Source organism: Paramormyrops kingsleyae, chromosome 3 (assembly GCF_048594095.1).
Source record: "Paramormyrops kingsleyae isolate MSU_618 chromosome 3, PKINGS_0.4, whole genome shotgun sequence".
In the NCBI taxonomy this organism is placed as follows: domain Eukaryota; kingdom Metazoa; phylum Chordata; class Actinopteri; order Osteoglossiformes; family Mormyridae; genus Paramormyrops; species Paramormyrops kingsleyae.
Genome location: NC_132799.1, coordinates 28,728,566 through 29,002,670, shown reverse-complemented (window position 1 = coordinate 29,002,670; position 274,105 = coordinate 28,728,566). Strand labels below are relative to the sequence as shown.

General features: G+C 45.2%; 9 protein-coding genes and 1 long non-coding RNA gene across 27 annotated transcripts; 8 read left to right on the top strand and 2 right to left on the bottom strand.

The window, feature by feature from the left end:
• The first annotated feature begins 10,982 nt into the window (after positions 1 to 10,982).
• LOC111843129 (sodium-coupled neutral amino acid transporter 4-like) lies at positions 10,983 to 37,020 on the top strand. The gene is made up of 17 exons (XM_023810421.2): positions 10,983 to 11,110; positions 19,829 to 19,891; positions 22,577 to 22,703; positions 23,534 to 23,624; positions 23,724 to 23,839; positions 25,536 to 25,609; positions 25,701 to 25,793; positions 26,215 to 26,296; positions 26,787 to 26,869; positions 26,966 to 27,024; positions 27,845 to 28,057; positions 28,164 to 28,243; positions 28,371 to 28,471; positions 28,587 to 28,711; positions 32,237 to 32,381; positions 32,494 to 32,591; positions 32,939 to 37,020. Exons 3-17 carry the CDS (start codon positions 22,591 to 22,593, stop codon positions 33,038 to 33,040), a joined length of 1,575 nt encoding a protein of 524 aa, XP_023666189.1. The 5' UTR covers positions 10,983 to 11,110; positions 19,829 to 19,891; positions 22,577 to 22,590; the 3' UTR covers positions 33,041 to 37,020.
• A 12,420-nt stretch (positions 37,021 to 49,440) lies between these two features.
• On the top strand, positions 49,441 to 57,042 carry LOC111843152 (sodium-coupled neutral amino acid symporter 2-like). The gene is made up of 16 exons (XM_023810466.2): positions 49,441 to 49,745; positions 50,883 to 51,005; positions 51,148 to 51,226; positions 51,348 to 51,463; positions 52,482 to 52,555; positions 52,643 to 52,735; positions 52,937 to 53,018; positions 53,129 to 53,211; positions 53,377 to 53,435; positions 53,559 to 53,711; positions 53,824 to 53,903; positions 54,057 to 54,157; positions 54,500 to 54,624; positions 54,741 to 54,885; positions 54,977 to 55,074; positions 55,209 to 57,042. Exons 2-16 carry the CDS (start codon positions 50,884 to 50,886, stop codon positions 55,308 to 55,310), a joined length of 1,512 nt encoding a protein of 503 aa, XP_023666234.1. The 5' UTR covers positions 49,441 to 49,745; position 50,883; the 3' UTR covers positions 55,311 to 57,042.
• An 8,961-nt stretch (positions 57,043 to 66,003) lies between these two features.
• On the top strand, positions 66,004 to 79,737 carry scaf11 (SR-related CTD-associated factor 11). 4 transcript variants are annotated; one of them, XM_023810334.2, is made up of 15 exons: positions 66,004 to 66,289; positions 68,670 to 68,733; positions 72,628 to 72,788; positions 72,986 to 73,060; positions 73,192 to 73,280; positions 73,468 to 73,538; positions 73,839 to 73,891; positions 74,040 to 74,134; positions 74,248 to 74,370; positions 74,817 to 74,917; positions 75,167 to 77,512; positions 77,957 to 78,285; positions 78,626 to 78,802; positions 78,912 to 79,031; positions 79,145 to 79,737. In XM_023810334.2, the coding sequence occupies exons 2-15, from the start codon at positions 68,700 to 68,702 to the stop codon at positions 79,259 to 79,261; spliced, it is 3,891 nt and encodes a 1,296-aa protein (XP_023666102.2). In that variant the 5' UTR covers positions 66,004 to 66,289; positions 68,670 to 68,699; the 3' UTR covers positions 79,262 to 79,737. The 4 variants fall into 4 exon arrangements, with proteins under 4 accessions (XP_023666102.2, XP_023666104.2, XP_023666101.2 ...); XM_023810336.2 differs by having other exon boundaries at positions 66,004 to 66,600; positions 73,471 to 73,538; XM_023810333.2 differs by having other exon boundaries at positions 66,004 to 66,600.
• Positions 79,738 to 80,015: 278 nt separating this feature from the next.
• arid2 (AT-rich interactive domain 2) lies at positions 80,016 to 101,714 on the bottom strand. 2 transcript variants are annotated; one of them, XM_023810331.2, is made up of 21 exons: positions 101,141 to 101,714; positions 100,903 to 100,996; positions 99,860 to 99,957; positions 93,189 to 93,322; positions 92,767 to 92,985; positions 92,397 to 92,464; positions 91,899 to 91,968; positions 91,563 to 91,813; positions 91,375 to 91,471; positions 91,081 to 91,290; positions 90,600 to 90,767; positions 90,193 to 90,274; positions 89,877 to 90,011; positions 88,917 to 89,110; positions 86,299 to 88,745; positions 85,127 to 85,287; positions 84,877 to 85,015; positions 84,685 to 84,767; positions 83,238 to 83,352; positions 82,940 to 83,031; positions 80,016 to 81,824 (listed from the first exon to the last, which is right to left on the bottom strand). In XM_023810331.2, exons 1-21 carry the CDS (start codon positions 101,230 to 101,232, stop codon positions 81,713 to 81,715), a joined length of 5,061 nt encoding a protein of 1,686 aa, XP_023666099.1. In that variant the 5' UTR covers positions 101,233 to 101,714; the 3' UTR covers positions 80,016 to 81,712. The 2 variants fall into 2 exon arrangements, with proteins under 2 accessions (XP_023666099.1, XP_023666100.1); XM_023810332.2 differs by having other exon boundaries at positions 90,193 to 90,271; positions 101,141 to 101,713.
• Positions 101,715 to 121,606: 19,892 nt separating this feature from the next.
• Positions 121,607 to 133,784, bottom strand: LOC111843088 (NUAK family SNF1-like kinase 1). Its single transcript, XM_023810317.2, has 7 exons — positions 132,683 to 133,784; positions 127,967 to 128,087; positions 126,276 to 126,427; positions 125,350 to 125,415; positions 125,111 to 125,230; positions 124,886 to 125,018; positions 121,607 to 124,782 (listed from the first exon to the last, which is right to left on the bottom strand). The coding sequence occupies exons 1-7, from the start codon at positions 132,956 to 132,958 to the stop codon at positions 123,854 to 123,856; spliced, it is 1,797 nt and encodes a 598-aa protein (XP_023666085.2). The 5' UTR covers positions 132,959 to 133,784; the 3' UTR covers positions 121,607 to 123,853.
• A 2,524-nt stretch (positions 133,785 to 136,308) lies between these two features.
• On the top strand, positions 136,309 to 149,486 carry mov10l1 (Mov10 like RNA helicase 1). Of its 11 annotated transcripts, none has more exons than XM_023810361.2 (27): positions 136,309 to 136,442; positions 138,305 to 138,413; positions 138,705 to 138,892; positions 139,095 to 139,254; positions 139,377 to 139,489; positions 140,519 to 140,706; positions 140,793 to 140,927; positions 141,090 to 141,437; positions 141,530 to 141,721; positions 142,975 to 143,089; positions 143,308 to 143,485; positions 143,597 to 143,667; positions 144,067 to 144,158; positions 144,879 to 144,937; positions 145,011 to 145,102; positions 145,174 to 145,255; positions 145,343 to 145,524; positions 145,616 to 145,762; positions 146,037 to 146,158; positions 146,280 to 146,379; positions 146,565 to 146,711; positions 147,430 to 147,603; positions 147,697 to 147,846; positions 148,298 to 148,405; positions 148,802 to 148,942; positions 149,034 to 149,125; positions 149,214 to 149,486. In XM_023810361.2, exons 1-27 carry the CDS (start codon positions 136,365 to 136,367, stop codon positions 149,266 to 149,268), a joined length of 3,618 nt encoding a protein of 1,205 aa, XP_023666129.2. In that variant the 5' UTR covers positions 136,309 to 136,364; the 3' UTR covers positions 149,269 to 149,486. The 11 variants fall into 11 exon arrangements, with proteins under 11 accessions (XP_023666129.2, XP_023666134.2, XP_072566167.1 ...); XM_023810366.2 differs by having other exon boundaries at positions 136,324 to 136,343; XM_072710066.1 differs by lacking the exon at positions 136,309 to 136,442 and adding an exon at positions 136,557 to 136,575.
• Positions 149,487 to 151,822: 2,336 nt separating this feature from the next.
• LOC111843130 (protein kinase C-binding protein NELL2a-like) lies at positions 151,823 to 194,906 on the top strand. Its single transcript, XM_023810423.2, has 21 exons — positions 151,823 to 151,918; positions 152,954 to 153,396; positions 153,691 to 153,819; positions 162,407 to 162,557; positions 164,546 to 164,719; positions 164,811 to 164,907; positions 165,640 to 165,712; positions 165,818 to 165,900; positions 166,306 to 166,434; positions 166,984 to 167,086; positions 169,045 to 169,136; positions 169,217 to 169,319; positions 169,721 to 169,849; positions 176,230 to 176,355; positions 182,282 to 182,404; positions 183,212 to 183,307; positions 189,628 to 189,768; positions 190,655 to 190,848; positions 192,267 to 192,443; positions 193,908 to 194,132; positions 194,426 to 194,906. The coding sequence occupies exons 2-21, from the start codon at positions 153,345 to 153,347 to the stop codon at positions 194,465 to 194,467; spliced, it is 2,439 nt and encodes an 812-aa protein (XP_023666191.1). The 5' UTR covers positions 151,823 to 151,918; positions 152,954 to 153,344; the 3' UTR covers positions 194,468 to 194,906.
• Positions 194,907 to 213,333: 18,427 nt separating this feature from the next.
• On the top strand, positions 213,334 to 214,261 carry LOC140588245 (uncharacterized). The gene is made up of 3 exons (XR_011989594.1): positions 213,334 to 213,573; positions 213,700 to 213,789; positions 214,010 to 214,261. It is a non-coding gene; the product is annotated as an uncharacterized lncRNA (long non-coding RNA).
• A 490-nt stretch (positions 214,262 to 214,751) lies between these two features.
• LOC111843127 (twinfilin-1-like) lies at positions 214,752 to 223,069 on the top strand. The gene is made up of 9 exons (XM_072710065.1): positions 214,752 to 214,902; positions 215,770 to 215,847; positions 216,114 to 216,292; positions 217,412 to 217,507; positions 217,628 to 217,732; positions 220,576 to 220,695; positions 221,580 to 221,730; positions 222,035 to 222,156; positions 222,319 to 223,069. The coding sequence occupies exons 1-9, from the start codon at positions 214,878 to 214,880 to the stop codon at positions 222,484 to 222,486; spliced, it is 1,044 nt and encodes a 347-aa protein (XP_072566166.1). The 5' UTR covers positions 214,752 to 214,877; the 3' UTR covers positions 222,487 to 223,069.
• Positions 223,070 to 239,199: 16,130 nt separating this feature from the next.
• On the top strand, positions 239,200 to 273,048 carry LOC111843168 (A disintegrin and metalloproteinase with thrombospondin motifs 20). Of its 4 annotated transcripts, none has more exons than XM_023810518.2 (28): positions 239,200 to 239,364; positions 239,551 to 239,909; positions 242,883 to 243,021; positions 248,455 to 248,708; positions 249,113 to 249,196; positions 249,422 to 249,546; positions 249,740 to 249,780; positions 249,909 to 250,014; positions 252,552 to 252,698; positions 255,430 to 255,571; positions 256,728 to 256,832; positions 259,824 to 259,969; positions 260,133 to 260,314; positions 263,701 to 263,837; positions 263,927 to 264,044; positions 265,754 to 265,849; positions 266,367 to 266,533; positions 266,632 to 266,761; positions 267,135 to 267,261; positions 267,387 to 267,594; positions 267,724 to 267,888; positions 268,005 to 268,169; positions 268,501 to 268,620; positions 268,799 to 268,906; positions 270,260 to 270,424; positions 270,626 to 270,877; positions 270,971 to 271,132; positions 271,301 to 273,048. In XM_023810518.2, the coding sequence occupies exons 1-28, from the start codon at positions 239,274 to 239,276 to the stop codon at positions 271,484 to 271,486; spliced, it is 4,227 nt and encodes a 1,408-aa protein (XP_023666286.2). In that variant the 5' UTR covers positions 239,200 to 239,273; the 3' UTR covers positions 271,487 to 273,048. The 4 variants fall into 4 exon arrangements, with proteins under 4 accessions (XP_023666286.2, XP_072566163.1, XP_072566164.1 ...); XM_072710062.1 differs by having other exon boundaries at positions 242,883 to 243,024; XM_072710063.1 differs by lacking the exons at positions 239,200 to 239,364; positions 239,551 to 239,909 and adding exons at positions 240,306 to 240,621; positions 241,042 to 241,177 and having other exon boundaries at positions 242,883 to 243,024.
• Positions 273,049 to 274,105: the final 1,057 nt, after the last annotated feature.

The following is a 274,105-nucleotide window of genomic DNA, read 5'->3' as shown; positions in this document are numbered from 1 at the left end:
AGAGATAAAATGGATTGTGGGCTAATTAAATGGGCCTCTGGATTTGACTGGAACCATCGTCTCTCTCTTTGTAGTCTGAAGCTGAGAGGCACTGAATCTCCAAATCATTAAATGTTTTCTACAGACACAAGCTGCTGCCGAACTATGGGGCCTGAGACCAGGCCATTTTGCCCACCAACTAGGACACTACAATTCTGAATGAAGATGCGAGTAGAGCTGGGTTGGATTCAGCATCTTTCTCATTGACTCGATCACACTGGGTGCAGAGTGGCTTTCTAGGTTAGGCCTCTGTGCCGGTGATCAGAAGGTCGCTGGTGTGAACTCTGTCCTTGGCGGAATAGTCACATGTTTGTTGAGCCCTTAATTCCACAAAAAGTTCCAGGCGTGCTGGTTAAATGTCCCTGAGCTTGGACCCCAAACTTCACTCTCAACTGTATGCATACGTCTCAGAAAAGGAGAGCATCATGGGATACAGTACGTGGGAAGAAGAGTCTCCATGTACTTGTGCAAATGGCAGGTAAATCTGTGGTTTCACACTCAGGCCTGTCTGACTGTCACGGTGTGTCGTGTCGTTCCTCTGCACTCCCCGGCTTCCTCCCTCATTCCTAAATCGCCCGTAGCGGGTGAGCATGTGCACCTGCCATCCAGGGAGGCCCCTGTGCATTCTGGGAAAGGCCGCAGCCTCGCCACGACCTTGTACTGGATAAGCAGTTATGGAAGATGGATGGATGATTATGTTACAATTTAATAAACGTCTATAAGTTCTGAGAATGAGGCAGTATGCTATATGTCACCCAATACAAAAAAAAAGATATTTCTATAAAACAGCAATGCCTGTCCTTGTGATATCAGCCTACCCCTGACAAGCCTGTTCAATGTATCACATGGCATCACTTTGACACTTGACTTTGTTCTGGAAGGGAACATTCTGAAATAGACCCCCAAGTTTGCAGCTGGAAAATAGTTTATTTGAAAAACCTTTATTTATTTACACGCAGCCCAGATGTTGAGGGTAAGGAAAATAAACCGAGACCAGACAAACATTCCAGTTGTATTTACTTTCCAGCGAGCTCTTTCACTTTGTACTCCCAGAAAGTGATCAAAGACTTCAGCTGTAACAACAGATTTGTCTGCCGGAAAGGAGCAGGAGCACCACCAGCAGGGGGCGCTATCGCTGACCTTCCCTAACCTCAGTCTCAGGTTCCTCATCCACACCGACAAGGGGTGTGACTTCCTATCCACCTCTCATGTCCTTCTCAGTTTCCAGATCCTTGAACTGGGGTGTACAGGGGCGTACCTAGAAATCCTGGGTACCCCCCCATCCAATTTCACGTAAGACCCCTACAATGCACTGGGCCCCATGAATCTGCCGGGGTATCCATGTTCCTCCAACACCCCTGCTCACAGACACATGGATGGATCCAGATAAGAATCCCATTGCAGCTCTCCTCTCTCCTGTGTAATCCATTACACCGTGCAATATTGCTGTCTGTGATCCTGCACTCGCAGCTGAGGTTTTTCTCAACTGCAATAATTTATCTCATGTGCAATAATTCATGTGCAATATTCCCCCTATACTTTTTGTACTCTATGTACTGTAATTGCAAGTTATTTATTCTATTCTATACTCTTTCTTCCCTTAAACTTCCCTTAGAATAGATTTATTGATGTTTCTAAAGAAAGATCCAAACGTCATCTCATTGTACTCATACAGTGACAATAAAGATGTCTTATCATATAGACTCGACCAATCTCTAATCTTAATTAGCAGTCACATGGAATATGGTCCCTGTTAAAGAAGCGATGCAGGCCCCGTTTGTGATGAACAGGCATGAGACTTCATGGGCCAGACTGGCTGAACTGTGAGGACTGGCGGTTCGGGTCTTGGAGAATGTACATTTCTGCTGTTTTGTTTTACTTGCAGCTTTTGATTGTTGCCTGCGCTGCGATTTCCTAAAGGGCCGTCAGCACACATTTACCAGATAAATGACACGACGCTGGGCTCCGGCCTCGAGCTTCACTCTCAACTGCGCACACGTGTCTTTGTCTCGAAGGAGAGCATGATGGGATATGTGGAAAGAAGCATCCCAATGTACTCCTACTCATATTTACTCAAATGGCAAATAAAGCATCATTAGCAACAACTTACCTACACAGAGTGTCCTGACTCTTGTCGCCTTTCCTCTGCCATCCCACCCTTCCGCTTAGTGAAGCTCATGTTTCTTCTGGGATATCAGCATCCACTGTGACCCCTCCTTAATCCACCCCCTTCCCTCTCTCCCCCTTACTGAAGAAAACTAACAATATCTGTTCAGCGTTTTAAATAGCCGCAAGCTCATTAATTGATAGTAGCTCGTAACCAAATAGCGTGACTTAATTGCAACAGGAATTGAATGACAGGAGATTACATTAGGATATATGCAAGTGAGGTAGCTTTTTCTTTTCAGCTTTACTGCATCGCGCATCGAGACGCCACGCCTGCGGGCTCATATCGCCGGCAAAACTGGGGCATCCTCTGGCATACGAAGTCGGGCATCGAAGAGCAAATTTCCAAAACTCACTCAGCCCATGAGATACATATTCCAGGAATTTTCTGAAGACTTAGTGAGTTTTATGAATTAAAGGGAAGTTCTTCATTGGATTAAATGAGGAATGAGTGTTTTGGTTCCTAATACTGTAACATATGATGAGAAAGCCTCATTCCAGTCATTCCATACAATCATGCTGCATCACAGATCATTCTTGGTTCTGTACAAAAACTGGCCTGCTCCCTCTGAACAACATGGGGAGAACATGCAATGAAGTAACAGTAATTCTATAATTAAATGAATGAGTATAATCCTTCTATGTGCTAGAGCAGGGTTCTTCAAATCTGGACCTCGATTCCAAATCCAGGCCTTGTTTTCAGTTCTCCCAGGTAGTTAGTTTAATAATTACTGACTCTGATTGGTCAGAGGCTTCACACCTGGCTCACAGGTAAAGGAAGGCTAGAAAACCAACAGTGCTCGGACCTCGAGGACCGTGATTTGAATAATAGGGTGCTAGAGAATATTATACCCGATCAGACAGATAAATGCTGTTTAATAGGAACAGGCCTTCTTGGTAAGTTAGATGATAGTGGCTTTGTAATGTTATAAGCAATTTTTGTTTATGGTTGTTTGCACTGTTAAGGTACACTTACTGGAACGTTGTGCCATTTCACACGTTCTACTGATTCATACAGAAAAATGGCATAAAGGAACAGGTGTAAATCTGAATGGCTTCTTCACTTCAAAAACGGGGAGCCAGTGACAAGAAGCGTATTGTCATGCTGCTGGCGCACTGGCTCTTCGCAGGATTTATCGTTCTGACCTTTCCGCGGCTCGTGGGCTGAAACAGACGTCATAAGAGCCGCGGTTCGCCTGAATGGTGCAAGGTGTTTCAGAGGAAGTCTTCCGTCAATGAGGATAAAACAGCCGCGGAGAAAGGCCCGGTGGCCCCCACGACGTCAACCTGGCAGACAGAGTGCCAGAATTACTTATCTGTAGCTGCATGCAGGAATCCCTGTGAAGCGAAAGCATGAGGTCGGAGACAAAACAAAAGGCAACTGCAATCACACCACACGGACACGCCGGAAAAATGCACAGAAAGGGATGTCAAAAAATAAGCACGCCGTTTGAAGCCGCTCTTGCTTGTTTAAAAACGTATTTTTAGCTGTTCATCAAATTCCGTCTTTGTTCCCTGTTTTCCACCGTCTTTCTCCTATCTTTAGCTTCAAAAACAACAAAAATAAAGAAAAAAAACAAAAATTTCAGTTTGTTATGTGACTCACTTTGCCAAGGAAGATGAAAACGTTATTTTTTTCCATTTTAAAATTAGCCACGGGCCCTTCTACCAGTTCAAATGGTTATTCTGCATCTAATGACACAGTGGTCATTAATCTTCGATTAACTTTTGATTTAGATGTTTTAATTCAAAATACAAATATGGTAAAAGTTGTTACTTCATATATCCAGGGCAGTGAGTTCATATCCAACAGCATGTGTGTAATGTATGTCATACATCTTGGGGACCAAATGTCCCCACAATGGGATAAGAATCTGTTATTTTGACCATTTTTCAGTCCCCACAAGGGGAAATTCAATTTCATAAAAATCTGTGAATACAATCAAAAAACTAAAAATGCCAAAAGTCTTCCATTTTGTTTGGTCACTTATGGTTAAGGTTATGGCTGGGTAGGGGTTAAGGCAGGGGTGTCCAAACTTTTTGCAAGGAGGGCCAAATTTGATAAAGTGAAGATGTCCGGGGGCCACTAGTTCCTTCTGACATTTTTTTAACCACAAAAGTTACATGAAAATACACACTGTTATAAAACAATTTTCATTGTCACGATTACCTTTATTTTTTAAATGGCAATGTAACCAAACATAACATCAACAGTTATAACCAAATCTTATTAGAGTTTAATAAAATAAGTGACATAAGTCTAAGTTTATTATTGTGCTTTAGGCTTTTCATTGTTAATAGTGACAGATGTTACCGTTCAAAAAACACTCAATTTCAGATTGAACAAGGAACAGATAACTTGCTGATACTAATGAGAAGGGTGATACTGAGATCTAGATTTCAGTAAAGAGACCTGGTCTGGCTTGAGGGCAGTGGTTGAGATGCGTAAAATGTCACGTAAGTGGGAGTCAGTCATCCTTGACCTCAATCGGTTCTTGTGCAGATTCATGACTGAGAATGTTTGCTCACACAAATATGTGGAGCCGAATAAGCTCAGCATTTTCTTAGCGAGTGACCGCATTTTTCAGTCCCGCTCCCGCAAGATTCTGTCCCGCTCCCGCCCGCTCCCGCAAAAAATATATATTATTTTCTGATGATGATGATGATGTGTGCATGAATTGCACTGAACGTACTGTAGGTCCAGCAAGTATCCTTTGACACCCTGAGGTTCATGGATTAGTCTCTGCATCCATGCACCATCACCATGCACCATCACCACGGATAACTTAAAGGTTTCTGGAGAAGCATTCCTCCACCCTTTTCCATTCCCACCTGTCCTATACTGGGTACTGGGGGAGTCTAGAGCCTATCGCAGGTGCAATTACCCAGGACAGGGTGCCAAACCATCACAGCGCACATACAACCATGGACAATTTGGCAGGTCCAGTTCACACTAGCATGTTTTTGGATTGTGGGGGGAAACCAGAAAAAAAAACCCACAATGATATGGGAAGAACACGCTAACTCCACACATGTACAGCTGGGTCACAGACTCAAGAAGATGCAAGAAGTAGCTTTAAACGTGATACACAGGTAAAATGAGGTGAAACATGCGTCTCCTTTAAAGCAGATGTAGCCTGGCTGGGAAGGTACAGCTGGAATCACGACTACATCTCTGCTGACCTCGCCCCATTCCAGCCAGCCGAGAGGCCTGCCAGTCAAAATCCGGGCGGACGTCCAACGCACCGCTCTGACCCTATACGCTTCGCTAAGCTTTAAAAAACTGCCAACGCAAACAATCTCGAAACCCCGGGCTCAACACGGAAACCAGGTATTTCCTTCTGCAAATATCACCCCTTCATATTGGTGATAAATGCTCTTTATCAGCCTGACCCCAAAATGTATCGCAGCATTATAAATTTTGCCTGGGAATCCGACACCATCCAAGGATTTGAGGGAAAATCTGATCTTTTAGACGCTCAGGCTGCCAAGAGCAGAACAGGATCTATGGAGTGTTTAATAGCAGGAGGCCTGTTCGCACCCTTGTTGATTTAGTTGCCCTTGGCTTTGGAATTTCTCCATATTATGCTGGCCTTCTCCCTGGCCTTGCGTTGTCTATATCACGCTTGCCTCTGGTTCTCTACTTTCCAAGGCCTCGGCATTCTCACTTACACGCTCCCCCCCCCCCCCGGTAGGAACCCTCCACTAGTGTTCAGTACTAAGGGTGAGCTTCAGTCTCAAGGGAATGATACCACATTTCTTACAGTTGGATATACAGTTTGATATTTTAATGGGTAGATTGAAGCTGAGGCACTCTGAGCAGGGATTGTACTGGAAGGGTAATCTGCAGCCTTAAGGCCCAAATGGTTCAACTTAAACTGGCTGCCTCTCACCTTCTTCATATTAACAAGCCCATAATAGTCATCAAGGGATGAGTATAAGACTGGCTGGATCAAGCCAAGCTATTTGGCCCATCAATAAATTCACCTGGAGTTTTTTCCATGAATATGCACCAACATACAGTATACTTTTCAAATGACATTTACAGTGAACTCTACAGTCGCTCAAAATGTCAAATGTTAACTTGTAGTTGATAAATGAAATTGTAATGGCAATGATATCAGCCTCAATCACCGGTTTCAGAGGTCCTACATATCACGCTACGAAATCCATCTATTTTCCAAACCACGTATCTAATACAGGGCAGCAAAGAATCTACAGCCAAGCCGAGGAGCACAGGTCAGAAGTCAGGAGACACTTTGGCTGGGATGGTGGTTCATCACAGAGCACATACTCACACACTGAAGGCACCAGGTAACCTAACCACATGTGTTGCGTTTCGTGCGTGCCGGCAAGCGGGCAAACAGGCAAGCGAAGCCGGAAGTGCAGGCAAACGGGTTTTACTGGACAGAACCAAGGCAACAACAAACATTAATGAACATTAATGACGGATCTGGGGAAGACTGACTCAGACACGGACTAAATACAGAAGACAAGCCGAAATAACAAGGAACAGCTGGGCACGATCGGGGAAGCACACGTGGATAATGAGGGGGAGTGGCACACATCGGGATCGAACGGAGCGGATCGTGACAACATGTTTTGGAGAAAAGCCACGAGGCTGGATCGGGGACAGGAATCAGACCCACAGTCTTTCTAACCTCTAAACCGCCGTCCTGCCCAGACCGTAAACCATCGATATATAAACATTCTCTGCGGCCAGGTTTCAGACTATGCTGTGACCTGACGTGAGGTTTTCTGTATGGACCTGACCTCACTGCGCCGTTGTGCCAACACATTTCCAGTAAGACCGTGGCTATTTTCGTTAAGTGGGTCATCATTTCCCAGTTGTTGCATTCCACACCTTCCCAAAATATTCACCCAGAGAGGCATTTGGTTACATGGGACCCAGTCGCACAAAAAAATTGTCCATGTACACTGTCTGCCATTGAGAATCCTCATGGATTATTCATCAGGCTCCCTTCTGTTTCATAAAACACATTCTTACTGGAATAGAAGAGTCCAAAGAGAAATGGTTCGTTCTTAAAGTTTATCAAAACCTTCATTTTAAACTATGGACTTCAACGCATTTCACAGACCTGAGTGATCACTGGCATCTAGCAGACAAGCATTATCTGCTTGTGTGAAGGTTTTTTTTTAGGTACGCTGAAATAACTCACCATATCCACTTCCAAAATGCTGCTCTAGTCTTTCAAAATTAAATGTATTGTAGAAAGAATGTAGGTCTAATTTTACTGTCTCCATGCCAAACGCAGAGTGATTGCAATTTATAGGATGCATTTAAAGTCTAGGCTCTTAGACTTCAATTTGGATCGACCACAAAGGCTTCAAAGAAAGTTTATAACGTGAAATGTAACATACTTAACAGAAGGGGCCTGACTGTAGCAAATGCTACTAATGGTAGAACAGTATCAGTTGCTCACAGAAAGATGAAGCTAAGAAATTTATTAACTGCCATGTTTCTGTTGGAGATCAGCGTCACATGACCAGGGGACTGTGTAACTGAGTCTTTTTTTTGGGATTCCCTTTGCATGAACATTTGAGATTCTGGTTGCTGATAGAGAAAACATCAAGGCCTCTGTGGTGCAAATAAATGTAATAGTGATATTTGGGTTGGGGTTAAACACACAGATTACTTGACCCGTGCTTTTGCCTCATGCTGAGAACAGATTCTGCTTGGAGATGCAGCAGTGGCCGAAACGAAACTGAACAAAACGGGACAGACAAATATACGCAAAGCAAACCATAGGTGTGTGTGTGTGTGTGTGTGTGTGGGGGGGGGGGGTGGGTGTAACAAATTAATACTAATTATGGAAGTCACCTGACTGTCCTTCCTAACAAGGACTTTTGCTCCCTTGTTTCTTACAAAGTGTCGTGTGAGAAAAACAGCACTGACTGATTTTGTAGGTGCATAAATGAATATCGTCATTTGTGAATTGTTGCCTTTTGACCAACAGGGGGCTGCCCTGCTGTGCATCTGACCCTGTCGTTTCATAAGGTCCAGTGCAGACGGCTGTCCACCTGTTCACGGTCTCCTCCGGGGGGGGGGGGGGGTCAGGACTGGAGAATCATACCCATGACACACATCAGAATTTCTGGCAGGAGGGTGAACGATCCTTCTCAATCCCACACAGCCCCTGTATGAAACCAATGTCTTTCCAAGAACCTCAATAAAACACTGCAGACTTTCCTGTTTGAGCAGGTGATAAAGCTCACCCATTTCCCAAAAACATTCATCCACTGCACTGATATAAACCTAGAGCACATCCTAGGAAGCACAGGGCAGGAAACACCCAGTCAGCACATTGCAGGTGATTTAGAAGCAAAAACCCTCTAAATCAGGCTTCCCAACCTAGTTCTTGGGAGCCTCAGACAGTCCACATTTTTGCTCCCAGAGAAGAGGTGTTAGTGTGGCCAACAGGGAGAGCCCGTCCTGTGGTCTGTGTGGATCCTAATGCCCCAGAGCCGCGACGGAGGAAACTGTGCTATGAATATGGGAGGAGATGGCAAGTGATGTAAAACCAAGGCCCTGATTCTCGGAGGTCATGAAATCCCTGGGCATCTTTGGAAGGAGTAGGTGTGGTAGCCCGACGTCTGGGCTAACATTGCCCACTGTAGCCCTTTTTGATCTGGCCTCCTAATCATCCCCTATACCTGACTGGTGAATTCACCCCTGCCCCTTCACCACCTTAGCTTCTGTGTGATGACCGTACTGGTGCAGAATGGCTGCCGTTCCGTCATCCAGGTGGGCGCTACATGCAGGTAGCGGTTCAAGTGGCTCCTCATTGGTTCTGTAAGGTGCTTTGAGTGTCTTGAAAAGTGCTATATAAATGTAACACTCATTGATTCAACACACCGGTGCCAGCTATTCAGCAGTTTTGATTGCATGGTTTAGGTGTGCTGGCAGCTGGGAGGAAGCAAAAACACGGACTGGCCCAGGGGGGCCAGCGGAGCGGGTTCAGAAATACTGACCTAAACCCTGTGATTCTCAAACACACAGCTCTCAATTAGTTAACCAAAATGACACCAAAACACTGTTAAATCAGCTATTTTAGTAGCAGCTAGCATACAGGATGCATGTATAAAATGCACCAGTATGCATACAGCTTCGGTACAGTCGTATACAATTCAGTAACAGCGTGTGAACCATATGTTCATCGGGGGAGGGGACTCACAGCTGGTGTTCCCCACCGAGTTTGCAAGGAAAATCTTTCACAAAAGAAATTTGCTTCAGTTTAGGGTATCTATACACAAAAATGACAGATCACCTCATATTACTGTATATTTGGCCAACATGACCACCTCATTTTACTGTATATAGGTTATTTATTTGGCCAGCATGAGCAGACATGGCTGCAGTCTGACTACAGCCAGCATACGGTTTCACTGTGAGGCACCTGCGGGGGGCTTAACTCGAACTGAGCACTGCAGCGTCCCACCAGTGACTGCAGAATTAACACTTATCCCATACAGGAAGATATTAAAGCTTCAGACAGGTGACTTGTGACACAAAGAAACGGTTTGACATAAAACAGTATCCCTAGAACGGGAAGTTACAGCTCAAAGAAATTCCAAAGAGACAATCTTTCCAGTAAAGAGTTTATCTTTGATCCTAATCTAAATTGGCTGCCAATTAGTTTTGTGGCATCCTCCATTCCTTGCATTCCTTAGCCATCGCTAAGGCTAACGCAGGCGCCAAACTTGACCTTGTCCATTTCCATTGGTTAAATTTTTTAATTCGACAGCAGGTGTTTTAACTTAATGAACGTGGACTTTCTTAAATAATGTATATTCAATTATATGTTTTTATTGCTAAACATGAACATTTACAATGCATGCCATAGATTGTACTGTGGTTAATCACTTTATTATGCAAGCAAAATTCTGATTTAATTTTTAACCATATATTTTAGCAAATAAACTGTGATTTTCCCAAGGACGCAAAACGCGTCCTACCGTTGGGTCACAACGGTGGGCGAGCCTACCGTTGTAGAGGGAATGGACATATTTACGCCCTATATGTCAGCTTCAAATTAATGCGTATTTGACGATTAGAAATTATGACAGGCTCCTCGATTATGATTTATTTTCAATTTCTAGTTAATAAATCATTTAATTCAGTAATGTGGAATTTAACATAAACTGAATACCATAACATCCCATTGTCGAATTACATCTATTGTACTATTAATGATTTTGCACTGGTATTCGTATTGAATTATTCCATATTCTTACAACAGACATGTTTAAAATGAACAAGTACATTTACTCTGGGAATCATTTTCCGTGCTTGTTACGGCAACGAATCTTCCCAATGCATCGCCTCATTATATGTTTCACACTTAAAATGAATGAGTTGAGCCTTTTGTCGTAGTGAAAACTTACGTCTATTAACCTTGGCAAACCTGTTGAACACGATACATTGGGTGAATATATATTTGCATAACAGGTTTATAAAAATAAAACATATCAATGATATTTGTTTTAAATGCACAAGTATGCTCTTTCCCATTGTAGATTTGTATGGGGGGAGAGATTATGGAAAACGGTGAAAGTAATTTCGATACCTGCCTTTTCATATTTGAAATATATATTTAGTAATCAATGCATACTTTAAAGTATTATGCATTTAAACATTCATACGATGTTTTTCCAATTTTAAGGTAGGCTACTCCCTGTAAAATCCAGGTCCTAATCTCAGTTGGTTGCGTCGAGTCGCTGGGTCTTAATGTATGAAACATGATGCTTCTAAAAGACCACCGTCACATGGTGGAAATTTCCACTGTTTAAGCTCCGCTGTTAAACCAAAGGGGCTCGTGTCCTGCGCGCTCACTTCCCCGCGTCTCCGTGCCGCTCATCTCTGAAACCTGATCAATTAAATAAGGTGGGTCACAATAAAGGTTTCCGATATCCTGCACTTTATTTTTGCGCTTGTTTGCTTTTTAGAACCGTGGGCAAATACTACCATAATCTTTGTGAATGTGCAAAAACCATACTTAGTAATACTACTCATCGATTGTTCGATACAATAAAAATGTATGTACAGTGATCATTGTTGCATAGGCGAAATGGGTATACAAAAAAGGATCGGTCATAAAGGGCGGTTATGCCTGATCACAGTAATATCGATATTCTAACACAGTCGAATATTATATTGCCGTATTGTCATATTTGATTTATGCTATCCAGTATGTAAACCGTGCCTGCGTTAAGGCGTGTTTTAGCTGTAGCAGCATATAGTGCTTGATGCATTTCACTCTTAGTATTTTTGTAATTAAATAAATTTGTATGTCAGATGTTAGCGTTGTTAGTTTGAAGATGGGCGGACAGCAGGCATGTGAAAACACAACAATGCACAGATGGGGGTGTATCAGTAGCGGCGCGTGGTCGCGGCGATTCCGCACACGAGGCGGTCCCGCAACATAGGAAAATCATTGTGAATCTTGGTGTCTGTTTTAAAAACTAATAGAGAGACTGATGCACAAAAATCCCAACCGCCGGTATGTTATAGATTTTTAAATGAAGCCCTTAATGAAATGGTTTGAACATTCACTGCCGTTGCGTGGGGGAGGGGAGGGGTCTCAGTGGTGTTTATTTATTTTTTATATTGGACAATTTGTCAAATCACAAATAAATAAACATAAGCTGGAGGTAGTGGGACGTCCATGTACGATCTTTTGGTGACACCACTTGCCTGTTGGTATCTAGATAAATGACTTGAGCAGTACCGCTGCGGGATCGGGGGTGGGTGGGCGCGCGGACGGGGGGGGCTGCATGCTGGAAGATTCTTCTTAAGTCGCGCTTCGTGATTGATGTAGCATTCGTAAGATGATGTACAATTTCTGAATTGCATGCTTTTATGAAATCGTTTTTTTGGGTAGTGTTAGTAATCAATAAAGCATGCAAGCGCACGTTAGCACGCAGTCGTTCAGTGTCAGTCGCTACCCGAAATTGTGTTATACTAAGGTTGCCAATATAAACAGCTTGACAAAAGCAGTTAGGCTTATTAAGGTTTTAGGAGATGAATATACTCGTACAATACTTTGTGTAATTGTAAAATGACGTTTCCATGCTAGAGCTGAATAAAAGTAACGAAAATGTGTGTGTCAGGTAGCCTAATTACGTCCGCCCTCATACAATCACGTAGATTTTACTATTCATTGCCTCGACTGTCATGTAGAAACTCGTTGGTTTCTGCGGAAGTTCCTCTTTTTCCATACCTCTTTGTGAAGCTCTAAACAAAAGATTTAAACTTTTTTTAATTGCAACATTTATGTAGACTATTGTTGCATGTTATAAACTTAATGCTTTCACATTGTGTTGCACTGAAGACTTTTTTTAAGCATTCAGTTTTATAAATATTCAGGATCTTCAGAAATCTTCAGCTCTAATTTTAGTCAAAATATAGCTTTTTATTGCTGTGCGATTAAAAAATAAAAAATAAACATAAATTCTGAAAGTTAACTTAATTGGCCAGGGTAAGATTATAGAGTAAGAACATAAACAAAAATTGAGTGTACAATTGCTGTTGCCATGAGTTACATCAGATAGTTCACCATGGTTTTCCTATTATAACTAAAAGAAAACTAAAGAAATTGTTATATAACTACATTATGTTGGTGATTTCAAGTGTAACTGTAAAGAGTGGAAAGCATTACTATGCAGTAGAAGGGCTTCACTTTAGCCTAGAGAATGCCAAAATACAGCAAGACGTGGTACTGACGGTTACTGCCTAGCTTAACCCAGCAGAACCCAGAAAGCGTTAGGAAGTGGGCTCAACCAGGTAGTTGGCAGCGCATGATCGTTCTGTCCGCTGTGGGATTCATTTTGTCTTGTTTTGTTTTGCTTTTAGCTGTGTTCCATCGCTGGTGTATGATAATATTTTGGGTTTTTTCCCAAGTGTGCAGAATTAGCAAATTCAAAGCACGTATATGTTTACATTTATTTTCTCCATTTTTTTTACCCAGCGCTAGTGGAAATTCGGGATGCATTAAGATAAGCACTTGCTTTATCTGAAGTATGTGTCGTCAACCAGGACATACCTAGAAATTCTGGGGCCCCTGACAAAATGTCACCTTGGGCCCTCCTGCCCAATTTTATGTATACGTTTTGTATACAAGATCACCTGTCAAGTGCTGGGCCTCCTGACTTGGCTGGGTGTCCGTGCTCCTCCGATGGCCCTGGTTGTCAGCCTCCAACTATATGGGCTGTGGGATCCTACAGCTGATTTAACCCACCTGATCCATTGTGTTTACCAGTCAGAATCTGCAGAAAACATCCTCAGCCAATGAAATACTACCTTAAAAGCTACAGTTAGCTAGATTTAAGGTCTCCATAGGGGAGTCAGTGAACCAATATGATCTCATAAAAACCACCCACAGAACTGGCCAATTGCATACAACCTTACAGCCATTTTTTAGAGTTGGCCATTAGATTGTGGCCTTACAAAGGCCGTCTCCAGATTCAGTCACTTGATTCTTGATTCTCCTCTTAATTAAGTTAAATTTGACGTGAAATGCACCAACACATACATTGTAGCAGTCACATCTTATAATGTAGTAATGAAATATTTCCTAGTTGGAAATTTCACCTATTTATAATATTAATTACCATTTATCCATCTTTAAGTCATGTACTCAGCACAGGGTGGCAGGAAGCTCTAGGCACAAGGCTGGGAACATCCTGGGGCGGATAGCTGTCCATCGCAGGGCAAACTCACACTTCAGGCTATTTAGCAATGCCAGTTAGCATAACTGCCTTTTATTCTGGCCTGCTGGAGGAAACTGGAGTACCCATAGGATTTTGGAGGAGCTTGCAAACTCCACACATGTAAGATTTGATCCACAGAGAACATGGTCTGGGAAACATCATATGAAAATTCTGGCTTCAGAGTTATTCCTTCAGCATCTCATTAGCATATTTCACTGTATATGTTGCAGTTGCATATTGTGCTGATTCTTACTTGTTCCATGGTAACCGTGGGCTTTGTTCGCATGCCAGAGCTGTTTTGCGAGGGTGTGTCCTGAGACACGGTGTGCCGGCTGACTGTGGCTGTGACAGGGGTGGTTTCTTGTTTGAGTAACTTGCAGGTTTCTAGCTAATGAGGTGTGCTGAGAGCAGGGTTGGAAGGCCCTGCCGAAATTTCCAGGCCAACTCATTCCCAAAAACTGCACAATGTGGCCCGAAAGCAGCCAAGAATGTGTTGGTTGTATCTGAGCATGCGAAGGGGATATAGTTTTCGTATCTAGAGCTGCACGATGCGTGATGTTAACATCAACGTCGCATGTTAGAAATGCAATTGTAACATCGCAAGGACTGCAATAGCTAGATTAAGACAATAAGTTACTTTTTTGCAGACTCTGTTGTTTTATAAATATCATGATATTTATAACAAAAATTTAAATATCATGATGTGATTTTTTTCCCAGTATCATGCTGCCCTACTAGTATCTGAACTGAGCTGAAAGGGTTTCAGTGGATTTGCGGCACTGCTTGTCAGAATGTCTGTGTTCAGTCCCGTCGTAAACACAGTATCCACACATCCATCTATGTCTGTGTGGAAACCGACCACATGTCACTTTGATGCTGGTCTCTTTTTTTTTCTAAACTAGCCAAATATAGTCAGAAAACCACAAACCTGGCACCCGGAGAAAGGGACTCTCCTCTGCAGTCTGGTTGTGAGTCTGTTACAGAAACAGGTGCAATAGGCTGTAAGTCAGCTGAACTGTGCTGTGCCTTTAAAAAAATGTGGAATTGAAACATTTACATAAATGCAATATTTATTTCATTTTGCTGACAAAAAATGCCTGCATTCATGATTAATGTGAACTATTAGAAATTATTCCTTAGTTTCTTTAATGCACTTCAGCTTGTTATGCTGGGCTTTTTCAGAAGTGTTTTTCAAATGCCTCCCCCAGCATAAGAACATTCCATCGCCCCCTAGTGGTGCATATGCACAGGATGCCCCTGTACTGATGTTGGCCACTTCTGTGCACCCTTCCCCTCTCCCAGCCAGGAGAAACCGCCGCGTGCTTGTTTGGAGTCTGTCCGGTGCGTCCAGCTGTTTCCAAACGAGCCGCTCTAAATACCGCTCTTTTTTTTAACCAAAAGGATCAATCAACAATCGGAAGGTCTGCTTCTCGCGCAGGGGACCACAGCTGAGAGAAACACAGACGTGATGTTGCTGTTCTTAAGAGTGGTTTGCACCAGTACACAGCAGTGACCTCTCAACATATCAAGTGCCTGAGAACAAAAGCTCACGACAGCAAATTCATAAAAATCAGACTGTAGTTGAATCTTTAGCTTCCTCCTTTAGATTCATTGTGCTCTGGTAGAATAATCCTGAGGTATTATGAAGGTCTGAATCACTTGTTTGGTGTATGAAGGTGCTCATTCGCCACTCTGCGTCATTAGGGCCCTTTGTCTCCATGTGTGAGTTCATTTATAATTAGACAGTTATAATTAGGCATTAAGTGGCTCTATTGCATATTATTAGAGTTCCTCAGAAATATCATACTTAAATCGACATAAATTATTTTGTATAAATGTGTTCCTGTATGTCCTTGGAACAGTTTGTGATGTTCTTGTGAAGAACAGGTTCTTCTAGTTCTTGTAGACCCAATAGCATGACACAGAACCAAAACAGTTGCATGGAAAAAGCATTTTACGCAGCCCATTCTCCTAAGGCATGGGGTCCAACTAGATGCACACGGCTTTTGCATAAAATGCAAAGATTCCATCACACCTCATAGCAGGCATACTTCACATGCTGATTTTTTTGTGATGCATAATGCATTTATAAGGCAGCGTACAGAAGGGGTCTTCAGACGGCTATGCGACAAAATCAGCAGCTGAAACTAAATTGACAAAACAAACCTGGGTTATTTTTTGCCAACTAGATAAGCGCCGTCCAAAGCCCACTGCGCTCTACAAAGCTGACTTATGTAGCTTCATGCTGAGGATCTTTTCTCCATCTCTACCGACTTCCTTTTTTCTTCTCACTGCTTGGTTAGAGTGACTAGTTATCAGTCTTCAGAAGCATCTCTTACAGATTGAGATGGGAACGTGAATCTAGCTCTGTGTCTTCAGAAAAAGGCTATTAACTTCGCCCATGTCCCTCAATGCTGTGACTTTATTATACAAAAGTGGTCATTTATAGTAGTGCTTTGAGAATCTTCTGGTTCTGATCTACATTCTTCGTGGTGCTAGTGAGTTGGCCTTTGGAAAAAAGCACATTCCACAATCCTGGCTTGTCTTGAGAGGGGAGCCGTATTCAGTAGGCCGTGAAGAGTCTGGCTCAACATTTGTGCTGAACCCGAGTGCTACATCACATCTCCATAGTCGTCATCGGAAGGTTCTCCTTAGAAGAAGGTCTGGTTGGTGTGAGACGGCGGTGAAGCACTTAATCAGCCCGGAGTGGAGGCTTCATCGTATAACCACGGCAGGGAGCTCGAAGTCTCCTCACCACGTCGGCACTATCGGTGAGGTCAGCTGAGCACTGAGCTGACGAGCATGAACGTCCTAAATGCTCTGGTGGGTTGGGTCTTCAGTGAACTACCGATAACACAACAAGACCCAGAATCGCTTCTCAATGTTATAATTAAGAAAGAGAAAAGCAAACCAAGCTGGGGCCTTTAACTCTAGTGCCCCCTTCCACATGTATGTAACTTAGGATAGTGATACATTAAGGATCCACATGAGGAAGTTGATTTCTTTGCCAATTCCATCTTGCTCTCCATGAGACACACAGAGGTGAGAGCAAGTTTGGGGAATCACAACACCAGGTCAGCAAGCATGCAGCAACTCTGATGTCGGTGGGGGGGGGGGGGTAAGGGCCTCGCTGAGCGGCCCAAAGGCGGCATCAGTCTGTCCGCATTGGGATTTGAACCAGCAACCTTCCAGTCACAGTCACAAGTCCTAACCCACTAAACCAACTGATCCTGTAGGACGACGTGAAAACAGCGTCTCTCGGCTTTGCGATTTCTGCGATAAAATGAGCCGCTGTTTCTCAAGGTTGGCGCAGGCAGGCTGACCCAGCTGTGGTGGAGCTGATAACGTGTACTGGGAGGGTCCTGGAGACAGAACCTCGCTTTGTTAGTTGCGAGGCGACTTCAGGGCTGGACTTGGTGCCCGTCTTCATTACAGTAATGCTTCCTACATCTAACATCCTGTTTATCTGAAGTTCTGTCCCAGTGTATATGGTTTGGACTCTTTTTCCGTATTACTGCAGACCGTAATTGAAAACACGGATACAGCTTGGCATATTACTAATTACTTGTATATTGGAATCTTCAGGCGGCATCTGGAGTGCATCTCGTCTCGTTTGCGTGGTTTTGATGGGCAAACTGGTCCCCTCTGTGGCAGTTTGACCTCCTCCTTCACTCGGGGCAATCTACTGTTCGCACCCTGAGACGCTGGGTCCACCCGGCCCCACCTCTTTGGAGCTGCGATACAGGACACGCTGCTTTCTGGTGATACCCGTCCCTCCCCTGCTCTCGGCCACGGGGCTTCCGTGCTCAATGGCCCAAGACATTAATAAGAACAGAGGAGGTTCAGATTCACACCTCTGATTTAGCCCCTTGTAACGGAAAGGAATTGTCTCCATGGAGAGTTATCATGTCTATTTTATTTCATAATTCAGAAATCCTGATGAATCTAACAGTAGACGGGAGGAGTGGTCGGCAACAACTCGACCAAGAGTGACTTGTAGCCTGTTGGTAGCCAGTGAGTAGCTCTCATAAGACTTAATAGAAATTGTGGAAGTAACTCTCACTGTAAATCAGACCCTTGATCTGGAGATTACTCACTTTTTTTTTTTTAAACGATACTGGCAATGACGGCTGAAGAAAAAGATATACATCACTCTTCTTTGTAATAAAGGTCAAATCAGCTTCGAAGCAGAACGGGATCGCATATGATCTTGCACTATCACACGTTCTACCACTTGATCGCCCGGACCGAGCTTGCACATTCTGGACGCACGAGACCTCCACATGTCCACAACAGGAATGGATGGGGACCTTTTAAGCTGTGACTTACATGAAAGCTTCCCGTTAAATGAAGCGCATTAGTAAACACCGGATCGCTAAACCCAACGCTTCTCATTTTACCCACAAGAAACGATTCTTGGAGTTGGGACACTGTAAGATTGTTTACTGTATCATTAGGGATCCAGGCATTTGAGAAACAGAGACGACTGGGACCATGTGGCTCATGGTCCAGATTTGACAAATGCGTGAAAAGGGTGAAAATGAAGGAGATGGTCTTGTCCAAACATGGAGGATCCACGCAGGGAGCCCCCCCCCCCACACGGGAAGGAGCCTCCGGACGGAGCCACATGTTGGGGGAATTTGCCACATCTGTGAAGGGGGCCGCGTACACAAACCCAGCAGCGACCGAATGGGTTATGGGGGCTGGCGGCCAGGGAGGTCGGTGTAGGCAATCCGTGTTTTGATGTGAATTAGCAGCATAGCTGTTTGCGGTTATGGGGGAAGGATTGCATCCAACAGACTGTCACTCAAATCTCAGGAGGGGAATTAGCATTGCGCCCTGGAGCTATGGATTTATTTTTCATCACTTCGATTAAACATTTGGCTGTGTAATTGCGTTTTGTAGCTCAGTGTAGGGCCAGCAGGTGGCGCAGTGGTTAACGCCATGGGTTTGCAGACTGTTGGTTGCTGGTTGGGAGGGGCCACACACTGGAGCAATAAAAAATGAAACTGTTTAAATTGGCAACAAGTTACTTTAGATAAAACGGTTAGCTAAGCAGCTAAATGTATATAAGTCATAAGCTCTATCTGGTGCTTTTTAACAAAACTGCATTGAGCAAACGGACGTGAGTAAAGAATGCAGTGCATTGTGGGCAATGTGGATAGAGGAGTTCATACTCAGGGAGCACCTACACAAGCAATCCTGTCATGTCACTGGGGGTTAATGGGTGGAAAACGACATATGCTTTGTTCGGGGGGTAATTAAAATCTGAAATATTCAAGGGTTTTGGGAATGGTTGCAGGTTTGCAGGATTGTTCTTGTTGGCCAGTTAATGTTTTATTTATTGTCGGGCAGATTGAGGGTCACTGTTTAACACTGTATTTGAACTTATCTGAAGTTGTAGCAAATCAGTGACTTGTTCCGAAAGTCCTAAAGAAAGCTTTGTGAATATTTCCCAAGACGCCCAATCCTAGGGGCATGCTGTTTGGCTGCACCGGAGGGTGAGGGGTGTCACGGAGATATATTTGAGGCGGGGCAGCGACAACATCTGCTGTTACATCATCGCATTTAAACCGTAGGAAGATACACCCTCTGGCGGAGGCCAGAAGTAGAACGTCAGTCATCCAGAGTCTCCAAGGGTCTCCTAGGCTGAACTTGTGCAGATGGGACCTTTTGGGGTCCTTGGCTGTAACCCGGCAAGAGCTCTGGGGCTCAGGACAGAAGCAACAGTGGCTGGCATGAGTCATCAAAGCTCGTCTTCCGATTGGCTGTCCCTCACTCACTTTCCCACTGGCTTTAAATCTTTGTTTGCATGTGTCTTTCTGCTTCTGTGATTGGCTGCCCAAAGGCCCCTCCTGCATTTTATGAGCGTGTCTGTCTTTTTCTGTCCCAGCTTGCTAGTGCAGCTGTGAGTCTTCCACTCCAGGGCTTTCGACCGGCAGCTTCAACCCGACAGGTACCTGTTCATTTTCTACCTTGAGCAAAATAACTTTGCTTGACTTTATTGCTGTGTTATTACTCATCATTTTCATATTAAGATTAAGAGAAAAAAATTGGGCATTTTAGATGTCTTACGGTGTTGTTTGCGTGTGATCATTCACATGATTGGCTAATTGGAGGTTTTGCACTATGAAAAGCAATAATCTCTAATGAAGCCAATGACAGATTTGAGGTGGAGATCTGGAGCAGAGATTTGAAATAAAGCACAATCACCTAATGCTGTAGAACAGTGTTTCTCCACCTACTTCGTGGGGACCCACTGACACCCATGTTTTTGCGTGGAGTCTCTGCAGATCCTCGAGATTTGAATTGGGAAACATTGCTGCAGAACCATTGTCCAGATGCTTACGAACCAGTACACCAAGCTGGGTGACAGAGTTATTGCTGCTGTGCAATGGCTAAACTCTGGACAGTATGGTTAGCCTGCCAGGTCTTATGTGCTTGGCTTTTTTCACGTGGCTGGCCATTTTTGGGTGCCTGTCTGTGTCTGTGAGCCAGGCTGTACCCATGACCTCTCTGTCTGTGAGCCAGGCTGTACCCATGACCTCTCTGTCTGTGAGCCCGCTTGTGAATAGGACAGTGGACTCTGTTAGCAGCCTGATCCCAGAAATAGCTACTTTGTTCCCCTCTCTGCTTGCTCAGTATCACCGCTCAACGTCCCTTTGCGCAACAGAGTCTCATGATGAGCAGATTATCATCCTGAAAGTGCATCAGGTCAGAATGTTCCTAAAGACCACGAACAGATCTCCACCTCAAATCTGTCATCGGTTTCATTAGAGATTATTGCGGTCAACGTCGATCGTGCATTTCGTAATATCCTCCTGAGACCCAAGGGAAAAGTGTCCTTCAATTTTAGGTTATTTGTCTTTGGAGGAAATAAGACATCTTACAATTTAGATTTTATTTTTATTTTTAATTTCACAGCATGTCGTCTTTAGTGCACAACAGGAATAAATATGTTTCCTTGCATCAGTGAAAAGATAGATGCAAAAATAAAATGTCCACTACAATGGACATAAATGAATGGGTGGGGTCTCAGGAGGATATCACAGCAATATTCAATGACTCAACCCTTCGCTGTGAGCTTAGGTGCACTTCCCCAAAACTTGATTCCTGATCATGTGCAAAGGTGGGCTATTGTGGGTCGCATGACCTGGTTTTAAACCTATGCTCAGGCCAGTGTGTTGGCTGAGAGGGCTGATCGGAAGTTTGCGGGTTCCGATCCCATAATCAGAGGAGCGATGTTTTCGCCGGGTCCGTGAACAAGGCCCACAAACACCTGTAACTCCAGGCATTATCTGTCCCTGCTTATCCATCGCATGTAACTTTGGATAAAAGTCTCTGCTATATAAATATATGTAAATGTACCAGGCAGTATGAGTCTCCATTCTATCTCCCATGTCAGGGTGGAGCTAAGGGTCTGGTTCAGCAGGTTAATCCACACAGGAGGGAGAAGTTTGCTGCGGGCATTTGGAGAGGGATCGAGAAAGTCCATTGTAAATGTTCATTTAACTGGAACCTGGAGGACTGATGTGTGAAACGACCTCCCCCCAGTAAAGATGGAGGAAACGGCTCTCTGTTCATGATCACGCGTGCGATATGCATGGTGTCAATGAGTGCATTTTTTCCCCAGCATGACAGGGGCAAAATAAATAGCCAAGCAGGGGGCCTCGGACTGGTAACTGCCCCACGGCAGCTGAGGTGTGCAAACAGGCATCCCTGACTGAAACTTTTTTTATTTTGCCTTGTACATAACTATCAGCCTTTTTTATTGCGACATCTCCACTGAGTCAGTTATACAATATCGTTCTGAACCCCGCTAGTGAACCACGAAAAGGCTGCATTCGCTGAACTGCTGCGATATGTGTTAAATGAAGAAAAACAGCCTGGGTCTGTTTTTGGCCTACAGCCCGACGCGTACATGTGACGTGCATGAAATGATATATGAACAACGGGAGCAGCTTAACTGCAACTTAAAAAGTCAAGGCAGAGCATGCATTTCTTGATAGCGATGTTTTTTTAAGCGGAAGCCGGCATGTGCAGGCAGACCGGATTGGGTTGGGTTCCTTTGTAGTACATGACTACAGGAGATGGATTTATTTACAAAAATATGTGAAAGTCACAGTTAGTCAGCAAAGAATGCAGGCTGGATTGGTACCATCGATGTATCAATGGTCCTTGAACCTTCGACAAGACATCAAAATTATACTATTCCAGCATTTATTTATCAAGTTTACTCTTAACAAAAAGGGAAATGTGGGTTGTAATTTCACAGCTTGCCCACTAATCTATCTGATTATTTTAAAAATCAGTTAAGATTAAGAACTTTGCTAAAGGGGATGACAGCCGAACTTCTAAGGACCGCTGAGCTGCCTGCTGATCCTCCTGAAGTTCTGTCCTTAGTCATCAAGGGCGGTGGTTGCTTTGTGTTGTCCGTAGAGCTTGGTATCTGCTCAACGGAAATCAAGGCATCCAACACCCCGTCCGCCCTGAGGGACTCCAGCATAAGCGGGCTTTTTGGTCCAACGCCCTGCTGCCCGTGAGAGAAGCCACCTTAGCCAGGCTTTGCGGTCCAACAGCTTGTCCTCCGTGGGAGACGCCAGCTTAACCAGCCTTCGGGTCCAACCCCTGTACTCTGCAGGAGGAACACAGGCAATGGAGCGTATGGAGCTGAAGAAGGTCCGTACCGACATGGATGATGACAGTGCGGACAGCCTGACTGATCCATACACCGAACCCAGCAGCTCTGAAAAGACAGCGATTAGCAGGTGAGTCCTCACTTGTTCCTGCTGTTGTGTTGCGTTAACAACCTGAAGTGTCCCAGCTTGCATGCATGAGAAGAATGGTCAGTTTGCTGGCCATGAGACCTGGGTTGTTTCTCAGTACCAAGAACGCAAAGATCGTACTTGTGGTCTAGGCAAAACGGGTCTTGCTAACTTCTCAAGAATATACTTGGAGCGCAGTGAATCATGGGATTTATCTCATTTTGTGAGGATGCAACCAATGCATCCATGATATTTGGGGCATGAACACCATCCAGAGATTTTTACCCTCCTCTGTACTTCTGTTCCTGAGTATTGGGACTTGTCATCGGCGATGGATGATGACGTAAAACGGGTATACGAGAACACAAGTACGGTCGAGTACGCACATTGAGAAGCAACCTTGAGTTTGGAGACTGCCAAACACGCAACAGTACCATTTCCATAGCGGGACAGAAGCAGCAGTGTGAGGGCAGCAAGTTCACTTTGAGTTCCTGAACTCAAGCATGTCACCCCCAGCACCCGTGGCTGAGCTGAGCGCTCACACACTTCGGCGATGCCATAAATTACATACCGCTTGGCATTGCTAGTGAAAACTTCTACAATAAAATCCAGAGCGAAAGCACATTCATACATGTGACACGTGCTGTCAGTAATATTGAAATGCTTGTTGCTTTGGGTTTGGTCCCATTTCCCTTTGATGTTTTTGCCCGAAAGCACCTGAAGGGCCTCTTCAAAGCTCTCAGCACACATGATCCCTCAGATCTGAGAGGACACATCCAAATCTTCCCATTTCGCAGTCGGGCCTAAGGATTTTTCCACTCTCTGCTTTCCAGTCCATTCGGTGACGAGGAATATCCGGAGAACCAGAAGTTTCTCAGCAATGGGATCACGAAAACACGGAAATACGAGGAATTCCATGAAGATGTGAGTCCCGCCTCCCGAATCCCACGTCATCATACATGCATCACCTGTCCAAAAACATGGTGGGACACAGACCTAACTATCCTATGTCTGTATGTTCAGGAGCCCGGGCATATCTCCTTCGGGATGTCTGTCTTCAACTTGAGCAATGCCATCATGGGCAGTGGCATCCTGGGCTTGTCCTACGCCATGGCCAACACGGGCATCGTGCTCTTTCTGTGAGTGCTCTTCTCTTCACGTCCGCTCTTGGCAGACATCTGCAGGGATGCACCACTCAATATACTCGTTTTGCCACAGATTTGTGTAGTGAGGCCTATTTCAGTGGTAATCGTTAGCATCGATGGGCTACAATGCTAACAGCATGCAGAATTCCAGGGATAAAAACACACGGCCAGCCCAACTGACATCAGACATTTTTTGCTTCTAGAAAGCTCCTATGGAACAAGTCACTAGCAGTGGCTGGATTTAAAAAGGGCCTCCAGAATGGGAGGGGAGAATGGGTGGGGGCCACGGCTGTCGGGTGTAATTTAGGATGGCCTGAGGGACACACTGTCTCATTCACAATCAATGGCATTTGGCTTCTAACTGAGGAGAAGGTGATCAGCACGGGCTGGGGTAGGGCTGGGGGGGGGGGGTCAGCTTTGCCGTGACTGAACTGAGCAACTGGAGGTTCTGCTTAGTCACCAAGAACACCAGACCCTTACTCTGTACTGCTAATTGTCAGGGGTATGGGGGGGGGGGTACTGTTTTTTTTTAGAATGAGATCCTAGTCTGTGAAATTTTTCTTTAATTTCCACTATTGGACATTGTTTTCTTGGAGAGTGAGAATACCAGAGATTTTTCACTGATGCACGATGACTCTGCAGTATTGCAGAGCACCAAGTGAATCCGTGAATGGCCTCCGGAATTTACATTGTGGAGGGGGCGGGGCCTCCAGAGACCCCACCCCCTCGATCCGAATATTTGAACCCAGATTTATGACTGTGAGGCTGCAGGTTTAAAATCTCTAAGTTAAGTATTTAATAGCCTCAGATTAAAAAATGTACAGCTGTTCTGACAGGCTAAATGCATAGCTCTAAGCAAATATTTTAGTAATTTGTAAGAATACTAGTACTGACTTTACATTAATGAACTGGTAAAGACAGATAAAGTGTGCTTATTGGTTAAGAAATCCGATAGGACACCTCCAAGGCACTTTGTTGTTCACCAAACTGATAACTGCACACTGGAAATGATAAAAAAATAGCTATTATTTTTTATTGAAAATCATTATAGCAGTGCTGTATGCTAACACAGAGTGGAGCCATTACAACGGTTCCTGTCATTCAGAATTAACACATTTGCTGCTTATTTTCTATCCACTGATCTATTTTGCCTGGAATGTGTCCCATGGACAAAGTGGGGGCGTATATGGGGGCGTGGCCACAGGGACACCATCCCCAGCTGAAAGTTGATGAACCCCCCAAGAGAGCCCCCTCCCCTGTCACTCATCGATTCAAAACATACTATTGACTAATGATTTGGTTGTCACGTCTTATGCCCCCGCCCCCCACCACCACCAAAAAAACACAATTCACAATTCAAGGAACACCAGTCCATCGTACGGCAAACAGTCACATACACACACTAGGATAAATGCAGAGAGACGCAGGTCGACGTAAACCACATTTTCACACTCGGGTGGAAGCCAGGCTACCCAGCGGAAACCCACATGAGCCGGGGGTGGGTGGGTGGGGGTTGGGGGGTAGTGTGTGCAGATACCACCCACACAGAGCATTGAGCAGAACCCAAGTGTAGGTGACATGAGGCTGCAGTCATAGCCACTGAACCACCTCACATCCGGGACACTCAAGTGCTTACCGTGCCTTTTCCTTCAGGCGAGTGAATGCAGCACATTCCTCCTCTCCCTTTCAGGGTCTTGCTCCTGGCCGTGGCCGTGCTCTCCCTGTACTCAGTTCACCTGCTGCTAGTGACCGCCAAGGAAGGAGGTCGGTCTCCCGCACAGTGGCGCTATCTCCTCTGAATGCCTTCTCCTGTTTGTTGGCCTCCCGTGGAATTTGAGCCCTCCGCCTTCCGCAGGTTCCCTCATCTATGAGAAGCTGGGGGAGAGGGCTTTCGGTTGGCCGGGGAAGATAGCAACGTTTGGCTCCATAACACTGCAGAACATCGGAGGTGAGGCTCAACAGCTGATGTCTGAACCGGAGTCCCTGGTTACTCCATATTGATGCTGTAATATTTATACCACCCATTGGTGATTATTTACTGATTACTGGTTATTTTTGCCAACATTTATGTCAATCTGGCTTTATCGTTTTATTTTCATTCATTCTCTCATTCATTCATCTATTCATTCAATCATCTAACCCCCCAGTACCAAGCTCCGACTGGATAAGGCATTAGCCTTCAGAGGTGGGGATTGTGGGTTGGAGTCCCCTCTGGGTTATAAACAACGTGATTGTTTCATCGTACAATGATGATAAAGAAATTCTAAAATTCTGTAATCACAAATGCCTTTGTGCAGTGACCTGTTAATGGAAGAGTCGTTATTTTGTCTTTGTCTGTATTCAGTAGCGTTCTGTCTGTTTTCCTGCAGCCATGTCCAGCTACCTGTTCATCGTGAAGTATGAACTGCCGGAAGTCATCCGGACCTTCATGGGTATGGAGGAGACCACTGGGTAAGACATCAGATGCATTACTCACAGTCCATTCATTCTTGCACGACTGATCCAATCCAAAAGCAGAGCTGTGTGACACACATTCCGCAATAGGGTCAGTGCCACACAAGTCCACGTATCAGCTGATACTCTACCATATGGAATCTCACATGCTTCAGCATTATCTATTATACTGTTCAAATAAAGATGATGTCATAATGAAATAAATTAATCAGGGAATTTAGGTTACAATTTACTTAAGGCCGTGTTTTTCGTAATTTATAAACACATTCATAATACATTATAATGCATTCATGAAGCATTATGAATATGACTATAAATATTTATAAAAAGACATAACACATTATAGCCATGTTTATTATGCTTTATGAATGCATTATTATTTGTTCTGAATGTGTTTATAAATGACTAAAACATGCTCTCAAGTAAAGTCTTACCAGAATTTGTTTCTGATCAAGACCCTATCTGCTGTCCCACCTCTGTTGCTCAGTGAATGGTATCTGAACGGCAACTACTTGGTGGTGATTGTGTCTCTGGTCGTCATCCTGCCCCTTGCACTCCTCAAAAACCTTGGTAAGCCGCCCGCGTTTCACTGCCAGCAGCCCACCCACTGCCTGTGTCGGCCATGTTGGCCTTAGTCTCATACCCTCTGCTGTTTCCTGTGCACAGGGTACCTTGGATACACCAGCGGCCTTTCCCTGTCCTGTATGGTCTTCTTCTTGGGAGTGGTAAGTGTTGATTTGGTTTGGAGTGTGTCTCGATTTGAGTGCCGTTCTATTTGCTCTCAGTCCGGTGCTGTAGCGCAGTATAGGGATGGCACATGTGTCTGTTTGGCTTCCCATCTGCACCAGTGGGTATTTGGTCTGCCGTCTCACTCTGATTACATCACAGAAGTGCGACGCTTGCTTTCTACTCACTATGGTGATGGGCTCAAATCGTTGCTGATTCACATCCACCAGACAGAAATACTTAATATATTAGATCACATTAGGTCTATGAACCGGGTAAAAAACATTGGTAGGACATTGAGTTTTAAGTTTAATCAGATTATTATAAGGAAATCTTGGACTAGCTTCTATCAGTGCAACATGCAATTATTGCTGAAATGTTGGATAGTGTGCCTAGTTTAGCTGCACTGTGTGTGTGTGTGATTCTGTGAATTCACCTAGGGGCTTTAATTATGTTGGAACGCAATCACTTGCTGAGGGTGTAGACCCATTTCCGGCAACTTTGCACCCCATGTCTTGACAAGCCACAGTTCAAGTTGACCTGGGGCAGGAATGCTGTTCCTTGATGTGTCCTGTCTTCAGCAATATCGACTTTCTAATTACCTCTAAATACAGCAGACGCTGGGTTTCACCATTATTCTGCTAGGAGCAAGCCGAGTTTTGTTATAGAGGAATGGGATCACGGTCAGGATTTTAATGTGATACTGCCATGTTCCTGACTGGACCAAGGAGGGTGCTTTGAGGTACCCCTGCATACAGTTCTCATAATTTTTGTGTTTGACAGGTTATGGGGAGGGCTGACCATCTTTCCTTTCCACAGATCATCTATAAGAAGACTGTGCTCCCCTGTCCCCTGCCCTTCCTCCATTACGACGCTGTCAATCACAGCCTCAATGGGTCAGAGTCATACCCCTCACTTGCTAGCGAGTCCTTGCATGACCTGCCCCACCCCACAGGGGCGCAGTTCCAGGACGATGGCCACCACCTGGACGAGGACATGTGCCGGCCCAAGTATTTTGTGTTCAACTCGCAGGTACGCATGTGTACATGCATGTCCGGGGGTGCGTGAGGCTGCCCCGACCCCCCCCCCCCCCGTCTCGCGTCTTTTCTGACACCGGCTTTGTCTGCTCCCGACACAGACCGCCTACACGGTTCCCATCCTGGCCTTCGCCTTCGTGTGCCACCCGGAGGTCCTGCCAATCTACAGCGAGCTGAAAGAGTGAGCTATCGCACTTTACTTCCGTTCGTTCCCAGGAGGGGGCACAGTCACTATGTGGGCATTGCCCCGCAATAGCGTCACTACACAAGTGGCCCGCATCTCATCATGCATTCCTGTGAATTTGCAGTCGCACCCGACGGAAGATGCAGAGCGTGTCCAACCTTTCTATCTTCGCCATGCTCATAATGTACATGCTGTCTGCGCTCTTTGGCTACCTCACCTTCTACGGTACGCGCCACGTGCCGGGGGCCATCCAGATGCCCGGCGTCGCATTACCATGCACGTGTGCCGGCATCGCATGCCAGCTCTGACACCCTTCTCCCGTCCCGTCCTCTTCCCACAGATAACGTGGAGGCTGAGCTTCTGCACACGTTCACCAAAGTGTACCACTTTGACACCCTTCTGCTCCTGGTGCGGCTAGCCGTGCTGACGGCTGTTACCCTCACCGTGCCCATCGTGCTCTTCCCTGTGAGTGTCCCGCCGTGAAATTATCTCAACGTTAAGTTTTGAAGAAAGCACTGTCACTTAGCTACCTACAACACAGTCGGGTGGACAGCCAATAAACCATGAAGTCCTTTTTCTCAGTTTCACTGTCACCACAGTTACTGTGTTTTGCCTTTGTAGGGCAGTATGGAGTGTACAGTGCCTTCCTGCATTATATATGTGCACAGTGCCTCACTGTGCTGGACACGCCAACAGTGTCATAACTATGCAGTATGCCTACACATATAAACAGTCTAAATGGCATGACCTTCTGTATGTGCTCTGTTAGAGAGGTGGGGGCCCCCAGGGATCAGATTATACAAACCTTCCTGTCCTTTTCTCTCGAGTGATGAAGGTAAACGACCAAAAATCAGGGCTTCCAACGTCACAATAATATAAGCAAAGCGATATTTCTCACATTGAGTCGTTATTTCGGTGTAAGCTTCTCTAAATGCTATAATAAAAAATACGATTGGCCAAGCTCAGCCAGCAGGTTCCACCCTGCTTCCCCCACCGTGAGGGCGACCAGCCAGTGCAACCCTCGCTCCCACGGTGAGACGTATTCAGACACACCTGACGCCATATGGGGGCGGGGGCTAAATATAGAGCCACAGACGCAGGGCGGCCAGGAACAGCTGACGGCCACAAGCGTTCGCGTCATGCTCTACGTCTTTCCACGCTATATTTCTACGCAGACATCAGTTTGATGTTTTAGTTTTTAATGTTTTAAATGTTTCAGTAGTTATAATATTTATCAGTGTTGATCTGTCTTCATCACTATCCAATTTTTTTATTTGCACTATTACGCACTATTACTTCATGTCCTAAAACTCTTTTATTTTGTTAAATAGCAGTTGAATGGGTTTTATATTTTAGTATGTCTTGTTAGTTTTAAATCTCTTTTTTGTACTATACCTGGATTAGCAATAGTTATTTTAAAATGTGTTATAGAATGTCAACTTGACTTGACTTGACTTTTCCCCTTGGGGATTTGCGAGAGGACAGGCCTCAGTAGGGAAAATGTAATTCTGATTTCAAAGCTTCTGCATTTCATGATTCAATAATTGTTTTGTAACATGCATGAATGTAGTGGTACACCAGCCGTGACATGAAATTGCTGCTACTCCAGACTGTGCAATAATCAACGTAGAAGGATAATAAAATAAAATTAGCACAAGAAAACAAAGTAAAATAAGTGAACAAAATAGTACTAAAAGTAAAGAAATATATTAAAGATACAAAATGATAAGAAAATGCGAAAAAATTAATGTTCCGGTTGCAGTTTTATCTTTTTTTACTTGGTGGAATTAAATAATAATAAATTAATGATTAATAATCCTAAAGGGCTGCTTTTTTAGCTCTGTCCAGAAGGTTCCGGATGCGCCTGTCTGAGTGCAACGTATGGAACAGTTCAGGTCATCAGTGTAGAATGTCTATGATAATGCTTAATGCCCTGGACCTACATCGTTGGATGTAGATGTCCTGCAGGGTGGGTAGTTCTGTCCCGGTGATTCTCTTGGTGCACCGTGTCGCCCTCTGCAAGACTCTGCGCTCCTCGGAACCGCAGTTGCCATAACGGGCAGTGATGCTCCCAGAAAGCACAGACCCCACAGCATTTTCCAAAGTGCACCAGCGGCGTGTAACAGACACAATCATGGTCTTGATGTGGATGTAAGCAGAGTGTCTTGCTGTCACTTCCTTGGTGAGTCATGGATGATCATGACAAAGGTAGCCCAATAGGTGGTGCTGATGAGCTAACGGGAAGCCATCTTCATCTTCAGGGTATAACAAGCCAGTGAGAGAAACAATGAAATGTGTCCTCTTCATTTAACCCATAGGTGACATCATGACATAGCAGGGGGCAACTAATTCAGCGCCCGGGGAGCAGTGCCTGGGGGCTGCGCCTTGCTCAGGGTACCTCAGTGGTGCCTTGCTGGTTGGGGATTCAAATTAGCAATCTTTCAAATACAAGCACACTTCCCTAACCATCAGGCCACCACAGTCCATGAAAGTGCACATGTCCAAGAGTCATTAGCGACTGAATGGGAGTACAGAAACGCACATGGAAGCGGTGCCTTGAAAGAGCAGGGGTCAGGGACAGGGAGACGCCTGCCTCGGTGGGATGGGACAGGGTGTCCTGGACCTCAGTGAGCCGTCTGGGTGCGGGGGGTGTTGGTTCCGTCGAAATACAGCCTTGTGTATCTGAAGCGGAGTAGTAGTGTTGCTTAACTAGGTCAAGGGTTAGTGGCCATAATGACAGAAATATGAGATTAGGCTGAGTCTGATTATTGTTACTTTTAAAAAATGTTTCTTCAAAATTCCCTGGAAAAAAATGTGTATAAAAGTAATTTTGGATTTTTAATCTAATCAAAAAGCAACAGAGCAACAGCAGTTCCTTTTTTTATTTGAGCATAAATGATCTGCAGACTTATCTTTCAGAACAAATACACTTTTTCTGAACACTAAACAAATCCTGAGGATCAAAACATGACACAGGAAAACTTTCTGGGCCCAGAAACCGTTTACGTTACTACCCTCTCATTACTGTCTGATGCAATCATGCAGCAGGGTTGCTCTACTTGTGTCTGGGTGGGCGGAACTCTCAGACCACACCCACAAACAGTTCCCTGGCCAATCATCTCGCTTTTGTTCATCCCCAGTCCCTTTGGCCTTGTGACCTTTCACCCCCTCGTGTAGAAGTGGTGAAAGGGTCACATTCTTAGTTTTTTACAAGCATCTTTGTCTTTTATGCTGTAGATACAATTATTTTTCTCTTTAGCTTGAGAGTATACTGAGGTACAAACAAAATGGAATATAAGTTTCGTATTTGTTTAGCAAAGAATTTTATTCAAAATAAAATATAACAGACGGCATCCCTGGGGAAATTGGAGGCAAATCCAGGACCGGCTAAGGCACACACCTGCCAGGTTCTGCACAGTTTTACATATTGCAGGATTTATTTTCATTTTGCTGAGTACTGGTACAGAACCAATTAAATGCAGTTAGCATCTTAACAGGTGTAACAAAACAAACAACAAAATGTATACAAATGCCATAGTACAATAAAATATAAATGAATTATAAATAAACACATAAATGTAGGGCTGTATCAAAAAATTAGACTGGAAATTGCTCTGTAAATTGTCAAAAATTTGCAGAACCTGGATAACAGCCACTGGCTTTGTTTCATTTTAAAACGCAACTTAAAGCCAAAAATGTCTATACCTTTAATTTCTCAGTTTTTGTTATGGGTATATCCTTGTCCTTAGCATAGCAAGTTGTTTGCAAGACATTTCAACCAACAAATGTGATATTTTTTTGGGGGGGGGGCAATAATACAAATCACAAGAAGTCCTACATTGACGTATAGGGCATACAGTTTTCTACCAAATCAGCAGATTTCTCCACCCATACATGATCTGACATCACTTCATTGTGACCCAAAAAACGTTCCTCATCTATTTTTGTGATACTGATTGAGGGATCCTCTCATTATGCTTTGTGTCTTAGATTCGATCCTCGGTCATAATGCTGCTGTTCAACGGGAGAGAGTTCAGCTGGGTTAGGCATGTACTGATAGCAGTCGCCATCTTGGCCTTCAACAACCTCCTCGTCATTTTCGTACCAACCATCCGGGACATTTTTGGCTTCATTGGTGAGTCGGTGGGTCCTCCTTCACGCTGAAGGAGAGCAGAGATGAGAAAATGTACTGGAGAGGTCCTCTGTAGAGAGGGTGTGTCGTTCCTCAAAATCTTCTCCCTTCTCAGGTTCTTCGGCGGCAACCATGTTGATATTCATTCTGCCTGCTGCCTTCTACCTTCGACTTGTCAAATCCATCCCTTTAAATTCACCTCAGAAGATCTCAGTAAGTCTCCGCTATCTTAATTTGTAAACTTAAGGCCAGGAATATATGGGGGGAGAAATGTCACAGCTGGAATTTCTGTTTATTTATTCATATTGTTTTTCTGCAATGTGAATTCAAGAGCATACAGCTTTTAAATTTGATCAGTTATACAACTGGAAATTCTGCCCTTAAGCACTTTGCATGAGTGTGTCTTCTTCTTGGATTTGGACCTGCTAGCTTTAGCATATAGCAATACATGGATTGTCACTGACTACTCCTGCTTCTTAGTTAGCACCTTTCCTGATGAAATGAGTTGTAAAGACATGCAGGGGGTTGCCATTGTCATGCCACTCTTGTCTTTTCTGCAGGCAACCATATTTCTTGTCATGGGCATTGTCTTCATGGTCGGAAGTCTGTCGCTAATAGTCCTGGACTGGGTTCACAACCCATCGGGCTCCAACGGGCATTGAAACCTGCAGGCTCTGATGCGGCCGGGAGGGCCAGGGACTTGGTACAAGCCCCCCTCTCGATGGGTCCGATCCGACAGGGCCCCCGCTGGACTGCCGCAAGCTGGAGCCTCACGCTCACTGGCTGGTTCCATGGCTGAACATTTGTGTACTACAGGGTCGTTTCACTACACAGCCCAACAGCATTAGAGAGATGGGGCCACCACTATGCCCCCCACCCCACCCCCCCGAGAGGAACACTTTTTCGGGATAAGTGCCAAAAGCAAATCCGTCTCGCAAGAACAACCCTTGAACGTGAAAGACTGAGAAGTGTATCCGGAGACTGACCTTCTGCAGATGGTCTCGCACGAGCCTCCGGTGCACAGACGTGCCTTGCTGATGTCACGCGCGTGCCCCCAGACACCACCAGATCAAAACGAGTGACCTCTGCCTCGCCAAAACTTACTCGGAAAGGACACCAAGCTGTAAAAGCCACTCAGAGTGTGATGGTCAAACCCTCACTTCACGCGGCTGGTGACATGGATGGGCAGTCAAGGATTCGCTCATGCACTTGAAGGAAGGAAGGCAACGGATGAGCAGCACTTTCATCTTGCATTTTTTTCCTTTGCGTTTTCCACAGAACAACGGGCAAGCAACATCGGAACCGATCCTGGCATCCTTTACTCTAATCTAATCTGTATCAGCAGGTTTCCACTTTACAATGTTTCCTTTTGCAAGAACGCAAGAATCCCTTCCTCAAACTGGTATCTGAGGCCTAATTGTTATTATTTCCAAGAATTCTGAGAAGTAAACTTTAGTTTTAGCCAATGATGTTTTAGTGAGGACAAAAAAAAAACATCGTTCAGTATTTTAATGAATTTTTGTATTTCGTTTAGATTGACACACACTTATTATGATCAGTACATATATAGCTATTTTTATAGCTAATTCTGGATTTATAGTGGGCTTAGTTGATCTATTTCTATTGAATGTGGAAACCAGAAAGATAAAGTAGCAAGGCAATAGTAGTGCTAAATCATTTTGTTAGCTAATTAGGTACATTGCAGTCATTTTATGCAGCTGATTATCAACCACATAGCACACATCTACTTATTTACAATATTTTTTGATTATTTTCTTTGAAACATCCCACAATTCAGAATGTAAACTTTTGTTACAAGCTGCTAAAGGGAAGCATAGAGTCTGTTAGCATCATAGCTTTTAGTTTCAGTACATGCGTTTGTGGTTGAGCTTCTGTGCAGCAGGATTTGATTCACTGTAATACCATTTATAGCGTCACTGAGTGTCACACTATGTACATGGAGCACTGAGATATTCTGAGCATGTGGGCTACCTCATGGCGAATTCGGTCCCTGAAACTCCTCGTAAGAGCTTCGACTCCCGACATTTTGCCAGAGTTATTTTCTGGCTTATTTACGGTATGTCACTTGAGAAATTTCCAAGAAGCCAGTGGTTATTGCTGGCTGCTACGGATGTCTACAGACTACAGACTGTGGATGTTGTATTTGGAAAGGTTTCCGCAAAGGTGTCCTTGTTTCCGTGCCGCCCTGAACAGCCATTATATGTATGTGTGTGTGTGGGGGGGGGGGGGGGGGTGTATATATATACTACATTATGTGTGTGTGTGTGTGTGTGTTAATGCTAATGTTACATCTTCCATACATCAGTTTACATACCCTTAAGGGAAGAATCAGTTGTATCAATTTTCATGATATTAGAATATTCATTTCTTATCGCCCCTCTACTAATAAATAATTGAAATTGAATTGCTGTTTAAGGATAAATCACCTAATTGAAAATGGTCATTTTCAACAGATAAACATTTTAATATTGAAACGTGCCTTGTCAAATACCCACAGAAAAAAGCATATAGCTCATGCAAAGTATATATTTCCTGGGCTCTATTAGTGGCTGTTGCTTTGTTAGTCATTATAGTGCATGACAATATATGTCTTGTCAAGAAAGCGTGAAATAATACTTAAAGAACTTTAAATTCATTCGAGCTACCCGGAGTGGAAGGTGTTTACCAGTCTCTTGCGGATCATCATATGCATGCAACAGGATATTTTCAAATGAAATGATTCGGTATTGTGTTCATGTACTGGCTCGCACATGTGGTCAATTTTCAAAGTTGTAAATGTACTGTAAATATCAGACAGTGTCTGGCACATATTCAATTTTTGTGTGGGAACAAGTGTGCCTCACGATTTTTCCAGTTTTTTTTAAATTTAGATTTCAATATTACTGTAGTTGTTTTCTAAATTATTTATAACGCAATTTTTTCAGAACACTGCGTACTGAGATCAGTTATAAGCTGTTAGATATTGGGGAAAGAGAGTAATAGTTGTTAGCATAAGGAAGAATAGTTTATTTTGGTTTTTTTCCCCAGAGGTCAGGTATTTAAAGGTACGTGCCAGTCTTGACGTAAAAATTTGAATGCGACATCTGCTGATTCTTGGCCTTGGTCATAGGTATGTGTTTGCCTTGTACAGTTAGTTCTTAGTGCAGTGGAGACCAGACAGGCAAGGTTAATCCCAAGGGCCTGGAGCAGCACCAGCCGGCTGTGAGGCGTCAGAGTGTTACGGTCTGTCGCGGTGGATCTCCACTCTCTCCCACTGCAGCATTTCAAGGACTTTGGCCATTCCCTTCCGTGCCATTCGGGGGAGCACTCAGATATTCTAGGCCCGGTTCTACTGCATGTCGACCGACACAGAGGGAGGATGTCGACACATCTGCGTCACGTCTAGAGGATCTCAAACTCGGTTGTATATTTTCCAGAACAAAGATTTTTTTTTGTATCATTGAAGTGTTTTCAGTAAGGTGAACTATGAACAATAAATGTGGAAAAAAAAATTGCGTCCTGCTTCGTGTACATGTGCATAGAACAGGCGGTGGGCTGGGGGGGTCACATTTTTGTTCAGTGTGCCAGTTAACTGACAGATGGGGGGTGCGAGCAGAAATAGAGGATTCTCCCCGATAAATCATCTTAGCATGTTGCTAACTTGGTCCATTTTGGCTGACAATTCCTCGTTCACCATCAAGGGCACGACAGCTGAGACCTCCTGATTCCTTTTCTCCAAGAGCACCGCTGGGTCCTAGTGCCACCGAGGTTTGTCTACTTGCATCCCGATGATCCCTACATTGCGCAGTGACTCTTGGTGTTGTTGGCCTGGATCAAAAGGCCTGCTTCCCTGGACTGTTATTTAGCTAGTTGCCAAAACGCCCAGTATGTCCCTTAACATACCAGAAAATATAATCATCTCAATACCTTTTATTTCTTGATAGTTAAACGCATGCAATACTACTTATTTTATTTTAGTTTTTGTTCTGCAGTTTGGACGATTTCATACTGATTATTATTACGGGACTTATTTAGCTACAAGAGGGATGGCACTAAATTGGTTTGTCAGTCCAATGTTTTATATACTAAATCAAGGCATGTTTTTATTTCTTATTTATAATCAAGATCTTGTATGATAAGAGTATGACGTTTCAGCAACGGATATGTTATTCTACCAAGCCTTTGCTGTACGGTACTGGTTAGCGCTCGTGCTAACCAGCTGAAAGCGGCGGAGAGAGGAAGTCCAAGTCGCCAAGCCTCGCAGATGCTGTTACCAGTATTCACTGTATATGCACATCTTCCGGCAGTTTCCGGATAATGTCTGAGGTGACTGGGTAGCTCGTTTCTGCACGCACTGGGAGTGAAACAGTATTAGGCAGGAGCTTCTAAATATATAGTCACTGCTTCCATAAACTGGATTTTAATATGTAAGATCACAAGAGTATGATTGTATTTGTCCGAACTGAAATATTTCATGGATTGAAGCAACTGCAATTATCAGGGCATTTGTCTAAAAGGTTTTTGTTATTTTAGCAGTAAAGGAACATAAAGTACAATTTTCACTGTGGGTTGATGGATATATTCTGTACCAAGGACCAGATAAACCTCGGGGTCAGATGTGAAAATAAACAATGTAATGAAATGCACTCGTTCAAGGTTTCGTTTTGATTGAATCGATGACGCAGGCGGCAGCAGTGGATCCAGCCTTTACCTAACTACGGCTTTCAAATTCCAGCCAGGTCTTAGTCAAGACTTAAAGTTGGGAGGAGGAATAAAATTCCGATTGCTGAAAATCCCTTTTCCATTCATGTTGTTAAATTATCTAAGTGATGAAAGTTGTATAAAGCGACACTTGTATGTTGCGTGAAAACAAAGTCGTTACATGAACAGTGTGGTCTCTCTATTTACACTCTAAAAATATCTCTATAGGCATGTTATCAATGTATAAGGCTCTGAAGTACGAAGTACCTGAATTTGTTCAGGTTTTGTGGACTTTCTATATTTGCCATTGTGTTGAGTGTGAAAATGATATGCTGGCCTACACACACATAGATGTGAGGTGGTGCTTTCAAATTCAGACACTCCCCAGGTCTGTGTCATGTTTCACCTTACTATATTTTCGCCTTTCGGTAGGTTTATCGTTTATAAGAAAGCCGGGTTACAGTAAATAGGCTTAATGTCTTGCCCAACAGTGAATTCAATATGCCGTTCCTAGGATTCAAACCAGCAACCTTCTGACAGGTACACTGTCCTAACTCTGCAACCTCAATATAGTCTGCCTACTGTGATGTCATGTGCAAACCCGCAACTGACTACTCAGTCTAGACAGGAAGACCCGCCCAAAGGCATTTGATTGACAGCTTGGCCATTCGAGCAAAAGCAAAAGCAATAGGTATAAAGCAATAAAGAAAAGCATATATTTTTTATTTCATTTCTTTATGTCATTTCTTATTCTTTTATGGCAATCCTATGACTCCATGAAGGACATCCCCCAGACCTGGATAAGCAGTTAGAAAAAAACTGTGGATTGATTGATTGATTAATTAAGGCCGAACCTTTTCTTCTACAACTTTCTACACAAGTGGTCGCATTGTCTCTGTTGGCAGTTCTGTGTCAGCTTGCAGCTGCTTTCTTTTCTGGGTTTTTATTGCCCTGATTGTGGGATCCGTGGTGGTAATGCAACCCAGGTCCTCAATGAACTACTGAGGATAATTCACTGCAATAAAGTGCCTTCTAGCAGCGGCTTGCATGTGAGGTTCATTTACAGAGGAAGCATTATAAAGCAGTTCAAACAACAGAGTGTAAATCATTAAAACAAGCAAACATTTATTATGACTCTTATTGCCAGTACTACTGATAACATTCCATCTTCTATGGCCACTTATCTAGTACAGGGTGGTGTTCAGCTTGGAGCTCATCCAAGGAAATAAAATATAGAGATATAAAATATACAGGCGACATCCAGAACATCATGACAGTGCTTCGCAGGGCACAGACTCACCCAAACATACTCACTAAATGAGTCACACGCTGATGAATGGTCACATGACCCTTAAATATTTCAGATTATATCGAATTCAGTGCTATCTTATTGGCTAATGCCCCTCATGGCTGTCTCTCCCTGTGATTGGACAGTGTCTGAATAAGCGGGACTGGAAGCCAATGGATGACGTTTCTGTAGTAATGTAACACAGGGCCGGTGTTCAATAAAGACACCATGCATTATTAATCACCACTGTCCTTTGTACCTGCTTCAACACATGAGTGGTCATGTGACATCCTCCAGGTACTCAAATGTCTTCCCAAACACCAAAACCATTTGGTGAGATGAGCTGGTATCACCTGTAGGGTGTGTGTCCTGTGAGGGACCAGCACCTCCTCCACGGTGTCAGTTGCTATGTGACCCTGTGCTGAATGAGTGGTTCAAAGATGGATGGATACATAATTAATAATTAAGTAATTTAACTTAATCTTAAATTATTACTACTCTGTTTGCAATCTGATTCCTTGTTGTCTAGCTCCGCCCACACCAGAGAATGAAAAAATCGACAAGATTTCAAACAATTAGATATAGTGACATAAAAAATAATTTTGCCATTTTGAGGAAAGATATGGTTTGTTTGGTGCACACATATAAACTAGAAATTCTGGGTCCCTTGACATAATGTCTACTTGGCAGCCTGTCCAATTTTATATACAAAATTTCCATATTCCAGGGTCCCTGTAAAGTGCGGGACCCCCTGAATCTACCAGGGTATTCATGTCCTTCCGACCCCCCTGCAGCGCTGCGGGGGTTAACGTCACATCACTTTCCAGGAGGAACCTCGAGGTATCCAGAACGGGCAGAAATAGGTACAGCACTGATTAAACACAAAAGCTGAGAAGCCATGATTTTAGAAGTTACCCATCAGCTGTAGGTTATTCCTGTGGTCACGGTCCCACAAATGGTGTATCGGTCAGTCTAGGTCTTATTCATTCGTATTGTAATGAATAATAATATATCTCAAATTTGGCCAATCAATTTGCCAGCACATTGCCCCTCTCCCCCCGATCAGTGAATTTTACTAACAGCAGTCCCATCCCCCCACCCTGATCAGTAAGTTTTACTGGTGGAGATTTCAGCTCCAGAGAGTACAAATCCAGACCATGATTTTGTATCAACCAACCAGTTGAGTATAAAGAGTCAACAGTTTGGTTGAAACAAAACGTGTGGATTTGTACTCTATGGACCTAAAATCTCCACCTCTGCTTATTATTATCCTGTGATGGTGCGAAGTGTCACTAGTCTGTTTAATACAACACCCATTCTGCAGCTAATATGTGCTGCAGGAGATCGCGTGACTGTGGGCTTAATTATACACCCGTGTCAGTGATGGGCGTGACTTAATTAGGCAATTACTCTAATTAATAGGGATGTCACCATACCTTTGGCCACATAGTGGATCTTCAAAGATAGACTTAGTCCCCAAGATGGTTTACTAGGGAGGTGCTGTCAGCTCCAATAAGGTCCACATGCCTTACAGAAAGCTTTACCTTAACCTTACAAAAGTGACCAGAAAAATTCCAGCTTAACTAGGTTCCCTACAGTAGCAAACATATACATTGAATTGTTTCATTTTTAACGTTGTCAATATATTAAGAGAAATTTGGTAAATTAATCTGGAATGGGCCGTAAGTCAACCTCCACCTGTCTATTCGGTATGTTATACGTTAAGTTGCACGAGCCCACACGATCCAGTGGAATCCCCTTTGTACTCATTGCCCGTACTTCCTGATGAGCACAAAGGATTTTGTAAGAAGAGTCGAGGGTGGTGCAGCTGGAACGGAGGTCAGAGGTACAAAGAATGTTAATAAAATCAAACAATTATTGGTTTAAGAAATATCAATTCCCATAGATTCAGAGGGGCGGCTATAAACAATAATCGTGTGAAAGTACTTTTCCCCAATGATTAACTAATAAATATCAGTGAACCAAGTTATTTAATATGTATGCTGCATATACTATATATGTTATACTATATTTGTTCTAATAATTTCATATATGTTACTGGAAGGTCTCCCAGATATATATACTGTATATATGTCAGTCAGAAGTGCTCTCGCTGTGTTATGACTTGATATCGTATTTCATAGATAAACGGCAAGCATTGATTGACATTCTTGCTGAAAGCCTGTCCCATATTTTATTAATATATATAGGTCTGTGAGATTTTCATTGTTCGTTTATTTATTATTTATAATATTTACAGGAGGCCTCCGGTTCCAGGCTGAAATTTGTCTGTGTCTGACTCTTTACCTTGACAGCCGGTGTGGATTAAGATGAGGTGAAACTGTAATTGACCTTGATGTACTGCGATTCAGCCATGGCAGATGTTTTTAAACCCAAATGAAACCATCGCACTCATTTGTGGTTTATCTGGCTAACAGTCTTTTTTTAATCCAAAGCAACACACATTATTCTGAGAAAGCAGGGTCCGACAATCCCTGTAGCAACTGGGGATAAAGAGTGTAGCTCAGGGACACAATCACACTGCCAACACTGGGATTTGAACCAGCAACCCCCCACACATCAACCCCACTGATCAGGCATTCATAAGGCACCGGTGCGGCCTTGCTTGAGGGTTCAGGTCCGAGACCTATGGTGCAATGAGAAATGTTCTACTATACCTCAAAGTTTCTAACTCACTTGGGAGAGCATAGACAGGCCAAGATCCAGCCAGAAACCCTACATCATAAATACATTGGACATTTAACTGGAATGACGCTCCTCTACTTATGAACTTTCAACGTGTGAACTTTCAAACATACGAATGAAGAAGACTGTAAGTCCAAATTGTGTTTGTTGGGCTTCCGCAACATCAACAAAATTTTAAAATTCCACTTAGTACGACTTCTGGCCGCCGCACAGCAGCGTGGCTTGCGTACTCCCAGCATCCTATTTCTCTGTACTTGCATATACCCTTAAAATAATGTTGAATAACGACTTACGAACATTTCAAGTTACGAACGGCCGTTCGGAAAGTAACTCGTTCGTAAATGGAGGAGCATCTGTAATCTCCTAAATTCTCAGTTGTTTTAACAATAATGGAAAAAGTCATTAAAAAATGCCTTTTACATATAAGCCTTTCAGTACATCTGATTTCCCATTTACAGCATTCTTAAGCAAAAGCATTGAATATTAAATAATTGTCAAAATGATGCGTTGCACAGCTACTGTAAGGTCTTATGACGTAAGTCTTTTCTAAAGGCTTTCATCCCCGCAACATGGGCCTGAAACTCTTCACTATGAAAATACGCCTACAGTCTTCAAAGCCATAAGCCCTTGGGATGAGCGGGTTTCGTAACTTTAAATAACTGTAAATCCCAGAACCTCACCTACCCCAAAAATAACAGGTCGATTGCTCACAAAATGGCACACCTAACTGCACCCGTTTCTAAGAATGAATTGCTGTTAGAGTTGTAGATGCTCTTCCACACTGCGATGTGGAAGTTAGAGTACGTAGACTCTGTCCCAGTACATACCAAGCCTGCGCTAAATTCTACAGTCTTACACGAAGGCTGCTTCTGCTGTTATATAATACCCTCCTCGCCTGTGGAGTTTGTTCCATTTTCTCACCCCTCTGGAGGTTGACAGATACATATTTTGAAATCTTTTATTAGGTTTCGTGACAGACATCATTTCATGCTGAGTATCACTGCGTCCTTTCCCACTGACTTTATCTGGTGGGGAAAAAATGGAGAATAATTGTCAAATATCCCTTTGGAGGATGCAGGTGAAAATAAAATAATACCATTATCACTGCAATCTCATGCAAAATAGCTGGAGATTAACATTCAAGTTTATTTTGACCAGCTTGTGTATATATTGAAGTACTACTGCTTTAGATCTCTGTGACCAGGGTTCGAGTCTCCGCTCTGGCTCCATGTGTGTGGAGTTTGCATGTTCTCCCTGGGTCATTGTGGGGTTTCCTCCGGGTACACCGATTACCCCCCACAGTCCAAAAACATGCTGAGGTTGATTGGAGTTAACAAATTGCCCATAGGTGAGTGCGTGTGTGAATGGTGTGTGTGTGTGTGTGAGTGAGTGAGTGAATGGGGTGTGAATGGTGTGAGTGAGTGTGTGTGTGAGTGGTGTGTGAGTGAATGGTGTGTGAGTGTGCCTCATGATGGGTTGGCACCCCATCCTGGGTTCTTCCCTGCTTTGCAACCATAACTTCTGGGATTTTTCTTGGATCCCCATGACGCTGAATGGGACAAGTGGGTACAGAAAATGGATGTATTTATCTGGATAACCACCTCTAGCACAAAGGATTTGGCAGAAATGACAGAGAATGCAAAAAACGGGTGACGGTGCAATGGTTCACACCAGGACAGTGTTATATCAGCACGTATGTGTCAGCTGGGAATGCGGGAAAGAAGAGGGGAATGGGAAAGAACATGAGCACTCTTGAGAACATCATCGTTGTGAAAGAAAATTTACACTAGCGTGAGTTTCAGTTTTCCACTGGGTCCATGGGAAAAGGCCATGCCCATCAGACCGTTAAGATTCCTGATCATATAAGTTCTGCTGTGAGCAGGAATTCCGAAGAAAACAAGCAGACAAATTTGGCACAGCTAGACGGTGCCCCCCTCTGGCTGTGAGGGGCATGGTGATAGGCTCCCTGGGAGGAAGATCCTGCGGGGTGAGATCATAGGGAAGAGTTTTCCCATGGTCAGATGACAATGCATGCTAAAGACAATATCTACAATTATCCCAAGAAAGGTTATTCAGGACTTATCTAGTTCTCTGAAAACGTTTCACCCTTCAATCCAGAGGGCTTTCTCAAATCTGACTGACTGGTTAGAGTAGCAGGTTTATAAATCCTGTGGAGCCCTCAAGTCGTTAATACTTGATGGTCACTTGATGGTTGTAGTTTCCCCTGATTTTCATGTATGTGACTGTGACCACCTGGGCCAGGGTGTGAACGACTGTGAAACCGTCTGAGTTGGGTTGAAAGAACAGCATTGTAAGTGGGTGATAAATTATGCCTAGGACACCTCCTCTGTTTAACGAGGGTCGTTCAATCTTGCAGTACACTGCTTCTCTCACACCTCATTTGAACCAGTCAGCCTCCCAGTCGAGAATCTTAACGTCCTGGTCTTCAAAGGAGTGGCCTTTGTCTTTCAGATCCGCAGGATTTATAAACCTGCAACTCTAACCAGTCAATCAGAATTGAGAAAGCCCTCTGGATTGAAGGGTGAAACATTTTCAAAGAACTAAATAGGTCCAGTTGCCCTGAATAACCTTTCTTGGGATAACCATGACCTGGATGACTGAGAATCTTCACAAATATCTGCAATTCTTATAAATAATGTACTTTGCTTTCCAAAAGGACTGAGCTGGTCATCGATCTCAACGCTTCGATATCCCACGGTTGTGTGATGTCGGACGTCCTTGTTGACCCGGAACCTGAACCTGTTTACTCGATGGTGATGGGCTAGCTGTGGACCTCAAATGAAGACGCATGGAGTGAGGGTTTGTCTATAATCGCCAAAGCTGTGCATCACCCAAATCCAGTGCAGTGAGCACATCCTCAGCACATTCAGCTGAAAGCTGCAGTTGAAATAGAGTTGACATTGACATTGGTGGACTAAAGTAACTCCCAATCCTGAACCACAAAGTTGCCATCATTCCATTGCCTCATATTTTCTATAGGAAGTGAACATCTCTTGTTGCTCAAGACGTGTCGATCGAATGTGACCTCTGAGCAGAAGAACATTTAAACCTTTAACTGCTCCTGCCCTCAAATGGTCTAAATGACTAACATAAGTGGCAGCCAGCCGTCTGTCTCTCAAGGCTGATACACGTTATGATGTACCACCACATCATCTATACACACTTACACCATAATGACACTCATAAGAACTACATGAACTTCTTGAAGTTCTTGCAGTCTTCTTGAAGGTCTTTAACCAGTCTAGCAGTTCTTTAAAATTTCACAATGAAAATAAACAATAACAATGGAGCTAGCAATAAATTTGGGGGTTTCATTATATTTTTTGTTCATATTCATGCTGGTAAGAACCTACAAAGAAAAGAGCATTTTATTAAGAGTGAATCTTGTGTTTTGTACAGCATTGACATACCCAAAACCCAGGATGCATACCTCTCGAATAATCACAGGTACTCTAGTCATTTGAATATAGAACTATTCTTTAGGTTCTTAAAATGATTGTAAAATCGGTAAGTGAAGAGACACCCAGTTGATGAGACTCCAAAATGAGTGAGCTGAGCATAGAAACTCTACTGTTTGGCCTCCAAGAGCAAGCATAGCCCTGTGATGCCTTAAGGGCAGGGGTAATGGGTGTGTACCTCTGCCCACACCTTAGATAGGAATTCCACTAACATTTCATTGTTTTCTGTGCTATTTTATATGCTTATCATAAAGTAATTTATCATAATAGTAATATACACCCCCATATGTTGCTTTTGTAACTGGTAACTATTTCACTTTTATATTTAATTAAACAAACATCTGGGAATTTAGCATTTTCTGGGTTGGCAGTTTAGAATAGAATGGAATAGAATAGAATGTCTTTATTCTTATTAACCCCCTGAATTATTTTGCCATTTAAGATTTATGGGAAAGGTAGGATTAAAAAGAAGATACAGTATGGAGATCTCATTTTTAATGTACTGAAAATATTTCAGCATAGGAATGTTGTTTTAAAATACTGAACAAGATTTTTGGTTTTGCATTAAACAGGTTTTCACATGCTAGGGATTGGCCTTCTGTGTTGTCAGGTAGGTTTTTTTTGGAAAACAATGGAAAAAATGTGGTAATTTTCTGTAGATGGTCTGCAGAATACAATTAACTTTGGGTGTGTTTGTTTGTTGGGGGGGATAATGTTTTGTATTCAGCATGTATGAGAGCTCAGCAACCAACTGGCTCCAGAGAATTCTCCACTTGCAACATTAAGCCATACTGATAGGAAAAGCAGCACATTATACAGTCAGGACATTTACGTCATTCACAACATTCGCACACGTCGCAAAACATTGCCAAAGTGTTCGTCTGACTTCCTGCATGTGCTCAGAGGTTTATCTACACACAGAGGTTTATTATATAAAGAAATCAAACAATCAAACATTTTTTTTTTAGGAAATACTTCGAGTGGCTTGTTTGTGGTGGCCCCCCCGGGGTCAGCAGGGAAATTACTTTTTGCTCTCGGTATGCAGGACACGTCGTTCGCATGATGAGTGCTTTCCCCTCTGTCCAATGTGCCAATCGCACACAGGAAATGACAATGGCGCCATTATTTCTAAGAATTTCCTGGTTACGGGGGACGCGGCACGGTCTATGATATCGGAGCTTCAGCTGCAGGGAACAATGCGCAGCTGCAGCCGACTGCCACAGCTCAGGACGGCCAGCACAAAGACCACGTTCTGGTGTCATATTCACACTGAATCTCTTTTATGTTGCTTTTTTTGTATTTCGAACAATGTGTCCCCAGTTATTTCTGAGGGTACACTTCAGCCATGAGGGTAGTTCAATTACGCTTAGACCAGCAAGCCTGTTTGCATGAAATTTATTGTTGATTTGCACCTTTTTACCTTGGAGACTTTCACCCCCTGACATCACCTGGTACATTAATGGATGAATGACAGGTATCTGGTGCATTGAATAACTGTCATTCATTTGTTATTGTTATGCTGTTAATAGCATATTGTGCAGATTACTATTCAGATCTTACAGACACTCATTGATAAACATTGATATTGAAAGACACTCCAAGCAAGAAACGTATTTAAAGAAATGCCGCAATAAACATGTGATCACGCTACGCAGTCGACCCTTCCACATTGCAGGAGTTAGGGATGTAGGTCCCCTGAGATCTGGAAAAACCACGTAAATTTTTTTGGTCCTTTTGGTTCAGCAGGATGCAAGTGAAGCAAAACAATGCAAGAAAATATGAGAAACGCGAGATACAAAGATATCACAAAAATTGAGATATCACATAAGAGGCTGCCGTAAACACGCTTCACGTCCTCCAAACCAGCACCGTACATATATTTAATGCATTTATTTGTTACTAAATGTTTTGTGTCATCTGCAGCTTTCAGAAAACTCCCATAAGCTCCCCCAAAATTCTCATTTAGTTTCTCCTACTGGACCATCTGTGTGATATATGGAAACCGCAGTGGGGAAAGTTGTGATGCTGAAGGATCGACTGTATACATTTTAACTGGAATTTCAGTATGAGGAATTAACAGGTAGTTATGTGAATGCCTGTGATCTTCAAATATGTGTTTTACCTCCTTTGAACAAAATATATTTTCTTTCAGAATTAATACCTGAAAGCATTTCCTACATTCATCTTAACTCTTTCAGCTAGACCACACAATGTCTCCAACATTTTCCATGGTCACTGGTCCAGGCCAGGGATGAGAGGGTTTGGAGAGAGGCCCCCGCAACAGGATACACTTTGCACAAGATGCCAGTACATCAAGGGACACGTACATTCACACACAACCACCCAGCATAACTAAAATTAGTAAGTGTGATCAATGTATTGAAAAATCCAAATGCAAATCTACTTCTGACAAAAGTCTACAAAACACATAAACGATACTGTTATATGAGCCTCAGAAGATTATTAGAACACTTAAAATAGCATTGTTACAAGAATCCTACACACTTTTCTGTCTGAACTCAACAATCAAACTAAACTGAAAGTCATTCAGTGGCTACATTTTTTCCAGACGGAAGTTTTCCTGTGTCACTTGTTTATACATCGATAGCAAATGCATGAGTCATGTCAAATATGCATATTTGCTTTTGTTACAGCTACTTACCTCTCATGCTACCAAGCCAGCCAGCCACTCATTTGTCTCACGTGTACTTATTCAGCACATTTTTGTCTATCTGTGGCATGGTTAGTCGATTGTTTCCCACTGGAGTTCTGTGTTTGAGGGCAGAATGAGCAAAGATGTCGACAGAAGCCTATGATTATATTTCAGGTTTCGGCTGATGATATTTCTGATGGACTCAGATGCAGTAAACAAGATAACAATTAGTGCACCTGCTTGGTGGGCAAAAACACGTAATGGTGCATTGTGGGATACATTTGACTTCTCAGGGGTGAGGACACCTCACCTCATGCAACAGGCAGCAGGAAACCAAGATTCAAGAACGCAGTAAAAGGCATCTTGTCTCATACAAATCCAAATCCATGGAAACCTTCAGCAATGTTCAGATGCTCCATCACTGCCAGATATCTGCTGTTGGGAGCTATTTGAATCAGTACTGATTTGCCTTTTAGTGTTTGCATGTTTTCTGGAATTCAATGTCTGTTTGTCTGTCCGTGTGCATCTGTATGGGTTCTTTCTATACAGTGGAAACTATATAGTGATCACATCTGTCTGGGTGAAATTGAAATTGAAACTATAAGCAGATGACCATTATAACCAATTTTTTTCTCCTTCTTTATGTCTAATTGACATTTGTATATTACATGAACATAAGGTAATAAAAGGGATAGGGTTGCTATTTACTTTATTTTATTGACGATTTCAAAATATAGTACAGCTGTTTCAAACGCTTTTCAAATTATGGTGCTGTACAAATTAAATTACTGAACTGTGTATAATTCACATACGCTGTAATACAATACAGTACTGTACATAAATAGGCCAATTCAATTTTATTTTATTTATACAGCGCATTTTCACAATGTTACATTGTTTCAAAGTGCTTATTGTTGTTTGGCTGATTTTTGGCAGTTAAAGAAAATTACTTTCTTTTTCCTGTCATATTCTCTGTGCTCGCCGCATTAGCCTCAGTTAACTAGACTGAAGCGGGCGGGTTACCACAAGGCAAAGTAGGGCAATCAAAGTGAAGTGTAAGAAAAGAAGAAAAAAAGAATGACAGTGTTTAACCCCAACCCAGCCCTAACCTTAACCATCAGTAACCAAACAAAATACAAGACTTTTGGCATTTTTAGTTTTTTGATTGCAGTCACAGATTTATATAAAATTGAGTTTTTCCCTTGGGGGGACTGAAAAATGGTCCCCATTATGTCAAAATAACAGGATTTTTATCACATTGTGGGGTCATTTGGGCCCCCTAACGTAGTACAGTGGAAGCCATTTATAGTGATCACGGTTATAGATCAACCACTTATACAGATCAAAAAGCTTGGAAAGAAGCATTCCAAATTCCAAATATTGTTTAATTTGCTAAAGTAATCAAGTACATACTCCACTTACAGTGTTCATTAAGGTTGTCATTGCTCACCATGATCCCCCATGATGCATTTGATTGATGGATGGATACCTGGAAATGACTGACGAAATATTAATATTATATTACGCTGAAATATACAAGTTCACGTTTTACTTCTATAAACCATGCCTAGAGAACATTTCATTTTAAAAGATTGCCTAGAAATCAATTATGCGGTGATGTTAGACTTGTGCAGTTGAGTGGCATTCGGTTTAATCAACAGAAAATATAGATGATTCACACAAATGTCTTATCCAATGTTGGTGAAAGGTTCTGTACCTCAATAAACTAGCCAGTAGGTGTCCTGACATAAAACCAGGCAGCCGTCGTGATGCATTACCCGGCTATGTGGATACGGCGCATGGCGAGGCTACCCCCCGCGTCCGATCTCCTTGAGAGCAGGATGGTGGGAATAGGAAAAACACTTAGAAACGAATCCGTGACGATGCGGCATTGCAGCGACAGCGACAATCGCATGAATATGACAGCGCGGCCACGCAAATGTCTATTCCCCCACACCAGTTGCCTTTTTTTAAACGCCTGATGCCTTTTGTGACACATTTCCCACAAGCATCGTTTCACACGTGGTTTCATCAAAGCTCACTTCCAAATGCACCGTCCGGTGACAACATGTAAATGTCCCCGAGGTACGTTTCAACTGCTGACCGCTGCAGACAGGGAAGGAAGGGGCGTCCATTGTTCTGTATTTGTACACAGACATCCCTTAGCTGTGCCTTGCATGGCCCCGCCCTATTGGTTCGAGAAGCTGATGCAACGCAGCTAGGCTGATATAACCATCGAACCGGATACTCATCGACACAGCGACTTCGGAGTGCGTTTGCGAGAGGTCTGGGTCCATTCATCCGAGGGAACACCGTTTCCCCCTAATATTTATATTATAACTTAAACGTATATCTCTAGTTAAATAGGTATTTTTGTATTTAATTGTATATAATAACTTAAGTGATTGTATTTAAACTGTTTAAATACACCATTTTACACTTCGTGAATTTAATTAAATTTTTTGGTTCACGAAAAGGGTATTTTTAAGGGCATTTTTTCATTCGGAGGATTTTTAAATCTGTCTACTGTCGTCAGTAAGGTAAGATAACTGGTTTTTGGCACTTTATTGACAGAGACATGGCTTCTGCCGGTTCCTCTCCGGTTCCTCGCCTATTAGGGCATTATTTCCGCTTTTTATCACCTTTATGTGTCGCGCTTAAAAATGACTTATTTGCAGTTTAACACTAGAGTTTGGGAATTAGTATTGAAATATTTTATGTTGCCATACATAATTTAACTACTAAATGGTCCAGAATCTTTAATTATCTTTGGATACAGCTGGGGGAAAAAATCACATAATTTCTTGGTTTTTTAAAACCATCTTTTGCATTATCTGGTGCCCTTCAAAGTAGGTATGAGCGGAATTGTAGGTCAGACAGGAACTGAAATAAATAAATAAGGTCTGCGATGCTGCAGTCTTGTGACTGTCCAGCTGAATGATTTACATTCTGACGGAGGAGGAGGGCGGGATGCCTCCTATTCGATAGAGACCGGCCTTTGTGCTTTTTCTTGTAAACACAGTATCTATCTATCTATCTATCTATCTATCTATCTATCTATCTATCTATCTATCTATCTATCTATCTATCTTTTTAAAGGAAGGAGTGCGGTGCCGAATAGTTAAGGCGCTTCGCCGAGGGATGCTGCGCATTAATGGAAAAGCACGTGTCCGCGCGTCCATCCCGCTCAGCTTTGCTTGCTATGAATAAAAACAAGCGATCAATATGCCCTGGATCTCTTCTTTATATCACCACGTTGTACGTTTTTTAATGCCAGATTTATTTGGTATATACCAGTGGAAACGTTTTTAGGAATCGTGTTTATATTTCCTCCTTACACGACTGACTGACGTAACTAGCCTTTTATTTATAATGTCAACACTCGTGGCTTCTTTAGGCTGTGACGATAACGGCACTGGTTGGAAATGGGCAGCATACAGGGATCCGGCTAAACATGGATTGTGTCAGGAGCCTGACTCTGGCTGGTATTTTTCCACTCCTTGGATGAGTCAGCCCCCCCCTTTTCCTAGTCTGAGCGCGGGTCACGTGGTCTCCGGGCACACCGCTTTGACTGTTCGGTTACCCCCGGGGTTTGACGTATTGTAAGCGCATGCATGTGAGAGGCGGAGGTGGATCGACGTGAAATGTGAACCTGAACTCCTGCGCTTCGCCCGTAGAATGAACCAAACGGCACCTAAGACGGAAACGACCCATCTGAACCCATCGGCAGTGCGCAGTAACCCCGACACGTCCAGCAGCCCTCAGCACAATTTTGCCCTGGAAAAACAGTTAATGCGCAGGTGAGGCTGCATAGAGCTGAGTTTTAGATCCTCAAAGTCGGCCAGAATTCTGTTCGTTTATGATCATGAAGTATGTCCTCCTACAGGAGGGCTTCCTTTACAGAGCATATCTGATTTCATTTCTGCCCTCTCTGTGTTTTAGTCCTGATGAAGGTGATGCAGAGAATCAGAACTTCCTCCATGATCATCAGCTGGGGAAAAAGAAATATGAAACGGAATATGTAGGTTTCACTCATCATTTATTTACTCTCCAAATGTGACTAATCATTATTATTGTTGTTTTTATTATTATTATTATTATTATTATTATTATTATTATTTATAAATTCTTCTTTTTTTCAGCATCCTGGTACGACCTCCTTCGGGATGTCCGTCTTCAACTTGGGTAACGCCATCATGGGCAGTGGCATCCTGGCCCTGTCCTACGCCATGGCCAACACGGGCATCGCCCTGTTCGTGTGAGTGTCCTTAGCTGTCTGGTGCCTCACCTTGGGTCTGATTTGTCAGCACAGGAATCGGCACGCCGGAAATCCCCGGCGGGAGCCGCCTGTCTGTATTCAGACTTACTTTCAGCACGTTTAGGTGAATTTGGGGGACTGTTCTACCCATCGGCGATGTTTAGAAACAGAAAAACGTAATCGCCGGCGTGCTCGGCCTCATATCGGCCCTGCTTTGGCTCCGGGCCCCGACCCAGAGCCCAGATCCTCCACGCCCCAGCTAGCAGCTGACAGTGTTTACACCCTGATATCCCGATGAAGCTCTCACTACTGTGATAGTTCTGCTCAGGGGAACTTTAGTGGGCAATTATCCACTAAATTGCAAAAAAAAAAACCTTTACAGTATGTATTTACATTAGGTATCTTTAGATATTTTTAGATATTAGATGCTTTATTGAGGAAATTCGTTGGCAGTAATTATTGCATTATTTCTCATATGTTATATATGATGGCATGATGGCGTAGTGTGTATATTTATATATATATATATATATATATATGTGTGTGTGTATGTATGCGTGTGTAGGTATATATTTATATGCTAAAGTGTGTGTCCATCTATTATGTGTGTGTATATGTATATTATAGTGTATATGTTTATACTATAGTCCATGTATTAGTGTATGTATATATATACACATAGTATATATAGTGTTATTATAATATTTATGATATTGATTACTGCTAATGGTATTTAGTTAGTACTTGAATAACTTACAGCCAAACTGTGCATTGATGGCTGCGATAAACATTTCCTGCAGCTGTGCACCCATAATGTGACCAGCCAAGAAATAACCTGCATTATTAATGCTGGGTGTTATTCACGTGCACGTGTTAAAGCGCCGATGCGTGACCTTTACGGGGGTCGTGCTCTGTTGCCTGCTCTTATTTTCCCCTGTACAGCAGCTGTGGGGCCCAGTGCTCGGGGGGCATCTTTCCAGGGAATAACTCTGCTCCTCTTTTGTTTTTAATCTTTCAGGATACTCCTCGTCTCAGTTTTAATATTCTCCCTTTACTCTGTGCACCTGCTGCTGAAAACGGCCAATGAAGGAGGTGAGGATGGTTTGGTTAATTAAAGACTTGTTTAATTATTGCCTCTGCCTGTTGTTACTAAGTGTAAACTTGCTGTGGTCTCTCCAGGTGCCTTAGTTTACGAACAGTTGGGCTACAAAGCTTTCGGCCTGCCTGGAAAACTGGCTGCTTCGATATCGATCACCGTGCAAAACATTGGAGGTAAGGAGCCCCTAGTCACTCCCCAGAAACAAGAGGCAGGAAGTCCTCTTTTTTAAAAAAAAAATAGTGGTTAAAAAGGAAGTTGCACATACTATACTTCTGAGAACTATGCGCAGATACAAGCTTTGCTGTTTTTCCACGAAAATTGAGGGTAATTATGTAAACACTGGACGAGAGTAACGTTTGTGTGACGCTCCACAGCCATGTCCAGCTACCTCTACATTGTGAAGTATGAACTGCCAGAAGTCATCCAGGCTTTCTTGGGGATGCACGAAAACTCGGGGTATGTTCCAGATTATTTAATTTGCTTATTGTTTTTTGACTCTCAAAACCCTTGGAGGGCTGTGAGTCACTTGCGGTTCCAGGCTAAGTGTGTCTACATCTGTTTTGTAGAGAATGGTACCTCAACGGTGACTACCTGATGCTAATCGTCTCCTTTGTGCTCATCTTGCCCCTGTCACTTCTAAGAAATCTCGGTAAGCAAAAACAGAGGCAGCTAAGAAGTTTGCGAAGGAGTGTGTACTTGGCCGAGGACGTAGAGTGTGAATAATTACAGGGTGTGTCTGGGGGGGAAAAAAACAGGATGTATGATGACATTTCCATCTGTGTACTTAATATGATATTTACCACTGGAATTCCAGGTTACCTTGGATATACCAGTGGTTTCTCCTTACTCTGCATGGTCTTCTTCCTGATTGTGGTGAGTTTGGTTGTTAATGACCCATCTGCTTTCACTGTCAAGGCTTTTTTCGCAATTGACAAAGAAAAATACCCTACAGTGATACATAACTAGGCTAATTTCCAATGGGGCATTCTTTCACAGGTTATCTACAAGAAGTTCCAGATTACTTGCAGCATGCTGAACAAGGACTCAGAGAACGTCACCCTGGGCATCGCTGATTCTCACTCGGAGCAGAACCTCACAGCCTACGAAGATGATGCTTGCACGCCAAAATACTTTGTCCACAACTCTCAGGTGCGTTATGGAGAAGGTTTCAGTCATGCGCCAGGGGAATGGACATGCGGGGTCACCATTGCTGCCGGACCGATCTAAAAGTTTTATGGATTGTCTGTATTTTTATTTTTAGACGGCATATGCTATTCCTATCCTGACCTTTGCCTTCGTGTGCCACCCTGCGGTGCTGCCCATGTACGAGGAATTGAAAGAGTAAGTATGTCCTCTTCATAGCGCAAGGCTCAAGAAGAGTCATCAGAAACTGCTAGGCTATGCGTTAGCGGTAAAGAATTTAAAAATTTAAAGAATGTTGATCGGTGGTCAGTTCCAGTGTCTTCATGTACGACACGTTACTCCTCTCCCTAGTCGCTCCCGTAAGAAGATGCAGAACGTGGCCAACGTCTCCTTCCTGTCCATGTTCATCATGTACCTCTTGGCTGCCCTGTTTGGCTATCTCTCCTTCTACGGTGAGTCTATTACTCCTACCATTGAATATCTGCACTATTTATATAGGTGCCTGGGCAATTTGATGTAAGCAGTTAAACTGGACTGTCCAGTATATCTTCTGTAAGTCACTTGGATGCATGTTTACCATTGAGCAGAAGATTCCATCTAGATTTTTGTTATTTGTTGTTGTTTTGATAAGACAGCTACACAGGTAGTAGCCAGTAGGTGAAGTTGGGTTGATGTTGGGTTTAGTGCGGAGGGCCCCCATGGGCTTGTGTTGGATAAATGATTGGTGGATGGATGGATGGATGGATGTTCTGAAGGCTGGACTTAGCCTGACCCGAGGCTGATTCTTTCTACAGGCAATGTAGAACCAGAGCTGCTTCACACCTACCGCAGAATCTTCAAATTCGACGTGGTCCTCCTCATCGTGCGCCTGGCCGTCCTGACCGCAGTCACCTTGACCGTTCCTGTTGTGCTCTTCCCAGTGCGTACCTCTGCTGCCTCCGTTGGCCTAGTTAGCGGTTACCATTCTCGGGCTGGATAATTGGCCCGTAGCCATCGAAGCGGCTGTCCTTACCTGTTTTCTGTCCCACCCAACAGATCCGCACCTCTGTCAACCAACTGCTCTGCGCCTCCAAGGATTTCAGCTGGATCCGGCATGGCATCATCACCTTCATCCTCCTGGGCGGCACCAATGTGCTCGTCATCTTCGTGCCCAGCATCCGGGACATCTTCGGCGTCATTGGTGAGCAACCTTCTGCTGCTCCTCCGTGGTGCTGCCCGACGGGGCCGCCCTTCTTGTCTCTGACTCTCCCCATGTCTTCCCTCATCTCTAGGAGCGTCTGCTGCTGGCATGCTGATCTTCATCCTTCCATCTGCATTCTACATCAAGCTGGTGAAGAAGGAGCCAATGAACTCTATCCAGAAGATCGGGGTAAGTGATCGTGTGTGTTTTTTTTTTTTTTTTTTTTAATGAAATTGAGGCATTTCTATGTGGCAGTGTTCTGATGGCAAGAACTGGGCGCAGCTGGACTGAATTGTCACTTCTTCCCCTCCCTCTACCCTCAGGCTGTCCTCTTCTTGATCCTGGGGTTTGTTGTCATGATCAGCTGCATGTCCCTGATTATGCTGGACTGGTTTCACAACACCAACAAAGAAGTCGGTCACTAAGTGGCCACATCTCCCCTCCCCCGCCCTTAGCAGCCTCGGATAGGGGGTGGGGTGCTAGCAGCTACCCCACAGCTGCCCCCCGCAGTCTCCAAAACCACCGGGCTGGCGGTCACATTCCGGAGACCACAGGTGGGACTGGAAGGATTGCAGTTGGAAACTTACTGAAGCACAACCCTGGGCAGCGTCCTGTACCATTCTGAAAGAATGTGTTTGACAATGTACAGTATTCATTTAGACCACATGGATGGTATTCTGGTAACTTTTGTTCTTTTTTTCATTGTTGTTGTTGTGGTACAGTGCAAGCTTTTTATTGTGCCTCTTGACTGAATATGGAAGTTGCTATTTAAAAAACAAAACAAAACAGAAGGTCAGTTGTATCTCAACAGAAAAATCCCCCTCCCTCCCCCTGAAACTGGAAGTATCCAGAAGTCATGGCATGGGACCCGTACATAGCGTATATTTAACTGGGCTTCAAAACTGCTGGGGATGCTGTTTCTGTATAGACACTAAGTCGAAACTGTAAACATTTGCCAAAAAATACTGTAGAACTCATTTGGATTTAAAGCACTTAATGTCCAGACTGCTCCAAATTCCTTTTTTCTTTTGTTCATGGGTAGATGTTAATGCCAGTGTTTTTCCCATATGTGCCGCAAGAACATCTAGCTGTCAGGTCAGCGTTACATGAAGTGATATTTAGTGTATTATTACCACATTATATAGTATTGTTACCCTGTGCTTGAGACACACACCATTATACTCACGGTGGAGATGTGTCAACACGCTGACAGCTTAGCGTGAAAGGCATCACATCGCCTCATGTAGATGTACTACATCTGCAGATGTAGGGTACGGTCTGGTAGGAAACACTGCATGGGGGAGCGAGAGGGATGGGGTCCATCCTGACCCGTGACTTGTATTACTTGAAACTAGCCGTGTACTGAACCAGTACTGTACTTAAAGACTGCATTCTGGGAGTCCGTTAAGACTGGGTTACCTTGCTCTGTGAAGAGTAAGGGGTCAGTTATTCACCCAGATAGCATTTTACTTGAGACGCAGTGCTCGGAAGCATATATCCCAGGTTGAAATCCTGGAGTGTGTGACTTAAAAGGCAGCCCTGTCTCATAGTACTACTGTGTTTTTGAATGTTATTATTTTTTTTTGTATACGCACAGCATACATCAGTGCTTCCAAAACGTCGGTCACCCGTCATCAAACTTAGTCACCACTTATTTTAGCAACACCATAAAGGTGTATTTACAATGTATTTACTATATATAATATGTATATAATGTGTATATATATTAGTGAAATGTATATATGCTGGATTTTGTTTTGCTTATGTGAATTTACTAAAGGAGGTAAACGGTTGGAATTTCCTAAGCCCCCCCGCCCCCATAGGCACAAACAGTGGTACAGTACAACTTAGCATAATGGCTTTGTAGTAGAAGTAGCCGGCCGTCACACCAGCGCCTGCCATTATTAGACACTGCTGAGAAGAAGCCTCCCTCGCCACTGTAAAGCTAGGAGTTGTTTGTGTGTTGGATCTGCATACGTGTTCACTGTTAGACGTGGGCCCTGCGATGTCTGCTGGGATTTAGACTGTTCTATGTGAGCTATGTAGTTTCTTTCCCCTGGCACAGAGAAATAAACTCGGTGCTAAACTGCTGATCCTGTTTCAATGAAACATACTCTATCTTGTTTAATTATTAATAAAGCAATTGAATTCTCCCTACCGCGTGTCACGTGTGTTGTTTTCTTTAACCTGTCGCGGCCATGAAACCCATTCGTCATTTCAGAATAGCTACAATGGAGACGATGTTTCCGTGGAAACGGGGAGATTGTTGTAAATAATGGGTGCTGTGCTGCTGCTCCCCCCCTCAGCGAAATCTTTGACTACTTATCTGTCAGATTCAGTTCATTTCGAATGCAAAGGGTGCTCTTTTGGAAAATTCACAACGATTTACATGTTTATCCATATAGGTGATACTCTTGTCCCCTTTGGACTCGCCACAACACTGAATCCTGCGTAGTTGGGTAAGATACAATCTAGATTAGATGTCTGCAGAAAAAGTGCGTTCGCATTTAAATACAGGCTACGGCTCCGAATGATGTTTCATTTATCGATGAAATATTAGGAACATCTCCTGGAGCAGCCGTATCCCTACATACTCATACCCCTGATTACTCACCTGGAGCGATTATGCCTGTTTAAATCCCATATAGTTTACAACCCAAAATCATAATAATCAAAATGCATTTTTAACTTGATTCTCCAACCATTGACTTGTCCTCATGGTATCTTTGATTTGAAAAGCCCAATCTGTCCGGCTTTTTGTTCCTGTAATGTAGTGTATAGCTCTGATGCTAATTTGCATTGTTACTGGTCATTCACGGAATCTCAGCCTAGCCGCGCTAGTTAGCTCCCGGATAGCTGTATTCTAGTGATGTACTATCTGCTGTCCCTCCGTAGAAAAGCGACTGCTAAATAAATACATAGCCTACTCAGTCTAATCACACAAACAGAAGTGCTAGCGATCCGTCCAGATGTAACGGAGATAAGAAAAGTTCCATTGTTTTCTTATAAGGTTTTCTTTATTTAATTACTGCGATTAGCTGGATCCAACTTAAGAAACGGCATGATTCATAAACAATTCATGATGTCAAACCGGAACGGTATTGCAAAATGCAAATATAACTTAACAATGTAAGTTATTCATTAATGAGCCATGAGGCGCTCCTCGTTTATTTACAAGAGTACGGGAGCATGACTTTAGTATTTAGGACTTATTGTAAAAAAAAAACAATATCTGGTATTAAAAACAACTGCAACGACCTGTTATGTCATGACAGCTTTCGGAATCGAGGATATCCAAATAATGTAACCTATCTTGCCTTATATGAACTGAGTCCCTCACTCTCTTATCGCTCCACAGCGACATCTAATGTTGCTGTGTCACCCGCAGACTTGCGGGTGAAATCATGGTAAATTGCGCCCCCTTGTGTTAATCGGTGAACTTAGCATCGCTGCGGGGCAGAAACGAAGTGGACGGCTGGTGGCGCGCGCTTCACAGTCCCTGCACACCTCCTCTAGGGAACAACAGCGCGGCAGTCTGGAAGGTCTACTGAAGGATCCCAGTGAACCGAAAGTTTATGCTGGAATTTTTGCTTGATCAGCGGTGCCTCTTCAGATTAGCAAAGTGTAACCCCCCTTTTTCCTACACTTTAAGGTACTTATCCGTCACCAGAGGCCGTTCGAGGAAATTTTAACTGGAGTGGCCCAAGAATGGAGAAGGTATGTCTAGAGGTGGTCACAATTAATGTGTTATAATGTGAGCGGACAGCATGCAGAATTTTTATATGCATTAATATTCTACTAATAACTGGCTAAAACATACATTAATAGGCTAAATGCACACACATACTTGTTGGTCGTCGGTATCATTATTGCGGTAATACTCAAGTGGAATATCATTAACAATGACAAATAAATATAGGACCTCTTTCTGGGTTAATTTAAAAAAATTAAGGCTAGGTAGTCAAATGCTCTAAGCCAACCACCAAACAAAACTTAATTCTGCATAAATTCTGCATAAATAATACAGGAATGTATAACAACACAGTCATGTGCAGCTTCTTTGGATGACTCTGTTGTGAAAGGCGCTATATAAAAATATATTGAATTGAAAAACTGGATTGTGCAAACCCAGGACATGCACATGGATATTCGCCCGTAAAAGAATATGGAAACGCTGAACTTTGCTGAACCAATATCTTGTTAGAGCAGAGATCGCCTCTTTTCTTAGATACTAACAAGATTTAACACATACAGCAAAAGAGCTAGAAACTCCACAATGATCAGTGTGCACCTCTGTCTGCTGACATCAAAAGTCCATGATTAAAAACTGCCTGGCTTGCTTGTTGAAAGATATTACAGCCAGAAACATGCTCCGGAGCAGGTTAGCCGTGTAACGTGAGTTCCTGAGGTGACGTGTTCACGCGTAAAAGAAAACCTGCATTGCGATATTGAAAAGCCAGAGTTACGACTATTAATGCACAAAGTTATCTGGGCAAGCAAGGAATGTTGGCCAAACACCCGCTGCATAGCAAGGTGAAAACCAATAACATGGCAGAAATTTTGGGATGGCATCTTGGGTGGCCAGTCAGATTGTAGGAGTGGCATTGAGTGTTTCTCAATATGCATACTTGACTGTCCTGGTACTCTGTACCCATGTTATGTCATCTTCCATTGCCAGAGACCAGTTCCAATACACTAGAACAGAGATACATAGTGTGATGGTTACCGAACGGACACTGTTTAATGGAAGGGGATTTGGCCAAGGAAAATCAGAGTCAGCATGAGAATAAACTAAATTTAATTTCAAGAAACCATTACAAAATACTCCATCCACTAGCCTGCAACGGACAAATCACAACAGTTGCAGAGCCTCTGGGTTCCCACGCAACATAACAAAAGAGAAAAAAAAACCTTCCACCCATAAGACTAGACAAGCAAACATATAGCAGGTGGCCAGTACCATTTACAAACCATAGTGAACACATAAATCAATTAACCCTATAGACAATAATAAAAGATTAAGATAAAAGCACACTCTCTTACATATGCAGATAGGCAAATTTCCTAAATAAGTACAAAACCAATCCATTCCTTACAGCACATGAAAAGACACAATACAGAGGTAGTTTGGTCAAGGCCACCCCTGTCATCCCCCTGGCCATAATGAACATAGACTAGGCCAATTAGGCCCAGAACCAAATAATAAGGCTTTGCTTCCTAAGGGAACCCTTTTGCTGCCAGACCGAAACCAAAACACCCACCGCACCAAATGGTAATCCCTCTTGAACGCTTTCCCTGTGCGGTCACTCTGTGACCGTCACACATAGGACGGTAAAAATCTCCTGATGTCATTCTTGCCTTGCCCCAAATATCAAGGATACATTGGTTGCATTTTCACCAAATAAGACTAATCCCATGTTTCATTGTGCCCCAAGTTCCTTCTTGGAAGGAAAGTAAGCAAGACCAGTTTTGCAAATGCTACAAGTATGATCTTTACATTCTTGGTATTGAGAAACACCCATTGTCTACCCCGGCCACCCCCTTAAAAACAACGCATGAACGTCAGACTCAAATATATAAAAGTACTTAAGTGTCACACTCAAATATATAAAAACAAACCCTGTACTAACTGTATAGAGTGTCCCTGTGATAGGCTACTTAAAGTAAACATTTCACCACAGTAACTCATACAGCTAAACGCTCACACATTTTCCACTGGTAAAATGAGATGGTTACATCATACATTGAGTGTGTGGCAAAAAAAATTGTGAAAGCTATTATACTGTTACTATACTATACTATACTATACTATACTACCGATCTCACATTGTAAAGCTTTGTCATGACAAAAGACTTTTTAGTAGGTAACCCCAGTGCATGAAAGATAAACCATTCAGTTGATTTTCTTTCCCTCTCAGATCTCTTAACTACACATGTGGTCCTATCCAAAGTTCCCACATTTGAGTCACCTGTGGACCCACACTCTGGACAGTCTTGGTTCACTACAGTTTCATTAAGAAACAACCCAACTTCATCATCTACAATCACGGGTACATCAACGTTTGATTCAGACTCCATTACTGGTGGTTCCTCAGTAACTATAGCAGCCTCATCACTCTCTATGGGCGATATCTCAAGTACTTTGTCGATTGGTCTTGACCATCACATGTTCACGTCTTCAGGATAATTTCCATGTTCAGAGTCCGAAGCACAATATTTTGTTGGAGGTGTATCAGACATGAGGTTAGTTCTGGGCGTCAAGAGTTCTATTCCTCTCCTTTGCCCTCCTGCGCCCGATGGCTCTGGGAGAACAAGTACGCTTAAGATTACAATGTGAACTTCACCTAACTTCTTGTCCTAATGGCAGAATGTGATTGCGATGCATCACCTTACCTGGTCCAGTACAGCGGAGTTTCGAGCTATTGAGAAAAAATCAAGGGCTAAGTCAAGTTTACCTGAGGCTTGACTTGTTTCTCTTTCGAAGGAAGATTGGCATCAGGGCTAAAATACTCAGGGCTCGGCTTAAAATACTCAGGGCTATAGCCCCGAGTGACCGGACCTAAGGACGCCCATGGTCCAGTACCATCCATAGGTCTTAGCCGATACACCAGAAGGTTAAACTTTTGGCTCTCCCCCACATAAGGACTTGCGATCAGCAAGCTTCTGCCTCACTTTAGGTCTAGGTTTTCAAACTATCTCCAGGAATCAGGCAATGGTAGCGCACTTATCAGTCTTATTGTTCTTTGTTTCCTTGTCTGAGCCAATTGATAAGTTGCCATGTACTGAGCCAGCTGATACATTCTTGACACATACTTGGTGTAGGAGGCTGTTAATGTAAATCCTTCAGATGACTATCAGTAGATAGACAATAGACGTCTGTCACAACAAAATGGAACGAAGGACCCGAAGACAGGCGTTCAGGAAATCAAAAAGGGGTTTTATTGGGCAAAAGAGGAATTAGGAAACAAACTAGACTCTGAGCGGTCAAAACAGGGGTGGACTGGAACTAAAGAAGGGCACAGGGAAGAGTATGGGTCGACGTCAGTGACTGGACTGGGGAACACAGGACTGAGGGGCACTTTTATACAAGGCTGATGAGGGAGCAAATGAGAGACAAGCTGCAGTGAGTAATACAAGGGCAGGAAGACAAACAAGTAATGGATGTGACTCATTAGTGTGAGACCAGGGAGGAGACAGGACGGTCATGTGGACATAGCAGGCAGGACGTGACAACATCAGCACCATGGTGATCTTCAACTAGGATAGTGATACCTCGGAACATTTCACAAGGCTGGTCGAGTTGCGATTTGGTTGAGGCCCAAGTCGAATTTCCCCAGAAGAACTAATGTAAATGAATTTAATTCGTGCCAGACCCCCAAATAACTGCCTTTTTAAACCTACCTACCTGCCTAACTAATGATAAAAACCATTAAATCAATATAAAACTAATACACACAAATAAATGAAAATTTATGAGCACGTTACCTGTAGTGAGGTGAGCTGATGGCGTACTGGAAGTGGCAGGTGGAGAGGAGTAGGGATGGAGGGGTAATTGTTGGGAAAGGGAGACGTGTCTCAATCCGTGTAACTTTTAGCAGGTCTGTTTTGTTTTGTCATGTTCAGAGTTTCCGGTTGAGTTGCAGCTAGATTTTTCATGACCGCCCTGTTCGAGGTACAAATTGTCTCAACCTATACAAGTTTTAGCAGGAACTTTCAGGAAAATCTTTTCAGGAAGATTTCAGTTAAGGTACAATTCGAAATAAAATACGTATAGTGAATGTAATCATTTTTCTAATATATGTTTCCTCAGGATATACCATAACTGTGGCTAAAATGATTACATTTTTGCCCAATTACCTAACAAACACAATGTATAAATTTCTTTTTAATTACTGACAGAGAATCCAAACAAAAGTCAAACTGACATCTGTGACCAGCTGAAAAAAGAGCTTTCTGCCATGTTGGTTAAGGATTAACTAGAAAGCATAGCAGCACTTGTGCCCTGCAACAGCATTATAATTAGCACAGTCACCATCAAGCTGCATTTCAGTGGCTCAAAGATGGGATAAGCCTGTAATCATATGAAAACCATATCTGGGTCATGGTATTGGTGTGTGTTTTTGGGGGGGGGGTGGCTGTAACAGGAGCACATTTGCTGATAAACTGGCAGTCTTTAATTTAGATGTTTTGACAACACTGTCATATTTCTTTCCTAACTGGGCTTTGTCTTGGCTGACATGACATCTGCAGGAAGAAACACACTCGGCAGAGATAAGCTGATGGATATACACAAGCGATACGTAAACGGAAGTTCTGGCTAGGTGTAACCCCTGACACGGACCCTAAAGCCCACCCGGAAAGTGTGTTTCCAAATGAGAAATTATCAAAATGAAATGTTCTTATTAGTTACAATAGCTGCATTACTACATGGTAAAATTTTCATTATTTTACCATGATGAGTGGACAAAATTCAGGTAGGTAATAGTGAATGTAGTCTGAAAGGGTGATTTCAGTGCTCTTTACTCTACCAAAAAACAAAAATTAACATGTGAATGATCTGCTTGTGCAAGACAGTTGGAAAGTAACCAGATGTTAAATTTATGTGCCAGTAATTCTCTGCTTTGTTTATTTCCCTACTGGATAACTGTTTTTTTCTGAGATATAAATCTTTTGGGATAAAATTGTTCGATAAAAGTAAATTAATCTGTTGATGTTTGTGTATCAGAGACATTAACGATTCAGTCATACTACTAGCTTCAGCATTTGAAGTTTGTTTTGATTTTCTGGCTGTAAACACATTGCATCATATCAACAATCGAATGGCATTTTTGACAGGGAACTGGGCGTGAGGTCAAATCTGTCACCGCGTCCCCCCACTGATGGTAGAGGCCCAGTCTGTGACCTCCTGTCTCAATCCCACAAATCATTTGTATACAAGCCAGCATAGCATGTTATTGAAGGCACAGGGAGAGGACGATGTGTCAATAGAGGACAATCCAAATGCTCTGAGGCATCAGCCATAAACAAATCTGTTCCCTCTGGAAAATCTATCTGACGTGATTTTATTCAGAAACTCCCAGAGGACCGTTAACTAGAGTAACTATGACTTTGTTCAGTTTTATTGCCATTGCCGATAATAAGCTATTCTCCTGACAATAAGCTATTATCTTACTAGCAACGTATGCATTTAGGTTTTTTTAGATTTCTTTTTTGTGTTGTGCTTACAACTCATGCAAATCATGCCCTTTTATACAACTGTACATATATTAATATTTTTAAACTATATTTTTGATTGTATTTCTCTGTCTATGCATTAAGTCTCTGCCTCAGCATGTTGTGTTTAAACTGTCAGATTGATAATGTTTGAATGTCTTTCATATTCACATTTATTTTCTGCTTAACACTGTCTTCTTGCACTATGGATCATTTAGCTGAAGATAAAGATACTTTGACTTTTATTTGACTTTGATTTATTTAGTAAAATGTTTACATTTGTTTGGCTGATTATTTGAGCAAACCTTTACTTATTTATACAGTGTTTACTATGCCTGCTGTTTGTGCTGTCAGTTTTCTGTACTATAAAAACAATACTAAGGATCCACGATGTATATGAACTGTCTTAAATTTTAAAAAATTGACTTAACATGTTTAAGATATATGTACTGAAATATATAGACTCACAGGCACATATCTTGAATAATCATCACGTTGGCGTCCCCTACTGGTGAAGCTAGTGCAACTCACTTCCTGTTAATACAGTTGGCTTGCTTACTTCTTCGAGGACAAGTATCTCACAGGTTTTTACTTGCAATGGAATTACAGGCAGAAGATTCACAAATGGCCAGAAGATTCACAAATGGCCATTCTTGTAGTCCCAAATTGCACCACTGTCTGCTTCAAGATCACTGATCAGATACTTTTCTGTGTCAAATGAGCAGGATGTTTCTATGACAATATTTATATGAGCACTATAAACTGTAAAACAGATGACAAATCATTGTTATATATTATTAGATGTAGGTTTGGTGTGCTTGGAGGAACACTGATTTACTGCCTGTCAAAACATTGCTTGTTAAAGTTCAACAATAGGCACAATACATAACTTAATTTTATGACCAGGGTGACTAACTGCAGGATTCGTTTCAGGAGGCCACCCCGGGCTGAGAGAAAAGCAATGCCTGAATAGTAGGTATGATCTGCGACCGGTTGGCGCACCATCCTCGGTTCTTCCTTGCCTTGCGCCCGTAACCTCCAGGACAGGCTCTGGACCCCCGCAACCCTGAACAGGATAAGCGGTTACGGAAAATAGATGGATGGATGGGTAGTAGGCGTGATATTAAATGGGTAGCATCATTTAGTATAATTTAGTGCTTGATTATATAGTACAATAGGTCTCATCAAAATGATGACTTGCAACTGGGAAGACTAAAGTCCAAGACAGAAGTCAGGAGATTCAAGAGAAATGCTCTCTGCATTGTCATCAGTCACGACACCTAACAATAATAATGATGATATTTATTTATTTTTAATAATAGTTTTTGTATCATGAAATGATGGGTAACTATTACATTGATAAACTATTCCTGCATTCTGTAACTTTTAAGAGCGATTAAGTCTTTAGTGTGATACATGCACCTGTCGCTCTCTCTTACTATCGCATTTATAACACCAGAGGGCAGAAAAACGTCTTTTTCCTTTTTACACAACAATAATTTGAACTGACTAAAAATCATCGCATTCTGTAACTTGACACATTGGCATATGACCTAAACAATCAAGAACACAACAAATATATTTATTTTGGTATATCAATGATGAAGAGTACTTGAGACTTGTGTAGTTTTGAATTAAATGTTTTCTAAGAACAAGTCAAATGTTTATATTCCGGCAAAATTAAGGCATTATTCTATTATTTTAATTTTTTTGTAAAATGGCTGTTTTAGTTTACGATAATTTTCACGGTTTAAAAAAATAGTTTTTTTTTTATTAGGAAGTGGATTTATAGCCGAAATTCCTGTGTTCTCACCCCAGTGCTGTAGATGGCAGCACGTGACTTTTCTGAGTGTCCGTATGAGATTCAAAAACAAAAAGAGAGAAGCGCGACATCTAGCGGAGCCTCTTTGAAGTAGCGTTCAGGCTCTGGTCTCTGGCGGGCGGTCGAAGCTAATTGCCCGATTTGGCTTTTCCGATGCGATTGGCTGAGCTGTACTGTTACGGCATAGATCACCGTGTGACATATACATATTTTGTTATTTTCATTTTTTTTCCATGCACGCGAACGCCTATTATACATATATGAAAATTGCGGATTAACCGAGACTGAGTGGCAGTTAACTTGAATTTTACACTTTATTTTGCTTTGGCCCGGGTTTTTCGTATTTAAGACTTTTATTTTGCTGGCGAGGTGAGTCTGTGTACTGCTCTTCTTCATCACTCGTGACGCAACTCTGGGATTAATTTTAGGAACTTGTTTGGGAAGCCGTATTTTCTCCTGCTCCTCTTTTCCCCGGGCTCTCACCGTCCGCATCGACGCCGTTTCGGGCTTGCGCTCCTCCGCCGGCTCGGTTCGGCTCCGGATCCCCGAATCCCCGAATCCGGCGGAACCGGCTCCCGGAAATACACGGACGGCGCGGATTAAAGAGACTCCATGTTAGTTCCTAGACAGAGCCGGGACTTTTTAATGTTGTCTTAGTAGCAGCTTAGCTTCTCAACAAGGTAAGTTGTACGTTTTATTTCGTTCGCACTTTTAAAGCTGTTGGACACGCGGCGCCGGCGGCCGCCTAAGCGGGTTAAAAGCCGTCGGCTTTTGCGGAGTATTAAACGGGCGAAGGCGGCGGGTGATCCGGGATGTTGACATTTACACATTGCTGCCCAATCTTTGTTATTACTCACCGGCCGGCCGATCGCCTGCGTGCACTTTGTCGGCGAAATAATCGCACTTGTGCTTAATTTCAAGTACGCCATGCACTTTTCCCCCCGAGTGTTACGGGCGAGTCGGGCCTTCTGAGTTGAAAGGTCACGTTAGTTTACATGTGGCACATGGCGAGCTATATAACTACAGCCTTCTCGCCGCTTCGGCTACCTCGCTGCTTCCATTACTTCTGTGCTTTATAATTATCGGTGCAAAAGTGAGTTATTTGGGTGTTTTGCTTCATCTTGGGTGTTAAGGAATGAGACTGAAAGTTGACTGGACGGGCGGCCGCGCTGCCGCTGAGATACACGGTGCGGGCGGCCGCTACACGGCTTTCCCGGGGCCTGCCCGGCTCGGTGCTCCTGCGCCGCCCCCGAAGGACCGTTCGCCCAGCCCCAGGGGGCTCCGCTGGCGCCCCTCGCCGCCTGAAGCTCGTCCTGCCCGCGACTTGGCCAGGCGGGCTGGGGGCTGGAGCCGGGCGCCTCGCCGCCTTTTGTTTACCCTACTTTGTCCGGCCTTTTGCTCTTTAAAAGTTACGAGTCGCTGTTTGGGCGGCGTGGCGGCGCTCAGAGGGCCTGCCGTCCCGGTCGCACGGAAGGACCCGAGCCTCAGGTTCTGGAGCTGGTTAACCACTCATATAATTAAGATAAAAGGATGACCGGTCTGTGTTAACTCGGCAATTCGCTAGTTGGAGCCGATTTTGTGCTCCTGTGTCCGCGGCTGTATGAATGCTGTTACTCCGGCTCGGGCCCCTTCACGCTGGCGCAGAATATCTGTCAACACCCGGCTTAATAAAGTTCAAAAAGTGACCATAAGCGCCAAGAAACATGGGATTCAAATAAAAAAGCAATAACCTAAAAAAAAGCACGTGATATAATTTTGGACCAGTGTTTCTGTCGCTGTGTCTGTGTCTTGTGGGTTTCCCTGAGGGGAGCGGAAATGAATGATTTTGTTTTTAATTAGCCTTAACCTGGTAGCATGACGTCATAAGGGAGCTAAACGCCAAATGTGGCCTGGTAAGTAGGCCAGGGTCAGCAGTACCAGTATAAGCCGATGCCACCACCGGCGCCCCGCCCCCCCTTCGAGGCAAAGTGAAATTGGCTGGCAAGTTGGCGCCCTAGGCGGCGGCCTATGGCGTCTATAGCCCTGAGTGTCAGTGTGTGGGATATTCTCATGGGATGCTTTGGGCAAGGTGGCTGGGTGCTGCGAACTGAAGTCGGGATTCGGTGAATGTGACGGCTGCAGTGTTTAAACCTTGATATCAATCAAATTTCTTTCCCGAAAGTTAATCTAATTAGTCTTCGCACTTTCTTTTGAGAGGAGAATTGACTCTTCAAAGCACCTCCTACCAGTTGGGATAGGTTGTGAGTTATTGTAGATGAAAAATAAAGTAGACAATTAGGTCTGCATGTTCTTTTTTGTATGTGGCTAAATCGTAAATGTTTTTGGATTTTAACATTAAACTCGACTGACCTTTGAAGTTTTCAGTTTTATTGGGGGTGTTTCCCATGTTGCAAAGCATTCCTGTCGATGCAGTGCCCCATAAAGGCCTCAGATAATAGTTAATTGCACTGACACCAGAGTGGTTAGCTGCAGTGTTAATGTACGTTAGTGTGCAGCCATGGGTGCCGTGCTGTAATGTGTCAGCTGCAATGTCTTTGTCCTTTAGTGGTGTTTTCTGAAGTGTTAGTAAGAAGTCCTGAAAACAAACCGTTAGCATGACACTACCACAGCATTTATCATGAGTTTATGCAACAATTACATACTGTGTGCTTAACCTGTTGCTTTTGGTTTATGAGTTGATGCAATTTTTGGCTGTGTTGCTTGAGGGGGGCACAAGTTATGAAGATAATCTGTTTGTCTTCCCTTACAGGTATCTAGTCACTTGAGGGGAGGGGGGATCATGGTGCCAAAGATGACTGAGGGGACAGGAAATGGTGAGTATGTTGTGTAGGATGTCATACATTGTGAAGGGAGTTTCGTGCATAGATGGTTGTTGGCACCGAACATTATCGCTGTTATTGCACAGGTTGAGTCTGACAGGAACGGGATTCGCAAATTGGGATTTGCTTTCATGCCCCCTGGCTTCTGTTTTATGTAATAAGAGGTTTCATTCTTTTTTTCACTGGTAGGCAAATCAGTCATCATCCTGAAATCAAAGTTTGGGTTTTTTTTTATTAGTAAATGATCTGTAATAAAACATTTGTAAACTATAAAATGATTGCTGATACATAATTTGAAATGACTGTATTCTAATTCCCATTTTCTGTATCCTTTATTGTTGGAAATCCTTGGAGATTGTATAACACTTGTAGATTTTTTTGTACACAATCTTGAGTGTTTGTTCTCTTTGGACATACACTGAGCTTCATCACAGTCTTGGCACCCATGTTGAAATGCTTTTTTTACTTAAAGCTTTACAAATTCATTTTGTTGTCCTTGATTGGCTGAAATGAAAGCTTTCCTGCATAGCCATGTCCCTACAGAAAGCATGTATATAAACCAGCGCGCTTCCATTTCCATGGGAACGAAGTCACCTTGCTGCTTCAGTAAACATCGGTTTTAACAAGTGAGCAACAGTGCTTGCCAGTACAAATGTGGCCTGTTGAAAGAAACTCAATATTTTTCTTTCCTTTTTGTTGAACCTAAAATATTTTCCAATTTTTAAATAACGTTACACTTGCTACTCGTAAAAATGTGCTTAAAACACAAGCCCCAGTTGCCTGGCCGTATTTTTTTTTCTTCATATAATTAAAATGACATGAAAGGGCATTTTTTCGTTTCCTATTGTAGATTGGTAGCTTTGCCTTTAACTTTCAAATTTAAAAGCCACTTGTGCTTAATTACTGTTAATTATTCTGACTCATGAATGTTGTAGGTTTGATAGACAGTTTATCACTCAAAATTAAACTTTAATTATGTTGTGCCTGCTAGTCATACCTGTCTGCTTAGTGTTGAGTTTGCACTCTGGTTTCCTAATCCAAATACATACATTTCAGGTCAATTTTTGACTGCCTTTTGTATGAGTAAATGAAGCAGTCCGCAGTCCCAGTGCTCTGTAGCAGTGTTTCCTAATTCAGTCCGCAGACAGTCCACGATTTTGCTCCTCAGAGCTGGGAGGGAGCAAAAATGTGGACCGTCTGTTGGTCGCCAAGGACCGGATTGGGAAACGCTGCTCTATGATACCCCACAGCGTGCCTGTCACTCATTGTGGTATGTACCCTGTGCTTCAGGCCACCACAAACCCAAAAGCGTAAGCGGTTATTGAAAACAGATGAATTGATAATGGCCTGTATTAAATTTCCCTTGCGTCATTGTGTCATCCTGCATGCTATGCTGTATCTGAGGATTGTCAAGCCACCGAGGTCTTATTGTACTTTGCTGTATGCATAGGCCTCTGCTGACTGCTTAATTAACTGAAGGAGGATTTAAAAATTTTTTTTTGCAGATCCAGGCATAAGCATGCGAACGATAAATCTGTGCTCTGGTGTTACTCATGGGCATTTTTTCTTTTTTAGTTTTCATTGATACTTGACAGACATTAAAAACCCATATTTTTGTAGTTTGGAGTGGAAAGTTATTAGGTTTTGTGTTCAGATGAACAAGTCATCGTTTTGTTTCAGACAGGTTCTCAATTCAGGGTTTGTTTGTATAAAGTGATCATTACTTATTAATCTTCTGCGTGCGTGCGTGCGTGCGTGCGTGCGTGCGTGTGTGTGTATGCACACTCTACTTCAGTTCAGCTTGAGGTTAGCTTGAAGACGAAACCAGCGTCAGTGGCTGAGGAGGATTTAATGGCTGTATTCGCTGAACTCTAAACAGTGAAATAATAAAGCTATCAGCTTTACCCAATCCCAGATAAAGAGGGAAGGAGCTCAGCGATTGTCACATTGCTTCCAACACACACACACACACACACACACACACAGTTTTGCTGGCAGTGGTAATGCCGATGAGTGTCTCATGGTCTGTCCTCTATACAAAACGGGCATCTGACATAAGCGTGGCGCTCAGCTCTCGTCTAAGATGAGGCTGACCCTCCCATCCAGTGGTGTCACCCTCGCTGTCACTCAGGGTATTGGTGACAGGTAGCATTCGGCACTTTCCGTGCGGCTTGCTTGCTTCCTGGGAGGCAGCCGACTGAAGACCTTTGAAGCTAACGTTGGGTCCAGGATTGGAAATTTAATTAAGCAGAATAAAGTCCTGGCGTTTATTCAAAAAATCATTAAAGAGAACTGCCGTATGTAGTGCTCATGGCATGGAGTTGGCTTGCAAGCGTGGCGCGCACCAGTGCTTAATGGTGCGATCATTGCAGTCAGCCGTGGGCATGTGCCACCAACAGGCCTATATCAATCTAATGGCTGACCGGCCAAATTGAGTGCAGTTGGAAGTAGGGCTGTTTTCGACTAAGGATTTTCATAGTCGAATCTGATTCGTTCGATTTTGCCGTAGTCGACTGATAGTCGAACCTTTTTTTTTTTTTTAGATAGCAGCTAGATTTTTTCCATTTCAAACAAAAGGGTTAAAAAAAACTAAAAGAAAAACATGGTGTGTAACAAATACCTTTTATTCATTTAAAGCCAAATTCACAATCAGAATCTAGTGATCCCGGAAAATAAAATAAAATAACTGTCGTATTGCACAGCCTTGTATGCAAGGACAACATAAGCCCCTAGTGATTGTGACGTTGTCTACGTATAAGCCCGTATAAAGGATAGACGTTTAATGAGGAAACTAACTGCGCAAAGTCATGCACTTTTTATCTAGACGTCTGAAAAATTGTTTGAATCTCCGGTCTCAAATGAAAAAAAGTTGCACAGAAGGACCATTGTCAGCATCAGCTCAAGTAAATGGTAACCACGCTTTCGAACAAACACTTTTCTCCGCCATGCATTGTTCTTAGCAGCTCTGTGTCTCCGAGGACGGCGCTGTCTGTGATCAGGGCAGAGTAACGCAACTCTCACACACGCTGCAGTATTTGAGAGCTGCCTGCTCCGCCCCACACACTCACAGAGTGAAACTCTCCGACACAAGAAAAAAACATAACTGATAACATCGGGCTGATATGGTAATAATTAAAATGTTAACAATTAAAATGATTTTTAACGATTAAAAACGTCTGTGAGCCCACCAATAAGCGCACAAAACGAACTCTATTAGAATCAATGATCCTTAATGTTACCTGTAAGCTACAGTTGGTTGAAGGCTCATTATCATTACCCCAGTTCCCAATAGCGTAATTCGCGTTTTCTTTTAAAGCAACATTTCATAGCAAACTACTTAAATAAACAGGTCATTGAAAGATCAGAATTTAAGCCTTACCGTTTTATCCCAGGACTCTTCCAAAACTTCTGGCTGTGGTCCTGCACAAGGCAGCATGGGTCACGTGTTCCACAGCAACAATAACACTGGGCTGCCCGCAGACGTGCCTGTCTGAAAATCGGCGTAGTGCACTCGGATATCGGCCGATGCCGATACATTAAAAAATGCTAAATATCGGCCCGATATATCGGCCGGCCGATATATCGGTCGACCTCTAGCTGCTTCTCATTGGTTACATAACACTTTCCTACTATTCGACTATGAGGTTCATAGTCGAATCAGACGTCTACGAATCGAATCGTCGAATCCTCGACTATTAGAAGTCAGCCCTAGTTGGAAGTATTGTATTGCTGATGCAGGGGGCAAATTGGGACAATTAAGTAATTTGTGCTTGTTTGCCACAAGAACATCAGCAAACTAACACATTAAGTGCGGGGGGGAAAAAACTGAATTTAACGTAGGAGTGGGTACCACCGGAATGCGGCATGGTAAGTCTGTGCTGTTTGTAGGTGGGAAAGGCCAAGACGATGCTGCAGAAGCTGGCTGCCTGATGGGTGATGAGGTGGACAAGTGCCCCATCTGCCTGAACCCGCTGGTGCCGTGCGATCTGGCTGTGCTGCCCGCCTGCTGCCACGTCTTCTGCCTCCGCTGCATCCTGCAATGGGCAGAGGCAAGTTGCGTCGTTCCCCCAACGCCCGTGCAACCATTCCCTAGCTAGTGTTAGGAGGTGAGAACAAGGGCCCTGGTGATGTTGCACAAGTGTTGGTGCTGCTCAGGAGGTTTGGAGTTGGCTGGTCGCACCGTCGCCGAAGGCCTTAAGTCCCCTTAGCGACGGCTGTCCTGCCACATCATGGCTTTGTGTTACAGATGGTTCCTTCCTGTCCTGTGGACCGCAGGCCGTTCAGCACCGTCTACAAATGGGATGCTCTGGGTTACGTGACGGTACGTGGAGAAGCGCAATGTTCCATGAACTCGGTTGGAGTTTTTTGTGTAAATAAACTGATTCCAAGCCGGCACTGAATGAGTGACGTATGTGGTTTTGTTTCTCCCAAAACTGTACTTTTGTACTTCAGATTCCCGTAAAAACAAAACGCAGTCAGACTGAAATACAGGCCTGTCACTTCAACAAGGGAGCCGAGAATGGAAAGGAGAGTGTTTTGAGGTATGCGTGCGACTCGTTCAAACGTCGTCTCCGCGAACATGCTTTTACCATGACTGGGTATAACCAAGGTCACGACAACAACAAAAATGCGGGAATTTGCTTCTGAGCTTTCCGCGCTGGTTTTACGGCATATCCTGAGTGAAGTGATTTTTATGCCATGGAGGTCATGAAAATTTCTGATTTCCAGCAGGAGGGAAGACGAGAAAAAATCAGACCGGATGTCTCATGCCCAAGTGACTGAACATACTGAAAAAAAATGTAATATATCTCTTCCGCATTTACCTTGCATGGATACACACAGTTGACCTGGCTGGTCAGTAATAAGAAGCACAAACAGAGCTCTGATATTATTTTCACGGATAAGGGATGTTCTGAGATGATCATTAGCTCCAGGAAGATTAACTAGATGGCAGTACAACACTGCCCATGTGTTCTGTTTCCCTTTAAGAAAACATGGATCTGCGTTGCTATGTGTGAATATAATTTTCATGAGGTGTTAAAATTGAGAAAAATAAGCTCCTCCTCAGTGTGGTATTAAACTCTGATCTCATACTCAAGGCCTTTCTGGAAATGACTTCAAGCAAGACTCTTCTGCTATGAAAAACAAGAAGGTTAGTGATTATTATTTTTTCTTTCTCGCCAGTATTTTAAGAATAGACTGGTGATTGGTGTTGGGAGGTGGCTGTCTGATTGGTCAGAGAATGAGGTCATCCTCCTGAGTTTGGCTGGTGCTGATTTGGGATGTGTGCACTCTAACAGTTAATGGCAGAGCCCTGCTGTCCTTGGTCCCTGGACCCTTGTCCTGCCTTTCCTGGCCTGGATGCCGGGAACCGTGTGACCCTGCCGCCACTTCTGTGAGTGTAAATTTATTATGTATTTTTATTCTGATCTTGGAATAAATTATGATGGATGTCATGTATAGCATTCTATGGAATGACAATGTCGTATTGGGACCTGTCTTTTGCAGCGCAGAGTTGATCACAGCGTACGAGCAGGAGTCCATGGTTCTCCATAAACGCTGCCACCTGGAGGTCTGGGAGCGCATTCGGCAGCCTGTTGCAGCCTCCATTACTGCCGAGGGCTTCCCCTGGTAGGCTTGCTACCTTTTCCCTTTGATTCTATGCTTTGTTCGATGGGAGCTTATTCATGGTGTTCAAGGGCTCCGCTATAGATTCTACGGATCAATTTCGTTTTTTTGACTTGGACGTTTGGTCCCTTTATTTCTGCACAGCCTGCATCTCCAACTTGTCCACTGACTGTATGCGTCCCTGGTTTGTGTGAATTCTGGAAAAGTGAGCCCCGTAATACTGTATTCCAAGCCCTAAGAGTCAAATTTCGTAGATTTTCTCAGATGTCCACTGAAGCCACTGCATTCATGAGCCACTGCATTTTGTTTTCTGTCTGCATGTTCCTCACAGCGTTTCTCCTGATATTACTGCTGTAACAGTGTTTCCTTCTGCTTTTCACATGCCATAGTATCATATTTCTAATTTTGCTAGGCAGAGTGTGTAGTCATTCTCTTTCCTTGTATTACAGGCGGCCCCCCAGTACGCGCGAGATGAGTAATGCAGTGTCTCCTTTGGGATTTCTGTTGCCAGACTCCTCTTCTGAGCCGCAGCAAGTAGGCAGATGGTTTGGTGAGTTCCCGGGAATCCAGTCACTCACTGTTAGCCTCACGTTGAGGAGTAATGACACCGTGAGGTGTGGTGAACTGCATTCGTGTGGATTTATTTAAAGCTCTGGGTTGTCATAAACCTTTAGTGTCGTTATAGGTGAATACTGAATTGCATATCAGCTTTTTCTCTATATGTCTATCTGGTTTGGGTATTTTAGTCCTTAGGGTGTGTGTGCATGTATGTGTGTGTGATATGTTCTGTACTATTTAGCCTTTCAGGGAAAAGTCTGCGCTATCACTTGTGCAAAAGGGGAGGAGAAAGCAACAAAGACCACCGGCTCCAAAGGCTTGAAGAGTAAACCGGCGCCACTGCCCACACGAACGACTCGAAACAGCAGAACACGGGAGCTGTCCCCTGCCCAAGACCCGTGTTCCTTGCAGTCCGGGAACTCCGACTCAAACTCCTCCTTTTCAAACCCGTCTCCCAAGGCTGGCAGTGGTTCCCGAACAAACAGGAAACAAACTGGAAAGAGGAAACCAAAGCAGGGGCCTGAAGAGAAAGAGCGTTTCAAGGGTAATACAAGGCCAAGGAGAAAAAACATACAAGACTCCCAAAGCAGCCCGGAGGATGTCGGTGATGAAGTGCAGCAAGACTTGGAGGATGAAGATGGCAGAGAAGAGGACAGTGATGATGCAGAATTAAGTCCGCGGATTTCAGATGGTGAGCAGGTTTTGACCGCAGAGAGTGGTGGGTCTACACAGGCCTGTACCACATACGATGGCCCCGATACCTCGTATCGCTGCTCGGAGGATGAAGATGAGGTAGAAAATGCAGAAAACATCACCAGGGAAGACCACAGTCCTGATGGGGGGGAGACGGAGGATCAGGCACAGGAAAGCCAGGGAGAAAAGGATCTGGAGCGTCTGTCTGATGATGAGGCACAGAGCAAACCATTTAGGATGGATGACACATCTGATTTGGATGAAGATAGCAAGTGTCTTTCTAACCAGGATCTGGCAAATAGCAGTCCTTCCTCTTCTGACCAAGATGAGGTTATTCTGGAGAGCATCCCTACAAATTCCATGTCCTCAAATGCTGACCACGCTGGTGATACTGAGATGCACATTGCTGAGGATATAAATGAGGACATTGCAAGAGCAGAGTCTGTAGAGACTGGGGAGGAAAGCTGTGATGTACAGCCGGATGACCTCTCAGGAGACCAACCAAATGAAGACATTAACAAATGTACAGTTGTCGAAAAGGCTGATGGGGACTGCATAGCTATAAAAGGAAGCGATGATTGTTTAAGTCTTACACATAGAGTAGAAGATGAGGAAGGCAATGAGCGATCTGAGGACAACATGGAAATGGTTCCTATGGACTGTGACTCCCCAAGTAATGATCATGGCGAATTAGAAGCCGAATCGGAGGAGAGAAGCGACAGTGTTCCCATGCACACAGACTCCATGGCCAGTAGCCAAGCTTCTGAGGAAGACAAGAAACCTCATGTTGAAGAGGACCCCGAGCAGAATGAGCAGCCTGTGAGCCGGCAGCGCAAGTCGCGTTTCCATTCCCCATCTACTACCTGGTCTCCAAAGAAGGAGTCAAAAAGGGAGCCCGAGCATTCAGAGGCAAAGTCAAGGGTCAGCGGTAGCAGCCTGAGGGATTCCAAAGGGGAGCAGAGAAGATCGCGATCCAGGGATCGCGATCGTGATTGGGATCGCAATGGCAGCTGGTCCTCCAGGTACAGGTCTGGGGATAGCAGCAGAGAGCCAGAGAATGGCAGAGAGAGCCAGAAAAGTGATGATTACAGAAGAAACCGCAATCGAGAGAGGACAAGTAGAAGGCGCTCAAGAACACGATCTCGTTCCAGGTCTCGATCCAGGTCTCGTTCCAGGTCTCGGTCCAGGAACAGGGGGTATGGCCGAGGTTCGTCATCAGAACGTGTGGAGCCAGGTGGTCGTTCCCCAAGGAGGAGGGACCGGTGGGCTGGTGATGACAGGAGGAATGCTCGGGAGAGCTACAACTCAAGGAGACATGACCAAGAGAGGCCAGGCAACTCCTCAGGTACAGGCTCTGAACTTCATGATAATGGGGCCCTTGCAGAAACATCATTTGACCAGGCCAGAGGAGAAAACCCGGAATGGGTGAAAGAAAAAATGGCAAACAGCTCAGAGGATTGCAGTAGAAGCAGAGGCTTGAACTCTTCTCAGTGGGAGGACAGTTGCAGTAATGGTGCGGGAGACAACTGGTCCCGCAACGCTCATCAAGGAGGCATTGCTCCGGAGTGGAGACGTGGTGCCGGGTGGAGCCAAAGAGGGTCTCTGCAAAAAGGCGACGTAGCACAGAACCGGTGGCAGCCAAGAAACTCTTCTTTCTCAGGAACCTCAAACAATTCAGGGAATGACTCTTACTCACGATTCAACGAGAATCGCCTTAACAGGAGGACTGTGGAACAGGAGCATCCAGAGCCCCCTGTTGACCGTTCTGGCTGGTCCTCTGCCTCAAACTGGGCCGTGTGCCGGACTCTGCCTGCAGACGTGCAGAATTATTACTCCAGGCGGGGGCGAGGCTCGGGTGGCTGGAGCAGACAGGATGAAGAGAAGCCAGCGCAAGGTAAACCCATACGCTCTTTTCCTGTGCATGTCTTATCTAACGGGCTCAGCAGTTGCATGCAACTGAATTTCCTGAAGTGGTTTTCAGTTTGGCACTTCATCCTCCTCAGCTGAGTATTTCTAAGTGAAGTGCTTAAGATCGTGAGGCTTGCATAAAGGTTTTTAATTCTCTAATCTCTGTTGCATTAATAATACAATAGATTGTTTTGTTTTTTTTCCTGCGTCGATTGACATAAACAAGATTGTGCATACTCTTCCATTTTAAAATCAAGTGATATTTATCCATGTATTTTCTTAAATTTAAGATTACCTTAACCAATCTGGGGGTCCCTGAGGAATGGGTTGGAAAACACTGGCCTGAACCTTTTATTAAAGTTACTCTAAAATGTAAATATCAAGTTGCCTGTGCCTCTTAGATTTTGCTCCGTGTCATTTTTGTGCCCAGAAGCCACTCAAGGTGACCCGAACACTCAGGGAGGGGGAGGCCCCCAGGTGCCCCTGAGTGTGGTGCACCACCTCCCGATGACCGTGCCGGCCCAGACCCCAGCCCCAGCCCCCCCCCCGACCGCGGCTCCCCTGCTGCCCTTTCCTGTGGGCACACACCCCCAGCCCCTCAAGCTCCCCCCAGCCCCATTTACTGTGCCCCACCAGGTCCCCATGTTCCTCCACCAGAGCGTCCCTCTGCTGCAGGTGCCGGTGGGGGTCTCACAGGGTGTCCCCCCGCCCCCTCCACCACCCCCTCCCATACAGCAAGCAGACAGCCAGACAGTACAGGTATGAGACTTGCAAATAGGATGTACGAGTGCTCATTTGTCCGTCACTTTGGTCTACGTTTCATATGAATGGACAGAAAACATCAGTATCTCAGTGCTGTATTGGGGGGGGGGGGGGGGGCATGTTTAGCTGTTTTCATGGTGAGATTTGCTTGGTTGAAATTTGTTGTCAATGTTCTGAATCAGAGTTATCTGTAATGCAGTGTGATATTGTAAATTAGCCCCTATTTCGAGCTCAGTCTAGGACGGGTGTGTCAGGGCAACCTGGGTATTTTAGCCCCCCCAGTGCTGAAACCAGCTGGCGATGGGCTTACTGACGTCCTCTGTCTTTACTCTCCCAGAAAGCGGCAGGCAGCAGCAGGTCTGGGGCTTCTCTGCTCCCCCACAGCACCCTGAAAGCTGTGGGTGGCATGGCCCAGGGGGCACCGGGCGCCGCCCTGCCATCCTCCACCACACAGCCACGCTCTGGTGACAGGCATCGTGCTGAGATGCATGCAGACAGCTCCAAAAAGGAAAAGGCAGGGCCGACGCCTGCGATTTGCATGCACGTGTGATCTGCCATATTGCACACCTGGTATGAATGTCGTCTCTTGGGTTCCCCCCCCCCTCCTCCCCTCCCCCCCTCAGAAGCTGCAGATTCAGGAAAAGGCCGTCCATGAGGTGAAAATGGCCATCAAACCCTACTACCAAAACAAGGATATTACCAAGGAGGAGTATAAGGAAATAGTGCGAAAAGCAGTGGAGAAGGTGAGTGTGATAGTAGGTGAAATATTGCTTTTGTGTTTTGCAGCGCATTCTAGAATCTTTGAGTAAGACAAACGGGTCAAAAATGATATTTGGCGGTTTTGCTTTCATCTCAGGTTTGCCATAGCAAAAGTGGAGAGGTGAATTCCGCTAAGGTGGCAAACCTAGTGAAGGCTTACGTCGACAAATACAAGCATGGACGCAAGAAGTCTGACGAACTTAGCAAGTTCTGAACGAGTCCCCTCTGACCGTTCTGAGAAGTGCAATTCCCACCAGCTGTATCTTGATATCCATGTCTTTTGATATCTCCTACCTTAATGAATAAAGATTTTCTATAGAGTTCATATTTTGTTTAAAAATTATCAAATTGTAAATTATAGTATTAAACACTTTATTTTAAATAGATATGGTGAATTGGGAACTGCTGTATTTCCCTGCCCCCCCACCCCCATAGTAGCTTGATTATTGATTAGTGAGTCATGCCTGTGTGTCTTGGTTTATTAGGATTTGTACAAAATAGCAATGATTGCGCTGGTAGCTGATTCATACAGGAGCTGTTTAATCCTCCATTAACTTTAGACTTAAGTTACTGGCTTTTTTTATGAACTGTAATCCTCAAAAGCTCACTCAATGTTATACCCTTACGATGTCTCCCAGATGTGCTGTGTGAATGCTTGTGATCCATAGAGCAATTAAATAATTCATCTGCCGTCTTATGTACATTTGTCACTAACTCACCTTTACATTGCTTAGCTGATCCTTTTAATTGAAGCAACATGTCTACGCAGCTGGATAGTTTTACTACTATTACTAGAATTTCCAGGGACTTTCAGGGCGCAAGCCCATGTCCTTATGGATACATTATCTCCTATCTACCCTGGCAGCTTGCTGTTGGAGAAACCACTTACATGATGAATAGGGTCACCCAGGCCTCGTGTGATCGTCAAAGGGACCGGTTCCTTCATTTACAAAGATTTTAAGAACCTCTGTTTTAAAGATGGGCTTTATTGGTGTTACTCAAAATGTACAAACTTTGTGGAAAAAGTAAAATTTTCAATACAAAAAATATCTTCACAACAGCCTGACCAAGTCTGGGCTGTTGTGCTAACCTATAGCGAATAAATGTAGACACTTCCAACTGTTGATAGAGAAAAGACCTCAATCTCACACATCCAGTTAACTGTTAAGAGTTCAACATAAAAAAAGGACAAAAAAGGTTCAGTCTTTTATTTAAAAACTATAAACAGTCACCAAAGTAAATAAAGGCAATCTAACAGACTGTTAGGTCTATTCATATCGCACACCCTACTGACACAGCAGAAATGGTGGAGGGTCAAAGATCCCCATTCATATGCTAATAGAACAGGCAGTTATGTCACACACAACACACTGTAAAGGAGACAGTCTGGGGACACAGGCCGGAATGTGGCATGGTAGTAAGAATGAAAAAACAAACAAAAAAAATAGTATACTAAAACTCCACACTATATTAAGATAGAAAAGGTCGTGAAGAAAATATCATACCTGCACAAAAAAGCAAATATAACACAGGAGTAAACCTGTATAAAACTCCATGTATTTAAACCAATTTACAAATACAAAAAGAATTTTGTTCAAGCATTGCGCTTGTACAATGACAAACTTTTACAATGGATACATGTTAGGGGGGAAAAATATCTTGAATAGTTTTTCTTCTACAAAAATGACAAGATATATTATTCCATACTCTTTCAGCCAGCAAAATGAGTCCTACAAGGTATATTATACAAAAAAAAAGAAGTTCCACAAAAACCATATCCCCCCCCCACCCCCCCCAAAAAAAACTTTACAGCATCAGTACCTTTGCAGAAATATGTACAGTTTTTCTAAGAACATTCATCCACTGCTGAGTGTACATCACATCTGATACAAGTGACAGGGAGCATTATAAAATCTACCAAAGTAATGCTTCTTATGACACCACAGAGCACCTAACCCGTGGCTGCAGAGGCGTGGAAATGAACTCATTTCTCATTTATATATCTATATATATATTTATATATATAAATATTCACAGACATTTACAGGATTTTCATTTAACCATATTGGTATTCATTTCAATAATAAATAAGTGAAAATATATCAGCTCAAGTAAGAAAACCAAGCTACCGAGTTATGAAGAACAGCCATCTGTCCAGTTGTTTGCTGCAGCACCGACTTCGCTGAACTCTCCCCCAGCCCCCCCTCAGGAACTCGTATGCAAACCGGTTCAGCCAAACTGTCCCAGGGTTACAAAAAATGTGCTCATATTGGTCTGGGAATAAAAATCTTGTCTGATTGTAAAGTATGGAGCAATGTGGCTGGTAAGGAAACTCTTCCCTTCAGGGCTGCGTCCGAATGCCCCCCCCTCCCCCCCCCCGAACAGCTGGTGGAAGATCCTGTGGCAGTGTGTGGAGAGGACGCCTGTGTTGGCTGATCGAACCTCAGACGGTAGGAGCTGTGGAGTTTCCCGGCCCGTGGCATCCTCTCCCCACCCTCCTTCAAAGGCCGTCTTCAGTAACGAGGCCTCGAGCCTCCTTTTCCTTTTATTTATTTATATTTATTTAGGTTTTTTTTTTTTTTTTTTTGGATCCAGCTTCTCTCCCCTGGTCAGCGGGAGAGAAGCAGAACTGACTCACTTGACGAGTCCCAGTCCTGGCACCTGCTCACGCCTGGAGGGAGCGCGTAAGTTCATAAAGGCATTTGGCAAGTGTGGTGGACACCTCCATGTTACTGAGCGCCAACACGGACAGCTGGCTCTCATGCCGCTTCACCAACCTGCCAAGAGACGGGAGTCCGTTAAACAAAACAACGAAAAAAAAACAAAACAAACGAAAACAAACACCATGATGCTCAGCTACATGTAGAAGATTAATGTGAATAAAGAAACCAACACATCAGCCACGCGTTTTCCTACTGATGCACGTGTGGCAGCGTTATGCTACACACACAGCATTGAAGAGCCCCTGTTACCTTCCCACACACAAGACTAAACTCCACCGAAATTTATGGAATTACTGCATGCATTTTTAAACCACAAGAATTAGATCAACCAAAACAACTAGTTACGTGTATTCACATTTTTCAGTCTCTACTTGTAATTACTGGCCACTAATTTTTCTCCACAAATACAGAGAATTTAACATTTAGAATTTCAAATTCTTCCTGTAAAATATATTTTTATTTATTTATTTAGAGGGGTACATGTATCCGCATGAAGACCAAAAGGGTAAAGTGTTTAAATCACAGTTCTGTTGAAGTACCGTAGTCATCATAAATATACTAAAGTTGTTAAAATTGTACTCAAATGACGAAATTTTAAAGCCAAAAAACACCATTCAAGGTTTAATGAACACAAATGAACCTATAAATCACTTGGTCTGTTACAAAGACTTCATGTTAAAATCTAACATGAATCCAGTATCCAGTAAAATCTAAGCGGGGCTTTAGATAAGACGTAGCTCTCCATCCGTGCACTGGCTTTTCAGTACAATACAATTTACGAATGCTCACAATGTGGCAGCAGAATAGTAGCATGCCTAATATATAAACAAGAGGCGTATTGTAACACCCCGACGTTTGTAGTCGAAATTTGCCGTATCCTTATGTTTAATACACGTGTCGAACCTTTCACCTGTAATAAGTACCACCACAGTATTTTTACCTAGTTTATCCACAATATCTCTTCCTTTAAAAGATGTTGCGGCTGACTTGTCCCTTTCTTCACTGCCACTTCAGTGCTTATCGCTTTATGACATACCAAAACGATAGCACGTGTTGCTCCCCTAACTAAGTTTTACAAACAAAAGGATACACTGCTAGTAATACCTACTAATCTGCATATTAAATTGTGGGCTTAAGTAAACGTCATGAAAGCTGCGAAATGGACTTACCTCTGCCCACGGCCTGAATGCTTAGCGATGTTCTTTAATATTAAGGCAGCAGTCAGTCTGATGTGTTTGGTTATTGGTCCCTCCTTCTCGTCCTACATGGACAGAAACAAGTAGTTAAGCAGCTGCCTAAAAATGACAGCACCATTAATCAATATGTGACGTTAATTAAAAACACGGAGCCATGTGACGGGAATCAGGGCAGCGCGCAGAAGCAGAGCGGGGATCCCACGCAAGGGCACAGAGCTGCTCGCACTAGCCATGGCCCTGAGCGCCAGCGCCTCCTTCAGGCCATACTTACAGTGAAGTCCCTGAAGGCCAGGTTGCGAGAGCCACGCCTGAGGGCCATGAGGGCAGCACTGGGATGACTGGACACAGGCTTCTGCCGGGGGGTGGGGGCATTGTCAGCCAGCGGCCTGTAGGGGGAGCATGACAGACTGACCTAGATGCCCCCAAGCAACACAAGGGACCAGATGGTCTCCTTCTAGATTAGAATGCCTTTACAAACAGCATGAATACTGGACAGTGTACTGTGGCAACTTAATAATAATAATAATAATAATAATAAAGATCTACCTCAATCTATGGGGGTGGGGCTACGTCGCATGAAAATCTTTGCACCTATTAAAAGATGGCATCCTGCGGCTATTCACCCAAACAGACAGCAGGGGTCACTAACAAGCAAGCAGAGTGACAAAGCCCACCAATGTGTATAGAGGGAGCTCTTGTTCACCTGACATGGCTCACTACAGCCCACCTCTCACTTTGCGAAGGGAAGTGGGCGACACGTCTGTCCACTCGCTCCGGCGCTGTTTGTAAACAGACTACGCTACGCGAGTAAAACCATGGGAGGGTGTGATGTCACCGTCACGGCTGCGCTTCCCACAGCCTATCTGACACTTTCATTCTGAGCGAGTCGGCTCAAGGCAATATACACACACACATTCTCCACTGTCCGCATCACTTCAGCCTCTTCCCTGGGATTTTGCCCCCTCGTTCAAACCCCAAGCATCTTCCCATTCTTCCTACATAATTATCCAGCACTTATTAATTACTTTAAATAACCTTCGTCATTACAGGTAAAGTTCAGCCATGTTAAAATATGTAGTTGGATCCCAATGACCTCGAAAAACAGGACCATTGTCATTCATAATCAAATGACTCATTACACTGCAATGCTGAGCGGCACATTGTGTTTCTCGTTCTGTACCGTCACACTTTTCCAATATTGCTTTTGGATGCATCTACACTCATGCATATTCATTTCAAGTAAACAGTTATGTTGACTTTAACTGCCATGCCAGCAACTAAGGCTGTATGAAACAGTTCATTGTAAACTGTATACATTTATGTTACCTCAGACACAGCGACCTAAACTTTGCCAATTCAAGCAATAAGAAGGGTGACTCCATAACGATAGAAGATGTGGTTAAAACAGCCTCGCTGTGAACCTGAGATGAGCAGGAACATCGCTGCAGATCGCTGCCATGGGGGCATTTTTTCTGCCCTTATTGTCCTCCAAACTTCCCTAAAATATGCCACTGCAGTGACAAGCTGCATTTTTTGTATACAAAAGGTACCCATTACCAAGTTTTCATATTAACCATATTCTGAACCGTCTGAAACGTCACACACTCAAGCTACACACACGAGGGCGCAGCCGGGCGAGCTAAAAATCGAGCCGCGCTGTCTCAGCTGACGTGACCCGCGCGTGAATCTCTGACGCCGGGCCGGACGGCCGCACATACTTGGAAGCGTTCGGACCGCCGCTGAGCATCTGCTCCTCCAGCTTCAGTCCGGCCAGCAGGGCATCCCGTGAGCAGTGCTTGTCCTGGTGGACGAGGGAGGGGCAGAGAAAGAGGTGAGGGGAGGTCACACCTGCAAACCTGGCTGGGCTACGGCCCGGCAGAAAGGCATTGTGGAAAGGAGGCGGCACTTGCCTGCAGGTGGGTGATGAAAGACAGCCTCTGGCGGGGAAAGGGTTCACAGCCTTCCCAGAGACACTGGCCAGGGTAGAGCTCCTTGGCGCCGTGCAGTGTGGCAGCGTGGTAGAACACCTGGGACGGCGTCTCGAACCACCTAAAACGGATCGGAACCCCGAGTCAGGAAGCCCAGATGTACGCAGCACACGGGAGAGCAGCCCTGCCGCAGTCCGAAGCTACGACTCCCGGCGGCGGAAGCCAGGCTTACCGTTTACAGGACTGCCACAAGCACTTGAAGTTCTGGCCCGGTTTCCGGGCCTGTTCAGCTGGTTCTGCTGGGGCCTGTGGTCCAGCCAGAGGTGGACTGGAGATCCCTGTGCTGGTCTGGGTGGGATGGGGATGCGGAGGCGTTGGAGCCATTGGTGACGGCTACCCGGGGAAACCACACACACATTATTACATCACCGCTATTGGGGAGGGCACCCCACCCGCATCACTGCCATTTTATGGTGGTTAAGGAACTGACCACATAACCAGAAGGTTAAATGTAAGAATCACAGAAGGCCAGAGAATGCAGGTTACTGGTTTCACCAGGAATTCAGGCTAAGTAACTATGACCACAAACCCCTGAAGAGCCATCGGAGAGCCAACTCAGACAGACCCCATTTCAAAGAGGAGCTTTATAAAAGGCATGTCATGAATATCACCTTTACAAACCTCTGTAATTTAATACATCTCATGTATGAAAAGTCAATGACTTAATACGCTGGACGTGGAGCGAACAAACCGCCGCCAAATTCACCAGCCAAGCCAAATGAGGCTTTCGTGTGAATCGTCTGGATTGGGAATTCATTTGGTATTCAAATCGGCCCCAACCAGGCGGAGCCCGGCCAGAGAGTTCCGCCTGCACACCTGTCCGTCTGGGTCGAAAACCTGACCCCCTGGGGCCCCAACGAGACTCCCCCTGACCAATTACATTTGATGTTAAAAGTACTTCACAACAACCAGGTTGTTAAAAAAATAATAATAATAATAAGTTAAAAAAGTGGTAAGTAGCAACAGGCATGTTAGATAGCAGGAGATTCATGGATTGTGTGACACTGCGGGGTAAGCCTCTGCGCCAGTCAGTCTACAGTAGGTTGCTGGTTCAAGCCCCGGCAGCAAAGGAACATATCCTTTGGGCCCTTAAGTAAGACTTTAGCCTCCTGAAATGCTCTACGGAGCTCTGGATAAATGCCTGAGCCTGGACTCGGACTCCAGGCTTTACCAAACATCCCTCACGATGTGATAAAAACCTGTTATGTGTGTCTCAAAGGAGAGCATGATGGGATATGTGAAAATAAGCATTACTATGTACCTGTACTGGGGCAGGCCGCAAATGAATCATCATGAACACCATGAACAGAAAAGGTTCTGGAAGTTTCTCCCGGGGAGTCTCACCTGTGGCAGGCTGCTCTGCACCGCCGAGGACGCGCTCTGCTTCTGCTGCGCCGCGTTCTCTATTGCTACTTTTGCCACTGCACTGGGGTCTGCCCCCGCCGGCACGGCCACCATGGTGGCGCTGCAGCCAGCGTTGTTGGGGTCGCTAATAGTCACTATGCGCACGCCCACTTTATTGGGGATGCCCGAAAGGGTCCCCCGGTCCATGTCATCCGCCGGCCGTTTGGCGCCCCGGCTGTCGCTGGAGCCGTTGGTGGGCAGGGCCGGGGCTGTTAGGGAGTTTACAGTGGTCACCGGGGCAGAAACCTGCTGCTGCTGCTTCACTGGGGGTGAGTCCGAGCTGGGGCTCAGTACTACGGGTCCATTAGCAAGCTCGGTGCTATTGCTGGTGCCCTCCAAGCAGACAGGGGGCGCCATCCCCGCCAGCGTGTTGGCACCAGGCAGGGAGCTGTTGACCGGCAGAGGGCCGTTTGGCGTCCGCTCCGACGGATCCACTTTGGCAGTGTCGTGCTGGGGGGGGTCCGGGTTCTTCTGCGGCTTCTGTCGGGCGATTTCTCCGTTTCCCAAGCGCTTGGAAGCTTTGTGATTTGGAATGTTTTTGCTGAAGTGAGAACTGTCTCCTCGGTCGGGGTCGCAGACACCATTGACGAGGCCTCTCGTCTCCGGAGCGTCTGCCGGCCCCTTCGCCTGCACGCCGTTGGCGGGGCCCTCAGCGGCCTCGGCCTGAGGTCCATTGACTACCTGTGTGCCCTCGCCAGCCTCCGACGGGCTTTTCCCTGAGTTGAAAGGAGGTAGACTCAAGTCGACGCACCTTCTCCCGTTGACCAGCTTGGTGGCAGCGGCACCGTCATTAGCTGCCGGCCCCTCGGCCTCCGCGGCATTACCGTTGCTCGCCTTGGGAGAGCCCTCCATGAGCGAGGAGTTCTCCATCACCTCGATCTTCCGCTCATGCACGTGGAGCCCCGTGGCGTCCTTGGCCTCCTCCTCCTTTTGGCAGATGATCTTGTCGCCTCGGAAGGGCGGCGCCGGGACCGCGTTCATCGATCCCGCCGGTGACTGGTTGAGGGCCTGGACGTGCAGGCCCAGCGCAGGCTGCGAGCCACCGAGGGAGATGGTGGCTGGGGCCATGACCTGCGAGCCGCCGCTGCTGCCGACTGCGCCCGTCGAGAACCCCGTGTTTGGCACCACCGTAAAAGTCACCTGGTTACCAGGAGTACCTTGGATTATGGTTGTGGAGCTACTTGTGGAAATAAGCTGTCCGGGGAGCAGTTGCAGGTTGGAAATGGGCACAGTCTGCACAGGGCCCTGGGGCTGCAGGGGGCCTGGAACCAGCTGCACATTCTGCTGGCCGACCAGCAGGTGCTGTTGCTGCGCCGGGCCCTGTACGCCGAAACCGGGGTTTTGGCTGTTCGTGACCTGGTACACCACCTGCGGACTGGACGCCCTCGTGTTGTTGGGAGGGGGGATCTGGGGTGCGGGGAGGATGAGTTTGCCCCCCGGGGTAGAGGGGCCACGCTTTGGGAGGAGTAACTGTTTGATGAGGCTGGATTCGGCAGGGGCCGCCTGGGGGGGAGGCGGCGGAGGAGGCGGCGGGTGGGGGTTGTGGTGGAGCTGGAGCTGCTGCTGCCGTTTCACAGAGAGCATCTGGCTGACCGTGGGTAGGGGGCCCTGGGAAGCACCTTGGGGGACTTGACCAGGTGCCGAGGTGCAGGGGGACACGGGGGCGGCAGGGGGGACACCCGGTTGCCCGGTTATCTGTACAGTTTGGGTCCCTGGGACAGAGGAAGGGTTGGCCAGCACTATCTGGTGGATGGCTGGCGCGAAAGCTTGGCCCTGCGGGGGCCCCGCCCCCATGATGACCACGCCCTGCTGCTGTGGCTGCGGGATGGGCTGCGGGGGCGGGGCTGCGGGTAGGGACGGCACCTGCGGTGGCACGGGCTTGGGGGCGATGTTCTGGAAGGTGACACGTGACCCCTGAGGGTTGGAGACACCCGCGATGGTGAAGACCTGGCCGCCAGCCACCTGGAAGCTCGGAAGGGAGGAGCAGGGCGCAGAGGCAGCCAGTACCAGGGCCTCCTGGGGCGGGCCGGGCTGTGTGGAGCCTCCGGGGGGGCAGACGCCCTGTACCCGGCCCGCCAAGATGTGTGCCTGGGAGATGCCCGGCTGGAACACAGCGACGGGTGTCCCCGACGGGAGGACAGGTGGCAGGGCCGCGGAGCTGTGGTTGGGGACAACCGGCACGACAGAAGCAGGAACCGGGCTCTGAATGGCCGCCGCCTTCACAGTGTCTCCAGGTTTGCCGGGCACGCCGGTCACCGTGGGGTTCTGGTGCAGCAGGGGCTGGGCAGGCGGGTTTTGAGGCAGCCTGTGGGCGATTGCCGCCCCCTGTACCGCGAAGCTGGGGTTCCCGACGGGCGCCTGATGGAACTGCGTCCCAGGGGGCACACCTGAGTGGGAAGACAGGAAGTTGGCATGCTCAGAAACGCACGTCACACACGTATAATATGCAGCAGCTCTCCACAATGCATGGGGAAGCTAATCGCCAACTCATGAATAAGATAAAATTTAAATTAGCTGTGCATAAGCACCGATCAAAGCACCCGGCTGGCCTGGCGTACCTGGCAAGGGCACGGGCGGGGGCTCTGCCGCCAGGCTGGGGCCGGGTACTGCGCCGGCCACAGCCTGCTGTTGATAGTAGAGCTGGACAGGCAGGGGGATGGCCCTCCGCCGGACCCCCACCACGTGGATGTGGGCCTGGCCCACCGCCTTGGGCTCCTCCACCCTCCGCACCGTGTGGTTTGGGAAGATGTTCCTACCGCACGGAGAGAGCAAAAACCGCAGGACGTCAACAGGCTGTAAGACGAGCTTACGGGGCATTTCTCTGCGTTACCATCACTGTTACACAGAAAATACTCGCCTAGATCAGCTTACTGCTTAACCATTATTTTTTAACCATTTATACTGCTTAACAAATCACTGGCAGCGTGCCCTAACTTGGGGGGGATCATCAGGGGCCCCCAGACTGTGGGAAATCCAGTGAGTAATTTAGAACTGCGGCTCTAATCCATTCATTCATCCATCCATCCTCCAACCGCTTATCCTGGTTGGGGGGGGGGAGGGGGCGGCCTGGAGCCTGTCCCAGGCAACACAGGACACAAGGCTGGGGTAGAACCTGGACAGAGCGCGGGAGTGCGCCACACACACACACAATCATACACTATGGGCAGATTAGACACCAATTAGCCTAACAGCATGTCTTTGTACTGTGGGAGGAAACTGAAGTACTGAGAGGAAACACGAATAACGCTGGAAATACATGCAAACACCCCCCCAGCCCCCCACATAGACACACACACAAACATGCAGAGCGGAGCCAGGATTCCAGCTCCCAAACCTGGCCACCGTGTAGCCCCTGCTTCCTGCTTCCTATCCAGAGCTGGCGGGGATGCTGACACGACACGGGCTGATCCCTAATTTAAGTTTCAGGAGACATCCCCCATCCCCCCCCCGCCCCCCCCCAACACCATCGTTCTCAGAGACCGCGGCGCCCGGAAAGCCCTGCGCTCCCAGCGGCCCACCTCAAGCATTTGTAGAAGCCAGTGGAAGTCAGGATGCCAGCCCGTGCCAACTTGCTGCACGTGGAGAGGTACTCCGAGTACATCTCAGAGCGCGAGACGGAGCCATCGGCGTGCGTCTCGAAGTGTGCGTGTAACCTGCAGGGAGCAGGGCCAGTCAGGCGACAGAGGCAAGCCGTCTGACTCTAACCTGACGCTGGCAAAGCCAACATCGAATGAGCCGCACCAACCTTAATGCATCTAATAATATCTATCAGGGCCGAAAACGAAAAAGCAATGAAAGGGCTTCTCTTTAATCTCACAGAGGGCGACTTCTTACCACTGAGTTGCGAACTTCTCGCCGTCGATCTCCACAATGCCGGGCACCGCAGGAGCCGACTGTGCCGGGACCCGCGACACTGCTGGCAAAAAGCGACCGGGGAGATCAGCCGCAGCCGCGCTTGACATGCACAGCTGCTGCTGCGACGATGAAATGCACCTCACGCCTCAGACTATTTTTCTGCCTTACATGCGTTGTCAGGAAACCGGTTTAAAATAACCACTGTGCTCCACTAAGAAAATGTATACTCCCGGGTTTTAGTGATGCGTTGACAATTTTATTTTTCATAGGAACATCATATATAATTTCTTTTCATAACAAGATGGCCAAATGTAAACAGTGGAATTTTTTTTTTAATCAGGCACCTCTTTTGGGCGCCTGCAGCTAGCGGACGAGGCAGGACCCACCTGGCACGGGTGTGCTCTGCATTTGTGGGGGCAGGTGCTCCAGCAGCTGGGGTCGCACCTCGGACACTGATTGTCCGCTGGAGCTCTGGTGCTCCACGAGTTTAACGGCTGTCACAGCATCTGGCCCAAAGGTGTGGATATCTACGGATACGAGACGCACTAGGAGATCTGCCAAGAGGGAGAGAGAAAGACGCTCAGGTTCACAGGTTTCCCAGCACAGTGAGGTCAGGCAAGCAACATGGAAGAGAGTAACTGTGCAGGGATCACATTCGGACAAGATGAGGAGGCCCCATTGGCTACTGCCCAATTACCACGGCCTATAAATTTGACTTTTCAGGCAGATCTGCGAGAGCCTTAATGCCAGCAGCATTCAGGTCACAGTCCATTTCCTAGTGCCCTAGTCCACCAACTGATAGCTTTGGAACAGCATTCTGGGACATGGAGTTTTAAAGGCCTCTGCCAAGACCGCGCGCGAATGTACCTATGCTCCGGTCCACCGAGGCGATCTTTGTGCAGGTGAGCTCGCCCAGCTCCGCCAGCTGGTACAGCACCTCCAGTGAGGAGATGACCAGCATCACGTCTGGGAGAGTGAGGTGGAGGATGACCTCTCGGTAGGACTCCTGGTCCACATACTCACAAATGAGGACGGCGTTATCCTCCCCTTTACTGAGGTTTGCCAAAATCTCCATGGCTGGGGGAGAAAATAGCATAAGGGATGGGTTCCGGACATTCAGATCTTTGCATCACAAAAAATCCAGGCAGGGGAAACACTCACCTCTCATTTTCAAAAACCTGTCCCTCGACATTAAGCATTTGGTGATGGTGTGGAACATAAGATGGGTAGTTCGGAAATCGACGGGATCCAGCTGAAGCTATAAGAGAAGCCGACCTAACGATTAGGCAAATCTGCATCTCGCCCTCCCCAATCCTGAAACAGCACCCCCGGGAGGGCTGGGACCTCACCTCTGCCGCCACGTTGCCCAGCGTGTCCAACCCCAGTTGCCGTAGCGACACGAAGTGACAGTGGGCACACAGGAGGAGGAATCTCAGACAAGTGCGATTAGCTGCCAGAAGTCTGACGTTGGCCTCCTCGAAGGACAGGTTGCGTAGGATGACTGCGATCTGGAGAACCCTCTGGCCCTCGACGTCGTTGATGCCGACATCCCGCGGTGGGTGGAACAGGGCATCCCACGCCCCTTCGTTTCCTGTACCATCTTCGGGTCAAGAGAAAGGAGGGTGTGTGACTGCAGATCACCCGGTGAAGCCGGCGTCGGAATACAAGCGGCTTTAGAATCATACCTTGCGATTTGGTGCTCCTGTCAGAAATGAGGTCCCGAACTTCAGCATCATCAACGATGTCCTTCCAAAACTACAGTAAGAATTCAGTTACCGAGTCAATCAGGAAGCAACTCGGATCACATCCCACGTCAGCTTTTGCTGTACGGATTAACGTTATTAACATATCATTCCGTCGTGCCGAGCTCGCTTCACTCATGCCAGCTTGAAATGTCATTCGTCAAATCACAACAGTCTAAAAAAACCATCGATAATAATGGGTGCATTCATCCAAAAAGTAAACACCGGAAAGTACATTGAGGTTCACATTCTCCATGTGACTAGTGATGAAATATCACAAGGTTACAAATATGAAGGGAAAGCTTCAAAGGCAACAGAAAATGAATGTGGGAGGCGATACACAAGCACAATCTCAATCAGCATAGCCATAAGCAAAGCATACACTACATCCATGGGCCTGATATCAGACACGTCTTCATGCTATACATCTAGACGGCTCACCTTCACAAAGTCTCGGGATGTCTTCTCCTTCCAATCCATCCCAAATACAACTGAAAAACTTCCTAAGGCTGCAAGGGTAGACAGATGCAGATTGAACACAAATATGGTCGTTTTAGGGACAGGGAGTCAGAGGTCAGTAGATCTGATCATCTTTGCCAGCGGAAACACTAATCAAATTTCACTAAGAAATAAAATGACAAACGACTTACACCCCAGCACTGGGCTAATACTGACAGGCACCAGACAATGGAACACAGATATCTACAAACACTGTGTGGTTTGGCGCCGGGAGAAGCAACCAATTTGTAAATGTCACGGCGGGAAAAATGAGACTCGGATCGTCGGTGGGCGGTAGGACGGCCCGACGTACTGTCATCGAAGACGCCGGCGTGAGCCAGCAGCAGCGTGATGAGTTTGGGGTCCTTCTCCAGCTGCATGACGTGCTTGCTTTCGTTGGACAAAAGAGTGCAAACGTTGATAGCGAAGTCGACCTCGTTGGGGAGGCCGGAGAGGAGAGAGAGCACCAACTTGTTGTAATCAGACGGCGGCATGAACTCCATAGACAAGCCGTAACTTTGACGAAGGTAATCTGCGGACCGAAACCAAGCCGGCTGAAGTTAAATACTGGGTTAAGCAGAGGGCAAACACTCTAATAAAAGTAAGCAGCTAGAGGAATATGCTCCACATTCACGCAACAACACGGCAGTGGGGGATTCAAGGTTACAGACATTGCTGTGCTTGGCAGCAGCCCAGGGCCCCAACAGAAGCAGCCTGGGGAAGGGAGCATGTTACCTGATACAATGTGCTGCTGGTAGTTGTAGGAGCAGGAAAAGGCCCCCACTGGAAGAGACGGCTTGGGGTTGCCAGGTTGTGCCTCCTCCTCATCCTCCCCGAAGTGATGGACCTTCTCATACTTCTCCAAATAGCTACGGAGAGAGAACCATTCGAGCTGCTCTAAAAACATACCAAAGAAACTCAATTCTTATCTAACAGATACAGACACAAAAACGTCTAACCAATATTACACTTATCACAGCTTAGATAAAATACAATTTGGTCTATGCATTTTAATTGTTGCCCAGTCCAATCCTCTATGTAGCAGAATCCTTCAGTAATCTTATAAAATTACCGGAGACTGTGTATTAGTTAATGTACTGCCCGTTTAGTAACTGTCTCCTACAACTATGCATTAATCTATAATTAGCTTGATAAGTAAATGACAAGTGTGACCATACAATCAGGCTTGCCTGTCAGATAGCTCTACTGCCATTAACACATCAATAAACAAGATGAGTGGAGCTTGTGACCTTGTTCCTTAACCTGAACCGTTTTATTAAATAGCCAGCTGTGCAAATAAGCAACATCAAAACCACAGAATAGCCCAACTTAAGCTAGCAAGCTATATGCCTCAGTTAGGATTCATAGTCTCTGTTTATAAAGTTGCAATGGGAGACTGTCAACATGGCAGTGATGCATTTAAAATGCATTAAAGGCCACTCAAACCTGCACACATCCAGGGCTAGAAAAAGAGAGTCTTTACTGAGCTTGTAAAGAAGGTAGGCGCAAGACAGCAGAAGGTTTTTAATCCTGACATCTCCCCTCTAGGGGCGCACCAAGGTAAAGATCACAAATTCTGTCATGTACAAGTTCAGCTCACCAACAGCTCCATAAACTAATCAAAACTCAGCAATGCAATGATAGAAGTATACAATAGCATCTGTAAGGAAATTTCAAATGTCATACTTCTGAGAGATACGTTGCAAAAAACAGTTACATTACATTCGAGATCTATGTTGAGTGAAACCTTTCAGTGGGATCTCCAAGGAAACAGACTTCCACATGAAGCAGCATTTCCTTGCTAATTCTGCTAAATTCAGCAAATAATCCACGGAGGTCCTGTGAAACTAGACAAACACACAACCACAGAATTTATAAAATCCATATTCCCTTAACAGCCTGCTACTAGAATATACAAAAGGAACAGAAGCTGGCCAAGTGTAGAGGGAGTGATGTATTAAATGACCAGCAATAGAAACTATGGCAAGACTTCAGCACAGTGCTGAGAGCTGTAATTATGGGGGAGAAGCTATCACTGATATTCTTATTTAACAGTGTATACGGTGCTTTGCCATTAAGGCAAATAAAGTTTTATCAACATCACAAGCACTCTGCGTGCAGTTCACTCTCAGGTCAGTGGAGGACAATCAAAGCTCCCTCAATGTGCACAAAGCAGGCTTGGAACGCAGCCTAAAAGTGAAGAGGCAGGTTTGGCTGCATCAGCCACAAACCGGCCCCTTTCTGAAAAGCACCCGGGCTTCGTGTTCACTATATTCACTTCCATCGTGACCTTTCCACCTCCAAAAGGACCTGCTTGCTAGGGAGAACGACACGATTCTTCAGAAGGACTTACTAGATACTACTTGCAACAAATATTAAGAAGCTCAAAACCAATGTAGGATGCCAGTCTTTCAACAGAACTGAGTCAGCTGGTTATCTGCACTGACTGTTTTACTACAGACATCACCACCCAGTCTGCTGTTCAGTAACCCACGTGGTTGTGTAAGGAGGAGGAGTAGCAAAAAGGATGCAGCTGATCAAAACATTACACTGAATGTTTTACACAGACCGTGCTTCCTAACACCACATACAATGGATAAACTGAAAAGATTAAGGTTTCCACAGTTCAATTATCATGAAGACCGGAGCTCAAATTCCATGATTAGTTCTCCAAATTGCAGTTGCAAAGGCAAGACTAAGAGAAGTTAACTGAAGTAAACCCGGCATTTTCCCAGCAAAGGTGTCTTCCTTCGGGCCCCGTGACCGTGATTCTGCTAGAAACGGAAAGAGCTTTTCCCTGCTCTTTGAGCGAAATGATTTTCCAGGACATTTCCAAGAGTCTTTGAAAACGTTTTTAGACTTCATATTAGGGCAAACGTTAAGAAATCATGCCGAATGTCTTTCCTGACAGTTTAACAGCACATCTACAAACCAGGGACACGCTGAATGTAAACCTTCTGAGAGGCTTGAGATCGAGAGGAAAAAAAAATAAAATAAAAAAATGAAGAGTAAGACAGACATGTGATGCAGGTGGACAGCATATCTCTAAAAATAAATTAGATTCAACTATGCTACAGTATTGCCAAATCTTGCATGTGTTTCACAAAGACAGCTGTAAATTTAGAATGAATGTTGCATGGGCAAATGTGTTAGCAGTAACTGTTAAAACCTTAACTCTTATATAAATCTAGATGAATACTGGGAAAACTTCACATTGGTACAAAATAAATTCGGAAGGAATGAATTATATTCTGTATTTAAGCCAATTTGTCTATTTTATTTTCCATTACTTGAATCAGTTCATAATAGGATTAGCAACATTTACTATAACACAGCTTGATAGTTTCAATAGATCATGAACTTCCAAACAGAATACCACAAGCTAAAATCTTATGCTGATACATTCACATTGAGTCAAGAAACTGAATAAAACACACAATTCTCAATTTTATAATCTCTCCAACTCCTCCAATTAAGGCCCGTTTTAAAGATATATGCAACATACTGAGTTAGCAAAAACTACAACTAAAGGAAAAAATAGCTGTTTGCAGCAAGTTTGGAAAACATTGAAGGTTTCAGAAACACCTTCTAGCAGAAGTTAAAGGAGAGTTTCCCAGAAAATGCTACCACACCAAGCTCAGAGCTAGCAAGTGCAAATGAGCAGCATATCCAACTAACAAATTTCCATAATACAGTACATATGAAACATATCACAATATAGAACACAATACACAACTCACCATATGGTATAACTCCTAAACTCCCTCCAGACATAAATTAAACATCCAAGACTACAAACATCTGTGGTATCAAAGCACTGATCCACACTCCTTAAAAGCAGGTTTCATTGTAATGGACCACTGAGAGCCAGGCTGATAGACACTCTCCCAAACCCGATGAGCGTTTCAGGCGAATCACACCCCAAACACTGCATGTACTGCTTATGGCTTTTCATTGAATCTCAAAACATACTCAGAGTGTGGGGCTTACTGGCTCCTCCATGCATTTTCCCTCCAAAACTGAGCATAGCATCCCGACACTCGTTTCAATCCAAACGTGCAACGAGAGATGAGGGCAGTTCAAAGTGCACGACGGGGCCGCGATGGAGACCCATCCCCCGCAAACACTGCCATCACATAATTCCTTACTATTTAAAGTACAAGAAAAGTAGCAGATCAAATAGGCGATCCCAAGTAAGTGAGCACTTAGCTGAAACTTCCACCACTCATCGCTGGATCAGAGAAGGCTAGAGTAACACGTGTTCTCTCAAGCAAAATGGGTATAACACACTGGGGTTACCCATAATTCTCAGGCCACATGCATGTAGCAGTGCCCACAGAAGGGGAGTCCAGCATGGACAAGTTATTTCCTCCCAGACATTTTTCGGAACTGATAAGGGAACCTTAATTTATAGGTTTTCCAAGCTGTGAGAAAAGCCTAAGAGTATAACACAAGCTTCTCTTTCTTCAATTTCAGCTCCGTCCCACAACAGATTCCGCAACAGCATCTCCAAAAAAGCAAGCAAGCCCAACAAAAGTCAAAGTGGATACCCAATGCTAACGTATATCGTAATTCCCGAATCATTAAACAACGTTCACGGAGAGAAAAATAACACCAGTAAAATACTCTGCGGACACCGATTACGTCACCCACCATCGGCCTGATGGCACTTGGAAAAAATAAGTTCCACGGAGCACAGGAAAACACCGGCATGTCTAAATGAATGAGTGACCAATCAATTTGGCATAACATAAATAGTACACATCTCTCAGTATTAAAGAGCAAGATTTCATAAGCAGGCATAAGGTGAGCATGGCTAATCAACCAAAGACAGGAAAAAAAACATGACTGTAATACAGCAAAGCAAAACTATATTAAAAACCTTACCTACACATCCATAGCAATATGACTAATATAGCACACTACAGATAAGATATCTCCTGGGGAAAGGAAAAAAAAAACTGAAAAGAGGTGAAGTAGTTATAGCTCAGAGGCAAGTGTCATTGTTTGCGGCAAGATGCACGTGTGCAGAACCAATCAGAGGGACTGAGGTCTCAAGGCAAAGCAAAGAGCAGAAACACACAGCTGCACCAACTGGATACCTTTGCACATGTCTCACTGTAACTGAATTACATTCTCTGAATCATTTTCTGTTTTACTTCAGTGGATGTTAGTGTTTTAAATTTACAGCTATTAGAGAACTTTCTTGGAGTACTGAAAAGTAAGCGTTAAAGTACAGTAACATCGTCCTTCTCCATTTACATGATGAAATTGTTGATTTGGCATGCACCAGTGCAAGGATTAACAGCATGGTTTTCAAATCAAACAGACGAAAAAGCATTAAATTAGTGCCCAACCAATGCATGCACATTCAGCCATATTATAAGTTTAATAACAGAATGGCACAAAATTGCACATATCTTACATTCTCCAGCTGAGCTGAGAATTAACTGACAAAATTAATTATAAAGTTTTGCTGCAAAGCCTTCCCAAAAATCTACATAATCATACACCTAAGTTCTTCACACTAGATTAAACGACCATCAAGTATGTACAACCCTGAGAGGCTTGTAGGACAAAAAGGAGCTCTTTGCTGAAGAAAGCAGTACTTTCAAGTAAGACTGCAGTCCTGCTTGAATACTAAATACAATTTTAGACGTACCCATAACATGCAGCAGCAAAATCCTAATATCTAGGATGGGGGCATGTTCAGTGGTGACAGAGCAGTGAAAGGAAGCTCACCCCGTGCCCCTTAATACCCGCGCCGAGTACAGAGAGGCACATTGTGGCGAGAGACACAGGTACTGCAGCTTGATCTGCAAAAGCAGATGTGTGCACGTTTGTGGCTAAAAATCTGAAAAAAATGCAAAAAGGGGAGAAGGGGTCTGTTCACCCAATAATTCTAATGCCCAAGTAATGCCCCCCACCCTCGTACTGTCAAACATGCCACACTTCTCAACAAACAGCTTCACGCCGAAGGAAACCGGGATAACCTTCAGCGATCCAAGCTTGATCACAGGCCACAAATAATATTCCCCAATACAGACACACAGCAAACTTACACACCAGTATATAATACACATTCAAAACAGCCTCCTTAATCCCCTTCTGAAATGACTGAAACACCCAAAGGTATTAGTAATGTGTCAGCAGACAAGGCCTTGCCATGTGTGGCAAAAAATCTCACTTCCCTCTAACTGGTGCCCCTGCAATTCTGAACCGCAGGAAGGCAGGATCTCCAGATCTTCCCCTAATACTCCAGACGGAAATACTAAGCATGCAGCAGTTTCAAAGTTAGCATCAAAGCTTTAAAGGTCTTTTAGGCAAATCACTACAGAAATACTCTGATAAACATTAAATTTTTCTGCACTTCTCAGTTATAACAATTCAGTGTGGTCATTATTAACACCTCACCCCAAGTACTACCTTCCCTGTAACATGATCACTGGTGGATCTGACTTGTCTAGACGGGTCAAAAAAAAGTCATTCGTTACATGACCATTACTATCAAGTTGAAGAAACGACAAGCGGCAGATTCACAATCTTCAGGTACCTCTGATAACACCGAATTGGCCATGGATTCAGGTGATCCTCACTGGGCTCATGGAAATCAGTCCCAAGTACTAATTTTAAAGCTAATTATTACTTCAAACTGAAAGGGGATGCAAAACGTGGACCTGTGGCGGCTGCAGTGGAGGAGCTAAGCAAAAACATATGGCCGTTCTGCATGACAACACAGCAATCCCCCCCCCCCAGTTTAACGCAGCAGGTTGAAGAGCTGGAGAAACTTTTTTTGGAGGGAAAAATGCAATCAGCCGAGATGGGAAAGCAAAAATCGATAAACGTGCAGTTCCTGCGTTTAAGCCATAGAGACCTTCGCTTTTTTGTTTGTTTTTCTTCTGCACAATGAGCCCGGCGTGTTCAACTGGGAACGATAAGGGCGAGCGCTGGGTGCCATAACCTAAGAAGTAAATCATTTTTATACGTCTCGCCTCTTAATGCAAAGGTTTCACTTCATTTTATCAAAAGCCCTTCTTTGGGGAAATAGGGCCACGCCGTCTGCTCGTATCCCACATGCGACCTCCGGCCGAGTAACTCACCAGCGGGACTCGTTAACGAAGCAAAAACTTCAAGTTACCGGCGATGTCAAGCACGTACGAATTAAAAGCGCTTAAAACACCCCCGTCCCGAAAGCTGCCCTGCGCCCCGACACCAAAATCCCCAGCTTCCGCCCTAATCCAGCCAGACGTAAAAAATGCATTTTCCAAATGTACGCAAACTTCGCTTCAAGAGGACTTAGGCGCTGGTTTAGCGTTATAAGCAGAGATGTAAACAGTGGCCACATGCTCCCAGCTCGCCGGGACGCCGCCTGCCCGCCCGCCTGCCAGCCCGGCCCAGACACTCACCGCAGGTAATACTGCTTCAGGACGAAAGCGGCGTTGGAGCAGCTCCTGGGGAAATTAAAATCTTCGCCGAGCTCGGACCACAGGTTCTTGTCCGAAACCTAGAAAGAGTTTGGAGGGGAAAGGGAAGAAAACGTGTAAAATACCAATACTAGTGAGCAATAAAGCGGCGTAATGCTACGGCAGCCAGCTTAACTTCCGATTAATCCAAAACAATATTTTTTACAAATGTTCCCTTCTCAACCATCAAGCTTGACTGCAATCTTAATTTTATCATACATACCCCCTTTTAATATGATATAAACAGTGGGCAGATATGTATGCATGTATGTGTTTTTTTTTTTTTGTAAACTAACACTTGATGAGCTAAAATAAGTTTCTTCGGCTAAGCCAGCATACAAAGTCTTATGAAAGGGGGAGCAGACGTCGGCTAAAATAAACACCGACAGTCCCCGCGATCAATATCGCCGGTGACAACCTGTCAGAAATGTCGGCTCCTTTCATATTTAACTGTGTTTTAAACACAGGCCTGTGCGAGGCCTACAGTCTGTCGTCAGCCGAGGAGCCCGGCACGGCGCCCCTCAACCGCCTCGCCGTGTCTTTTCTTACGACTAATATTTACGAAAAAGGGAGCCCCCGCAAAGGGGAGCTTCCCCCCCCCCTCACGGCCGCTCCGTGTCGATTATCGGCGTTAATGTCGGAGTCTCCCGGGGCTGCGAGCGGAGCCGCTTCGGGGAGGCGCGGAGCGGCGGCGCGGAGGAGAGCGCACACACTCCACACGCCGGCCAGCCTCCATAACGCCGTTAGCCGGCGAGCTAAACCACGTAAGGCCAGCCTCGAAGCAGTCTTTTTTTTCCGACCCCCTAACGCAGCCCTGGGCTCCAGGAAAGCGCGGCGGTGGTGCTCGTTGGAGGGGGGGGCGGCCCGTGGGGGTTGTAGGGAAAAGCCAAGGCTGCCTCTTTGTTGGGTGCCCCGGGGAATCCGACGCAGGGAAGCATGTTGTGAGTCGAGAGGTGGGAGATCCACATGCGAGGCTCCGCACTCACCTTCGCAAATCCGCCTAAAGAAACGACTCGGGTGTAGAGAGCATTGAGATCCAGCTCTCTCCCACCCACGACCGGGATCTTCTTGATCGGCGAGCTGAGGCAGAAAAAAAAACCGCAATATTAAAAAAAAAAAATAAACACAAGAAGCCGTACCCGAGGCCCCGATACCGCTCCCATTTGAAGTTAAACGCGGTTTTAAAGTTATATTTCTGCGAGATAAAAAGCCACCCTTTCTCACCCTCTGCTTTGGTGAAACTGCCGCAGTTCGTCCAGGAAAGCTAGTCCTTTCCTTCGCTGATCTGGCTGATTTTTCCCCGTCGAGTTTGCCATTTTTTCAATGTATGAAAAGCTGTTAAAACCCCGCTCCTTCGCTTCCTAAGACGCCCAGGATCCCATACTCCACCGGCGCTCAGTCATTCGCGAAGCCGAGTGTTTAAAAAGTTAAAGAAATAAGGCGAAGGGAGCGACAGCCCGCTAATGACTGGTACAGACTACAACACAGAAAACACAAGCCGATTTAGCCCTCTATAAGTTCTAAACCGACCGTCCGAATTACGATCCGTTTCGACGGCGAAACGACATCGCCATTGCACTAAACGGTAAATGAATTGTTTTGGCCGAAGTTCGTTTTGGAGTGGTTTCACAGTGTGCAACGGAGGCGGCTCAAAAGCAAATCGCGCACACTGTGAAGCGGCAGCGGGATCCAGTTTTCAGACAAAGATCCAAAGGCCGGGAGGCTCGCACTGCCGAGCGGCGCCCTCTATTAGAAACAACGGTACTACACTATCCAAAGCCGTTTATTAGAACAATAGACAGTGTTTTCTTTTAGGGCTCATCTCAAACTTCCTAAATACGTTAAAAGAAGAACACGGCAATACACCTAGCAGGGGGGGATAGAGAAAATTTCTGACTACTTTCAATAGAGACGCGACTTGAAAGTAAAATTAATTTGTTTTTATTGCTTGCACGTGTATTGTATATTCATATTTAACTAAGATTAAGTGAACTGTAGTTACTGTGGTCGATGTGCTTTTTATGAAATGTTAACGAAATATCAAAAATTATGTGGGGGGAAAAAGAATACACTGCTTTAATGGCCCGTGTCGTATGGCTAAAATGTCCAGCACACCACAGTTTATTTTTTCTTCCATCAAAATTACATTGCAGTTACACTGAAATAAGTATGAAGCCACAAGTCTCACAAACTACCTCAGCTTGTACTTATTTTGACTGTGTGCACCTGTGAACGTCGTATTTTGGCTATAACCTCTACTACATAGTATTATGTATAGAGATAAAATGTTTCTTATTCATACGGCTATATTCAACATGGCAAGTTAATACGATCACTTATACACTGTAACTACTATTATGTGTATATACTGCTGAAATATACCACGTCAGTTTCATCGTGTATTTTTAACTTTCAGTGTTTCACTGCTGTCTTTAAACTCCAGTATAATACGCGCGCCTTCGGACCAAATCTAGGAGCGCATAAGCGGCATGGTTTCTAAAGCGAGGCTTCTAACATGCAGAGTAAAAATGTTTCATTTTAACTTCTTCCTATACTAACTAAATTGTAAGTTTGACACACTCGTGCCTGGTTCAGATGGTTGACGCACAATGTAAAATACCAGACATGTACTTAAATGCATCATTTTATTTTATTCATGTTGAATTTTAACCCGACCGTAGATAGTGAGTAAGGTTAACAGGCATATGGATATTTTAAGAATGGAAATGCGCCTTTTTACACCATAAACTTCTGCCTATGCTTTGAGTGAGGTATACAGTGTCATTAAACCGTGCATTTACAGCCGCATGCCTGTCTAGCTGCCAGCAGCCACCGCAAATAGCCGAGCACTTCTGCGCCACCGGCTTGCATTTTGCAGCGGCGGGGGACACGCAAGCGTGCAGTATGCGCCGTAGTAAATAGGAGTTGTTAATGATCCCTGTCCATAGCTACCGGCCGGTTACGTACTAGAAGGGGTTTACACCACATTCAACCATTACACGTGCCCCGCCATTGATGTGCTGCACCGACACAAAATGGCGGAACACGAAAGCCAAATATACTAGACCCCATTTTGTAGAAGTTACAAATGCTGAAATTAGCCGTGTAACAAGTGAGCCACACGGCGACGGTCCGCTCCGCACGGCGTCCAGGAAAGAGCAAATATCGTGCAATGGGGCGCCCCTGTCACTGAATTAGGCGCGCTGCGGCATTAGGCGTTAGTAGGCGGATTCACTTCTGCCGAGATGAACGTTAATATTCACCCCTCGATCGAATGGTTTGCGATGAGACGCTGGGCTAGCCTGTCACTTGATATTTATCAGTTTATCAAGTTGTTTACAGACATTTAAGATTTTAAAACGGAGTTCAATTTTCTCGAATTGTAGCTGGGAGGTAGCACACGGAGCGGACAGATTAGCATGCCGGAGCATATCGCCAGGATAGCTTTAGTTCACCTGAAATGTTAAATTCGTTCCAAAACATAATTTCTTAAATGTAAAACATTTAGATAAATAATCCCATTTTACTTCCGGAAATCGCACACATGCTACTGAGCAGCTAGCGAATTGGTCCATACGGGTACTAAAGCCGGGGTTCGCTGAGCATTGATGATTGGAGCATAATGAAGGTGGTTCTTGTTAAATAGGACATTCATTTGTATGATCAAGTGCAATGTGTACAGTGTATTATCAATGTTCCAATTAGCCGTTAAAATTTCCTCCACTTTTTCTTCTGACTAATCGAACCTTTTATTATTTATTATTATTTAAATGGAGATAGTGAACTCCAGTAAGCCCGACCTAGTTTTTTTTCGTTCTTTCCTTTTCTTTCTCTCTCTCTCTCGCTCTTTCTTTTTTTCCTTGATTAATGTTTTTGAACTGCACATACAACACAGTAGCTCCGTTTTCATCTAATTGTATGCTGGATTCAAAGAAGGTCCTTGACCGAAATATTGCAGTGCGAGAGTAATGGACTGTTGATGCATTGGGGGGGGGAAGCTGAAGAGGAATACTGACGACGCAATAACAGAAATATCTCTTTCTGAAGATAAAATTTTGATTTTTGAACCTATTTTGAATTGATCGCTCCGTTCACCGTATACCACGTGTAACACCATCGTTGTCGTTTTTGTAACATTATCAAGAAGTCCAATTCATGTACTGCAAAGTGCAGCAGAGAGGTTTTCATGAACAGTGAAACGTCCCTGAATTAAGTGTTGGATGAGAAATGCAGAAAAAAATGCAGTGAAACCATTTTCCACCCACCCATCCATCCATCCATCCATCCATCCATCCAGCTTCCAATCATGCATCCTGGAGTGCAGAAGGCAGGCAAACACCCTGAACAGGATGCCAGTCCATCATAGTTAACATACACGCATGCTCAAACATTATGGCAAATTACCAGATGCCAGTTAGCCTAAATCCATGTGTTGTAGAAAGAAACCAGAGGAAAAGCAGGCTAAACCCAGGAGGTGTGAGGCATCAGCGCTATCCACTGAGCCACCATGCTGTCCTGAAATCAATTTAAAGGTAAGAAATAGAACATAAAACTGATTTTTCAAATGGGATGGTATATTGTTTAATGAGCCATGAAATGACAGGCTATGAAGCAATGGGTTACAGCGCAGTTAGGTTTGGCTTCTTTCATTCCATTTCCAAAGCAATGTTTTTGTTACACGATGCTTGTGTTCGGTTTTATGATCAGTACAAAAACACTCTATACAAGCCTGGTTTAATTCTTCACTTAATTTTTCTCCATGTCTTTCATTAGGTATATGTGTAGTTTGTTAGGTATACCTGCTTGTTAATGTAAACAGCTGAATGCATACAGCACACAGGCTAGGGCAAGAGGTTCTGCTGCTGTTTAACTAAGCAGAAGAACGACTGAGAAGTCTGTTCTAAGTAATTTTGAATGTGTTGTGATTGTTGGTGCCATATGCGTTGGATTCAGCATCTCAGAAACAGTCTCCCTCCCGGGATTTTCACACACCGCAGTGTCTAGGATTTACAGAGAATGGTGTGATGAACAAAAACACCCAGTCAATGGAAGTTCTGTGGCCAAAAACACCTTGTTAATGAGACCGGACAGGGGAGACTGGCCAGACTTTTAAAAGCTAACAGGAATGCCGCAATTTGACAAGTAATAGCTCAGTACATCACTGGTGTGCAGAACGGCTTCTGTGACTGCACGACTCGCCTATTCTGGAGGCAGTTCTCTGAGTGGTTTCTACCTGGTACTAGCTAGACGTGTAATAAAGTGGCTGCTGAATGTATGTATGTGTGAACAAAATGCTTCTTCATCATTTTTATGAATTATAAATGACAAACTGAAACACTGTTCACTAACCTTTCACCATTATTATAACTGATTTAATATCCCTCTTTCTTCCGCTGCCTCTGCAATTGCAAAAATGCTAATAGTTATGGGATAGTTCAATGAATTATGAGTATGGTGCCATTCAGTGGTAGTGTTAAGGGTGGGCTAAAACTAGTCCTTCTAGTTAAGGTTGCCCCTAAAAATATTATTCTCAAAATTAAGGATCTGCTTAAGTAATTCAGTTAAGCATTTCTCTCAAGGGCTTCCTTCTAAGGTTTGTAGCAAATCTTTTATTACTGTCTGGTAACCTAATGAAACAACTTTCAAGAAATAAAATTATTTGTGGAGAATACACAGCTGGCATATGGTCTAAGCTTCCCCGGATTAGCTCCTGGTTCTCCATGGGCCTTGGATAAGTGGGAAATGGATTTGGATAGAGGTGTCACACGGATGCGGCTTATGGGGCTGAAGCTCCAAATGAATCCAAATGAGCCCCAAATGATTTGTATGTTTCAGTCATACTCGGTTAGAGAACCTTTGGACAGGTTAGGTGTCCGAAGGTCTGGATGTCTTAAGATCTTAGCAACGGTCCATTCTGGATAGATAGATGGATGCAAGTAGAATCTATGTATGATTTGAAACCATCAGACCTGGACAGGCCTTCTGGTATACCCAGCCTGTTTGTCTAGCCTTGGTTATCATATATATATAGAATTTAATCTCAACCATGAAATTCAGATTAATGATGCACTTCCCCTTTTGACTTTTGCCACGGATCAACTACAATGTCTGGTTAATAATTACTTCTATAGTCAAATCAGTCGCTCATGCACAATAGATAGATAGATGGATAGATAGATATCTTTATTGCCATTTGCACAGGTACAGGTCAGTACAAGTACATTGGAATTCTTGTAATTTGTTATTGTTATTAAAATTCTTGCTTATTTTTCTTTCATTAAGGACGCCAGATTTTCTGGGCATTTCTGTCGTATTTTATACTTGGAGAATCATCTGTATAAGTTGACTTCATTGGTGGGGAATACTTTTTGTGTCATGGTAGTCTGAAACACTGACACTAAACCCGCAACACTAGCAAAACAATCGTAGATTTTTCAGTGTAGTATATTATGAGATAAATGCTATGTAAAGCTGTTGTCAGCGGTGCAAACGACGGTTCGTGGGAGCCAAACGCCAGCGTTCACGCGCCGCCAGTTCAGCTGCTGGACAGCGCCTGCTCGGCACGCGCCAGCGTCAGTTAGGGCTCGCGACGGCCCTGAAGGACTGGGAAAACGCTGGGGCAGTGAAGGTTAAGTCTGCTAAACAAGGTTAGGGCAAAAGAAATGCAATATTGGTTAGAGGCATGATAATGTCACCTATGGTTTTACCATTAGAATATTTCAGAGTGAATCCTGCATGTTCCGCTAGCTTCGTGTTTATGTCCAAAACAATGTGATTGTATCTCCTTATCAGAAATCTGTATGACTCACTGCTACACACTTTCGATTATCCCGCATTATTTTTCAAAGCTACCAAGATTTTCAGATTTTTTTCTCCCGTAATTGTGCACCAAACTGCAGTAACAGTATCACTTTTACCCTGGTAATGAACAGGCTGAGATACACGCTACTTAAATATTAATGTTGAGGCCTGTCATTTGGGATGTCGGCATTACACATATTAAGTGGTTACATACCTTGCTTGCAGTATGACTACAGTTTAATTGCTCGTTGCCGTAAGTTATTCTAACCGTGGTAGCAGACCCTCTTGATGTTGAAGATCTCTTGTATCTATAGTTACTTACCAAAACCTCGATCCAAAGTCTGTTTATGCTTAGAAATATACTTTCTAGAGCTATATATTTGGGTGCAGGAATCACGTTAGTAAATTATGCCTCGTCGAAGTAGTTTTTTTCCCTGTAAAAATTTAACCTTACTTTGCTGCTTGAAATAACCTCCCTGAGCTGCTCTAAACCATAATAGCATTGGACATTTAAACCTGGTTTGTTGCTGCCATCTGGTGGCGTGAAATGGAATTATTATAAATAAACAGTTTTACAAATTAAAGTAGTCTAACAGCATAAAAACACAACTTTTTTTAGTATTTTTTAGTTGCCATCCTAATTATGCACTGCAGTAAAAAACTGTAGGGAATCAGTGTGCAATATAGTTACACATTACATTTATATATTCATACTACAATGCTTATTTTTGAGGTAATTTAGGACCATTAACGTTAAACAGCTCTTAAACCAGGTCTTGGAGGATTATGTAGGGTATGTGCAGATTTAATGTCTAACAGAATTCGATTAAACAAATCACTTTATTAATATAACTGTTTACTTTACCTGAAGCGTATCCCAGGCAATCACAGGGCATGAGGATGGGGTACATTTGCGATAGGATGCCAGTTCATCAGAGGGCACATATATGCTTATGTGCAGTCATTTGCTGCACACAATTTAGAGCTGTTAGTCTAACTGCATGTCTTTGGTCTGCGGGAGGAAATCTGCATGACATGGTAAGAACTCAGACTCTGGATGTGTGATTCAACAGTCCCACCCACTAAGACACCTTGTCGTCCTGCCAGGTTAACACCGTGTTCCAAATTCTTCTGGTAACACATTCAAGAGTATAAATACCTACAGTGTGATGATGTGGTTGCAGAGGTTTGATCAAATTGACCTAAAAATAACCAATAAATGTGACCCTTAAATTTGCCCCGCAGTTTAAATTTTCTGCCAGTTGATGGCAGTAGTTACCCTCTTTCCACTTGATGTAAGGTTCCCAAACTAAGAAATATAAAGTGCATAGTGCAATGTAGCTACATGTTTTTTCAGAATCATTTTACAGTGATTCATTGCTCACAAGAGTCTCACTTCTCAATGGTCTCAACACCATTAAAAAACAACTACAGCTAATCTGCTGTGCATGGTGTTAGATTACGTTACCCTGTAGTGTATACATGGACTAAATAGACACGCATCTGGCAGTATATATTTCAAGTCCATGCATATTGTATAAACAGTATTTATTTTATTAGTTTTCTCAGTGTTTACTGATGCACATGGTTTAATATTTTTTCTTTGTAATTTACAATATGCCATTCATTGTGAGTAAACCTTTATGTTTCATATAACATAAACACTAAATACATGTTGAAAATAAAACTGGAGGATCTATATAATATTCAGTGACAGCACCCAAAAAAACCCCACAAAATATTGTGTAATAGCATAAAATGCTTGATAAAAAATAACACAACATTCAGTGAGTTGACACTTTAGGCATGGAATTTGAAACAGATTCCACAGAAGCTAAAAAGTGAAATTGAAAGGCTGAAATTTAAGCTGATAAAACAGTGAAGTTAAACTCTAAACAGCAATTAAATGGCTATTTTCAGATTCTTGTCATCAAACTGTTTCTTTCTTGGTTTGCTCCTGTTTTGAAACGGAACACCCGTAGTGGCAACAGCTTAGAAACAATGTCCTCAGGGAATTTTTTAAGTGATCAGATAGAGCCAATCATTTTGTTTGCAAGTAATATCAGGAAGTAGCAGATTAAAGGCCATTATAAGTTCACCCCAGAGATAATTTTTGGATCTTTCATGCAAATACACAAAGCTTAGAAAATGTATTCTAGTGACCCATATCTCCAGGAAGCAAAAATAACCTGTTTTTTCAGGGTCTGTTTTTCTGTTTTTTTCCCCCAGCTGTTCAGGATAAGCGGGAATGAGCTTTAGTCATACTGAGGACAAACAAAAATACAACTGCAGTAATTAGTCCTGCGCTCAGGGAATGAGGCTTATAATCTCAACATGGACTAAAGTGGAGATATTCCCCCATGTTGTAGGGGAGTTAGGGGACTGAGGATCTGGAATCATGGCTAAATCCGAAGGTTAAATAGGTAAGAAACTGGACTTGTGGCAAAAAGGAATTTTAGAAAGAAAATTACAAAAAAATGGAATTTTACTAGAATCTTTTAATTGAAGAGTTTCCAAAATATGTAATTAAGAGTAACACCGTAACACAGTACAGTCCCAGTCCTCCTGTTTTCATTGCTCACAGGAAGAGGCTTCATTAGTCAATTAATGAGCTGTACCTCAGGATCTGATTCTGGCACAGTATGTAGTGGCTATCAGTAGTACAGTCATCACCCTCCCCTTCACAAGCACAGTAAATAACAAGCTTGTCAAAAAATCTTCCTGCCTTTATATTGAACTTTTCTGCCTGGGACAAGAGGTCAGAGGTCATTAAGAACTTTTAAGATATGTCACGTCTGAAAGGAGGTTCCCCAGGGAGTGTTTGGTTTGAGACAGTATGGTCATGGGGCAGCATGGTGGCACAGTGGTTTGCAGTGTTGCCGTCCACCTCTAGGACTGCAGTGCGTGCCTCTGCTTCTCCTCTCAAGCTTTCAGGTTCTCCCCATGTCCTTGTGGTGTTTCATCTGGGTTGTCCAATGTCCTCCCCCACTCCCAAAACATGCTGTGGTGGATGGGAGTTGCTGAATTGTGTGTGTGTGAATTAGGTTCATATTTCATTGTGGGGACCAAATGTCCCACACAATGTGATAAAAAAAAAAACCCCTGTTATTTTGACATTATGGGGACTATGTTTCAGGTCCTCACAAAGATCTATGAATGCAATCAAAAAATGAACAATTCCAAAAGTCTCGTATTTTGTTTGGCTATGGTTAAAGTTATGATTATGGTTAAGGTTAGCTTCTGGGACAGGTTCTGGACCCTGAATGGACTGCATGACCACCCTCCATAGGAAGCGTGTGTCATTTTCTGATCTTCCACATCGAGTCCAAGTGACTTAATGCTGCATAATACACATAGAATTTTATCTTAAAAATGTATTCATTTATCAAAGTGGCTTATTGCTAATAAGCACATTCTGGATTATAATGTGTTTAGGGAATTACCTCCTGTCAAAAATAGTAATCAAAATGTGTCTACAGTCCAGGCCTGCAGGGTGTGCTTTTTTTGTTCCAGCTGAGCTGTTAATTAATTGTCTTTTTGCGCTGAGCCATTGACTTAATGGATCTCACAGTTCAAATCACTGAATGAAAACTTAAGTCTGACTCGCTGTCATTTTCAGCCATAATAACTCTTCACTGTTATTTGATTGTCCTATAAATCCCCCCTTTAGTGGATTCATTATGTACATTAGAATATTTATTCGGTTTCCTTATTCAGTCCAAAACACATGGTTTAAGTGGATTGGTGCAACTAAATTGCCATTTATAGGCGCTGCAATGGACTGGCACCACATCCAGTGTACCCCTGGTCTGCTGCTCAGTTTCCCCTGGGATGGGCTCCAGAATCATCACAACCAGTATCGCCATAGGAGTTGGAGATTTATACTAGTGTCAGAATAGTATACGTTGTATTTTAATTAGCTTTGTTGCTGACATGAAAATAAACCAGCATAATTAGCTGTTTTTTTGGATTTCCAGAGAAGTTTTTCTCTTTATCTCTCTTCTGTCCAAGGCTTATATTGTCAACTTTAGTCAGAGCAGTGATTCAGCTAGCCTTCATCTCAAACAAGCGGATTACCTGACTTGGGAAGAGAATCGTCATCTTTGTCGGAAGCTGTAATCTGACACATGACAAGCTGCTGGTCTTGGCGTACAGTTCACTGGGTGACTTGGGGGTGACAGCAGACTTTCTGCTGTTTACAAGTGGTGAGTAAAAACAAGACTGCAGTTGTTGCTTTAAGGCAGATATGACTGGAAAAGCAGACAGTCAGGAAGATGGAGACTAGTATAGACATGCGACTAGAAAGTTCCCGATATGTATGTAATCTTTATGTTCATTGAGTCATGGGTCCGGGGAACCTGGGGAACAATTTTCTTGTCCAGACTTAATTTGGCAATGGACAGCTTGTGTACAGGCCTGGAATGTGGAGTTAAAGGTGAAGGGTCAGATGTTAGAAGTATGCACATTCGGAGTGCGTGGGTGCAGGGCAAGAAGGACATATGGTGAGATGAAGCTTGTCCCTACAGCCAGCTCCTTTGTGTCATCTAACTGCATCTTCAGGACTTCATTTAACAGGAGTCGGGGTCCATAGAAAATACGAGGCGTGACATCTCAGTCTTGAAGCTTGTCAGCTTTTAGGCTTTACTAGTTTGTTTTGGTTTGATTCCATTCACAGTCTCACACACTGATCATTTCTGCTGGCGCATGGGTAGCGTAACCTACTGTGTAAGGTGCCGCGGGATTCGGCAGCTGTGGATGCCCATTGGCTGCTATCTAGCACAGACAGTTTGTCAAAAAAGTACAGAGGGGTGTGTTACACTGGAGAAAAACAAAACACGCTATGGGCCTGTTGACATGTCAGGTTCAAGGAGAGGTCAGTTATGCAATGCCTGGCAGCTGCTGTTTGTCTGAATCGGTACCTCTCAGCATTTGACTTCTGGGGGGGGGGGGGTGGTTTGGGTGTGTGCATCTGTAACATGTCCAGATCCAGTTGTTACCTGATTTGATTGTGTGCTGGTTTCGAAAGTGACACTGGTGGTGGAAAATCTTGGAATCTTTCAACATTGCACAGCTTTTGGGAATTCACAGTTTGTCAACAGTCTTCTAGTCTTTGGGTGGATCCTACCTGTGATTCATTATATTGTCACCACTTAAAGGCCCTTGGAGTAATGCACTGGCAGTGCTATAATCTTGTAGTTCGGGCAAAATATTCAACCTGTGTCAGCCTGCAGAGCAGCGTGTGTCTCAGCGGGATAGGACACTGTGCCTGTGATCAGCAGGTCACAGGTTCAAATCCCAGGAACAGCTTAGTAATTTCACCACTGAGCAAGGCCCTTAACCCCCAGTTGCTCCAGAGACTGTCTGAGCCCGCTTTCTGAAAGATGTACATCGCTTTGGCTAAATGATTAAAAGAAATGTAATGTCTCATAGGAGCCTACCTGACACAGAGGGACAATGTGTGGTGTACTGTAAGTGTGGGTTATAAGGGGGCGGTGTTTAGGGGAGTGCAGTTTTATGGAAGAATGAGCCACCTGGTTCTATGGTAGACATGTGAGTCATGAACAGTGAGTGTGACAGGAAACTTACCAGGTGATTTTTAATGTGGCTCTTTGAATCTGGGTCTCACGGTGACATAATTAGACTAGAGGCTAGGTTCAGGTCCCTGGAGGGCATTTTGAGTACTTTTGCCTGAATTCTTCATATGTTATGTAAAAAGTAATCTGCCATCCATGCAATTAAATGTTCTAAACAGCCTTTGACTGGCAACAGTTTTCTTTGAAAACCTAACCATGCAAATATCTCCATAATGTCAGTATGGGAGATGATTGTATGTTAACTAGGTGGACTTGGTACACGTTCGGAACGCCAACATATGCTGTGCCAAAGCATACAAACCCTGTCACAAACAGGACTCAAAGCGCTTAGTGCAAACATCTTATTGACTTCCACAGCTGACAGTCAAACAGACCTCTCTCAGTCCCACTATCAAAACATAACTTGGTTATAATAAACCCAACTGTTTGCCTAGATCTTCTTGTCTTCTATACAGTGTCCAACCTGCACTGCACTGCGGTAAAGTCAAAGAGAGCAACGGCCAGCTGGGCACACAAACATTGTGCCTGGAGCAGGTATCCATACACATGTTCTGCTTTCTTCTGTGCTTCTCAGTACAGCCATCTTGTTATGTGACTGTGGTCATCGTAGCTAACCCATCGTCCATTCAAAGTGACAAGGACATAGGGATCATCTCTTCTGAATATTGTGTTTAATGATGAACTCCTTATTGGGAAGACTGGCCACTCATCTACTTTGGCAGCTGTATGTGCCTCTTTTGACCTTGATCTAACCGTCATGTGGTTATAGCCCCCTGCTAAGCTTATTAAAAAAAACATCTTAGACCCGGAAGTGAGGAACAGGTCCATGCACATGTAAATACAGCAGCAGAAGCTGACGTCACAGTAAAATGATTCACATCATTTTAGCTCTGCGGGTTAGGACTCTGTGCCCATAACTGGAAGGTCACTGATTTAAATCGTGTGGCTGGCAGAGTGATGTCACTGTTGGACCCTTGAGCAAGGCCCTTAGCCGGACTCTGCTGTCTTATTATCACTGACATGTTGTTTTGGACAAAAACATATGCTAAGTAAATTAATGTAAACATATGAAGGGATTTTATGTTGCTTTATCACTTCTAGGTTGCAGTGACTTCTTGTGGGGAAATTGCACAAACCTTTGGTCAGGTTATCATTCTCCCTGTGTGCTTTTTTTTAAACTTTCACTGTCAGTGACAGCATGTTTTTGTCAAGGTGAGTTGCTGTGTATGGATAACCTGACTCATAAAAGGGTTCAGTTATTCCCAGTTGTCTCACTCCAAGCTATAGACAGGAAGCTGTGGATGGCACCTGAGCACTCCACCTGAGCACTCCTCTGAATCACACAAGTCCACCTTCCTGTTCATGCTCTCTAGCAGAGCCAGTGATGAGAGCTAATGCAGCTCACCAGTGACAAGTCAGCAAGATGTGGCTGCTTGGCCTCTTCTCAGAAGACTGGCACGACAGTCAGCTACAGTGTCAGTTATCAGTTTCACTGACTGATACTCCCAGTCACAGTGTACTAATGAGAACAGAGTTTGGGAGCCGGTCAGAGCCAGGAGCCAATGACACAATCTCTTAAAATCTCAGGGACAGATGATTTGTGCCCCAACCCAGAAGTCAGTTTGCTGTAAAGTCTTCACTGTATTAGTAAGTAATACATCTTCCATTCTTTTCCAGATAGTAAAACAGATCATCCTTGCTTTACCTTTTCATAACATTGGACTGATTCCAGAATGAAGATCCAGCCACAGTCTGCAATGCCTGTTGTAGATTCACCCGTGTAGGAATGCGAGTGAAACTCGCTCACCGGTTCCATCAATTACCTCACTGACCCTAAGAGCTACAGAGTCTGCTGACCCCCCAGGGGGCTGATTCATGGCTTTCCTCCAGCGCTGTCTGCTGTCCTTTCCAGTTCACTGGTACTTGATGTCTAACCATGCAATTATTTCTTCCCCCCCCCCACTAGAACAGCCCCACTGCTGGTGGTGCAAATTCCAAAGGCAGCAATGTAGATTCCACAGGCCCACTCAAGCCCAGGGGGTCGAGGCTGTGAGGGCAGTGCACGGTTAAAAGCATCAATGATCTGTGAAACTCTGCGTTCATTACAGGAGGAAGGAATGGTCCTATTTTCACATTGATTGAGGCTGGTTTCAGCCAAGCTGCATACTAGCATGTGCTTGCAGACTGGCCATAGGTTTGGCACAGTTCCTTGCATTTGTTTAGTGGGCAGACTTTGAGGAGACCATGGGATTCACACCTGGAGCAGTTAATCATGTGAGCACTGCTGCCTTCCAAAAGAGGGCCGCCTCAAAACATTTTGCCCCAAGTAATAAAAAAACAACAGAGCAGATATTTTCTGAGTCTTAAAATATTCCCTTGGTAGTGCTTGATTGCTCTAGAAATAAAAGGCTGTAAATTAAAATGAAGAGGACACAAAAAGCTGGTCTTGCTTTCTTGCTGATATTAAAGTAATTAATACTGTCTTTGGAATGGAATTTTGCAAAACCAGCCAGCTGTGTTTTATTTTATTTAGCTGGGAAATTAAAAGAACTCATTCCTGTCAGTTATATTGCCAGACCATAATTTATCAGAAATTTTGCCGACACTGAAAGATCTTTATTTAGAGAATGAAGCAGACTTGCAGTAGTTGAAGATTTCATCGTGTTCTTGATTCCAGGACGTTCTATGCTGCTGGAACTGAGTGGTTGGCTGTTGCTGTGCTCAGCATTTCTTGTGACCTCATACTTGTGGGTGCTTATGAGGGACATGTGCAGCCATGGCTGATGTTGGCCCAATGGACACCAACAAATGATCATTGTTGCAGTAGCCAAGCCATCTTGGGGGTGGTGGCTAGGAGCATATACAGGAGTGGAGCCACTGGCTCCAGCTGAAAGCTGATTGGCTCCCAGAGTGCCCCCTCCCCTTTTACTCACTTATTCAATTCATGTCACTTGCTAATGATAAGTTTATGGCCCTCACCTTAAAACAATCTTAGAATCTCCCCAGGTGGTGGTAACTATTTTATAGGTGTTAGCAGTAATGTAGTGTCTTTTCCAACACCATCTTCTTCATCCATAATCCATGGATGAAGAGGCCACAATAGTGGAAGATTCGACATTGAAGCTCATCAATGAAGCTCAAAGTAGCATCCTAACAGAGTTTTGATTTTTAACTTTCTTGCTAAAATAGCTATGACTGAAAGACCACTTCAACATTAACTGACACAGGGCTAACACTGGGCCATTGGGTGGTTTTCAGTACAGGAATATGGTCACAGTTTAGCCAGCATTTTTATATACTGGTGACAGATTGAGTTATAATACATTTCCCAATACATTAATGAAGGGCTTCAAACCCAAGGCATCACTGGCTTGCACAGTCGTCAGCAAACCCGGGTTTATAAATGTATAATTGTTAGTGCAGAGCACTGTTGTGTCACCAAAAAATAAAATGAAAACATTCCATCAGTTTGGTTTGGTAGGAGATTTATAGACGTACATTAGAAGTACATTTTTTCTGAGTAACATCAATTGTTAGATGCCCACTTTAAAGGCAACCTGAAGACTTTACTAATGAGTAGAAACAATGCATAACAACAGGGGAGCATCATAAAAATACTGCAACAATGAAGTAATTGTTGAAGGAGCTGTGTGGATTCTAGAAGGCCGAAGTTAACCAGACACACTCCCTTGGTTCTTTGGGAATTAAGAGGAACCATCTAAATTGTCGATGTAGTAAATGCTGGACACCATTTGCCCCCACGTTACTGGATCACAATACAGGCCTCGTCTTGTCTGTCATGGGCAGTGTCAAATGCAGCTGCCTGCAGTGATCCCGTTACTCGGAGGACACTGAGGGCAGCTGACTTTACCCCTCTGTGTAAAACCTCTACTAACTCTGCTACCTTTATATTGCAGATTACATCCCTTCCTTCCTGCCCCAGCGGATCCAAGGTGTCAAGAAAAATACTGTGTACTAATGGGAATGCTGAAGTTTACATACTTACAGAGCGTTTAATTTTATATTGTATTCTTAATCACTGTATACTTCCATTATTTCTGTCCAGACCTAAGGGCAAAAGAGCGATAGCTTAGGTATCTTCTTACTTTCTCCTCATTGGCTGTTAGATATCTTACATTAACCTATATGTTGATTCATTACCCATAAATCATTTGAGATGTTCTGCTGACCAGCTATCTTTGTTAAGTCTTAAAACTGCCACTCAGACAGGACTTACCTGCAGGAGTTCTTAACTGCTTGTACGGGCAAGACTTACCTGCAGGGCAGACATTTTCCAGGCATGCTAGAGCCCCAAACAAGACTTCATGCCTCCCATATGCCTCCTCTTAAACATGTAAACACCATCTGTTCCCACTTGTGCAGCAACAGTCAACAAGAAATTTGCATGAAAGACATCAGTACCATGAAGATTTGAGGGTTTGACCGTGGCATCTGGTTTCTCCTTTCTTCTTGGTTTTAATGACACGAAAGACCCCTTTCCCTTGTTTTGTTTCCAGCCGGAGACTGTAAACATGTGCATTACTCTTATTTCTTTGTATTTAGCCAAGAGACACTAAACAGCGCCTTGAGTGATGAATAATAAAGAGCTGGAAGTGAACCTTGGGGTACAAAGGGAAACAGAAAATCCAGGAATGTCAACATAGGGTCTGGATGGAGTGAATGGACTGCAATGATGAAACATTGACTCGACTGAACTAGTAAGTGGATTAGTCTCAAAATAAAGCTTTGGCATTGAAGACACAGCATTGGTAGTAGATGATTGAAAACAATGTGTTTACTGTTACCATGTACTTGATATTATGACATATATGCATGCCTAAAGAGTCGTTTCAATAAAAACAATATAAAGGCATGTTTACAGAAATGTCCTGTATAATAAAAGCTTGTTCAGCCATCATGCACTCTGACAATGTTTAATTCACCCACATTCTTGCTGATGACTTTGAGTAAACTCACCGTGGTCACCAACTGGTGGTCTCCAGTCCACATCCGGACTGAAGCAACTGAGTCTGGACCATGCGATCGATCCTCCTGGCATTTTTTTTTCGGATGCAGCAGACCTTGACCTTGTGTATGTTGCTGATGAAATTTAGCAAACAAGCAATTTCACCTGTGGAATCTCTGTTAGGATTCCTACTGATTCAGTCCATAGACCAAAAATGTAACAGGTAGAAAAATGCCTCTTTTGGACCGTAACCCTCAATCAGAGGCCCTTATTTCTACTCTGTTTTTCTGTCAACCGTTGTAACGAGACCTAAACTGAACTGATGCTGGGGTGGCCAGTTCCTTTATGCAGATATCCGTGTCTATTGACCAAAGTTAGAGTTGATGGGGGTTGGGGAGGGGGGACAGATCAGACTCCAGCATGCATGTGGGCCTGGGGTAGAACGGTGCTGCACTTTCTGTGGAGTCCAGTGACCACTGGTCATGCTATCTGTCTGACATGGTGAATGCGATTGTGTGCATTGAGATGAAAGAAGCAGTCATTGACACATTATTTATTTATATAACTGCTGTTATATGAGCCAGTCTAATTCCATTTCACTTACCTCACTTATGTGCAAGCCCTTCTGTACTAATATCACACATATTCACACCAGTTCTCTTGACTTCATACAATTTCAGCTATATGTGGAGCCCGGCTCATGACATAAATATAAAAATTATATACTGTATATCGTGGCCATGTTTTACAAATCGTTCCCACAATATTCTAAATCGTGGCCACATTTTACTAATTTACTAATTCATTCCCTCATTTTAGGTAAATCGCGGTCACGTTTTATTCATTCCCACAATATATTAAAACTTAAAATTTTAGTACATAGTCTTCTTATTGCCTAATGCATTGCTTTCGTTTAGGCCGCTAAGCATCTGCATCTGCTGCTATGGACAGAGATAGTTCAATTGAATTTAATTTTAAGGTGGGAATAGAGTGGCCATCCGTCCCGTATTTTACAGGATCATCCAGTATTGAAAAATAAAACGTGGTGTCCTGTTGCAGTTTGTCTGACATTTGTGATTTGACCCACCCCCCCACCAAATTTTAATTGTGCTCCACCGCTCTGCATGTTTTATTGTGAGGGAAGTTCCTTATTACTTCAGATTGGAAGTGGCAACCCTAGTTTGGGATGACCCACAAACACATTCTTAAAAGCCTTGCATTGCAAGGAATTATTATTAGCGAGAGGCAATGACGTATGGAGCCTCACACTTACGTAGAATATTGAGAGGCAGGGAGCTTTACCGAATTGATTTGTTCCCTCGTTTTAGTTAAATCGTGGCCACGTTTTATTAATTTGTTCCCTCGTTTTAGTTCAATCGTGGCCACATTTTATTAATTCGTTCCCATGATATATTAAAACGTGGCCACAATATATATCATTTTCATGGTGATGTCATGAGCAGGGCGTCGTAGCTGCAGGCTACAAGCAAGTTAATTCCAAATTGTTCTGATTTCTGTTTGTGCCATTAAGGCTTGTACAATGAAACACATGCTACTAATGAACCATTTGTATACAGCTATACAGATGTAATTTAACACAGTAGACTGTAGAGAAACTAAACTGTTTATTCCTAAGGATGCATGAAAACAGTAATTTGAAGGTGAACAATAAGCTTTGATTTTGTGGCACAGTGCTGGAATCCTGAGCTGACCCTTAGCTGATAACATTTCTCCAACTGGGAAACCAACATTTCCGTCACGTTACAGTTTCTTAATCACTGCATCTGCGGTGAGCCATAATTAACTTAAAACATAACTATGGCTATGCTGAAAGTCTGCCTTTTATATTTTCTTCCTGTACCTTAGAACAAAGTAATAGAAATCATTAAGCACCCAAGTGCTTAAGAGTGTATAGTTTGAAGGTAAGCCAGCATGCATCAGAGTCATATCTTAGTAATCATGGATGCATTTCAGAACTGTCTGCCAAAAAGCCATGCTTTGTCTCTTCATCTTTATTCAACACCCCCTAAAGTAAAAGACATATTTGAACTTTCCATCTCAGCTAAAGGCTGCTTGTCTCATGGTGTTTCTTCTGGTGGAAATCAATTATTTCCATTTCCCAAATATAGCATCATGCAGATGCAAAAGGCATGAATCACAAGGTGTTGAGAGAGACTTTCTATCTTGGGCGATTACCTCAGGTGTGAACAGCTCGCTGATCGTGGCTTTACTTGGGCCTCCAGGCCGTCGGTGATGTTGATCCAGCACCAGGTGTGTGAGAAGGGCAGCCTGGTGACGCTGCTTCATATCTTGATCTGGCCTAGAGATGTGTCTGGTTTTCTCTGCAGGATCCATGCACATCTCCCAGAGTGATCCATCAATAGGGCAGAGAGACACATCTCTGTCCATCTTTGACACACTGCAGGTCAGAGGGCTTGTGGAAGATGACCGAAACAGTCAGAAGCTTTTATTACTTCAGGACATTTTTACATGCTTTTCTTCATACGTCTGATCAGATTCTTTACTGTAAGCATTCAGGGAAGAGTGTGCACCAAATTTTCTTCTATCCCTTACGAGTATAAATTGTATTGCTTTTTTAAGTGTTTGTGCACTACATAAAAATATGCAGAATACATTTTTATTCTTAGAAAGACAGGGACAGTGAGTTGCGAGGAGGGTGTGCCAGATAGAAGGAGAGAGGTACAGCTGGGGTAAGCATCTGGAGGGTCTTACGATGTTTCTGCTTAAAGAGGAGGATGGAAATCGAAGGCCAGGGTAAAGGAAGGCCTCCTAAATGCTGCGGCCGGGAGACAATCCCAAAGCCAGATGCCACGTATCTCTGGGCTGTGGCTAAAGTTGTTCCCAGAGGCTTCTTGCCCGGAGCTGAGAAGGTCGGCTCCAATCTTAACGAACCGTGTGTGCGTGGGCCTTCCTGTCCAAATGCAAAACCTCCAGGCCAGTTCCTTCAACCCCATGTTGTTTTAAGAGTAATGGCCACTAATGACTTCCTTGCATTTCCCCTGCAATTACTACATAGCAATTACGGTTGCTGCACATCCCTGTGATCATTTTCCTCACCGAAATCTTGACTTAGTGCTGTGCTCGGGAAATTGTAATGGATCAAGTGGCTTTTGCAGCAGGATTAGAACACAAAGTAGCACTTGGAATTTTGAGCATGGGACAGGTCACATTAAGACAGACATGTTGTCCATCTGTGGTCAAGAATTCCTAGGAGTGCAATAAAATTGAATGTTTCTGGGTCCTGGTACATTGGGTGCAGATCCAGTTGACGACAACTTTTTCAAATTGTGTCTTGGCCTAGTGGTGTTTCAAAGGACATGAAGGAAGGTCTTATCAGCACAGTAACACTGAAAGCCAACCAAATGACTGTAACTCACCTGGAATTGTTAGCATGCAACGGAGTGTGAGCTTCGTGTGAAAGGAGGCATACTAGTTCTCAAAGGGCAAGCCGTTGACTTCTAGAATCAATTAAAAGTGCAAAGGAAGTGTGTTTGTACGTCACATCCTAGGTTAGTTGTCCCTGCCTGCAGTAGTATGCATTGGATATCAATACCTGTGGATGGACATCCATTTGCAAGTTAGGTATCTATGCCTGTGACTGCACGTCCCTCCCTGAGTTGGCAGTGTCTTTTCTCGACTGGCTGTCTCTGGCCCACTTCCCAAGCTCTACTGGTACTGAGTGCAGGCCAGACTTTTCCCACAACGTCATAGCTCAGATGACCTGGCCTAAAATTCCAGTGCTAGGGGCTAAAAGCAGCCTGACTAAATAGGAAAGGTTGGTGGGTGGGGAAGGGGTGCAGCGCAATCTCTCACAGGTTAGCAAAGGAGAACTGGGTGACCCAAAAACCACGAAGCATCGACCTCAGCAGTGACGTCAAACGAGACCTCGTTGTGGAACAGCTAGCAGCTACCATTCAGAGAGGAGTAAGCTATCTCCTCTTACAGCTACACTCAACAGACAGCACTGAGCAGAGACTTTTCAATAACTCATTGTCATTCATATCTATATACTGTATATATAGATATATTTTAAGTTCATTCACTGCTTCATGGCTTTGTGGATCCAGATATTGCTTATCCCGTTTTTTCTGGAGTCAGTTTTTATCTTAAATGACCCACAGAAAACTGTACTTTTTAGTACTTTCTCACAACCTTATTAAAAATTCAATTGTACAATGCTAACCAGGGCCTAGTAATGTCCCATTGACTCCAGCTTAACATTTTTATCTACAGTATACACAGTTTTATAGAAGTATGTGACTGGGATTATTGAATTATTTGCATTATCAGGAAAAATAACAAAAGAGATGATCTGGAATGTTCAGTTTATTTGAAAAGACAGCTAAGAGGGAGCGATAAACTGGAAATGGGATCTTGCCCACGATAATGTATTCAGTGACAGTGCCAATTCACAGGACAAACATGGATGCCAGTCATCTGGCTGCGCCCACAGGCCGCCTCAAAGGATCATGGGAATTGTATGCTGTACCTACTCCTGTCACAGCACCATGTCTTTAACCCCAATACATACAAAGGTAACAAGAAGGTAGCAATTATCACGTTCATAAACAAACAAGATCATGTTGATATCAAAGGCACTGAACACCAGCTAAGTTATCCATACTGAAATGATGACCATGATGGTGTCAGTGATTACCATACACAACAAAATGCTTAAATAACATACTATTTTTAAATTTAATATAAAGCCATTTTTTTCCATGAAACTTTCTTTAAAATGGACATGCAAGATGACTGAAATTTAATTCCAGTTTGTCAGAAAGTTTAAATTCGCTTACATAAAAAAGAACAATCTTGATTTAAACAGTTTAACTTATAATAATCTTGGTAAACCTGCAATAGTATTAACAACATCTGTATGGCCCCCAGCATAAACCCAAATGAGGCCAATGAGAAAGTATAAAGGAAAATATACATATTTTAAGACCACCAACTCACTGTACTTGGGATACCCTACTGCATTCTGCTCTAGACCCGTAAAGAACGGCTGTGCAGAGGTTTAAAAAGCATTTTGGTGCTCTGGCAGCAAAACAGGGATGTATGGTAAACATCTGTACCTGCTTCAAACACCCAAATCTGCTTTCAAACAACTATTTTTCTCCACTGAGGTTCAACAGCTCCACTGCTGGTAGTCAGGATGAAAAAGAAGCTTACCATTACACAAAGCAATATAATTTCTGTATTCTGATCGAAAACAGTTTTGTAACAATGAAAAATACTAACATAGTATGAACAGCATAATCCAATCACTGTAAATCCAGTTGATGACAAATGGTTACAAGACACATTATGACGTAATTTGCCATTTCCATTCATACCAAGGAACTGGTTACACACGCTGACACTACTACACACTAAACAGGATGGTGACATTTCCTTCACAAGCAGAATGCATATATAAATGGCATTACTTAAAAAAAAATTAAACATGGGGGAGGGGAGACTCCCTGTTGGGTAAACCTGATGTCTTCGTGTGGCTTCCATGTCTTGCATCTACTCTTTACGAGGGTTTATCATTAAACCTACTGATGCCTTTACAGCCCATCTCTGCCCCAGGGAGGGAAAAGCAGGCATCAGCCCAGACCTTTTACTATCAATGCTTTCAATTCTCATTTCATTCAGGGAAACGATAGAGTGCATTTTACAAAAGTTTTCTGTCCAGACAATTACTGCATGGTGACAAAGTACAATCGTAACCAAGAGGCAAGAGCAACAAAGTATTCTCTCTATTACTTTAGGATCTCATTTTACTTTTTCCACTGAACACATTCCCAAGCTTCCATCCCTTAACTCAACACTTCTGTAACGTCCTGTTTAACTGACTCTTCAAACCAGGTGGGTGGACACTGCCTCAAAGAGAAAATGTCATCCCTTGGTTCTCCCTCAAAGCCATTCTGTCTCTTAAGATATCTTCCCCAATCATCTCCCGCACTTCCTACATGCAGTTCCTATTCATGTTAAATCAAACGGAGACATGTATAAAACATTCATTTACATAAGGCACTTCCTACAGCAGAAATATCTAACACTCTATATGCAGAATTCTTTCATAGAGAGGACATATATGCCCTCGTGTTTTCCACGTGAAGGTTACATCCAAGATACACATTCAGATAGCAGAGTATATTATTTTATACGGATGTCAGTTTCGTAACAGCAGACATGCCAACTCTAATTTGCAATGATGCATTTTCTACCGGAAACTGTGATCCACATTACCAGTCATTTGAAGTTCGATCTTTGGGGGGTTTTTTCCCCACTGAGGTCCAGGCACCTAAACACCAAGTTCTGTGGTGCTTCTTCTAGGAACTGAGCCCTTCCCCATTTGGTGGATTTTCTCTACTTCTGTCACTGGTGTCTGTAAGAGCAGTTCCTACTAGGTTTTCTGGTAAGAGTGTAAACATCTGGATGTGGGAAGCACTTGTACAGGCATGATTTGTACAGTGAATGTGCGCATGTGGCAGGGCTGTTAACACCCTCATCGTGGTTGGACGGCAAACTCACAAAAACCCACCCAGCCATTCCACCACTGAATCACAAGTATATCCGGCGACTGATGTCCTTGGCTTGCTGGTACACTCGATTTAGGTTGCCCATGTCGCTCAGTATTGAGAAACCATCATTATCTCTGGCGGAAACTCGTGTTCCATGGCATAGCTTTGCTGTGGGGAAGTCCGGCTTGACCCTGAGGCTCCCAAAGCGGCCTGGCTGGAGTATACTCTCTGCTGAGAGCGATGCCCTGACGTGGGACTGGGTGACGCCCTCATTACCTGCTATGCCCGAGGGCCGCTTCTGACTATGGAAGAGAACGGGGTCCCTAGTGCACACCATGGTTGGTATGGTATACTCAGTTGGGTACTTCCCACTCCGTTTCAGAATGCCTTTCTTACCCACCACTCTCCTGGGGTGTGTGCCAGTGGGAGAAATTGGCACAGCACCCCCCATCAGCTCAGAGGACTCGCTGCGCTCTGGGGAAGAGTAGTAGCCCGATTCCCGCTGATTGTTCTTTTTCAGAATGCCCTTCTTGGGTAAAGGAGGTGGTATGTCAACCAGCAAGCTGCCTGCTATGGCAAGACCCCCTGTTTCATCCTCTTCCTCACTAGAACCAGAGTTTACATCCTGCGTGAAACGTGGGGCATCTGGCATGGGAACTCCCAGTATTCTTGATTTCAGGATGCCCTTGGGCCTCTTCAGACCTGGTTCACCCTCTCCTCGGATGCAGACCTGTCCCCCGTCGCCTTCCGGACTGGGCTTCCAGTATCGCAGACGGCCCAGGGTCCGGGTCTCGGGAAGGTTTTGCCGTGGGGGCGGCACTGGGGGCGAACTGGTCTGGTGGGTGGTGACACAATCACAGACGCTGTTCCTGCAGCCCCAGTTAACCCACCAGTGGTGGGCGATGTCCTCCACTGTGGCTCGACGTTCCGGGTTCACCATCAACATCCAGCGGATAAGGCCTCGTGCATCTACAGGAGTCGAGAGGGGCGAGGTAAAGAAAAAGAGTGTGAAAAATAAGCAGAGAGATTGCAACAGGGCAGAAAAGTATCGAAATGTTCGAAAGTACGGTACCTGAGGGCTGAGCTGGCTCTCGATATTCCCCATTGCTGATCTGACGGACAAGGTTTCTATGATCTCCTCCATCAAAAGGCATGGTCCCATAAATAAGAGTGTACAGCAGCACTCCCAGTGCCCAGCTATCCACCTGCAAACACAGGATACCTCAGTCCCACACTTATATGCACAAAAGTCCATTCTGGGCCCACTTACGGGGACAGCATGCCATTGGCTGTGTACCTCTGGGCCACGGTAGGGCCGTCCATTGATGATCTCAGGCGAGGCGTACAGAGGGCTGCCACAGAAGGTCTGTAGGAGTTTGTCTTTGTGGTACAGGTTGGAGAGGCCAAAATCTGCAATCTGGGGGAGTGGAGGGGGTCAATTTTGGGAATTGCAAATTAGGTTTGTAAGTTTATCATTGGTTTACAGCCCCTTTGAAACTTATAAGAAGAAATGTATCTATAAGGAGCTCTCCATACCTTGATGTTAAAGTTCTCGTCCAGTAGCACGTTTTCCAGTTTCAGGTCCCTATGCACTATCCCATTCTGTAAGCCGCAAAAACACACGTTAGGATAAAGTTTTCGCAAGGTGCACCAATATGGTTGATGGATGTGATACACGAAACCACAAAGAAACAGACATATAATGAACTAAATAACCCATGACCCAATCCCCCAAAACCTTCACAATACCCACCAGAGCCGCCATGACGCTCAATAAACGCTTTGCTCTGATTCTGATTCTTCTGACATAATCAAGGTGGCTGTACCAGATTCTACTTTTATCGCTTAGCATTTCTTAATATACAGGATTTTTTTTTCCTTCTTTTTTTGAAATTTTAGTTTTATTATTATGTTTGTGTTTTGTTCTTGTTATTATGATTTCTGTTTATGCTTATATATTTTTCTTACAAAGCATTTGTGCACTCTGACTTGAAAGGTGCTATATAAATAAAATGTATTATCATTACCATCTGAAGTTGAGAATTTTGACCAGGATGTTGCCTGAGCGTCACGTGTGGCTAACTGATTTGACCTATCATGCATGTCCATTCTGCACAGTCACTGACACGCCTTACTGTCCCACCCTATCCTGGGTTGCCTCAACTGGGACTAATTCTGAATGGCTGTCCTATACTAATCGTTTATGGCTAGCAGAAGCAATGACATCATCCCTCCGGTTTTCAGCTGTGGGCACACTGGGCCATAGGAGTGATTTGCTCTGCCGACGGGACGTCAGCAGGAGGAAGGAATGAGGGAAGGTGGATTATAGGATGTGATCTTTTGAGCTGCCTGGTCATCCGACTGGCGATTCAGGCAGGGGAGTTATCAGTCAGATGGTACAGCCTCTCATGGCTCAATGCCAGGGCAGCTGCTTCAAGTGTGTCAACTCCTGCCTCCCTCACCTTATGGCAGTAGTGCACAGCGGAGACGATCTGCCTGAAGAAATGCCTGGTTTCCCTCTCGGTGAGCCGGTGCCGCTCATTCAGGTAGTCGTACAGCTCGCCCTTGCTGGCGTACTCCATCACAATCACGATCTTGTCCCGGTTCTCAAACACTGGAGGATGACACAGAAAAGAGGGCTGTGAAATGGGGGCAGCCTTCTGGAGACAGGCTTCCGTCGGTCTCAGATCCGGGTCGCGGGCCTACACTGAAGCCGTCGGTCTTCTCCACGTGCGAACACACTTAGCGGGATGCCGAGAGGGACCGCTCCATGCTATGGTATCCCAAGGCAGGCTGAGCGCATACAAGGTCCCTCACCGCCTTCTACGGCTTTGCAATTCAGCCAGATATCACACGCCCCCACAACAGACGCTGTTAAGGGGGGGTGGTGGTGGTCAACAGATGGAAGCTTCTGCTGGCGAGGTACAGAAGGGCTCCCAAAGATGGTGCCATCTACTGACTGCCATATGGACCTCCATATTCACAATCTCCAAACCAAGCCCTGGGACAACAGGTACCAGGCTAAAACCCTGGTATAATCCTGCCTTTCCTCCACAAACTGGCACCGCACTGCTTTACTTTCCTGCAAAGTTGCTCATCCTGTAACCAATGCATGTGTCTCTCTGCCAGGTTCTCGTAACCTGGCTACCAGGGTTGGGGCTTGTCTGTTGCCGTGGCGACATGTAACCTGAGACCAAGGCCGTTTCAGGATGCGTCCTGCACCTGGCTCTGATACTGCGACTGTGGGATCCAGGGAGCTGAAGCTGAAGCCAAGATCTCTTCCTTGCTGCCAATGCTGATCCGGGTTTGCTGATCTGTTTTTAGCCTGATGGGTCTGCTGACTGTCTGTGACCCACCTGTCAGCAAGGCTGTGACCCAGTTCACAGAAGCTGAATTATCACTGGCCACCGGCCCGCATTAACCGCTATCCCATCCGCTTCAAAGACACCCCTCAGATCGCGTTAGATCACCAGGGCCTGACAGCCTGCCCATAGCCACTGGCCAAGCTGTAGGGTTCAGCCACTAGCAGGCTATAAATGCCACCTATGATTGGAGGGCAAACGAAGGCTTGGCAGGCCTCTAGTTTGGCACTGAAGTGACAGATATGACTCCTCGTCCTCATTTCCACTGCCTTGGCTGTAGAATAGCCCTTCTTTCAGGAGCTGCAGCCCCGTCTCCTTACTTTGTTATGTCTCTGCCTAGGCATTGTCAAGCTTAACCTTAGAAGTAGGCTAACAGACTATGAATGATTTTCTGAGTGACGGGCTGTTCCAGACCGAGTCCAGGGAAGAAAAAAAATATAGTTGATACATGGTTCAGCCATTTCGCTCCTCCCATTAACTCTGGACATGGGTGATACCAGAAACTTGGGTCTCAAGATACACATATTCAACACACACAGAGGTAAATAAGGTAAATACTGTAAGGAGCCACCCCTAAAGCCTGCAGAAATGTATCCTCGAGACGGTGACTCGAGTTTGACACAAGGTGGGGGGGTGTGTGGGGGGGGCACAGCATGTGCCCTAATTGGGTCAAGAGCAGCATTTCACAAAGTAACAAGGGTCTGGCTGGCAGACCATAGTCCCTATGATGCAGACACACACAGCGACACTCTGTAGTTACCCCAGTGGTTCTTCTGCACAAGGCTGCTAACCTTCATAGATGGTGATGATGTGAGGGTGCCGAAGGGACGACATGATCTCGATCTCCCTGCGGATGTGCACCATGTCCTGCTCATCTTTGATTTTCTCCTTGCGGATGGACTTGATGGCCACCTGACCAGAAAGGAAAGATTTATCAGACGCAGTCAGGACGACAGACTGTGAGGAAGTAACATCAGAAGCCGGATATGAATTAAGGCAGTGTGAATACACCAGAGAGTCTTTCAAATTACCCATAACAATACCTTCATTAGAAGGATACTACCATGACATCACAAGGTTAAGAATGCAGGACAGACATTGTTAAATATCTCAGTCTCATTTGGAATCTCACTACTCTCCTCCCACTGAGTGGGGGATTAGGCCTATGACCCCCTTAACTGAAAAAAGACAGAGAACACCAACAATATATATATTAATGCACCAATAAGTCATGCAGAGCCAACTGGGTTTCATTAATTGAGTCGTCTGTGGCCTCAGTGCAAATGATAAATCACCATGGAGACACAAAAGGCCTATTTCATTCCTTTGCCTGTGACTCCTGCCAGCTCACGCAATAACGTCCAGCTGAAAAGAATCTATATCTATGCACGTTACTTAGAAGTAGAAGTGGCAGAGTAAGCAAAGCAGAAGGCAAGTCCTGGTTTTCACAGCAGTACAGGGGTTATCCTATTTGTACAAACATGCAAAGGTGGACAGAGCAATCATAGGGACTCCAGACGGAAACTAGCCTTGTGGTTAACTCTGGCATATTTACAGTAGTGTTATTAATATGCATTGTCTCTGTGAAATAAAGCAATAAGCCAACAGACACCTTGGTAGCAGAACGCAGCATTATGAAAGTGTTCAATCATCGATGCAAGAACAACGAAAGTCAGGACTGGACAGCAAGTTCGAGAAGGAGATGCCGTTTCATCCTGTGGTCTGTCTGTGCTCCTCCACCTACGTTGCCTCAACCTTTCACGTTCCATCAAGTGTTACGGACCCCTGGGGCTCAAATCTGCAATATCAGTGATCTTCCACGCATCTTCCCATTTATGGGAAAACATGCTTGTCTGTTTGTAGCCAGCAGGATGGGGCAGCTTCACCACTGAAGTGACCAGCCAGCACGGTGGAAGACTTCCCCGTTTAACAAAGGACAACAAGAACCATATGTTGTTCCAAAGCCAGGATAATTACCATGTGCATCCATAAAAAGGAAGCCTCTCCGAATACCTCAAGTCGTTTGCTGATTATGTAGCGTAAGGAACAGAGATGCAAACAGGAAACTGGAGACATATTCCACCGGCACCGTGATGGACATTAAATGCTGTTCTTTGTAGGAGTCATGAGTCCTATGCTGTTTTCCATTACCTCATTAGGTAGAAAATAGACCAAAGAGGGCTTTTGCTGCAGCTCAACCTCACTTTGGCCAAAACCTTTAGCTATTCCTCTGGAATGAAGATCTTGCTGCATGCAGATGGGTAGCAGGCATTGGGATGAAGAACTGCAGCATATATAGGAAAGCAGTACTATGAAAGTCTAGCTAGAGGGATGTGCTCAACCGAAAGACTTTAAGAACTATATAACATTAATTTCCAGTCTAATTGTGTTCTCACTGCTACGTTATATAACATAATTGTGTCAAGCCTATCTGTTAAGCAATTGCTACATCTATGTTAAGCCCAGTGGGAGAACCATACTTGGAAGGGTGCTATATAAAAATAGATTGAACTGAATAGTGGAGATTATAGAATACTTTTCAATTAATATTACACTTACCTGACATTTGTATACTGAGCCAAATTGGTTAAGTAGGCCGATAACTTTGCTCATAGAAGTAACAGCTGCTTCTATCCTGGGATTTAGTCTTACAAACCATTAGCCTCAAATCAATCTCCTGGAGACCATCTCAATACTGCAGGGCAAAGAAGGTTTTTATGCCTCACTCTGACATTTTTCCCACTGACGTTTCAAGCAAAAATCAGGCCAATGACAAACCAAGCTGGAATCATTCGATTTTTCCATTTCAATCAGGAACCCGCAGTAAAAAAAGCAACAGTCACAGAGTTAACCTAGTTAAAACGAGCAGCTCTAATCTGGGGTGAGCTTCCCGAAGTCTTCGTAACGCTACGTTGTTCGTAAGTTCTATCTTTTAACATAGAACTTACGTACGGCATAGCATTAAGGCTTCGGCAAACTCACCCCTGAATGTCACATCAATAGTAATCAGTTTGAAACAGCAGTAAACAATCATGCATGAACATGCACAGACGTCAGTTAAATTTAGTACTATTAACTTAATTAAAATAAGCAGAATTTTCTTCGGTTTACATCAACTGAAAAGCATTGGACTTTTAAAAATTGTGTGGTTAGCTATTAAAGTGCAACATATGAAGAGCCACATACTTCAAATGCTGAATGTTCTTTTATTTCATTTCTTATAGTATTTACTGAAAATCAGGAGAAAATGTATAAACAGAGAAAGATTCTGTAAAATTCTCATTGGTTGTAGGAAAAATGTTAAATAATAAGGAAACACAATGTGAAAATGATATAGCTGGTGCAAGAGTCTGGCTCTGCTAGTTCCCAGGAATGATCAATCCAAAAACCTTCATGCTTCAAAGCTGATGCACTACCCTGTTTTTAATAATGTAATCAAGACACGATCCCCTTTGACTGTCCTCCAAACAGGCTTTGTCACACGTGGATGTCTGTCCTGCAGAGAAATGCAGAGTGTTCTGCACAACTTATCATGTGGGGGAAACATGTTTGCAAATAACTACATGAAAATGTTTATCATGCGTAGATGTTTCATCAATACAAACTGAGCCCATGAATGCAGAGTGAAAATTTGAGATTAAGCTCCAAATGGTTTTAATCGTTTATTGAGAAGTATGAATTTGACTGGGCTCCTTAATTCACACCTGCCAGGAAGTCATTCAGAAGGTGCCCTGCAGCCTTGTGCTCTTACGGATCCATGGACACGAGTCCTTCGTGGGATAAGTTAAAAAAGTAGAGATGCAGCATGATCAGAGCCCTGTGTCACCTCCCAGAGCATTCTGGTAATGATCTCATGATAGATATACTGTGCACTCAGGCTAGCAAGCTCCCACACTATCAGTCCCACTCTGTCCCCTGAGTGGGCCTCCCTCTGCCCTTCTGAAGATGCTCCTCTCCTCTTCTTGATTTTTTTTTTCTCTCTCAGAATAAAGATCATCAGAGCAGCAGACTCATGGGAGTTTTACTTACACAAAAATGTTCTGAGGGGAAAAAGAAAAACGATTGGTTCAGGGAGATAACCAATAAGATTGTAGAGGAGGTGTCCAAGCAACCAATCACATATATTGGTCCCGCCTCCTCTAGTTGCTTGGATGCAACTCCTCTACAATCTGATTAGTTATCTTTCTGAACCAATCATTTTTCGTTCTGCCCTCAGATGATTTTCATGCAAGTAAAACTCTCATGAGCCAGCAGCAGAGGTAGGTGTACAGTGTCCCCTTCATCTATCAGTCCTACTGACAAAATGATGTGCTTAGCCATTCCTTTGCATATCACACAGATTAAGGGCTACAAGTCTTACCAGATGGGCTATCACCCAACACAGACCTACCTGCAATCTACACAAATGTTCACCCTTATTACTATTATCATCATTATTGCTATTTCTGTTAGTCAAGGAGTGATGAATGTCCATAAATGAAACCCATTTCCTTTGACACATGGCAGTAACCAGCCACCAAGATTTCTACCCACTGTCGACATTATAGTCTTACAGAATTTTATTTTCCGGGAAATAAAGCAGTGCATGTCGATGTAACATTCTTTATTTCCCTGCAGGGACTGGTGTCGGAAGCGCCGGCAGGTTTTTGGAACGAAAAAAGCTTTTAAATACTTTTAAAACATGCCACATTAACACAAACGTTAATGCGTGGCCTGGTTTTAATATTTTTTACAGCATTGCAGAAACATTCAAGGGGTTTACGTGTGGCTCAGTGGGCTAAGCCTCTGTGCCTGGGATCGGAAGGTCGCTGGTTCGAGCCTGGCCTTAGAACACCTGTGGGTCCTTCAGCAAGGCCCTTAACCCCCAGCTCCCTGGGTGCTGCCATGGGTGGCTGCCCTTCTTGGCCAGTTTGCTCTCGCCTACGGAGAGGAAGTTGGGGGAATTTCCCCACAGGAATCAATGAAAGTCCAAAAAAAAAAAAACATTTGGACACTGGATGCAGACATCAGCAGTAATAAAGTTATTTGTTTCCTCTGGAACTTTTCAAGACAGACGATGGCATCTGAGGCTTTTTGTTTGTTTGTCTGTTTCTGGTAAGTGAAGTGTGGCCCTCTGGTCATTTAAGTCACAGCAGTTCTGTCAATGGCTCTCTCTCAAGCATCCGTCACGATCAGAGGCGAGGACAAGGCCGAGTGACCGAGCTCCCTGCGGCCTCTGGCATCGGGAAGTCCCACTGGGATCAGCTGCCTACGTTAACATTCATTACGGGGCCTCAAATTGCAACCGCACTTTTCTCTGCTGTGCTGGCAGCCGCACTGGGAAGAACGTGCAGCATTAATTGTATGATTGGTAATTGCCAAACATATCGCAGTAAATTAAACCAAGGCCAGAAAGTAAGTCATGCGTTTCGCCCAAGTTAGAAGCTTCCATGCGATTGCCGGCCACTGTTAGATTGCTTGCTAAGCGACTTGACGTTTCGGCGTCTGCTGTCGGCTGTAACACTCACCTCTCTCCCGGTCTGCCTCTCTACGGCCCTTTTCACTTTGCCGTACGTCCCCCTCCCCAGAGTCTCCAGCAGCTCGTATCGGTGTTTCAGGTTGTGTTTATGGTGGTGCTTCTTAACGCTGGAGCCCCGTCGGATCTCGCAGGCTTTCTGCGCCGGCTTCCCGCAGTAGTCTGCACATAGGGCCGCGTCTTCCCTGCGATGCTTTCCTGCAGAAATCTGTGTTTTCTCGGCTCCCAAACGACACCGCCGGTTTGATGACAGAGAGGTACTCTCCATCCTGTGTGCTGCAACTCCGACACCTTGCTACCACTTTTTAAATAAGTTGATTATTTAATATACTGATATCTATAATATGTAATAAATAAGCCAATGGCTATTTATAGATGAAGTTTTAGGGATAATATTATGATATGTAAAACAGTGCCTAACTTCAAACATGCCCGGTACATTTACCAAGCTCCATAAAAAAGAGAAACTCTAATAGATTTTAAACGAAAATTCGTATTAATTAGTCAAAGACCTTTAAAACGCATTTTGAGACTTGAACCATTAATTAAAAAAAAAAAAAAAGTCAAATTACAGTAATCTGTGTTTAAAAGTTCAAAGTGATGAAGATGCAATATAGTGATATTCATTAAAACCAATTTCTTCTATTTCTCTTGTCCGGGCATCTGATATAACCTAACATCTACTGCAGTATTAAAATTATAAATAGCAAACAGTCGTCTCCAGTTAATTCAAATAGAGCGAAGCCTAATTCTGTCTAATTCTGTCCCGTAAGCGGCTGCTCGGTCCTCCGTGTGCGTGATCCATGCCCGAGTCCTTGTCAGAAACGTACAACATTCGGGATCCGGAAAGTGGAGGTTCCGTGCATAATCTCTGCCATAATACTCCGCTACCGAGACGTCCGGCTCTCTCCTTTGCCTCCTCTGAGCTGAGCCGCTCTGAAACCGAGTAAGGGATCTGAGCCCAAGGTGGGCGGGGTTATCGGAGCTGCTCCCGTACTGTAGCCGTCTCGCTGTATCTCAAATTCGTCGCTACTCCAACCCCCACAAACACGACCGCTACATACAAGTTATTTCATTCACGAAGCGATGTAGTGATACATATACACGTGTTTGTGCATGTATGTATGTATACATATATGATAATATAAAAATTGATGATCAATAACTGATACTGTTAAGTCCCTAATTTTTAGTAAACGTGTTAACTTTGTCTATTGGATAATTCTTGAACAGCCTGGGTCTGCTTTGTGATTATTCAAAGAATCGTCTGAAATATCCTGGAAATATGAAAATTTGAACTACTTGCAAAAAAATTATGAACCCTACATTTGCTCAGAGTTGCAGTGACTGGCTAATTAGTCTAATTAGGCCTAGTTTATAAACACGGTGTGTGGAACTTAAAGGAAAGAACTCAAGTGACTGTGATCAGGATAAGTTTTTTTTTTTTTTTTGAGACACAGAAAATAAAAAATAACTGTAGCATTAGAGAAGATACTGGTTTGATGAGCAGTACCTTTTACAGATGACATTATTGTCCTGCAGGAGGAATGTCAGTAATTCACCTTTACAATGTCCTTCACTATTGGAATGCGATGAATGCAGTCTGCTACCAATATCCTCTTCCATCAATACTGCTTTGGTTTGCAATATGACCCCAAAGCATTCCATTCTAACCCATCCCCTACCCCCTACGCTCATCCCAGTAGGGACATGACCTTTTTTGTAACTTCTAAAGACAAACAATGTCCAATTAGCGTGGGTGATGCCTGCCTTTCTTCCTTGAAAACAAACAACTTTGAAAGCTCCTGGAACACTTAATGAAATCAGAAATGTTTTTCATCTGAGACGGAATTCGGAAATTACATTCTAGACACAGTCCAGTCCTACTTGCGTAATCTTTTAGAAACATATGTACACTGCCCTCTCGTGGATGTAATGAGCAACGAGAAAGCAACGAGGCCACATCTGAGAGAGAAAATTGGTCACAACAAAAATAAGAAAAAACGTTTTCTTTTGGCCAAAATGAAACGATCAACGGATAACTAACCGTCTTATTTGATATTCAGTCCTTTGTTAGCAATATAACCGACAAAAGTTGAATATTTTCCCATATTGCATGGTCATATGAGCACTAAATATTTAAGCTGTGATGTGACTGGAAAACACTAAAAATGCTGCAAATGATCATTCTGGATAGCACCTATGGAAAGAGGAGTTATAAATGCAAAAGAACAAACAAGTGTTCTGCTGCTTATATGCAGTGTTCCTTGTGAGAAACCACGCTAGAAAATAATAATAGTAAATACTCAATTTTTATCCATTGTCCCAGTATGAGATTTTAAAAAAAATGCTTAAATCTATCTCTTGAAGATGACCCAAGAAGAATAAGCAGGCATATATAAAACTGTGGAGATTTGTATGGTTTCTAAATGAATTTTCCATTCTGATTTTTTTTTTACCCGAGTGGAGAACGATTACTGTAATAATATTTGGAAATAAAAATCAATGGTTATGAATCTTTTAAGACCGGCATCAGGCGGCATGTGAAACGTTGTCTTAATGAGGACCGGGCTTTATCTGTGGTGACACAATTTTCACAAGGCTGATATAAAAGATTGTGAAAATGGTTTCACAATCTTCTGATGAATATCTAGGGCAACAGTTAAGGAAGGAGATAAGGGCATGACATCACTACCCACCGGGCTGCTTGGTTATCCTGCTGGGGGGGTCGGGCTGGTTCTGGAGAAGGCTGCCACCAGCAAAAACATGGAGTATGTGAACTTGTAGCACCGTGGGATGGGGTCATCACTCTTTAGTGGGGTCCTACCAAGTCAACTGGTTCTGACAAGAGGTGTGCCTGTGTATCCTCCTGTATAGCTGAACAAGTAGAGAATTGTCTGAACAATGTGGAGGTTGTGGGTTTAAATCCCAGGGGACTCACATAAACTGTAACCCTTCCATCTACTGTAAGAAAAAAAATCATCAGATAAATGAGCAAATGGCTCACCGACTCCTCAAATGCGTTCTGGATAGTAAATGACACAAATTCAATCTTAAAATAGCATTGGACTGGTCTTTTTAGTATAATGTTCTTCAGTTATGGCTAGTATGTATGAAGTTATTTCAGTTTTGTTTATCTTCTGTTCTTTGGTACACTCTGCTGTGCTGCTGGACCTTTTGTTTATGTCTTACTCACAGGAGACAGGAAGATGGCTAATCACAAAAAATGAACGTTACCACATTCAGTGACATCAGAATGTTAGTCAAAATTCCAGATGGAACCAGCAGACACCGTCAGGTGGTGCTGAGAATTGACTGGTATGGACTGGTCAACATTACTTGCAACTTCATTCACTAATAGATGGTAAAGGAAATCACTTCAGGGTAGTGATGTAGGTAGTGTATGTAGCAGTATTGAGAAAAAAACAATGTAGGCCATATGTAATTATGAATCAGATTATCTTTAACATTGAAGAAAACATTGTTCAAAATTCTTGAAATGGGCGTTTTCTAACTATCTACAGACCTACACTTATCTTTTTACAGTATGCTAGATTAACAGGTGAAATCCACGTCCTGGGTTCTTCCCCACCTTGCGCCCGAAGCTTCCAGAATAGGCTCGTGACCCTCTTGACGCTGCGTAAGACGAGCGGGTACGGAAAGTGGATAGATGGATGTCGTCGGTGTGTTGTTTCAGCTCCATTCAGCTTCTCGCCTTTCCGCATTCACAGGATTTTGTTCAGAAAACAATAGTATGTTGAGTTTCTCCCTTCAGCCTGCTGCTTTTGCTCACCAAATGTGTAGCCTTTGAAAAAAAAATAATTCCGAGCAAACCATGTTCGCTTTGTCCCGGACGGTGTCAGAAGCTGGTTGACCGACACCCTGGTAGTTGTTGATGTTCTGCTCCCTATAATAACATAAATATTTTAATTACTAGGTAAAATATTTTTATTCTCAAAACGAAACATGCAGACCGAACGAAGCGATATTTCAGTATTTATCGTCTAGGCTCGCTAACTAGGCCGTGCGAGCTAAACGTTTAGTTTGCTGCTTTAAAATCTTTAAACATTTCGGGTCTCATTCAGTACTGCTAAGATTCTCAGTGATTTATGAGAAAGTTGTAGCTGAAACGCGGCCCTTCGGAAATAGTTATATTCCATGGGCGGAATTACTAAAAATTAAATCTAATTAGGCTCTAAAGTTTTCCACATCGGAGTGCGAAAGCAATTAGCAAATCTGCTGTTATTGACCCAATTAATGCGCAGCATCTCTGTTAAACATGGCATAATTAACATTTGAACTGAATAAGGCGTTTTACTGGTGCGAGCACCTGTCGTTTGCGCCGTTTACCGGCGCTTTATTACAATAGCTAAGTAAGATCTAGCAAGACCAACTAGGTAATTTCTAGTAGAAATATGCCAGATGCATTGCTTTTTTTAATAAGGTAGTTGATTGGGTGCCATATGATGCCTATTCATAGCGTCTAATGACAAAAGCTGACATCTACCTATATTCTGTAACCGATTTTCCTCAATTTTTAAAACTTTTAGTGGCAGCGACTAGTTACGGTTTTTATTGTATCACGCCTGCTCAGTGTATCGGACGTTTCGGTAATGCATTTGGTGGAATAGCCTCTTTCAGCACGGAGCGTTGATATTGGGGCTGCAGCTCTTCGTTGATCCCTTGTGCCAGGAGGCCGGGCGCTCGCATCTTTTTTTTATCCGGTGAAGTTCGGCATGCGCGCTGCTTGATCGGAACACGGTTCCCATTTTGATATTATGATTCACTTTCGTGCAGTTTCTCGTGTTCTGCGTATGGGCGCAATAGATGTCCTGGTGTTTAAACCGGCAGCGCCACGAGTGCCGCCTTCCGTGACAGGGGTGACCCTATGGGGAAGACGCCGCTCGCGGCAGTGTGAATGAGCGCGTAGAGGTTTATTTTACGTCAGTCTCACTTAAAATAGAAATTAATACCGCGTTGATGAGATGAATTGAATTTCGCTGAACCAGTTTCGTCACCCTGTGCGGATCTGATATGTCTTCTAATTGAACATATTATTTGAATTATCCTTGCGTCATTGAGAAAATAAGACAGGCTATATATAATCACGAATCAGATTATCTTTGTTTTAACAATTATAAAACATGGTTCCGATGTCGATGCTTGTCGAGTTGGTAGATTGTAGGTATTCACAAAGAATTGGGCCGGTTTGGAAAAAAAGTCATGGGAGGTGTTTTTTTAAAGCCATTTCAAAAATAGACCGTGGTCACAAAGTTTTATTTTAAAAACGGAGCTATCAAAATGAAATGTCAGTTTCAGCACAAACACCGGCTACGGGGCGAGTAGAGGACTGGTGGGGATCTAGGGCAGGCCCAGCGGCTCTGGCTAAAGTACCACCCCAAGAAGTAGGCCTCACACACACATCAAATTCCATAAGTATTTCATGCAATGAAATGACAAAAACAATGCAGTTTGGAGCCCGAAAGGTACTAAAAGTAAATTATGCTTGGGTTCAGGCCATATTGTGCAGTGATTGTGCTGGAAGTTTCGCCAGCACGCGGTAACCCTGTTGCTATGCGGGCTTTGATACGCGCTGCTTTCCTTCCCCCGCCAGAAAGCCGGAGACATGATGATGAGCACGGTGCAGAGTGTCATCGTCCGGCTCCTGTCACCCCTGTGGAGGGCCACGGAAGAGGACCAGGATGCCGCGTTTTATGGGGCAGGTTTGTTTCGGTGTTGTGGTTACTCAGAATTATCTGGATCAGTGACGGATTGATGCGTGGATTAAAGCCCAGGGCCTCGAAACGGTATAACTTATTAAATCTGGCAGATTGATCCGCTGGTTAATACGCTCCTTCTTTCTATCAGTGCTTGGAAACTCTTAAATATTTAACATGTCCGGGGATATTTGCTTGGTTTTAAATAAGACCGAGTAACCACCACGTATTATCACAGGACTTGGAATGTTTATGGTCTTTAATATGCTTGTACTCGGCTACCATCTCCCGTCTCAGCTCCAGAAACCGTCCGTGACGTGCGGGAGGGTGTGGTGACACAGCTATTACAGGACTACGGGCTGATCGACGAGACGGTGTACTTCACTGACGCGCAGGTGCTGGGGGGCTGTCCCCTACACGTGGGCGACCATGTCAGCGCCATCGCCGTCAGGGATGGAGCCCACGGCGGCTGGAGGGCGCTTAGGGTGGGTGAGCGCCCCCTAGTGAACAGGAGGTAGAATCGTATTCCAGAAAAGAATTGGGGCAGTTAAGTGTGTTGTTTCCAGTAAGTAATATATCTAAGGGGTGCTTATTTTGCATTTGCTATTTGGGGCTGTAGCTTAGACGGCCCATGAGGTCTGAATGCGTATGTGCTATAATCTGTTATTGGCCCCTCCCACTCTGTAGGTAGAGCGGTTGACCAGTACCTGGGAGAATGAGGGTGGTGCTGGCCTTCAGCCAGAAAATGGCGGGCTCAAGCATCTGGTTGGCACCGTCACGTCATGTGACCAGGATGGAGGCTTCATTAACCAGAACACCTTCTTTCCACGACAGGCACTGTGTCAAGGTACATATCGGCAGGGTGTAGGGGTGTGTCTGTGACTGCCGCTCTGTGAGCTAAAGAGATGCTGTCCATGCAACAGGGTGGGCAAGGTGCCATATGTGTAACTAAGATGTATGCTTGTTTAGGTTATAAGCCCATGAAGGGGGACTGGGTCCAGGCGCAGTATTTCATCAGCGCCACCCAGTGGAGCAGCCAGGCTCGTTCAGTCGGGCCGCTACGGTACCGCCGCATGGACCAGGTCAGCCCCCCCCCCACTGGCCATATTTGGGAAATTCAATCAGCTGCAAAGAATCAAGGAACATTTTTGTATATATTACTATTTATTACTACACCAGGACCCTCGGGGATTGGAAACATGCTGTGAATTACCACTGCAGTGAGGCTCCTGTCCTGTGCACAAGTAGATGTTCTACATGCAGCTGCCAGTCCTCTGTTTTAAATTGTCAGTCTTTGGTCTGCTGCTGTACATGTAAGGCGGCCTACATGCATCAGGTCGTATGAGACCAATCCTCTAAAACTTGGTTTACTGAGATTCGTGTTTAAAAAGTGGTAAATTGAATTTACTCGTGGTTTGGTATAGGGGTGTGCAATTTGACGATATTAGACCATGAAAAATTAATGTCTTCATGATGTGCTTCAGTGCACATTCTATAACTTGCAGTTCTATGGCTCAGATGCATCTAAAGTTTTGTCAGCCAAATCCGTTTCCACACACTAATAATCTGGTGATGGCAAATGGTAGGTATTGCCTTAAATATCTTCCTCTCTCCCTTTTGCTCCCTCATCCCAACATGCAGCACATTCCCTATCTGGCAATGTAGCGGCATGGACGACATGGAGTCGGTCCCTAAAATGAATTTGACTTCAGTAATGTGGAACTTGTTTGGATCTTCTAAACCTGACATGGTGCAAAGAGTTATGTTTAAAATTTGCGTAGATGTGGTTCATATGTTGTATGGCAACGCAACAAGGAATTCTAACCACCTCAAAAGGAAACATGCAAAAGAGTGCAGTTATTTTAAGTTTTATTGCCTTATAGGGCTATATATTTTTTTTTTCAAATAGTGGAATTTGGTTGTACTGTTCAATAACTTGCAAAATAGTCTTAAACCAACCTGAAAAAGATTTGTGACGAGATTGTGGATTGTGATCCTATCGGGGGGGAATAAAACAGTGCACCCCTAGTTAATCTGCATGTATTGTAGAGAAGGTTGTTCTGTCCTGTAGAGTTGGGGTGGATTTGAATCGGCATGCGCCTTGTGCTCAGGTGCACGTCACGAGCATGTGCGGCAGCAGCGGCGTTCTGGCGGACAGCGTGTTCTTCAGCACGGTCTCCTTGCTGCTCCCGGCGTGGTACACCCCCCAGCTCGGTGACCTGGTCAATGTGGTGGTTTTGGAGAGTAGCCAATCCTTCTACTGTTGGAGAGCGCTGTGCATGGCCCCTGTGCACTCCAGGTGACTGGGGGGGGGAGTTTGGTTGCCATAGCAACATGTTGTAGTCCCGCTGCAGTGCCGAAACCGTCTTTTTTCATGGCCTACAGCCCAAACCTGGGGCAGTCTGTCTCTGACATGGACATTCAAGGCCTCCTGGAGAACAAGGGTGGACTTCTGGTGGATGAGGTTCAATTCGGATCCCTTCCTCTAGGGAGTACTCAAGAGCTGCTGGTCTATATAGAGTAAGTGAAGCAGTGAGAAGTTAATGCCAAACGCAAGCCAGCTCGAAGCTAATGGAGCTGGCTAAGAGCGAGTTCTCTTATAATGATAAATGAGATTAAAAATGCTCGCATGGGCTTGTGTGCTGGTCAAGAAGTACTCTGCTGTGTCTGTTGCCGCTGTAGGAATCAGAGCTCGGAAGTGCACACTCTCTGCCGCTGTGAGTTAGCAGGCTGGGACCCCCAGGAACAGTTCACCCTGGGGCCCGTCGCACCCAGTACCCCCAGCTCTGCAGAAGCAACTAAGCAGAGAGCGTCCATGGTCCAGGCTGTCTACATGGGCATCCCGTTTGGGTCACGCATGATGGGCCTGCACTTCTCCATAATGGGATCTGTTGGAGACTCAATCCCTGAGGCGGATGAGGATGGTGTGGGAGGAGGAGGGACAGAGGAGGCTTCAATAAGGGAGAAGCAGGAAGACCTAGAGATCAGCCCAGGTGCGAAGGTGTCCATCACGGTGAGCTGCAGGGCCAGGTGAGCATCTCCGTCTGGGCAGCCATCTTTCGTAGTTCTGACCTGTCTAAGGGGTGTTTCCTGTTGCCCTCTCTGTGTCTAACCTGCCTCAGGAACCTTGGCCGTTGCTCTGAGCTGCTCTTGCTGCACTTCCCCGCCTTCACCATCGGGAGGCGCATGGACATGACCGTGAGCGGTGGGTTGGAGACCCTCTTGCAGCCCGCTGCCCCCTACTGCCCAGCCACTTCGTTTGCCAGGAAGACGGACACGCAGGTGGTCACGGTCCAAGCAGATCCGCCTCCCCGGTACTGCAGCGCCCCCTAGCATTGAATTGTGGTATTCTGTAGCTTATCCTATATTCCGTAAGCGTCCGTGTCCAGGCATTGCTGTGTAACAGAAGTTCTTTCCCCGTGGATCTGAACATGTAATAGTTTAGATCTCTGACCGCGCTGCCAGCTCACCTGGCTGCAGTTTGTGTCCAGATGCTTCATTAACGCTTTAAATGAGCGCTGTGCTGATGGGGCCTCCACGGGGTGGAACGTCCCAACGTTTAATCTGCTTAATGATAGGCATGGGTCAATCCCATTTTTTTTTTCAGTTCCGATCCGATTCTGATACAGATTCCGATACGAGCTCTTTTTTTACTTTTAATATTTGAATAAATATCTGTATATACAACATAAATATTTATGCTTTATTCATATTTTTAAGCTAGTAAATACAAATGGAAAAATATGTCTGCCAAAAAAATCTTTAATTTGGCTACTTTAACTTAAACATGCAAAACCTACTGTTCCACCTCGTTTGTGCATCTTATTTTAAGCATTTATGAGGCATTTACAGTTCAGCTTGAATATCTTCCAAGCGACTATACACAAGTGGCGAATGCTTAAATTGCCCCACAGTTTTTCTTCCACTGGCAGTGGCGTCCCTTCGTTGTGGTAGCAGCCCCTTGTGTATCACAAGCTGTAGCGAGTGCGCAAAACGGCCCAAGCTAGTGACTTCCCAAATCATCCATTGGATTTTTCATATTACTCGCGTTGTCTTGTACAATTTCGTGCACTTTGATTGATTAGTGAGGTTTTCCACTAAATGCTACTCCTGCCTCTTAAAGCTTTTTTACAAAGATTGCAATCGCTGTGCTACCAGTTGTGTTAAAGCATAAAATACTTCCAGATCCCGCTCTTATCTGATGTTCTTGCGGCCCTCGCAGCACGAGGAGTATGCGCACGACGTCACAGCGGGCGGAAGTCACTGCGCTCACACCCACTGCAGCGGTAGCATTCAACTTGAATGCTGGAAAAAAACACATATAAATCGTGAAAGACCTGTTGTGCGATTTGTGCAAATTGATTTTAACGATGTCGGAGTGATCTTTTTACAGACTGCCGAAAAAGCTAAGCATCAGGCGTGGATCGGTCACATGGATCCATCTAATAGTTCTGGATCGGTGCCGATACAGATCTGAATATCGGATCGGTGCACCTCTAGTTAATGGTCACTGCGTCTCTGGGGCAGCATGTTCAGGGGACGGTGTCTGGTTATTCTCGTCCCGCAGGCTCTCCAGGCGCCACCTGCCCAGCTTCCTGGGTAGCTACCCTGTGCCCAAGGCCCTGCGGGACTGCCTGGAGGCCAAGGGGGACGTGCTGCTCGTGCAGCCCCTCCTGGCGGAGGTGAGCAGGGGGAGACACGCTCTGCATGATGGTCTGCTTCCTGTCAGCAGTGCTGTTTTGGTGAATTAAGCGCTTATCATAGATTAAATTGGACAGTTTGCGCTTATCCATTTCCCAGTTGTTTTACTGAAGCACTTCTAAATTGATTCCTAACCGTATACAGTAGTTTACCCCTCCATTGCGCCTCCTCCTTTAAAACATCGCTGTCCTTTCCCCAGCCGCTGTCCCCGACTTCCTTGCAGCCGCGCTTCTCTACACTGCTGTGGTTGGAAGAGCTACAGGCTGAGCATGAGCTGCACGCGTTCAGCCTCACCGGCGCCCTCCTCAGGCGAGGCGCGGCACACCTGCACCTGGAGGTCCCCGGTGTGGCAGAGGGCCGACCCAGCGTCTTCGTCGGTGAGGCCCGCGCCCAGTGAAGCAGCCCTGGTTCCCTCGGCCATCCTCCGTCCTCGTTTGCCGCTGCCGTGCTCTCGTTGACTGCCGGTCTCCCTGGCGTGTCGCCCACAGGTGACAAAGTGCTCCTGAAAAAACCGCTGAGTGGTGGCATCGTGGTGGAGTATGTGGCCTACGTCACTGAGGTACTGAGATGTCTGCTCACAACTGAATGTCTGGAGGGGAGCCTTGTTGCCTAAGGGAGGTGTGTGTGTGTGTGTGTGTGTGTGAGCTGTTAACAGCATGACCAATGCTCTACCAAACAATCAACCGCAAGGCCCTTGGTAACTTAGTCAAGCCATGTTGCACTGCAGTTACCACTGTAATGCACTGCAAATGTCATGTTCTTGTATGGAACTAGGAACTTGTATGGAGCTTCTGTCAATGAGAGGAAATGAGCATTGAGAATTTTGGGGTGTGTGTGTGTGTGTGTCCCAAAAAAAGAATTTGACTTGTGTAGGTTTATGTCTCTTATGTAGTTTCCTGTGTGTGTGTGTGTGTGTGTGTGTGTGTGTGTGTGTGTGTGTGTGTGTGTGTGCATGCAGATCAAACAGGAGGACCTGACCCTGCGAGTGAATAGTGAGTTTCAGCACAGCTACATGGGAGAGCCTCTGGATGTGGAGTTCACTTTCAACAGGTATTGTCTGGGGTGGGCCGGGGGGGTCCAGATCTGAGGGAGAGGTCCTGAAATGCTGCTCTCTGATGGCCGAGTAATCGGCTCGTTAGCATATTACTACAGTCCTCTGGAGAAGGGCAAGATGGCAAGGGATCAAAAAGAGCGTATCTTAGGGTTAGGGACTTGAGAGCCCCTTGAATAATACCTGGACCCATTATTAAAAATTCTAAATTTACAGCATTGAAAAGTGTATATGTTCCTGGGAGATGTGAGATTCCACAGTCAGAGATAGCTAATGCATGAGTGAGGCTGGTTGCTGAGACATGATGCACAACCCAGGCCAAGATGGGGTTAGATCTCACTTTTTTTTATTTTTGGGGAGGGGGAAAAAAAAAAAAAACTTTTTAAAGATACAGTATGCACTTGCACTGATCTTTGTTGTGTGCCCTGTGATGGGGTTGGCGCCCTGTGATGGGGTTGGCGCCCTGCCTGTAGCGTCTGGGATAGGCTCTGGATCTCCCTCGACCCTGAATAGGACAAGCAATTTCTGAAAAATGGACCGATTTGTGTTCCATTTCCAAATCATTTTTTGAAATTTTAAATTTAATTTAATTTAAATTTTTATGTTCCATTTTATATTGTTGTATTCTTGTGAATAACCAAAACCGCAAATGTCCAACTTGCGAATCTGGAGGGGCGACTGTACTAATTTTTCTAGTTCGATGTCACCTGTGCGCTTAGGCTGACCATGCGGCGGTGTCACTCCGCCATTGACCAGGCCCGGCTGTTTGAGAGGAACGGTGAGTGTGTCTCCTCCCACCATTCTGTCAACGAGCCGTGTTGAGGTCTGAACCACGGCCTCCTCTTCCTCAGTGCTCTTCCCCAGCACCATGACCCTGCAGCCTCCTCGCTGCGTTGGCCCTTGGGACCAGGAGACGGCCAGAGAGCCCGATGGAGCCCAAGAGGTCAGTCTGCTGAGAGATCCTCCTGCAGTGGCTTCTGGGAGCTCTGACTGATCTCTCGCCTGTGCTTCTAGACGAATGACGTTGCCAAGACGGGTTGGAGTGTGCAGAGTCTGTGCATTGACATGGTGTCAGTGGCGACACAGACAAAAACAGGCGAGTGATTGGCTGTTCCCTGGCTAAGCTGGCTCTTATGTTTTTAATGTAAGCCCGAGGCGTGGCCACGTTTGCCGTCCGTTCCAGATCCCAGCGTGCGTCGCACGGCGGCCCCCGACCCGGGCTGCTTCTTCAACCCGGAACTGAACCCGGCCCAGAGGGAGGCGGTGAAGCACATACTGGCCGCAGAGTGCCGGCCCACCCCTTACGTCCTGTTCGGGCCCCCCGGGACAGGCAAGACCGTCACCCTGGTGGAGGCCATCCTACAGGTGACCATCGTCTGGCTGAGAGTCACGCCCAGGTCCATCTGTGAATCTGGAAACTCTCACCGCGCCCCCTCGCTGCATCTGTCCCTCTCAGGTGCACCACCGACTCCCCGGCAGCCGCGTGTTGGTGTGCACGCCCTCCAACACGGCCGCCGACCTCGTCTGCCTGCGCCTGCACAACAGCGGCTTCCTGCATGCGGGCAGTCTGGTGCGCGTCAACGCCACCTGTAGGCAGGAGGAGGTATCGTGTCTGCCACAAAGTAAAAGTGTTCTGTTGGTGTTTCCCATCTTGGTGCTCCCCCCCAGACGGTCCACATTCTTGCTCCCAGCCAGTGAAAAACGCCAAATTCCTGATACAGCTGTGCTGGGTGTTGGAAGGGATCTTAAATGTAGGCTGTGTGGGGGTGTCCATGGACTTGATTGGGAAACGTTGTACTTAAACATAAATGAATGTAGGGGTGGTACCACCAGAGGGAGCTCACCTGTCACCTGTCCCCAATCTCTCCCCCCATTAGTCCGTCCCTGAGGTTCTGTGGCAGTACTGCCGGGCTGGAGAGGACATCAGACAAGCCTCCTTCCACCGCATTGTGGTCAGCACCTGCTCCAGTGCTGGAATGTTCTACCAGATCAGCCTCAAGTGAGAATTTGCCCGCAAAAAAAAACGTGGTTAAAGACTCAGGGTGCCATTTTATGTAGGATACGGACATTATCTGTATCATGGGGTTGCTCTAAGTGAGCAATTTGCCTCCATCTCCTAGTGTGGGTCACTTCACGCACGCATTCATTGACGAGGCGGGCCAGGCCACGGAACCAGAGACCCTGATCCCCCTGGGCCTGCTGTCCGAGAGTGAAGGCCAGGTGAAGCGAGTGGCGGCCCCCTGGTGGTGCTGATGGGCATTGCGTATATTACTGACTTCCAGAGTTTGTGCTTGATCTGCATGAATATCATGTTGGGATGTTACATTATTAATTCATTGAACACCCTCAACACATGGGATAGGTGTCTTTTGATTTGTCGTCCACTGTCCTCGTCCCGCCCCCAGATAGTCCTGGCGGGTGACCCCCACCAGCTGGGCCCGGTGGTGAAGTCCCAGCAGGCTGATGCCTTCGGGCTGGGCATGTCCCTGCTGCAGCGGCTCATGAAGAGATCGCTGTACTCGCGGGGCAAGAATGGCTACAACCCCCTGCTGGTGAGGGTGGAGACGGCATGCAGGGAGAGCTCAGGATGGCGACGATCACACGGGTCCTGACGCACAAATCATGTGACTTTCAAATTGTGTTGGACTGAGCTTTATAATTATTTTAGGATGTTAGTGGAGTGATATAGATTTGTATATGATGCCGATTTTTAAAAGATTAAGGATTTTTCTATTTCCGTGTAGTGAGTATTGTCCAGTGTGGTATTCAACGCAAGGTCTTAGATGTGTAATGGAACCCAGTTTGGTGTCTTTCTTACATGGTAACAATGTGTTTTCAGTCACAGAAATTCCATCTACTGGGTGGCTTTATTTAAATCATACCGTTCTCTGTAAACTCTGCAGAGTGTGAGAATCCCAGGAGGGTGACTGTTTCTGAGAGATATTGGGAACCGCAAGGTGTGGTTCCAATGGTCAGACCACCTTCAAAATCTCGTATCGGACGTCTTGCCCGTTCTTCCGCCTAGTCTAACAGCAGCCGAGCCTCCTGCCCACGTGCTGTATGCGTTCACTGGCAGCTGCGCGACCGGCTGTTCGCAGCAGCTGGCTGTTTGCTAGCCGATTTACGTAATAACCCAGGCACTGCATGCGGGGGTTTCGCTGTTTACCCCGATGGTGAATTTTGGGGGCCCCTGTGAAGTGCAGGGACCCCTAAAGTGCCAGGATGCTTGTGCCCCTGAATGGATGTACAGCGCTTCTCCTCCTGCCTCAGGTTACAAAGCTGGTGTATAACTACCGCTCCCATGAAGTCCTGCTGGCGCTGCCCTCTAGACTGTTTTACAGCGGGGAGCTGTGCGCAAGGGCGGAGCGTGCGGTGGTGGATGCCCTGAGCAACTGGGGCCACCTGCCCGCTAAGGGCTTTCCCATCATCTTCCACGGGCTGCGGGTGAGGGGCAGGGTGACCCGCCGTGTTAGATTTTTGTGCCCCAAAGCCAGAGGGTTTTGGGTTTGAATCCTTCATTCCCATACTGGCACTCAGGGCAAGGAGATGAGAGAGGGCAGCAACCCTTCCTGGTTCAACCCCACGGAGGCCGTGCAGGTCATGTTCTACTGCTGTCAGTTGGCCAAGTCGCTGTACAAGCCGGTCGCAGCTGCAGACATCGGGATCATCACCCCGTACAAGAAGCAGGTGCAGTGTGGTCCCTCTCCCTATCTGAACGGGTCACTCTGATGCCCCTAACTTGTCTGGAGAAGTATCAGATATTCAGCTGTGCTGCTAATTTGTTAAATGGCTTCTTTCCATTAGTGCATATCAGATCAGTTGGCCTGAAACATCTGGTCAGGCTACAGAGCCAGTGTATGCATGGTCCTATTGCCATCCTGTGTAAACTTCTCTCTCTCTCTCTCTCTCTCTCTCTCTCTCTCTCTCTCTCTCTCTCTCTCTCTCTCTCTCTCTCTCTCTCTCTCTCTCTCTCTCTCTCTCTCTCTCTCTCTCTCTCTCTCTCTCTCTCTCTCTCTCTCTCTCTCTCTCTCTCTCTCTCTCTCTCTCTCTCTCTCTCTCTCTCTCTCTCTCTCTCTCTCTCTCTCTCCTCCTCCTCCTCCTCCTCCTCCTCCTCCTCCTTCCCCCCCCCCCCTGGCAGGTGGAAACCATCCGTACACTGCTGCACAGGGTGGGCCTGGCAGACATCAAGGTGGGCTCTGTGGAGCAGTTCCAAGGGCAGGAGTCACTGGTGGTGATCCTGTCCACGGTAAGGTCACCTACGGCAATCGGCTGCACCCACCAGACCAGGGGCTTCACTGGTGCAGTTATTCCCAATTTGGTTCTCAGGGACCCGCAGACAGCCCATGGGTTTTTTTTTTTTTTTTTGCTCCCTCCCAGCTTCCACTTCAGAGCAAGAATGGACTGTCTGGGAGGGAGCAAAAACGTGGACTGTCTCTGGGTCGCCAAGGACCAACAGCGAAACGCTGCACTAGTGCATTAGATCCAGTGACCCCTCTTTTCTGTGTCGTGGTTTTCGTTTAAAACTGCACGCAGTGCCAGTGGAGATCCTGTTTTTCACTTTCTGCCCGTGACCTCGGGGTCACAGGCCTACCGGTGTTGCCCTGACCCCCCCAGCCCTTTTAAAGATGAGCCTGTCTGCCAGGTGCGGTGTAACGAGGCCATCGTCACAGAGGATGTGCACAGCGTGCTGGGCTTTCTGTCCAATCCGAAGCGCTTCAATGTGGCCATCACACGTGCAAAGGCCCTGCTCATCATCGTGGGCAACCCGCACGTGCTCATTAAGGTAGGACACGCCCATCAGTCACTGTGCTCCTGTACTGGAGGTTTGTGTGCATGCGCACACGTGCTCTCATGCATTAATATCATGTTGCCAGGACCCCTGCTTCTGTGCCCTGCTGCAGTACTGCTGCAACAATGGAGCCTTCCTGGGATGTGACCCTCCCCCCTCCCTCAGGCTGTCTCAGAGGTTGGGTTAATCCCGCATGCAGGGCTGCTGATGGTGCCCCACACCCCCCCCCCCCAGCTCTGATGGCCTTCATTCTGTCTCCTCGCAGGGCTGCAGCGGGGAAGCCCCCCCCCCCAGGAGGAGAGCCGAGCCAAACCTTGTAACACTGCCACCTGCGCAAAATATATTAGCTAAATTGTGTGATAAAACTGTCACATGACCCCTGTTTCATTCACTTCAAAAAAATGCTTGAAGTTCGGAGGAGAGGAAGCAATGTCAGTAGGGTGGTGGTCTGGACCTCGGAGAGTGCGGCGTAACTCTGGGTGTATCTGTAAGGAGCATGTTTTCCGTTGGGTGCAATTAAATTTTCACGCTGCCACAAGATGTCAGTGTTTTATTTTTGTACAATGATGAAATGCTTCTATACATTTTCAAACCGCTACTCCTGGTGAGTGTTGTGGCTTAAAGCTATACTTTAAAATGTGAAATGGTCTGCTGACATCAAGACCAACTAACCGCCATTAAATTAAAAAACGCAAGCCTTGGAACACGGCTATAAATGTTAACCGTCTTTCCAGTCGCTCCCAACTCTAAAGGGAAATTCCATCCATCTTTCATAACTGCTTATTCTGGACAGGGCTGTGGCAAGCCTGCAGACTATCGCAGGAAAAACACACGGCGAGGGCCGCTCTGGGTGGGATGCCAGTCTGGCGCAGGGCACACGCTCACATGCAATATGGGCGATTTGGAGACAGCAGTTTGCCAACTGTGTTTTTTGGATTGTGGGAGGGGATCTTGCAGAAATGCAGGAGGGGGTGAGAATCAAACCTGCACCCCTCAGGTAGAGGTGATATAGTGCTACCCACTCTAGATTTTTTATTTTTTTTTTCTTGACAGCAGAACCAGTATGATGTGGATTTATTTCCTGCTGGAAATGGTCTCTGTCGATTTAATGTTAAGCTGCACAGACTAATTGATCTCGCATGTACCAACTCGCTAACAATTTGCATAGCTTACAGCGCATGTATACTCAGGAGTCCCTCAAATCCATGCTAACAGCCATCACAAGTGCTTAGCAGTAAATCACATTATGATGTGAATGGAGAGGATCGCATGCGTATGTCAGTGATTTGACTTGTTCCCCCTTTTAAAAATGCAGTGCTGCAGGCTAGGATAAACCCCCCCCTTCCTCGTTCACTCATGATGTCCACTCTCAGTACAGCTGATGTCACACGACTCTGGGCACTTGGAGGACATTAGCTACTGAACATCTACGTGGTCGGACAAATCTAGGTGCTGTGTTGCTGAAAATACCTCTGCATAGCATCTATGTTTTTCCAGAGTAGTGCAAAATATCCAGATTTTATTTCCACCCTAACAGCCTGTTTTGTGCTGAGGTAAACCTTAAATGATTTCTGCTTGCCGTGTTCAGTGGGAGTGGGAAGTGAGCCAGAACAAATACGCTCTCAGAATAGCGGGACGGCATTAGGCCCAGTTTGCCACTTACGTCAGCGAGCGTCTGCCAGATCTCCCCTCCGGGCTCCCTCATATGGCTGTGTGTAAGTTGCACTCACCTTGGCACTCATTAGCGCCCCCTGAGGGCGTGCTGGCCAAAGCCAAGCAATATTTTTTACACTGGCAAAAAAAAATAAAAAATTTGCTGAGCTTAACTTCTTTTTGCTAAAGGTCACAGGCCTGCTTGAGGTTTAAATCCCTAAACGATTTCACCCTTTGTCCCTGAGGGAAGGTCTGTAGCTGTAACGGTAGAATCTCATGGGGAAGTAAGATACTTTTCATTATAAACTGGAAATGGACCTAAAGCTTACCTTTTCAGATGGGGGATTTCATAAGTGCTTTATGTGTTTTGACATCTATGCAGAGCTGATGTAGCAATGCCAATGTTATTGGCTCCTTCTGACCAGGATTACCAGTTGGAAGATGGATAGATGGTTGTCCTTTTATTTCTGTATTTTAAATTAATTAAATGCACCACTTGTGCATCAAAAGATGACACACCATGATATTTTTAATGAGTAAAGTCGTGGGCTGGCCAACAATGAACCTGGCTTATTCGTGTTTTTATTGGTTGCCTGGCCAGGCTACCAGTAAAACTATGTAAAGCACAGGCATCGTTTTCGTACTGTTTGGTACTATAGAGATTTTGAGCCACATAAAAGCACGTCATATTGAGCATTTAACCCAGATCAATCCAATTATGTGACAATTTTTTAGGACCCCTTTAATCGTCCTTACCCCGCCACCCCCCACACCAACCCAACGTGTGGCGCCCCTGCGTACTTTAACTTAATTTAATATAGTGCATTCGCAGGGTCTAATACACGTTCTTGTAGTAGTCTAAATGTACACTAGATGGTGCAACAGCACCATCTACTGTGCATTTATTTAAAAAAATACAGTATCATGGAGGTTGGTAATTTTACATATGACACTTAGCGAAATGTAATTAACAGGAATATTACTTGTTTTGTCTCGACATAATTACAGGAAAATAGAAGGAAAGCCATCTATGAAAACTCCAATCTTACCTGTGAAAATGTGGGTGTGATGAACAATTTCTTATTAACTCTGTAACGAGGAGATTACTCTGTAAATGCACAGGTACGTTCATAAGTGCACTCGGCTGCTCAGTCCCTGTGGCATATAATTTTCTCGCATATGACCGGCCGCCGTGTTTCACGGCAGAGGGAAGGGCAGAGAAAGGTCATTCACATCTTACACGTGCCCTCCATCCTACAGCCACAAGGAAGGACTATAAAAGAGCGAGACTGATAACTTGCAGCTCCAGCCGAAAGGGTATTATGGGCCTGTTTATATTGTTTGCGTGTTTTTATCCAAGCTTAGACTTTTCGTCTTTAAGTAACAAATGAAGATTTACCACACGAACAGGGTCTGGCAGTCCTTCTTGAACTTTGCTGACGCAGTCAAATATCTCCATCATCAAATGACTATAGCCTACTCATCGAGCTGAGTGGTCTTAAGAATACATCCTTTTTTTACGGAGTAAAGATGTGTGTTTTATATGGAAAACGTTTTCTTAAGCGGGGTCTTATCTTGAAAGAAGCATCGGTGCACATCAGAGCCGGATAATTCGCGCAGCACGAAACAACCCGTTGATGTAATAGCAATGAATGCTTAAGTTATAATTAAACTGCAATAAGTATGCATTTTAAATACTAACAATCAATGCTAGTACAATCATAATGCAGACACTGTAATAAAATAAAATTATCTTCAAGAAAGGATGTATTATTTAGTGTTAGTTGTTTATCATCTGTCATGCAGTCGGCCTCATTAGAAACTTTGGCGTTGCATGTTAATCCTTTCTGGAGGTAAAGTAAAGCTTCATAGCGTGCAGCAAGTGTTCATTTACTGGGCATATTCAAGAGCATCATCTGGACAAGCCGGTATCATCAACGGAAATCGTTACCATAGTCTGCTGAAGTGGGTCTGTGATCTTAAAATGCCTACTTGAAAGCGCAAAGTTCATGTCTGCCGAATCCATGCTGATCTCCCAGTAAAGATAAGGCAGTTTCTTCTGTTATATAACTAAGCCAAAAATCGAGACTACAAATTAAAAAGCAAGTCGTATGTCGCATTATACAATTGATGAATGTTACGTATTGCATCGGTCATTTTGGATTAAATCCACGTAAACTACACAAACAAGCGTGCGGCTGTAGTATATAAACCAAGGTGACTGTTCATCATTTAGCTACACATAGTTAAAAAACATTTCGTAAACTTCTGTCACTTGTTTATCTCATTGGGGACATTTTTATCTTTATATATAATTATTCTCTTTGTTTATTGTATCTGTATTCATTTTAGGTAACTGTTCAAGTCAGACGCACGTGTTTGGTGAGGAGCGACCGCCCAGGTCCAGCAGGGGGCTGGATCAGAGCCGCTCTCCTCGCTGCCAGCAGTGGCAGAGGCGGACACTTGGCGGACGGGGCAGCTCTGCGCCGCACCTGTGCGTTTGCGCGGTCAGGGTGTTTGCACGGCCAAAGCTGCACTAAATGGACCGCTTCGTATTTGCTGTCAGCCCTCTGCGCCTGTCCTGCATTTAAAGCCCCGGCGATGCGCTGTCCGGCGTCCGTGGATGTGTGATACGGCAACCCGGGTGTCATTATCTCTCTCTCCGGCGGCTCGTTGTGTAGAAAATCTGTTTTTTGAAACTGCAGGGAACAACATGGACTAATTGCTTTTTTCCTCGTTCACGATGGGACTATATAAACTTTCCCTTGTGTTTGGTACATTTTTTGTCGTTTCAGGTAAGATTGGGATTTTATTTATTTATTACTGTCACTAGATCCACGCCCGAACTGAGTGAACTAGAATATCTTATTTCTCGAATTAATACATTGCGTTTTATTGCCGTATTGTTTTGCGTGTAATATCTTTCTTTTAATGCATATGAGTTTTTACCGGTATAATGTATGAATTCATATTTAAATGGAATTTTCCAGTTTTTATGCGGCTGACCAAACGCCCTGTTTCACGGGCGGTCTTTATTGATTATTTTTTTTTACCAACATCTATATGTTTTTCCTGTTTGTGCTATTAAGTTTTAGGCTTCGGCGTGGATCCTGCTTTGCGCATCAATGTTTTCGATGAATTAAACCTTGGAGAGGGGTTCCCTGGAGTTTCTCAAGTCCAGGGTTTCCACAACGAGAGCCGAGCTTTTCTCTTCCAAGGTGAGACAAGACGAATCTCCTGTTTATAGTGTCTCCTGTTTGTAGAAAAATGCAGTTTAACCGAGTACACGTTGCGGAACACTCTTACTTCGTCGTAAAACGACGAGTAAGATGCAGAATAGTTTAAGGGATATAGGGACGTCCTGTTTGTGGTGCATTCGTATGTGTCATTGCTTCGGCGATATTCCAGGGATGGAACTAAACAAGTAAGCGGCGTCGAGGAAATAAAAATCATCATTTCAAAACAAAAGTTCAATGTTATTGGTTTAAATGTGAAGGGCACCCGTGAATTTGAAGCAGCAGATGGTGTTGTGGTTAAGGCAGCGTATCCAAGCAGGGGAACCGTTGGTGCATTTAGAGGCATTGGACAGTCCGCAGCGGAACAGGATGCTGCTGCACTGTTGTAAACCGTGCTAATCAATTCACGCTCTGATATGCATAAACAAAACTGTCAGCACACAGCTGTGGCACATCGCTAGCAGGTAACATTTGGCTGATTGATTGATGGGTTTGTGACTGAAGGATTGATTGTTGCACTTACCGCCTTGATGAAATAATTAAACACGTCAGTACTGGGCTCAGCACAGTGGTCCCAAATGGTTACTCTCCACCTGCTGTCCAAAAGAGCTTCTTATGAGCTTCTGTGATTTGGAGTTTACTTGCCCTAACCGTCTCGAAGAATAAAGGTGATTAAAAAAAAAAAAAAGTGTTTCCTTTCAGCACAGTGACGCAGTGGGCTTCACTGTAACCTCACACCTCCCGGATTGGGGATTTAAATCCCTCCCCAAGCCCTGTGTGTGGAGTTTGCTTGATCTCTGCATGTTATGTGAGCATTTCTTGGGTACCCCACCTTCATCTAAAAACATGCAATTTGGGGGGGGTCAGGTATATATTTATATTACATTGTGTGGACATTTGGTTTGTTTGCTTGCTTATGGTTAAGGTTAGGGCTGGGTAGGGGTTGGGGTTGATATTGTTGCAATTAGTGTTTTGCCCATAGATATGAATGGACGATCCCCACAAAGATATCAATATGTGTGTGTGTGTGTGTGTGTGTGTGTGTGTGCCTTGCAGTGAACACATGTTCCATCCAGGGTAACTCCTGTATTGCCTGATTCCAGGCCAACCACAACCCTGCATTAGATAAAAAGTATGGATGGATGGATGCATTTTCTTCAGCTTCCTCTCATCCATTCTGTCGGTTTTATTTTGAATTCTGGTATAAATGGTACCACTGAACAGCCTTTTGTCTCATTGTTAATGTAGAAGTATCTCTTTGGTCAGGGATTCCAGCCCTGACATGTCGACACAGCACAGAGCAGCAGATCAGCAGATCTGCCATACAGTTGAGCTCCGTCCAGAGATCCCACATGCCGCTTCTCTTGCATTCTTTCGTTTCAACACCTCGCCTACCTGTGTTCTCTCAGCCATCTCACAGAAATCGGAAACGCTGAACGTCAGATTGCGTTTTTTTTTTTTGTTTTTTTTTTCTTTCGTGTGAGTGTGCCCTGCGATGGGCTGGCCCCCCGTCCCGGGTTGTTCCCTGCCTCATGCCCGTTGCTTCCGGGATAGGCTCCGGACCCCCCGCGACCCAGTCGGATAAGCGGGTTGGAGAATGGATGGATGGATGGATTTTATTTTCAGCCCTATCGTTTTAATAATGAATACAGGTGATGGTATTCCTGGGTTTAACTCTTCGCTGAGGCAAAGAAATTGGGATGTAAATGTTAATTCAAAGATAACCTCCTGAGTCCCGGGCTTTTGTTTGGTGTGTGTGTTTTATTTCCTTTAGCTATTTGGGATTAGTAGGACCTCATAATCATAAAAACATTTTTTTTTTTGAACAATGAATAGTTTTAAACTAAAAATGATGTCCTTATATGAGGACGTAGGATCTCAGGAGGATAAAGTCAAGGCTGTTCTGGTCAGCCATAGATGGTGCTGCTGACAGCACATGTGTGTAGCTGCGCTTCCTGTCTGCCGCACGCCCTGAGGTGCAGGTGTGCGTTTGGGCTGCAGTGAGTTAATCAGCCAGAAGGAGGCTTTAACAGAGAGGCTCCATTAAGACATTCCATCAGTCTGCCTCTCTCACCCACATTCATGAAATGCTAGTGGTTTTGAATGGTGGAGATATTATGGACAGAGCTGTTAGCCTGGAACATTTGGTTTGGTTCATCTGCGAAGGGGCTGTTTCATTTTATCCCTGACATCTGAGTTTATAACGCTGAAGCTCGCTGTTGCGGAGGCAGGAACTATGCCTGACTCCTTTTGTCCGTTCTGTCATTCTGCCGGAAAAAAACCTTGGCGTGACGTGAGCTTGCGGTTCATTAGCATGCGAGAAGCCACACCTGACGGCTGACAGTCTTTGCTAGCGTCTTACTTACGCTCTGCTCCCTGCCGCTGTCGCCGCCCTGGTGACTGACAGGGGCAGGGCATGCCGTTTGTGACATTCTCACTGGCATTAAACTCAAACCGGGTCAGCAGGCAGGAAGGGGGCGGTTCAGGTCACATGACCAAAAAGGTCAGCGGTACCTGCCTTGGGAATGTAGTCGTGTGAAAACCGCTTAACCTGATTTGTGTGAGAGGCAGAGGGAAGGTTGGCCATTGGCACTACAGGTTTAAGGAGCTGCATCTGACCATGAATGCAAACGTCAGCTGAGTGAGCAGATTACACAGAGGGGTACAACAACTCCTGCAGAGCATAAACAAAACAGATGCCATGGCGACCGTGCCGACCCTTTGTGGCCTTGCTGTCCTGCAGGTGTGATGCTTATTTACCAACTGCCAGGCAAGAGAGGGGGGCACTGCTCTTTAATATGTAGAAGGCTTGCCAGGTGGTGCATGCTGGGCTTGGGACAGGCCGGGCCAGGTGCATGCTGGGCCAGGGGTGCCGTTTCCCCTGGGATCGAACAGACAGAAGGCATCTGACGTCTGAATGCTGGGCAGGCCCCTCCACCCCTCCGCAGGCGTTGCGGAGGAAGCCAGACGGGGCTTCCTGTGTCATGGAACGCGCGCTGCAGCCATGGCCAAGTTCTTCATGCGCCTCCTTTACCTCCTTTCGTGCGACAAGCCTGTGACCAGAACATGAAACCAGCAGGGATGTCATCTGCTCTGAGCTGCATTTTCCCACAGAGTCCTGTGTTAAAGGGGGACTGGAGATGAAGGCCTGTGTCAGAATAGCAGTGAATGTGGTTAGTGACTGTAGAATGGCTCTATACAGCCGCACAGAAGCAAATGTGATCAGTGTCTGTAGAATGGCTCTGTACAGCCGCACAGAAGCAAATGTGATTAGTGATTGTAGAATAGCTCTGTACAGCCGCACAGAAGCAAATGTGATTAGTGTCTGTGTAATGGCTCTGTACAGCCGCACAGAAGCAAATGTGATTAGTGTCTGTAGAATGGCTCTGTACAGCCGCACAGAAGCAAATGTGATTAGTGACTGTAGAATGGCTCTATACAGCCGCACAGAAGCAAATGTGATCAGTGTCTGTAGAATGACTCTGTACAGCCGCACAGAAGCAAATGTGATCAGTGTCTGTAGAATGGCTCTGTACAGCCGCACAGAAGCAAATGTGATTAGTGATTGTAGAATAGCTCTGTACAGCCGCACAGAAGCAAATGTGATTAGTGTCTGTGTAATGGCTCTGTACAGCTGCACAGAAGCAAATGTGATTAGTGTCTGTAGAATGGCTCTGTACAGCCGCACAGAAGCAAATGTGATTAGTGACTGTAGAATGGCTCTATACAGCCGCACAGAAGCAAATGTGATCAGTGTCTGTAGAATGACTCTGTACAGCCGCACAGAAGCAAATGTGATTAGTGTCTGTGTAATGGCTCTGTACAGCCGCACAGAAGCAAATGTGATTAGTGTCTGTAGAATGGCTCTGTACAGCCGCACAGAAGCAAATGTGATTAGTGACTGTAGAATGGCTCTGTACAGCCGCACAGAAGCAAATGTGATTAGTGTCTGTAGAATGGCTCTGTACAGCCGCACAGAAGCAAATGTGATTAGTGATTGTAGAATAGCTCTGTACAGCCGCACAGAAGCAAATGTGATTAGTGTCTGTGTAATGGCTCTGTACAGCCGCACAGAAGCAAATGTGATTAGTGTCTGTAGAATGGCTCTGTACAGCCGCACAGAAGCAAATGTGATTAGTGTCTGTAGAATGGCTCTGTACAGCCGCACAGAAGCAAATGTGATTAGTGATTGTAGAATAGCTCTGTACAGCCGCACAGAAGCAAATGTGATTAGTGTCTGTGTAATGGCTCTGTACAGCTGCACAGAAGCAAATGTGATTAGTGTCTGTAGAATGGCTCTGTACAGCCGCACAGAAGCAAATGTGATTAGTGACTGTAGAATGGCTCTATACAGCCGCACAGAAGCAAATGTGATCAGTGTCTGTAGAATGACTCTGTACAGCCGCACAGAAGCAAATGTGATTAGTGTCTGTGTAATGGCTCTGTACAGCCGCACAGAAGCAAATGTGATTAGTGTCTGTAGAATGGCTCTGTACAGCCGCACAGAAGCAAATGTGATTAGTGACTGTAGAATGGCTCTGTACAGCCGCACAGAAGCAAATGTGATTAGTGATTGTAGAATAGCTCTGTACAGCCGCACAGAAGCAAATGTGATTAGTGTCTGTGTAATGGCTCTGTACAGCCGCACAGAAGCAAATGTGATTAGTGTCTGTAGAATGGCTCTGTACAGCCGCACAGAAGCAAATGTGATTAGTGACTGTAGAATGGCTCTATACAGCCGCACAGAAGCAAATGTGATCAGTGTCTGTAGAATGACTCTGTACAGCCGCACAGAAGCAAATGTGATTAGTGTCTGTAGAATGGCTCTGTACAGCCGCACAGAAGCAAATGTGATTAGTGATTGTAGAATAGCTCTGTACAGCCGCACAGAAGCAAATGTGATTAGTGTCTGTGTAATGGCTCTGTACAGCCGCACAGAAGCAAATGTGATTAGTGTCTGTAGAATGGCTCTGTACAGCCGCACAGAAGCAAATGTGATTAGTGACTGTAGAATGGCTCTATACAGCCGCACAGAAGCAAATGTGATCAGTGTCTGTAGAATGACTCTGTACAGCCGCACAGAAGCAAATGTGATCAGTGTCTGTAGAATGGCTCTGTACAGCCGCACAGAAGCAAATGTGATTAGTGATTGTAGAATAGCTCTGTACAGCCGCACAGAAGCAAATGTGATTAGTGTCTGTGTAATGGCTCTGTACAGCTGCACAGAAGCAAATGTGATTAGTGTCTGTAGAATGGCTCTGTACAGCCGCACAGAAGCAAATGTGATTAGTGACTGTAGAATGGCTCTATACAGCCGCACAGAAGCAAATGTGATCAGTGTCTGTAGAATGACTCTGTACAGCCGCACAGAAGCAAATGTGATTAGTGTCTGTGTAATGGCTCTGTACAGCCGCACAGAAGCAAATGTGATTAGTGTCTGTAGAATGGCTCTGTACAGCCGCACAGAAGCAAATGTGATTAGTGACTGTAGAATGGCTCTGTACAGCCGCACAGAAGCAAATGTGATTAGTGTCTGTAGAATGGCTCTGTACAGCCGCACAGAAGCAAATGTGATTAGTGATTGTAGAATAGCTCTGTACAGCCGCACAGAAGCAAATGTGATTAGTGTCTGTGTAATGGCTCTGTACAGCCGCACAGAAGCAAATGTGATTAGTGTCTGTAGAATGGCTCTGTACAGCCGCACAGAAGCAAATGTGATTAGTGACTGTAGAATGGCTCTATACAGCCGCACAGAAGCAAATGTGATCAGTGTCTGTAGAATGACTCTGTACAGCCGCACAGAAGCAAATGTGATTAGTGTCTGTAGAATGGCTCTGTACAGCCGCACAGAAGCAAATGTGATTAGTGATTGTAGAATAGCTCTGTACAGCCGCACAGAAGCAAATGTGATTAGTGTCTGTGTAATGGCTCTGTACAGCTGCACAGAAGCAAATGTGATTAGTGTCTGTAGAATGGCTCTGTACAGCCGCACAGAAGCAAATGTGATTAGTGACTGTAGAATGGCTCTATACAGCCGCACAGAAGCAAATGTGATCAGTGTCTGTAGAATGACTCTGTACAGCCGCACAGAAGCAAATGTGATTAGTGTCTGTGTAATGGCTCTGTACAGCCGCACAGAAGCAAATGTGATTAGTGTCTGTAGAATGGCTCTGTACAGCCGCACAGAAGCAAATGTGATTAGTGACTGTAGAATGGCTCTGTACAGCCACACAGAAGCAAATGTGATTAGTGTCTGTAGAATGGCTCTGTACAGCCGCACAGAAGCAAATGTGATTAGTGACTGTAGAATGGCTCTATACAGCCGCACAGAAGCAAATGTGATCAGTGTCTGTAGAATGACTCTGTACAGCCGCACAGAAGCAAATGTGATTAGTGTCTGTGTAATGGCTCTGTACAGCCGCACAGAAGCAAATGTGATTAGTGTCTGTGTAATGGCTCTGTACAGCCGCACAGAAGCAAATGTGATTAGTGTCTGTAGAATGGCTCTGTACAGCCGCACAGAAGCAAATGTGATTAGTGACTGTAGAATGGCTCTGTACAGCCACACAGAAGCAAATGTGATTAGTGTCTGTAGAATGGCTCTGTACAGCCGCACAGAAGCAAATGTGATTAGTGTCTGTAGAATGGCTCTGTACAGCCGCACAGAAGCAAATGTGATTAGTGTCTGTGTAATGGCTCTGTACAGCCGCACAGAAGCAAATGTGATTAGTGTCTGTAGAATGGCTCTGTACAGCCGCACAGAAGCAAATGTGATTAGTGACTGTAGAATGGCTCTATACAGCCGCACAGAAGCAAATGTGATCAGTGTCTGTAGAATGACTCTGTACAGCCGCACAGAAGCAAATGTGATTAGTGTCTGTAGAATGGCTCTGTACAGCCGCACAGAAGCAAATGTGATTAGTGATTGTAGAATAGCTCTGTACAGCCGCACAGAAGCAAATGTGATCAGTGTCTGTAGAATGACTCTGTACAGCCGCACAGAAGCAAATGTGATTAGTGTCTGTAGAATGGCTCTGTACAGCCGCACAGAAGCAAATGTGATTAGTGTCTGTAATGGCTCTGTACAGCAAATGTGATTAGTGTCTGTAATGGCTGACACTGCACGCTAAAACTTCATAAATTCTAGGCTTGAACAGGAATACAGCAGTTTGAAACTGAGCCCCCGCTGTCAGCGGACACAGTATAGTCAGAACGTCCGCCCTGTGGTGGGGGTTTTTTGAGCCAAAGTTCCAGATGGGGGGCTGATTTGGTGGTTAAGAATGAGGCTGGCTATTGCCCCCCCCCCACCCCCCCCCGGCTTGGCTTTGACATGTGACTGTGAGGGAGGTAACGGCACATTCCCCCGCCACCAATCCCCTGGCATTTTACGCTACCCTACTATATTCCAGGGGAATTCTACAAATTTTAATTAAAAGAAGTGCCAGTTTCCTGCAGACAGATAATCTCCATCCGCACCCCCAGATGAGCAGCCCCTCGGATGATGTGCTTGACTAGTAGGCAGAATATCTTGGTACATGGTTCTTTGCGGACAGGAGGTGGTTTTCCTCCGGCTATTAAATGTCAGGGAGGTGCAGTTACAGTGGCAGTTACAGTGGCCCTCACACATCGATCCATCTGCCACTGCAAAGAGTGATTCAGTCCCCCCAGTATAGAGGCTGATTGGGACACCTCTTCAGCGGGGAGGGTTTTTGGTTTTTGCAGGGGGGAGGGGGGGACCTCCTGCAGTGCTTTACCCACCCCCTGACTGGCTTGGGCTCATTCTGCTAAAAGTCTGTAATGTTTGGTTACATTTTTAATCCAGAGTTTTATCACACAGAGAGGTTTAAGCTGCAGGCTGCACTTTGACCTCTATCCTTGTGAAAATTCTGTCCAGTCTTAAGAAAAAGAGCATCTGGGTATCTGACTCTAAATAAGCTTGTTTGAGCTGTGTGGAATTACTATTATTTATTGTTTAAAATGGGCTTACCCCACTTTAATTATTCATACGTCTTATTATATTCCAGCACTCTGGGTGCAGCTTCTGTGACTCAAACTTGGGATCTTCGTGCCCCCAGGCTTGTTCTGTAGTCACTGTGCCATGGAGTAAAGTCGCTCTCTGACTCACTGATGCAGGTTGCTGTTCGGGGCTTTGAACTGTTCTGACCCCGCCCCTTCATCTCCCTGCCTCCTCATATGCCCCGCCCCTCACCCCGCCCCTTCATCTCCCTGCCTCCTCATATGCCCAACCCTTTCACTTTTCTGCCTCCTCATATGCCCTGCCCCTTCACCTCCCTGCCTCCTCATATGCCCCGCCCCTTCACCGCTCTGCCTCCTCATATACCCCGCCCCTTCACCTCTCTGCCTCCTCATATGCCCCGCCCTTTCACCTTCCTACCTCCTCATATGCCCCGCCCCTTCACCTCTCTGCCTCCTCATATGCCCCGCCCTTTCACCTTCCTACCTCCTCATATGCCCTGCCCCTTCACCTCTCTGCCTCTTCATATGCTCCACCCTTTCACGTCCTTGCCTCCTCATATGCCCCACCCCTCTCCCCTCCCTCTCCCCTCAGACTCACGCCGAAGTGTGAGCTCCTCGCCCGATGCCTCCCGCCGCATGTGGCAGAAGTTGCGTGGCAGCACCGAGTTCACGCTGCTGGTGACCCTGCGGCAGGATCGTGCTAGCTCAGGAGTCATCCTGTCCATCCGAAATGCCGAGCACAGGTAGGCTCTCTCAGCTGATTAGCCCAGTGCCTTGGAGGGCGGGATCTTAGCCTCGCCTTTTATGTCACATATCCTACAAAGAAACCGAGGCATTTAAAAGATCATACATCACTGCAAGGTGGCTGATAGTAGTATTACACCACCCATTGACAGTATTGGGTGACTGACAAGAATATGACATCACCCATTAACAGTGGAGGGTAACTGACAGCAGTATGACATCACTCATTGACACTATTGGGTGACTGAAAAGAATATATCACATCACCCATTGACAGTGGAGGGTAACTGACAGCAGTATGACATCACTCATTGACACTATTGGGTGACTGAAAAGAATATATCACATCACCCATTGACAGTAGAGGGTAACTGACAGCAGTATGACATCACTCATTGACACTATTGGGTGACTGACAACAATATGACATCACCCTTTGACACTGCAGAGTGATTGACAGCAGTTTGACATGATCCATTGGCACTCGAGGGTGATTGACAGCAGTATGACTCCATCCATTGGCACCAGAGGGTGACTGACAGCTGTGTAAATCTTTCCACTTTGATGTTTCTAAGCGTGTTTCATTTTACAGTGATTAATAAACTTTGTTCAGGATGTCATCAGGCTTTCATGTTTTGTATTTTTACAAATACAAATATTTCCAGGCAATGCCACAACTACACTTCCTGTATTAAGCTATTTAAAAAAAATCTAAATCTATATTTGCTGAGGTCAGAAGTATTTTCAGTTCCTTTGTTGAGCAGGATACTTCGGGAAAACAATCACGTCGCTCACCGAAAAGGGGATCAGACGTTATTTTTTCTTATTATTTCCCATTTATTGATCTTGATCCTTCCAAGCGACAGCCGGCGACCGCATGACGGACGTCGGTGAAGCGAAGCGCGAAGGGCAGAGACCTGAGGCCGCTGCTGTGCGCGGAGAGGAGGCTCGTCTCGGGGGACTCGCACGCTCAGAGGCGCCCGATTGTTTAGGTGTCAGTCGGGCTCTTGGTGGACGCCTAAGAGCTTACAGGCAGTGTCTGGGAGGGGGGGGGGGTAATCCTTCTGTCTGCCCGACCAGAGCGTCTAATGGAGCTGGTCAGGTTTCGATCGGTTTAGACTCAGAATATCAGTTTTAGCGTGATGTGATTGGGGAGCTCACACTGCGGTGGCATTTCCCTTCGGTTTATTGTTTCCTGTGTTCCCAGTAATGCGGGCAGGGAGGGTTATGCTCTTCTTCAGCTGATCTGATGAAATGAAGCAGGGGCTCCCACCTGCTGGTGCCAGTGATCCCCCGAGCCGCAGAACGCTGGGGGTTCAGGGGAGGGATTAGTTCATTTCAAAATATAAACCATATCGTGATGTCAAACTCCAGTCCTGGGGGGCCGGAGCCCTGTGTAGCTTAGGTCTTTCCCTGTTCCACCACAAATTATTCAGCTCAAGAGCTGTGTGGTAATTAGCACAAGGAGTTGAATCAGGTGTGTTAAATGAGGGGAAACCCAAAAATGTGCAGGGCCCCGGCCCCCCAGGACTGGAGTCTGACACCCGTGAACTATATACTTTCAAGCCACACCTGACATTCGCACGTTCTGATTGTATCTGAAGCAACTAAACTTAACTCCAGCCCACCGATTGATCTACAGGCACCCCCCACCCCCACTACCCCCCAAGGGCAAATTTTACTGCCAGTCCCCCTCGCCCCGGTGGTTAACAAACAACTGATGACGTTGGCAACAGTTTTCTATTAAGCGTCTGTAATCCGATCTCGGATATTTCTACACATCTTGCTGATCAAAAGGTTGGGAACCCCTACAATAAGGGGATTGATAAATTCTTTATTAGTTGACACTTATATTTGAGCTTAATGTGGTACAATAGTATTATATTTAAGGTTCTGGATATTTATGGGATCAGATGGATTAAAGCCAGACGGTCTCTGTAATGCCCGGCATTGTAGCCATTTTTCAGCCCTCTGTGATGCCTCTTAGGTTCCTGGAGCTGGAAAGCAGTGGACAGCGAAGCGAGGTCCGCCTGCACTACCGGTCCCAGGGCCATCAGCCTCGCACCGAGATCTTCCCCTACGCTCTGGCGGATGGCCAGTGGCACAAACTGTCAGTGGCTCTGAGCGCCTCCCACCTCCAGCTGCATGTGGACTGCAACAGGTAAGCAAGCCCTGCCCGCCGCTGACCAGTGGGCGTGTCCATGTCCAGAAAGCCCCTCCCCCATCAGCCAACATCCCTTGGTCTGTTTCAGGGTGTATGAGAGAGTGTTGGAGCCCCCAGCCATGGATTTACCAGAGGAGGCTACACTCTGGCTTGGACAGAGGGGCAGTGGCCACGCCCTGTTTAAGGTACTCGCCCAGTAGCTTCTCAGTTCAAGGCCCACATCAAGATCATGCACATTCATCAGATCCTGTTAAGGCTCCAGTTCCAGCTCTTGGGCCACATCCCCAGACCCATTAAAGAAACTAGGCTGGCAGCTATGATGCTAACAAGCATCTTAAGCCTCTGGACCTTCTGAGGTTTTATTAGTTCATATTGTAGCGTCATGGTTATTAGTGTCAGAGTTTGAGGATTTGATGAACTCAAGGACTTTTCTTCCGGTTGTTTTTTGACTGTCAAATTTATCAGCTCTTTGGTATAACTAAGCAGAAATTTGTCTTGTTCGTTTGAAGGTGAAATACGATTAGGATCAGAGTTCTGTAGGTTTCCGTGCCTTCTGATCTAATTTTGACAAGATACAACTAAATATATCAGATGTAAAAATCAACCCAAAACACACCAAAAATAGTTTCTTACTCCCAATGTCCTGTATCATATAACTCAATCATTTGAACAGTAATCAGAAAACGACACTAATAATGTCTGCAGCCTTTGCTCCTCACAGTTAATGGGACATTAACCACAGATACAAATTCCTTGTTAATTACATGACTTAATCACTATTCACATGGTTTCAATGGAACATCCAACACCCTCCTATATGACTTTATGGACAAGCTAGCAGAACGACGTGACTATGACTTGAAGTTAGCATGCTGATGGAGCCCTGATCTCATAAGCTCATTTGTTGTTGCTCGCAGGGGATAATGCAGGATGTCCAACTACTTGTGATCCCTCAGGGGTATATTTCACAGTGCCCTGACTTGAACCGCAGTAAGTTTTTGACTCGATTGCGTTTCCTGATTTTCAAACTCCAGGTGGTTTATCCTAAGTAAAGTGTCTCAAACTGTGTGGGTTCAGTAATGCTTCTCTACTCAGCCTGCCCCACTTGCAATGACTTCCATGGACTCGTACAGAAGATAATGGAGCTGCAGGACATCTTGGCCAAAACGTCCAGCAAGGTATTGATCAAAATGCCCCACTTCTGCTAGAGGAGAGCAGAGCATTATGGATACATTATGAAGGTGCACTGAATGTTCTACGAATGCATTATAAAGGCATTGTGAAGGTGCACTGAATGTTCGAATGCATTATAGATGCTTTATGAAGATGCACTGAATGTTCTATAAATGCATAATGAACGTATTACAAAGGTGCAGTTAATGTAAAATGTTACCCATCATTGCACATTTGTAATCATGTATGAGTTGCCATATCTGTAAGTCAATTGTAGTAATGAAATAGTTGATTAATTGGAAAGTTATACATGAAAAGCAAACTCAGTTGAATTCTTGTTGTGAATCTGCTGACGTACACAAACAACTGCACACTGACCGAGACAGTGGCTTGTCTGTTTCTTTGGACAGTTGGCTCTAGCTGAAGACAAGATGACCGACCTGGACCGGTGCTACTGCGAGCGCACCTGCAACGTAAAAGGCGTGGTCTACAGGGAGGGCGAGGCCTGGGCAGACGGCTGCAGAAACTGCTCCTGCATGGTATTCTCCTCTTTCACCTCAGGCGGGATCTTTCTGCTGTGGCTATTTCCTTCAGAAATATTATCCGTCGCTTTATTTGTGAGACCCCGCGGTATTACTGCCTGCCAGCCTCAGGTAGCTGACTTTTCACACTGAGAATCAAATGGCATCATGCACTGATTGGAGGACCAGCGCGGCTCATTGCATTGATCATACAGAGGCGCTCTTGCAGTGAGCAGCTGACATACCCTGGCCTGTTAATCCCTTCACACAATGACATCTGCGTTTTCCCTGGAGCTCCAGTTACAGGCCATGATCTGAGCCATAGGCAGAGTCCTTACCAAGCTTATCACAAGGCCTGGTTCAGAGGGTTTAACCCTAAACTTGGATTAATTTACACCCAGAATAAACACAGACCTTATAATAATTCTGATAAACAGTTCTGTCATCCCTGAGCTTTCAGCAGAGGCCTTTTTGAAAGCATGTTTATATGAAGATGTTTAAAAAAGTCTCGCATTTTGAGAGCGAGATGATAGTGTTTTTTTTTTCTTCTTCTTCCTTCCCCTCCAGAACGGCACGGTTAAGTGTGAGATCATTACCTGCCCCCCTGCCCAGTGCCCCCCTGATGCTACCCCCGTTTATGTGAATGGTTCGTGCTGCCAGGAATGCCAGCGTGAGTAGACCCGTGGTCCCAAACCGCATCTCCAAACCTCCGCGCTATCTCCCGACGCCATTGGCCGTCACCGGCTGACCGTGCCTCCGTGTTGCTAGGCTACCCCGCATCGCGTCTCGGGAGACGTTTGCATTTGCATCCACATAAATAATTCAGGACGAGGTTTCCAAACACAGATGTTTAGAAGAGACTTAAATATGAACCACAAAAATCAAAGTTTAAGTAATGAAATTATCTCTCCTGTGTTTACCAGTCTGGGGGTTTTCTGATAAGAACTATGTCTCTCTGCTCTGTTTTCTTGTTTTAACGATTTTTCTCTAGTAGATGGTGATTTTTTTTCCCCCCCAGATAAAAGGACATGTTCAAAGCCCTTCTGCCAACTCTCTCTTACAGAAATAACATTTAATTTATATCTATATGCATTTTACCAATAGCCATTTAGCAGAAAAAATGGGGCATTTAATGTATCACAGTCATATAAATAATTTTATTAGGGTACCTGGACAGGGAGCGTCTATTTATTTATTTATTTATTTATTTATTTATAATCTGCTGTGGCTGCTATTGAAATTTAGAACTGCAGAAGTCTAACAGTTTAAAGAAGAGAGTTTTGTACATGTACAATAATCTGTAATTTACTGGTGATTAAATCTATTAGCAGTTATTAATATGAGTCAAATATGTATTAGCATTTTAATTATGCCTTAGGAGGACTTTGTTTCTAATCCATACACTGAGGACACCTTTCCCTGCTGTTCTGCTCATGGTGTTGTGGAACGTTGAAGCTCTGTGTTTCAGGAGGCATGGATTAAACATCAAACGTGCCTTCATGCCACAGACGCAGTCTCTGGAGTCCTTTGCCTGGTTTTTGCACATTTAATGGCGTCGTGCGAGTGTGTTTATGGCGCAGCTGCGGGGATTCATCTGGGGTAGGAGTTGATTAGCCTTGAGGATGCAGTTTTAGGTCCGCGCTGCTTTGTATGTGCATCCAGTAGTTTATCTGGTAGAATGAGTGGTTTCTTTAGGTCACGTCTTTTTGGGGGTAGGGGGGTTTGTCGTCCCTGAGAAGCACTTAGACCAATCCACACCCCCAATACGCTTGTCTCTTTGCTTAAAATCTGCCATTTCACTGGTAAATGGCAGGTTAATAAGCTTTTATACATGGACAGATACATTTGCCCGCGAGAAGATATTTTTGGTGAATCTGACTTTGGTCTTTTGCAACCAATTTTCAGTCATTTTCGGTAACAGGTATATTTTTTGAGACAGAAGGTCAATCCAAGTCTTCACCTGCAACAGGGGCACAACAAATCATCATTGTCTTGCTTTGCACCCATTTGTATCCAGCCTGATCTGCAATTTCATCCTTTTATTGTGGCTGAATGTTTTACTTGAGTGGTTTGTGTTAAGTTCCAGGCTCACGGTGATTAAAGAAAGACGCTTTTTGGAATGAGATCTGCCAATCTTCAGGTTAAATCTTCAAATGTCCATCTAATTTTCCCTCAAAAGAAACAAAAACAAACATCACACATGCAAATACCGTTTCCCTCCTGCCAGCAAGGACCACGTAGCCATTGCTTTTGTTCCTTTTTGTCTTTATTTACTATTGTTACCCTCAGCTTTTGTACGTCCGTTAATGACACTGGGGGAACTATGTTGGGAAAGGAACTATATAAAGACAAACTAAATTAAACTCAGAAACAAAGAAAATAACACTGATATAAAAAGCAAAAACCTGTTTCCTTTTCTGCTCTGTTAGTAAATTGCAGTTTTTAATTTCACACGCTGAAATTGTTAGCTGTGAGCGAGCTGTGAACACAGTAGATGCTTCTGTAATGGAGCTAATTCCATCCTGCGGGTGTGTGTATGTGTGTGTTCACGTCGTCAGCGTGGTAAAGCTCACTGCCGCAACACATGAGCACAGGTGCTCCTGTTTAACTGTCTGTTTCTGTGTTCAGTGGTGTGCCTGTTCGGTGGAAGAGTGTACGTGGAAGGGGACAGGAAGGCGATGCATCACCCCTCCGGAACATGTACTCTGTTCGAATGCCAGGTGAGTAACACTTCTAACCTCCGCAGTGCTTTTTTCAAGAGCATTAGCCGCTGGCTGATAATGGTTGCGTCTGCGATCAGGACAGGGCGATGCGTCGAGTGGAGCCCCCTGGCTGCCCGGAGCTGAACTGCTTGGAATCAGAGCAGATCACCCTCACAGACCGATGCTGCAGAGTCTGCAAAGGTGGGGAGGCGTTGACACGCGCAAAGGCTGCCAGAACAAGCGTACTCTATACCTGTGATTGGGAGATTGACGGATCAAATCCCAGGGTTGGCAGAGTGATGTCACTGTTGGGTCCCTGAACTAGTCCCTTAACCCCAGTTACTCCAGGGACTTTGTGACCCTGTTCTTTCAATTATATGTTGCATTTCACAAAAGAATTAGCTAAATAAACACATGTAAATGTATAATAGTGAAGAGCAGATTACTTTATTCACTGCTCCTGATCAGCAGTTCCTGATTGGCTGGGTTAAAAATCAGGGCAGTTAACGGGAAGTTACGATATTCTGGGTCACAGCAAGCAGATGTGACCCTCTGATAGGCTACTTCCACTCCCCAACCACTTGTGCCCCACCGTCCCCCAGGGCACGACTTCTGCGGCGAGGGTCACGGCTGCATGGAGAACTCAGACTGCATCAACCTGGAGGCGGCGGCCTGCTGCCAGTGCCGGGACGGCTTTCGGCCACTGCGTGCCGACGAGGCTTACTGTGAGGGTATGTAACCACGGCAACCACCTCCCGGGCTCATCGCCAGGGTGCCGACCCCTCCCTCGCAGAGATCCTACCTGAGATGCCTGACATCCCGAACGCGGCACGTTTTGCTGAGCACAGTCGTAAATTTCCCGTTTCCCGCACGCGTTGCACATTCCAGTATCTCCCTACCTGCTGACTAGACTAGTCTCCTGCATCTCGTTAACCGGCAGTTGGGTATCAGTTTATATGTTTTATGGGCCGGCTCCTTGGTCCTAAAGGGCTTGTAAATGCAGTCTCCTGACGTATTTCTGCTCCAGCAGCCGGCTCTCCTCAGGATTATTGTTTGCTCAGTGTAGCAGTGGTGTGAAGGATCTCCCCTCCGCTCCTCACGCCTTCAACACGTACATACGTGATTAATGTGTAGAGCGGGTGGGGGACTGCCGTGGGACGGCAGGAAATGACACGCCATATTTTTTTTTGGCCTACTCTGCTCCTGGGACTTCGCCATGCCGGCGTTCCCTTCTCCGGCTCCGGAGTTTTGGCTGTGAGGTCCCCATTTCGGCTGTTAGATACTGTAAAATGTGCCATGAAGTATAGTGCGACGGTGCCGTACGGTGCAGCTGCGTGTTAAGTGGCCGTCGTCCAGTAAGACTCTTCGGTGCACATTTGCACCCCTGATAATCAGTGAACATGTGCTGCAAAGTGGGTTTTAATATTTTGCTCAATTAAAATGTGCAGTAGAATCCATTGTTGTCTCCTCCTGCCATCCAAAGACATGCACTTAGGCTAATTGGAGTCTCTAATAGTGTAGGAGTGCATGTACGTGACCTGTGATTGGCTTGCCTCTCAGTTGGGGTGTACCCCAGCCTTGTGCCCTTTGCTGCATAAAATAGGCTCTAGGTCCCTACGCTGCCTTGACTAGAATATGGATAGATCAGGGGGGGGCCAATCTTATCCGCAAAGGGCCGCTGTGTATGCGGGTTTTCGCTGCAACTCCCTAATTAGATTACTAATTAGAGGACTGATTGGCTGAAGAGTCTACACACCTGGGTTTGAACAGCTGACCTACAGGTTATCCCAAAAACCTGCATACACACCGGCCCTTTGCGGGTAAGATTGCCCACCCCAGGGATAGATGGATGATTTAGAATCCATCACAGAAGCAGAAAGACAAACTAACTAGCAGCTAGGCATCCATTCCCACTTCGATTGTTGGTGTTTGGTTTGGAGAATCGTGAGGTGGCATGATTGTAGAGCACAGGGGACTTCCTGCTCGCATCCCACAACCGATTGGCAGTAGTGGGGGTCGGGGATTTTTAACAACGCAGGCAGAATAAAAACCTTCAGGGGATTTAACATGCGAGCATTCGGCCTGCTAATCACTCCGGCTCGGAGTGTCTGCACAGTTGTCAAGTTCCCGCTTCCTGCTTAGAAACCCAAACGTTCGGGGCGGCTCACATGTTGGGTGCAGCATACATCTATCGGAGGCTGTCAGGCTGCCGGATGCACCCTGATTGGCCCTCGGTTTGAGTGGCGGGTGACCTGAAGTGTGGGTGGCGAATGAAGAAGGAGGACACACCCTGTGATAGAGACCTCAGGATGTCCTAGAGATTGACGAGCATAGAATTAGAGAAACGTTTGACAAACATGAAGAAAATATTTGATAAACGTGTATTTCAAGGTCCTCCATGTGTGGAAATTCTGCTACCACTAAATGCATCCATGACTAGAATAAGTTTTAATTGGTTGCGGGGGGGGATTGTAAGTATGAACATGATTGACAACCTTCCAGGAGAACTGAAGATGTGCCTCAGCCTTGCCCCCCCCCCAAAAAAAGGTGGTGAGATCATTTCTCGCTAAATGTTTTATGAAAGTACTGGCATGAATACTCTGGGGCATAAGGCTTTCTCAGCCCGAGAGCTGTTCTGTCAGATTACAATGACGTGCTCAATAACTCAACACTGCAGAAATGGTGTTTTCCAGGACTGTGTTAAGTAGCAACATAGCAACACGGTGTCAAGGATCGGGATAAGCCGTCACTGCGAGCTAAGAGACATCATCTGCGTCGGCCCTACTGTGATGCTTGTTTAACTTGTGTTAACACGTACTGGCTGCTTTTGTATGCTTTTGGGAAGCATTTTAATTAGCCTCATACTCACTGATTAATCTTGAGGGTACCGTAAGAGGGAAGATTCGAAGGGCCGGAGCCCTGCGGATGATCATTTGCAGTATCGTCATGGGATCTGAGAGACTGTATGTTTTTGTTCTGTCTTGCACCAACAATCTTGATTCAAGTGATGAAGGACTGGATGAATAGCTGGCTGACTGAGGTGTTTGTGCTGGGATCAGAACACAAATATGTCGTCCCTAAAGCTTTTCTGTAGGAATTATCCCTCTTTGCCATGTCCACAGTTCTTAAACTATTGTTGTCTACCAGCATTTATCCTGTATGGACTTTGGATGTAATAATGTCTGTTTGATTTTTTTTTTTGGTACAGTCGTACCAAAATGATGTTCTCCCTTGGGACAATGCATTGGTCCTTGTCATGCATGCAGTCCAATTTAAAGGGTCGATATGACCGTATCTTTCTCGCACCGAACGGCATATCACTCAATTGCAAATCACTCCGTCGGAGTCATCTATCGGGCAAAAGGCTGTTTTCTGCCAGTAACGAAGCATCGAGGGGCACTTCTGTGATTCATCGTGCCGGTCATTCGTTCTGGAATGTTCTTAATTTAACATCCCCCTCCCCACCTCACAGAGCACCTATCCAGCAATGCTCCGGAAAACCTTCACGCTGCCAAAACTTCGGCTGCCTTCCGGCAAGATCTGCTCCTGTCAAAACACCGCCCCGTCTCCCTGGCGTGTGTCCCGCTGTAAACGAGGCGGCGGGTTTGTTCTTACCTCGTGTCTCGGAAGCGTCTCGGAAAAGGAATGAGAGTGTGACGGCACGCCGGGGGGTCACCGGGGAACAAAGGCACAACTCCAGGGTGCACTGACAGCATCCCCGGTAAGGGGCTGCTTTTTGTGGGAATAGGTGGGCCTGCGACTGAACTCTCAAAGAATCCTGGGAAAAACACCAGCAAATGAGACCCGAAGAGCACCCCCCCCCCAATTGATAATGAGGCCACCAATGTCAGTGAAATATGGTCCTTGCCTCACGTTGCCTGGCCCTGAGGGGATGCAGCCATGTTTTTCGCTGTTGGTCACTTTAAACCAAAAAACACAAGTAGGTAAAAATAAACAGCAAATGCAATATTGCATGATATTATTGCTGTTTTGTCACAGTCCCATGGAGCACTTTGCTTGTAAACAAAGTGTGTTTTTTTCCCACCGTTTTGTTATAGCAGCAAAGCAAGCATGACCACACAGTTCTGTCCGTAAGCTGTGTTCATTTACTCCACACTGATATTATCGACTCACTCTCTTGAATCAGGGACCGGAATCAGCTCACAAGAGACTCCTAATCCTTCAGTGTATGTATTTTCCTCTAAGTCGGTCCAGTGCTAGAGCCCAGGGTTCGATCATGTGTTATTTGTGCAAATCCCCATATAGTGATGATGATCAGCAGTGCGGGGGCAGCCTGACTGAGTTTCTACAGCCCAGCGAGTGCATTGTCTGTTCCAGTATAGCTTTGCAGAACTGGATAATGGGGGTGTTGTATATTTTTATGATCGACTTGGGGCATGGTATGAATCAGAATTCGTTCAAACAGTCAAACATACGTATTTACAAACCAAACAAGTGTTAGTTTGAATGACAGTTACGTATAAATAAAGCAGTATATATAGTCTACCACCCAGAGATACAGACATTAAGTATCTCCAGGGGAAATGTTTCTGTTTGTTAATGTAATAGTGTACCTATCCCAGCATGTTCCTGCTGTTTTTCCACTGAGCAGACAAATTTGGCACCTGAATTATCCAGCTAAAATCTGACTGTATGAATGTGTCAAATTAGGCTTGTGCTCAGGGGTCGATTTAAGTGTAGGGCTACCACCTAATCCGTGTCAGCAAGGACACTTTGAGCTCGGACAGGGTTTGTAAACTACCATTTCAATCAAAAGGACCTGGATTTCACTTTAGCACTGAGTTATTGCTGTATGCCGATTGGTCAGTCTCCTATAATCATGCATGTGTCACTAATGTTAATATGAAACAGCTGGATGAGTCTTTCAAATAAGGAAACAAACCAGTCAAAGCACAAGAAGAACAGAACTATTTAACCCAGCACAGGAGCCTTTCAGTTTGAAAGTAGTTTGTAAAACCTGAAGTAGTTGAAAGTGCAGAGGTGTACGTCTAAGATCCAGAAAGTAAAAATCCAGACCAAAATTTTGTTTCAACCAACCAGTTGAGTATAAAGATTCACAGTCACAGAGTACTCAACCATATTACTGTAACACCACCCAAGCCTGTTCTTGGCGGTTATTGCTAATCTGTCCACTTGAGCAGTTGTCTCGAAGCACGTGGGTCACCGTATGAAGAAATCGTTCGGCTGAGATGTCTGTTGGCTTGCCGTGTTTTTCAGATGTCCGACATCGTATTCCACTGCTGTGTGGCATCCCCGCTTGGTTTGACATCAATGAAAGCTGACGGTTTCATGCGAGTGTTTTTCCTGCCGCTGAAAGAACCTTTGGTGATTCTGTAGCTGAGGCTGTGCTTTTATAAAGGCGATGACTCAAAATGATAACTCCACCGAGACCGTATCGCAGAAAGTACATGCTGTTTATGCGATTGTCATGCTAGTCCTGTGTGCTATCAGGGGAAGCACAGTGCATCTCAGTCTCATTGACGTACTGGACTCTCTCCACACTGAGCCAAAGGAGACATGACATAATTAAAGCCTCGTAAATAAAGAAAACATTAAGAAGAAGAAGTGTAGCACTAACCTTCAGGGGATTTCCATTGGTCTTGGCACAGTCTTGCATTTAAAAGGCATGAAAAAAGTCACTTGGAGCTTGTTAATGATACGACTAGCCTTGCGACAATTATACTCCATTGTCCCAGAGTGGGAACTGCTGTTGTACTTCTTGCAGTAAAAAAAAAAAACATAATTAATGGAAACAGGAGATTGAGACTGAGACCAGTCGGTAATTGTGCTGAGTTTTATTGCTGTGGTGTGGCTCCCCAGCTCGTTACACGTCACATTCTAACAGCGCTGATTTGTAGCTCTGTTAATTATACCGATAATACCTATAATTATCCCCAGCCGTTATTTTCATTATGATCTTATGGTGAATGAGATATAGAGGTATGGCGTAGCACACTGACCCTGGATCAGTTTACCTGGGCACTGCATAGCCCCTTCCTCTTGGTAGCTGCCTGTGGCCCCTCCTTGAGATGGATAGAAACAGAGGCAGGTAGAAGCACTGTCCCCCCCGCCCCCCAGCCCTAGATCTGATCAGACCTGACATCGCAGCCCTAGCCGGTTATGACTGGCTGCCTTGGCTGCTCGTGATATCAGAATCACCGGGGTAACAAAGCCTGATGTTCTGTTCCCCTAGCCTGGGAATCGCGAATCGTGTCCCATTCCAGTGACAGGATCTTGAAAAAGGGCTTCAGTCTTGTGGTCTATATTACACTGCATTAATATCCACTGCAAGAGATCCCCAGCAGATATGTTTTCATTGTTATATAACAATATATATATGGGTTTGTGTGTGTGTGTGTGTGTGTGTGTGTGTGTGTGTGTGTGTGTGTGTGTGTGTGTATATATGTATTAGTACAGGACCAGCTAACATGGAGCAACCTCAGAACATTAGCCAGTGTCTCAGGTTGGCCGCCTGCACCACGTTGTTGCAGCGACCCTGCGATATATCTTAGCGATGTTTCGATGCTCCTGAGCATAGCATCTTCCTGATGCCGATGACGGCGGCCATCTTTTTTTAGCCGGAGGAAACGCAGATGAGGGGAGGACACTGCGACGGGAGATGTGAGAGAAAGCGAGGAGGAATGAAGGTGTGAAGGAAAGCGGTGGATTATAAAACCACACTTGGCAGACGCGTGGAGGTGGGGGGGGGGGGGGGGGGTGATCGCTGGTGTTTGTGTAGATAAAGGAACAGAGATGAAGAAATTTGCAAGTAAGGGTTCTCTGTAGAGTTCTTTCAGAAAACTCAATGTTTGCTTTTCCAGTGGCCAGTCAGAGTGAACAGATGGTATTTATCCAGTTGCATAGTTGGGCGAAGTTTGAAGGGTCTACAGAAAAAGTCAAGAATGAGGTCAGGCAATTATATCGTTAAACAGGCTGCGCAGAAGGTCTAGACAGGCCAACGAGTGCCTTCCGGACAGATTCACGTTGAACAAAATTCTTCGGTCGTGCTCCATCAGAGGACCCCGGGAGTGTTTGAGGCCTTAAAACTGACACGTTCTCCTCTCTCTGCCATCGTGCTGTTTTTCTACAGATGTGGACGAGTGTGCAGAGGGCAAGCACTACTGTCGTGAGAACACAGTGTGCGTCAACACCGCCGGCTCCTTCCTGTGCGTCTGCCTCGCCGGCTACGTCCGTATCGACGACTACTCCTGCACAGGTGAGCTCTTCACGGTGGGTGGGCCCAGTCCCCGGCAGCCGGGGATAAACAGGCACACTCCCAAAGGACTGGGTCACATGTCCTACCATGCCATCAATACGACCAATCATTAATCATAATTCAATGTCGATTCTTGACTAAATGACTATAATTAACTCTAATGGGGATCTGTACTGTTCAAGTGGAACATACAGTCCAAGTCACACTGGGTATTAGCAATATCAAACACCTTTTCCTGATACATTAATGGCCCTGAGGCGTAGCACCAACAATGCAGCCGTCTCCATTAGTCTCTAGATATAAAAAACACTCAGGCCGATTTATTAAGTATCTGGACAGAATGACCCCCCAGGATACACTCTGACGGAGAGCCCCGGTGTCCGGGGTTACTTCTGATTCTGCATATCGCCGGTGTGATTGGCTGTGATTAATATGCACAGCCATGGGGCTTGGTCACCTGACCCATCATTTTGGCCCCACGCCGTGGGCGAGCAGGACCAGAGACGGGGCCGACCGTACCGATCCTCCCGGGAGCATTTCGGAGATCCTGCAGCACAGCCATGGGGCTCCCAGCTTCCCTCTGCACCATGAGAACGACCCCCCCCCCCCCCAACCTGCACTTCACAACTCTTCTAGATCGTTCTGTTGGCAGCGGAGTGCATAGCACAGTTCGCAGTTCCTCTGAGACACCCTCACTGAGCCCCGTGGCGCCGGTGAGCCTGTGATCTGTTTAAGCCTCCCCTCCAGAGTGGGGGGAACGGCCAATTCGGACTGAATTATAAGCGCCGAGCTGCCTCTGTGCACGGGACGGGGCGGCTTGTAAAGGCGTCCCATTCTTTCCTACAGTCCCGTTTGATCTTCACGCTCCTGATCCTTCTCCCACTCTGCTCCCTGCTGAGCTGATCCCAGACCAGAGCTGCCCTTAGGTTCCACACCCACTGCTGATGATTCACACACTTCCCCAAGGACCAGAGCTCCATTAAGTAGCTGAGGTAGCATGTGATGTAAAAGTCACATGATCACATTGCTGTACTAATAGCTTGTCATATCTACCCGGCATTGTTTCCAGAGTCCTACACTCTGACGTAAAGCTGGTTCGATCGTAATAGGTAAGAGGTACGTGATGATCACTCCTTAAAAGCAGCCAAGTAATATAATTATCAGGGAAGCGTTTTATCACATGGTTTAAATCCCAGGAAGGAAAATACCAACAGCAAAAAGTATCGCACAATCAAGGAAGGATACAAGAAGGCTTAGAAGCAGGCTTTTTGGAGCTCATGGGAACAAGCTGATCCGTACATATGATGATCAGCACACGCGTGAGGGATCACGTGCCTGATTAGCATGTCACACACGAGAGTAAGCGGGTTGGATAAGCTGATTTACAGATATAGCAGATATAGCTGTGCCCTATTTACACCGTGGGTTGGAAGATTACCGTCAGAGTGGTCGTAGATCATGGCCAGTAATAAGCAATGAAAAATTACTACGTGTGATTACATACAAATTGGTGCATGTTTGGAATCACTCTCGAATCAGCACTGGGAGTCAAACCTGAACTAGGCTATTGTTTTATAATCATTCATACATAATGATATGCTGCCATAGTAACTCTGAGGGACATGTATTATATTTTTTCTATAAGAACTTGAAGTTAAATAGGGCATCTTTATATAGATGTTTAAAACGAGCTGTAACTGAATCCTAAAACTATTTAGCGATGTCATTTGTAGGGTTCTGTGTGTGAACTGAATTCTGGCAGCAGTGTGGGACTATTAGCTGAAACTAGCGGTTAGCAGTTATGTCTCGGAGGAGTCTGGCTGGAGACAGGGAGACCTCATTTCTATTCGAGACATCTTACAAACAAGGAGAATAAGGAACATCACAGTGTACACAAATACTACTGCGTTCCAAACCAACTTATTTTGTAAAATGAGGGGAAACTGTGATGTTTCCTCCAGTCCTGCAGAGGGAGCTGCATTTGAATGGTCACAGGTGCTGTGGAGACCCTTCCACATCCTGTGACCCAACCTGGAAGTGCTGCCAGTTAAAAAGCTCTGCTGTTTATATAAGGATTCCGGCTGCTTGTTGCTTCCTAGTATCAGGTCTCATGCCGTAAATTAGGTAGAACTTCTAGTTTATACTTTTTCCTGGTGTTGGTGAATGTTTTTTAGCTCCTGATCCTCATCTCCTACCCCGTCACTTTGTTCTGTATCTGTCACACGTGACTCCACACCTCACTATTGCCCTTGACTGACGGGGGTGGGGGGGATGGGTGCTCTAGCCTTGGGGGCAGTATGTGGCCCCGCAAGTTATGACACCTTGCCTGTAATCGGATGGTTGCCAGTTCAAATCTGAGGGCCGGCAGAGTGAGGCCCTTAACCTCTGGTTGCTCCAAGAGTAGTCTGTCACTGCTTTCTCAGAAATCTCTTTTTGGACAAACATGTCTGTTAAAGTGAATAAATCGCAGTTGTGCTCAGGGTCTGGCGGGGGCCCCTGTGAGTTGATCATGGTGAGCCTGGCAGTGCGATCCCAGTCTTTGTGCTTTGGCATGCAGTTTAGGCAAAGTCCATTACACGGCCTGTCACTAAATTAGAAAGAAATATGCACACACACCTTTGGGATGCAAAAGTCTTTACTTTCTCATGTAATATGTATTTAGGACAGCAAGCTGCCCCCCCCCCCCCACCATAGCATTTTGATATCTGCTTTTTAAGTGACTTCCTTATTGTAGCTCTTTTTAAAATCAGGTTACACTTTTGGGGAGAAAAAAAAACAGAAAACAAGAATAAAATTGGACCATTTGAAAGATGTTCAGCCCTATTACTTTTTGCAGTTCTGCTTTGGAGTTTTGATACACTTGGGGGTTTAGAAATGTGTTTCGAAAATCTTCAGTGACTTGGGGAGGTTTCATTTCGGGGTACATTTTTAGAACTTGTCCCATTACTGTCTGTATGGGGCAGACCGCAGACCCAGGTGACTGGCAGCAGTCGGATACGTGTTCTGAAGTTTGGGCAGAGATTCAGAAGGACGGCCGTTATGCATCTATATACAGCATTTAGCAGATGTTTTTGTCTAAAGTGATATGCAAGTGCGGCACATAGCACATCGCAATCATACATGTTGACGAGGAGGAGAGTACGCGTTGGTGTGGCTAGACTGAGCTTGAATGCTTGGGTACAGTAGCGGAGCAGGAGCTACACAACCTCTACCAAACAAAGCAGGAACATAATACGACCATACAAGGAGCAGAAGTGCAACATAAGAACATTCAACATAGAGGTACCAGGCTAGTAGAAAACCTTGGAAATATCGAGGGTGGTGGTGACTCGATCTTTGAAAGAAATGTAGTTACAGGCTGCTAGCAGATGAGGCCCTCGCTCTTCCAGGCATTTGGAGACCCTGATGGTCAGATGGACTCTTTTCGTCGCCATAGTGACCCTTGGAATCCGGGCTATCCACCAAGAGCTGTTAATCCCCATAATGAAAGAGCGAGCCCTGTCACAGATGGCTGCGAACCCTGAGTCAGCCTCCTGGCCAGAAGGCTGTACCTAAGCCGTCGCCAAATAGCATTTCTGTGTCTGCATACAGTATGTGTGCCTTTCCATCCATCATCCAATCTGCTTATCCGATACAGAGTCAAGGTGGCCAATCCATGCGCTCAATAGAAATGCACTTCTAAAAGTGGTGTGTGTAATTGGGAGCTTCAGGGAATGGCAGGGAGTGAAGTCATATTCATTTGCTCGTCCCGCTCTGACTGTTTTCTGTGTGTCTCTGTCATCGGAGATGAAAGCAGGTCTGCTTGATTGCCTTGATCTACTTGGCGAAAGCATTTTATTGGTGACAGATTCCTGCCCAGTTTGTCTGAGAAGCTGTCACCAATTTGTTTCTTTTTTTTTGCAATATTTAGTACTTTGAGAGGAGAACAGCACCAATGCAGCCAGCAACGATCATTCAGCTTGGCTCATGGGAGTTTTACTTACACAAAAATATCCTTAGGGCAGAAAGAAAAATGATTAGTTTAGAGAGAGAACCAATCAGATTATAGAGGAGGTGGGTCCAAGGAACTAGAGTAGGTGGATTAGGGTGACCAGATAATCCGTCATCCCAGACACCTTGAGCTACTTCAGGTTTTACAAACTACCTTAAAACCGAAAGGCTCCTGCGCTTGGCTAAATTAAGTTTTTCTTGTGCTTTGACTAGTTTGTTTCCTTGACTGAAAGACTCATCCAGCTGTTTCACATTAACATTAGTGACACGTGCATGGTTATAGGAGACTGACCATGCAATCAGCACACAGCAAGAACTCAGTGCTTAAGTGAAATCCAGGTCCTTTTAATTTAAATGGTAGGTTACAAATCCTGTCCTAGCTCAAGGTGTCCGGGATGACATGGATTATCTGGTCACCCTAAGGTGGATCAACCAATCAGATACTTGGTCCCACCTCCTCTAGTTGCTTAAACCCACCTCCTCTACAATTTGATTGGTTATCTCTCTGAACCAATAATTTTTAATTCTGCCCTGACAAAATTTTTGTGTAAGTAGAACTCCTACGAGCTTCAGCTTGCCCAGTATATCTGAACAACCTAAAAAAAAGCTGAAAGGTAATTCCAGCAGAATCAAGTTTTCTGTTGAAGGTGTTTCAGGCATAAACCTGCCAATGTCAATCACTGGCAGTTTTAAATCCCTTCTGATTTGGTTACTTTCTTGCTTCCTTTTGGGTTAAACAGCCAATGATTGACAGCATCCCACCCACCATAGGTTCCATCAGTATTTATTTAGAGATAGCCTTACAACAGACATGGCGCCTGAGAATAAAATGCAACTGTAAATTGTGTAAAGCGGATACTGTTATTTTTGGTACATCATGATCTATATAGTGGGACATATTGTAGAATAATGACAGGTTTACAGATTGTGTAAGTAGACGCTGTTGTTACAGGGTGCTCATTGTCTGTTAGTCACTCTGCAGTGAAACACAGTGCTCTGCTATCTCTTGCTAGTACATATGCCCAGTGTTATTCTGCCTGTTTTTGCTCACATCCAGAATTGGAACACCCAGTTAATATGCCCAATTTAGGTTTTGGAATAAAATATACATCATTCATACAAATATTTTATATACAACTTTTTCCCTGCATTTCTGCAGTTTTGGCATTTGGACAGTTCTAGTGTTCCAGTTACAGAGATCCAGAAACCAGTGCAGGGGAGGCTGCAGTATGGGATCAGACTGCATGCTGAGACCAGGCAGATGCGTTAAGAGAGCGTACCACCTGCAAGACCTCTCATGATATAAGAACACAGCACCGCTGTTTTGCTGCTGCGTACGCTGTAAAAAACATTATTTCTTTAAAGTTATTTGTTTTCCAATCTGAAAACGACATGTAACTAATGATGTAGTCTAGACCACCAAAACCGACAAAAAGTCATTACTAAGACCAGAGTGTATCGACAGCAAGACCAGACCAAGACCAAAGCAGGGCAAGACTGAGATAAGACCAAGACCGATGTATTTTTGTTCTTGAGTTTCCTGAATACAATTTATAAGTACACTTTGCTGAATGTAAATGTAAGTGTTGCAGTGTCTACCTATCAATAGACTGAATGCTACAGAGCGTCAGGAATGCTGTTGCCTGGGGGAACTTGTTTTGCTTTCAAGGTCACCTGAAGGACATTGAGATAACGTCACCTGCGGCACACTGAGACTGTTACTTGAAGGACACAGAGAGAGTGTCACTCACCAGAAAGACGGGAAATTGAGGCAGTGTTTCTCGAGGTCGTTATGGTGCTAGCTGAAGGGTTTTATCGATACAAGGTGTTCCTGGCTGTTGTCTGGAGATTCATGGGTAAATTCTCTCCCGTCGCTGCTAAACGGAATGTGGGGGCAGGTTGCTAACATGTCGACACCCTCCCCCCCACCTCGCAGAGCATGATGAGTGCCAGAGTGGGAGCCACAGCTGTGATGAGAATGCACTGTGCTTCAACACCGTCGGGGGGCACAGCTGCTCCTGTAAACCAGGATACACTGGCAATGGCACAATTTGCAAAGGTGAGCCCGTCACGTACTGCCCTCTGTTAATGTCCTTTGTGCCCACGTCCTGTGTTTGTTAACTTCTTCAGTACTCACTTCCTGTGTACCTGTTAACTTCCTCTGTACCCACTTCCTGTGTGCCTGTTAACTTCCTCTGTACCCACTTCCTGTGTGCCTGTTAACTTCCTCTGTACCCACTTCCTGTGTGCCTGTTGACTTCCTCTGTACCCACTTCCTGTGTGCCTGTTGACTTCCTCTGTACCCACTTCCTGTGTGCCTGTTGACTTCCTCTGTACCCACTTCCTGTGTGCCTGTTGACTTCCTCTGTACCCACTTCCTGTGTACCATTTACATACACTTTTGCATAACTTCACAATGTCAAAATAAGGGCCATTCTGAAACATTTTTTTCCTTCTCTGTGCCTTCAGTTTAATATTAAACATTTAGTTTGCAGCACATCTTCCTTATTTCTGCCTGGGACTGTATCTAATGATCGTCAGTGACTATGAACCCATAAAAAAGCTATATCTCACAGGACTATATTAAAAATGAGGTTTCTGAATTATACATCAGTAGATGCCTTCACTGTTTTTTTTTGCCACCACGGTGTGACATCTTTAATGAGATCTGATACCTAAAAAATACATTTCTAAATGATTATTTAAAGAAATCATAGGCAGCTATGAGAGGGTGCACAGTGACTGGTTACTGACACGTTACACGAGAACAGAGCTGATTGGTTTTCGGATACGTTGGCTTTATTATTTGGCCGTGTTTTTGGTGCACATCCCTGTGACCCTGCGTTCCTATTCCCAATGCCCCCAGCCCTTTGTGACGGCCGATGTGAGAACGGGGGTACCTGCGTCTCCTCAAATACCTGCGTCTGCCAGCAGGGTTTCACAGGGAAGAGTTGTGAGACAGGTAAGGCGTTTGGGGGTGGTCGGGGGGGAGGTGCAAGCCGGGGAAGGAGGCTAAAGTTAGCCGCTCCACTTATGAAGGAATCTAGCGCTGAGCCTTTAAGGTACGCTTCAGGAGGCTGACGTGCCCTTGGATGTAACAGAGGTAATAACATCCACAGTAGGTAAAGATCCCTGAAAGATGGCATCTAATCCCTGGATGAAGTTGCTCACAAAATGAAGAAGTGTAGGGCTTTTTTTTTCACCTGCAAAAATGGAACTAGGCCCATAAATCAGACTAGGATTACCATCATCCAGATTCACAAAGTTTCATTTCCATTCACTGTCTGAGTGTGAATGTTCAATTTACATGGGGGTGGGGGGGATATGGAAGCGTGTGATTTCTTTGGAATATTAATATTTGATTAACTGAGAAAATGAGTCGGCGTGTCATCCTCTGGGGGCCCCGAGGCTGACGGATGACGTGATGTGAAAGCGTGCGGGTGAGCGCTATCTGCTGTTCCGGCCCAAACGCAGAAGACCGGAGATGGTTCGTCTGTCTTTTTGTCTGTCCCATGACTGTGCCCCCCCCGCCCCCCGCTGCGACCGGTGAGCAGCACATCCCGCTGTGCTGAGCCGCTCGTACCCCCAGCCAGCCTTTAAAGGTGATGTGTTCATGGTGCTCAGAATGAAGCTAATGACTGTAGGGAGGCGGCACAGCGGTTCCATGATTAGCACTGTCACCTCACTCCTCTGGGACCTGGGTTTCAGTCTCTGTCATGGTTCTATGCGTGTGGAGCTTGTATGTTCTCTCCATATCATCGTGGGGTTTCTTCCCAGTATTCTGGTTTCCCCCCACAGACCAAAAACATGCTAAGGCTAATTGGAGTTACCAAATTGCCAAGTGAATGGCGTGTGAGTAAATGAGTGAATAGTGTGTGAAAATGCCGTGTGAGTGAATGGCGTGTGAGTAAATGAGTGAATAGTGTGTGAAAATGGCGTGTGAGTGAATGGTGTGTGTGTTGTGTGCCCTGCGGTGGGTTGGCACCCCGTCCTGGGTTGTTCCCTGCCTTGCCCCCCGTAGACCCCCCATGATCCTGAAGAGGACAAGCAATTTCAGAAAATGGATGGTTGGATGGATGGGGGTTCAGTGGTGGCAGATTCATGGGTCCCAGCACATTACAAGGGGCCTTGAATTCAAATTTTTTGGGGGGAGCAGAATTTCTAACTATGTCCTGGCTACAGTAGCTGTGTTTTCTTAAGCTGAAGTAAATTAATTTAATTTAAGATGTCTGTTTTCTTACCTCTTTTCTTCCTCTATGCTGGTATCGTTAAGTGCACCCCCCCCCCCCCATCTAAATATAGTCCCCTTTCCATGCTCCTACCCCCGTTCCTCACAACTCTATTTGCTGTCCCGCCCCTGGAATACGTCGTAAAAGGAGCGGCGGGTGGGGGGTTTTGGGGGGAGTAAAGACAGCACAGCTGTGAATGGCCACATCATCCTTTATCTGTGTTTACAAATTCACGCTGCATGTCTCACTCCATATTTCACTCCAGTCCATGGGGAAAAGGGGTTAGGATATCCAGCAAAGGAGGAAGGAGATGGCGGGTGGGCATTACGGCGCCCCCTGCCTGTCATTCTGGCTGATCGGAGCACGTGGCCTGTCGCGCTACTGGCTGGGCAGCGGGAAAGACGGCTTCTGCCTTGGATTGGCAGCTAATTCGTCACTCGCCACTTATTATCCACCGCGAAAGTCCCTGCCTGAGGCTGCGAGTGCCAGCCGGCGCCCCCTTCAGGCCGAGTTAAGCATCAGCAGGTTGACAGGAAAGTGGGGGTGGGGTTAGGGACGTGAGGCTGACACGCATCGCATCCTCTCACGCTTCCTGTGCCCGTGTCCCGTCACACAACACAGCGTTCCCCGTCCTCCGTGTGCCGTGTTTGCCCCTCTGTGAGGAGAAACCGATTATCGGCTTCGAAAGGAGGAAATGACTGAAAGATTAACAAGCAGACAGATCTTATCTGCGCCCTGTTTAGCTGATTTTATTCCAGCCAGAAGGGACGTGCCGGGGGCTGCCCCCCCTTTTGAGGTCCTGATTGCTCATTTCCAATCACCAGCAATCGCTGATTTAACAAACTGCAACGCCCCCTCCACTTGACAAAATTTATTGTGGGTGACCCCCCCAGCCCCCAGTCTCCAGAGCCCTATAAAAACAAATTAAAAAAAACCATTTTATCTAATAGTAACCTTATGATGGATTTCTTCATTTTATTTACAGTCATTCTTACACCCATGTTCTGTCACCTCTAAGCTACTTCAAGGTCACAGCAGAGATACGGTACAGAACAGACTATTTTCTGTGAAACACGGGTCTCGTAATGAGGTCCAGACGGCTGCCATTGGTATCGGTAATTAACCCAGGCTGTTAGCCGAATGGTGTCATCCGTGAGATTCTCAGGTGGGCCACAAGGGGGTCATTTTTATGGGGGTGGGGGTGGGGGGGGCAGGTGCTTTTTAGGTCTGGAAAGGGAAGGCTGGGAGAGTTCTGCTGATGGAGGACTTGCCATCACGGACCTTGTTAGCCGGGGGGTTGGGTGGGGGGGGGGGGGGCAGTGACAGCTGGCAGTTGTTGGGAGGGGGTGCTGTGGGCATCCTGATGATGGGGAGATGGGAGGGGAGGGCCGTCCCAGGGGGGCGCATTAAAACGCCGACGCCGCGGGGGGGAGGACAGATGGGCGCGGGGTCGCCAGGGCCCCATCCCCGGCCTTGGCTCCTGAGCTGTGTGATCGCGCTGCGCTCCAGTACAGCTTATTTCTACCTGAGTCAGCACTTCCCATTGTGCTCTCCTGTAACGACCTAGCCTGTGCTAACAGATTACGTGACATCTACCCGCTCCTCTCTGTATCTCTGCGGGCTTGTTATTTCCTGGGCGGAGCTCGATCCGATCGCCCCGCCGGTATTTATGGAAACTCCCTTCAGAAATAGCCCTGAGACAAATACGAGGGAAACGTCACCTGGGTTTCAGGTGCCCTGGAACAGATTCCTGAGGGATTTTTCTTAACCTGCCCCTTGTGTTATAAATAGAAAGAGCTGTAATAGTTGAACGTTTATTATTTTAACGTTACCATCCATCAAGAAAAATGTTATACTTTTTGTTAGACATTTTGATTTCACTTTTATTGTAATTACTTTCATATATTAACATATAAATGCAGTTATGAGCGCTGTGTCTTGATGTCTCTCATTTGCGTGTTGAGCATGTTTCATTCTTTAATATCACTTTTTGGCACCGTTCTTGCACTTGCTAATAACCATTTCCCGTGTTATCACTTTCTCTGTAGGGAAATTTCCCATCTTTCACCAGGGCTACTTTCTAGCCAGCAAAGTTATTAATGTTAACCTTGCTTGTGACCGAACAAAGATGTCAGAAACATCTGTAGGGGGCAGTAGAGGAATCTGGCTGCTGGAAGCAGTTCCTCTGTGGTACTGTGACTCCCCGTTCCCGTTACCAACATTTTGACAGCCGTCTCATTGGTTTGTTCCACTGCTCCGTTGACTTGGCCCACCCCAGCAATTCTTTGAGTGGGTCTGTCTAGTTGAGGAGGCTCATTGATCAGTCAGTTGGGTCCCCCTTGTTAGTCTGTCTTGTTGACAGCAGCAGCTGTACGTCTCAATGGGTCATAGTATAAAGAACGGTTTCCACCCCAGTGACTTTGTGGGGAGACAAAAATGACAACGAGCACCGAAGACAGACATGGCTAGAGGAGAACAGTCTGCCAGTGTCTTATGTTTGATAATTCTGAGATGGTTTACCCAGAATAACCAGGCCACCTGACCTGAATTTCAAATTGTGCGTTTTGTGGCTCAAAGCGATGTGTCAGTCTAGCAGGCTAAATAAATTAAAAAAAGAACACATCCAAGAGATTTTTTTTAACTTAGCTATGACGGGGCTAAACTGCCAGATGTCATAATGGTTTAGGTATGATGGGTAAACATCTTATTAGCGAGGCATTTACTTCTGCTACACTCAGGGTAGAACCTAAAATGAACCATCTGCTTATTGTTAAAAAAAACAAAATGTCAGAAGCAATGAAAAACATCAAAAGCTCATTCTCTTTACCACACATATCTCTGGGGGAGTCTATACCCATGATTTCTGATCTGTATACAGTAAATTAATCAATGGGCACTTTTATGCAACAAGAATTGCTTAAAGTCCTCCCATTCCTTCAGGCAAATCCTGAAAAGGATATTTGTTGGGGGAAAAAAACAGGGATCATTGGTCTTCTGGTGAACAGGAGGAGTTGGGCTGCCAGAATATGATTTTGTCACGTGAAATATGGCTGCATTTTGTATAGGAAGCCATGTATACAGTGGACAGTGTATACAGTGTCCAGCACTGCACTCTTATTGCTTTGTCCTGTTCAGCATCCTGATCTTGTGTTTGCTTAGCAGTTTGCATGGCAAACAGCTTAGCTAAGACGACCTGTTTCTGAACTGCCTTTGGTGTGTGACTGAGAGAGCCTCTGTTTGAAAATGAGTCTCCTGCAGTGGACTTGCCTCGCATACAGGATAAGCTGTGCTACATTCAGACCATAGATTTTTAAGGCATGTCTAAACATCCATTGAAATTCGATTGACAGTGTATGCAGCCCCAGTTAGACGCATATGAATTGTATGTGCATTATGCATTTATGTATGCATTTACAGTATGAACATAGCAAATAAGGATCTTAGTGTTACACTTATTGGCAAATTTAAGGCTTTGAAATCTGTAGCTTTTCCTTTTTATTGATACTGGAGGGATTTTATAGGGAAAAGTTATTTTCAGAGATATGTCAAGTAATTGCAAATAAGATATCTACTCAATGAGTTACACATTTTATGAGAGCATTGCCAACAAATGACTTGAAAATTGAGTGACTGTTTGAGAATCATTAATTTGTGGTTGCTATGGAGCGGGACTGTTACCGCTAAGATTAGACAATTGCACCTGTGCTTTGAGGGATAGGATTGTCCAGATGCAATGACTTATATATGATGCAAGACCAGAATAGTTTATGGGGTTTTTTTGCTGCCTAAGTTTGATTAGTTGCAGAGCTGAGGTCTGAAGATCAAAAAGAGTAAAGATGAAGAAAGAAAGCATAAATACATTTGTATTGTTGCTCTGTGTGAATATTGAGACTTAAGTAAATTGCAGTTTGACAGTTCACAAGACAGATGGCGAAATCCTCCCTGCGTGTCCATTCTTCTTTGTGATGATATTTCCATGTTTCATTCAAGTTTAATTTAAGGAACGTCAAAACAGGTGGAAATCGTCTACGGAAAGCACAGGTTAATTACGGTTTGCATGGCCAGGCATGAGTTTAATTTCCAGGTTAATGGCCTATTTGAAATGTTATTTACGAAGGGACAAATTGTGATTAAAAGTGAGTTGTGAAAAGCTGCTGTGTCTCTTTTAAAATTCCCTTCAGGCGCTGAGTCTGAAGCTCTCTATCCTAGATTACCCGTCGGCAAGCTGGAATCTGTTGTGTGACCAGGGCTAATTAGGGGCTGGCTAAGAGCACAGTCATTTGCATAATGGGAGGTCTGAGCACAGAGCTAATGGACGACCACAGAGGACTCTGCGTTGGCATCCTGGAGACGTTAAATCAGAGTAAAACTTTTTCCAAAATTCCCTCCATTGGCCAGGTTTTGTGGCAGCAGGTCTAATAGGATATTATTTGATTTATTATGCTTGTTTTGGTTTAATACATTGCGCCGTCTTCCACGGTATTGGGTTTACTTTGGCCCTGGTGAAGAATGACCTGTCATTAAACTGTGCGCCAGACCAAGTGGTTCAGCTGAAGCTGAAGATGAGAGTGGATTCGAGGGCGCAGACCCCGGAAGGCGGGGCTAGGAGAATGGAGAGAGATTGCTGTTTAGGAGGAGGTACCCATGCACTGTGTGGGTGTGGGGTGAGAGTTTAGCTCAAGGAAGTCTGGCTTTCTTATTGTATGTCAGAGTAGAGGATTGTGGGTAAACTGTGTGGACAATGAAAAATTACACCGGCGCTGAAAACTACTCATTCAGCAGGGAGAAAAAATTATTTGCCATTGTTCTTTTGTTTAGCTTAGTAACCCTTGCTATATTTTACCATATTTTACTGGTATCTTAGTACAGATACCAGGCTTGACTCCTTCATGAGTTCTGAGGCTGCGTGAAGCAATGGCCAGCTATTCCTAAAGATGCAATTCCGGCAGAAAAGACTCTGACATTTGCTGTGCTGTTTCTCTCTCGCCTTTTGTATGCGTGTGTGTGTGTTTGTGCACGTCCACGTGCGACTGTGCACGTGCGCTTGAGGCAGACATAGACGAGTGCTCCGACGGGTTCGTGGAGTGTGACAGCCGGGCCACTTGTGTCAACCTGCCAGGATGGTACCACTGCGAGTGCCGTGATGGTTACCATGACAACGGAATGTTTTCACCTAACGGAGACTCCTGTCAAGGTGGGACTGAGGTTATGGAAGCTAACTTACCATCTCCCTGTGCTTATCTGCTAACTAAGTTAACCTGCATCTAGGCTCAATAACTCTACCAGGGGTGGGCAATCTTATCCGCAAAGGGCCGGTGTGTATGCAGGTTTTGGGGATAACCTGTAGGTCAGCTGTTCAAACTCAGGTGTGAGGACTCTTCAGCCAATCAGTCCTCTAATTGGTGATCTATTTAGGGAGTTAGAGTGAAAACCCGCATACCCAACGGCATTTTCTGGATAAGATAGCCCACCCTGGTGCTATACCATCATACCGTCCAGGCATTGTACTGCGGAATACGGTATTTCGACTGTATTTATAAAAGCAATTTGCCAAGCGGCCTACTTTTGTCACCACGATTTCCAAAATAATGCAGTACACCCAAAATATGGCGGTATCCCCAAAATACCGGTTTACCGTCATGCCACCCAAGCCTACCTGCAGGGGTGCTGTAAAGGGGGGGAAGGTTAGGATCATTCTAATTAAAAATCTGGAACATAATTGGATTGGTCTAGGTTGGGAGCCCAATATTACATGCATGTCTACTTGCATGTGAATCCAAGGGCTTGAGGTCAAAGGTCATTTCTCTGTGTATAAGGAGCAATAAGATCGAGGTGCATGGTGCACATGGTGGTGGGTAATGCTAAGGGTGGCTAAGGCTAATATGAGCATGGCGGTGGGTAATGCTAAGGGTGGCTAAGGCTAATATGAGCTCGTATCCAGACTGATCTGCATGCAGGCATGCTTTGGTGAATCAGGTTCTGCGTGGGCATGTGTGTGAAATCCTGTCTGTGACTACGCCACATCGTATGACTGTGTGACTGTGCAAATGTTCCGCCCCCCCCCTCCCCCCCCGCTTCAGACATAGACGAGTGCCGGACGGGGAGGAATACCTGCGCCAACGACACCGTCTGCTTCAACCTGGAGGGGGGGTATGACTGCAGGTGCCCCCACGGGAAGAACTGCACAGGGGACTGTATCCACGAGAACAAGGTCAAACACAACGGGCAGATCTGGGTTCTGGAGAGTGACAGGTGCTCCGTCTGCTCATGTCAGGTGAGTCCCTCTCAAATGTAGGGATTTTATTTATTTGTTAGTTTCAGATACATTTTTAATACAGTTTACATTATCAGTTGACTGTATGGGTGTGTGGCTCTGCAGATTAGGACACTGTGCCTGCGATTGGAAGGTTGCTGGTTCAAATCCCTGATTTGGCGGTGATGTCACCGTTAAGTAAGCCCCTTAATCCCAAATTGCTGACCCTGTCTTCTCAAAAAGTGTCACTTTGGAGAAAAGTAAAGTATAAGATTACAGTATAAACATGATTTGTTGAGTTCTTTCATTGATCAATAACATACCACATACCTCCAGGACCTGAGTTCAAGGTTTCACATTGGATCTATGTGTGTGGAATTTGCATGTCCCCCACCCAACCCCCCCTCCCCTGTGTTGTCTTGGGGGTAGGGTTAGGGTTAGGGTTAGGGTTTGGATAAGGGTTAACTGCAAAACAATTTGAAGTTGCCAGATTGGGTGAATGGTGTGTGTGTGCTCTGTGATGGGTCGGTGTGCTGCAGCTTCCGGGTTCAGTTCTGGACCCCATGACCCTGCATAGGACATTCAGGCACAGAAGGTGGATAAGGCAAGCTTAGTGGCTGGTACTGCTGCCTCTCACCTTCAGAGTTGGTATGTGCTCAGTGATGCACTGGCATCCCATCCAGGGTTGCGCCCGTGACCCTGAGCTGAATAAGTAGTTAAGGGACGAGTGGATTTTCTTGTAGATTGGTAGCATCACTGGCAGTGTTTAAGCAGAGAAGCAGACAGGTCCAGTGGCTCACTGTAGATTATGTCCATTAACAAATGAGCTGTATTGGGGGGGAGTGCAGTGCTGATGGGCTTGGCCGGTTCACCAGGAAGCGCACCTCTGGTTACAGCCAGCGAGTAAGTAGGACGGGTTCGGGGGGGGCGGGGCAGCTGCCAGCTGATAAGTAGGTCCCCCCTCCAGGATTAATGGGCGTGCCAGGGTGATTAATGAGTCGCCTCCACGCTGCCGCAACAGTAGCTCAGTGCAGAAAGTAGGTCCCTGTCTCCCCAGACTGAGTAAGCGGCCAGGATCCACTTGTTTACATCCTAATGTGTTTGTTGCAGCGTTTTTTCGCCAGGTGGGACACTCCGCCTGTGTGCCATTATACAGCAGCCTGCTTGTGTGTTGCATCTCCGTGATGGATCTCTGAGTTCATTCTGCATTTTTCTGTGCTCCCACTGCCGATATGCTGTGCAGAGGCTCTGTGTTCGACTGCTCATGTCTGGGATTCTCCATTCCTCTCTTCTCCTACTGTCTATGTGTTGTGTTGAGGCTCCATGTTCAATTGCTCATGCCTGGTGTTCTGCGTTTGTCTGTTCTCCCACTCGTGTTGTGCCGAGGCTCTGTGTTCGATTGCGTTTGCCTGAGCTTTGATCATATCCGCACTTGGCAGAGCGGGCTGGTCCTGTGCCGGCGGATGGTGTGCGACTGCGACAACCCCACGGTGGATCTGTACTGCTGTCCGGAGTGTGACCCGCGTCTCAGCAGCCAGTGTCTGCACCAGAGCGGTCTGAGGGCTTACAGCAGCGGGGACACCTGGTTGGAGGGCTGCCAGAAGTGCCAGTGCTTGGTGAGCCAATCACACACTGTGCCTCATTCTTTGACCCACCTTCCTCAGACTCTAAATAACCCTGCTGTGTGGTATGAGTTGTTTTTTTTAATAGGTAGTTTAAAAGGTTTAGGTGTCTTTAATTTTACCCACAGCTCCATAATAGACGGTTGATTTCATGCACACAAAAATAAAACGGAACAGGATTTCTTAGGGATCTGGAGCATACATAGCAGGGCATTACAAAACTCCCATCATGCATCTTACTTGCCCTCCTGTTCCCGTTGTGCCTACTGCGTGCACATGACGGTCCTGGATCATGATCCCGTAGTCCTCCGATGAAGTTACACTCCTCTCATTCAGGAGTGAGCGATGGGACAAACACTAGGTGGCGCCGAGGAGTATCGTGGCAAATCGGAGGGCCGTTGAAAGCAGCCTGAGGTGGTGCAGCCCGGCAGCGTGTCGTCGACGGTGCTGCCTAAAGGGCTGGGAATGAATACTCACCATTGGCCGCAAGTTCCGACTGAAAAACATCCAGTTTCTGGCTGAAGCACATTTCAAAGTCAACAGCAGAGTAAAGACGACAAGGCTCTCTCAACGGCTAATACAATTCAGTTCATATGCCAGTTTTGAAAAAGAAAATCTCCCAAAATGACGTTTCCGTAGCACAGCTTTGTTGGATGATGGGTAAGAGAATCCCATAATCCCCTGCTTCTCTGGGTTACAGAATCCTCGGTAAGACTGCTAGCGGGAAACATGGAAACATCTTTGGAAATGGCAGAGGTTCTTCGGTAGAGTGTAATGCTCTCAGATTTACTGATCCCTGTTCTGTATATGTCGCTGTGTACCGCCGGACGTTTGAGCCAATGAAAAGAGAGGCTTGCAGAACGCTTCGGGACCCGTTTTGTAACGTTGCAAAGGGGCGAAACCACAAGATGTCACGTAGCAGCAGTCCCTGGCACTGAGCATTTTCTAACCTTGAACACGATTCACTGCAAGAGCCGTTTCAAAACACTTGCCGTAAGAGGAAGCTCAGTGCTGCGTATTACAGGAAAACCGAACAGAACATTGCCAAATTACTCAAGGCTGAGAAACATAACCATGACTTATAAATTCTGATGCAGAATGCCTTCCCCCACCACCATGAGGGACCTGGCAGGGGACATGGCCGCCCACGTGGAGACAGATCACTGGGCCCGCTTGTGGCAAGAAACTGAAGAAATTGCAGCCATATTACCCAATCTGTCTGAAATATGCATAATTATTAAACCTATTAATTAAATACAGGGTACAAGAACACTGCATTGTGGTTCATGAGAATTAGAATCAAATATCCTGAACACTGGTATTCTGTAGAGGTGACTAATGTTTGTTGTAATCCGTCAAGTTTCCTTCTTACCTGTGATGTTCCGGTCAGAACACCTGTTGCTGCTTTCTGATCTTTCAATCCCGCCCCCCAACAACCGTCTCTGCTCCGGGCCACAGCGGGGAGAGGTGGACTGCTGGCCACTGCCCTGCCCACTGGCTGACTGCGAGTTCACGGTGGTGCCCGAGGGCGAGTGCTGCCCACGGTGCGCCGCCGACCCATGCCAGGCCGACGCCGTCCGCAACGACCTCACCAAGACGTGCACCGACGAGCTGGGCATAGCTCGCTTCAGTGGGGCATCCTGGACCAAGCATGGCACCGAGTGCACGCTCTGCCACTGCAAGGTAAGGCTTGTTAGCTATGTGCTAACTGTGCTAGCTGCTAATAGCCACAGGGTAACTACACTCACCACCAGTAGCCACAGGCTAACTGCACTCACCACATATAGCCTCAAGCTAAGTGAGCTCACCTTCGGCAAGCCTTAGGGTAACTTCACTGGCGATTAGCAGCTGTACGTTAATTCTGTTCATCTGCTCATAGTTAGTAGCTGCAGGCTAACTGTTTAGCAGGTGACTCTACTCACAACAGTGACTCTAACATGACTTCCTCCCCACTCTGCTCTCTCCCCACCTCCTAGAATGGACACATCTGTTGCTCAGTGGACCCCCTGTGTCTTTAGCCGCTGTGATGGGCCTGAGAGGCTTTTGTACAGTCTTCTTTCCATAAGAACTACCCTTCCCAGAAACCCCTTTATACCAAAAAAACAGTGTCATGGCGCACCAAACAGACGATGGACCCTCGACCCTCTCCCCGCAGTATTCCTCAACACGCGTGCCGGCCTGTTGTGAGGACGTGATCTACATCTACGACAGGACTTTGTAAAAAGTACCCGTACTGGCATGAGCCTTCTAGCTGTTGAAAACTGATTGATTTTTTAATCCATTTTCAATGCAGAATAAGTGTCTGGGAATCCCCTTAAGTAACAATTTCGAATGTTTTATTTATGACTTTATGAGCATCGTGTGTGTTCAGTTATTTGGTGACACTGTTTTGTGTTTAATTTATCCTGTAACTTGCTCCTGTGATGTGGTGAAGTAAACATGTTTGTTTACAGTTCAGTCTGCATTTGCTCCCTTTTTTTGTCCGTATTATGATCAATAATTAAACAACTTTCTCCAGGATAATAAAAATATTCTGATTCTGATTCAATATGATATGCACCACTAAAAATACTCACATGTAAAATGTCAAACAGCCCATGGTTCAAGTTGTAAAAAAAAAACTACAGCTGATGCAAATCCCACAGTGGTACCGACATAGTGATAGAAGAAGCTCAGACACAACAACATGGTCATGGGTTCGAAAGGCTTGTTTCTCCCACTGCTATGGGGTGTAGAACCTACACCTAGTTTTCCAATCTAGTCATATTAGAGTATAGAGCACTCAGCTGTCCAGGCAGCTCAAGCTAGCTCCCTTTTCCAGAAAATACTGGCCCCGTGACTATGCTCTGTTAGACCCCATCAAAGAACCAGGCATTCGTGAGGTCATGGATGTCGTGTGAAGACAAATCATGCATCCACAGAGGGGAAACGCAACACCAAGCTATCGTCCCTGCGATGCCTTCTCCAAGGAACCATCACTGATCTGCTCATCTTATCCATGCTGTCCTAAGACACTCATCATATACATGCTTATCTGACAGACGGATCATTTCTCCTACAGCAAGGTTCTATTTAAAAAGATAGTATTATAATTTAATGTACCTTTACAAGGAATGGTAATCTTCAGTAGGGGTTTCCAAGCCCTGGTCAGTGGACCGATTCTGGTCATTGACTGGTATTACACCAGGCTGCAGAACACTGGGAGTAGAGTTACCACCCAACCTGTATATTCCAAGATCGTCCTGTATTTTACAGATGTGTGCACTTTTTGTGTGACATTAACCGGTCCTGCAGACATCAGAATGTTAGGAATCCCTAATCTAGAGGAACCTTTATCCCAAGGTAAATGTTGTAATAGACTTAGGAAAAAATAAAATGAACAAATTGTGATGTCTCTCTAGAACATACAGATCATCCCTGCCCAACTCCATCAGCCTTGGGTAAAATTCCTGCTCGATTCGGTGACTTAATGGAGCCATTGTCTTTAATTCGGTCTATCAGACAAATATAAACAGACTGTCTCAGACAACACTAATTTGCTCATTGTTTTATTTCTGTGAGGTTATTTACTGGAACGCAAAAATGTCACACATGCCCACCAGTTTAGAGTCTCTATTTTCCATTGCTTCTGAATGCAAATTATAATTAATAGCTGTAGAGAAAATGCAGATATAATTACTGTGTCTATTTTCTTTTAAAGAATGTGACATTAGCTGTACAGCTAGTTCTTTTGAATGCAGCCATTCATTTGCTAATTAACTGTATTTTTTCTGTTTATGTTAATCAAGATTTGCTCAAGAAATTTGTATTTGGCTATTATTTACAGGGTTTATTTATTTGAGTAGTTTTGTTATGTAGCCTGATTCCAGCCTGTCATCTTAACAACGGTTGCTTAGCGACTGCACCGATGGTGTAGTGGGTGCTGTAGATCATGAGGGTTTACTATGACAATCAAAGTCACAAGGTTAGGTATGGTTTCCTTGGTTGTTTTGGCCCAGATTGAGATTCTTGTGGGTACAGGTTTGATGCTGTGTTGGGCAAAACCAAGTTGCTCCTGTTTGGATACTGATGGGAAAACTGAACAGGAGAGACAGCTTCAGAATCTTCTAGAATAGAGGCGGACCCCTTTAACTAACCACACCCAGACCGGAATGCCATAGATCCTTCTTTTTTCACTGCAACCCTTATAACAGTATTTATTCAGATCTAAATCTTCATAATATAACAGTTACAGTCTTTCTCTTTGAATCCATGTTCCCAAGGAACTGGAACTGCTGTAACAGAGTTGAGGTTTCATTTGTGCTATTTAGCTAAACTGAAAAAAGTGACAGCAGATGAAGAAGTGACAAAATAGTTGTAAAGTACTGGTTATATGTTGTGCAGACGTAAACAATCTACAAAATCTGATCTGAACAGGAATGGCTCATTGGGATGTTCACTGCAATGTTCACTGCAATGTTCATTGGGATGTTAATTGGGATGTTCATGGGGATGTTCATCGGGATGGTCATTGGGATGTTCATTGGGATGTTCATGGGGATGTTCATTGAGATGTTCATTGGGATGTTCATGGGGATGTTCATTGAGATGTTCATTGGGATGTTCATCGGGATGGTCATTGGGATGTTCATTGGGATGTTCATGGGGATGTTCATTGAGATGTTCATTGGGATGTTCATCGGGATGGTCATTGGGATGTTCATTGGGATGTTCATTGAGATGTTCATTAGGATGTTCATGGGGATGTTCATTGAGATGTTCATTGGGATGTTCACTGGCATGGCCATCTGGATGTTCAGCGAGATGTTCACTGCAATGTAATTAGGATGTTCATTGGGATGTTCTTTACCCTACACACATGATGGCTGATAGGACCAAGGGATTTCATAAAAATCTCTCCACCAACCTGTTATTACATAAAGTGCAGTTAGAGTATTTGGGCTGAGCTGGACTGTGACTTGGACCTGAGACAAGTCGGCCTTTAATAAGATCTCCCAGGAAATGGCCTTCCTGAACCACACTGAAGTCCCCGGGATTCCAAGCATCGTAAGGTCTTCTGAGATGGCAAGCTTGCAGTGACTAATGGGGGCACCGTCAAACTGCGCTGCTGTACAGCTAATTAAAATCTGCCTGTAATAAGGTGCGTCGCCCAGAAACATTTTCACCTAAATCACTGGTTTGATTAATTTCTTAGCAAGCCATTTTCCTGTAGTTACTCACTGAAATTTAATCACTTAATTACTGAATTAATTTTTTCCACATATCTTTATTGTTTTGCTCCTTCATTATAAAATACATGAAGAGGGCAGATATTTGTAACACAGACACACACACACACACACACACACCTGTATGAGTCGTATGAGTCTGTATACTTGAATATTGTAGCTATTTGAATCTGAATACTTGAGTCATGTGCCTGTATAAGTCTGAATACTAGGTTGGCAGACATCAGTTGATTGGTTGATATGTTATGAAATGGTAAATTGATTTTTTTAAAACATTCATCCATTCATCCATCTTCCGTAAGCACTTATTCAGTACTGGGTTGCAGTGCCGTTCTAAGCTGCATTTCTCGGCTAGGGAGTTTAAGTTAGCCTGCGCCTCCTGAGTGCTGCATAGATGGAATCAGTGTGGGTCCTGCAGCAGAGTTTGGGGTTCGATGCCTGCTGGGATGCGTTAGTCATCTGTGTCCGGGAGCCTCCGGGACTGCAGGCTGGCTGGCGTTGTGCTGGGGGAGCGCAGTGGCTGGTTTCCTCTCCCCGCGGCCGCTCTCCGCTGACACCTACCGTCCCCGGAAGGACTGTGGGTGGAAATCAGCGACTCCCTCTGTCACATCACTCGAGAAGACCTGCAGCGCGGGGAGCGAGAAGACGAGGTGGCTGGAGGAGGTGTGTGCTAATCCTGCATGGGGGGGGGAGACTGTAATGGAGCCAACTGGCTAATTCCAGATTGGGACAAAATTGGAGGGGGGGGGGAAGCACACAGGTCAGCCTCAGATTCATTGAGTAATGGCATCTTTAACTCCGAAGTCTCCAAAATCAGGTTCATTGCCGTAAAATTAAACAGATTATTTAAGTTTCTGACGACAGAGTGAGGGAAGTCCATAATCACGTTCATAAATATATGAATGCTGCAGTACGTGAATCAAAAAATACCACATTTTCAGAAAAGCCTAATTAAACATTGAGATTCAGTTTTTTCGTTTTTCATTTTGTACATACAGGCTTCTCACTCGCAGACCTATCTGTTCTATAATGCAATGTCTCCCAACCTGGTCCTCATGGACCCCTAGACACCCCCCCATCCCCCTGCCCCCCCCCCAACTCCCAGTGTAACCTTAACCCTCCTGCGAGCTGAGAGGGAGCAAATACATGGACTGTCTGGGGGGGCCTGAGGACCGGGCTGGGAGACAAAGCTGTAATGAAGACCTCCAATCACACTGTGGTTCCTGTCATCAGGCTCTGGTTAGTGCACAGACGCATGGACAGTCTCCCACTTCTTAGAGCACATGTAGTACTGAACAAATATGACTCACTGATCCACACTGAATTGCGTCCAAAACTCTGCGTCGTGTTCTCGGCCCATCTGGCCGGGACGTCAGCATCAACCGGCACCACATGCACGCCCTCAGAGGAGAGGTAGGGGCTGTTTTATCCACCTCCTTTTGGCACGGGAGTCCGGGAGGAGATCCATGCAGGTTTGTAAGTTTTACTGTCTGTGTCCCTTTGATGATCTCCTGTAGAAAACTCTGAAATGTCACCTGAGATGGACAATGTCAGGTCAGGTAAGCAGTTATTTGGAGGGGAGATTTCAGCAAGGCAAGATTCGGATGCAAGACTCTAAAAGCCTTGGAGAGCCTTTAAGGCTTCTTTGGGTCACAGCACATCTACTGCAGGAACACACCAGAGACTTTGTTCAAGAAATATCTATCCATCCATATTATTTTTACAGTTTTCTATGCATAACAAGGCAGTAGTGTTTGTCTCGTACTACTGTATACTTGTGTAAGGCTGGCACGACAATAAAATCTACTTGACTTGACTTGGTTTGTCCCCCATAACCCACACTGTTCCATGGTCAGTAGATCATGGTCCAAATTCATGGGGGGCAGGGGCTAGCAATGGTGAAAGTTGTTGACTGAGAAAGAGAGGAGGGATGACAATAATTGAAAATCAGCTCAGATCCCAATGCCTGAGAAACACTACAATAAGGCCCATTAGAAAGTTGGGTTTGGCGAGCAGCACTCGCCTGTGGGCACAGCGTGTTCCTCCCAGGTTCCTGTGGGTGTTCACAGGCTCCTCTGATTCCCTCACACAGCTCAAAAACACGTGGTGATGTAGAGCTGCCTGAAAATTGCTTTTACTATATGATTGTGTGGGTCTGAGTCTTGCCACGCGCTGGCATCCCGTCCAGGATGTCCCTGTGCTTCCTGGGAAGACCACGAGGATTCAGACCCTTAAGTCTGAAGGTGTGACATGGAAGTCTCCCAGCCGACTTCCCAGGCTATCCCAGGAGCCACTGAGACAAATATAAATAGTTCATTTATCAGAGGGGGACGAAAACTCCACTCGACCTTGTTTTAAACAAGTTAAAGTTAAGTTAAGGCTTAGCCGGTTTTTCTCCTTTTGATTACACAGTGAAAGAAATCGATATCTCATTTCTCTCCTTGGTGGTAATGGTAGACTCAAGAAAAAAACGTTTACAGGTAGAGCCTGCCTGTCCTACAGAAGAGAACAAGAACACAGATACTGTACACGTCAGTGCTGAGCTTCTTCCAGCGCCAAAGTCCTACCCGGTCCACCGGCCAGTCTCTGGGAATGGGCCGTGACTAAGGAGCTGAACTGATTGGTTGCAGGTTCGAGTCCATGCAGTTCCTATTTCAGCAAACCAGCTGACCATATGAACCGGTAACTGCTGTAAATGCAGGAACACGGAAATGCTGTGCGGCTCTGCAGGCTGCATGATCTGTGCTTGTCATCAGAAGGTTGCTGGTTCGAATGCCAAGGCTGACATAGTGATGTTGCAGTTGAGCTCTTGTGCAAGAACCTTTAACCCCAGTGGGATGCTGACTGATCCTCTCTTTAACTAAATAAATATTTGTCCTCTAAATGTAAGTCATTTCCAATAAAAACCCTGCTTTTTAAAGCCAGACTGGGCCCTCGAGGCCAATCGCCTGACCAGCATCCCGGAGGTGTGAAAGCCACTGAATTAAGGTGACATTCTGGGAGCCAGACACTACTGTGGGAGCTGCTTACTGTATTGAATTGGTCTGTGTATGGCTGCTATCTTCTCACTGGAGTTTCAACTGGGCTGTGGCCAGTATTTACACTGGTATCGTCGTCGCTGTGATTCAGGACAAAAGCTGGCTTTTTTTCAGCAACCCACTGCTTCTGTAGTAAAACATCTGGTCGTTTTCCCAAAACAAGACCGGCTTGTGGGCTAGATGCACATGCCCACAGAAATGGGATAAGACTAAATCTAAGTTGGCCAGAGTACAAATGAATCCAAGATGATATAAAATATCGATTGCGTGGGCAGGCCATGCTGAGACCTTAAGGCACGCTATTTATATTAGATTTAACTTTCACCGTGTGACCGAAATATGAAGCCGCTTTCACACGGGGCACCAATATCTTACATAGGCCATTCTGTTTCATATAATGCCTCTGAAATCCTCCTCTCGTTCCATTAACTGATACCTATTAATGTCAAAAAAGCCGCTTCACAAAAGCAGAGGTCAGTGTCATAATATGAAATCCATCAAAGTGGGAAAAAAAAACCATACAATATCGCTACCGACAAAATTGCTTCCATTTGGCTCAGTTTGTCCTTCGTCGACACAGAAAGTGAAGGCTGTCTATTACATGTGCTGGATGGCATTGAGGAAGCAAGCACGCAGGTCCACTCAACCTTGTCGAAGTCGCCCGGTGACATCGAACGTCTGAGGCCCGTATGCGAGGGAATAGCTGAACAGAGGCAAGCTCCTGACACGACGTCTTCCTAGGGCACAAAGGCGGAGGTGTGGAGAACATGCTGTTTGGCTCATCCTTGGCTACCATGACAACTCGCTAACTGAAACAGCCGGCCTCCGATGAACGCTGCGATACCCTTGCGATGGTATTGCTATAAACTCCCATGGCCATTACAAGGTCTGACAAATCCAGGGTTTTAAAACTGCGATGCTGATCCTCTGTCACAATCAATCATTATCGAATGTTTTCTCTTAAGTCCTGAGATTTGAGAGTATTGGTTTTATGAAGCAAAGTCCAGACACGTGGAGGCACCTTGACCTTGAGCTAGCAATGGCCATAGAGCTTGTGGAAGACCTGGCTCTATCACACATCCAAATCCGGCGACCGGAACCAGAAGCTGACTAGTGCGTCAGTTTTGTGGTTGTCTCAGAAGGTCACTTCTGGTTTCACCCCTCATGCCCAAAGGCTTCTCTAAATGGCCAAATTACCTCGTGCCCCATTCAGGCAGGGCTAGACTTCAGGATCCCCTCCACAACCCTATTCAACATTTCAAAGTCAAATTAGAATGTGGCTATAAAATTTCCTCGTTCATTTTACATGTTTTCCAACTTTCATGAAGCGAAATGATTAACATCTTATGACATTTCTACATATAAATTTATTCATCCATCCTTCTTTGGCTAGATATAAAATTGGATGAATGCGAACCCAATTTCTGTCAGGGACATTTAATTAGCTTGTCAAAGCAACAAGGCACGGTTAATTTATTAAGCTGAATAAATATGCAACGCAATGTGTGAGCTGAGGAACATTTTGACGATTTAACATTATCCCCGTTCACGACGCCCGCCGCCGTATCTGTGGCGTGACAACCTCCGGGTGGCGACGACGAGCACTAACGGGAGCCTTTATGGATTTGGCAGGTTGGTAGGTGTATGCAGGTGTAACAGGCTGCCTGTCCTGTCACTGAGACAGAGCCAGAGGAAGTCAGTCCAAAATCAGGTCCAAAATCACTCAGATGTTCCTCCCTGTCTGCAGGTGTAATAGAACGGGAATGCTGTCAGAGTCACCGGTTAATGGTGGGCTTGCAACAATAACCTCTGCTACCAGGGACAGTCACACAACTTCCACATAATGATGTTCAACCCCTGACATCCTTTGCTCATTATGTAGAAAATGACTGTGTGTTGGAGATCTTGAGAGGTGATCCCATGCTGCCTTGGAGAAGGTGGCCCATCTTGTGGGATGTGTTCCTGAAATGCCCGTCTGTAATGAAGGTGGCGTATATGCTGAGCATGCGGTTTTTGAGGCCCTGAGGAACCTGCAACAGAGCTGGAACTCAAGAACGAATGTGGAATTATTTTGTACAGTGACTTGCAGCTTTTTGCTGAGTGGAAATTCCAAGTTCTCCCTTGGAAAGATTAAATGTACAGTGTCCCAACTGGCAGTTTTTTTTGTCTTTTACAGCAGGATCATGCACGCTGGGTCTTAGTACCTTACAAAATTCATGCTTCAGCAATGTATTTTCACATGTGTAGCATCTACCAATGAAATTCTTAATTGGTTTGCTCCTCCGGATGCTGCAAGATGTTCGCATGCTCCCCAACATATGGTCCAGTCACACGGCAGCCCTGAGCTTATGCATATTCCCTCAAACCTGCCCAGATCTTGCTTACTGGCTCCACAAATGTTTACCTCAGAGGTCTCATCACTGAGCACTAAAACTCTGGTTGAAGCCAACCCTAACAATTTCTGTCCTCATTTGCAGAAACTGCCCTGCTATGGGTTGGCACCTCACCCTGGGTTATTCCCTGCTTTGCGCCTGAAGCTTCCAAGATTGGCTCTGGACCCCTACGATCCTGCATAGGACAAGCATGTATAGAATGGATGGATAGATGGATGGATGGATGGATTAATGCATGCTGCAAAATAACGACAGCAACTACAAAATGGAAACCACAGCACAGTAGACAAGCGTGTAAAATATACACATACACCTCAGATACAATTACTAACGGTCTGTTAAGATTCCAGTAAGTAGGTGTCACTGCGCTCTCTCAGTGATCTGCGTAGGGGATTTTCGACACACTGCGCTTCAGTTCCCACTGATTTCCAGAGTGGTTGCTTATCCAGCTTGTGACATCACTGTAAGTATATTCACAAGAATACACACAAAGGTGAAAAAACCCACACTATCAAACCTGCTCTGTAATTTAAGAATCAAATACATTACAAAACACTTGTTTACTTCTTAAAAAACAGCAGAAGATGATGCTCTTTGGATGAAGCACAGATGTAGGTGAATAAAACCATTTTCAATGTGGCGACAGGGGTGGTCTTTTTGAGGACGCTGAAGAAGATGGATGGTTGGGATAGCCGGCAATAATGGCCTGTAGTAATTGGAATAATAAAGAAGAATGATGGATATGAACAGCGCACTAGACAGAATATTGAGATCTAATCAAAAGCAGATTGATGTGAATGCTGATGGAGCACTTGAGGAAGAATGAATGAAATAGGTGGAGAATGTGGACAAAATTGAGTCGCCCCGTTGCGTCAGGATTGCACACGCGCATGAGTGAATGAGTCACTCGGTGTCCAAATTAGTTAAAAACGGGTAAATAAGGGGACGGGAAGATGAGTGTGCTGGCTGCTGACATTCGGGCAATTTGTGACGGTGAGTCACTGTGTAACCAGTGGGAAAACGACGAGCTCAGTAATCATAAACAAATCAAGTGTTCATGTCGCTCCATGGACAGGAAGTAATCAAGTTGGAAGTCTCATAAACTCCAGCATGGCCAATAAATTAGGCATCCCAGCCAAAGGCAAATATGATAAACATGCCAAGCAATTTCTAAACACAAACAGGCTAAACACACTGCACGCCACATACAGCATGCTAAGCATACTAAACACACGCCACATGCAGCATGCTAAGCATACTAAACATGCTACACACGCCACATACAGTATGCTAAGCATACTAAACACACGCTACATGCAGCATGTTAAGCATACTATACACGCTACACACACCACATACAGCATGCTAAGCATACTAAACACACTACACATGCCACATGCAGCATGCTACGCATAAGCATACTATATACATTACACACGCCACATGCAGCATACTAAGCATACTAAACATGCTACACATGCCACATACAGTATGCTAAGCATACTAAACACACTACACATGCCACATGCAGCATGCTACGCATAAGCATACTATATACATTACACACGCCACATGCAGCATGCTAAGCATACTAAACATGCTACACACGCCACATACAGTATGCTAAGCATACTAAACACACGCTACATGCAGCATGTTAAGCATACTAAACACGCTACACACACCACATACAGCATGCTAAGCATACTAAACACATCACATAGGTTTAGCGTGCTAAAGTTACTGAGCATGCTTCATCGAAATGTCTGCATTTCCTTCACTTTCAGAAGCACAACCTTTCTGTCAGTGCTGGGACATCTCTTACTCCCGTGGCATAGATCCAGCATATCATGGTTTTATGGTTTTGATTTCGCAACATATTCAATTAATTTTTTTTTGTAGCAGAATTTTGGGCTGAGAATCCTCCTGGAAGCTGAGGATAGTTTTTTTTTTTTTCCTGCAGTGGGTGATAAAGAAAACGACTCGCAGGAAAATGTTCTGATGGCATGGCACTTTAGAGAAATGGCATGAATAATTCATGCATACAGTTGGTACGTTATATAATTTTAGCTGTCAAAATGTCCCAATTATGGTGTACCTTTTCTGTCCTATGTACTCCTCAGGAGAGCTTGGAAGGCCATAATAGTGTCCCCATTGGTCACATTTAATTAATAATGTTAAATATGAAAGATTCAATGTTCAAAACAAGAATGTGCTGGGCACAGGTGGATGGTTAAATTCAGTGGAGAGAGAACACATGCCACATAAATTGCGGTATAGGTAGACAAAAAACCACATTTCCCATCAGCCTCTCTGGCAGAGTGGAAGTCCACAGTGCAGCATTCAAAGGGGGGGGGGGGCAGACATGCTTTCTTGTGTAGGTGTGAGCCTATAGAGAACTGAAGAAGACCATGGCGTTCTGAAGGATTAGTATGTGTATTTCTGATGACGTGTGAAAACAGGCGACGAGATACATTTACAGAACAACCGCCATTAAGTGCCCACCTCTGTCATTTTGCCCCGATACTGTGACAGGCCTTTATTTTTTTTTAGGCTTTTGAGAAGCTGCCATGACTCACAGCTCTCGGGGGTCGACCCTCACATCAGCACCTGTGGCCACCAGCGGTTTGTCAGCGGATGTTTACGGAAATGTTTATCTTCTGGCTCCTGTTGACAGAACAGCACCTTCTCCGAGCCCCACTCTGCTGGCTCTGGGCCCTGACTCACTGGATCAGAGAGACAGCAATCCGGATTGAATCCCTGCCGCTTGGATGTCACTGTGCTCCCCAGCATATGGTCCAATCACAAAGCAGCCCCTGCGTTTCCACATCTCTCCTCAAACACACCCAGATAGTCTTGTGTACTGCCTCTGTTCCACAAATGTTCACCTCAGAAGCATCACCGCTGGATAGGAGGCACGAAAATTCTGGATGAGGCCAACCCTGATCTGCCCTCGCTTCCAGTCCATGCCCTGCAATGGGTTAGTACCCCATCCCGTGTTATTCCCTGCCTTGTGCCTGTAGCTCCAGTCCCCCACGACCCTGAATAAGACAAGCAGGTATATAGATGGGCTTCCAGAACATCTCATCATCTCCCCCCAATAGCTATAACTGTCATCGAGATTCCATCACTTTTGAGTAACAGCAGCCATTGATTAAGACCCACAATACCACAATCACCAGAATCACACCTTCAAAATAAAAAAAAGGAATAAAATCAATATTCTGCTCTTACTCTCAGCGTTTAGGGAATAGCATTAAAAATTAATGCTGCATTTTATATTTTCATTTATAGTTATTTATTTGGCGCAACTGGTATCTGAGGATTTGGAGCACCTTGATGAGTCTATCAGAGGACTTCTTACAATCGATTACTGCTGTCTTGCTCGGGTACGAGAAGCATGGGGATAATCACTCAGGCAGCAATGCAGATGTTTTACATCGTGACCTGGCTTTATGACTGTCGTTACTGCTCGGAGACTGGGGAGGACGAGGAGATGAAAAGCAGCCCATAAGTAGACAAAGACACATTATAAATCACATGCACTGAATATTCCCCCTGGACTGCCAGTAGGCTGTAATTAAAAAATATATATGTTGGGTTATACGCATTTGGCAGGCAGCTGAATAAGCATGTTATGGGATTTGTAGTGTTGACTGTGGGTCTCGAGATGCAGCTCGGGTGCAGGATAAGCTCACTGTTGTCTTCTCATATCAGCACCATAGACTGGAATCAACCATCTCTGCTTGCTTTTAAATGGCAAGACAAAATGAAAACACGCTTACCTCACTGGTACAGTACCTGGTACCCTTTTTAGACTGTAACTCATTGTTGTTTGTCATTTCCTGACAGCATAACGGTTGAAGAGGAATTGGCGAGGAACCTTTCGCTGTCTTTTTAAAAACCGGGAAATCGTTACCGTGCAAATGAACGCATTCCGACATTTTGAGATCGCTGTGCTAACAGGTCAGAGCAACCTGGAGGAGCCTGCGAATTCTGCATTCAGAAATGCTTAATTAATAAAGTACTATTTTGCACCTTTGCATAGTCTTCAAAAAAGATCTAGTAAAATGCACATACATACTTAAAAATGTAGGCCAAGCTAACAAGTAAGGTTTCTTGAGTGTCATTGGCAGATGCAGTTTTGGGGCTTCGCCATTGCACAGACCATGACAACGAGTGTACTGTAGAGTTTTTTTCCGCGTTGCAGCCCTGGTGAAGAGCAAGCTGATCTTTAGACCGGATCTTAGCGGGCTCCACTTGTGCCTGTAGGGGAGACTGGAGTGGAGGTTGGCGTATTGAAGCTGGCCAGAACTCTCACACCCTCTCCTGCAAGCTTCTACGTCCTTCAAGAACATCCTGCTGCTTCAGGGCCAGGCACAGGAGGTACCATTAAAGTCTTCTAAGGGAGTCTAACAAAACAGTTTGCCTGAGATGCCCAAAATCAGCCACACACACTGAACCTCACTAAGAAGTTGCCGATTGGTTCAGTTCCGGCATGACTTATCAAAGAAAAACAACGATCAAACTGAGCAATACTAAACGTCTGCAAGCCTGGTTTTTAACAAACCACACTGTGTTATTATAATGGATGCTTTCTTGTAATGAGTTTCTTGTACAATTTTCCAGAAGGTTTTCTCTAAACTTTTCAAAATAAGGTCAGGTAATGTTTTTTTTTCCCCTGTTATTAAATCAAAGCTTTTGGGGAAAATGTACTGCAAGAAGCACTTAGAGAAAATGAGAAAATCGTTTTTTCTTTATTCAACAATGAAACTGATGGCTATTCCTATGTGCCTAGATTTGGGGGGGGGGTGAATGAGGAGGGGTGGGTGGGTCAAAGAGATTAGAGGAGTGGGGAGGGGGAGAGGAAGGGAGGGAGACGATGCAGGACTTCTGTTGACCTGATGGGTGTATTTACAGCCTGTCGCTTTGTGGAAAAGAGAAAGTGAAACTAAGAAAGTGAAACAGAAACACTAATTTCACTGCTGTTCCTCCGTGCTGAGGTCATGATGAGGTCATGATGAGCGATGTCATCATGGCCAAATGGAGGATAGACAGAGACAAAATTAGTACTACAAGCTCTGAATAATGCATAAATATTTATGATACTGTAGAGTTACATCTCATCAGAAGACAGTACATTCTGGAGGAATGACTTTGTCACTTAATAATAATAATGAACCATAAAAATAAGCTTTAAAAAGTCAGCATACCCAACTGTGACTTGGTGTTTGACCTTTATAACTGTCTAATTTAATGTTTAAAATGAGATGATTGTAATGCTTTACAAACACCCAAGGGTTATTCTCGTGGCACACCATAAATAAACTGCTTTCAGCTTAATTGCCTAAAATGTTACAATTTCCTTCCAAATGCTGAATTAATTAGGAATGGATTTTGATTACTATGCAAGCCTTTACAGAAACCCAATATATTCCATAAAAAGTTCAACCGTAAAAAAAAATCTTGAAGGAGCGGAACTTGAAGAGCTGGCAGGTGGCTGTGACATGTGATGACTTTTATGTTTGTGAGTGATGACACTTGGGGAAACTTTGCGTGGCTTTCGGAGACTGCGGTGTGTGTGTGTATTAGCTGGTGGGAGTTAGAAGAATAGCACAGAGCTCAGGGATTTCTTGCATTACCATGGTGATTCATCATCGGCCTTGTATCTACAGACCCTGCCGTCAATGAGAGTCTCTGGTCCAGATGTGCATCTATGGAACCTGACAGTTTCCTCTATCTGTTACAACCTCATTTCTAAGCCTGTTGTTTTTTCAGCTCCCAACAAGCGTGGTAAGATCCCAGAGTTAGTTCGGTTTGTAAGGGGTTAAAAGAGCCCCCAGTGCACATTTGTGTAACTCTGTCATCTCCTCCTCACCGTTGAAAATCTGCAGCCTTTTGACTGGAATCGTTTTAATAATAAATGTGGCACTAAAGCACCTCCTGTGTAACAAAATGCTAATAAAATGTGAAAAGTCACTGAGCATTTCTTTAAGGTTGCACCATAAATTGATCACTTAATAAAAGCCTATTTATTAGAAGTAAAATGGACAAACTCGGACTGACATAATGGTGTAGCTTGAAATCGCTGATATTGTTTAGGCAAGACCTCATTATCAGACTGCAGCCAGGGATAAAATGGGCTTTTGTCTTGAGTGAATGCTAATTGCTTCTCCCTCCTCTTGGTCATTAACTCATCCTACAGCTGAATTTTAAACCCGTTGCCGATGGACGGCGTGATCCGTGATTACGACTCGCGATTCCACTTGATATTCATGGGGGCCCCTAACCTTGGGACGCCACCTGTACTTTGAGGTGACGTGAAGCCACCTCTTGTTGGAAGCCGACGACAAAACGGTCCCATTAAAGCCAGATAATAAATCACACCCCCCCCCCCCCCCCCCCCAGTAGAATGTTCATTAGATTATACCGACACGCTTTCATTAACGGAATCTCGGGCTCCGTGTTGAGCCATCACCCCAGCTCACCCGCAAATAGCCGCCTTGATTAGGATGAGGATTTATATCTGTGTTAAGGCAGCTGGATCCCGGGCCGGCTCGACGCTCCTCTGGTTTCCACGGAGACCCCGCGGGGAATCGTTCCCTTGATGTGAAATTATGATCGATATCTCCGCAGCTTCCATCAAACGGTGGGGCCGGTAAAGCCGTGCGATTGTTCTTACCGTAGAACCGTAGACGACGACAACCCCCCCCCCCTCCCCAATGCGATAGATAATTAATGGAACGCTGTTTTGAGTCATGTGGTTTTGCACGCCACAGACCATCCAGCAGGAGACTGGGGACTTTTCTCCATCCATGATTAAAGGCAGCATATTCTGACTTATTCATAGAAGATAAAAGTTTAATGACTGACTTCTCTGCTTGATTTGAGTGGTAGTGCTTATTTGACCCACCCCACCTCCACCACAGTCTTCATGCTGCTAATGCATTTTCGGCACAATATCTCCATGGCTCCATATATGCATGTGAAAGAGCGGCCACTTATCAGCGCTTATCAATAAAAAAAATCAAAATTCACTCTGCAGAATGCCTCCATTCCTGTGTGCCCCACGCTCATTTGTTAATGCTTAATTCTTGGCCCGATGCTCCGAGATGTATTCAGACGATTGGCTCGGGTGACGCCTTGCACGTGGGAGTCATTCTTCGGTGGCGTGTCTGGGGATTCGGACAGGTGCCCTCTCACGTGGGGGGGGGGGGGGGGCAGAAGCGGTCACCCTCGCCTCCACATGTGATCTGGCCCTGTCGTCGTGATTTGAGGTAGGATTCCTCTCCCTGTCACGCAAGGCTGAAATCCTAAATCTTTACTGCATCAACCCCCCCCCCCCCCCCCCGCCAGCTGCTAATGGCGTGTTCCTCAAGAGCATGTCCAATGGGTCCCACTGAGCAATTCCCAGAGGGATAGCTAAGTGTTGGGGGGAGGGTTCGTCCATTCTTCATGTCACCATGCGTGCCCCCCTCCCCCCCCCCACAACCCCCAGCCTCTCCTCGATAAGAGCAGCTGCTCCGTCATCAAGATCTCCTCCTGGCCTACTTGTGAGACAGCCAGTGAGTGCACGCATCCATTCTTAAGAAATGTAATCTTACTCCTCGCTCATTTTTCACTGAAATCTGGATGTTCGTCGCAGGAAGTTATCCGAGTTCTAGGCGAGGGCTACAGGCAGGTGTGGCGGTGGCTGTAATTAAAGACTTGCTTCTCCCTTGTGGATAAGGGGTGGAGTTAGGAGCCCCGGGCCTGTCCCACCTCCAGGCGACTAGCACATGTTACCCAGTGCTTCCTATTTTGTTCTCCCTCCTTTTCCTGATAGTGGAGGGATGGAGGGAGGTACTGGCTCTGCAATACAGCGAAGAATGAGCACATGCGAGGGCCACGGCGCCCATAAAACTGGCACGGCCCAGTCGTACACGCGCAGTGGCCCAGAATCCAGCAGCGACCCAGAGCCCCTCGGCCCTCTCACCAGCTGTAATTACACTAAGCAATCAGGCCCAGCCTCTGGGAGGCCAGCTGCAAGACGTGACCTAAAAGTGCCATTTTTTTTCACCCACACCCTCCAGATGTGGGGGGAAGCCCCAGCGGGCGGGCGGGCGGGGGGTGGGGGGGGATGGGGGGCGCAAATGGCTGCCTGAAGCAAGAAATCGGTTGTTTCTTCAGCCAAAAGCCAATATGTAGCAGTCAAGGAAGGTATTTTTGCAGAAAGGTCCCTCACTCAGAGAGGAGGCCAGAAGAAAATACTAAAAGAAAAGGATGATGGAAGTGGCATAATAATAATAATAATAATCCGGCGAGCCAGTAGGATAAGCGGGTTGGACAATGGATGGATGGATGGATAATAATAATAATAATAATAATAATAATAATAATAATAATAATAATAATAATAATGGTCCTGTCCTGCAGTCTGTCTCAGGCAGCACAGGGCACAGGCTAGCATACAGCCTGGACACTATGCTAATAGAAATAGCCTGATTTACTGTATTTAATGGTCTGGTTTCCTCTCCTTCAGTGACCTTCATCTCCAGCAGCATCCCAGCTCCGTCTCCCCGCCCCCAAGCTCACGGCTGGGGCTGTCTTCTCCTCCCTCCTTTCAGTGCCCCTGTCTTCTTTGATGCGCCGGACAAGGCCTGGTTTGATAGGTGTGCAGGTTGCGCGTCAGCCCCCATCCCCATTTTGGCATGAATTACGGCCCCCGTGAATTTTCCGACAAGCCTGCTCCCTCTGTTGATGCGGGACCCATGGCGAGCCGCGATTGGTCAATTTATTTTCCCATCAGGAGGTCCTGAATGCTCCGAGATTGCCATTCTGTGTGACCTGACTCCTGCCTGTGTTGTTCTTTACATATAAAAGCAATGTTATCACTCTTGCATAAGGGTGCAGGAAGGCTAACGCTATCAGCACACATGTCTGTCGGAATGCCAAAATAAGAGTCCCACCCACGCTATTCATTGCATTCAGATGCAGAAGAGATGGACGTGGGACAGCATCCTCACCTGTAATTCTCGCCACCTGTCGTTCATTCAGGCCTGCATCCCTCTGCTCTGCTTCCAGTTCTTCGTTACTGGTTCTTCTGCTGTACCAGATCCACTCCCACCCCCACATGTGGCTCTGTTCCTTATACTTGGTTTCTTGCTCAGTCCTTTTTGCAGAAGGAGGGACCCTGACCAACCTACTGTCCATGGTCCTGCTGAGTGTGGTGCTGAATGGACAGTGGGCTTGTTTGTTTATGTGTTTGTTTTTAGGTGCTGTTGAAAAGCGCAGCATGCCCCAAAAGTCTGCCTCAGTCACTAGCATAGTCCTACTATTGAATTGTGATCTCTAATACTGTAATCAGCATTTTTATTTATTAGTCACAACAGCCACAAACAAAATTTTAAAGTTGATTTGCATGATTGCAGTGGTAATGGAGACAAACTGCATTACAATGAATGAGGGCATAAAACTTAATAACTTAATTTTTTTAAGACAAAAGAAAAGTTTGACTCGTAATTATTATCTTCGATCAAGACAATTCTGTCTAGCCTAGTGATAAAACTTAGAAAGCGAGCACTAGCGATTAAATGTTGGAAGACGGCGCCATCTGGTGGTTGCCACTGAAATATTACGTATGTACCGACTGAGGTAGTGTGACGGCCCAAATTACACGCCTGACCATTTCTGTAAAATGTGATCACTAGAATATATTTTGCTACAAACAACAATAGGATTTTCTTAAAAAAAAAAAAAAAGAAACACTGAACACTGAAGTTTTCTAACAAAATTTGACATCGACGCCAAGCTTTTCAAAGGGAACACCGTGTCACACTTAGAAACATCGTTATGAATGAAAAAATGCATTTAGTATAAATACTTGTCTAAAGGCCTATGGCTTCAGTAACTGGACTGTAATTCCATTCAGGGTGTTCATCATCTCATGCCCAGTTTCGTCTCTGTGGCTCTGCTTTAGATAAGCAATTATTTATACTGGATAAACGGACGGTGGACGGGACGTTTTATAGACATGTTGATAATTTTATATTAAGATAAGATTAAATAAGATAAGATAAGGCAAGCTGCCCCATAATTCGAACCACGACCCCTTTGCCTTTAGCACTGGCCCAAATTAATTCCCACAGGAAAGATATGAAACTCTAGAGGCGGATCACAAGGATGAAGGGACGGACAGGTCCTTGTGGCTATGCTTTATGCACAGAGGGGCATCAGTTAGCATTCTTGCTCAAGAAATCCGTAGACTAGCCCACGGCAAACGGCAGAAGTGTGTCTCACCAGGAACCGACACATGCTGCTATTGACACAGCCTGCTGTTTGCTTTGTTTACCCACATGCTACTTCCTTCCATGCGGCTAGATCGCCGCCACCATCTACTGGTAAGGATGAGAATTATGTCGTCAAACTGTCATCCTGGGCTGTCAGTGAGAGTCAAGCCAGCTGCAGCCCCCGGGAAGGCTCCCAGGTAAGTGGGTCGATCCTGCAGTATCCCTCAATAATCCGATGCATGCAGAATCTCCCGCAATGCACATTACGCAAGACTATTGCGTCATTGCCCGGTGCTGCGTCTCTGCGCGATACTCTTTTTCAGCAGCGTGCCACGCGATGGATTCATTATGGACTCTTTTGAGAGGAAAACCTGTTCGACGTATTGATGTGTCCTGCACTGTGAAGGCAACAGGTAGATTGTGCACATTACCTATTGACTGTAATTTTTTCACGGCGGAGATGTTCACACTGCACTCCGCATGACAAGCCGCATTTATGCGGTAACTGTGAGACCCAGGCCAACGTGCCATCTTCACATCTGAAATTACACAAGAGCGTTTGCAAAAAGCATTTGGGAAACTTCATGCTTCTCTCTCTCTCTCTCTCTCTCTCTCTCTCTCTCTCTCTCTCAGTCTCTCTCTTTCTCAGTCTGTGTCTCTCTCTCGCGCACACACACACACACACACACACACACTCACGCACGCGCACACATGTAGGGTAAACATATCCTTATGGGGACCGCTCATTCATTTCAATGGGAAAAATGCTAACGCTAACTATGACAACCTTAACCCCTACCCTGCCCTAACCATAACCATAAGTAACCAAACAAAATACTAGAGTTTTTGAATTTTTAGTTTTTTCATAGCAGTCACCGATTTTTATAAAATAGAGTTTTCCTTTATGGGGACCAGGAAACCGGTCCCCATAAGGGAGAAAAGACTGATATTTATCACGTTATGGGGACATTGTGTCCCCATAAGGATAGATAAACCTGCTCACACACACACACACACACACACACACACACACACAGAGATCTGAATATCAATAGAAAAGCACACTTTTGTTTAGGACTATTAGGAACTTTTATTTATCTAAAGTAGATCTTTATATGAATATTTTGAGGTACGTCATTAATCCTGTGGTTGTACGTCTTGTAGTGTGTTTCATAAGAAATGCTCGCCCAAGAAAACGCACAAGACAACCTGAAATCTGAAAACAATTTTAGATCCTACGCTTTACGAGGCGCACCCTTTAAAAAGACACGTGTCTTTTATACACCATACTTACGCCGAGCACAAATGTTGCCCATTATATAGCATCATTAAAAAATGTGGAACACGATCGGGCCACATCAAGCCGGTGACAGCTCGGTCACGTGGTTTGCGGACCGATGACGACACCATGTAGTGGGGCTGACTTTGCTGTAGTTCACTTTTTCTTCTTCCTAATCCTGCGCATCCCGACAGCGGACGGCAGAGACGGATCGGGGTCGACATGTCCCATCAGACTGGAATACGAGGTAATTCACATCCATTGTTGCTTATTGCTGAACTCGGAGGAGGAAACGACGGTTTGGGTCTTGCTGCTTTATTTATGTGCGCTTATTTATTTATTTTCACAAAAGTTGTTGTGTAAATGACAAGCAGCTTTGATTAAACATTATGTTCTATAATGCACCTGGAAACTGGGATTCCTAGGAGGCGAAGTTGAATCGGGTTTATTTTCAGACAAAATCGCTTTGTAATCGGGTCATGCGGTGCATGCTGTGCTGCCCCAGTTCATTGAGAATGGACGGCTGTTTGTTGATCTCTCTCTCTGCCCCTCTCTCTGAGTTTGGCCCAAGATCAGGCGCCCTTACTAAATAATACCGAACACTTTCTTAATTTACAGTGTTTTCGTCGAAAGGGCATCTAACTCAGCCTACACACGAATATAACGAAAATCTTTTTAGGAAGCTGGCCCTAGTTTAAAAAATGTTGCACGCAGTACATTCCTGTGGTATTCATAGGAGTAACAGCAAAATGTGAGCCACTGTGTCTTGCAGCAAAATGGGGAAAAACGGAACAAAAAGGCAGCTACTCATCATTTGTGTTGACATCTCAGGTGCTACTTTCTGCACTGTCAGATTTGTACCCCAAGGTACAAATAACAACAATGTATCAACAATGGTACAAAAATGTTCCTCAGAGTCCATTTCTGTATCTTAAAAGTTACATTTACCAACAGCTAAGGGTACAGCTGGCAGAACCTTGAGGGTACAGCCCCAGTGACAAGTAATTATACCCTCAAAGGTACAAATTAGTACCTTTTTTTCTGACAGTGCAGGGTTGAGTGGGGGTTTGTTGTCCTTATAGAAACATGTTGTAAGTCTACTATGTCTTCACAGCTTCTGTGGAAGTGAGAAATCTGTTTGCGAAAGCGAAGAATGGAAACTATCGACTCCTAAAGATAGTGATTGAGAATGGTCAGTATCCGATCACTTACATTGGATGTGGACAATTGCAGGCGTTATGGACTGGGGTGGATGCTGATTTTTCTACGGCTTGGAGTTGCTTCCCTTTGTTGTAAAATCCTAAATGAATGTTCTCTCAGTGCACAGAAATTATGCTATTGAATTTTAACTCAGCTGATCGCTTTTCACTCATGTAAATGCCAAGGAGGTGTTTGCGTGTAGGAACACGCGGCTTCAGAAGTTGCAGGCTTCTGGGTAATCCTTCACTTCCCCTCCAGAGCAGCTTGTGATGAGCGCCACCCATAATGCAACACGAAAGTGGGACCAAGAGTACGACTCACTCGTGCTGCCTGTGCTGCAAGACGACATGCCTGCCTATGTTTTGTACCGCCTGGATTCCACCAGCAGCCACGGCTATGAGTGGATCCTCCTGGCTTGGTCACCTGACCAATCATCTGTAAGTGACGTGTGCAATGTCTGATGGCTCCTTAGGGAACCTGTAGCCGATGCAGACCACCTGGATTTCCTGCACAGATTTAAGACCAGGTTTTAATAATTTATTGCATCTATATAGTATGAAGTAAAATCGGAATGTTCTGGTGATTCAGTGTATCTGCCTAGACATGCTGGTGATTCCCTGTCATGCACTGAGCACCCTAATGAGACATGTAGGAGTGTTTTCTAAGCATGGAGGCCCAGCTTTGGCAGTGGGTCCAACAGCACAGGAACTTAGCAACGCAGTTCTTTACCTGGTGTGCTAGGGCTGGTGGGCGTGGCTTTTAAGAGGGATGGGCGGAGCCACAGAGCAGGTAGGCCGTTGCCTAGGGAACTCCTGCTGTGCAGTAAACTGAACGGCACTCCCTCAGCTGAAGAAAAACATGTAAATGGATTCAAAGTCTGTGGTTAATGTAAAAATAAACAAACAAAAAGACCAGGACTATTACAGGGATGGCCAGTCCCAAACACCCACATTCAAACAGAACAATTACAAAAAATGAACAGAATAATAGGTACAATAGCTTCACACAGACTATTAAAAAATCTAAAAATCAGGTCGACATTACCCTTTAACATTAACATTAAATAATGCTGTAGTGTATCGGTTTACAACCCCCCCCCAACCCGCTAGTATTCCACCAGGCCACAGAACGTTGGCTGGGGGCTTGGGATGGCTTGGTGAATTGCCAAAAATTAAGAATATATATTTCCATGTTGTGCCTTCTTTTATGGCTCCTGACTGCATTTAAAAAAATAGAAGCAGTCAAACTTATGAAGTCTGTCCTGCCGATTGGTCTGCAGCCGACGTCCCTGTTTTTCCGGCCCATGAAATTCTCACACAATGCAAACCGGTCTGTGGTCTTCGAAAGGCTGGGAACCCCTACTGTAATGCATTAGTGGACGCTCGGACTGTGTTCGTCTATGTGAAGCGCCCTTCTGCACTTGGCGCGCTGATTCATTCGTGCTCGGCAAGCTGCTGGGGCTCTGAGGACGGGCTTTGTGGCGCTTAGAGCGCATGCTTGCACGCTGTCTGATACCAAGTCAAGTTTTTATGCAGAAACTCTTTTTTTTTTAACAGGTGCGTCAGAAGATGTTATACGCTGCGACACGGGAAACGCTGAAGAAGGAGTTTGGCAGCGTCCATATTAAGGATGAGATTTTTGGCACCGCGAGGGTATGTGTAGGCGGGGCCATGCTGTCTGACCTGCCCGAGGTCGTTCCCATGGCGATCATTAAAACGGCTTGTGACTTGGGCCTAACCCGTCCTCTCGCTGGGCTGTCTCCTCCCCCCCAGGATGATGTGTCTCTCAGCGGCTATAGGAAGTACCTGAGTTCCCAGGCCGGCCCCTTGCCCCTGACGGCTGCTGAGGAGATGCTCAAGCAGATCAGGCTTAATGAGGTAGCACACACACACACACACACACACACATACACACACACACACATGCACACACACACACACTCACACGCAGACAAACACATCACTAACATTTTTATCATGCATACATTATCAAAGTCAACGTATCTTTTATTCAGTGTCACATAGGTCATTCTCATTGGTCGAGGTGCAAACATGCAAACACATTAGACCAGTCAGCCATAACCTTAAAACCACTAACAGGTGAAGTGAATAACACTGATTATCTTGATACAATGGTACCTCTCAAGGGTTTCATTATATATTAAGCAAGTGAACAGTCAGTTCTCAAAGTCGATGTGTCGGAAGCAGGAAAATTGGGCAAGCGGAAGGATCTGAGCTACTTTGACAAGAGCCAAGTTATGACGACTGGCTCAGAGTATTTCCATAATAGCAGGTCTTGTGGGGTGTTGCTGGAATGCAGTGGTCAGTACCTACTAAAAGTGGTTCAAGGAAGACCAACCAGTGAGCCGGAGACAGGGTCATAGGCGCCCGAGGCTCTCCGATGCACATGGAAAGTGAAGGCTAGTCTGGTCAGGAGCCACAGGAGAGCTGCTGTATCACAAATTGCTGAGAAAGTTAATGCAGGCTGTGATTGAAAGGTGTCAGAACACACAGTACATCACAGCTTCCTGCATATGGGGCTGCGCAGCCGCAGACTGGCCAGAGTATCCGTGCTGACCCCCATCCACCACCGAAAGTGCCCACAATGGGCATGTCAGCAATAGCACCAGACCATGGAGCAATGGAAGAAGGTGGCCTGGTCTGATGAGTCACATTTTCTGTTATATCACGTGGACGGCCAGGTGCATGTGAGTCGTGAAGCTGGGGGAAGAGATGGTACTATGAGATGGTACTATGAGATGGTACTATGAGATTGCCTATGAGATGGTACCCGGATGCACTATGAGAAGAAGGCAAGCCGGCAGAGGCAGTGTGATGTTCTGGGCAATGTTCTGCTGGGGATCCTTGGGTCCTGGCACTCATGTGGAGGTTACATTGCGATGTACCACCTACTTAAACATTGTTGCAGACCAAATGCACCCCTTCATGGCAACAGTATTCCCTGATGGCAGTGGCCTCATTCACAGGATTTTTGCCACACTGCAGTAATTGTTCAAGAATGGTTTGAGGGACATGAAACAGAGTTTGAAGTGTTGGCTTAAACTCAAAACTCCCCAGTTCTCAATCTGATCGAGCATCTGTGAGATGTGTTAGATAAGCAAGTCCCATCCACAGAGGCCCGACCTCAGTTCACAGGACATGGTGGATCTCCTCTGACGTCTTGGTGCCAGATACCACAGGACACCTTCAGAGGTCTCATGGAGTCTGTGCATCGATGGGTCAGTGGGGGACCTGCACTACATTAAGCAGGTGGTTTTAATGTTGTGGCTGATCTGTGTAAACATAATATTGATAAGATACACAGTTAACCACTTGTTTGGTGGAAAAAGATGGTGTAAGTTTGATATGAAAGTTTGGCACGGAAGCAGTCTGTACAATAAATAAATAGACGTAGATACTGAGTTATGAGTCCAGAGATTATTGTAATATATTATAAACAGTTGGAAATCTTCCCTGACAAAACTGTGGGACTCCAAACTGATTACTGGGCACCTTATGACCACTGAAAAGTAACTGAAGGATTAGCGGAGTGTTAAGTAACTCAGAATAGCCAGAAAATCTATATGCAAACAGCAAGGATGACCCCAACACACTGGCTCTCCTGTACGAAAGTCTGCGCCTGAATTCACTGCAGCGATGCAGCGTAATATGTTTCTGTTTGGGTGAAACGTGTCATAGCTGCACATCCAGTTCCTTAAATGAGCGCTTCTTCATTTGCAGCACGCTGAGCCGACTTGAGATTTCATATCTGCGTCTGCAAAACCACGACACACGCAGCTCAGGCTGGCAGAAATGCGATCCGTTCCCCCAAAAAGCCGCTTGGGTTTAAATGATCTAAAGCAGTGTGAGAGCAGGAAGGTACTGGTTGGGTGTCAGAGCAAATATAGTCTCCAGTTAACAGCTTCATGGGTTCAGTCATACAGTACCTTATAAGGAAACTGGAAGTGTTTGTACATATTTAAAGTTATCCATTCAAAACAAGGGGGGGGGGGGGGGGGGATAGGAAGTTGCCCCCCAATTACAGAGAGGATAAGAGATGCAGTTTTATGCTGTGTGACAATGTACGGGATTTGAAATATTTGCTGAGAGGAGTCACTGTCAAACCAGACCTCTTATCCACTGGCATTTTATCTGCACAGCAGAGGTGTAAAGTTTAGGTTTAGAAAGTACAAATAAAGTCAAAGATGTTGTTGAGTATAGAGTCACATTCAGAGAGTACTCAATAGTACTCAACGAGTACTCGAGAGTACTTTCTGGACCTGAACTTTCCACCTGTGCTGCACAGCCCTCCTGTCTAACAGCGTGTGTCATACCTCAGTGAACAGGAATCAAGAAATACATGAGTCATTGTCAGAAGGTCTGGGGGCTTGTCTCTCAGCACTGAGTTTCAGGCATAATGTCTGGCTAAAGTGCACTTTTACCATTTCCTTGTAAGGCGGAGTGTATGAAGACAGAGTATTTATAGAACCATATCTCTGCACGTTGGACTTTATCATCTGGGTTCCGTATGGGTCATGATATCATTTTTGTTGTAATACTTGCAGCTTCATCATTTGTCCGTGTAATATTAATGCCAGTTGCCAATCAGATTCAATGGTCCGCCGCCCCTCCCCCCCACCAATCCCGAGCTGCTCAGCTATGTACCTCAGCCTGGTTCCTATTCCATGACCCCCCCCCCCCCGTGTGTTGTGTAATTGCAGATGGACATCAGCCTGAAGGGCAAACAGCAGACGCTGCAGGGCGTGGCCTTTCCCGTCCACCAGGATGCCACCCGCGCTCTAGAGAAGTTCCGAGAGAAGAAGCTGACCTATGTTCAGCTGGTGAGTCTCCCGCCCCCCACCCCCCTGCCCCCCACCACTCTGGGCAGTGCCATACCGTCTGCTACCTCAGTGGCTTGTGGTCTATTCATGTAGACTGCATCATGTTGGGAATTTTAGTATATATACCATCATTTTAACCTGTGTTTTTAAAATTCTAGCATTCTCGTATTTTTCAGTTGTGCTTGCCCAGCCATTGTTTAAATGATCATCATGTTGGTGTAAAACTGTCTGTCAAAGTGCGTCAGCTTAGCCATTTCAGAACCTCTCCTAAAGTCACCCCAGTATTTGCAGCAACTGTCCAAAACACCAAAGTTCTTTTTTGACTCAACCACTAGCACACCGTGTTTGGCTAATCAAGACCTTATTGAACTAATTAATTGAGTGACTGATTGATTGATTGATTGAGTTGGTGGTGAATTTGAACGAATGCAAGGGAGTGGCTTGGGTGGCCCAGAGGAGAGGTTTGGGACCTTTAGCCGTGTTCATCTAGCCATCCAACAAGATATCAGTAACTTTTTGGAGAACAGAAGGAATTCCTGATAGTTTTTATTATGTTATTCTTAATTTACATATCTTCTAATGTTAAATTTAGTTTTTTTTTCCTGCACAAAAATGCACTTACTACCCAGTACAGTGTTGTGCATTTACATATTTGTATTTAGCAGATCCTTTTAGTGACATCCAGCATCCCTGGAGCAATTAGAGCTAAGGGCCTCGCTCACGGATCTAACACTGATGTAATTATTCTGTTGGCCATGGGCCTCGAACCTATGCCCTTGTAAGCATGGGTTACCCACTGCCCCCTCCTGTGCACTGTGCGTCTTTAAATACAGCTCTTGATTTGACTCTTCTTCATTCGTAAATTGGGCGGATGTCGTCATCAGGAAATAGATTTCCCAAATGAAAGGATCAAGCTGTCGGACGCGACGCCCACCGAGCTGAAGGACCTGCCAAAAAGGATCCCCAAAGATTCCGCCCGCTATCACTTTTTCCTGTACAAGCACAGCCACGCTGGCAGCTACCTGGAATCCACAGGTGAGGACGCTTTTCAGGAAGCCAACTGGTGTGTTCGGCCCAGTCCGGGGAGCCTTTGGATTCCTGATTGGCAGACTGCACCTGCTTCTGCCAAAACTCCTGTTAGAACAATCAGGCCGACTCATCTGGAGTTTGCAGCCCTGCTCTGGACAGACTCCATCTGGGGAGAACAAGCCCCCCCATTCTTACATTCTCAGGCTGGTGCGATGGGTACCCTGACAGTGGCTGTATTGAGTAATTGAGTTTCATTCCGGTTTGCAGACACTGAGTGACTGTGTTTGTGTCCGTGTTTCAATCTGCGCAGTGTTCATCTACTCTATGCCTGGTTATACGTGCAGCGTCAGAGAGAGGATGCTCTACTCCAGCTGTAAAAGTCCCCTTCTCGACACAGTGGAAAAAAATCTTAATATCCAAATAGCGAAAAAGGTAAATAACGGCGTTCATCATATATATATAAACATGGTGCGGTGTTTTACTGTGATTTTATTGTAAATAAATGATTGATGAATGTGACTGGAACTGTGACATTCATTCCTTCTGACCTTCCCGGGCTCCGGTGCCGCTCCTGCCATTTCTGGGCCCTATCAGCTGGAGGTCAGCACTGGCGATGAACTGACCGGCGACTTCCTGTATGAGGCGCTGCACCCCAAGCAGAATGCACACAGACAGAACTTGGCCAAGCCTAGGGGCTCTACAGGGACGGGTGGGGTGTCCAGAATGGTGCCCCCCCCAGGGAGAAGCAACACAAAGGACTAAAGATACCCCCCCCCCCCCCCAATACGGTGACACCAATGCCTTTAACTCTCTCAATAACCCCAATTTTGTCCCATTTACTAGCAAAAATATGTTTTTGTGATATTTTAAAACTAAAATTGACTTGCTTTTTAAATAAAAAAAATAACAAGAAGCTGATTTGTAGATTTGAACATTATATGGGAAATCAGGGAGGAAGAAAGGCTGAAGAGCAGTTTATTCAATAAACTGGATTTGTGCTCATAAATAGGATTTGAGCTCATTTTAACGCCCTACATTTTTGCTGACCAGTGTCTTTCATTTTAGTTTCTGACATATTTTTGCAGGTCTCTTGATATACTGTTTAAACAATTGGTCATAGATTGCTGTAGGTGCTCTGTCAGTACTGTAGTTCCTAGTTCCCAGGCACTGGTACTGGCGAGATAAGTGATTCTGTTCATAGTTATTCAAAAAGGGAAAACCACTTACTGTACCTAGACATCTTTTTGATGTTTATTTGTTTTAAGACAGTTATGTTGCAGTGTTGTCTTTTTTATATATTCCTTGTTTAAAAGGCAAAAAATAAATTTCATTTTAACATTGCTAAGTAAGTGTAATGTGTTACTCATTCAGTACTAATGCACTCAATTCCCACAATTCATTCGCCCCTTCTCGCCCTTGCTGTTGTGCTCTATTTTGGGAGCTTAAAGGGTTAATTGGTGCCATTTAAACCGTGGCAGAGAATTCAAGACTATATTGCTTTGTACTTTGCTGCTAATGGAACTATAATTAGTCTAATCTTAATTTACGCTAATTAGGCCAATGCAGTGACCCTTTTTTCACTTTATCTTAATAAGGAATAATAGGTTTTCTTTTAGCACTGTGGAACCAAGGAAAGAGAATAGAAAGACCCCGCTGGGGTGCAGTTTTTTTGTGTGGAAGGTTTTCGCTGTCGGCCCGACTGCTGAGAGTTTAAACTGCATTCCCAACCCCAGTGGCTTCAGTGAATCAAACAGCAGGAGTCCGTAAGTGGTTTTCAGATGAAGGCATCACCTTAACGGCCAGATGGCCCCAGAGCATCAGCATTTCCCTGGAACTGGCCGCTCTTCGGCGCGAGATCTCGCCGCCCGAGGCTGTCAGTAACGGGTTTATTTCTTGGGCTGGGGTCGGGAGCCGTGTCAGGTCCCGGCGGCGGCTGGGATTCACGCTGCGGCAGTCGCCGTCCGGATTCCGTTGGGATTTTTTCAACGCCGCGAACGAGGAAGTGGGGGAGATGCGGCAGGCGGAAGAGCACATGGAACCGCAGGTGCAGGCCGGAGCAGGTGGCGCCACTCAGACATGACAGGCGCGACGTGGAACCCTGGGCACCGTGCCCTGCTCCCCGCTGGGCATAGATTGGCATCGGCGGGGGCTTCTGTGCTGGGTGACAGGTACTGCTGCTAAGTCCTTCTATCACCTCCCAGATGATGCAGCTAATTAACCCGACAACAGAGCATGGTAGCCGCCATTTACATTAACGCCATTACATATCACAGCTCCGGAAAATGGAAGATGCTGATAATGTTGGCATGTGGCTTATCACATTGAGCCTCTGCGCCTCTGATCGGAATGGTGTTGGTTCGAATCTAGTCCTTGGTCGACTAGTCACATGTCTGCTGGGCCCTTGAGCGAGGCCCTTAACCCCCCGCCCCACCAGAAATGATAAATGGCTGACCCTGTGCCTTGACCTCATGTTCAGCTGTGTGTGTATATGCCTCAGAAGAGAGCATGATGGGATATGTGAAAAGAAACATTTCACCTGGCTCAGGGCAGCTGTGGGCCATATGTGCGTTTCGCGGATCAGTGTGTCTTACCTGCAAGGCTGTCGTTGGCATGTTTGTGCTGAGGCCTAACAGGCTTGCTTCCGCCGTAGGTCCCCGGATGCCCTTCTCTCTCTCCGAGGGCTGCTCCTGTCTGCATATCATCCTCGTGACAGGCGGCTATGCTGTCTTCTGTATTCTAGGTTTCACGTGCTCCTTTGAGTCCTGCGGCCTGATTATTCACGGCTCCCTACCCTTTACAAATCAATAAAAGGCTATGTTTGTCCCGTGTGGTCAGATTTCACTGAAAACGGAACCTCTGGTTAAATATAGAGGCTTTTGTGTGAGCCTGTGCATATTGAATAATGCAAAAGTGTGGCTGATAATAAGGGTTTTTTTTTTTCTGTAATAAACGATTACTTAACTGTGTTAGCATCTTGTGCATGCTTTGGCACGCCTGTGGTGAGTGTTTCTTGTATAGGACTGGAACTAATTTATCATTCTCTCTCTATTACGAATTCCCTGTTTATTTTCTTGCCTGCTAGCGGTTGCTAAGTTGAAGGTTGTGTCATGGCTACGTGTTCATGTGTGTTGTGTCCCATCCAGGGCAGGTTCGCGTTGTTTTTCTTCATTCATATCCTGTGGTCATTTTTCAGGGCTTTGCTCTGGTTTCCCAGTAATCTGTATATAGCTTTTAAGCACCAAAGACATATGGAATGTTTTAGAAACGGCGAACATGTCTGTGAACATACCTCAGAACCTCTATTTATTTAGTATGAAGCGACGTAATTGAAACCATTAAGAGATTTGCCTCAGGGGTGAGTCCGGACCCCCCTGTGCGCTGGTGCCACAGGAGAGGGAGACGTCTGGGGCTTTGTTCTGGTTCTCTGACCCCCCCCACCCACCCCCCCCAAATCCCAGTTCGGTTAATGAAAAACACCAGTGGTCATGTGTGGCTGATGTCAGCCTGAGTAGATGTGAGGCTGCGTCCTTTGAAGAAATCAGATTGACGTAAGATATTTGAACCTAGTGTTGTTGCTGAGGTGGGTACCTGCGTAGTGGGGCAGTACTTAAATATGCCAGTCACACAATCCCCACAATGAATACATGAACGGGACACCCATCAAACACACACATGTTGGAACTGGTTTTGCAGGCTCCTCTATGTGGTTTCTAGAGTGAGGGGGGGGGGGTGACAGGGTCACCCCAGGAGGAGTGGTTGGGTCTGTACATATTTAGGGTCACAATCTTCTCCTGTGAGGCAAGTTTAGGGTCTTGAAAAGCACGTTTAAAATGAGCTGTGGCTCACAGGACAGCTCTGCTGAATAAGTATCCAGGCCTTGCGTGCGTCTTCATAGAGCCACAAACATCTTCAGTGAGGGCACTGCTGCTGTCAGGCTGAAGATACACGGTAACCAAGCTGAACCCTCACATCAAGCTGAACCCTCACATCAAGCTGAACCCTCACATCACGCATCTCACACATACTGTTTATTGCATCTGTATTTTAGCACATATGCACATACATTATCGGTCATTTTCTATATATTGTTTACATATTACATCTCTGACACATTTATTTTTTTATTTCGGAAGCCGCTAGATTTAACCAGATATTACTGTGGTGCAGAGATTACTGTGGTGTTAATGATAATTATGAAGTGACACAGCTTGGAATCTCTTGTGGATATGACATGCAATCTGTGCAGAACCATCCAAGTCCTTCTTCCCAAATGAAACCTTTACAAATAAAGTTAAACTTGAATGGGTCTGTGCTTCGAATCCCTTATTTGTATTGTTTTTATATACTTAAAAGTTTGTGTGTTGCAGTTAAAAAGACTGGCATGGTTCATGGACTTGTAATTGCTGGAGTGACACCTAGGTGGCAGCAGTGATCCAGAAAAATATTGTAGTGCTTTAAGTGCCTTGATTAAAGCCATGCAGGCTGCTGTGTGCTCAGATACCCCCTTGAGATGGGCAACACTGCCACATCATGCATGTCAGCTAATGGCTCATGGCCAGGGATATAGCACTCTTCATAACCTTCTATTTTACAGGGTACAGTCAGCACAACTTTAAGCGTTTATATAGACCACCTTATCAAACGAAGCAGCTCAACACAAGTACATTTCTCAAAGCTATAAACAAATGTTTTATACATTCCAGTCACATCAATGTCCCTTAGCCACGATGCAATGCCACAATGTTGGCTGATCACAGTGTTATAATTCTTAATTAATAAATCCTTCTGCAGCTCCTGAACTTCAGCAAGTAGAGCATTGCAATAACAACACAAAGGTCTGTATTCAAATATCAAGGAGTGCGTGTGTGAACCTTCTCTCTATTGTAAGTTGCTTTGGATAAAAGTGAGTGAAATATTAGATTCCGTAGCTTGGGCTACTCACAACATGTAGAATAACCAATTAGTGCTTTTCATTTGGTTCTGCCAGCTAAAGGAATCCTCTGAATTGACATGTGGAAAAGCTGAATGACCTTTGAACTCGCATCTTTTCTGCCCCTTTTATAGAAACTCCACCCTGCGCCCTTACTGGCCTCTGTGTGTCACATGATCACGCTGCAGGTGCGGACCCACATTGGCCTGAGTTGGAGGCTCCGTTGCTCCATGCTGTGCTACAACACTATCGCATGGTGGTGTGTGGCTCTGCGGGTTAAACCTCTGTGCCCACCATCAGAAGGTCGCTGGGTCAAGTCCTTTGGCTAGCAGAGTGATTTCAGTGTTAGGCCCATCAGTAAGGCCGTAAAACACCGCCCCCCCCCTTTGTTCCAGGGACTGCCCGACCCTGCTTTCTCAATTGTTCGTTGCTACAGATGAAAGCATATGCTAAAAAAATAATTATCTTTCAGTCTGAGTACTCCTGTGGGTCTGTGGTGTCCTCCAGGTGCAAAGAGTAAAGGGAGGGAGGTGGCAAGGTTTAGGTGCATTTAGACCCTATTTAGGGGGGGCTTCAACCCCCCTATTTTTTGTCTCAGCCTCCCCTGAAAAAATAATTTTTCTAAAACCATTTAGTGATGCATATTTTTGTATACATTTTGTCCCCCCACTTGACAAACTTTATCATGAGGGACACACCCTTACTCAGCTAATTTTATTGTGGAGGACCACAGGAGGAGGGTGAGTCCCCTTAAGGGTCAAATCCTAGAGTCACCCATATAGAAAAGCGTGGGGGATGGGGGGCATTCATCCCAATCTGACCTCCTGAGTTTGTTGTATCGAGTTTGGCCACAGGAGCAGCTGAACGAAGCTCTGTTTTGGTTTCTTTGATAAACAGGAAGGAGAACAAAATGTCTGCCCTCATGGCTCTTATTACTTCCTGAACACTCACGAGAAGGTCAAAGGTCAGAGGTCATGCCCGTGGTTTCTAGGTGTAGGACTCTTGGCATTCTCCCTCTCTGCAGCTTCGTGGAATATTGTAATACTCACTGGTGAGTTTAAGTTAAATTTAATGGGGTGATGTTTGCTGTCATATGCACCATTGGCTTTAGTCCTGATCCCGAGCTGCAAAATATCTAGATCATATTTCGTATGGTGCAATATTTGGACACCCTGATTGGTGGGCTGCATTTTGTTCTTAATCCAGTAAGGAATGAATTCATTCTTGTTTTGCTGTAGTACTTCAAAGTTTGTTTTGTGTCATTTGTTTGAGGTTGAAATATGAGTTATCTATACTAGACAGGCTTGAAAATACAAAAATGTGTAATATACACTTCAAGGGATCACTTGCATCATTATCTTCCCAAAAATAGGGTGGCTGGTTCTTGGGTCTTCACTTTAGTTCAGGGACTAACCTAAGCAGAATTTGATTGGGGAGATTGCACGACTGTGGGAATTGTGATGACTTCAAAGCGAGAGAAAGGCTTTTAGAAAGTATATTGAATATGATGGGCTTCAGACATGTGAAATGACAAAGAGGAGAAGCAGGTGTCCAGATCTTCAAACCGCTCCCATCTGGATATTGACTTTCTTTGCTGTGCAAACTAGTAAGGGCATGTCATGGTTGGGCCAATGTCTTGCTCAGAGTTGTGATTTTGTTACTTTTCCATTGAGTTGAAGTGTTTGAACTCTCTAGATTTGGGAGAGAAAAATCTGTGTTTAACTTCTCCTCCAATTAATGGATTTTTTTTGTCACATACGTTCTCGGCTATGCTCCTCACACACATTGGTACCATTTTGAATCATCATATCCATTTCCAGAATATCTTACAGGCGCAAGTATATTTTGGAACAATGAACATGACTTCTGAGGGAAGTTCCCATTATGACAAGTTTATTAATGACAGCAATTCTATGACGAGTATAATTTCATTGGTCAGCATGACCACAGAGCTCTATTGCCACATCTCATATACTTGAGTTAGGCCGAAGGACATCTAGCAACAGAGCTTTGTGTCGCTGATCACTTTGATCCATTACCACACTTTTTTCTTTGCAAGTTCCATCCCAAAATAACCTGGCCAAAAGCATGGGTTCCCTGGCCAGAAGCAGGTCATCCTTAGTCTGACTTCTTTCAGGGTAGAATCTCTTACACTGCTCAATGAGTTCCAGCTGACGGTTCATACCATTTCTAAAGAACAAAGCATGTTGTGGTGTATCATTAACACTTACACAGCACAAATTTATGAGTGCCTAAAGACTAAATCCTCTTTGTGTAAAACCCTGTCTGAATGTTGATGTTGCTGTAGGGGAGTCTTGATGAGGAGGCCAGGTCGACATCTCGTGAGTGTGATGTTTAATAGATGTAATGCTGCTCATTGAATGCTGCCAGTTTTCATTCTGGGATTCTTCAAGGTTCCCTTTGAGAAAAGGCAGCTCAGACATTCTGACTGTATTAAGCAGTGTTGCTAGAATGCCAATGCTAAATGCTAAATGCTAAAATCATCTAATTGTATGGGCCTTGTTATACAGACAAAATCAGAGAGTTAGTGAAGCTGTAGTTCACTTCTTCCCGCTTTAAAGGCCTCCAGGGGAAAGCCTTCGGACGGCAGAATGTGTTGCCAAAATATCATGAGGAGAAGCTTTTAGCCTCAGCGACTTTGTGTGGATCTGGGGGTGGGGGGTGGGGGGCTTAACGTAGGCTATCATTAAGCAAAACATCAAACACTCCTGGAAGTGTTGGGTTGACATATGGACTATAGAGCACAGATGACTACATAACCACAGACTAGGAGTCAAGAGTATTCTGCTTTGGAAGATTATAGTTTAAATAAATAAAATGTAATAGTATTACAGTATTACAGTGTAAAAGTATTACAGTGAGGTGACGCAGTGATGTAGAGTGTGAATGGTATTTTGTGGTTTGTCTGTTCTCCGTAGGCACTGGATAACCAGTATCTCTACATTGCCCTCAGTGAGTTTGTATTTATGCCCTGTGATGGACTGGCATCCCGTCCCCAGTTTTGTGCCCTGTGCTGCTTGGGTTAGGCTCCGCCCATCCCAACTGGATAGAATATGAGTGGAGGAAAGGACAGATGTATCATAGTGATTGTAAGGGTAATAGTTTCTGATTTTCCAAATTGAATCGAAATTATACAGGAGCCACAGTGAGAAGCTGTAGTCCCTCCTGTGCCTAATGGTGCTTTTCCACTGCCACCAGGAACCAAGCTTTACCGGAACCGTACTGCAAACTGATGGTTTTCCATTGCAAAGCCTGCGAGCCGTACCCAACCGGTACCTGTGCTGACAGGGCTTGTGAAGATACCGGTGTTCTGTGCATGGATTGTCTGAAGGAAAAAAGGGGCATATTCTATATATTATTCATTATTAGTAATATCGTAATATAACAGTGATGCACATGATCAGACTTATAGTTCTAAAAATGTCAAATGAAACCAATAACTTCTTCCCTCAATAAACTGCCACTAAATCTGAATCTGAAGGCATCTTGGCACTAAACCATAATCCTTTGCCTTTCCAAAATGTTTTAATACTGCATTGTTGAAGCATTTGCTGTGTTGCTGCCTGCCTTTCTATGGGCTGTATTAGGCCGCTGCTCTGATGAACAGCCTCTTCATTCAGAGTTAATTCCTGTGCAACGCATTGTCGTTTTTCTTCAATAATTCTCTCTGGCTTTTGTGTTTTCCTCTCTCTTTTTCTTTTTGTTCCTTTGGCGTGGCGACCTGGTTCCTCAAAAGATCTTTGCCAGTCACGTTATAGGTAATTACTAAGGAAGGGTTTAAGCATGGGTGGAGTTGGGGGTGTCGTCAGAGTACAGGGTTAAAGGGTGTCAGTGGACTCCCACCCCCCTGTAGGAAGATTTGCAGGTTGGGAGAGTTTCTTTTGTCTGGTGCTGTGTGGCTTTTTTGTGTGTAACATGACTTTTTTTTTTACTCAGACAGACTATTGAGGGGTCTACTATGCTAAGTGTTGATAGATCAGCCATTTATAGTTGTATATGCTAACAAAGCTATAGTGAACTATGAATGTATCAACTACGAATCTTGGCTCAGTTGTGTCAGTCAAGTGCCCTTTCTCTATAGAGACCTCTAGAGACTCCTCTAAAGGATTTTTATGTCAAGCTAGGGCACTCATTAGTCTCTCTCTCCGTCTTCTATTCTCTTTCCCATTCTGTTTCCTTCTTTTTGTACTATGAAATCTGATGTGTTGAATGATTGTCAATAGTCTGCTACATCCTGGCCTTTCTGAGGTCGTTAAAACAGCTCCACTACATTCGTAATTAGTTTAATTGGACTGATTTTGCAGTGATTTCTAAAGACCCAAATGGGTACAAGGATTTAAGTACATTTTCCCCCTCAGCGGCCTCGTGAGTTTAAATTCCAACCCCTCCCCGCCTCGCAGAAAACCAGTCAACCACAGACCTGACCTCTCCCCACCACCACTAAAGTTAGTTTAAAGTTTAACAGGTGAAATAAGCTGGTCAGCGCTGTATGGGTACCTAGCATTGTGACTTGCAGGTATCTGCTTTCTCCAGTCACTTGTCCTTAAAATCACTGTGACCCCAAGCAAGTAAGACACAGTGGTCAGATGCACTGCTGTACTGGATTAATTGACTGGAGTGGTTATATTTACTGGGTTAATGGACCTGAATGGTCATATGAATGGGTGCTCCAGATTAATAAACCGAATACCTCAGCTGTGCTGGTACACTGGACTCATGGAGCAGGCTGTAATGGCAGAGAGGTCGATTTCACCATTTAATCAAACCAGTCTAGGGCTAAATCTTTTGCATTCTGCATTTGTAGGCATAGGGAAAATTAATCCATACAGACAGACAGAGGATTTTTCTAATTAACGCAGAATTTGATTTGTTACTGAATTTAAAAGCTACTTCTCTTTGGTAATTATTTTAGGTGATGCTTGTGATTTATGTGCTTTAGTGGTAGTTGAAATCATGCGCATATCCTGTTTTGTCATGTTTATATGTAATTGCAATGACCTGGTAATCCAACAACAAGTCCTTTCAGTGTTAGGGTGTGTGTTTTGTGACTGATGAGGGTCTGAGAGAGAGAGAGAGACAGACAGACAGACAGACAGACAGAGAGAGAGAGAGAACTTATTAATCCCTTAGAGGGAAATTCATGTTACAACAGCATTAATAACAACATGTAACAAAATATAACATACCTCACACCAGGCATGTTTAATTGGATTTTTTTTCCTTTTTAATTCACAGCCTCTACATCACATACAACCAACTGGGCACCAAAAACTGGCTCATTAGCCAGTATGGCGGCTCACAGGGGCCCTGCTGGTTTTCTGGGTGATGGCTAAGAATGTGAGAAGGTGTTACCAGTATGGAGCGCCTGGCCGTTCCCAATTCCTCCCCCCCCCCCCCGACTGTTAGATTTCAGTGGGCTTTGCTGCCTGGGAAGTCGAGTAGGTGATCTTCCCCAAGTCATTAAAGAGAGGCTTGAAAAGACTGCCACCAGGAAGGAGATAAGCTGTGTGGTGGGGGCGGGGTGGGGGGGTGATAATGGTGGCTCTGTGGATAGGGGGGATTAGGGTGGCCTGAAAAGGAGAAAGCCAGTGGCCTCCAGTAGGTGTGATGGACGCTGAATGGGGGAACCCCTCAACATTCTAGGGATCCCCCTGCATCCTGGACCTCTTGGAGCCGTGGCGCTCGCTGGACCAACCTCGCGTGAGGAAGCGACCCCTGCGGAGAAGCCCCGCATCCCTCACGACAGGCTGGGAGCCTCATTCACGACTCAGTGATGCAAGATCCGAATGACAGACTAACAGTTAGATCATGGTGTTCCGCCGCTATTATTCCCTACTGCATCAGCAGCCGTCACACCGAACCAGTTCAGGCTGCACTTACATGGATGGAGATGTCCACTGGGCAATGGCGCTGCACCACCACCCTAACCACCCATTTACATGGGCCCCCCCGAAGTCATTACATTAGGTGCGGAACCCGAAATGACTTTTCGAATGTGGCCCCAGAAACGTCAAACCGACCCCTGCCAATGGCAAATTGCTTTTGCATTGCTCTGCTCACCTTTCCTTTCCTTGTCTGCAGAAACGGTGATTTTTTTTTTTTCTCATTCGTTTATTTGAAATCACAGCTCCCCTTGAAAAGGGAATCCCCGAAAATGAGGCTCCGGGTCGAATTCCCCACGTTGGGGTCGCTCTCTGTGCCCAGAGCAGGATAAGCTTTCCCACAGGACAGTAATGACTTGGGAATGATCTTTCACGCACATTAGTCTCCTGTTACAAAATGTAACCAGCTGCCTCCTTCAAAGAGGATGAGTGTCGACCACACTGGGTTTCTGCTTTAGCTTTTTTTGTTCCACTGAGGTCTCCGCGCAGGAAGAGGGCTACGGGGATGGAGCTGTGGAGAAGAGAAGGATCAGCCTCAGTGTTCTGCCTCCTCGCCTGACCTGGGGAGACACATGTTTGCCCCTTAAGTGGGTGGCTTTTGCTGGCTGTGGCAGTGGCCTGATCCGAAGCCGGTCCCGAGGAACGCGCGGCATAAATGAGTCACGTCAGGGAGGTGCTGAATTTCGCGTTTATACAAACACACAGCGTTTGATGCGCTCTTCACACGCAACGGGCAGGCAGAATGTCATCCATGCTGTTGTCACGCAAGATGCCACCCAGGACAGGTTCCTGTGTGCCGTTTATAGAATTTGCATAGGAATTTCGTGCATTTTAATTAATGTGGCCCAGCAGAGGTATCTGAGGTCTGGAAGGCTCCTTTTTGATGTGGTTCCATGGCGACTCTGTCCCGAGTTTAGGCTGTGAGTCATATCCGTAGATGACTTTCTGGGTGATTCCTTTTGTGCTCTGGGTCTGGAAGATGCAAAAAGAAAACTAGCAAACACTTGATTTAATGCTGTTGTTTGCATGCCATGATAAATCTCTAATTTTGTCTAAGATGGTTTTTTTTAATGTAAATCATATATTTCATGCTGAACTTTCCATTGGGATTCTGTTCTATGCTGCATTTTTCTGTTACTTTGTTGCAACTTGCTCCCATGCATGTGAAGTGGTCATGTGACTGCCATGAACACTAACGACACACACAGACTCTGTCTTGCCCCCCCGCCCCCAAATGCTTTAGGTTCTCTGTGCAATTCCTGTTGCAAATTATTTCACAATTAGCAAAATAAAGGACACGGGGGGTTCTTTGTGCTTCTTGCCACAGTGCCACAGCGGTCTGATAAACCGCAAGCTGGACAGGAACAGTCTTTACCCATGAGGTCATCAAACAGGCCCTGTTTAAAAATTCAGCCTGCTCTGGAAATCAGCTCCCATGAGTCATTGCAGCTGCGAATCAGCCTGGTCTTTAACAGGTGGCCACAACCTCAATCAACACAGGATTATTGTAGTGTGTCAGCTCAGAGCCCCATGTGTGATTATACAGTGCCCCGCATACATTATTACGATGCTGTAGGGGGTCAGCTATATACGCTATGACAGCACATTTATGTTCCTGTAATTATTGAATGTCTTAAGGTAAACTTTACAATACTGCAGTGCCTCACTTTGATTTTGTTTCAGTGTAAGAACTTGGCCTTACGCCTCGTTTCCTAAAGAGCACCAGATTTCATTAAATCTTTATGAATAGATCGGACATAAAGCCAGCTGTGTTCGCATTCTTAGTGCTGATAGGAAGGTATGGAAAAGTTATGTGCATTAGTTTTCTTATGGTCAGTGTGTGACTAATTCTGCCCCCCTGTGTTCATAAACAATAAGAGTGGAGTGGGGAGGTTCTGGTGCTTGAGTAGAAGGAATGGAATGGATCAGAACAAATACACGGATTGAATAAGGACTAAGAAGATATTATGAGTGACTAGGGCAGCAGATTGCATTGTGGTCAGTGGTTTGGTCTTTGGACCAAAAAAACTTTGTTGCCTCAAATTCTAGCAGGGACTTGAATAAACAATGAAATCTATAGTAATCATTTAAAAAGGCAAAGAGAAGAAGGAAGCCAATTCAGACACGGTTATGGTCAAACCCGCAGGTGCGGTGGGGGCATGTGAAGGGGGGTGTGTTGTGGGGAAAGGGAATGCTGTTCAGGACTGGTGACCAGGGCAAAGAACTTCCCCAGTGTAGGGGTGGCTGATCAGGCCCCAGCCTGAGAACCATGCAGGTGCAGCTCTGAAACGTGATAGGTCTAGTGACTGAAGCTCTTAGCTGATGAATGCCTGTTAAATGTACAGCCTCCCACTGCTGAATACCTGTCAAATATATAGGCTCCTTGGTATAGCAGTCATATACCAAGGTTGGTCTGTACCTGGGCTGGCACGGTGGTGCAGTGGTTGGCATTGTTGCCTTGCACCTCCGCAGACCTGGGTTGCAGTCTTTGCCCTGCCTCTGCTTGTAGAGTTTGCATGTCATCATGTCATTTCCACAGGAGAGGATCCAAATCTCTTCAGCTCTGTAAATCCTACTTATTTTACATTTACTTTTTACATTCTACCCCTTACAATGTAGATGGATCACCAAAAAGCATCTCTCTATCCCTTCCGGACCACCGGGAAACAGACACTAGATCCCTGTAAATGATTCCGAAAGCCAGCAGACCTTTCCAGAATGATCCGTGTTAACTGGGACCTCATGCAGCATGCCAGGCAGAGGAACTGGGTGACCAGGTGGAGGCAGAGTGAGGAAGGCCAGCGGGGGAATATCAGCAAGGAAAGAGGCTGCACATAGCCATGTTTGGGGAATAACAGACACATTTAATGAGCATGTCTCCAGATGTAGGTCAAGCTCATGGGAACACATTTAACCTGCACGTGGGAAGGGGAATCTAAAGGACACTATAAGACTTGCTTGTCTTTCATCTGCTTTCAATTAATTATTAACGAGTATGTCAGCTCCTACATGTAAAGCCTTCACTCTTCCACAGCACCTTTCAATGAAACAATGAAAGTGAAGATCTTATTCACATCCAAATGGCTGTCAAGTAGATGAACTCAACTGGCGTTAGTAGTAACTTCATGTCCTGCTTTGAGGTTTCAGAATATTTTCTCTTTCTTCGAAAAGAAGGGTTTTATATGCAGCTGTCTGTTTTAAGTGACCTTCTATGATCGACATAGTGATTCATCCATGCGTGATTCTGTAGATATATCCCTTGAATGTTATTATTTATATCTGCATATTTCTTAGACACTTTAAAAAAAACTTCTGTTTTTTTTTTTCTACTGGGATATAATCACCTATTCTGTAGAATGACATTACTGAGCTTTCCGTAATGAAGACCCCACCTGACATGCCAGGTCTTGTTAAGTGGAACGGTGATACAATACACAAAGGATCTTTACCTTTCCATAGCTCAATTTCTTTACATGTTCATACATATCAAATTTAAGCACTGGGCAGTTTAACAAATATAGGATTAATTTGTCAAAAATTCAGGTGAAGGTGCCATTGTAAATTTGGCTTGGATTTGAACGGTGCTTCCAGTACTGGCCCCCTTTCTTGTTTTCAAAATGTTGGACAACTCTTTGTTTCTCTCTGCTTAAGAGATAAGCATTATTTTTGAGGTTTTGCAATAACATCATGAATCTGAAATGCGATTATACCTGCTGTCAGTTACGAGGGCTATTTCGTTGTGGGGGATTCATGCGGCTCTCAAAGAAAGGGAATTATGAATATTCAGAAAACTGGGTGGTTGTTTCCTATCACTAAATCTTCCAGCATCCTCTTCTCACAAAGTCTGTAGCAGAAGCTTGAGGGAGGCTTCTCAGCATAAATTAAACCTTTTTTTTGTTGCAAGTCTTCAAAGCTGGTTAGTCAGAGACTGACACAAGTCACTACACTTTATGAGAATGACATTATTGATGGGTTGGTAGAATGACTCTTGTTTACTAAGTAAATAACATTAATCAAGACTGTCTTTTTCTTTGTTTATTCTAAGATAACAATGTAAACAGCACAAAGCTTCTAGGTAGAGAGATGGGACAAATAATGAATGGCTAGAGTCTGACACCTAAACTCCGTATCTGTGAACCTGATCTGTTTGGTGTCTTCCTGAATCCAGGGGTTAGCAAAGACATACAAACAAGGCCTGATAACCTGGCAACTTGGTAGATCCCTGTTTTGTGCAAAATTGTGTTTATCTTAAAGTATTATTGCAAAATCATAAATGACAGCAGCAACTTAGACTACGCAGGTGTGTTTAACGTGTGAAGAGAATATATGAAATAACAAGTCTGGTAATGGATGATTTTACAAGTTGGTACCTTGCAGGGCTTTGAAAAGAACACTTTTGGACCAATATAAGCAATTTAATACTTTAGTTTAAACATGTTCAAACTTTCCATAACTGAAAATAGGTTTACACAAGACTCATTCGTAATAAAAAAAATACTTAATTTATTTGATTTTTTTATTTGATAAAAAAAAAATTAAGAGCTGAATCACAACATAATTGTTCTGTACACTTGCGATAGAGTACTTGTCCCGTCCTGTGAAAGAGGGTAACTGCAGCCTTTTACTCTCGAAGTAGGTCATCACTAACTAAAGAAATAAGAAAAACAAATGGTGTGTAAGAGATTATTTAACAGTTCTTCCGATTTTATATTTTGATATTGCATTTGCTAAGTTGTTTGACTCGAGAACTCACTGAAATAAAAAACAGTCCCAGTGGTGAAAAGACCAGGTTGCAACCTCATGAATCTTTGTCTTAAGATGCAAGTTCCAGTGTTTGCACTCAGTGAACCTTATACAGAGGGTGTGTAGTTGTTTGAATACTCACCAGCCAACCTTTTTCAAGTAGGCGGAAGAGAGAAGCCAATCGCTCTTCTAGTTTGCCAATTACCCCATGTATCAGCTTAAAGAGACTAGATATGTAGATTAACAAAACAGCATAGAAATGAATGCTCTCTCACTCTATTCATCTCTTACTCTTGTTGAAATACCGGCTTACATTAGACTTAAAAAAATATTAAATACCATTATATATAAATTCTCCGATGTGCGATTCTGCAGTGTCACTAATAAATTATTAAACAAAAGACAAGATGAAACAGTAAAGTTTTCCCTAGAAGAAAAAGTACTTTTTCGCTCACCCTAAAGTTTATGTTTATGTCGAAGAAAATGTAAAAACTATAAAATATTTGTCTTATCTCAACACTGACGGTTTTATTCATTGTGTGGAAGTCAGCTGTTATTACAAAAACACTCACTGAGAGTGGATGTGTAGATAGCAAAAATTTTCCTTAGTTTTAATGAGCTATCATGTTGTATTTGTGCTGGGGTGATAATGTGTGTTTTCATGCAGACGAATAGTTGCATCCAATGGTGTTAGAGGGGAAACACTTCTAGGGTCACTTGGGGCAAAGGTCAACAGTGGAGTGTCATTAGACAATGAAGGAATTAAGAGGGAAACAAAATGGTAGTTTGCTGACGCCATTGTCATTCCATGCATACAGAATTTGTCTCCATACGCAGGTAGCGGGGGGGGGGGGATATGACCTTGTCGCAGTGCATGATTTCGAGAGCTGACTTTTGTTGACTATATTGAAGGGGAAATGTGAAGTGAGTGTACAGGTGGTGTTTGTTTGCAGCAATTTTGTGTAGCTGAAGAGGACAAGGTGAATTTCCCAATACGCCTGACAACAAAGGGGAAGATGCACACTATCAAAGTTGGAAGTGGAATATCGTGCTGCAGTGTGGGATTGTAGTACAAGACATGTGGCAGGTATTTAACAAATAAAGCAAGCATTTTATAATCAATTATAATGACAGTCGAAATCAGTGTTTATTTATCCTTGCCCAAGCATGCATTATGGATAAATGTACGAGATTATCGCTAGATTATTTCCAGTTAATTTTAGAACTTTTAACATCAAGCTTTTAAATTATCCACTAGTATGCATGGCGATTGATGTTGACTGACGTATCAGTATAGACTGTCTACCACGTTAAATATTTATATTATGATTCTAGAAAATGTTATGACTTTGTACTCTTGTTTTTGGACACGCAAATAATTTAGTAGATCAATGTTACATCACACGGTAATCTGATTGAAAATTTGTTGACTCCTCGCTGGGTCTCGGGATATAATAGGGAGTGAAATGGTCGTGTGATGTCATTGCTTTGCGGTAATATAAAATTTATCAGTGTTGTTTATGTTTAAATGTTTACATGCATTCAAAGATAATATGGATGCCGAAATCAGTAGGGTGCACACATTTTATACATTTCCCAAAACATCGCTGATCATGCAGCCGAGTGCGAACGAAGTTGTGGGGGGAGAAATCGTCCCGTGATTGGTCAGCCAGGCCGGGGGCGTTCCTAGTCGCCCGGAGCGTGTGTACTTGGATGGCTGAAGAAAAGTTTGACTGGCACTTCTCTCCCCATCGACCTAAGCTGAATATGCACCATTCTGTCGGAAAAAAATTGTGGATGAGATGAAGCCAATGCTTTTCGTGGGACTCCTGCTGCACCAAGCCACAACGGATCCCACGGCCTCATCTTGACAAGTCGGGCAAAGGAGGGTGGGGGGTGGGAGGGGGGTGGGAAGCTGCTGGAGAAGGTGCTGTCCTGGAGGCGCGAGACGTGGTTTCTTCGTTGAAGAAATCATGAAGTTTACAGTTTGGTTTGTTGGACTCGCATGTCACCTGTCAGCATTCGCTTTGAAATTACTGGACTATCGATTCCATCCCAAACAAGGTGTGTAATCAACTTGTACCAAGATCAGTACCATGATTTCAAAATACTGGGCAAGGTGTCCAAGTGTAAAGCTGGGCTAAGCTGCCTGTTCCTTCCCGGATACATGATTTATATTCTTATTAACTGATGTACTAATATACAATTGTTTGTTCATTGTGCAGTAATGTCTCTTTGCTTGTCTTTCAGAAAACTTCATCAGACAACTGTCGTCTTATGAGATAATCACCCCGATCCGTATAAATGACTTTGGAGAGAAGTTCCCACATTCTCTGCACTACAGAAGAAAACGGAGAAGCGCCGACTCTAATTTTCCCGAGTTACGGGCGCACTATAAAATTGATGCTTTTGGGCAACGCTTTGACCTCAACTTAACCGCCGACTCCGAATTTATTGCACCGTCTTACACGGTGACACACATGGGAGCGAAATACAAAAACACCACCGATTCGCAGCAAAGCGAATCCGATATGAGGCATTGTTTTTTCCGCGGTCATGTCAATAATAGAAGGACATATACGGCAGTCTTCAGTGTATGCACTGGTCTTGTGAGTATTATTTTAAATTACCATTTAGTGGAAGTTCTGTTTAGAGCTACCCATGTTGCAGGCTTTGGTAGTTCAATGAGAAAACTGAAATGTTAAGTTTATATAGGTAAATATATGTTTATGGTTGTGCGTGCACGATACAACAGTATGGATCCGAACCTGTCCTACCAGTATATAGATAAATTATAGAAATTTGTTCTATTTTATTGTGTCACTCAATCCCACTTCTCCTTCCTGTGTCTGGCACATGAATTAAGCATAATAGAAAGTAAAGTTAATCACCCACTGATAAAGTGAATAGATGTATTATATCGATCAGTTATAGATTAATGATATAACCTATAATTGCGTCAGGGCAGAGAAACGTCTGTACTGCGTAAGAATTGATAGACACGTGGAAGGAAAGTTGGTAGATGGTTAACTAAACTAAATTAATGAGCTGTCAGGACTGTCATATAAAATGAAAGAAAAGAAAGACTGGCGGAAACACTTGGGATGCGCATCATCGCTGCGACCCGCGAGGGGCACCGGCTCCGGTGACGTCACGCGCTCGGCGGTCGCTCGAGAGGATCTTGCGCTCGTGGCCGGTCAGTCTCTCTATAACCGCTGACAGAAACGCAGCATTCTCCCACTTCATTTAATTTTTCTTATATAACTATTTAAAAGACTGTGTAATATACATTAAACACAGAACCAACTATTTTGATACTAGGTAAGTGGTATGTATTGTATTTTCAACTACAGCACGGATCCGTTGTGGGGCCGTATCAGCAGGTTGTGTTACGTACTGCGCGATAAGGTATATATAATATTGTTAAATATAAGTGTAATTAGTCATCTACGGTATTAGTAAAATAACTTAATTTCCAATATAAATTAGTAAAATAACTTAAGGTCCACGTTTTGCTCCCTGCCAGACAGTCCACATTTTTGTTCCTTGGAGGGAGCAAAAATGTGGATTTTCTCCAAGTCTGTGAGGATCGCATTGGGAAGCACAGTTTTTGAACATCGTCCTTAGTAACACTGGATATGCCAGGAGCAGTATTTGTTCTTTGTAGATTATGAATGATCAAATAAATCAATCTCTAAAGACTACTCACAGGAGTTGTCAGTATTTTCCTGTCATTTGCAGTCAGTGACAGTGAAGGAATTGAATCTGAAGTTGGCCTCAACTGGAATGGAAATCTATATGAAGCCAAATAGTGAAGTTTTGGCGGATGCTCTGCACGACAGATATGCACTGGCACAGGACAGAGGTATTTCAGGAGGTAATACCATGCTGCAGTGAGGCTTTCACAAATGGGCTGCCAGTATCAGAGGTGTGTTTATCATTCAGATCTACCTCAGTGCTGACATTAAAGACTGCTGTTCTGCTTGTCTGGTTGCTCAGGAGTGTTCGTACTTCTGCCCCGGGGTTAGTGTAATGTCTGTGCTTTATACCAGAACACAAATGAAGTTGAACATTAAGGTTCTTCATGTCATGGGCACTGGTGGCTTAATGGTTAGGGAAGCACACTTGTAATCAAAAAATTGCAGGTTCAAATCCCTGACCAGCAAGGTACTGCTCCCTGGTTGCTCAATTAGCTGTCCCCTGCTATGCCACCTACTGTATGGGTTAAATACAGAGGACACGTTTCATTATTGTGTGTCAACAATGACAATTGATCGCTAAAATACCATATGGAACATCTACTTATTGTTAATTACCCTTTGACATCACCCTATTGATTATATCGGGGGGGGACTTGTAAGTCATTTGTGACCTGTCTGACCTGTTGTTTCAGTTATCGTGGTGAAAAAAACACAGTTTTCTAAAATGCTTAATGTAGTCTTTCCAGGCATGTTTATTAAAGAATTAATACAACAGTACTTTCTTTGTGATAAGAATTCACCGTAAATGGTAGTAAGAAGAAAATGAGAACTTGATAGGCCTGGACATTGATGTGATGTATCAGCCTTCTGTATTCTTGTTGTGTTTTGGTTCTTTGACAATGAGATGCTGATGTCAAGCTTTAAAGACATTTCCATTCCAGTACTATGTGTCTAGATGCCTTATCTGCCAGAGCCTTGGACATGAACAGTTTTTGCTTTTGTTTTGGGAAGTAACTTTATAGTTTTGCAATGGTGGAGAATGTGTCACTTGACTTATCCTAAAGAATGGTTGGTACCCCTGCAACATCCATACAGCACCACATTTCAACACTGAATGAGGAAAGTAGTGCAGTGAGTTGGACTCAGATTGCAAACACTGCCCCTTCTTTGGATCAGAAATTTGAATCCTACCTGGATCAGAGATTTTAAGTGATTATGATGGTATTATGGCTGATCCCATCGGGTCATATTTCAGAAATCTGAGGTTTTTATCTAGATCCAATGGGTGGTACCGAAACTGTAGGATCAGCGTACAAGCCAGGTTTTATAGTTTTCTGTAAAGCACGGCCTTGCCTTGTGGTCATATTTAACTTCAAAGCTGCCCCACCCAAGACGAGGAGAGACCTGTCCACTGAGTCATAGGTGGATACAAACTACGTATCTTCAGGGCTCTTTTGGAGATGCTTCCTACGTCAGGCTTTATGTAACTAATTGGCAATCTGCTTATATTAAGTACTTGTATTGTGATCACCTTGGCTTGCTGCATCCAAGCTACTCAAGAGTCTGGACATAAAGACAGTATTTTCATTTTTATCTTAAGTAAAGTAGGAAAGTGTTTTTGATGTGGCCCTACCTGTACATGACCCTAAGGTAGCTCAAAAGGTGATGTAGTTAAGTAATGGAAAGTAAATTTGATTCTTACTCTTGTAATTGAAATGTCTGTTTTATCAGTCAGCTCAATCTGAATTACTTCATTTCAGTGAATGGGTAAATTTTAAACATGCAAGTTGATGAGGTAAGTAAAATAAAAAATAAGTAATAAAAAGCAGTTAAACATTTTCACCTAGCTGACATATGGGTATTTGCCTGTTGTCTTCTCAGATTGGGACGTTCACCACACACAGTGGTGACTATTTCTTGGAGCCCCTGATGAAAGCAGATGGAAGTGAGCATGAGGACGAGCACAGCAAGCCCCACCTGGTCTACCGGCACGAGAGGCGGCGGTCTGCACCGTATACAGGTAGCAAGTGGTTGGGCATGAAAAGCACATTGATAATACTCACTGGGGGATGGCGTGGAGGCGCAGTGGTTAGATGTGTTTCCTTGGCTCTACTTGTATGGAGTTTCCATGTTCTTCCCGTGTTGTTGTGGGGTATTTCCCAGGTTCTCTGGTGTCCCCCCATAGTCCAATAACATGTGAAAGGAGTTGCCATATTGTCCATGGGTATGAATGTGTGTGTGAATGGTGTGTGTGTGTAAAGGCATAGATGGACAGTTGGTGTGGGAAGGACAGCACGGGTTCAGATAAGTGCCTGTCTGTTTGAAGGTGAAGAATTAAAGCAGGAGGCGTTGTTCTCGGTCTACAGTTCATCAGATATGAGCTACTCCCATGGTGCCAGAGACAGTCGGGCTCAGAGGAGATTCAGGATTAAAGTCTGTCTTTATAGTTTTGATTTACTTTCATTGAAACAAAACAAAGACAACTCGTTACTGACTGTGATGGCATTGTAAGTGCATTGTATAGTTTGGGCTTTGTTGAATTACAAAGCCCACCGTTTTTCTGCAGGGGTGAAGTGGCTGGGGATGCCATCACTCCCCAACCCCCCCCCCCCCCCCCAGCTCAGCAGGTTATTAACCATCTGCATGCTCTGTTGCCTTATAGCAGCTGATGTCAACATGGTTTTGTCCCAGTACATTTGCTAGTTCATTTTCTCTGGCCGCTCCGGCCGGGGGGACACACTGCCGAGCTTTAGGGACGCCTCCCTTTGTAACGGCACCTTGTACCATGTCAAGAAACTGCCTTTTGTGTCTCTTTGATCATCAACCCTATCTCTCTTTTGTCCCGAAGAGGTGCTTTAGACCGTAACTTTGGTCAGACAACGGGCAGGGCTTGTGTCTGGAGAGGGGAGGAAATGGTGCAGTACAGTTTGCTTTGACCAGGGAGCTGTGGAGAGCTCTCACGACTACCCCTCCGACATCAGGGAGGAGGTTCTTTATCACATTTGCTGTGGAGTCGAGCGTTTTGCTGTGCTAGCTTTCATCAGAGTGTGACCGCCAGGGCAGGCCATTTATGTCAGCACTGGGTTGTGGACATTGGGCACGATTTTAACCTCTTCTGCAAGTGGGAAATCCCAGCACACACATGCAGCATAAGCTAGGATTACAACTGTACAGTATATCTGGATATGAATTGGTGAATGAATGGTCATAAATGAATAAATCTAATGAATATGTCAATCCTTGCTTCCTTGTATCAGACTAGTAATGGGGACATTATGTATAGCATCTTGGTTGCTCACTGGTGGATCAGTGTCGACACCAGATGGAAAAAAAAGCAGCTTTTCATATACAGGTTGTGACTTCAGTTAAAAAAGCAGATTAACTGATGCGTAAAACTACATCCTCTGAAGTAGGACACCCAGGGACAGAAAAGCACCTGGTCCTAAATAACAGGTGTGTGGAGAATTCTGACAAAGTCAAAGCTGAGGTGAAGCAGTACATTAGATACGTTTCTGGCTGCTTGGCTTAAAATATATGCATAGCTAAAGTTAAATGTTGGAGAAATTAGCTGTATAGTTTGCAGTATGCATGGCAGTGCCCAGTTTGCCAGTTGCCAGAAACCATTAACATTAATTCAGGTCTCAAATTGCATTTCCTGTACAGCAGCACTGAAAATAAAGCGAGAGGCAAAATCAGCAAAGAATGCTCTGCCTAATGCAGAAGATAAAGGAGCTATTTAAAAGAACCTACTTAATAGCAGAGAGCAAATCGGCTATTTCAAACTTTAGCCAGAGCAGTCTGATGTGAACCAAGTTATCTGTTGGAAAGAGATGGCGAAGAGGGGTGGATCAAAGATGGAAAAGACAAAGACTAAGGATAAGATGTATGCAGTTGAAAGAGAGAATCCTTAAGGGGAATGCCAGTATTTAGGTCAGATTAACTTGTGGTGTGTGTCATGAGAAGGATTCTGCATCAAAGTGTACAAATCTCCTCCATGAGAGGCATTTGGAGGGAGATTGCCACGATTTTCAAAAAGTTCTGACACTGCACTGGGAGAAGCAGGCCACCGGTGGGCTCTGTGGGTAGGCTCGATGTCCTCCATGTGGACTGTCTTCTAGGTGAATATAAGGATCCCCTTTCTGCACTTTCACTGGGAGCCTTTTCTAGAAGTATATCTTGGAGCAGACGGAGATAGGAGTCTCTGGCAATCACACTGTCTGTGTAAATATCAGCGGTCACATTGTCACATGCTGAGATAAACACACTGCAGAAATCTCCCTAAAAAGTACTGAACAAATTCTTTAGTGGCATTAGCTAGAGCGCATTTAGCTAAGTGTCCCTGTACAGAAACCTCTCTCAAGCTGAATGGTGCTGGTTTGCTTGGGACTGCCGTGCTATCATACTGATACTGCTGTCTCCTGTCTGGGGAACCCAGCCTTCAGGATATCCTCTGTCTCTAATCCCACATTGGCTACAAGTGAACAAAACTTTAGTTTAGTGGTTTTAATGATGTTAGCCCACTACCTGTTAAGTGACATTGATGTCTCGGGGGTCTTGTTGCAGAGTACTCTTGTCCTTAAGGGGGCTTTTAAAGACATTGCTTTAGTACCTCTTGACCCTTATGAACTCCATTATCTGATGTGTAACCTTCTTAAAAGCTTGTTCTACAGCAAGGTGCACGTGATGGAACATGTTGTGTAATTTTAGTCTCAGCCTTGTAGATGTGGATTTGTATATCATGACATAATGGAAGTTAAACTAAAGTTACAGATGGTGGACCCTCATTCCTATATAGTCTTATACAAAATGAAATAATAATATGAATTTATTATTTAATCAGATAATCACTTCAGTTCACTAAATACTGATGTAGATACCTTTAGTGCGAGAGACCAGCATGTCATAGTGGTAAGCTGGTGTTGCATCCCTTGTTACCACGACAGCGGGGTCAGAATCTGAGATGTGCTGTTAATATCACTGTGTCGTTCTTGGGTGCCTCTGCTAAGCACTCAAGCTGATGACCTCTGGGTGTGTTTTCTGGCCTGTGTATTTCCATGCTGCGTTTTGATCGCCAACAGTGAGCAATTGTCCAGCTTTTGCATTAGGTTTTAAGAGCTGTGCGTTTCAGCCGGGATTAGTGTAAAGATTAGCAACTGAAATAAATTATTAAAATGCGTGCATCAAACTCAAATCACTAGATGATGGCTTTTAGTGAATATGCTTAGGTGTTAATCTCCTTGTACTGCACTGGAGTCAGTTTTCAGTTAAGTGCATCTAAGCTGCAGAATGTGAGTATGTGCCACCCACTCTTTGGAGAATGTAACCTTTTGGAGAGGGCAAATTCTGCGTGGTAAATGATGAAAAGCTCACAACAACCTAGAGCAGGGATACTCAAATGGCGGACTCCAGTCTGCATGCAGATGGAAACACAATGTAATCAGGACTACACAATCAACAGCCCCCCAACCCACCCCCATAAGTCGCCGAAATTTGCCCAGGGGACCCCCGTAGACCTTGGCTTTGTGCTGCTGATGAAATCTGGACCTCAGGGAAAAATAATTGAATACCCCTGGGCTAGAGTACTGAGATAGTCCACCAGACCACCTCTCTGCACAGCAGAAGAGCCCATAGGCTGATGACTGGCCCATTCCACCTGTTTTTTTACGTAGCTGCATCAAGGCTGCTACATGCCTCTGGTTTCTAGCATTTGGTCTCTGTCTGATGTTGACACATGCCCAGGGAGGGGATGCTGTAGTAGACAGCCCTGTCAGCTCTCTCCACATCTCATTGTCTGCAAGCTTTGCAAAGTCTGACTCTTAGAAACAGGGAGAAGAATTGAATTGTGTTGATGAGTTTATTTTCCTCTCTCCCACTTTCACTAACTGAGTATACGAGATTTCACTTATGTGTCACTTAACTTATCAGCTTGTTTCCCGATTTGTGTGATGGCAGCTACATTAGCTGTAAGGAGCCTCCCAGTTTAATTGCCATTAAAATGATGGACCTGTTTCTTAGTTTCTTGTAAAGGAATGTTGATTAACTCTGTAATTAAACAAACCCCGTCTGCACCACGTTTCCATGTCTGTTTGTGTTTGATCCACATTGCCAAAGCAACTTATAATTACACAGTCATTCCAGTAAAGTATAACTCGATGAGTGTCATGTTATGAAGACCTCGGCTCTGACTCATAGTTTGCAGGGACAGACTGTGTCTCCATAGGGAAGGGCTACAAAAGGGAGTCGGACTGAAAAAACCCCAGGGGTGGAAGGGTGAATGAAGGAGGCCTCACATTACAAGTGTTCAGATCGTCCAGATCGTTTGGCATGGCTTTTGAGGGCCAGCAGTCCACATCTCTGAGCATGGTGTGCAGCTGTGGTTGAGCTGCTTTCAGGTGCTGGGGCACCTCCTTCCGTTTGTTTTGGGTAGCAGGGCAAACTGACTTGGCTGGTCCAGTCATCTTCTCCAAGCTCCCAGCTTTAATTTGTATTGGTTTCTGTGGCTTGTACATGTGCCTCTGTCCCTTTGCAAAATGTGATACGATTCAGTCCATCATCCACATTTTGCAGCTTTCTAATTGCTACTACTTATACTACTTGTTTTTGTGTTATTATTACTAGGCCTATGTGCCAGGTCTCCTCACTGACCCATCTAACTCCATGGCCTGTGTTTACACATCCTGGTACTTGTCACTTTATACAGCACAGTTCCAGGTCTTAGGTGCCCTACGCATCTGAAGCCTAAAGAATAATCACAGAGTCGCTCCTCTTCTTTATATTGCCCCTAGGATAATTTCCTATCTCTGTCCCATCTCTTCCTCCAAGAAGCTTGTCATCTCAAAGGAATCTACCCCTTGCAGCGTCACTGGGCTGTACATGGGCAATCCACATCCTGAGCTTTGAGGTCCCAGTAGGGGGTTCTCAGAGTCAGCATTATGACCAGCTTCTTTTATAACCACTTATCTTTCCAGTTTTCCAGCTGGTTTCAAGGCTCACATAAAGAAGGGGAATTAGGACTGCGGCCGAACCGGTGTTGTGAGGATAGGGATTTGTAACTGGCAGTGTATGGGGCAGTGGTTTAGAGACAGGTCTTTGTGAATGTGGATGAGATGCTTTGATTGGGGTGTGGGTGGGGGGGGCTATTCAAGTGGAATGCCAGCATTATGAAGGTGGGACTTTGAGACTGATGGAGAGGTTAGAACTTTTGCAGTGAAGCGTTGTGTGGGTGTACAGCTGCCCAGCTTTGGAAATCTCTGCCTTCGCGGCTTTGTGACAGATCAAAGGTACAAAGTGGGGACCCAGCTGACTGAACATGTCCACAGCTGCTTAAGTTTAAAAAGCCCTGTATCTCCATCTTAGGGCCGGTTGCTTTTCCTTTAAGACAGACATGTTTTTAACAGCTCAGCTGAAGTCGCCTTTGCTGAATATAGCACCCCACATTTGTTTATTTTCACAGATATTCATCTCCAAGATCAAACTGCCCTTCGTTGCAACAGAAGCATTGATGAGGAAGTGAGTTCTGTTCAGGAAGCGGTAGATTTCTACCACAGAAGACTGCCCTCTAGCAACTCTCAGAAACAGTCACTATTACGACGGAAAAGATTCCTGTCTTATCCCAGATTTGTGGAGCTGATGGTAACGGCTGACAACGAAATGCTCCAGCACCACGGGAACAACTTAGAGCACTACATACTCACAATCATGTCAGTAGTAAGTGACACATTGCTTTTATGCTGCTTTGTGGTGATATAGTACTTAGAAAAATCTGTTTAAATTCCTCCATTTTACAAGTTTATCTTGTGGCATATAAGAGCAGTGTCTAGTATTACAGCTGGACTGTATATTTTATAGTATAGCTGTATAAATTATTGGCAGTGTCATCTGCTTGTTGTGTGTGTGTTAGTGTTTTGAGAAGTTCTTCGTACAAAGTCAGCTCAACACAACCACAACGTGGTTTAACTATTTTGAGAGTCTTTTTAAATTTATGCAGGATTAAATACTACCTTACACTTGGGAGGATGAGGAACCAGCACAAATCTGATCTCACCTAGAGTCTCAAAAACCTTTTGACCTTCTTGGAGAACTCTCTCCCCTTTCCGTTAATCTTGTTCCAGGTGGCTGCCATCTATAAAGACCCAAGTGTGGGCAACCTGATCAACATCATCATTGTAAAGCTGGTGGTCATCCATGACGAGCTGGTAAGACTGCAGTGTGAAGACCTGCTTTGCTCAGGCTGATTGGGTTGCTTCAGTTTTCCTAATAACAAAATGTGTTATCCATGGCTTGCTGTTTTGATGTTTGTAAAATGTTACAAACATCTGTAAAACTTGGTTCTACTTTGCTATTTGGCATGAGAAGGTACTAACAGGTTCCTTTATCAGTTCTCACTGTGCTGGTTCTACTCTTATTGGTTCTCACCATAGGAAGGGCCGTCAGTCAGTTCCAACGCCGCTGCGACTCTCCACAACTTCTGCATGTGGCAGCACACCCAGAACGTCCAAGATGACAGCGACCCCTCGCACCACGACACATCACTCCTTATCACCAGGTGGCGTGTGTGTCCTTGGATTTCGAACATCCTAAACCGACTCATGGTCACCCCCTGTCTGTTAAAATAATAAAGTCAGTAGAGTGGCACCAACAAGCATTCCAACAGATCTAGAACACAAATGACGCAGAAGCTAAGGAGCTCTCCTGTGCAAAATGATGTCTAAAGTGTGTCCTTGTTTGTATTTCTTCAGGAAAGATATCTGCAGGACAAAGAACAAGTGTGATACGTTGGGTAAGCCTGTGTGCTGTGTTTGTAATTACCTTTGTAATAGAATTTGACTCAGAGCTATGGAACTGCATGTCATAGTACAGAATCAGTGGTGTTTTTATTAGCTAGTAGCTGACTGTCTATATGCCCAGGTCTGGCAGAGCTCGGGACGATGTGTGACCCTCAGCGGAGCTGCTCCATCAGTGAGGAGAACGGCCTGAGTACCTCCTTCACCATCGCCCATGAGCTTGGCCATGTGTAAGTCATGTCAGCATCGTGTCAGCATCTCCCTCACCAGCACAGCTGCCTACCAACTAGGCCACATGTAATTCTGCACAAAGCTCGTGCTGTCGTTTCAACCGCCATCTCCATTGAAATTCTAGTACGATATCACAGTGTTGCAGTGGAAGTGATGGGACAGACTGCGGATGGCAGCATTAACTCGATGGTCGTGTAGAAGAATGGAGTTATCTATACCATCTTTGCAGTGAACAGGCAGCTACTGAGTGCTTCTGCACCAGACCACAGTCAAGCAATGACTTTGCAGTGATCACTGTACAAAGGAACAATTGCTATACAAATTAAATTCCATAAATCCCTACCCTACTGTAATATTTTATCTCCAGCATTAAAATTGCCTTTGTTTAATGTGCCGACTCATATTTCGTAATGCACATCTCTTGTCCTGAAGAGAGAATAACTGCAGTGTATGTAGTGGTACAGTGAGCCCTTTACAGGTGTTCATTCAGGGCTGTTTCCATAGCGCCCTAATATGTGGGGGAACTCTGTGAATAGGGCTATTGTGCACCCCTGGGCAGTCTGTAGGTCCTACTCACCACCCTGCATGCCTTCCCACCTGTGCATGTTTCATACTTCCGCCACCGGGCCGTTTGGAAGTCAGCGCACCATGAGTTATTCTCCCAAGATCCTCTCTCTCGGCAGCGTGCACAACGTCCAGGCGAGACTTTTGTTTGGTTCAGCTCAGCTAAACAGCTGGCCAGATTTATGTCAATCGGTCAAGGAAAACACTGGCAGTTCTGAGACAGATTATATGACTTGTGATGTTGTTTGACATTTTGAGTCATCAGGGTCCTCTGGTTATGACAAGATGCAAACCAGTGCTTTTTAACACATTTTTAAAAAGTTGCTAAACTATGAACAGCAGGATTTGATCAGGCTCTCTTTTTTCTGTATGTTTTCTTCTGGTCTCAGGGTGAAGTCATGGCTACAGAGAACGAGCTGAAATTCATTAGCTGTGAATGTATGGCTTCAGTAATTCATGTGTTCATATTCACATGTTGATAATAGAGAACAGATGTTTGTCCATTGTTTATTAAGCCAATCATTGTCTCCTGAATGGAAACATTTGTGTTTCTGTGAAGTTGCTGTGGACTATAGTGGACACTGAGCATGCCCAGGGTTCGAGGGCCTGTCATTTGAATCACAAATGCTTTTTCCTGGTCCCATAAGCCAGCAGCGCAGGTTATGGCATTGTCTGTGTGAGTGTGGTGACTAATTATATGTGGCAGCTGAGATCGGTCATTTCCTGCTTACAGAGGTGTCCTTGTATGATAATTGTAGTAGTTTTCCCTGCAGGTACACAGGCAGGCACAGCTGACTGTTGTTGCAGCTGTAGAGGAACGATATGGTTGCAGGGTTATGATGGAGACTGATGCAGATTATCGAAACCCCAGCATGAAAGCTAGACAAGCCCAGCTGTGTGACTCGGCACCAGGGAGCTCGCAAACCTGCCACGCTGGTTGAAAAAGCTTGTGACGCTTTACATTAACTGCACCTTTGTAATGCCTTTATATCTGCATTATATTTGCATTTGTAGAACAATTTTGCACCTTCATAATGCATTCATAGAACATTCATAAGCAGCATGTAAGTATACCTAACTACACCTATACATATACACCTATACATGCTAACATACCTTAACAGCTTAAATATTCATGAATAACAAACACTGTGTTATAATAACAAACAAACGGTATTGCTGTATAATTGCATAATATTTGTTATTAATGTATATTAAAACTATTAAGGTATGTTAGGATGTTAAGGTATACTTACGTGCTGCTTATGAATGATCTATGAATGCATTATGAAGGTGCACTGTATGTTCTATGAGTGCATAATGAATGCATTATGAAGGTGCAGTTAATGCAAAGCACCCCACATGGGTTGTGGCAAGACATGGGAGACTTGGCAATCAGGGAAAAGGTTGGGGTTCACCCTGGATGTGATCCCAGTTAGTTTCAAATAGGTATTCATAATTCAGCCACTTGCTGATAAGTATGTCAACTGCTTTTTATTAAGAAACTGTGGTTGCATTTTACGAAGTTACTGCACCATGGCGTACATCCATGTTTTGGGTTACTATTTAACTGCCTTTCGATCTTTGACTGGATGAACATATAATTTTATCACATGTTCAGTATATTTGTGCAATGACTGCATTAAATCATTTGAAAAGTATCTTCCATGCGGTTCCTTACCAAAGCTACTTGGGAACACAAAGATATCTCTTCAATAAAAATGACTCCTGATACTTGAGCAATTATGTTGTTTTGTCTTTGACTCTTCAAAAGGGTTGATTCTAAAGTACAGGGTTTCTGACCAGGAAGATATATTTAGGATGTGTTTAACGTATTACTTCAGGGTCCTTAAAGCAGTACTGAAACTAGACATGAGATCACAGTTGTAGAAACTTGTACAGTAGTTTCGGTAGGCAGTATATTTGAAAACATACTGCTAGTGAAGGGCTTCTTCCTGATGCCACCCTGCAGGTTCAATATGCCCCATGATGACAACCCCAAGTGCCGGGAGGCAACAGTGAAGCTGCAGCTGAACGTCATGGCGCCGATGCTCAACTATGACACCAGTCCCTGGACCTGGTCCAATTGCAGCCGCAAGTACATCACAGAATTCCTGGAGTAGGTTTCTCCATGTGTTACGTCAGACCTAAGTTTTTGAGGGTGGCTCTTCCATCAGAATCACCCCCAAACTCCCACGCTGTACCATGGCTGTTGGTATGTTTGTACAATGCCTGAGTCCTCGCTATGTTCCCCTTGCAGTCAGGTTAGTGAACAAAGGGTTAAATGCAGGATGGCAGTGTGGATGTATTTTTAGTGTAGTGAGTTAAATGCATGTATAAATACAGAATGGAGAGGCTGGCATGCCTGTTCCACTCATCTTCCGCTGCACTTCTCCTGTTTCTACCCAGTAAAATGCCTTTTGAGTCCATTGGCCAATTGCATACTTCCTTCAGAAAAACGGTTTCTTGGGGCAACCACCCTCTTGTTTGACCACTGCTTAGCTGAAAGGCTTCTATGTAACATAATAATAATGGATTGCATTTATGTGGAAGTTTTCTCATGCCCAAAGGACTCTGCATTGTTTTTAGGGAGCATCTCAGGTCAAGTCACCTCCAGTTGCAAGATGAGATATCGGTTTAATGATTTTTTTTTTTCCGGGGCTGATAATCTCGCGGCCTGGCAGAAGGTGGCCTCGTTAGAGCTGAGCTGAACCCCTATTGCGGCCTGTGAGGTCACCTACTGCTGTTCATGCCATTTCCACACAAGAAGTTTAATTAAGATCTGCTATTTCCCTGGATAACATCCGCAAACTGCTTCTCAATTCATAACTGTGAGAAAGGGGCCAGCCACAGCAACCTCACTCTTCACATGGTGTTTGCTCAGAAGCTGATTTGCCTAACAGTCGCAATATTTGTAAACACTTAGCAATGAGGAGCGTTCACTGGTGGGAAAGGTCTCTAAAGATCACCAGACACTGCTAAAGCCTGTTCGCCTCACAAAGAGGCTCGTTGATCCCAAACCGCTCATCCACTCTGCAGGGAAGGGGCATGATCAAGTACGTCCATGTTTTCGCTGGGCATTCTTCTATGAGGGCACTTGCTCAGCCCTTCAAGTGTTAACGTTGCTGTCAATTATGAGTTTTAAGGAACGCCTTTGTGGTGCGGAGTTAATGAACAAAACATTTCATCCCTTCATTATTAAGAACTGTCTTGTAATATTTTGCATCATGTAAACATGGAAGGAAATGGCAAGAGGATGAGAGCCAGAAATTAAATTTGTGGGTATTAGTCAGCTTGTCTTCAGAGAGCAGTGTGGATTTGAAGGGACCTACCGTCGTCGTCTGGGCTTTAAGCAGATAAAGTGCTCTGCACCAGTCACTGCTAATGAGCACGAAGTTTATGATTGTCATTAAGATGCCCACTATGGTGCCAAATTTATTAGTAGTAATAGGCCTTGTTATAGGGGCTACAAAGACAGCGAGATTAGCCAAACAAAAGGACTTTATTGCTGAAAGTGGGGACAAGACCTTCTTACGCAGAGTAGCTAAAAACAGTTCTAAAGGTGAAGAAAACCTCAGACTAATCAACATGGCGGTCATGTCATATACATTTTGAAATGAAACCAACTGAGGAAGAGCGTGAAATAACGGAGAGAAGTTTTCCGTTTCATGCAGTAAATCTGAGGAAAATTCATAAAAATGTGTAGTAAACGTGGTTAGTAAATTCTCATAAAGCAGATGTTGCATTACATATGTCGAGTGCCTACGATGATGTAAACATGTAGAATTAGCCTCTTGTTCTGTTATTTCTCATGGGAAGATTAGCTGAACAGTGTTTTGCTTAATTACACGTTTTCTGTGGTCTGCATTATAACATTTGCAGAAACACTGTCACCTAGAGGCACCTGCCTTTGTCATAGCCGTGGCCTAATGGGGCTATTTGCTCCCACTGACTATTCATATGTTCATGTCTGTTTACCCCCCAAAGGCTATGTCTTGGTCCAAACAGAGACTTTCTCACAGCTTCTCAGAGCTCCTCGCTGAGCGATTGAAAGGGAGCCCTGGCTGAGCCATGCTAATTACTGGCCAGGCGGACTCAGCTGCTCGCTAACAGGTGTTTAATTCGGCACAGAAACAAATTGCAAAAGCGGGTCCAACATGTCACACAGTTACACCTCGAGCAGTGTTTTGCATTTTAATATTCTTAAAAAAAATGTTTATTTATTAGACGGAGTCCTGCACCGTTTTTTATAGTATGAGATGCGTGGAATTTTTCCAGTAATAAACGGCTTTGCTGCACAGGCCTGGCTCCATTGCTGTTTCATGTTTTAAGGCGGGATGTGGTTGACAGACGGAAGGCAGACGGGATGGAGTTTTTCCCCCCCGAGTTCCACATCTGTCTGTCTGTCTTTGCCGGAGCCTCTGTATACCAGACTTTTCTCATTATTGACATGCAGCTTGCATGTTTGTTTGTGTCTCTGTTCTAGATTCATGGTAACAACACTGTTATTGCTCCCCGTCTGCATTAATGTTTGAGTTACTGTAGCCCACCCATGGTGTCCGCTTGCATTTCCTCGGTCTCGTCTCAAGTGATTGACGGCGACTGAGGAATTTACACATCCCTGAAAAGTAAAAATTAACCTAAATCTGTGCCAAGCAGACATCCACTGTATCAACCATATATATACGAGCCTCCTCACTGCTTTTCAAATTTTGTGAAAGAATAAAATCTTGAGTTTTCTTTTTAATTCAGGCCTGTAACAATCACTGTTCAATATCAATCAATGCTACAGCTGCGCGATGCCATTAACAGGAATCTTGTAACACCCAATAATATGTTTTGACTCTCAGCACGGGTTATGGGGAATGTCTCCTGGACGACCCATCTGGCAAACCCTATCTGCTGCCCCGCGAGCTACCAGGCCAGCTGTTCAGTGCCAACCAACAGTGTGAGCTCATTTTTGGACCCGGATCCCAAGTCTGCCCCTACATGGTGAGGGTTGCCTGCTGCATTTTCTCTGTCACAAGGAAGACTGTTCCTCATGTGGCTCCGCTGTGCAGAAAGGCATCTGATGGAGGTGTCACGAGTCACGGGAACTGCCAAGCCACCACTGAACACATAGTAGCATTTTTACTGGTTATGGAGAAATGACATCATTCTGAAATGCATGTGGCCGAAACATATGTGGACACCTCTATTATTCTGAGGAATTGCTGGATTAAGCCAAACCCACTGTTGACACCAGTGTATGCTTAAGTGCACTGTCACGCAGTCTCTTGAAACAAACGTTAGTAGCAAAATGGGTGGTTATACAGAACAATTTAGTGACTTTCCACCATTATGGGACGCCATCTTCCCAACAAGTCAGTTCTCCAGATTTCAACCCTGGTTGAACTATCTTGGTCAACCGCAAGTGATGGTCAGAACATCTGGAAGCTAATTCAGTTGCGAAGATGTAGGCCGCATCAGTTCACAGAAACGGACCTGATAACCCAATATCAATACCCAACCTGAATTGGAGTAAATCCCAACAGCAATGTTCCAACATCTAATGGAACGCTTTTCCAGAAGAGCAGAAGCCACTATAGCAACAATTGCCCGATTAACTTTATATTAATACTCTTGGAGAAGCTGATGTCCACATACTTTTGGCCATACAGTATATATACAGCACTCTGCAAAAGTCTTAGGCAGTCAAAGAAAATGATATTTAAATGATCTTCATGTTGCAGAACTGTGATGTCAGTCAGAATGTGTCAGTTTAGCCATTTAAAAACCTCTCCTAAGTCACCCCAGTATTTGCAGCAACTATCCAGTATCCAGTATTTGTTGACTCAACCATTACCATACCATATTTGGCTTATCAATACCTCATTGAGTTATTATAAATAATTAATCAAATAATGAAGTGAGCTGGTGGTGAACTTTAACAAACACATGGAGTGGCTGAGGGGCCCCTGAGGAGAGGTTTGGGACCTGAAGCTATGTGCTTCAAGCCATCTAACAACATGCGCATATCAATAACTTTTTGGAGAACAGGAGAAATTCAGGTTAGTTTTCTTTGTGTTACTCTTAATTTGCATGTATTCTGATGTATAATGAAGAAGGGGCTGCATGGGTGTGTACAGTATTTGCCCCCTCCCTACAGAGGCAGTGCAAACGGCTGTGGTGCACCAGCGCGGAGGGGGAGAATCGAGGCTGCCGCACGCAGCACATGCCCCTGGCTGATGGCACTCACTGTGGCCAGGCAATGGTAAGCTTCACATTCTCTATACCAAGTGGCCTTTGTCAGTAGGGAATAGTGTGTTCCTGATCTGTGTCCTTGTTTTCTTATTGTTACTTATTTGCCCTATGATTGATTCCTAACCAGTTCAGAGTGCCTGCCCCCTAGTGCTCTGTTATCCCTGGGAAAGGTTTCAGGGACACTACCCTTGTACTGTATCAGGATGGATGGATGGATGGATGGATGGATCACTGTGACTCAAGGGGTTCTTAGGCCCAGGGGGGTGTCTTGGGGAGTCACCACAGGGGTTGGGGGGTAGGAGGGCATGGAAGGTGCCTGCCATTCAAACAATTACCTGAGTTATCTGACAGAGACCCCCCCCAGTTGTTCTGTTTAAGAGCTGGACATAAAGAGAGTGAAGGGGGGGACACTCCATATCTCTAAGGCTGTGTCCCTCGGGAAAGGCAGCCATCGTCATAGAAACCGGAGCCGCCTGCCTGAGTGGCCCCTGCGAACCTCTCATTAGGCCCAGTCTGCCGTGTAATTACCAGCCATTAAAAGGAAACATCATCCCTGGTAAATATTGGCCTCAATAGTTGCAAAGAGCCCTGAGGAATTTCTGAATGACCGTCCACCTTCTCAGCCTGTTTGATCCCCACTTTCAGGGACTTACTGAGGTGACCCGAGTCATTGAGAGCAGAATGGATGTTGCATGCAAGGAAATGGGATTGAGGCAGAGGAGGGTAATTCGGGTCCAGAGAGTAAAAGTCCAGACCAAGATTTTGTTTCAAGCAACCAGTTAAAGAGTCACGATCGCAGAGTACTCAACTGGTTGGTTGAAACAAAACCTTGGTCTGGACATTTACTCTCTGGACCTGGATTACCCACCTCTGCTTCAAACCCATTTCCTTGCACGTAACATCTTTCGAGGTAGGGACAGGCTGAGCGCAGCTGTAAACAACGTTGCTCAGAGGGTATCTGGCCACTCATCAGAGAAGTCATCTCGTAAGGTGCATGTGGCTTGCTGTGTATGGCTCACTGCGTCACGCAGTACAGATTTGGCTCTGGCGCTGTAGTGCTAGCCAAGCATTCTTTGGTTGCCAGTCACATCAACTGTAGTTGTTGTTGAACCAATCAGATGTTGCTAGGTTGTTAAAAAGGGTGCGGTAATAAATGGTAAACCATTTGGCTATAGATTCCAATAATTTAGGGGCGCCCTCTGCTGACCACAGATATTTAATCCATGCAGAATACCCGCTGGACTTAGTCCAGGCTCTGATTGATATCACAGTTGACTACCAGCCGATCATTGCCCTCATATAGCCACTAGTTGGCACAGTCCTCTATTGGGAGTTGGCTGATGTACACAGCAATGCCTGAAAACAACAGGTCATGAATCAGCACTTTGCAACAGACAGATGAGTGAACTTGTTGCAGATACGTTTTGGATTTCAGAAATTTGTGCATCCATGAAAAAAAAAACCCTCGCACCCCCATATTCACACCAAAATGTGAATTGTACGTGCAAATATTTGTTTCATATGAAATACAAGATCAACTTGGGAAAACTGCAGGTAGTCTGGAGTCTTTTTTGTTGTTCTAGTCAGATGACCTACAGTAATGCACTCACCACTGAACCCTCATCCATGTGGGTATTTTTTTAGTTTTGTTCTGTGAAATCGAGTAGTTTTCAGTTCTGTGTTCTTCGTCCTTGGACACGCCCTTGGGACAGCAGTGACCGAACGCCTTCATTTGTACGTGGCGTTTCAGGTGACTGATCCTCAGTTATGTGTGCAGCCGGCGCATGTGGCCACGATCTGCTCCCGCTGCAGCTCCTGTGTCACAGTGGTGTTCTGTGAAGTCACACGCTGCTCCCGCTGCAGCCCCTGCGTCTCAGTGGTGTTCTGTGAAGTCACACGCTGCTCCCGCTGCAGCCCCTGCGTCGCAGTGGTGTTCTGTGAAGTCACACGCTGCTCCCGCTGCAGCCCCTGCGTCGCAGTGGTGTTCTGTGAAGTCACACGCTGCTCCCGCTGCAGCCCCTGCGTCGCAGTGGTGTTCTGTGAAGTCACACGCTGCTCCCGCTGCAGCCCCTGCGTCGCAGTGGTGTTCTGTGAAGTCACACGCTGCTCCCGCTGCAGCCCCTGTGTCGCAGTGGTGTTCTGTGAAGTCACACGCTGCTCCCGCTGCAGCCCCTGTGTCGCAGTGGTGTTCTGTGAAGTCACACGCTGCTCCCGCTGCAGCCCCTGCGTCGCAGTGGTGTTCTGTGAAGTCACACGCTGCTCCCGCTGCATTTTCCACAGTTGTAGTGGGGATTTTCTCTTGTGTGTGATGCAGATCTGTTAGCAAGACGTGCGAATGCAGGGAGAATCTCTGGTCCAGTGGGATGCATGTCGCTGTCAGACTTGCTGATCTTGGCACCTGAAGCGTAGCTGAACACTGGGTGGGCCTGCCGCCACTCTAGGGGCAGTCAGGAATGAAGCGCACTCTTCCTTGCCTGGAAACATTCCCACCGGCCCTCTCAGCCTACCCTGTGCCTAGAGGTGGGCACAGTCGTCCCACCGTCTCAGCTTTTTCAGGGCTCCTCCTCGCTCCACCGCCCCGGCGCCGGCACCGCAGGGCTCTGACAGGCTGAGTAGACAGAGCGAGTCTGATCCTGCCCGCCGTCACCGGGCTGGGATGGAGTTACAGCCCCCACGTGCCACACACGCATGCGCGCACACACATGCCCGCAGTGGTGGTGCCACACAGCCAGATAATGGCATGCCATGAGAAACTGATATGAAACAAAGGAGCTTGTGGTTTTTATGCTTCTAGAGAAGAGACAGTTTGGCAGGAGCTGTTTGGTCATGTAGGGATGGTCTGAAAATGTTACTCCCATGTCAAAGCTGGCAGCTTCATCCATCCATCCACTCATCAGTTCGTTTTCTTTGTCTTGTCATTGAGTTAATCCCCAGGCTCCCCTCCTATCTTACCCCCCCCCACCTCCTGTCTGTTTGCCTCCCCCCCCACCCCTGCTCCCAGCACTGCAGGCGTGGAGTCTGCGTGCACAAGGAGGCAGAGACAAGGCCCGTGAATGGGGGGTGGGGCCCCTGGGGGTCCTACAGTGCCTGCTCCCGCTCCTGTGGGGGGGGCATCCGGAGTGCCACCAGAAACTGTAACAGGCCTGAGTAAGATCCGTACCCCCGCCTAGCCATCCAGAATGAGGATACTGAGTAACAGTAACATCAGAACCTTCTGGTGCTGAGCTGACTGAGATGCAGTCAGACATATGTTTGTATAGCGGGAAGAGCAGGGCTGCTGGATCTAACCAAACCTGTGTGTTTGAGGCAGGCCCAAGAACGGAGGCCGGTTCTGCGTGGGCCGCAGGATGCGGTTCCGCTCTTGCAGCACTGATCTTTGCTCCCGCGGCCGGAGGGACTTCCGCGAGGAGCAGTGCACCCAGTTCGACGGACGGCACTTCAACATCAATGGCCTTCCGCCCACCGTGCGCTGGGTTCCAAAGTATAGCGGGGGTGAGCGATGGGCAAGCCCAGCGAATACCGCAATACACCTAATTTAATAAGTATGGGGGGGGTGAGTGATTGGAAAGCCCGACATATACTATAATACACATAATTTAATAAGTTCGGGGGGGGGGGGGTGAGCTATCAGCATCATAATTCCATGGAATACAGTAATGCACCTATTTTAATAATTACAGTAGGGGGGAGCTGGGTATGTCCTGGGTATGACGTTAAACTGCACCCAGCCCTGCAAGTGGCCCTCCAACATGCAGGGAAAAATTTGGGGATTGGTGGCAGGATTGGTACTGTCAAAATCTTCACGCAGCTGCAAACCAGCAGAGAGCACTCTTTTCTGCTCTCCATGGGAGTAGCTCTGCTGCAGCTGCCCACAGGAAGCATGCAGCATGAAGAGGATGGGGGAAAGCCCTCAGGAGCCTCATCCCAGGAAGAGTCGAAACCCCTGGAGAGCCAGTGGGGTCAGGCCTGTTGGGGATCAGGACTGGTGTGGTGTCGAGGCGTCACCTGCTGCAGGGCAGCATTCGGATCCTAATCTGAGGCTGCCCATCTGGGTAGGCATGTAGAACATCTTGTCTGTTCAGCATGATTTTCCCCTGCTGTCAAGGGAGCTTTGTAAACTCTGCATTTCAGCGGCAGCTCTCTCTGAAGTACACAGGCTGGGGAGTAACCGGATCTCTGTAGGTGGATACACTTTTTATTAGTCTGGTTGCTCTGATGGCTGCCATACTTGGAGAGTAGCTGTTGCTGTGGCAGATTGGCTCCACCTGATGGTGTCTGGTGCCACTCCTTTCAATGAGCCCCTTATGAGACTCAGACTAAGGCACTCTCTGGGTGTCTTGTCTGTTGTCTCAGTGTATGCTCCAACCATGGTGACTAATACCTCAGTGAGGGAGACATTTTATTCACTCTGTAGTTGATGAGTGCCCACAAGGTGACTCTCCTCTTGTCGTGGGTGACTTACTGTGACCACTAGAACTTACAGGGCTGGCTATGAGGACTGTGTCAATCCCCATGGGTCAGATGAATGAGGTGAAAGTGGGTTCATGTTCCATGACTTTGCAAAAGTTCAAGGGCAGAGGATTGCTGGATCCTGGTTCCAGCACCCTGAGCCATATCGTTGGACTGCAGAACTGCAGGGTCTACATAAGTGCCCGGTTTGTGAATTCTGACCATATACTTGTTATTGCTATACTTAGGTCCAGTAGGCTACAACCTCCATGGACAATGAGGCTCGACTGTTTTTTTATGAGTTTGCGCATAGTTTGTGTGAGGAACTTGCAGACTTGGGTGCAACTTCTGATTATAGTGTGATGTGGAAAACCTTCCGTGACAAGATCCTGAAGGTTACTGAGGGTTGTGTTGGTGTTCCTGGTGTTTCTAGAAGGAGGTGTTTCATCTCGCATGACACCTTGGAAATTATCAAGAGGAGTCACAGTGCATGGCTTGATGGCAGAACCGGTCTGTAGGGGGAACTGAGGAGTACTGCAAGGGCTTTAAGGGCAGATAAGGAGGTGCTTGTGAGAAGAATCTGTGAGCACCTAGCACACCATCTATGGCCTACTCTCAGTGCCGAGTAAGGTCCTTACTCGTGTCATCCTCAACATGATCACTTGCTCACCAACCAGTGACCGCAGCACTGGTTTTACGCCTAAGAAGTGTATCATCAGCCACATCCTGACACTGAGGGTTCTCATTGAGCCCAAACACGAATGATGAGGTCCAAGACTTTAGAGTCCTGGTGTTCTTTGCCTTGCTGTATGGCTGTGAGACATGTACACTATCCAGTGAGCTGAGATGAAGACTGGACTCCTTTGGTACTGTGTCCTTGGGTACCACTGGTTTGATTTTAGGGAGTCCCGAATGAGGCACATTACCTGCATTGTGAGGCAGTGTCAGTTACCACACTATGGCCAAGTGGTGCGATTCCCTGAGGGTGATCCGGCTCGCAGGATCCTCATTGCTGAGGACCCGGACGGCTGGACCAGGCCAAGGGGATGCCAACTTAACTCCGGGCTGTGGCAGATAGACGGCCATTTCCAGAGGGTGGGACTGGACTGTGTGTCGGCCTGGGGTGTGACCAACTGGGATCCCGTGGTATTTCGTCATGTGGTGGGGGTGGCAATGCGCTGTAACCGGCAAATATGTAATGCACGTACTTTAATCAGTGCAGCGGGGTTGAACAATGAGCACGCCAGACAAATTCCATAATACACACAATTTAATAAGTACAGCAGGGGTGAGGACCAAGCATGCCTAGCGAATACTTTAACACACTTAAATGCGCTGCATCATTCCTGAGGGTACAAAATTGAAGTCCTTAATGGTGCACTTATGTGAAGTCATTTGTCCAGTGCCAATAACCTTTATTTGTCTAATATCGCTCATACTGATACCAGTACTGATAGCTGGCCAACCTCTGAGGCACTTGCCAGCAGTGAAATTTGACAAGCTTGCTGCTGCAGATTAGCAGTCTTCTAAATGGTGAACAAGCCGAGAGAATCTCTCATCCTCCTCTATGGAAAATGGCTGATCGCCCAATGCAATCATCTCCGTTACTTTAGTACTTATGTCTTTAGCTCTGATGCTGATAACTTGATACAGTGTCTTTTGATACCTTAAACTTTTTTTGAAAAACTTTATATATCGGCTGGCCATATGGGCCAAGACTGACACATCTTGGATTCTAACAAATATCGGATTAGAGTGATATGTTAACTAATACACTAGTGTCTGAATTCAGGGGTTGCATTTTGGTCTAGGAAGGCATAGCCTTTGGTAGGCTTCTTTGAAGGTCGAACAGAAAGTTCTGTCAAATGGCACAATCTGTCCATCATCAGCTTTTCCCGCCATTTTCCTTAAGTCACAAAGTGCTTCTCCTATCATCCAGGACAGGACACCCATTTCTACGCAAAGAATCTTGGGCTGTATTGGGCTGTGAAGGATTCATCAAGTGGATCCTTTGCAAACTCGCCAAAAGAAGGACACATTTCTAGACTGCATTTGCGCCACTGTGATGCATTCAATGCAGCTGTAGAAGGGTGCAGCCCCTGAATTTAGACACAGCCAGTGTGTATCTCTAGAAGTTGGAAGGTCTCTGGATTTGCTTTTCGCAGCATAACACTGGGATCGTTATCGTGTAGTTACTACAGAGTTTGCTCACAGATGATGTGTTGATGCAGCAAAGTACTAAACTTTTTTGTTAACACAGTAAACCATGTTACATGGGTTCAGCTAGCCACAATTATAAAGTGTGTCAGTGGAAGTGAAGCCATGTTTTGGCAGCTTAACATAGCTCAGAGCCCCACCCCCCCAAAAGATCCCACCATGCAATTGGCCTGCCATGTTGTTTGCAGCTGACCTTCGGCCTTTCCCTACAGTCCTGCTGAAGGACCGGTGCAAGCTGTTCTGCCGTGTTGCCGGGACGACGGCATACTACCAGCTGAGGGACCGTGTGGTGGACGGCACACCATGCGGCACTGATACCAGCGACATCTGCGTCCAGGGCCTCTGTAGGGTACGGCCATGAGCGGGCCTGGTGACCGAGACTGTGACAGCGACTGGGACCGGCTCAGCCTCATCCTCAAGCCCATCTTTGCCTTCCAGCAAGCGGGCTGTGACCGCGTGCTCAACTCCAAGGCCAGGAAGGATCGCTGCGGAGTGTGCGGTGGGGACAACTCCTCCTGCAGGACCGTGAGTGGGACCTTCAGCATCGCTCAGTACGGTAGGCTGGGACTCACCTTAGGGTGACTGGGGGCAGTGGGTACCACTGAGCAATGGGCCCGCCAGGCAGTTGCGTTATTTCCGGAGGTGGACATTTCAGGTCCAGTAAAAATCCAGAAAGTCAAAATCCAGGCTTAGATTTTGTTTCAACCAACCACTTACAGTAAGTACTCTCCGATTGTGATTTCATTATAGCCAACTGGTTGGTTGAAACAAAATCCTGGTCTTGATTTTTGCTTTCTGGACCTGAAATGTCCATCTCTTGTTATTATGCTCCTGATGATAGGGCAGAAGCTGCCTTCGCAGGGGGCTCACAGACAGCTGCTCATCCTCAGATATGGCCTCTGTTTAGTCTGAGACTCTATGTGTGTTGAATTAAGACATGATCTGTGGCCCTTCGGGCTCATCAAGTGACAGCAGCTGGGATGTGTCCTCTCCATGCTGGTTTTGTTTGAGTTTGTGTCTGCGCCGCTCGGCCCCCTGTCCTCACACGGTGTGGCCTCCTCTTGCTGCCTGAGCTTATCGCCATCTGGGCTTATGTGGCCAAAGCAGGGCTGACCCAGTGGATGGGCACCAGGAGGTTTGCTTCCCGTTTGGGTGTGGCAGGCTCGTGGGCCCAGTTGGGCCTGTAATACTGTTGCGGTCTTTCCAAACTTGTTTGTGACCCGCTACTGCCTCCGTGTCTCGGGCCTGCTAGCAGTTTAGTTTCTGTCCTGTGGCCTAACCATTGTTGTAGGGTGCTGGTCCAGAACCGCCAGCTCAGCGGTCACAGCAGAGCGCTCGGGCTGGGCAGGCAGGCGGGAAGGCAGGCAGCACCATGGCTGAGCCAGCTAGTGTAACAAACGCGCCGCTGCTGTCTGTGATTGGGCCCAGGGGGCTGCTTACCGCAGCCTCCACCGTCGCCTTGTGGTTTTTTCCACCCCGGGCAAGGCAAGGATTTCAGCGTCTTTATCTGATGTCACTGAAAGAAAAAGCTTAAGCCTGGTCTCAAGCTGGGGGGTTTCCTGAGGCCCCGGTGTGTGTTAATGTGTGGCCTGTGCTAACTTGTGTGTCTCTGTGTGGTCAAACTGACTTTGCCCTGGGGCGGCTTGCTATGCTTCCCAAAGCAGCTGAAGCAGTTGCGCTCTTACATCCATCCATCCATCCATCCATCCATTTACGGTACCCACGCATCCTATTGAGGATCACGGGAGATCCAGAGCCTGTCCTACTGAGCTACTGGCATAAGGCAGGGAATAACACAGGATGGGGCACCAACCTATTGCAGGCCACCCACACATACCATACACACACACATTCACACCTATGGGCAATTTGGCATCTCCGATGCACCTCAGCATGTTTCTGGACTGCGGGGGGAAAGCCCACGACGACCCGGAGAGAACATGCAAACTCCACACAAAACTCTGAAATTGTACCTTGTCCGCTCTAGCAGTACTCCATTATCCCAGTGTAACTTGAAAAAGGTGGTGTTATGTAACCACATGTCCACTGATTTTGAGAAGAATACAGATGGAGTGTGACTTGAAGATTTAATGATGGGCTTGAGCTCAGTACAGCAAGCCTGCTCGTCCAGCGAGGGGTTATGAGAATAGGAGAGGTTTTAGCCAAAGTTTGGGGGTGGTGGAGGGGTGGTTAATTGTAACTAGCACCTTATTCTGTCGGTGACACACTTGGCATCTCACTCCCTCGTTCATGTGCTTCCTCCAGGCTACAGTGTCGTGACTCATATCCCTGCGGGGGCCTCCAACATCGACATTAAGCAGCTCAGCTACTCAGGGAAACCCGAGGACGACAACTACCTCGGTGAGCCGGCCAAATGTGTGTGCGTGTGTGTGTGTGTCTGTCTGTGTGTGTCTCTGTGTGTTTGTGTGGGTCAGATATACATTACAGTCCCCACAATATGATAAAAACCCATTATTTTGATGACGTGGGGATTTCATAAAAATCTGTGACTGCAATCAAAAAACTAATGCCAAAAGTTTTTGTTTGGTTACTTAGGGTTAAGATGTGTGTGTGTGTGTGTGTGTGTGTGTGTGTCTGTGCATGTTGGGTGTGTGAGATGACTGTATGTTGACTGAATAGGACACAGGAAAAAACAGGAAAGGCATTTGTCATCATAGCAATGCAGAAATCTTCCACATGACTCCGACTGTTATGATTTATCTAAATTTTTTCAGGAAACACATGGATTTTGTAAATGGCTTTGAGCATCAGTATTTGTTTGCATGTGATTGTTTGACTGTTTATGCCTGCAAATGTTTTCATCATATCGGGTAATAAAAATAGATTGTTTAGCAAAGTTTAATGTCTTCCCGAACAGCTTTGTCTGACAGCCAGTCAAACTTCCTTCTGAATGGGAATTTTGTGGTGGCCATGTTCAAACGGGAGATCAAGTTCAAGGGAGCTGTGATCGAGTACAGCGGCTCGGACGTCGCGGAAGAGCGGATCAACTGCAGCCAGAGGATCCGGGAGGAGCTGGTGCTGCAGGTAGGCCCCGCCCCCACTCTCGCAGTCCTCGCTTGGCGCCTGACGCGTGACTTTGACACTGGCATACCTGCGGAGTGACTGGGCTCTCTGTGGCACAGGTGTTGTGCGTGGGGAACCTGCACAGCCCCGACGTGCACTATTCTTACAGCGTCCCCGTGGAGCGGCAGAGCCAGCGGTACCTGTGGGATCCCAGCGGCCCGTGGCTGGACTGCAGCCACAAATGTCAAGGTAAGAATGATAATCATTATTATTATCATTATTATTATTATTATTTATATAGCACTTTTCATACGTGCAATGCAGCCCAAACTGCTTCATATATGAGATTAAAATCAAACCAAAGACTGAGAAGCAGGATGGAATAAATCTAAATAAAATAAATAAGTGAGAGTAAAAAATCAGTAAACAAACAAATAAAATATAATAAAAGATAAAGGAATCAAAACTGGAAATTAGGAGAGTAGGAGAATAAAATGAAATATAATGAAATATAACTGGGTACCGAGGGGCTTCCCTCGTGCCGCCGGGTTGTGGGCTTTATGCGGGTGCGAGGATGGGGGCCTCATGGTTCACGCCAGCCTGCCATCCCCCCCGTGCAAAGGTGAACGGCGGCGCCGGGCAGCCTGTGTGCGTGAGAGTGACCGCCTGGTCGTGTCCAGCCAGAAGTGCCAGCACCTGGTGCTGCCGCAGGACACAGCGGAGGCCTGCAACACCGACTGCGAGCTCAGGTGGGCCCCAGCGGCCGGTCTTTCTGGGCCTCGGCCGTCTGTTTGTGAGATCCAGATCCGCGTCTGTGTCTCTGTGTGCCTTTGCTGTCCGCCATCACCCACACGTAGGAATCTTGCCCCCGCAGGTGGCAGGTATTGGGCAGGAGCGAGTGCTCCTCCAGGTGCGGTTCCGGCTTCCTCACCCGAGACGTCCGGTGCGTGAGGTACTCCCTGGGCGGACCCAGTCAGCTGGAGACGGATCAGGCCTGCGCCCACGTGCCCAAGCCCCCTACCCGTGAACCCTGCCACGGACAATGTCTCCAGCAGAGCTGGCACTATGGGGCCTGGTCCCAGGTATGCACCAGCAGAGAGAGCACTGGTTAAGGTGGTGCCTTGTGTCTTTCGTGAAATCCGGACCCCCGGCATGTTGTGGTCTAACTGTGTTTTTGGTGGGGTCACGGTGGGGGGTGTGGGGGGGGATAGTGCTCCAAGAGTTGTGGGGGCGGCTCCAGGACCCGAGGCTCGTACTGCACAGACCACCTGGGCCGCCGCCTAGCGGAGCGTCAGTGCGCCGGCGTTCCGCGCCTGGAGGCGGAGCCCTGCAGAGAGGAGGCGTGTCCCGGCTGGCTGGTCAGCGAGTGGAGCGAGGTGAGCGGATCCTGAACGCACTGCGGTGGGAGCCTCCCTGGCTCTCTGGGCGGGTCTCCTCCTCATCTCCTCTACCTCAGTCTTTCTCTTCCTCCTCCTCTTCCTCTCTCTCTCAGTGCCTGGCCACGTGCGGGGTGGGCGTCAGACGCCGGCAGGTACACTGTGCTCGGGACCAGGAGAGGCTGAGCGATTGGATGTGTGACCCCAGCGCCAAGCCCTCTGCCGTGGGCCCCTGCCAGCTCCCGCAGTGTTCCTCCTGGCAGGCGGGCCCCTGGGCCCCGGTGAGGCCTCTGCAGGCCATTGCAGGCTTACCGATACACTACCTCATTCTGCATCTCATACATTAAGATGTCCCAACACATGTACACAGGGACATGTATATACATGCGGCACCACAGTGTGCTTTTTATGCTGATACATTTTGTCTTTTAGTAACAATCAAGTGAAATTACAGAGGTGGAAATCGTGGTTCCGTGCCCTTCATAATATCCATTGCTATTGCTGAACACACTTACAGCCTCACTGGTCTTGATTTCTGTTGCTTTTCAAACCGATTGGTTGATGGAACTGGAGTATTAGCCAATGGCAGTCATTCGTTGCCCCTCACTGCAGTGTCCTGTCACCTGTGGGCGGGGCTACCAGATGAGGGTGGTGCACTGTGTGTCTGGGATCCATGGGCGGATGATCAGCGACCGTGAGTGCAATGCGGCCACCAGGCCCATTGACAGCCAGGTGAATGAGCCATTTTTTGAGCGTCGCCTTACGTCTATGTCTTTTCAGTAAAATGTCGAATAAGATGCCATGATTGTTCATTCACCAACAAGCAATGCCAGCACTGGTCAGTAGAGTCACCGTAAGTGTGGCTGTACTTTCTGATTCAGCCGGTAACCTCACCTCCGTCCCTGAGCAGGACTGTGATGTCTCCGCCTGCCCCCCATCGGCCCCCGCCCTCAGCACCGCCCAGCCTTCTGACGTAGGACAACCCCGACCTCAGTGGCGTTACGGATCCTGGACTGCGGTAAGCCGTGGAGCCACAATGACCCGAACGCCAAACACCCACTCTCCAGACAAGGTCTTAGCTGCGTTCAACTGTGCTTGGTCAGTCTGTCATCCATGTTTGTGCAGGTGAAGTTGGTAACACTTTACTTAAAGCTTTCATCTATAATGCACTATAGATACCTTCATAAAGCATTCATAATGCATAATAAACATAACTATAATGTGTTATGCCTGGTTTAAAATATTTATGGCCATGATTATAATGCTTTATGAATGCATTATAATGTGTTATGAATGTGTTCATAGATTCTTATAGACATGCATTCATAGAAAGTGTTACTGTGAGGTTCTTTACATTTATCTATGCATGTTTATATGTACATTTTATTTATTTATTTGGAGGGTCATCATTTGCAACTTGTAATTAAGGCAGATGACATGCAACAGGCAAACTGGTGCTAAGTGCCACTCAGATAAGCTTCCATGAAACAAGGGGAACAGGAGCTTAATGAACAGAGCTCAGAACCTCACAGCAGACAGCTGTGCAAGTATCACCCAGGAGGGAATCTAGTGAGAAGTATGTGTGATATACAAAATCAGAGCATGCAAGTGAGGCTCACAAACCGCTTCACTGGAGTGAGTCAGTGCGGACAGTAAGCTGCTAAGGGCAGCTGAGGTTACTAAGGCATTTCTTGAAGGTTGAGAGGAGCTCAAGATAGGATTCTAAATTCAGTATGTGTGTACTGTCACTTTTTTCTGTGGAACAGTCATTAGCTGGACTGTGTGAGTTTGTGCTGCCATTCTGTGATTTGTTTTCTTTCAGGAGATGCTGTACAAACTGAGGTTGAGAGTTTTTTCTGAGTTTTTTTATTATTACTTAGAAAAAGAATGTGTACACTTTTCAAGGTCATTAATGTTCTTTCACCTCTGTGAAGACAATTATTCATATAAATCTATCATTTTGAAGTATACCTTTAATTATGTGCATATGAGTTGAACCTCAAGCAGTGTTTGAAAGATCTAATTTAAATAGTATGAAAAATTCTCGAGTGGGTTTTTTTGGAGGGCTCTTTATTACACATGAAAGGGAAATGCCATCGCTGAGTGCATCAAATGACCCTTCACTGAATGGTGATTTTCATTGCACTTTACTGCCAAAGAGATCGCTGGAATTTTTGGATGAGAGAATTCTGAGTGTCTTAAGGAGCCCTCTGTACATAGTAGTCAAGGTTTTTTTTGCGCTGTCATATAAAAGAGCTCCTTACTTGAGGGGAAGTCTTGGGTGAAGATCAACATCTTTTGCATGTGTGTTGTGTGTGTGTGACATATGCATCATGCGTGTGTCTGACGGCGTGCTTGCTTCCTGGTGCAGTGCTCCGTCTCCTGTGGGGGGGGCCAGCGGGCTCGTTACGTCAGCTGCAGGGACCCCCTTGGCGAGAAGATGGACGAGTCGTCTTGTGCTTACCTGCCCCGCCCTGCGGAGTCCACCGCCTGTTTCAGCCCATGCGGCCAGTGGCGGGTCGGAGAGTGGTCCCCGGTAGGTGATGTCGTTTCCGGTGATGTCGTTTCCGGTGATGTAGTTTCCGGTGATGTCATTTCCGGTGATGTCGTTTCCAGTGATGTCGTTTCCGGTGATGTCGTTTCCGGTGATGTCGTTTCCTTGCCTCGCTTTGCTCTGATGGTCTTTGCTGGTTCTGTTGTTTATGAGCTGATGAATCCCATCCCACTCTGCCCCCAGTGTTCAGTGACATGTGGTGTGGGCCAGTACAGCCGCAAGGTGGTGTGCTCCACCTACAGCTACCAGGTGGAGGACGGCTTCTGCTCTGCCGACGAGCGGCCTAGTGCGACGCAGGAGTGCAGGGGGGTGCCCTGCCCCTCCGTGTACCACCTGGCACCTCAGGGTCCGAGTGATCCACACGCTCACCCCGGGCACAGCAGCAGGAATGTCACTCCTGCGAACCACCAGTGGAGGACGGGCCCATGGGGAGCTGTATGTTCTTCCTCTGGCTGCCCTGTTCACATCATATATGTGTCTTCCGTGTCGTTTCACATGTGTCACACACGCTCTCCCGCGTGCGCACAGTGTTCCCAGACCTGCGGGGGCGGATTCCAGCGCCGGGCAGTCGTGTGCCAGGATGCGGACGGGCGCACCGCTAGCCAATGCGAGCCAAGAGTGAAGCCAGCGGAGTCCAGGAGCTGCGACCTGGGACCCTGTCCCCAGTGGGTCTACGGCATCTGGGGAGAGGTGAGAGGAGGAGCCTGGGACAGCAGGGGAAGCACGAGGGCTGGGTGTGACTCTCTGTTGAGGGCGGGGCTGTGTTTGTATCTGGTTGTTTTAAAAAGGCCCCTGTCCTTTATAGTACCTTTATTTATAGTGTGTTATATCCTCATTTAAAGTGTCCCTGTCCCACAGTGCACCCAAACCTGCAGTGGGGGGCAGCGTTCTCGTCTCGTGGTTTGCCAGCAGTCATACGGCCAAAGCCTGAACGAGCACAGCTGTAACACTGTGGAGCGTCCAGCGGATGTGGAGCGCTGCAACACGCAGCCGTGCCCAGGGGGAACCGCGTGGCCCAGAAGACCATGGAAACCGGCGCGATAACGGACGCCCCCCCCTGCTCCAACTGGTGTGGTAGCTCCCAGAAGCACGCCTAGCGGATCTCTGAGCCAGCCAATCAGAAGCCCTGGGGTTCTTTGGCCCAGCCAACGGGAAGCTGTGGTTGACATTAACTCATAGCAATGGTGCTCGGAAACTGGGAATCCCAAATTCAATCTATTGTGTCTAGTACTGAATATTGAAATGGCTTATATTGGATATTTGAATTGTAAAGTGCATGTCTTATACTATTAGCAAAGTATATGTGTATATTTGTGTATAAGAGTTTAATTTTATTACCTTTATTAAACAGCAATATGGCTGTTGTATATACTGTACTATATATACTGAATACCAGAGCTGGGTAATTCAGATCCTTAAAAAGTACAAATCCAGACCAAGATTTTGTTTCAACCAACCTGTTCAATATATAGAGTCATAATCACAGAGTACTCAACTGGTTGGTTGAAACAAAATCTTGGTCTGGATTGGTACTTTTTTATGGACTTTTCACCTCTGCTGAATACACTGTACAAAGAATATGTATATATTAAATATATATAATCTTTGTACAATATAATTTTATATTTAATATGTGTTGTTCTTAAAGTTGGTTCTTTACATATTAAACTGGTGCTCTGGGCCCTGAAGAAGTTAAGTAATTTGAAAACGGTGCTCAAGTTTCTATCGGGGTGAATGTTTTCAAGTAGCCCAATAAAAGGTGTTATTCTTTTTTCTGACATAGTTTATAAGAGCGGATAAAATACAGAAATTAGTCATGACAAAGAAGGTCTTTGATCGCCGTGTAAGACACGCTTCATAATCATAAAGGCAGAGTGTAGCAGCCTTTCACAACTGAATTACATGAATGATCCTCTGTCTCTCGGTGCTGTTCAAATGGCTGTCTTAAAGTGAACCTTAAAGTGAATTTCAGTGAATTATCCTAACAGTGCAATCTGAATTTGCTTAGTGTAAAGAGGCCATTTAATGTAGCAGCTGTGCTGTTAATGATGTTAATGTCGACTCGTGTCTGCAGGTATTGATTCTCTTATGAAATTGTGAATTGCCTAATATCTCTGACCAAATGTCAGAAGTCCTGTGCTTTTAGAAAATGCAACTCAATACCTCTGCGGTGTACCTTTTTCGTTCTGTTTCACGTATGCCAAATCTGTAAAGGACCAGTAACTGCACATTTTATTTATTCCTTAAAATTGAACTAATTTATATTTTTCTCCCTCTGCCTCCTGGGACCTGTTTCACGAAACAGGAGTTCTTGCTTAGCCAGATAACTTGTTGGATTTAAGGTCATCTGGACTATATGGACTTTATCTTTTCACTTACATTTAGCCCAGACTACCTTAAATCCAAAGCAAGAAATGCTGCTGCATGAAACAGACTCCAGGTCCCAATCTTTCTTGTATGGTGCTTTGGTCTTAGGTAGCCGGATGTTGCTTCTGACAACTGTATTAATTATTATCTTCTTGCAGTGATTTTTAATGTATTTATTTCATGATAAATATGTACTGTGAAAACTAAAAGAAAATGAATGCTGCAGAATTTACACAGTTTCCTGTTGGTTTCTGTCTGACATACTTGGCTTATTTGGTCTAAACCCATTAGTTTTAGGGACCAGAAACATCTGGCTATATTAGGGTGACCAGATAATCCATGTCATGGAGGACACTTTCAGCTAGGACAGGATTCGTAAACTACCATTTTGACTAAAAGGACCTGGATTACACTTAAGAACTGAGTTATTGCTGTATGCCGATTGGTCAGTCTCCTATAATCATGCATGTGTCACTAATGTTAATGTGAAACAGCTGGATGAGTCTTTCAAACAAGGAAACGAACCAGTCAAAGCACAAGAAGAACAGAACTATTTAACCCAGCACAGGAGCCTTTCAGTTTTAAAGTAGTTTGTAAAACCTGAAGTAGCTCATAGTGGATTATCTGGTTACCCTAGGCTATATCATTTATATTGTTTGATCATAAAATGAATAGGAAAGTGTGTGCTATTCTTGAGTGTAAGTTGTGTGCATTTGTCAAAGCGCTGCAACGTCCGACTGGTGGTGCAGTCAGATAAAGGCAGGGATCCCTCTGCATTAAGCCAAGCTGAAAGTTCAGGCACTGGACCTGTTGACAGCCATGGGTGCCATTAGGGGAGGTGCAGGGGGAGGTACATTCATCACGTCTCCCGAACAGGAGCACCGGACCAGCACTGCTCTTCTGTAACAGTTTTTCCTTAGACAATGTCAAGTTCATTCAAATTCACGAGATGATGATGATGCCATGACCCATAGGAATAGGATGGGACTGGACGGTATAAACAAAGCGGCCATATTTGTTTTGGTACATGAAGCCGATTTGAACAGGGAATGGTGGAGGAAGTGCTGGGCTTTGCTGTGAGACTCTGGGCCAGCTGCAGCAGCTCTGTGCCCGTCACCATCTCCAGAGGAAGATAAGATAAACGGGGAGCTCAGGGCTCGCGCGGGACACGGCACATGTGGCAGGGGTCTAGCCTGGGGCACTCAAAGTGTATTTATATGACCTAAAAGGACAGGAAGGTGGATATAGCAGCTTCTTATGGGGGAGAGCTTTAGAGGAACATTTTGTGACTCTATA

Bases quoted from the DNA above. Each gene is read 5' to 3' on its own strand.
- LOC111843127 (XM_072710065.1), top strand. From the start codon at position 214,878: ATGTCCCATCAGACTGGAATACGAG. The intron at 216,293-217,411 runs GTAAGTGACGTG...TTTTTTTAACAG, and splicing joins GGTCACCTGACCAATCATCT to GTGCGTCAGAAGATGTTATA. The intron at 222,157-222,318 runs GTAAATAACGGC...GGGCCCTATCAG, and splicing joins ATATCCAAATAGCGAAAAAG to CTGGAGGTCAGCACTGGCGA.
- LOC111843088 (XM_023810317.2), bottom strand. From the start codon at position 132,958: ATGGAGAGTACCTCTCTGTCATCAAACCGGCGGTGTCGTTTGGGAGCC. The intron at 125,416-126,275 runs GTGAGGGAGGCA...TGCGGCTTACAG, and splicing joins CTGTGCACTACTGCCATAAG to AATGGGATAGTGCATAGGGA. The intron at 125,019-125,110 runs GTACACAGCCAA...CTGTGTTTGCAG, and splicing joins GGCCCTACCGTGGCCCAGAG to GTGGATAGCTGGGCACTGGG.
- LOC111843129 (XM_023810421.2), top strand. From the start codon at position 22,591: ATGGAGCGTATGGAGCTGAAGAAGGTCCGTACCGACATGGATGATGAC. The intron at 23,625-23,723 runs GTGAGTCCCGCC...CTGTATGTTCAG, and splicing joins ACGAGGAATTCCATGAAGAT to GAGCCCGGGCATATCTCCTT. The intron at 27,025-27,844 runs GTAAGTGTTGAT...TCCTTTCCACAG, and splicing joins TGGTCTTCTTCTTGGGAGTG to ATCATCTATAAGAAGACTGT.
- LOC111843168 (XM_072710062.1), top strand. From the start codon at position 239,274: ATGAAGTTTACAGTTTGGTTTGTTGGACTCGCATGTCACCTGTCAGCA. The intron at 249,781-249,908 runs GTAAGCCTGTGT...CTATATGCCCAG, and splicing joins GAACAAGTGTGATACGTTGG to GTCTGGCAGAGCTCGGGACG. The intron at 264,045-265,753 runs GTAGGCTGGGAC...TGCTTCCTCCAG, and splicing joins CTTCAGCATCGCTCAGTACG to GCTACAGTGTCGTGACTCAT.
- arid2 (XM_023810331.2), bottom strand. From the start codon at position 101,232: ATGGCAAACTCGACGGGGAAAAATCAGCCAGATCAGCGAAGGAAAGGA. The intron at 91,969-92,396 runs GTGAGCCGTCTA...TTCTTACTGTAG, and splicing joins CATCCCGAGACTTTGTGAAG to TTTTGGAAGGACATCGTTGA. The intron at 81,825-82,939 runs GTAAGTCCATTT...GTCTCTTGGCAG, and splicing joins CATTCAGGCCGTGGGCAGAG to GTTGGTGAAGCGGCATGAGA.
- LOC111843130 (XM_023810423.2), top strand. From the start codon at position 153,345: ATGGGACTATATAAACTTTCCCTTGTGTTTGGTACATTTTTTGTCGTT. The intron at 164,720-164,810 runs GTAAGCAAGCCC...GGTCTGTTTCAG, and splicing joins CTGCATGTGGACTGCAACAG to GGTGTATGAGAGAGTGTTGG. The intron at 189,769-190,654 runs GTGGGACTGAGG...CCCCCGCTTCAG, and splicing joins TAACGGAGACTCCTGTCAAG to ACATAGACGAGTGCCGGACG.
- LOC111843152 (XM_023810466.2), top strand. From the start codon at position 50,884: ATGAACCAAACGGCACCTAAGACGGAAACGACCCATCTGAACCCATCG. The intron at 54,886-54,976 runs GTGAGCAACCTT...CCTCATCTCTAG, and splicing joins GGACATCTTCGGCGTCATTG to GAGCGTCTGCTGCTGGCATG. The intron at 55,075-55,208 runs GTAAGTGATCGT...CTCTACCCTCAG, and splicing joins ACTCTATCCAGAAGATCGGG to GCTGTCCTCTTCTTGATCCT.
- scaf11 (XM_023810334.2), top strand. From the start codon at position 68,700: ATGGTGCCAAAGATGACTGAGGGGACAGGAAATG. The intron at 73,892-74,039 runs GTTAGTGATTAT...GCACTCTAACAG, and splicing joins CTGCTATGAAAAACAAGAAG to TTAATGGCAGAGCCCTGCTG. The intron at 74,371-74,816 runs GTAGGCTTGCTA...CTTGTATTACAG, and splicing joins ACTGCCGAGGGCTTCCCCTG to GCGGCCCCCCAGTACGCGCG.
- mov10l1 (XM_023810359.2), top strand. From the start codon at position 137,997: ATGTCAGTTTCAGCACAAACACCGGCTACGGGGCGAGTAGAGGACTGG. The intron at 138,893-139,094 runs GTGGGTGAGCGC...CCCACTCTGTAG, and splicing joins GCGGCTGGAGGGCGCTTAGG to GTAGAGCGGTTGACCAGTAC. The intron at 143,486-143,596 runs GTGAGGCCCGCG...TGTCGCCCACAG, and splicing joins CCGACCCAGCGTCTTCGTCG to GTGACAAAGTGCTCCTGAAA.